General features: G+C 39.8%; 1 protein-coding gene across 9 annotated transcripts; it reads left to right on the top strand.

The window, feature by feature from the left end:
* Positions 1–32,284: 32,284 nt before the first annotated feature.
* On the top strand, positions 32,285–206,099 carry JAKMIP2 (janus kinase and microtubule interacting protein 2). Of its 9 annotated transcripts, none has more exons than XR_003909849.1 (23): positions 32,285–32,519; positions 135,247–135,522; positions 148,070–148,567; positions 152,559–152,768; positions 154,578–154,676; positions 158,639–158,785; positions 159,437–159,577; positions 161,960–162,016; positions 163,129–163,248; positions 164,509–164,637; positions 167,459–167,542; positions 168,217–168,279; positions 170,901–170,999; positions 172,439–172,537; positions 174,296–174,349; positions 175,266–175,331; positions 180,227–180,295; positions 184,242–184,319; positions 186,209–186,412; positions 192,957–193,022; positions 196,969–197,039; positions 198,212–198,313; positions 205,550–206,099. XR_003909849.1 is itself a non-coding variant. In XM_029942220.1 (22 exons), exons 2-21 carry the CDS (start codon positions 135,394–135,396, stop codon positions 197,017–197,019), a joined length of 2,427 nt encoding a protein of 808 aa, XP_029798080.1. In that variant the 5' UTR covers positions 32,285–32,519; positions 135,247–135,393; the 3' UTR covers positions 197,020–197,039; positions 205,550–206,099. The 9 variants fall into 9 exon arrangements, 7 of the variants coding, with proteins under 7 accessions (XP_029798080.1, XP_029798076.1, XP_029798078.1 ...); XR_003909850.1 differs by having other exon boundaries at positions 198,212–198,318; XM_029942220.1 differs by lacking the exon at positions 198,212–198,313 and having other exon boundaries at positions 172,475–172,537.
* The last annotated feature ends 34,098 nt before the right edge of the window (positions 206,100–240,197 follow it).

Here is a 240,197-nt window from a genome sequence, read left to right as displayed (position 1 = left end):
GTACTTGGGTTTGATTGCTCCAGCTCAAGGGACTCAGTGGGTACCTGTGTCTGGTTCCTCAAGCTCGAGGGGTTCAGCAGGTGCCTCCCTGGGTCAGGCTGCTTGTGGCTCCTGGTTCCCTTTTCTGCCTCCAGGACTGTGAAAACTTAAACTTGAGGGATATTACAATTTCAAGACTTTATTTGGACAAAAATGGATTTGAATCGAGCAACATCCAATTAAGCAGATAAAAAGGAGCTCCTAAGAGCTGTACATAATGAAAGACATTTACGGCCAGGGGGTTGGTTGTCTCAGTTGGTTGAACAGCGAACTCAAGCTCAGGTCATGAGCTTGCGGTTCATGAGTTGTAGCCCTTTTTCGGCTTCTGTGCTGAGAGCTCAGAGCCTAGAGCCTGCTTCAGATTCTGTCTGTCTGTCTATCTGTCTGTCTCTACTCCTCCTCCCCTTGTGCTCTATCTCTGTCTTTCAAAAAACAAATAAACATAAAAAAAGAAAGAAAAAGAAAAAAAAGAAAGATACCTACAGCCAGACAGGAACGGGAAGGAAGAGGTTACACTACTAGATGAAAAAGTAGGTTGGTTATTAGAAAGTTACCTTCCTTTAGAGGATGGAGGGGTCTATGGGGCAGATTACCTAATTAGTGCTGATCAGGTGATTCCTAACACTCTGGTTTAAGATTCCGTTTCTGGAAGAGTGAGAACTGTAATTAAATTACACTTTGGTTTGGTGGTGTAGATCTGTCTTCCTTTTAACAGACCCATCAGAAAGCATGTAGATTACTGTGTTCATGTCTGGTGGTTACATTTTAAAAGACCTATTTACAAATGGAAATATGTTTAGAAGAGAGAGACCACCAGGATTAAATCGAACTTGAAAATGTGTCCTATGATAAATGGTTGAATGAAGAAGGAAAATTTGGTCTGAGAGAAACCTTTAGGAATCTGATGGGTCCTTTCAAACCATTTAAGAGTGTGTTGACACCATGAAAGCAGAGACTTCCTTCATTTTTCATGGCTGTGTTATAAGCTGGAAGACAGGAACATCTAGGAGGTACTCAATAAATATTCTTTTTGTTACATAAATGAATGGGGGAAAGAGGGATGAACATGTTCTGGTTGGCCCCAAAGGGTAGGGATTAAAGGAGGCTGATTTGGGCTCAGTAGGAAAGTATACACTAGGTTGGTTAAGATCGGGGGCTCGGGTTTTGTGTGCTCGGCTGGAATCCAGGTTTCCCACCAGGTTTTCCCACCTGGGAGAAGCCAGAGAATTTCCTTATCTCTAATATAGTATGAATAATAACAGATCCCTAACAGCACCATGTCTGCCGTACAGTAAGTTCTCAAGAATGATTAGCTTTTCATTATTGTTATTATTATTATTATTATTCATCTTGTAATCCTTTAAACTCACTAAAAAGGTCTTCTGATATATTAACATTTCCCTGATAGAAGGAATTTTGTTTCTTCCAGTAACAGTTTAAGAGTCCAACAAGTTCAACAGCATTATCGAATTGTCAGAGGTTTTATGGAAGAGATTCTTCCATAAGAATTGAGTGTTCAGGAAAAGAGTGTTCAGGATTGCACTAAAATCTCTCTGCTTTTCAGTGTAAAAAAATTGGAATTATAAACCACACTCCCCAAAATAGGAAGTGGGTGACAGCAAGTTTTATGGATGGAGCAGGGTTTCATGGTCCCGACAAGGAATAGGGTAATAAACCCAGCTCCTACTTCTAGGTCTTGATCCCTGAGTAAACCTAAGAACTGTAACCCTCATTAAATGCAGGAACACAACTCCAGGTAAACTCCAAGAAGGCACGGTCACAGGTCCAATAGAGTTCTGTACAGTTTCCTTTATTGGTTTCAGAGTATTTGAAATATGAAGCTATCAGAAGGGAATACTGTATAAAATATTTTTGTCTTATTGGAGAAGTAAACTTGTTGGAAATGAAACATTTTTAAAAAACTGTGCTGAACCTTCTGAGAAATAGGGACATGACTAATATTGTAATGTTAGTTCCATTTCTCTGATCCAATTTATTCTTTGTAAACTTTAGTATAATCCAACTAAATAAAAATAACATTTATTTGCATAATACAGAAAGATCTTACCTTTCAAAGCCTCAGGGCTGCCAACAATTTCCTTTTTTTTTTTTTTTATTGTTTAAGCCATAGCTAACTTTTAGCTCAAAATATGCAATATATAAACAATAAAATGATGGTTAAGGAAAAGGAATAGCATAAATCTTTTGCCTTTCAACAAATCGGTATTCACTGAAAAGGCACAAATAACGAACAAAAAAGACTGATTGAGATCAAGGCAACCTAGCTGGCTGGCGTGCTGTTTGTGGCCTTCCCATTTTTAGGTGGCAGTCGGTAACCCATCCTCATCACAGGTGTAGTCATGAATGAGGAGTGTAAAATAAAGTTAATACTACTTTTTTAGCTTTTTATGACTCCCTGCTGAAGGAAGCAAAAGAAGTAAGAGAAAGTTGGCAATGAGGAGTCACCAGGACAAGACTCGTGTCAGATACAGAAAAGTAAACACAAAGAGAAAACAGTAGAGAAAGTAAGAAAAATGCACATGTGTGGAGGTCACAAGGGAATAAAAAGTAGAAAGAGCTGTGCAACTTAAAAAAAAATTTGAGGGGGCGCCTGGGTGGCTCAGTCGGTTAAGTGTCTGACTTCGACTCAAGTCATGATCTCGCGGTTTGTAAGTTCAAGCCCCGCATCAGGCTCTGTGCTGACAGCTCAGAGCCTGGAGCCTGCTTCAGATTCTGTGTCTCCCTCTCTCTTTGCCCCTCCCCACTCATGTTCTGTTTCTCTCTGTCTCAATAATAAATAAAAACATGAAAATTTTTTTTAAAAAATTGAGATAAGCACCTGAATATAAAAAGAATGAGAAGCAAGAAGAGAAAAATTAGTAAGTTTTATAGGGACTGTGGTTCTGAAGGGCCAGAGCCTTATTATATTTTGAACTGTTCTTGATGAATTTCAGCTTTTTAAATCTCCTTTATTTACTGAAATAAATTATATGTGTCCTTAAAACTTCTAACACTATTTTGAAATAAAACCTTTTTAGAGTTCTGGAGACCTTTACAATCTTCAAAAAAAGGCTTAATAGAAATTAACTCTCGAACCTTAAAGATGTTGTATCAGGTGAAAGTTAATGAAGAATAATAAAGATAACAGGAACTAACCTGTATTGAGTAATTCTACGTGTCAAACCTTACATCACATGATTCCCATGAGTTCATGCTCCCATTGAATCCTTCCTACAAATTCTGAGTTCCTCATTTTAGGAATGAGAAAACAGAGATTCTCACTGACTCAGGGTTAGAATTAGTCAAACTGCACATCTCCTTGGCTCCTTTGTGATGTTTAACTGTCCATGCATCCTCCTCTACTGCCACTGCCACCGCCTTCTGTAACAGTTACCACCTATGGCTTTTCCTTCTTTAAAAACGATTACTTCAGTGATGCCCGAGTGGTTCAGCTGGTTAAGTATCTAACTTTGGCTCAGGTCATGATTTCACAGTTCAGGGGTTCGAGCCCTGCATCAGGCTCTGTCCTGACACCTTAGAGCCTGGAGCCTGCTTTGGATTCTCTGTCTCCCTCTCTCTACGCCTCCCCTACTCATGCTCTGTCTCACACTCTCTCTCAAAAATAAATAAACATTAAAAAAAGAATTTTTTCAAAAATTACTACTCCAGGAGTCACCTGGGTGGCTCAGTAGTTAAGCTTCTGACTTCGGCTCAGATCATGATCTTGCACTTCACGGATTCAAGCCCTGCATTGGTCTAGGCTGAGAGCTCAGAGCCTGGAGCCTGGTTCAAATTTTGTTTCCCTTTCTCTCTGCCCCTTCCCCACTCACCTTCTGTCTGTCTGTATCTCTCTCAAAAACAAACATCTAGAAGAAAACAGTCTGGGGGCACTCAATATTTTTGAGGAGTCGAGTTTTCTTCTTTTCATATTTTGTGACAATTCCTATGTGAAAATTGTTGTGTGGGGAAGAAAGTTTTCCTCAACCAATTAGACTCAGACACTGGGAGCCTGAAAATTAAACCAACCAGTAGCCAATTACCAGGAGAAAAAACATTTATTCATGTGCATTTGGAAGTTAACAAAAGAAGTAGGTACTCTCTAAATAGAGACTTACAAGCCTAATTCAATACAGGAAAGAGAGAGCAGAAAAAGCCTTCTATGGAAAGAACAAAGAGATTTCTTTAAGAAAGACAAATGGGTTTTTTGGAGAAAAGAGATTCAAAAGTTTGCAATGTTTCTCTATGCAGGTGTGAGTGGTCTGTCCATCTTCTTCAGTGCCATATTTATATCTATAGTACTGTACCCTATTCTTCCTCTTCCTGCTAGACCTGGCCCAAAGGGGGAATTTATGCCAGCTTTATTTCCCAGAAGCTGCTGCTTTTAGTCAGATAAGAAAAGCTATGAGAAGCGTTCCTCCTGTTTTTGTTTTTAAGCTCAAATGTCTTCAGCTTAAAATATTAATCATACCAACTCTGGAATTCCTAGTGTGTCCCTAAAATCAAATCACATGTTTAAAAAATTTAATCAAATGTGTTGATTAAATGAAGTTGTGATGGAATTTTGCACATTAGAAACCTAAAAAGAAATAAGACCTTCTTATGGGAAAAATAATGCCTTCATTAATTAGGTTGTTAACTTTTTATTTTCTACTTGATTGAACATTGTGTGTTTATATGGCCTTCAAAAACTAATTTAGGTTCTGTTTTAAATTACCTATGTAATATCCAACATTGATTCTTCAGTTGCAACTGTGTTTTACTGTGCTACAATAATTAATGAACTATTTATTTTGCTTCCATTAATTTATACTCTCACTAGGTCTCAAATATCAGGGCATCAGAATCTTTCCTTGTCACGACCCAAAGGAGTCTAAGAAAAAAAACAAAACAGCATCCTTCCATACTACCATGTTCATTGCAGTTTTATTTACAACAGCCAAGTATGGAAATAACATAAGTGTCCAGTGATAGAGGAATGGATAAAGAAAATGTGGTGTACACACACACACACACACACACACACACACACACACACACACTAGAATATTATGTAGCCATAAAAAATTGAAATTTTGACATTTGTGACAACATGGATGGAACCTGAGGGCATTATGCAAAGTGAAACAAATCAGAGAAAGACAAATACTATATGTGTCACTTATAACTGGGATCTAAAAAACAAAACAACACACAAGCTTATAGATACACAGAGCAAAATGATTGTTGTCAAGGGTGGGAGGAATGAGGTGAGCTGAGTTTGCCAGGAATAATCTGTTCATGAAGCTATGTTGTAGGTATTTCCATGAGTGAAGATCTACTAGAAACTTTTTCTGAATAGTTGCATGTGGAATAAATGATATTAATCACTGTAATAGTATGATTAGGCAAAAAATGAGACTCTGGTACTGTCCTTCTTACTTCTCACTTTCATCAGCCTCCAGTAAATAATATATACACTTTAGCCTCTCCCTCCGTAGAGGAAAGACAGAAGAGGAAAAAGACAAGGGGTTGTTAGTACCCAAAGAGATTGGAGTATTTTGTACAGGACTTTCCTTAACCTCTATAACACCTGGTAGTTGTTAATTAGAAAATGGAACTTAAAATGAAGCCCATTTATTTGCCTCATATTATGACATGTGACCTATAAAACCGATAAAACTATCAATATTTTAATATATTGTTAAGATGTTCTAACTTAGCAGAGTCTTTGTTTTTGTTGTTGTTATTGTTGTTGTTGATGATAAAGTATATGATCCAGACAGTAAAGCTTGGGCACTGTATTGACATTGTCTTCCTTCATCCTTCCTCTTCTGAAACTTAGAAAATAGCACCCTCTACTCCTATCTCTGCTCTTATTATGCTCTAACTTGCTGAGTAGGTGAAGTTCATTTTTGAGATGGTCCTGAAGTAAGCGACCTACTCTTCTTGACCTCTCAGGGATTAGACCATCCCTTCCTTTCCCTCCCTTTTAGGGACTCAATCATCCCCTTACCCTCCTCTAACCTGAGATTCACACTGCCTTCTCCTGTAGCAGTATATTCCTCTTAGAAGACACTCTTTCTTCCTAATCTCTCCCTTCCCTTATATCACAAGGTCATGGACATTTACTCCTTTAAAAATCAATCAAGGTAAATCCTTTTAGTCCATTTTCCAGATGAGGGTGTTGAACTTCAAGAATTTCAATGATTGCCTGTGCCAGAAGAGCAGGATGAGAATGTCTGCTTGACTCCCATTACACCGTGCTGCTCCCTCCATGCCTGAAATATTGGCTCTTCATGTGAATTTCAGTCAAAGAGATTGGTTAATCTCTACATATACCATGCAGTTTTGATAGACAAGGAAATGGCTCCCACAAATAAGTAGCAAAATTGTTCATATATATATTTATCTGAGGTGTTGATATTTAAAAATAATTTAAAAGCACTACTTTTTAAATTTTAAAAACAAAGTTTTTGTCTCTGAGTATTTTCTCAGTTCATAGATAATAAGCATTTCAAGTTTTGACATTAAGAAGGATGTCCTCATATGCAAAGAAGGTAGGGACCAGTGGCCTTTAGGATAGAATAAGAGCTTTCACTTCCTAATGTATCTTCTGGGATTCAACCTTTTCCTATGTGTTAATCTAAATTCCAGTTATCTTACCCTTTCTCCCTCGCACGTTAGATTTACTCCTAGTTCCTTGGAAAATGCTTCTGTTCTGCTCATTCACTACACCGCTTCCCTGCCCATCACTACTTTTTTCTAGAATGGATGGAGGAGGTGGATCAGTACCCTTCTGTTGAGCTCTGAAGGCCCTGTATGCATGCCCCTTTCTACAGCATGCCTCATGCTTTCATTATCTGTATATGTGATTGGTATTTTTCATTATATTAAAATTCCTTAAGAGCAGAGGACAGGTCTTATCCATATCTTTGTCTTCAGGAGACTCGATAGATGCTTATTAACCTGAACTTCCCTAAATAACTTCTACTATTATAGAAAATCCAGAAATTAAAATGAAATCTTAATCTTTCAGACTGAAAACAAATTCCAGTTAAATACAAAGGTTAGAGAGATTCTGTTATCCCAGATATATTGTGGTGATAAAATATGTACAAAAAATAAAATTTATTATTTGAAATCATTTTTATATATTTTCTTGGCTCCTGACTAAAATGATATGAAGTTATTTTTATTTTTAAAAAAATTTTAGTGGTTATTTATTTTTGAGAGAGAGAGAGACATAGAATGTGAGTAGGGGAGGGTCAGAGAGAGAGGGAGACACAGAATCAGATGCAGGCTCCAGGCTCTGAGCTGTCAGCACAGAACCTGACACAGGACTTGAACCCATGAACCGTGAGATCATGACCTTAGCTGAAGTTGGTCGCTTAACCAATTGAGCCACCCAGGCGCCCCATGAAGTTATTTTTTTTTTTAATTTAATGTTTATTTTGAGAGAGAGACTCCCATGCAGACTCCATACTGTTGGCACAGAGCCTAACATGGGGCTCAATCTCAAAAACCTGGGCCAAAATCAGAGCCAAATGCTTAACATACTGAGCCAGCCAGGTGCTCCTGTGTTAGGTTATTTTTAGTTGACAGTTACTCAGGGTGGTCAAGTTAAAGATGCCTATGGCGGTAGGGATGAAAATTACACAATGGCTCAACATCATGGATTTCACCTGGCATCATATGGCTAACTCCACTGTTGAGAATCCACTCTAGAAGTTGATGCTGAGTTCCTGTATTAGCTTTATTCCAGAGGGGACCAGACTGTTTCTTGGTGGCAGGTTGGTTTCACTGGACCTCTTCCATAATAGAATGGGAAGTGATCTGTTCTCATTAGAAAAGATAGTCATTCTGAGACTGGATTTCTTACTCCTGCATACAGTTTTCCTCTGTAGGTACCATTGTGAATGCTTTATTTGACATCTTAATATTCCATATAACATTGCTACTGTAATTGGTTTTTTATTGTGGCTGTAACACATTACCACATACTAAAGGCTTAAAACAACACATCACTTACCATTCTGAAGGCTGTGAGAAGAGAATCTGTTACTTTGCCTTTTTCAACATCTATTGGCCTGTCTGCATTATTTGCCTTATGACTTCTTTTTCTATCTTTGAAGTGTACCACTCCAATCTCTTCCTCCATTATGTCACTTCTCCTCTCCTATACCAGTATATGTCTCTTATAAGGACACTTGGGGACCCCACTGGGACCCCTGAAAATCCAGGATAAGCACCCTATCTCAAGATCCATAATTTAATCACACAAGTAGAATTTCTTTTGCCATATAACATAGCACATTGAGAAATTCCGTGTGGGACGTACACATCTTGGAGTACCATAACAGCCTATTATAGCTACCAGGGAATTTATGCCACAGGAGATAAAGTGTATCACTGGGGCCTCATGAAATTCATTGATCTTCTGATATATTTCATTACCTAGAAACCCTCAGTCCTGTAGAACATGAGATGACCTTCTGAAGACTTGGTTATAGTACCTCCTAGCAGATACACCCTCCAAAGGTATGATGCTCTCCTAGAGGATGTGACATATACTTTGAACCATCAGTCAAAATACGTCGTTTCAGTCATAACCAGAATAGACACTTGGAAATCAAGGGACAAAAATATATCCAATGACCAGCCTAAATGATTTTGGTTTCTTTGTACTGGAAGATTAGCTAGTCCCTGGACATTTGAGGATCCTTATGTCACTGAGACAACAAGCAAAGCAGAGTCACCGATCTTGTTATTAAGGGAAAACAGGGCACTACTCCATAATGGAGACAGAGCAGGTTAGGTCTGGACTCAAGGGATTCTCCAGGGTGCTCCTCACTTCTTCTAAGCTCAGTAACACAGTTCATGGAAAACTACAGCAACCCAACAAAAAGGATGACTAAGAACTTTAAGAACTGAGGTTTGAATTCCCCCACCAGGTAATGAATCTCAACCGGATGAGGTGCTGCTGGCGGTCAAAGGGAACCTGCAATGAGGAGAAGAGTGAATTACACTTATGACCATAGACTCAAGACCTGCTAACAACCACTTGTAGAAATGATGACATGTGGCCATATATATGATTTCTTTCTTAGATGTAATGGAATATTTGTACCTATGAATCCATTCTTCATTTTTCTCTTCCTTCCCTACCCTATTTTATGTAAGAAGTGAGATGATGGCTAATATTACAAGTTAGTATTTCGATTACGGGATATCCAGGGTGAGAACATTCCTGTTTGTATGCAACGCTTATTGTGTTAGGGAAGAGCACCATATTGTTGTGGTTGTTGTTGTAGGAAGTTTAAATAAGAGTGGAAGAGAAGTGACTGAGGACTGAGTAAGCAAAAGGTGGACCATGGTGATTCTTTGTCTACTAAGTGGAAGCTTTATCCACACTCTTCAGTGCTCTCTTCTGTAAAACTGGCAAAAACGGCAGCCTCCAAACCATATTTCCCAGGTTCCCTTGACACATGAGGCTAAGATATACAAAAAGGAGGTAAGAGGAAAGCCATTTTTATTTTATTATTGATGGTACATCAAGAAATGGCAGCAGCATCAGTAAGTGTGTCATCCTCTGAGTTCCCACTCAGCTCTGCGGTGTGGATGCCACCAGAAGCAGCAGCCAGGCCTTCAGCAGCAGCTGGATTATAAGCGCCTGCATTCCTGCTCAACTGCGGGGGGGGCAGTTTCAGTACCAGTAGTAGCACCTCTTCATACCTTGGCAAGAGCCAGCTAGGCTCTTGTCCAGGTCCAGTTGCACCTTCAAGTTTGTAGGTAACACTCTTCTCTCCTTTGTTCCTTCCGCCTTTCTAAGAACATTGTAGCTAATTCCCTATCTTCAATACTTCTTTTAAATAGAGTAGTCTCTGGGCATGACATTAACTGATACAGATATGGACCTACGATTTATAAAAAAAGTTTCCAAAGTTGTCAGCTCTTTCTAGTCACTATTTCTTACCCTAAGCTGGAGTTAAGTTATTGTTTGGGAAATTAGGCCAGTTGTCTGAGACAGTAAACAGTGTGGCATGGCTGATGAGGACTGGCTAGCCAAGATACTGGTGCAGGCTAAGGGTGAAGAATCAGGATCCTATCCAGAGATGAAGCTGTTGTATTGATGGATCTAAGAACAGAACTACCTCTCACTTACCTTCTTGCCCCTGCTGAATCAGAATCTTTTTTTTTTTTTTTACGATAATTTATTTTTGAGAGAGAGAAGGAGAGAGAGTGTGTGCGCACGGGGAAGGGGCAGAGAGAGAGGGACACAGAGGATCCAAAAGAAGGAGGCTCCGTGCTGTCAGTGCAGAGCCCAGTGCAGGACTCGAACTCATAAACTGTAAGATCATGACCTGAGCCCAATTTGGATGTTTAACCAACTGAGACACCCAAGTGCCCCTGAATCAGAGTCTTTTGAAGGCAGAGGAATAAAACACCAAAGACTATGCTGACTCTGTGAGCCAGTAAAGGGAAGATGCTGGTGTGGGGAAGGAAGAAGTACAGAGGAGATTCTGCCTTCCTCTCATCCAAAGAGCCTCTACCCCTATTTTTCCCTCTGACAGCTACTGCTAATGAGTAGCCTCTTCTGAGTCCAAAGGCATAAGTGCCCAGATACAGCTCCCCTAGGCTCCATAAGACTGCTGCTGATCACAAGCATAATCAAGCAAAATGTCCTGAGCCTGGAGGATTCCTGGGTGAGCTACTTCCTCTGTTCAACAGATAAAATTCTGGACATCCTCAGACAGGAGAAAGGGCCACTGTCCATGGAACAAGAAAGGAGACAAGGTCGAGGGACAAAGGATTGATGCCAATTGGCCCCTAGCCTTCTCTGTGCACGGCAGTGAGAACAAGGCTTCTTACAGGTCAGAGGAGAGAAATGTGGAAGGCATGATGATACCTAAGGATCAGGGCAAGTTGTCTGCAAGGAAAAGATTATCACTGTTCTCGAAGATTATCCCTATGCTGGATTTCTCACTTGTTTCATGCCCTCACAACCAACATTCTCCCAAATCCTGCCGCAGCATAAATGATGCCCTTACTTCTCCCGTTTCTCTGTTCCTCTGATCTTGCCTTCACCTGTTTTTGCCATAGTTAGAGTTCTCTTGCAAGACACTGAAGCATATCATCTCCATCCATTATGTCTTTAAGAACTAAAAGGGGTATTTTGCGCACTTAACTAGGAAGGAGGCTTAGTAATTATGATTTTGGAAAGCTAGACAGTTTTGCTCTCAGACATTCATATAGTCAATGGCCAGAGGTTACTTACCTGACATAAAGTACTTTTAATCAAACATAAATAAAAGCACTTTCAATCAAACTGGTATCAGTTATGTAAGTTGTAAAAGAGAGAAGAGGTAAAATTTGTTCTATTTTAAGGAATTTGTGTGAAATACTCTGAGTGTCACTGGCAGGCAGAGACAAAGGCTGGGACAGAGAGCAAGGCTCCCTAACACACAGGCAGCACTTGATTTCTCTGACATGAGGTTTCTCTTAGAACCCAGAAAACCTGTAAGCAAAGACTTGGTGCTCTTTATGATGCCCAGCATAACCCTGATGCCAGCCAATCAGGTTATGTGTAATTTTCCATGCACCCTTTCAGGATGAAGTAGATTTCAGGGGTCACTTGTTTTTCATTCCCTGAAAAAGAAAACAAAGGGTTGAGCAACAGATACAAACATCTGCCTCTATCTTCCTGGACTTTTGATTTCTACTCTTTGACACTCACCAAATCACCACTTGTCTAATTCACTTTCAGAATGAAGGAGTAGAGAGGTGTGTATACTTCAGTTTTTCCTCCTGACCCCTCTACATTCCTGTAACCTGTTAAAATTGCTTCAAGATAATTGTTTGAAATTAGTTTCAAGTGGAGAAGGTTTGCTAGGATCAGCTGTTCTCCCTGAACTGGGAAAAAACACTTTATGTGTGAGCGAAGGAAAACCACCAAAGTAAGGGGTTTTCAGAACAAGACTAGCCAGAAAGTGTATGGGAAGGTACAAAGCAAAACCAAGTTAAACGTTAGGGTAGGATTTCCCAGGGCTCAGATCACACTCATATGATATCCGTATCAAGACCATTTTTAGTGTTTCACTCCCTGCATCCCAACTACACTCTCCAGTTTCCTTTGCTGAGTCTCAGGTTAGCTTAGGTACTCACCTGACCCAGTTTGTAAATCTTATCTTACCTACTTAATCTTCTGATTTCTCAACATTTCTGGCTCGGTATATGATTGCCCCAGGCAGGCCAGGTTTAAGACATGTCCATCTGTCTTCAGAACAGCTTAATTTAAATAGGCACATTCTCTTTGCTGCAAACAAGATGATTCTTTTAATTGATATTTCAGGAAAACCGGAATATAGTTACTTCCCCTAAGAAAGAGCACTGCATTTCTTAAAGCCACTGGGAAAGAATGGTTGATGAACCCAGATTTGCATTTTACCACACATAACCAAAGGAGCCGACATTCAGTGTGTGCTATGTCCTCCATATGTAGTCAGTGGAAAATATTGTTTCTAGCTTCTTTTGGAAAATATATTTGATTGAAATAAGACAGAGCTATTTAAGTGGTCTCCTATATTTTGAAAACATGTTTTAAAACATGACACACAAATAGGTCAATTTTTAATATAAAAACTGGTATTTGAGGAGCCCTTGGATGGCTTAGTCCATTGAATGTCTGACTCTTGATTTGGGCTTAGGTCATGATCTCGGGGTAATGGGATCATGCTGCACATCAGGTTCTGCACTGAGCATGAAACCTGCTTAAGATTTTCTTTTTCCCAGGGCACCTGGGTGGTTCAGTCAGTTAAGTGTCTGACTTCTGCTCAGGTCATGATTTTGCAGCCTTGGGTTCAAGCCCTTTGTCAGACTCTGTGCTGACAGATCAGAGCCTGGAGCTTGCTTAAGATTCTCTTTCTGCCCCTCTCCTGGTCACACACACACACACACTCTCTCTCTCTCTCTCAAAATTAATAAACATTAAACAAAATTTTTAGATTTTGTTGAGGGCACCTGGGTGGCTCAGTTGGTTGAGCATCTGGCTTCGGCTCAGGTCATGATCTTGCAGTTCATGGGTTTGAGCCCCATGTCAGGCTCTGTGCTGACAGTTAGCTCAGAGCCCGGAGCCTGTCTTCAGATTCTGTGTCTCCCTCTGTCTCTGACCCTTCTCTGCTCACGTGGTCTCTCTCTCCCAAAAATAAATAAAACATTTAAAAAAAAATTCTGTCTCCCTCTCTTTCTGCACCTCACCTGCTCATTCTCTCTCTAAAAAATAAAACAAAACAAACTAGTATTTTAAAAGGTCATTAGACAAATACAAAATTACCAACTTTCAGCACTTACACCAAGGATGATCCATATACTGAAGCATATGACAAGTTTTGAAATTAGAAATACTGATTCTCAGGCCTAAAAGACTATTGTAAAAATGGACAGGAGATTCTGACTAAAAGACTTCTTTCCACAGCTTGGTGTAGTGTGTTCTGTATGATTTTCTGGATTCTGCAGTAAACCTGCCCTCATGGTCCATTTGTATTTACCACATTTCGTTACCTTGACTATCTGATGAGTCGTGTTCTCACTGTCTGTTTCATTGAGGGGGAGGGGGCTTTCTCAAAGCCTAATTTCAGGGAACTCTCTCCCATTCCAGAAAACATACTCCTGAGGCTCTTTACTGTACCATACCTGAGATACTTCCTCTTAGCGAGGATGGGCAGAGCATCACGTCAGTACCGAAACAGTGAGATTTGTCAGAAGGGAGGATGGAAAAGGCAGAGTCAGGCTTTTAAAAAACTCTTCCAAAAGCTGGCTCTATAGGGTCTTTAAATTGTACTTCCTTGAGGAATAATTACATCATAAAATTGGTCAATAGTGAATATTGTTACCAGTCCAGGTACATGGCTAAGAAAATCCCCCAGCCATTCAGCTCAGCTGGGCCCTCCTGTCATGTGAGAGCCATGGTCGCAGGACCGCAGGAATCCCAGGGAAGATACAGAGCTTATGTTTCATTTCCTTCCTCTTGTAGCTCCTGCTTTACTCATTTGCTCTAAACTAAGTGTGCATTTTCTTTTTCCAGTCTCTAACTGGCTGGCTTTATCATTTTGTGAAAGTTGGCAAATTAGAGGAAAGAAACTCTAAAGGAAAGGGAAGGCCCTGTTCATTCCAGAGCCTTCAAAGGCAAAGAAAAGAAATCTCTCCTGATGACACCAAAACCTGGAGTGATTTTAGCAAGATAGTCACAGGTAAAGCTTTTAAGCGCCTCCATATTTAATATTAGCCCAGTGTTTGGGCAGAGGAGGGGACAGTAGATGCCTGTAGGGGCACCTACTGATTAAACATTTTGTAATTTCAGTGTAGATGGAGTATATCCCTGAGCACAACCAAGAAGTCTGATAGAAATTCTGGGGGAAATAGGAACTCCACTCAGGGCACAGAGTCAAATCTAGATAGTTTACTAGTTGATTGAGTTGGGAATAGTGTTTACATTGCGTCTCAAAACTTAAAAAGACATGAGCTAGAATAGTAGGGGCCAAAGAAAAGGAAAGAAAGGGCAAGGAATATTTTGTCGTGTCATGATAGAAATTAAGTGAGTTATAAGTTCAGATACAGAGACGTATTATGAAATGTTAGTTTTCTAAGAGAGGAAGAACAACGGGAAATGAAGCTTAAACATGTTTTCAGTGTCAGCTTCTCAGGGATTCTTCTTAATTCAGGAAGCCTATTCAGGGAACCTCTTTAGAGGGGGACATTTGATCGATCTAGAAGGACTGCTGGGAGGCAGAGGCCCTGAGGACTGTTATAAATCACCTCGGGGAGAATCCTTAAATCCAGCCTCAGGTGCAAGTGAGGTGTCAAGTGGTTTTGTTGTTAAGACTGAGAGGAAAAAAGGTAACCACTAACTGCAACTGATTCTAGGAATTCAGCTTGAGTTTCAGGTGTGTGCTGTTTGTTTTGTTTTATATTTTATGTATTTTATGTCAGTTGCCTGACACATAGTAAGGGCTTCCAGAATTAACGAAGAAATAACTAGCAGGGAGTGCCTGGCTGGCTCAGTCGGTAGGGTATGCGACTCTTGATCTAGGGATTGTGCGGTCCAGCTCTGTGGCGGGTATAGAGGCTTCGTTTAGCAAAAGAGAAAAAAGGGAAAAGAAAGAAAGAGAGAGAAAGAAAAGAAGGAAGGAAGGAAAGAAAGAGAGAGAGAGAGAAAGAATTAGAAGATTCATTCCTTGAAGGAAGACCAGAGACGTTGGCAGAGAGGGGCATAGAAATGAGTGTCCCATTGGACTCAAGTCCCTCCATCCACCCTGGTTTCTCACATTGGCTGTGGGCCCTACAGACAGCACCCAACTGGCTTTATGAGGCTTCTCCTTTCCTTGTTCTCTTAGGCCAACCTATATCACATCCCTACTGCAAACGAAGGGCAGGAATAACAGAGTGAAATGGTCTGAAATAAAACCCAGCCTTCTGTTACACTGCTCCATGACTCCGACCATGCTGAGACTAAGAACTGTGGGAGAATTGGGAGTCTGCACTGGAGGCACACAGAAAACTACCTTCATGCTGATTCTCCTTGAGTTGATTTGTTGCCCACACTAGGCTGTGACCTACAGGAACTATCCAGAAGTTGAGACCCTTAGAAAGGACAATAGAACATTGACCCTAGAGAGCTCATATATTTGCATGTGATAGAAGATAAAGTCCTCTTTCCAGAGTTTTTTTTTTAACTGGGCCTACAAAGACCCTTCTTAGACAGCTGTTGGGGAATACGAAAAAGCTGCATGAAACCATCCTTGATTGGCATCTTCTCAGGACTCTGTGTCCTCCTTTTCCATGAAGCTAATGCATAGGAAACTCTGGGACATGAAAATGATCCTTTTCTTGTCCCTCATTGTTCACTAGGGTGCCGCGCTTCAAGCCAGAGTGAAGTTCTCTGGGAGGATGCAGAATAGTTTAGTATACAGAGTAGGAATTTTCATTTCTCCTACATTCAGTTAATCCCTTCCCATCACTTTATTAAAACGTTTCCATGGTTTTCATTGGAAAAGGCTTTGCATTCATTCTAGGGACTTAAATCTAGCCCATCAGGGAGGAAAGGGTAGAATTAAATGATCTTAAGTTCCCTGTCTAACTATGGAGATTGACTTGTCATGGCTACCCACAGCACAATAAAGAAACCTGAATGACAATCTGGCAGACAAAGGCAACTACAATGATGGGGTATAAGACTCAGACTCTGAGGCGACAGAGATGACAATTGCTTTCTTTTAATTGAGCAACAGAAAACCTGCACATCTATAGCTTCTTAAACTATTCTTCACAGACTGGGTCTCTCATGCTAAGAACTGGTCATGGGGACCCTTCCTAGACAGATCTGACAGGCTTGGCAGAGGTTGCAGGAAGCAATCCCTTCCTCTGATGTCTCTTGACAGCCTTTCTCTTCCATTAAGGATGAGTGTAGAGTAGACAAGAGTCTCAAGGAATAAGGACATGACCTGAGGCACAGAATCCTGTTTGTTCTTGCCAGTCTCCTCTACATTTCAGGGCTGGAGACAATATGGGGAAAGAATCCTTGGGAAATTAAGGAGCACAACAGAAGATGCAATGTGAAGCTTTATTCCTCCCAATTCTGTATTGCTGAATATGTTCCCAAAGTTGACCGCCCCCAATAGAGCATACCACACAGTTCACTGATCTACAACTTGATGGTATTCTTCTAGAGGTATAATCTATTCAAAATTATAACAAATAAACTTCTCAGCCCTGAAGGTCAAATTTCGAGAGGTGCTGTTGTGAAGGAGAGACAATATGCAATGGAAGGATTTTATATCTAATAAAGTCTGGAGGAACAAGGTAGATGGTTTCTAAACAGTATTCCCTAGAGAAGGTGCTTCAAATTCTCACGTAAAGTCTTAACATTAGTGCTGTGAAAGACTTGCTGAGAATTTTATAGGAACTTCTCAACACAAGAGTAAAACATACAGTTCAATTACTATGGGAAGAAAGTGTCCTTTTTAGAAATGACACTAGGAATTTTAAGCACTCATGGATCAGAGTTGTATCTACTGAAGAGGCAACATGAAGCTACCCCTCCAAGGCTGTCTCTTGTACTGAAGTGTAAGTCATGAAGACCCCTCCCACAGAGCTCTGAAGGGTTAAGAGCTCTCACACTCTTCACCCTTCAGTACTTTGATTTGTGATATTAGGTTTTGGACTACATAAACCCCATTGTTTCTTGACCAGTCAGCCAACTCTCCAATTGAGGGTACTGAAGGAAAACTAGGAGACTGTAGGAGGGAAAAGGGATTTGTTCTATTTCATTTGCATCCTGTGTACTTGAGTTCCTGTGAGCATCACTCCAGCAACACTGGGAGGAAGGCAAGGGGGAGGGGAGAGGAGAAGGATAGAAGGAATCAGAGGAACAAGACGGGGAGGAAAAAGAGAAAACTTACAGAGATAAGTTCCAAACATCATGTTCTTTCCCCTAAATAGTTCTGTGCATATTTCCTAAAAATAAAAACAATTTTCTTCATAACAAGAGTTCAATTATCAGAATCAGGAAATTAACGTTAATATAATTCTCTCTAATCTATATACCTCATTCAGATATTGCCAATTATTCCATTAATGTTCTTTATGGCAAATTGCTTTATTTTGTTTTGGTTCCCCAGGATCCAGCCCAAGATTCCACAGCATTTAGTAATTATGTCTCTGGTCTCCTTTAATCTAGGTTTTCTCAGTTCTATTACTTTGTCTATTACCTTGAGATTTTTTTTAATATAACACAATTTATTTTTTTAACATATGCAATTATTTTCCATCATTTACAATACAGTAGTTACAATGACACTCCAAACAGAAAAGCAAAGTAAAAAATCAAAACCCCAACTTCTATTTCATGTAATTAGACTTATAAGAAATTAGAATGTTAAGTAACAACTAGTTAATCACCTAATTTCACAGCTATCTGAAGTGGCATTCGTTATATAGCAGCTTATCTATGATACATTCAAGATAATTTATTACTTGCCCATAATACCTTGACATTTTTTAAAGAGGGCAAGTCAGTTACTATGTAGAATGTCTCAATTTGGGTTTGTCGGCTGTTTTATCATGGGTTAGCATTGATAAATAATGTATTTGGGCAGAAATACCTTCAGAGATAATGCTGTGTACTTTTCAGTGCATCATGTTAAAGAGGCACATAATTTCTATTTGTCCTCCTCGTGGGGCTTTTAACTGTAATTACTTGATTAAGGAGATGTGAATCAGCTTAGCTTTCTTCACTGCAAAGTTACAGTTTTTCCTTCTGTGATTAATAGGGATCTTGTGGGGAGATAGTTTGAGACTCTGTAAATATGCTCTTCCTCATCAAACTTCCATTTATTAGTTTTAGGGTCCATTGATGGCTCCTGCCTAAACATACTGTTATGATGTTGGCTAAATGATGACTTGCCAAATGGTGGATTGCTCATTCCTTTTATATTTATTAGTTGACATTCTACTGTAAGAGCTTTCCCTTTTCCCCCTTTTTTCCACTTTATTTATTTGTTTGTAACAGTGTGAACTCGTGCATTGCAGTTTTATTCTATGGATATATTTTATTACTGCTGTTATTCATATTTATGCTCTAACTTTCCCATATTTTGCTAATGGCAGTCCTTTTAAATTGTCTCCTTTGACTTTTGAAGTGTCCTGTCCTTCTTTGAGAACTTCATTACTTTCTAATATAGAGAGATGTTCCAGGCTCATCTTGTACTGGACTGCTCCAGCCCCAGAATCAGCCACTTCCTCAAGGATACCTGGCTTCTTTTCTTTTAATGAAGCATGATATTTAGAAACCATGATCTGGATACCGGTGTGTCATTGCTGCTAGGCCCTCAGTGGACAGAGCTACTGTATTTCCCTCTCTTTCTCTCTCTCTCTCTCTCTCTCTCTCTCTCTTTCTCCCCTGTCCCCTGTCTTACTACCAATTTGTATTCACACAATCTATAAGAGTGTCTGTTTCACCACAGCTTCCTCATCAGAAACTGTTTTTGTAATAACTGATTTTTTTTAGGTAGTCCCCACACTATCATGGGGCTTGAACTCATGACCTGAACTGAGATCAAGAGTTGGATGCTTAACCAACTGAGCCACCCAGGCATCCCTATAATAATCTGATTTTATAAGACAGTTTCCAATGGTCTGTTCTGGTCATAAAGGCCAATCTCACACAAATATAGAAAGTGGCAGTGGTCACCATGCCACTTAAAAGTGTGTATTGTGAGGGCACCTGGCTAGGTCAGGAGCATGTGACTCTTTATCTTGAGGTTGTGAGTTTAAGCCCCATATTGGGTATAGAGATTACTTAAAAGTAAAATCTTTAAGAAAATATGTATGCGCTGTCCTAACCTTGTAAGCATAGGGGTTAGATGTCTTCAAAGGACTCCTTTCAGTGTGACCATCTATAACTCAAGTTCTGCCTACAACTTTCAGTACAAGATAGGATAGGTATTTCCCAGTAATCTCGGTCTACCTACATCTTTATATATGGGAGACAAAAGAAGGGCCAACATAAATCAGGGCACAAATTACAGGAGGTTTATGAAGCCCTATCTGAAAGGTTTTCTCAGATCTTAAAGTTGGATTATTAAGACTCTCACTAATTCTGGAGTCCACAGGAGCACCTCAGTGAAAAAAATCTCCTGTTTTGGCTTTAAAGGCTACACATAAAGACAAAGATAATTAAGAGTAAAACGGAATATTGTGGAGATGAGTAAGTGAAATAAAGCAAAGAGTTATATTACTCCTTTTTGCCTGCCCTCAATTCTAAAATTCTTGGTCATAGTACAGAGTGTCTAAAAGGAGATTGAGGGGCGCCTGGGTGGCTCAGTTGGTTGAGTGGCCAACTTCGGCTCAGGTCATGATCTCACAGTTAATGGGTTTGAGCCCCGCATCAGGCTCTGTGCTGACAGCTCAGAACCTGGAGCCTGCTTCCGATTCTGTATGTCCCTCTCTCTCTAGCTCTCCCCAACTCATGATCTGCCTCTCTCTGTCTCTCAAAAATAAATGTTAAAAATTTTTTTAAATTAAAAAAAATAAAAGGAGATTGGGGTGCCTGGGTGGCTCAGTTGGTTAAGCGTCTAACTTCAGCTTAGGTCATGCTCTCTCAGTTCAAGGGTTTGAGCCCTGTGTCGGGCTCTGCGCTGACAGCTCAGAGCCTAGAGCCTATTTCAGAGTCTGTCTGTCTCTCTCTGCCTCTCCCCTGCTCACACTCTGTCTCTCTCTCTCAAAAATAAGTAAACATTAAAAAAATTAAAAGGAGAAATAGGATAAAAGACTTAACATGAAGTTCTATTTCACTTGATTCTGCCATGGCAAATTTGCTCACCAGAGTGTATGTGTGAAAACCGATCCTAGATTGTTCAGTGGCATAGGACACAGGATAGATCCACAGCTGCCCCATAGATCATATGAGGTCTTGCCAGAAGACATGACTGAAAAGATCCTGGTCTTTCTGGTTAGCCTGAACAAGTTCTGGGGATGGTCCTGGGCAGAATGAAATTCACTGTTCCATTGATGAATTTCTAATTAAGCCAAGACTGGAGGAAGAGTTAAGCAAGATGTGTTTCACTGAAGACTGTTTTTCACTGGAACAGGAAAGGTACATTTCTGGTTTCCAACTGTAGCTTCCACGCACAACTATGAAGACTGAGGAGGGTCTTGCTGGGGTCTTGATAACAGTCTTGGAGTTACTTCTCTATTGAGAGGTGAAGGTGGAGGGGAAATGCCCTCACTAGGAGGACCCTGGGAGTGTTGGTGACTCACCACTCAAAACTGTCTTGAAAGAAAAGGAAAGAAACAGTATCAGCACTCCACTTGAATTTTGGTCTCCAAGACCAAGCTCTGGACTAAGTAATTGTCGTATCCTGTGCTTGGAATTGTCAGTCTCACCATTTTCATTTTCTCATCCTCCATTTTATACATGAATCTGTCTGACCTGAGAATAGGGTGCAGAATGGAAGAAGGAATGGAAAAGGATTGAGGACACTGAATGAAGCAAATAATTATTTGATCTATCATATCATATCATATCATATCATATATTTAATGCTTATTTATTTATTTTGAGAGAGAGTCATAGAGGAAGAGAGAGAGCCTCCCAAGCAGGCTTCACTCTCAGCTTGAGCCCGGCCTGGAGCTTAATCTCATGAATTGTGAGATCATGACCTGAGCCAAAATCAGGAGTTCAGTGCTTAAATGACTGAGCCACCTAGGCATTCCTGTTTGGTGATGTATTAAATAAAACTTAGATTAAAGAAATTTAGGGAGCCCAGGAGATATTTGTAGCCAAAGTATGAAGATATTTATTCTTGGTCTCATATCATCTGCTTCTAAAATCCTGGTTATAGAGAGTTACCCAGGTTGATCTGAGGAATCAAGGCTCAGAAACTAAGTTTAATACTGATTCCAGCGCGCCTGGGTGGCTCAGCCTCCGACTTCGGCTCAGGTCAGATCTCACGTCCGTGGGTTTGAGCCCTGCGTCAGGCTCTGTGCTGACAGCTCAGAGCCTGGAGCCTGCTTCTGGTTCTGTGTCTCCTTCTCTCTCTGCCTCTACCCCTCTCATGCTCTGTCTCTCTCTGTATCAAAAATAAATAAAACATTTTAAAAAATACTGATTCCAACCTTTGGTTCAAGAAATAGAAAATATTGTCATGATGACCTATGAATGGCCAGGGCTTTGACTTCATCTAATGTAGAATGGGCATAAAATATCCTTTTTGGTGTAATATGCCATACTGAGGTCTGGGACATGAAGACTTCTCCTTCAGGGAAGATATATGAAGCAAATCTATACTTGTTCTGTAATATATTCATACAAATCTCTGCATAAAGTCAGACCTAGGTCATTTTCCAGAAAATTTGGTAAATTAGGACATTTCAAGACATAAAACACTTTACTCTTCCTCTTGACATCCTCATCTGTTAGGTCATAGGACCCAAACAAAAATGGCAGGAAAAATGGAGAAAATATTAGAAGCCTCATCCCTTCTGATTCACAGTAGGTGTTTTAATCCCAGTAATTAGGTATTAAAAGCAAGAAGTCATTAGTCATTCCACTGTGTCAAAAGAAAGCATAAAGCTCTATTCTCAGTTATGAAGGCTACACAAATCTTAAGAGTTACAGAGGAATTTCTCTGAAGCTCAATATGCCACATCTCCTTTGGCTCTTGTATTTAAAAATTGTCCCATGTTACAAGGCAGATTATAGTTTATTGGGAATAAATAATCATGAAGCAGTGTGATCTGTTCCTCCTTTCAGAGTCTTCAGTTACTCAGTGACTATAGATAAAATAGAGAAGGCTTGGAAAATTGAGCCACTTGGAGATAAAGAAAGGACATTTTTCTCACTCACTGTTAATTTTCTCCTTATATAATGACTTTTAAAGCCTCATCCCAGACAATACAGTAGCCTAAAAGGGGATATTAAATTCACTCTTCATGGCGTTCTTACACATAAGCCCTTTCACCAGGTATGAGTATGGTCTAACAATAGTACAGTCTTGAATTCTACCACTGATACTCTGTTCTCATACTGAAAGCCAAACACCCCAAACTCAGGGAAAGGGTCTGGCCCAATTTTTCATAATATTAATGTAAAATCTAAGTCTGCCTAGAGTTGGGATGATGTAAGTGTCCCCCAAAGGGACCTCTGAGATGTAAAATCCATTGACTGTCTGCATTGCCCAGAAGTAGCTATTATTGCTCTGTAAGGAACTGTGGACACATTGTGTTAGGCTTTCTAAGAGGAGCTTCCATTTGAAGGGTCACTAGAGAAGTGGGGCCCACAGAATTCAGTTATGTTGAGCACAAGGAAAGGCACGAAGTCCTTTCTCTAGGCTTGATTTCTCATTTTGACTCTGGGCTGTGAAGGCCTCAACCAGACAACATTAGACAAATCAAGAGAAACTCACGGAGCAAAAACTCTCTTCTTCCTCCACCCTCAAGAAGTTCTTTCTAATAAAGGCAAACAGTGAAATTCATGGATGGTTTGGGCATGAGCAACTTCTGTGAGTAAGAGTGTGTATTTTTCTACCCTTGTAATGCACTCGAATGTGGAGGCAAGGACGCCTGGTGCTCCTCTGCATGTCTGTAGCCCACTCTCAGTTTACCTGACTGCAAGGAAGAGGTGACGGATTGAAGACAAAACCTAAAAATACCTACTTGTTGTACAATCAAGATATCCTGAACTCTGAGTTGCCTGGGTGAATGTTTAAACCCTGACCTACTCACCCTGAAACGTCACATTCCCACCAAATAGACGTCCTCAGCCTCCACATCTTCTGTTTCAGTGTCTTCCTGTAAGTCCCTGAGAGGATTATTATACGAGCTCACGAATCAGTGCCACAGCTGCAGTCTTGTTTCTCACGACCAGGTTTCATTGGTGTCTTGAAACATACAGGCCGTGCTGCTTCTGGATGCTTCCAACATGTGGCCATCTGTGGTTTCCGCCGCTCTCTGCACAAGTCCTCATCTCCTCCATGGTGTGTTGGTAGGCCGCTTCACCCTCCCTGCCGATGCCCTGGATCCTAGTCAGGCACATAGCCTTAGTGGTCCCTTTCAAAGAGGAGAATTCACATGCGCTTCTGCCCTATGCCCTTTTTAGAAAGAAGAAAGCGCCTTTCTCTCCATGTAAAGCTCTTTTACTGTGGATAGAACAATTCTCTCCGCCTTCTTTTTAGAAGATTTGGCAAAGCAAGACTGCTTGGGCCCCAGGGTATGGAAGTGTTGAGTAGGATGGATCTTTCAGTTTCCACGCAGAGCACAGAAGAGCTGACACCTCCCCCACTCTGTCCCCCAGTGTGACTGCCTCCAGACAGATGTAAGGCCCAGCGCCACGTTCCACCTGCAAACATTGCTTCCATCCATTCTCCTTTTATAACTTGTACTTTTAGTTATTTATCTCTCTGCCATAAATATAGTTGTAAAATGGGAGGATTTGGTGAGGGATGCAGACACTGTATGAAACAAGAACCCCCAAACTTAATTTTGCCAGGAGGAAGCCGTAAGCAGGCACAAGACATCTTGAAGATTTCCTTAAAAGGTTTTGTTGTCCTTGGCATGTTGGGACCCCATCAATAAGGTTAAAAAGTAATATGGCAAGACCAAGAAGGGTTAGGGGAAAGGGTATGAAATTCCATTTCTTTGACTTCAGTATCAGACCACTGTGCCCTTAACATCCTGTGTGAGGTCTCTCCCAGGAACAAAAGAAAAGATTAATATTCATTTCATCTGTTGATTCAGGTGGTACAAGGCCTGGCTAGTATGACCTACAAAAAAATCCCCCAGAAGCATAGTTTATTCAGGGTCATAAAGATTAATCCTGTGCATAAATTTGTATCTCCAGGCTTGAAGTTCAAATGAGACTGTATAAGTAAAACCTCTCTTGTCCTCTCCTTTGTATTTCACCTACAAGTATCTAGCTTTTCAAATGCTCTTTGGGCCAGTTTTCACATCTTACAGGCCCTCTGATTAATTAATTAAAATAAAATCATTGATGTGTACATTTTACATTTGCCTGCGGGTCTCGATTTTATCATATTGAAAGTTATACTTCAACAAGAGTTCAGCATTTTACAGATTTATTTGAGAGACGGTTTGGGGTTTTGCTAAGGACTGAGAAATTTATTGTAAGGAGAAAAGGATGCTGAGAAAAGTGAAGGGATTCAGAATTAAGATAAAAGAAAAGAGGCTTAAAAGGGTTAAAAGGAGGAAAGTAGCTTTGCTGACACTGAGCTCCCCACTTCTGGGTTTGACCTTGCCTTCCCTGCATCACCTCCATTCAGAATCAAACCCACTTGGTCCGTTGTGAGTCTCTGTCTCCTCAGCCTTCAAAGGCCCCTCAGCTTGTGCCCATGGCTGGAGCTAAGGGCACGTGAAGCAAGAGTGCCTCAGGAGGCAGTGGGCAGACACAGACGTCTCCCAGATTTCCCCTCCCAAGGTTTTGTTGTCCTTGGCGTAGGAGTTGGGGGGAAGCCACAGAGCTCACTTTCCTTCACTGTGCATTTTTCTAACGTGGAAGTGTTAGCAAGCTCCAGGCTCCCAATTTCACACTTCAGATCAACTGTAGGAAACAAATCGAATAGTAATAAAATGTAAATACAGGATGTAAATATTTAAAGAAAGTTGGCTCATAAATATGAGACAGACCATGCAGTCTGTAAGCTCCATTCGTAGCCAGCGCTTTTTTCCTTTCCAGTCCCTCTGCACCTGGCATACCTGTCAGAGGAAAATAAGCACTCAGCTGTTTGAGGTATCTCAAAGATAATTTAGGGCACTTGAGGTGAAAGGGACATTTGTTTTTTTAAATTTAGAGTCTGTAAGGAAATGTTTGGGTTTGTAAAGGCTTTCATAAGAAAGGTTCAGAGGTGGGAGTGGGCATAATAGAACAGCTAGAAGTCACAGGGACCCGTCTATAAGCCAGGAGTGTGCTAAGGTTAAACACAATTCATTTAGATGTCCATTTGGTAGGCAAAGGCAATTTCTCACCTGGCTTCATAGATAAGGACATTGAGGGCTAGAGAAGATATGGTTACAGGATCTCACAGTTAGAAGTTGGCAGACTTGGAATTGTAACCCAGGAAGAAGCCAAAGTAGTTGTGGGAGAGAATATGGTTTCAATGTTCAGGAGGCTCGGAGCAGAGGAAAGTCATTTCTTTTTTTCTTTTCTTTTCTTTTATTATTGAGAGAGAGAGAGAGAGAGAGAGAGAGAGAGAGAGAGAGAGAGAGAGAGAGAGAGGAGAGAGATTGAATATCTTAAGTGGGCTGCATGCTCAGTGAAGAGCCTGATGTGGGGCTCAAACTCACAAGACTGGGATCATGACCTAAGTGGAAATCAAGAGTCATATGCTTAACCGGCAAAGCCACCGAGGCACCCCAAGGAAGGCCATCTCTTGATGGCAGTCCATTCTCCAGACTTGGGGATTTTCTGAATCGAAGGCATGGTATTCTTCCAGGCCTCATTTATCTTTCTCAGTCAACTTGCTTCCATCACCATGAGCTCACGGGTGACTTGCCCATTGCACCTGTCAGTTGTGAATGCCTCATTCTCCAGAGCACTAGGCCTGGGGGGGGGGGGGAGTGTGGAGAGGCCCCTGAATATGGGGGCCCTTAGAACCCTTCATGTTTCCCTATGCTTTCCCAGAGTCTTAGCCCTGAGGCCTCTCCTTCCTACAGAAGGTAAAAACTAAACCTTGCCAGTGTGATCTTTGAAATGGAAGAATTGGCTGTCTACTCAGCAGTGGTCTTGGTACCCTCCTCTCCCTCAGCCCCAGGTACTATGTCGAGTACCAGCTTTAAGTCAAAAGTGAGTCTGCCAGCAAGTCCTCACAGTGTCACCTATGAAGTGTATTCTCTCAAAATAGTCCAATTTTCTCATATCCACTGCTGCCACCCTCATGTAACCAGTATCACCTGCAGCCTAGAGGTTGGTGGCATCCTAATGGCATCCACTTTTGCCCCCTACCAGGTCCTTCCCCACAATGCTTTAAACCAAATTTAAACTCTTCAATAGTTCTTCACCTCATTTATAGTAAAAAAATTTACCTGACATTGGGCTATAGGGTGCTGTGCAATTTGGTTCCTGTCCACCTTCCCGACTTCTCCTCTTGCTACTTTCTGCCATGCTCACCATTTCCAGCTCTACTGACCTGCAGCACTATTTCTTATTCCTGACTTTCTTTCTCCTCGGAGCTCATCCTTCCATGTGAACCTCTCTTTTCTCAGCTCCCACATGACTGCCATAACCCATATCTCATTTCTCAGTTTAAATGCCGCCTCCATGCTGAGTCATTCCCACTCTCCCCACCCCCATTCCTTATCTTCCTCTCAGTGGTTCATTGCTTCATAGCACTTGTGAAAATTTGCTATTATTTTCGTGGCTTGTTTTCTCGTTCTTTGGCCGCCCCACCTGCTAGACTCCAAGTTCCACCACGACAGTTCACTCTAGGATGCATGTGCTGATTGTGTTGTGTGCCTCATGTTCTTCATGCCTGGAGCTGTGTGTGTAAGAAGTTTTGAGTTACTAAGCACCGTAAGAATTACGAGAATTATGGTGCCTCCTATAGACAGCTAAAAACAAAGACTGTACCAAAATTAAAATGAAACTTGCATATATTCTGAAATCAAACCCACTTATTTGTAGATTTTTGGATTGCAAAATTCTGGAAAAGGTCACTGAAATGGAACATTTCTCATTTCTTTGTTGTCTCTGATTTGCTGATACCCTAAGCCCATGTGTTGTCGGCTATGGGGTAATATACAGCTGCCCAGGACCTGAAAGGGAGAAACTATTTCATGTTTCAATATCAGAGCAAAGGTTTGTGTTATCATATAAATCTTACTTAATAAATCTGTAATGGAGCATGGGCACTGTTAGCATGACACCTCTTTTTCTTCTGTAAGAACAGTTAACCTTTTGGCTTCTCTTCTTTTCCTTCTCATTCCATGCAGCCTGTCAGCTCCTTAGCTACTGACAGACTTTAATTCCTCAAATAATTAACAGAAAAAAAAACATGGAGGAAAGAAGTTGTGTGCTTATATGTGTGAGTGGTGATGGGGAAGGAGGCAGATGCTTTCAACAAACATGTGAGTGTGTGTCATGTGCACAAGTCCTGTGCTGGGAACCAGCATTGAGTAAAAAGTGAGAAACATGCATGTTTTGTGCATCTCAGCACCTGTGTGCATTTCCTTCCCTTTGTCTGAAACCACCTGCTCCTACCCTACCCCATCATCCTTCCAGTGATATCTTCCTTGGGCTCCTGGACTCAATTATATCCTCCCTTTATATGTTGTCAGAGCTTCATATGGTTCTCTGTTGTAGCCCTCGCCATAATTGAATTGTGTTTGATTATGTAGTCTCTCTTTCCTTTTAGACTATAAACCCCATGAAGAAAGTGCTCATGTTGCCTTATTCACAGCTATTTCCCTAGTACATTGAATAGCACACAGGAGCAGCTAGCAATAAATATTTGTTAGATTAACATTGCAATAAATTAATGAATGAACAGTATATCCCTGACTTCAGAGTGTTTACAATCAAATAAGAAAGAAAGACAAAGAAAAAACTATCTGCCATCAGCATCATGAGGGTAGCAGTAAAGCTATGACAGGTAACAACAGGAACTCCACTTCTAATGCTAATCCTGGTATCAGTGAAGACTCCCCAGAGGAGGTGATGGATAAATCATGAAGGCTGAAGAGTTAGAGGAGGGAAGGCACTGCCAAAGGAACAGGGTGAGCAAAGGCCAATGTGTCCACCTGCTATGCAGGAAGTCATTTGTAAGATGGTTGGCTATAGGAGCATGGAGTTCACAGGAGGGTTCTTCTAATATTTTTGTTTACTGGTTATATATTTTTTTAAGATTTTATTTTCTTTTAAATAATCTCTACACCCAATGTGGGGCTAGAACTTACAACCTCGAGATCAAAAGTCACATGCTCTACCGACTGAGCCAGCCAGGCATCCCATTACTGATAGTATTAATAAAGGATATGCAGTGAGGTCAGATGACATCCTTATTCTTAATGAATATGTTCTCTGTAAGCACATAGTATGTTAATAACCTCTTACAGAGTAGACAAAGAATAAACAGTCACTTCCTACTGTGACTTTTCCTCCTTTTCCCCTTTTTGGAGGAAATGAAGACATTGGCCTATGTCTCAGATAAACATCTCAGAATTCCTCATGGTCTGGTGAAAGCCAGTCTGCAGTCATAACTAGTTATTAGAATAACCCTAAGTGATCTGACTGTTTTGGAAACATCTAGAAAAATATGCTATGCATAACCATAGTTATTTAAAATGATATTTATAATGATATGAGCTAAGTATTATCTATTTTATTACATGCCAGATACTTATTAGCTTTTTGCAATGATAACTTTGATCTTCAGAACAGCACAATGAAGTAGATACTGCTCTCATGTGCTACAATGAGGAAACTGAGGCACACAGAAATGAAGCATCTTGCCCAAGGTCACTCAGAAAACAAGTGGTGAAGCATGAACTCAATCCAAAAAGTCTGTCTTCAAAGCCTACACTATGCAGCTTCCTCCCATTATGCTGTGGTTTCTCCTGAAAATTTAATGCCGCTTTTAGAGCCAAGACCCACACCCTATGCTTTTTCAGATATCTCAGAATCCAGAAGTCAAAATTGGAAAGGTCCCAGAAGAGGTAGACAGTCTGCTCCCTGTTGGTGCTACTGGAGAAGACATTCTTAGAACAAAATCAGTATTTCTCAAAGAAGGCCATGCATACCACTGGCGACATGCTGGATGACTTTGAATATGCATGAGCAGTCTGTTCCATATTCATAGCTATGCATATTTAAAATATGCAATAGAGAGACATTACCCTAGTATGCTTTATGATAATAAGATATTTTGTGTAATTATCTTCATTTTTAATTTTGAAAAATATCAAAAATCTATAACAGGACAAATAACGTTATAACACTAACTTATATATCCATGCTTTGATGCAGAAGTTTTTGATATTTTATTTATTTACTGGTTTATTCGTTCAACAAACATTCATTGAACACCAAATACAGGTCAGGGACTGTTGACAAATAAAAAAGCAAATAAAAATCCCTTTTATAGTTTCCATTCTAGTGGGGAAAAACAGACAACAAAAAATGTAGAAGGACAAATAAATAATATAGTATATTAAAAGACAACAAATAGCATGGAAAACCAGAGTATTCTAAGAAAGGAAATGGCAATGGAGAGGAGTGAAATGAAAAAAATTTTTTATGTTTTCTGTTTGAGAGAGCGGGAAGACAGCAATAGCAGGGGAGGGTCAGAGAGAGAGGGAGACACAGAATTCGAAGACAAGCTCCAGGCTCTGAGCTAGCTGTCAGCACAGAGCCTGACGCGGGGCTTGAACCCACGAACCATGAGATCATGACCTGAGCTGAAGTCAGATGTTCAACAGACTGAGCCACCCAGGCACCCCCAAAATTTAAAGTGATTACAAATAAAGTTGAAGTCTCTGTTTTAGCTTCTCAAAATACATGATTTTGATTTAGGTTCCTTTCTCTGAGGACACTCTCTTTACCATGCTTATTTTTATTTATATTCTCCTGAAGCCAGAGACAAATTTCATTTTAAAGTAAGTAACAAATAATTAAAGTAGATAAAAATAAATGGTAAACAATTAAAGCAAGTATTTTTTAAAAAGTATTATTAAATAACAATAACAGTGCTGTATGGATGTGCAGAAAAGTACGAGAGCATTTGAATGATTAAATTGTTCAAATAGGGAGCACCAAACCCTTCCTGCCCCACTCCCCCCACCCCACTGCTGTTGATTCTGTCTGCATTGATGGAAAGAGGGAGAAAATTAAAATCACTCTCCCCAACCAAGTCAGCTTTTGGCCTGAAAGATGAAATGCTTCCTCACAAGGCCAGAGGGGAGGGTTTTGTCACCCATCATGCCTGAGATTCTACAACGCTTCTTTCCTGCTTACTTACATGAGCACCTCTGCGGAGATAGCAGAAGGTGAAATACAGAGAAGAATACAAAAAGAAGCAAGACCATCACAACCCATTCCATTCTGTTACACGACTACACTTACAGGACGCTGATGTGGAAGTCTGTGCAGACTGCGTGATTGCTCAGGGTCCTTTGGGTGAGGCAGGGGCCACCAGCTACACAGAGCAGGATGCAGGCTTCTCCTTGCAGAGAACCAAGAGGTCATGGCAAGTGCTAAGGATAAGCGCAACCCTTTCCTTGACCAATGAACCATCTTCAAGTAGTTTTGCTAGGGGGTACTTGGGTGGCTCAGTGGGTTGAGCGTCCAACTTTGGCTCAGACATGATCTCACTGAGTTGGGCTCTGTGCTGACAGGTGAAGGCTGCTTGGGATTCTCTCTCTCCCTGACTCATGCTTTGTCTCTCTCAAGATAAATAAACTAAAAAAAAAAAAAAAAAGACTTACAATATCCTCAATTGTCACATTTTAGAGAACCTTTAATCTCTTCAGATCTCTCTGTCTTTGCTACCATCATCACCATCACATCTATCATGTATTGTTTTCTCTCCTTAATTTTTTGCCTTCTCTGAACTTGCCATGCTATTTCCTTGATCCCTTGGACTAAGAGGCAGCTACAGTGTACTACTGTTACTACTGCTACTACTGCTACTACTAGTAAACATTTATATGCAGGTTTACTACATGCCAAGTGCTTTTAATGTATTATTTCATTTAATCTTTACCATGACTGCATGAGATAAATATTAGCATCATGTATAATTTACAGTTAGAAACAGAACTCACAAAGAACTTAGAACACTGCTGATTTCACTTCCTATTTTCTACCTACCACCCTGACTACCAGCTGGCTTGGGAACTCCAAAAGGGCATCGGTGAAAGTGGCATCCGTGAAAATGGCATAGAATTTCCTGCAGGAAATTTAACACTCCCAGAGTTTGACATTATAAAGGTTTGGAACTCTCCACCAACTGGTTGGTGTTACTGGTGTTACGGAACAATTCCTCAAGAAATTTCTGTTCCCTCCGTTTCAACTATCTTTTCCACAGGAGAGTGCCAAATACCTCCAAATCCTATTCAGAGAACTGGTAAAACAGTGAGACCAAGTGATTCACTTGAGAAGAACAAGCAGAGAATAGTGCTAAGGAATCAAACAGACTCATATTGCAAAGTCCAGCCACTTACTTTGCTCTTTAACAACCTTGAATGACATTGGGTAAAAGATTCTATCAAGGGCAAACATATTTGGAGTAATTATAATCTCCGATTACACGATATGATTTTCTCCATTTGTTATGTTTTTCTGATGGCAAATTTCAATACATTTTTGGGGAAACCTTAGAAAGTGCAAAAAATAGCTAAGCTATTTTCTATGTTTCAACCTTGATTTCGATTACATTCCAAATTATTCTCCTCTTGTGCCCGTGCACCCTTGCCCCATTTTTAAAGACCCAGAGTCCAGGGTAGGAGAGACCTAGAGCATCCCAGAGGGCAGCAGCAGCACAAATTCACTCCCTCCAGCCCCTGCAGCTCATTTCACCCATCTCCCCTCCCCCTTAGTCTGGTGGCTCACCATTGGTCGTTGCCATGACAACCAGCAGCTGCCGGGACAGGCAGCCTCTACCGCAGCAGGGGTGGGGCCTTGGGGGAGGGGGCAGGAGAGGAGGAGCCGAGGAGGTGTCTGCTGCAAGTTCCTGGCTGCTTCTGAGCTCACCCCATCCTCCGAGAGGGAGGAGGCCAAGTGGTGATGCCGCCGCTCCCGCCGCCTCGACTGCTGATGCTCTAGTGAGGCTGGAAGGGTGGTTCCTCTTCGCCCCGTCGCCAACCAGAGAGCGAGGGAAAAAAAAAAACCCACCGCAGCTGCTGATGTTGGGTTCGGAGGCTGCATCCGACTCGGTCACAAGGAAAATGGATTCAGTTTGCATCTCTCTCTCCTTTCAACAGCTTCTCCGGGTCTCAACATGGTAAGCAGGAGATTGTGGGGCTATCTTCTTGGATTAGCTGCCTGTTAAAGGACCTGTGTGTACATTTGTGGCCAGCACTTGAACAATGACTCCCTCAGAGTAGGAGAGGAAGATGTGGAGACAGTGATGGGGATGGGGAGAGAGGAAGGTTGCCAGGAAGAGAGAAGTAAGAAAGCATCCGCTGTGTATTAAAAAAAAAAAATGGTGTTCTGATTTTATCTTGAACCGGCTCAGAATGCAGACTGAGCTACTTGGTCCCTTCCTTCCAAGCTTAGGAGCAGAATCAGGGGGTGGAAAAAGAGCTAATAAGAAATGGGTGTTATTGAAAGGACTCATTTAATTTGCAGCTCTCACATATAGGGTTGGGCCTTCCTCAAAAACCCACTTGGTGCCTGCTGAGCTTCCCGGCCTAATTATAAGGTGATTTTGCTTATTTCCTTCATCGCTAAGAAAAGGTGGCCCTAGAATTTAGCATTCCATTTCATATTCTAATGTACTCTTGTTGAGAAGCGATTTGCCGGATAGAGTTTGATTTTTAGTAGGTAGACGTGATTGTGAACATAAAATGTATATCCCATGGATATGCATATCATATATACACATGTTTCTAGTGCATTTATGAAACATATTTATATGCATACTATGCTTTGCAATCATACTTATGGGTTATAAATGTCCTTGCATGCTTGGAGGTAATTGCACATTTTTGAAACTATGCTTCTGATTTGCATTATTATTCATTGGCTTCATATGGATTAATGTGAGATTTATTCTTGTTATTGTCCCTTAGTATCATTGTGACCAATTAGGACAGATGCCTATCATTTAATTCTGTATCTTAACACTAGACGCGAATTCACAGCCTGCCTCTTTTCTTCATTTTTAATTGGGTTTGTGGGAGGTGACTTGAGAGCCCTGAATTTACAATGATGGGAAAGGGAGGTGGCTTGTGGTATTTTGTGTCCAGCATCTTTGCCAAGTGAATATGGAAACAAATCAGTTTTCTCAAAATTCCGCTCCATCCCCTTCATGGTTGTGCCTTGTGTCCCAGGAAGCACAGACAAGCTGGAAGGTGAAATGCATTCATTTTATTTGATCCTGCTGCTTGCTGTTTGGTCTTCATTCCTTCAGTATCCAGGCACCATTTTACAGTTCTCTCAAATGTTGTGTTATGGGTCTATTTATTTAGGTGGGCAAGTAGGAAAGTGGGATTGTTTTGAAAATCTATGTGATCCCAAGTACCCTAGCCATTTCCAAATTAGCCTGCTTATACAATGAAATGAAACAAGAAAGCGAGCAGAGCTTAGCTTGAGAATGTGTGGCTTGTAGCCTAAAATGGGGGGGGGGCGGCTGCTGTAGTTTACAAATGCTTATTCGCATCTGCTTGACCTTTTATTATGTCAAGGCTTTAAGGCAGCTCAGGAGACTGAAGATGCATCAAATGAGTAAGGTACAGGGCCCCATTACTACCCAGGATAATGGATCTTGTTGAATTAAAGCCAGAAAAATCCTTGCAGGTTAAAGTGTAATACATTCATCGTATGGACTAGTTTTATCCATCCATCTCTTCTCAAACAATATCATTGTCAGTGCCAACTTTTTTTTGCAGTGTAAGGTAACATTATTTTTTTGTCTTAATCTTGCATTTTATTTTACACACTGCCCCTCACTTAAAATTTTTAAATGTGTTTAATTCAAGTTTATAGTTTAGTTTCTCAGAGAATAAATGTTCTAGTTGGTTTATAGATAAGAAGATTTAATGGGAAGAATGGATTTAATATGCTCACAGCATGTCATAATTATGTATATTCACAACTCTGTAAAGTCATACCATCGGGTGCCTAATTATAACAACTAAATAAAGTAGAGCAAGGATGAGGTACTGGTCTTACATGTCATATCAAAATTTTTATAACACACTGCATACTACATTTTTTTATGATAACTTTCGACTTCCAAAAATTAAAATTTCAGATATAACGACAGTAAGCTGTAAAAAATTAAGACGTGTTATAGTTGATCCTATTTCATACAATGAAAACAGCTATCTTGGGGCTTTATTTCCTTTGTGTTGAGTTTTCTTTGGGTTATAGTTTTATAGGTGAAGTTGGTATAGTTAGGCCAGAGGCCAATCACTCACTGTAGGCCATGGGCACAGAACTCAGTAGTAGCACGTTTCAACTGTGTGATAAGATCCTGATGGGAATCATAGACCTAGTTTTTAATCCCACAGCTTGAGACAATTATATGGCCTTTGCTGAACGGCCACACAAAAGTGAAGTGTGTTTGAAGGACTACAAGTGGAATTCTCTAATGAAGAATAAGGAAGCTAGGATTATTTCATTTGGAGAAGAGAAAATTGAGAGATGACAGTCATTTGCTTCAGAAGAGCTGGGGTTTGTTTGGAACCTAAAATACAGTCAGTGGGCTTCATCTTTTTTTTTTTTTAAACAAAGATAAGTTTAAAAAAATTTTTTTTTGAAGTGTTTTATTTAGTTTTGAGAGAAGAGAGACAGTATGAGCAGGGGAGGGTCAGAGAGAGAATGAGACACAGAATCTGAAGACAGGTTTCAAATTCTGAGCTAGCTGTCAGCACAGAGCCTGACGGGGGTGGGTCTTGAACCCACAAACCTTGAGGTCATGACCTGAGCCGAAGCCAGATGCTCAACCAACTGAGCCATCCAGGTGCCCCAGGGCTTCATTTTCATCAGGAAGAATGAAGATTAGAAATATAGACTATAGAGAGACACCTGCATGGCTCAGTTGGTTAAGTGTCCAACTCTTGGTTTTAGCTCAGATCATGATCTTGAGGTTTATGAGTTTGAGCCCAACATTGGGGATCCTCTCTCTCCCTCTCTTTACCTCTCCCATGCTTGTTCTCTTTATGTCTCTCAAAATGAATCAATAAACTTAAAAAAAAAAAAGAAGTATACAATATAGAATTTCCTGATAGCAAAATTGTGCTGTCAACTGGGTAACCAGATTAGACGGGGCATTCTTTCTTTCATCAAAACCTCCAAAAGTTTAACCTAGACATGCATATATTTCAGATGGCACAGGCTAGGTTCTTTCTTAAGAACTTCTCTGTCTTTTTCTAGAGTAAATTGTCCATTTTAAAGTGTGCCTTCATTGTTTAATATCTGGTACTTTCAAATCTATAACATTAAGACTCCATTTTGCAGTGGGCTTCTAAATTACAGAATGTGCATATTTTTAAAGAAACCAATTGACCATCTGCTTGGAAAATTTTATATGTCATCTTGTTAGGATGCAGGGAGCTAAACACTGGCCTCTTCATAAGAGTCTTTCCTCAACAACTTTGTGTAGTGTGATGTCTAACAGCCATATTAAAATTATTCCCTGTTGTATAGCTGATTTTGAAAACTAAAATGCAGTTGAGTGGGGTCTAGATACAAAATAATTCAAAAGCCATCAAGTTGATGTCAGAAAGAATGAAGTATATGAAAAATACATGCAAGTTATTGTTTAAATGTGCTGTGTAACGACATACAAATTTTGTTAATTACTCTTTTCTCAAACACTGACATAAATGCCAGTCGTGTTGGAATGTTAAACATTTTGACTGGCATTTAAACTTTAGTAAAATTTGTTTTGGTTGGAGCATAGCATACAATATCTAATTCCTCGCTTTGTGATAAGATGTTCCCTATTTCTTCAAGTGACCTCAGAACATATTTCAATTTTATGTACATGCTTCTAGAGTCCAAAAGGGTGAATTAGTAAATATCTGAAAAGTCAAAACCATTTTCTACATTTCTTATGGGTTCGTAAAAAGATTAATGCTTTGTTTTCCATGATTACAACCTAAAAGAAAACCAAATTTATCATGGAAGTTTAAGCATAAATAACTCAATCTGCTTTGTCTGAAATAAATAAGCCAGATATTTACGAGAGTGTTACTGTGAAAGGTTAGTTACAAAATTCCTCCTGTTTATATATTCCAACTATTATTCTACCCAGTAAAAAGTGTTTTTTACAAAAGAGCAATTAATCATATAATCAAACTATTTGTAGAGCTTATATGACTAGACAAATTTGCATATTCTAGCAATGTAGAATATCCTACATATTCTGTAGGACATGCATATATATATGAGATATACAGATGTGAAAACAATATAGTTGTAATAAGTACCACATTACACCTTATATTAATATCATCTTTTGTAGTTCATAAAGTCATTTTACAGTCTTTATTTTTCATCTAAAATACCCCCAAATTCTATCTTGCTGATAAAACTGTGTCAACAAAACTATTTTAAATGTTTTTTTAAGTTTATTTATTTTGGGAGAGAGAGAGTGAATGTGCGCATACGAGTAGGGGAGGAGCAGAGAGCGCCCTGGAGAGAGAGAATCCCACGCAGGCTTCATACTCCACACTAAGCCCCACACTGGCCTTGATCCCACAATCTGAAGATCATGACCTGAGCTAAAACTACTGAGCCACCTAGGTGTCCCATCATTACAACTATTTTAAATAAGTGGAAATAGGCTCAGAGAAGTTAGACTTGTTCAAGTTTGGGTTTGGTAAATGGTCTAACTGGACCTGGATATCAAGTCCCATGAGCCCACATCTGCCATGTTAGAACATTTAACCTATTATCTTGGTAATTAGGATTTTAAAATATCAAATATACTAAAGCTGCATTAAATGTGGCTCACTGTATTGAATTTTTATTTGAATATGTCAGGTGCCATGATTTGCTCTTTGATCATATTGAATTGCCAGATAGACTCAGTGTATGCTTAAGATATCAGCCTCCCCACCAAAAAATGGGGCACACAAAAGTTATTTTGGAGAGAAGCTGGATTCTTGATATTTTAGAAAAGCATAGTTGCATCTGTTGGGGGAAAATCAGAACTTTGTTGGATCAATGTGCCCTTATTTTATGGCTGAGTATTGCTTTTATTTCTACTGACATCCAGGTTGGGAGGTAACATAATTTTTTTCTGTGCCTAGGACCAAATTAAGATTTCTGTAGACCTCAGACCTTGAAAACACTTAGCCATACCTCCCACCTGTATGTCCTGAGCATCTTTCCATGTACCTGTTCTTAAAATTAAAAATGATATTAAATCATAAAAAAGTACATCCTTTCAACAGCTTTCTGATATTTTCCCTGAGCAAATACTTACACACGTTTCTGAAATACCAAAAATTTAATTCCTTTCTCCAAAAATATTCTAAGTTTTTGGTGTCTCCCTTTCTTTGCCAGTGCCCTCCGTATGTACTTTGTGTCTGACTGTTTGGCACTTCAGTCCTGGCCAAAGAGCAAATTATGCCATCTGAACTATCATCCCACATTGAGGAAGTGACCTTTATAATTGATTAGCTTGCAGTACAAATGAGATCTGTCACCCCGAAGACATTTGACTTTAAATAAATATTCACCAATATAATTAAATTTTATCTTTTAAAGAGTCTTTTTCACATTAAAAAAAATATATCCTCATTGCGAGAAACCAACAAAAAGGTAATATAGAAGTGTATGAAAAGAAAATCACCCATAAGCCTATCATCAAGAAATGATTACCATTTTGAAATATTTCCTTCTGGATTTTTTAAACATGCAACTATAAACACACTCAGACATACAATTTTATTAATGGGTCATACTGTAGGCATCGTTTCATAGTTCTTATAAGGTAACCATCTTTTCACGTCAACAAAATATATCTTTACTAGATTTTTAATCTTCGTGTGCTTTTTTCCCCCGGATGGTTCAAGCTGTTTTTTCCCCACTCAAGGGTCTGTATGCTTTGTTTTAAATACTTGTCATGAAACAGGTAGATCTTGCTTGATTTACAGCAGCTGTGAGTCAAGCAGCATTATTTTTTTTTTCCAGGAAATCTGAGCTCTGTTACCCTGACGTGCCACCGCTTCTCCCAATGGGTATTAAATTAACCTCAGTTTTCTCTTGTCTGCTCATAATGAGTGAGTTTTAAGCCCAAGTCAATGAAATCTTTGAATCACTAGAAACATCATCAGGTGGATGCATAAGGAGACAAACACAAAAACAAAATAAATTTCTTTCGGATTTTTGTCATTTTTCCTCAGTATGGTAGTGGCATCTTGCACATCTTGCAGTCTTAACCTCTGTATCCAACTGAAATCCTCTATGAAAGCAGATTTAAACAACATACATTAGCTGTCACATGACTTCTCAGACCAAACTAAGACATATTTTTGGCATCTGTCTATTTCTTAAATCTGTGTATGGTGTTTATTTTCTTTTAAATTTTTTAAGTTTTATTTATTTATTTTGAGAGAGGCAGAGACAGTGTGAGCAGGGAGAGGTAGAGAGAGAGGGAGAGAGAAAGAATCCGAAGTAGCCTCCACACTGTTAGTGCAGAGCTCAATGTGGGGCTCAAACTCATGAAATTGTGAGATCATGACCTGAGCCAAAACTGAGATTTGGTTGCTTAACTAACTGAGCCACCCATGTGCCCCTGTATTATGGTTTTTAGGTGAAAACTCAGTCATCTCGCTCTTTTAAAATATGAATAGTTGGAATCTCCTTGTACTTGAAGTTTGAGCTTTAAATATAACTCATTGGAGAGATTTTCTTAAGTATCTTTCTATTCTCCTCACCCTGTGGTTTTCCTTCATAGCATTTATCAAAGTCATGATTACAGAGCTATTTACTTGCTTACTTGATTTTCGCTACCCTTCAGAAGATTGTAAGCTGTATTAGGCCAGAAAATGAAGGTCTTGGGGCATCTGGGTGGCTCAGTTGGTTAAGCGTCCAACTCAAGTCATGATCTTGCAGTTCACGGGTTCAGGCCTCACATCAGGCTCTCTGCTGTCAGCCTGGAGCCTGCTTCAAATCCTCTGTCCTCCTCACTCTCTGCCTCCCCGCCTCCCCACTTGTGCTCTCTCTGTCAAAAATGAACATTAAAAAAAAAAGACTGTGGAATAGCTTTCCACTAGTAGCTCTTTGAACTGTCATTATCATCACAGTAGATTGTATTCATGTTTGTGATATTCTCAGGATTTTAAGGGTTTGGTGAAAGAAAGTCAAATTCTTAAAGGCAATAAATCACAATGCTTTAAAAATTCGTAATTGAAAATTGTTCATGACATGCTATGATATCAAAAAGAAAAGCCGTGAAGATTTCTGTGGCTCCTTCTATTCCCTTTCAAAACTGAATTGCAAGTTAGAAATAATGACACCAGTAGGGGAATACCTTTGGATTCATTGTAATTTATTAAAATAAATGAATAATTTCATTATTATTAGCATCAAATTACCTGATCCAAACTTTGCTAATTTGCTATTTGGAAATCCACTCTACTGAATTCACGAATCATAAATAAATCATTCCTTCATATCTGTATCCAGAAATTGAGACTAAGCAGAAATGGAGATAATAGCCTTACTGAAAAGATAAATTAAGGCGACATCTTGCTTTATGGAAATTCTGAAACTTACGGGTAAGGTAGAAGTCTTTGTTCCCTTTCTTTGTTTGACATCTAAATAAAGATCATTTACTGCAGTGCTTGAAATTCCGGAGCCTAACTGCAGCAAAAATATACTTAGAAAACCAAGAGTCTGACTAAGTTTAGTTGACCTTCTCTCTCAGAAAACAAGTCACTGGTTTCATTTTCTTTCTTTTTAAAATTTTTTATATAGTTTATTTTTGAGACAGAGACAAAGCACAAGTTGGAGAGGGGCAGAGAAAGAGGGAGACACAGAATCTGAAGCGGGCTCCAGGCTCTGAGCTGTCAGCACAGAACCCGATGCGGGGCTTGAACTCATGAACCGTGAGATCATGACCTGAGCCGAAGTTGGACGCTTAACCAACTGAGCCACCCAGGTGCCCCACTTGTTTCATTTTCAAGGAGGAAATTTGTTGAGATCACTGGGACTCTAAAAAAACTTTGTGAGCATGTGCCAGAGAAAAAGGGTGTTATTTTCCTCATGACTTCTGTACCACACTGATAATATTCCCCTGGAAAATGCTACCAGTATAATAGTGCAAATGTAAACCAAGCAAGTGTTTCTTACCCACAGTCCATCTCTGGTTCATTCTTGTGCAGCATCTCATGGACAGAGGTACCTTCCAAAAAGAAACTGAGCTCATACTCTGTAATCATTACTGATCTGTATTGTCTCCCATAAACTCCTCATAGGTCAGATATACCTACTTTGAACATATTTTCCAGAACAAAAGTCATTTTTTAAAAATGTGAGGATACTGATGAAAACAGCAAGAAAAAAATACTTTAAATGAGTACCATTCTGAAGAATCCATGGTATGGTATCATTCTATCAAAATAACTCATTAGAGACAATTGACAATAATTTTTATATAACAGTTACCAACCTGGAGGTGGTACAACAATGAACACTTTGAATTCTCATGAGAATTCTCAAAATTCTGCTGATCGGCACTGACAAGACATAGAGAAGGAGTTAGGTGTCTTGAAGATACTCTAGATCCTAAGTTTGCTTTCTTATGGAATTCCCAGATAATTCAGATTATGAAGATGGGTACTCTGGACTTACTGGGGTTTCTCTATCATCTGCTCTGCTGTGGTTACCTATACCTAAAGGAAAGAATTATTCCCAGGCCACCGGTTCATTATTGTCTCTTGTATCCTTTGAGGAGGAATTTAAGTGGCACATACTTAACCATAAAATAAATTTTATATTTTAGAAAATATCTGATTTTGATTTATTAAGGAAAACATTTGAATTATAATTTATTTGTAAAATACTTCATTGAATAAAAATATCTACAAAGTTTAGAATTTACGTTTTTCTTTTAAGTTTTTTACTTTATTGTTTATTTTTGAGAAAGAGAGTGTGAGCAGGGGAAGGGCAGAGAGAGAGAGAGAATCTAAGGCAGGCTCTGCATTGTCAGCCCAGAGCCCGATGTGGGGCTTGAACTCATGCAACAGTGAGATCATGACCTGAACTGAAATCAAGAGTCAGACGCTTAACCCACTGAGTCACCACATGACTCTAGAATTTATAGTGTGTTGAGCCAGATGCCTAAAACATCAGCAATCATTAAAAATAAACCCTAGCTTTTAAAAAATGAAGGAACGAGGGGTGCCTAGGTGGCTCAGTGGGTTAAGCGTCTGACTTCAGCCAGGTCGTAACCTTGTGGTTTATGAATTCAAGCCCCACATTGGACTCTGTGCTGACAGCTCAGAACCTGGAGCCTGCTTCGGATTTTGTCTCTCTCTTTCTCTTTCAAAAAATGAATAAACATAAAAAAATTAAAAAGTGAAGTAACAAGGAACCTCTTAACCTAGTTAGTTTTACATAGAAGGAACAGTTTAGCCATCTTCCTCTCCTAGGTAGATTGTCCACATTTGGGGATCCCCAGGGTGCAGTGCTATGCTCTGAAACAAGAAAAAAGGAAAATAGCCTGCTATAAGGGAAATTGATTCTTCCACCTCTGTGTGCCTGTTAAGTTTTTATCTTCTATAGATTTAAATGAACCCAGTCTCTAAATGCATGCTCAAACATGCCTGATTTATATTAATGCTCTTGTCTGAACAGGTTTGACTACACATACTGTCCATCTCATTTAACTTTAATACATGATTTTATATATTTTTCTTTTCATTTTGTTTTTACTTTTTAAAGTCAAACCTAAATGGTTCAGCCCAGGCCTCTGGAAGGTAGTAAAGAGACTAGCTTAATTTTTCTAGTCAGTCACTGGTCATCTGCTTACTGAATTTTCATTAACATTTGTATAGTTGGAAAACATTAAGTGTCTAAATTTGTTTTATGTAATTGTCTTGCTTTGAAACTTCAATCTTTGGCTGTATAGTTAACTGTAATCTAAGCAGAATTGATCCATTCTTAGTTCATATGGTATCATCACTTACCACATTCTTGATGTCCTTAAATGCTGTTTGACTAACAAAAGGATCTTTATGACAGAGAGTAGCTGATGAAATAGTGGAAAAGCATTTTGTTTAGGAGATTGTCATTTTGCAAAGAAGCACTTTCTGAGTCAATCTGAAAAAATTTTCAGACTTGATGCCAACTTGTCTCTATTCTTTATAAGAATTAGGGACATCCATCATTTAACATTTTCTTTATAATTCAAGTAAAACAGTTTATTCCAACAATGAATGGGATAATTCTGTCCCTCTTAATAACCAGGATATCTGACATGCTTTGAGTATAACAAGTATAAAAAGAAGAAAATAGAACAACCTTCTTTCTCTAAGTCATCTACAAAAGAGGGAAACAACTATATTATTTGAGTACCTATTCTGTATCTATTAGACTGTTTTCATCCGTGTCCATTTTTGCAATCGTCACAACAGAGGCATTGTTCTTCCCACTTTGCAAGAGGAAAATGGAGCTTGGCGAGGTTAAATTTCTTAGCCAGAGGCATTCACTTAGTGAGTTTAGAGCTGAGATTGGAGCAAGATCTATCCAATTTTATAGCACAGGAGTTCAAAGCTGGAGCCTTGTGGACTAGACCCAGCTCAGGGAAGTGTTTGTAAACGTGTGTTAAGCGTTTATAAACAACCATGTATGCCTCCAGTACAGTATTTTTAAAAACACACTTTTATCTGCAAACTTTATAATTTTAACATTTTACAGAACACTGGAGTATCTGCCTCCTCTTAGCAAATGAGAAAATTTGGTTCCACTAGGCCCACAGCTCCTCATGGCAAACACATGTGAGTTTGCTAATGGGCACTCTTCTAGGTGGTACTGTGCTCCACAGTGTGTGCACTTCATTGACCACCCCTCTCCTGCCCTCCCTCAGCTCATTTGCTTTGACTCTTTTGTACTTGAAACAGTTGGGGTCTTAACTCCCATTTAGCTCATTTTCATTTCATTACTCCATGTTATTTCCCAGTCAAAAATGGGTTTTGTTCTTCAGGGAAATGTCCAGAATTCATTAATATAGAAGCTGAAATTGAAGATAAAGAATGACCCAGCAGATAAGAATTCGATAAAAATGGACTGTCTGCATGAACTTTATGCTGTTGATCTGTTTTTGGGGCAATCACAATGACATGATGATAATTTGCAACTCAAATGTTTCCTTTTATGCCCCATCAATTATTTATCTCTTTTATAATTAGTAAGCTAAGGCGTTCTTTCACAAGTGATACGTATTTAATACTTTATTTTTATAAGTTATAAAGAAATTTTGATACTTTGAAGTCTCACATATGGTATATTATATTGTTTCATTTTACATTATGTTGTATTATTTATAATCATCCTCAAAGTAGAGTTCAGAATGTCTACCTGTGTTTAGTTAGCATCACCTAACTACTAACTAAAAGGTATGGAACTTAAATCTAGATTCCTTTACCTCAGAATTGGTTTTATATAAGATACTGCCCCAACAACCAAATAATCCATCAGCGATGTGGATCAGGGCCAAAGGCTTATGACATGATCTGAACTGGCCTCTAAGCCCTAACTCAGGTGCTAAGGAAACTTAAGTGTTTTGGTTCTTCCTCCCAGGTCTTTCTTTTAATATATAATCTAGATGTGTATGTCTGCATATGGGGACAACTGTATAAACTAAGAGCTTTGGTCCCTGTCAAAAAAGGAACTTCTGTTTTCACAAGGAAAAAGGTCCAAAGTTAATGGCATATTAGCACATGTAATACAAGAATGTATAGCCAGCACCATGGTTGCCAGCACGAGTCTCTGACTTTGCGAGGTGACCACCATGGCTTCTAGCTAAGAATAGTTTTTAAGCCTAAACTATTGATGCCCATGCTGATGAAAATGGTTTTGAATCAGTATTGAATCCTGCCTTTCCCCTCCTGAGGTATATCTTTCATTTGATGAGCCAAGTAATAATGCTTACATTGATAAATGGAAATTATTGAGGTATATCAGTCTACTCTTTAGGCTAAATTTAGGTTTAAAAATGTCTAAAAACTACACTCAAAACATATTTGACATTCACGTCAGTTGTTGTTACTGTGTTGGGTTTTGTTACACAGCTTTGTCTAGATGCCACACATTGCACTAAAGTCATTGCTTCCCTTGTGCCAGTACGCTTTGAAGAAGGTAGTAGTATTCCTGTTTTATGCATGATGAAACTAGGGTTTATTGAGGTAAAGCAATGTAATACTTTCTCCAGATTATCTAACTAGTGAGTGATGGAAGCAAACTCTGAAATCACGTGTTAGGACTCCCATGTCACTCTTATCTAATATGCTAATTACTTCCCTTTTGTAATGAAAATTTGATTGTGCTCCTGAAAATTAAAGTAAATGAAGAGAAAGGCAGATACTTAAAAAAAATTTTTTTTATATGGTTTATTTATTTTTGAGACAGAGAGAGACCAAGCATGAGTGAGGGAGGGGCCGAGAAAGAGGGAGACACAGAATCTGAAACAGACTCCAGGCTCTGAGCTAGCTGTCAGCACAGAGCCTGACGCGGGGCTCGAACCCACAAACTGCGAGATCATGACCTGAGCTGAAGTTGGACGCTTAACTGACTGAGCCACCCAGGCACCCCAAGGCAGATATATTCTTAATGTTATTATTATTGTTAAATATTAATCAAGATCCAGTTCTTGCTAACCAAAGGATAGCATCACTGCGAAAATGTACACTCAAGAGCAAGGTCCATATACCAGTTTCCTCAGTGAAGAAAGAAAACATGGGAGGGCCTGAATGAGTCCTAGTTGTATTATAAACCATTTGGAGAGTCTTTGTTTATGTAACTACTTAATCATGCATGAGTTATGTGTATTTGTACAATATAGTCTGGAATTCTCTTTTTAAAGCCAAGTTTTAAATAAGCGTTAAGTATATTTTAATAACAGAAAATTACCTAGGTTTTCTTACTACTTTTTTCAAGTCCTAAAGATGCAAGAAAACATCTTGTGCTGTGTTTTCCGCAGTTCTGTAAACTATGAATGTTTTCTTTTTTTCTAAAGAGATTCAGAGAGCAGTTTTACAGGGATGTCATCTCTGGAAAAAAGTCCCCAAGCGCAAAATGGACTGAGCAACACAAATCCCAGGACTTAATGCTCTAAACAATACCGTTTCTGTGCTCTTACAGTTTCTGTGAAGCTGAATTCATGCAACTTAAGACTTTTTGTTTCAATATTTGCTTATAGTGAATAGCAGGAGTTTTGACAAGGATAGATTTGGATGAGAAAACACTGAAACCTTCATCGATCTATCTCTGTATAGATCAGATATATCTGCATGCTGGGTGAAGTAATTGTGGCCTGCCACACCTGTGGAATACAGTGAGACCCTTCATTAAAGGTTTATGTTGTAGAAAAAGGTTTAGCAACATAGGACCATATGTAAGATATGCCTTTTAAGTTCACAGCTCCAAAATCGAAAGATGGAGTTTAATCCCAACTTTATGAAAAGAGAAAAAAACTACACAAACATGTAAATGTTTTTAAAAAGGTCCAAATAGCATAACTCAAAATATTAACAAGAATTAATTCTGGGTGGTGAGTTTATGAAAAATTTCTTCATTGAGTTTTTTTATGATTTTCAAATATACTAAAATGTACTTATTTAATTAGCAAAAGGTGAATCTATTTTTAAATGACAGATTTTGTCATCACAGTCGGTAAATCATCCATAAACCCAATGTTTCAGTATCTGAAGTGACTCTGCAGGTCTTCTGGAAGACGGAGGGTTTGCTGTGGCTGGTGCGAGGTTCCACACAGGTGTCCACAGACAGCCACAGTGTTGCGGGTGAGCCGCAGAGAGAAGGGAATGGCTGAGAGGACAGCATACGGGCTCTTCACACAAAAGACTCCTTGTGTGTCCTCCTGCTAAAGTTTTGAGAAAAAGACCCTGTCACGTGATAGTTTGAAAACCCAATGATGTAATTGATAAAATTGATATTCTGTGTCAAATATCTAATTTAAAAAGCAAACCTAAAATTTTCAGTTTTCACTTGGATATCCATCATCTTATGGTCACAAACTTGAGGGGTTTTAGTTCACAGTAGTTATTACATTCGTATTAGTGGGACAGAACTCCAAGCTTAACTCCATGTGATTCAGTCATAATTCATTTTTAAAAATTTTTAAATGTTTATTCTTGAGAGAGAGAGAGAAAGAAACAGAGCATGAATGTGGGGAGGGGCAAAGAGAGAGAGAGACATAGAATCTGAAGCAGGCTCCAGGCTCCAAGCTGTCAGCACAGAGCCCAATGCAGGGCTCGAACCCACAAACCGCAAGATCATGACCTGAGCTGAAGTCGGACACTTAACCTACTGAGCCACCCAGGCGCCCCAGTCATAATTCATTCTCATTGAAAACCTTAAACAAGGATTCCTAGATGAAAGGACAAAAATCCACACAGTTTTAAAAACTGTTACCATTTTCACGTGAGGAGGCAGGCACAGTTATCCCCACCATGAAGGACCTGCTTACACTTTTGCTGCTTTTTCTCCCGTTTAAATGAAGTGAAGTCCTTCTGTTTTGGGGCCTGATGAGGATGATAATGGTTGTTCCCACTCTGAATGAGACCTGGAGTTGCACAGCTCCAGGGAGGACTGTGTGAATGACACCGCCAAAGCTGTCCAGTAGGGCAGTACTGAAATAGCACCTGGTGGTGCGGGGTGAAGGTCTGAACCAGTGTAACACCGCGAGGTAGCTACAATTGTATCTCCTTCTTGCCTTTTTAGTTGAGGAATCTAAGGCAACAAGGTCACCCTTCAGCGAACAGATGGTTTACTGCCTCGTTTCTAAGTACTTGTCTTTTTTTAAATGTTTATTTATTTACTTTGAAAAAGAGACTGTGAGCGGGGGTGGGGGGAGGAAGAGAGAGAATCCCAAGCAGGCTCCACGCACAGCATGGAGTCTGACATGGGGTTCAGTCCCACAACCATGAAATCATGACCTGAGCCCAAATCAAAAGTCGGATTCTCAACCAACCAAGCCACTCAGGCACCCCTCTATTTATATTTATATTAGATATATGGGGTAAAGATCAAGGCTTTATTCTCAAAAGGCATATAGAATAATAAGGAAGATAGCTCAAGGAGTTAATGATAAAACATGACTAGTATTGTGATGGTATGTGACGGCTGAAGTGCTGTCCAGAACATCATCCTTGCTTTTCTGGTGCTACCGGGACTGTCGGCAAGGTCATCCCTGAGCTAAATTGGAAACCCACTGGTATGGCCTGCCCTGCCCCCACACCCAATCTGCCAGTTGTGGATCTGACATGCTGCCTGCCTGGAGAAAGCTACCAAATACAATGACATCAAGAAGGTGGTGAAGCAGGCACTGGAGGGCCCCCTCCCTCAAGAGCATCCTGGGCTATACTGAAGACCAGGTTGTCTCCTGTAACGTTAACAAAGACACCCACTCTTCCACCTTCAGTGCTGGGCTGGCCTTGCCCTCCGTCACCACTTTGTCAGGCTCGTTTCCTGGTAAGAGAGCGAATTTGGCTAGAGCAACAGGGTGGCAGACCTTATGGTCCACATGGCCTTTGAGGAATGAGAGACTCCTGGACCACCTGCCCCAGCAAGAGAACACGAGAGAGAGAAAGGTCCTCAGTTGGTGAAAAGTCCTTGCTCTAACTCATCTTCCAACACACTGCGAATCTCCAAATCTCCACACGATTTCTAAAGGGGAGGGACTTAGAGAGCCCTAACTTGTCATGCACCATCAATAAAGTACGCTGTGCCCAGCCAAAAAATAAAATTATATGTTGTGATGGTACAGCTTTCCCATTCAGCTACTAAAGGAAATGGCCTGGAAAAAAAATTGAATTCTTTAACATTTGCCATCAAGATATGGAGTCTTGGGGCACCTGGGTGGCTCAGTCGTTTGGGCATCTAACTTTGACTCAGGCCAGATCTCACAGTTTGTGGGTTTGAGCCCCACGTCGGGCTCTGTGCTGACAACTAGCTCAGAGCCCGGAGCCTGCTTCAGATTCTTTGTCCCCCTCTCTCTCTGACCCTCCCCTGCTCATGCGTGCTCTCTCTCTCAAATAAATAAAAACATTTAAAAAAATGTTAAAAAAAAAAGATATGGAGTCTTATTTAAGCTTAATTGAATTTGCTTTTTACTGAAGAAATAAAAACAGAATGTGAATGATTTTGAAGTGCCTTCTTCCTGTTGTATGCTGCACATTTGCAATAATGTATCTTAGATTGTATATTTTAATATCATCTGACCAAGCCCATCTCAGTGATGAATCCTAAGATAACTCAAATATCTTGTTTCTTATGTGAATTACTAACCAAAGTGTACCTTAGTATTCTTCCTGACATCATCTATTAAACCTGTTCATTGAAAAACTAGGAGTATATTTGGACATTTTGAATTAAAACAGAACTTTAATACTCTCCTCAAGCCAAATGCAAATGAGTGTTCTTTCGATTTGTGGTCCTGATTTTAATACAAAGACAAAATTAAGTTTAAAGATAATTCTGACACCTACGATGTGTTCTCTAAGTTAGGCATATGTGTGGAGGAGTAGAGTGGGAAATCTACAAAGTTGAGTAAGACTCATTCTTAAAGGCACAGCAAAGGGTGCCTGGATGACTCAGTCAGTTAAGTGTCTAACTTTGGCTCAGGTCATGATCTCATGGTTCTGAGTTCAAGCCCTGCATGGGTCTCTGTGCTGACAACTCAGAGCCTGGAACCTGCAGATTCTGTGTCTCCCTCTCTCTCTGCCTCTCCCTTGCTCACATTGTCTCTCTCTGTCTCTCAAAAATAAACGGAAAAAAAAATTTTTTTTTAAAGGTACAGCCAAGCAGTAAGCACTTAGACACTAAAATCATGCTAAGAATTTAGTCATTTCACTATGCCTACTTTTGTTTATATTCATTATGTCTGAGGGTTTCAAGGATGTCCTAACAATGGTTTTACAAATTTAAGAAACTCAAAATCCTACGAATATATAAAAACAGGTAAAATATGATTCAATTTCCAATAAAATTGAGATACAAAAAAATGGCACAGAACCATTAGGATTTAGGACAATCATTGTTAAGGCAGGTTTAGTGGGTTGAGACCTCTAAAAGAGTTTTGATAGATGACATATATTTGAGGATCACTTGTAGATTCCAGATTTGGGGCCAGGAGCAAAAGATTAAAAAAAAAAAAAGGAAAGTAGGTAAGAAAACCAGATCACTTTTGAAACTTAGAAATCTTGCAAGCAGATCATTTTATGAAAAGAAAGAAAATCCTGTAGATCAAAGTTATTAGAGACCTGGAGGAGAATTATGACTACCAAATGCCTCTTGGATTCACCCATTCAAAGGTCATTGTTAACCTTAAAATCTCTAAACTCTGGGAAATAATTCTATGAGATTAGAGCAAAGGAAGTAAAAGATCAGTTGGTAAATATATGGAGAAAGTGGGTATTGACTACTAATTTTTAAAATAGGACATAAGAGAGAAGTAGGATAACAGTTAGAAGAAAAGGATTTGTGTAAAGATTTTGATTTTTTATTTATATTTTTATCTGTCTTCATTGTTATTTAAATCATTTGCTTTAAGGTAAATATTTGAGGACACAAACAAAAAGCCTCGTAATATAAGGTGTAATGGGGATAAATGAAAGCAGAGACAATAAGTAAACTAAGAATTAAGAGATAAATTAAACTAAAAATTAAAAGGGCAAAATACAGTAAAAACAAATAAGAGTAAAATAAAATAAAATAAAATAATATAAAATAAAATCATGCCAAGAGACACTGTGACCTTTATCAGGACATAGGAACATTTGCAAATGTTCACTTTATTAACCATGTGAACACCTATAGAGGAAAACTTGGTTAACAACATCAATCAAGGAACACTAATGAAGAAAGACAGTAAATTCATGAGGATTGAGTTTCTGTTCCTGGAAGTGGGGGAGGGGCATCATAATCTGTGTTTTCCTTAAACGTTAAAAAGAATGTTACCATGACGTGGAATCAAACTGTTACTGGTCTTCTTTTTCAGAGGAAAATGAGAATGTGGATTTTCAAAATCTAGCAAAACAAATCCACATAAACAAAGCCCTTTTGCAGCAAATTATTTATTTATTTATTTATTATTTATTTTTTGTTGGGCTCTGAATTTCAGCATACTTGAAGCTTTATCACTTGGGATTTAATAGAAAACACACTGTAAGACTTAAGTAAGGAATGACTGTTAAATCCTGAAGAGAAAATTATGAATGGCTTTCTCAAGTTTTTTTTTTCCTTTTTGAACCCTTCCTAGCATGTGAATCTAATGAGGCGATATAAACAGTAAGTATTGGAAAACATGTTAGATACATTGATTCCAGTTACAGTCAAGAGACTCTTTCATTATTTTTTTCTTCTGTATTTAATGCATAAAAGACAACCCAGAAAATGAGGAAAAATATAAATCCAGAGGGGAAAAGCCATTGAGTGTTTAATGAGGGTATTGATCCTGCTTTGCCTGCCTTCACTTTGGTGTTTTCTCTTTTTTGAACTATGATTATTACTGCTGCAACCTCTGTATTAAATAATCTGTAAATTCCCTCCCTCTGTGTGTGTAGTCAAATGCCACTGAGACAGAAATCTATAAACCCTGGCAAATCTCTTAAAGACTTGATTTCCCTTTAAGTAAAAGGAAAGTCTTGGGCTAGATTATGTACAAGAAGGACTATTCTAGCCAGAAACCTAAATGTTGTGAGTCTGTGACTGCCTATCATGTTTTCTGTCAATCATGTGTCATAATCAGTGCTTCCCAAGATAATACAGTAATACTGGCTTTTGATTATTTTCCTCTTTTGTGGCGTACAGGTGTGTGTGTGAGTGTGTGTGTGTGTGTGTGTGTGTGTGTGTGTGCATGTGACAGAAAGATGTTGACGTTCAATTTAGCAAACCACTCATTAAATCCAAACCATACAGCTAAAAAGACATATAATTTGGTAGGATGCTGGACTAAGAAGTCAGTTCAGTGCATAAAGGTACTGTATTTACTTTTTCTTGATTTCACCCAGATGCTGTATCCATTAATTGCTAACGTTCCAGCACAAGGTGAATGACTTATTGACAGATGTTATTGAGATGGTTTCTAGTTTATTTAAAGGCTTATATTAGATTATATTTAAGGTCTCTTTCAACATTATGAATGTGTGGTAAGTAGACCCCCAAGGCAGGAACATTCTCTGGCGTGTAAAATATTTGCTCTTGCACATTCAGAAAATCACTTTCTAGATCTTTCTTTTTTGGGTGGGGCCATGTTGGAAGCTCGTTTGCATTTGTGTGATATTTTAATCAAGGTATGAATATAGCTCTATTTGAAAGAAAAATCAAATGAAAGGATTATCTTTATCATTTCCTCCTATTTCTCAAGACATGTTTTGCTATTGTAAAAATAATTGGAGAATTTCTGGACATGGCAAGTGTTCTTTACTCACAGTATTGGTATGGGGGCATTTTGTAGGTAGTTTTTAGGGTGAACCATTGTGCCATTGTGAAAGCACAAACCTGGGATTCAGAAATCCTGAGTCTAATCTCTCTGTTTAGGTACCACCTAACTGCGACGCAAACAGGCATCCTGACTGTTAGTGATTTTTGTTTTCTCCAACTGAAAAGACAGAGAAAAGATGTCACCTCCTTTTTTGTTGTGGTTGTTCCCCTTGAAAGGAGAAAAAATAAGTAAAGTCCAGAAGGATTTTTCTAGTTCCTTTGCTGTCAGATGTGTGGGCATATTTGCAAGCTGGGTGAAGGAATCTTCTGAAATCGGAAGTCCTTCTCTTTGCCCTTTTATTTGCCTCTGGTAGTGATTACAATTATTTATGGACCTGACTTATTTCCCCCATTAGCCTACAGTCCCCTTGCGGGAAGCAAGGGTAGGAGGGAGAAGGAGAGAAGGGGGAAACAGAATCCTAAAGAGTAAATCAGAATGTGGGAAGGGGTGAGGGAATTGCAGGTGGCAAAGAAACACATCTTAATTTAACATTTAAGTTTGTAATATTTTGACTACAAAATGTAAAACTGCATAAAATTGCCTGGCTGGTTGGGATGTAGTGAAGATTGGTGAGAGAACATTGCAGAGGGCATGCATTTTCAATATTTTAAACAGTTACAGATTAAACAATTTTTTTATTTTTTATTTTTTTAATTTTTTTATGTCTATTTTATTTTGAGAGAGAGACAGAGAGTGAGTGGGGCAGGGCCAGAGAGAGAGGGAGACAAGAATCCGAAGCAGGCTCACAAGAGACGCAGAATCGAAGCTGTGCTGACTGACAGCTCAGAGCCCGACGGGGGTCTCGAACCCACAGACTGAGATCATGACCTGAGCCGAAGTTGGAGTGAGCCACCCAGGCGCCCCTAAACAATTTTTTAAAGATATTTAGAATATATTTAGTAAAAATGTAGACCTAACAGCACTGTGTCTCTGAAAAATATGTTCATATATGTGGAGAAAAAGGCCTGCAAGAAATATAAAAATATAAAAAATATTAAGTGGTAGAAATATAGGTGAATTTAGCTTTTAATTTCTATTTTTTGTTGATAAAGTCTTTCTAGGTATTTCCCAATGAACATATATTACTTGATTAATAAGAAAAGAAGCAAACCAAAAAGAAGTTTTTATATATTTTTAATGTTTATTTATTTATTTTGAGCACGAGAAAGAGAGTGGGCAGGGGCAGAGAGGGAGGGAGAGAATCCAAAGCCGGCTCCACATTGTCCACCCAGAGCCCGATGTGGGGCTTGAACCCACAAACTCATGAACCATGAGATTATGACCTGAGCTGACATGGAGAGTTGGACGCCCAACCATCTGAGCCACTCAGTTGCCCCAAGAGCTTTTATTTTTTAATTTTTATTTATTATTTTTTCAAAGTAGGCTCCATGCTGTGGTAGTCACATGCTCTACCAACTGAGGCAGCCAGGCATCTCCAAAAAGAGCTTTTATTTTTTTTAAATTTTTTTAATGCTTTTTATTTATTTTTGAGAGACAGAGAGAGACAGCTAGAGCAGGGGAGGGTCAGAGAGAGAGAGAGATACAGAACCGGAAGAAGGCTCCAGGCTCTGAGCTAGCTGTCAGCACAGAGCCCGACGCGGGGCTCGAACCCACGAACTGTGAGATCTGACCTGAGCCGAAGCCGGATGCTTAACCGACTGAGCCACCCAGGCGCCCCCAAAAAGAGCTTTTAAAGTTGCCTATACCTGAACAGTTTTAGAAAGTTCCTGATGGCTATTAAGTAGGTGAAAGTCAGGGCTCATATTCTTTACTATTAAGGTGAATGATTTCACTGTTTGTTTTTGAAAAATGTGAATGAAAATAATTATCAGCCAGAAGTCAATGCAGGAAATGAAAGACCTAGGAATTAGATAAGCCAAATGAAGACCAGCAGCACTGTCCTACAGGTGGTAAAGTGTAGGGATGCTGAAGGAAAAGCCCCAAGGTCATGTCAAGCAAAGTAGAGTGGTTATGTCATCACCGTCACTTAAAGAGCTTTCTTGATGTTTCATAAGCTAATAGTTGTACAGATTAATATTGGAGTCATTTCTCTTTTTTGTAAATATGACCTATTGGTTTACATTTTCACATCTTTTTCTTATAATTTACAAAATGAATTCTGATGAATCATTATTGCCATTTTTAGTATCTATTCAGTACATACTCCTACTGTAATTCTTGTCATTCTAGTTATTTTTTAAATGTGTCCATTATGAACTTGCTCTTTTCATTAATTATAGGTCAGCTGCCTAGTCTCATTTGTTTCTTTTGCTTAATTTTATTCAATTCCCTACCATTTATTTGTCTTTGCTTCGGCATCCCCCCTCCTTCCCACCCCCTTTCAGAAGTGTTCTCTTTCCTCAATTTGCTTCTCTGTGACATAACCCAGACACCCAGTATGTGAGACCCAATAATTAGGCAGATCTTCCACGGGCATTGTGTTTTGGTGCATTCACATCTCCCCTTGTCTAAATTCCTATCGTGCTTATGATCATGGCCACACTGTTGAGCACATAATTGTTCTCCTTGTCTCAAATGTTCTCATTCTGTCTCCATATCTAGATTGAAAGGCTCTTGGAGAATTTACAGTGGAGGAAATTCTCTCAGAAGTGGTGGAAAACCTCTGTTTTATGAGTGAATCCTGTATGGCATATACCCTCCTGGGTGTTTTGCACACTGTATCAATCATACCTGATACACCACTGCTCTGTTTAGTTGGTATTAATATCCACCTTTGTCATGGCACAAGGGTGAACCTGAGAGAGGTTTACTTTGCTGAGGCCACACAGCTGGTTAGAGCTGTCTGCCTTTGTGTCTCTAAACGCTTTCCATTCCACCGTATTGTCTGATAACAAGTCATTTTATGTGGTGGATTACTTACAGTTTTATTTAATTTTGTGCTTTTCCATACTCTTGCTTTGTTTGACATAAGTGAGGTAAAATGTAATGGGAGAAACATTATAAAGTCAACTTTCAGTTATTTGCTTTTATTTTTTTATTCATTTAAAAAAGTTTTTAAAACACTATTTTATTTTTAATTATTTTTATGTTTTTTTACTTATTTTTGAGAGACAGAGAGAGACAGCATGAGCAAGGGTGGGTCCAAGAGAGAGGGAGACACAGAATCTGAAGCAGGCTCCAGGCTCTGCACTAGCTGTCAGCACAGAGCCTGATGCGGGGCTCAAACCCATGAACCATGAGATCATTACCTGGACCAAAGCCGGACACTTAACGGACTAAGCCACCCAGGTGCCCCCATTTGAAAAAAATTTTGATGTCTTATTTATTCTTGAGAGAGAGAGAGAGAGAGACAGCGTGAGCAGAGGAGGGTCAGAGAGAGAGGGAAACACGGAATCCAAAGACAGGTTCCAGGCTCTGAGCTAGCTGTCAGCACTTAGCCTACCCGGGGCTCGAACTCAGAAGCTGTTAGATCATGACCTGAGCCGAAGTTGGACGCTTAACTGACTGAGCCACCCAGACACCCCTAGTTATTTGCTTTTAAATGGACTTTTCTGTTTCTGCCATGTTTTTCTTCCCCTCCCACATGATATTTTTGACACTCAACAAAACCATATTCAGCCTCAAAGTGCCCAATTCAGTAACTGCTCCTCTAGCCCAGGAACCAGTTAAAGACACGGATACATGGATGAGTCCTCTCTATTCCCTGCATACAAGAATGTACTTCTCTCCATTTCATTTTGAGATTCCTCTCTGCCTCTAAATTAAAATATTCTCCCAGTTGTGGAGACGCCAGGCTCCAGAGAAAAAAGGCAATGAAGAGGAGCCAGTGATTCCAAACTCCATTCCCTGCAGTGCCTCTAGGATATTCAGAAGCCTCTTGTAACCTGAGCCCAGCAGGAGACAGCAGAATCCAGTATTTACAGAGCAAATGCTGAGTAGGAAGAGCCTCCCCTTCAACTGTGTTAGCGTATCAGGAAGCAAGACTAAGACAGTGTCAGAGCTGCTCCGGAATTAACCAGCACTTTCCCACACCTCTTCTGCCTTACTGTGTTCCTCTTTGTCAGTGAGAACAACTAGGTTTCATCTTCCCGTTAAGGCAATATGAAGAACTAAGAGGGAACGGTTTAAAACAAACACCAGAGATACTAAAGGAAGCTGTCTGAATGCACCAACCCAGGATGTTCTGTCTCTGTCTTCATGATGTTCTCCCACACTCCCCAGATTTCAGATGGGGCTGCAGGAGCAAAGCAAAGGCTGCCAGGGGTGGTCTGGGGTCACTTGTCATAGAGAGTCAAGAGATGATAGAGCTAAGATTTAGTTCAGGGCTAGAGATTTTTACACATGTGTATTATTCTTGAAAATGATTGTGTTTTGGAGCTCCTAGGGTGGCTCAGTTGGTTAAGTGCCCGACTCTTGATGTTGACTCAGGTCATGATCTCAGTGTTGTGAGATCAAGTACGGTGTTGGACTCTCACTGGGCGTGGAGCTTGCTTAGGATTTTCTCTCTCCCCCACTGCTTCTGTCCCTCCCCTCCTACCCACCCTGCGCACATGCGCATGCTCTCATAAAATAAAATATAATATAATATAATATAATATAATATAATATAAAATGGTTGTGTTTTCATCCTGATATACTACTGGAAAGAGTTCACAGGGGAAAACATTTCCAGAAAACAACTTGGTAGTTAATATCAAAAGCCTTAAATGACATACCCTTGACCTAGCAGTTAAGCTCCTAAGATTATATCCTAGGAAAATAATTGGATAAAGATCACTTTATCATTTGTCATCTGTATGATTTATGCTACCAAAAAATTTGAAACTACCTATTACAGACTGAATTGTGCCTCATATCTATATGTTGAAGCCCTAACCCCTAATGTGATGTATTTGAAGTTAAGGCCTTTTGGGAGGTCATTAGGCATAAATGAAGTCATAAAGGTTGGACCCTAATCCAAAATGAGTGGTGTCCTGTAGGAAGAAGAAGGGACCCAGGAATTTGTACACAAAGAGGAAAGGGCATGTGAGGACACAGGTAAAAGGCATTTACCTGCAAGCCAAGAAGGAAGGTCTCACCAGAAACCAGTTTTGCTGGCACTTTGATCTTGAACTTCCAGTCTTCCAGAACTGTGAGAAAACAGATTTCTGTTATGTAAGCCACACAGTCTGTGATATTTTGTTATTATATCCCTAGCAAACTCATTCACAATCTAATTGCCCAATAGTACAAGAAAATTACATGAATTAGGGTACAATCTAACAATGGAATAGAATGCAGTCATAAATAAATAGTGATTTTTACCATATTTATTGATATAGACAATGCTCCCAATATGATTTTAGTTAGAACTGTAAGTTGCTAAAAAACACACATAGTGTGATTCCTATTTGTATAAAATGAATTTATCTATATGCATGTGCATGTGTCTATGTGTACAATGTCTAGAAATATAAAAAAATTCTCAAATTCTAAATAGCTGTCTTCCTACTTTCCTCTCAGCCTCCTTTCCTTCCTTTTTTTTTTTTTTTTTTTTGCTTGTCTGTTTTCATGATGACTGTGAATTATTTCTGGAAATATTCATATAAACATGTATATTTTTAATCCCATGTTTTAAAAGTGGCTTTTATATGGAATAAAATGTAAATTACTTGAGCTCAATAACTACTATCTTATGAACGCATGTGTATAATATCTTTGAATATTTAATTATCTTCATCATTATAAATTAATCTGTTGCCCATGAACAAAAAATCCCTTTCTACACCATTTGTCCTATTTATTCAATACTTCTGAGTGATGGAAAATGTAAATTTTTTATCTTGTTTGTTTCTTTTCATTAAAAAAATTTTTTTGAATGTTTATTTTTGAGAGAGAGAGCATGAGAGGTAGAGTGACAGAGAGAGAGGGAGACAGACACAGAATCTAAAGCAGCCTCCAGGCCTGACGCAGGGCTTGAACCCATGAACGGTGAGATCATGACCTGAGCTGAAGTCAGATGGTTAACCGACTGAGCCACCCAGGCGCCCCTACCTTGTCTGTTTCTAAAATTTAGTGTTAAGTGCCATGAATGCACAGTTGTAGAGGGAAAAATCCAGATACAATGCTGGCCCAGCCCCTTGAAAAGTACGACTTTGAGAAAGTTACCTAAACTTACAAAGTCTCACTTTTCTTAGCTGTTAAATATATAATAATAACATACTTGTCTTAAAAGTTTGATGTTCAGATGAAATGAGATAATACACCTAAGGTGCAGCAGAGAGGCCCAGGGCAAGTCTTTTGGCCTCAGAGTGCCTGGGTTTGAAACTTAGCTCCCTGGCTTAGCTGTGTGGCTCTAAATAAGTTACTTAGCCTCTCTGTGCCTCAGAGACCTCATCTGTGAAATGGGAATAATGATGGTACCTACATAAGGAATATTATTTTGGGAGTTAAATGTGGTAATATTTATAAAATTCTTAAAATAGTACTGACACATAGTAAGACAGTGTGGGCACTTATTAAGTCTCTGCAGAATTAATACAGTGTGCAGTGTTTACTCTCTAGTAGCATGGATGTTTTGCATATGTTGGGAACATCTGTATATTTGTCAGCTCTTTTCTTGCTGTATAACTGGTAAAAACACTTCGATTTATGAGCATTTTTGAGAATCTATTACTTTTGAAAATTCTTTTTATTATAAAGATAAGTACGAAGGGACACTAAAAGAAGATTACCCCCAGTGCCCTTATTTAACTCTTCAACTACCCCTCTTTCCTTCCGGCCTGCCTAATACATATACAAGGTCATTGTTCCATCAGGGGTGTGGCTCTCCTGCCTTTCTCAGTGGAAGAGTGTCCCTGTAACCTGTTGAGGCCACAGCAGAACTCCTCTCCCCTTCTCAAGGTCTTTGCTCCTTTCCAATTGTATTCTCTTTTTCCTGAATCATCCATTGCTTCCTCTCGTCTCGATTACTCACACTGATTACTCATATCGGCATGTAATACGCTCCTGCATCCCCTCTTTTGCCCTGAACTTCCCCTTTAATCACTGCCCTGATTATCTCCTGCCCTCAGCAATACCTGTTGAAAAAGCCATTTCTTTTTCTTTTCTCTTCTTCTTCTTTTTTTTTTTTTAGAGAGAGCTGCGTCTGTTTGTTTTGTTTCATTTTAGAGAGAGAGAGACTGCTAATGGGGGAGGGAGCAGAGGGAAAGAGAAAGAATCCCAAGCAGGGGCCGTACTCAGGGCAGAGCCTGACTTGGGGCTCGATCCCACTACCTGGGGATCATGATCTGAGCTGAAATCAAGAGTCCCAACGCTCAACTGACCGAGCCACCCAGGTGCACTGAGAAAGGTGTTTCTCAGTGCTGCCTACATCTTCTCACTCCACACACTCTCCTTACCTGGTGCTAGCCTGGCTTCGAATCCCATCACTCTCCTGGGGCTGCATTTGTCAAATCCCAGTGACCTCTGAGATGCCAAATTCTGGTCACTTAGTCCTTTTCTTATCTTGACCTTTTTGTGTCTTGATGTTTCAGATAAGGCTGTTGAGTTCTCAGGTAAGATTGACCAGACTCTTCTGGGCTTTCCCTTGATGGTGTTTATGACCATATGCCCCCTGATTATTTCTCCTGTTTCTCAGGCTTTCACTTCTCTACTCTTGTGGCAGGTCCATTTTCTGCTTTCTTCTTCTAGGTATTTGAGCTCAGCCTCCATCCCAGATCTCCTCAAGTTGTCTAGCTTCATTCACCCAGGTCATTTCACAGGCTCATCTGGAGAATGACAGCAGCCATTTCTAGTCCTACTACCCCGAAGTACAGATTCAGTCACCTGTTTAACTTCTTCACTAATGTGTTTATAAGTTTTTCAAACTTAATAGGGACAAAGTAGAACTCGACTTATATGCATGTCACACTGAGCACAGACTCATCCTTCCCCAGTCTCCATTGTAGTAATGGCATTAGTATCCTCTAATTTTTTTAAAAATGTTTATTTATTTTTGAGGGGCAGAGGGGCAGAGAAAGAGGGAAACAGTGGATCCAAAGCAGGCTCTATGCTGACAACAGCAAGCCCAATGCTGGGCTCAAACTCATAAACCGTGAGATCATGACCTGAGCCAAAATCAAGAGTTGGACACTTGGGACACCTGGGTGGCTCAATCAGTTAAGTATCTGACTTTGGCTCAGGTCATGATCTCTTGGTTCGTGGGTCCAAGCCCCACATCGGACTCTGTGCTGACAGCTCAGAGCCTGGAGCCTGCTTTCAATTCTGTGTCTTCCTCTCTCTGCTCCTTACCTGCTCACATTCTGTCTCTGTCTCTCTTTCTCAAAAGTAAATGAACATTAAAAAAAAAAAAGTGGGACACTTAAGCAACTGAGCCACCACCCAGGTGACCCAGTATCTTCTAAGTTTTTAAAGCCAGTTTATGGAGTTGCTTTTGATTTCTTTCACTGACGCTGCACATCTGATCTAGTAACAATTCTATTATTTCACCTTAAAACATTCGCTGAATTGGCCTACTTTTCCATCTCTATTTCTTCCTAGTTGAAGCCACCATGTTCCTGCTGGAACTATCTCAAGAACCCACTAGTGGGATAGTCTGCTTCCCTTCCCTCCTCACAGAAAACAGAGCAGTCCCCTGAAACATAAACCAGATCACAACTTTCACTTCAGAATTCTGGAAAAAGACAAATTCCTTGTGAAAGCTTACATAGTCCTACAAATTGACCTTGCACACCTTTCTAATGCCAAATTCTTCTAATCTCTTCTCATGTGCTCCCCTCTCTGTTCCTCACGTATGCACTTCTTGGAATGTTCTTTTCTCTTACTTTGAGTAGGCACACCCATCTATGCTGGGTGAATGCCTCTACACTTGGGTTTGTAGAAACCTTTCCCCAGGTAACTATGTGGTCCACAAAACTACGTTTAAAACTAATCATTAATTTCATTGATGTACCGTTTTTTTTTTTTGGACGTTCAGGTCATTTCCTTTTATTCCCTTTTTTCCTCCTCCCTTGATCTCCTCTCTCTCTAACTCCTTCTGTCTTTCCTTCCTTTATTTTCCTGTACTTCCTGTACCTTCTTTCCTTTATATTCTTTTGTTTTCATTATTAGATAACACTGATATGAACATTTAAATTTAATTTAATCTTATTTTATAGTTATTATATATTTATTTATATTAATTTAATTTAATTTTATTTTTAATTCCCGTATAGTTAACATACAGTGTTATGTTAGTTTCAGTTGTATAATATATTGATTAAACAATTCTGTGCATTACTCAGGGTTCATCGAGACAAGTGCATTCCTTTAAAAAATCGGTTTGATAGAGAGCACAAGGGGAGAAGAGGGGCAGAGAGAGAGAGAGAAAGAGAATCATAAGCAGACTCCACATTCAGTGCATATCCCAATGTGAGGCGCAGTGCCATGACCCTGGGACTATGACCTGAGCCAAAATCAAGAGTCAGATGCTCAACCAACTGAGCCATCTAGGGGCTCCAAGACAAGTGCACTCCTTAATCCCCATCTTTTGATTTCACCCATCCCTCCACTGACCTCCATTCTGGTAACCATCAGTTTATTCTCTACAGTTAAGAGTCTTTTTTGGTCTCTCTCTTTTTTCGTTCATTTGTTTTGTTTCTTACATTCCACATAAAAGTGAAATCATATGGTATTTATCTTTCTTGGACCAACTTATTTCTCTTACAGTTATGCCCTCTGGATCCACCCATATTGTTGCAAATGACAAGCCTTCATTCCTTTTTATTGCTAAATAATATTCCATTGTGTATTTACACTAGATCTTCTTTATCTATTTATCTATGGATGGACACTGGGTTGCTTTCATACCTTGGCTACTGCAAATAATGCTGCAGTAAACAGAGGGGTACATATATCTTTTTGAGTTAGTGTTTTTGTACTCTTTGGGTAAATACCCAGTAGTGGAATTACTAGATCATATGGCAATTCTATTTTTAATTTTCGAGGGATCTTCATACTGTTTTCCACAGTGGCTGCACCAGTCTGCATTCTCACCAACAGTGCACAAGAATTCCTTTTTCTCCACATCTTGGTCAACATTTGTTATTTTATGTGTTTTGAAAATAATGTGACATCAAATCTGATATGAAAATCTCTATCTCTGCCCTTTTACTCTTTCTCTTAATTATTTGCTGGGAGTAATTTACTTGGTAATGAAAATGAGACCAAAGTTGTTGCCTTTATTTTCATCGCCTGAGTTCTTTAGCACCAAAAATGAGAGAAGGCACAATGGTATGATGAGATACTGTAGGTTTCCAAGAGTAACCATGAACACTTCCCAATAAGTGACATTAGCCAGTGTGTGTGGAATATCTTCCTGATGCGCCTGGACCACATATAGCCTCACACATTACACTCTTAGGACATTTGTTTTCCTTTGTTTGTTTGTTTAGTTTTTGCAGACATATATAGTATCTGGGATTTCCATTGTATAAAACTCTAAAGCTTTTATAATAGATTCCATTGGTCCTTTTCTTTATGGACTTTTTCTGTTGGTCTTTTTCTTTGTAACTTACAGTTTATATATTTCCAAGCTTTAGAAACACCTGATAGTCCATTTTATTTAGTTTTTCTTTGATTGGAAAGTCCCAGATAGCTCATTGAACAACCTGAGGCTTATTTTGATATATAGTATGAACTATAAAATGTCTAAGTTTTTTCAAAATCATTTTCTTTGCTCCATTTCATATTGCATCTTATTTTCAAAGAAGTTGATTTTTACCTTTCCTAAAGTTAGCTTTCATGTGCATATTAACAATTACTAAGTCTTTTCATTACTGATGAAAATTATTTAAATTATTTAGTTGTTACATTGCTATGTACTTTTCTTTTTTTTCTTTTTTTAATGCTTTTTATTTATTTTTGAGAGACAGAGAGAGACAGCGCGAGCCAGGGAGGGTCAGAGAGAGAGGGAGACACAGAATCTGAAGCAGGCTCCAGGCTCTGAGCTAGCTGTCAGCACAGAGCCCAACACGGGGCTCAAACCCACAAACTGTGAGATCATGACCTGAGCTGAAGCCGGTTATTATTAACCGACTGAGCCACCCAGGCGCCCCTGCCATGTACTTTTCTATAACTGTTTCAATATGGTTGTACATTTGAGAAATAGAAGGCATTATTTTGATTACCCCAGTACTTCTGTATTCTCATGATTGGTCTAGTAGCATCTTAGTTGGAGGAATCAAAGTTTAGGGACTCATATTTTGAATTTTTACTAAACTGTGAATTACTGCATCTCTATTTCACCTAAAACAAAGTCTATAATGAATAACATTTTACTAGATAAATTTGTCCTTAAAGGCTTAGTAACACATAATATGGCTAATGCATGACTTAAAAAAATTCACGATGTGTATTTTGAAATGAAAAACAAGTTGATCAGTATTAGTATTTGAGGGGCACCTGGGTGGCTCAGTTGGTTAAGGGTCCAATTTCGGCTCAGGCCACGATCTAATGGTTCATAGGATTGAGCCCCTCATTGGGCTTTGTGCTGACAGTTCAGAGCCTGGAGCCTGCTTCAGATTCTGTGTCTTACTCTCTCTCTGCACGTCCCCCTCCTCACACTCTGTGTCTCTCTCTCAGAAATAGCTAGACATTAAAAAAATTTTTTAAAGCGGTATTAGTATTTGATGCATTCCAGAAAAGAAAAAGAAGCAGATCCTGTGGATTATGGGTTGATATAAATGTATGTGTGTGCATATGTAGTGCATATATATATAAATATATATAAACATATATATATTTATATATATATGCACAAATTATATTGATTGATATATATAAACCAAATATATGTATCAAAACCTCTCTATATTTATCAAAAATCATTGGAGTGCTTTTCAAAATGGTATAGATGGATACTAAGCCTCACAGTTAGCAAATTATCGATCCAGGATTTTTAAAATTGCTACCAGCATCAACTAATATATTTTGAATTCTTACTACTTGCCAGATACTATGCTAAATATCCACATGCCTTACCTCATTTCATTATGACAGTTGCCCTGAGAGGTAGATATTATAGATATTATTATTATTACTAATCATTTCATAAAAAATGAAACCTACGTCTAGAGAGTACTAGACTATATTCAGAGATTATGTGAATAGGTCCCAGTTAAGTGACCAGGACTGGATTCACACCCAGGCCTGTCTGTTAGCAGAGCCACTGGGAAGCTATACCTGACGTGGTTGATCTGTCTTGTGAAAGCTATAATTTTTCAAAGGACTCCTTTAGATTTTTATAAAGATCTAAGAACAAATTTAATTTTGTGCATCGTGAGCCTAAGATGTCTCCCTAGTGCCACATCACAGGCTCTGCTCTGCTATCAAGATCAGGAAGTAGGGCAATGCCTTCATTTATAAGAAGCTCTTCCTTACCCTCAATAGGCCACCCACTAAGGGAAAGATTTGTGGATCATTTGTATTCTTTGTTCCAGTGGCTACTTCTGCCCCTTGTCCCTTGGGTTCTTCATTCTTGGTAGTAATATTTTTCTGTGAATTGAATGGGTCTTACCTGGGTGTAATCACTATACGCAGTATGTAACCGCCCTTGACCCAGCACTGTGCCCCCTCTTTCCTTCATGCTTCCAAGTACTGATAAATAAATTACCTTCTTTCATGATCAGCAGCTGTAATTCACAGGGACTCTCTTCTTTTTCTCTTCGAAAACCAAGTTTCCTTAATCCGATAGAATAAACTATAGCTTTTATGTCAAATTCTGCTAGTCTCTACCTCCTGTTCATTGAACACAGCATAATTAGGGATGAAAGTAAGTATTTACCGAGCGCCTGTTATAAATGTGACAGCCTCTAGCACAGTTTCCTGAGCACAGGAAGCAGTCGGTAATTGTCCCTTTTTCTTGTCTTCCCTGTTCTGCCTCCCTACCCTCCGCCACTTCTGGTGTTCTGTTCGCTGTTGCTCACCTGTGTTAACAGATGGGAAAATCTAGCAGTAGCGGCTGTCACGTGGGAAGCGTAGAGCTCTGGTTGTTTATATCGACAAGTCCTATTGGAGGACTGATGTGTGCAGCCCTGGGCTTCTTTGGCGACTCTAGATGATAGCGGGTACATGTCCACTCTCCTTTTCTCCTCTCAGTCTGTTCTCCTTTTACCTGTCCCCAGTCTCCATTCAGTGGCAAAGAGTTCCCAGGAGCAGCTGCCTTCCAGAGATTTATTAGGTCTCATTTGTAAAGCTTTTTCAGTTCCTCAAAACAAAAAGAAATATAAATACAACATATCACGCTGGACAGGTTTTTTTGTTTAATGTTTTATAACCTTGAGAACTTTTTGTGAACAAAGCCCTTCTGAATAGCTCAGAAGGTAAAGTATGTAGTATTTCTTAAAGCTAAGTGGTTAGAATGTTCTAATCTCTGCACGTACCAGGGTCAGAGGGGAGGGCAAGAGCCTCCCTGTTGTTTTTATTGATCTTTACTGACAAATGATTTCTCCTGTAAAGACAACACAAATGCAAATTGTCTAAGATAGAATTCTTGTGTAAGGTGCTTATATGGTGCTTTAAGAAGTAACTCTTTCAAAGGATTATACTTTCATTTAATTAACTATAGATGGAACGTTAGTAATCACAGTGACTATTCCTTTTTTAAAAAATCATTTAAGAGGCCTCTGAGTGGCTCAGTCAGTTGAACATCTGACTCTTGATTTTGGCTCAGGTCATAATCCCAAGGTCGTGGGATTGAGCCCCATGTTGGGCTCTACACTGAGTGTGGAGCCTGCTTAAGATTCCCTTTCTGCCCCTCCTCTGCTCATACACTCACACTCTCTCTCTAAAATAATTTAAAAAGTTAATATTTATAATGGTCCCTTCCCTTTGCAGTGATATACTCATCTCTTTATGATACTTTCAAATGGGTGTTTGTAAGTAACCTAAGCTTTTTTTTTTAATCTTTATTTTTGAGAGAGAGATTGAGAGAGAGAGAGAGTGAGTATGAGCAGGGGAGGAACAGAGAGACAGGGAGACACAGAATCTAAAGCAGGCTCCAGGCTCTGATTTGTCAGTAGAGAGCCCGATGTGGGGCTGAAACTCACAGACTGCAAGATCGTGACCTGAGCCGAAGTCGGATGCTTAACCAAGTGAGCCACGCAGGTGAGCCCTGTTTCTGTTAAAGCAGTATAGAATATACACAGAAATGTAGATCAATTAAATAATTTCAATCCTCACTGTAGGTCCCCAGTTGGAATATATTCCATATACTGATACTTTGGTATCAGTGATGCTTAGATCTGCCAGCTTTTAATACTTATACATGGACTAGTTTAAAAAAAAAAAAGAAAGAAAGGTCCTCAGCCATGGTTAATTTCAAACAATTAGTAAAAACTGGGAAGAATTGTGTTAATTGTCGGTTTGAACCTTACCGTGAACATCCATGTAGGAGTATAACTCTGGTGTTGCTGTGTCTAGGTCCTTCTTTCCTCTCATTGCCACACTTTGCCTGGGTACACGTGGTCTCTCCTTTCTTATGGCTCCTAAAACTATGTATCTAAGAAAAGTTTTTATATTCCTGATGATTTTCTTTGACTTACTAACTTGAACGTCCATGGCCCTTCCCCTATGTCCCAAACTTCACACCAACACCCACCCAGTTATTCAAGCCAGAATCCCTAATGTCACCCATGATACCTCCCCTTCATCTCTTCCATCAGTCCATTGGAAATCACGTTGATTCTCCCTCCACAACATCTTGATGCATCCTTCTCTTCTTCTTTGTCCTCACTGCCAGCACCTGAGTTTAGACCATCATCCCAGCAGCTCCTTACCTGTACCTCCCACCCCAATACACATGAATCCAAACTGTCTTCTACTTATAATGGACTAATTGCTAATCCTCAAACACTTTTGGGGGGGGGAGGGGGTCTACATGTTGCTTATCCTACCTAGTGATTGAGTATAGCATTTAAAAGCTCAGGCTTTTGGGGCACCTGGGTGGTTCAGTCAATTGAGCGCCCAACTTCAGCTCAATGTCATGATCTCGCAGTTTGTGGGTTTGAGCCCCGTATCAGGCTCTGTGCTGACAACTCAGAGCCTGGAGCCTACTTCAGATTCTGTTCCCACCCTCCTGCCCCTTCCTTGCTCAACTCTGTTTCTCTCTCTCTCTCTCTCAAAAATAATAAACATTAAAAATAAATAAATAAAAGCCCAGGCTTTCAAGTCATATGGACATGAAATAGAGTCCAAGTTTTGTCAATAACTAGCTGTGAGGCGCTGGCTAAATTATTTTACTTTTCTGGTCCTCAGTTTCTTAACCTGAAAAATGGGAATGTAAAACGTGTAACTTTTTTGGTTGCTGTGAAGAATGAGGTGTAAATGCTCAGCACAGTACCTTACTCAAGGCAAATCTTTGATAGAGATTAGCTTGTATTACCCAGAATGCACCTTCCCAAACTGCCAGCCATCTTTAAGTTAGAGCTGAATTGTAACCTTTCCTATGTAGCTTTCCTTGACGTAGACTTCTCCCTGCTCTGCCCCCATGAAATCATTATTAATCATCCTTTTATTTAAGCTCCGAGAGCATTTGTAATCCTTCTATTATAGCATGTGTTTCAATCTATTATTATTTATAAATCTCCTTCCCCCACTGGAACATGAGTGCTCGTGGGCAGGGGCAATGGCTTGTTGATTTCGTATCCTGGGACCTAGCACAGATCCTGGCATATAATTGACATTTAGTAATTGTTCACCAAATTGAATTTGTTAGATATTTTAAACATCTCATATCCTTCCTTGTTACACTCTTTAGAGGTTGATAAAATCGAAAACATAAACCAGTGATGGCATTTTTAAATCTCCCACTTGTATGAAATTAAGGTGAAGTGATCAACATGATATCCAGTCTCCAAAAACCAGACTTAGTAACAAAAAAAGAATCTTAACCAAAAAAGAAAAGAAAAAGAAAGGAAGGAAGTATTCGATATCTTTAGTCTTAAAATTGCAGGGCTTGTTGGCAGAGTGAGGTCAGCCTAGTTGCATCATTGCATCAGGAGGACTACATGAATTCATTAGCCACTCGTGCAAGATGATTTGGGCTTTCACTCTAGTTATCAGGCAGATGTTCAAACACCAGAGAATGGCTACAGTGTTTGAGACACAAAAAGCAAGTGCCTAGTGCAACCCTTAGCTATTATAAGAAACTTCAACAAAAAATACATTTGGCTGAGCACACAGGGACAGTGTGTTACACCAGATCCACTAATAATTACTAAGGAGTAGATTAGCTTTTTCTCCCCACTGGAAAGATAGTCCATAAAGGCAAGTGTAAGAGGTGCCTGCTAGGACTAGATTTTTTAGTTCCTCTAGGACATTGTCTTTTTTTTCCTTCAACTGAGAGATCTTACACATATAAAATAAACTCAATTTCCAGATTCTCCTGGAAAATCAGAGCTGGCAATATTAGGTGGTTGTTTTTTTAAAAGCAAGGCTTGATGGAAGCTAATAAGCCATTGGATGGATTGCGTAAGGAAGAATGACATTGTACTCATTCCCATCAGTCAGTACACGGTTCCTTTCACCCATTTATATCTCCTAACTTATCTCTGTAGGACAGGCATTTGAGTTTGTGATCCCTTACTCTAAGCCTCAGTTTCCAAATTTGTAGAATTGGTAGATCAGCAACTAGCTTGTGGGATTTTCATAAAAATTAAATAATGGAGTTTTTGTGAAGTACTTCATCAAGTTCCTGAGGTTCTAGGAAGTTCTCAGTAAATGGTTGCTGGTCATTTCTTCAGTTCACTTTCAAAATCTGTATTTATTAAGCTCCTACTATGTGGCAGGTACTGGGCTAGGCATGGAGATACAGTGGTGAGCCATACAGACACAGCCCCTGCCTGCAGAGTGTTTATGGTTGCACATCCAAGGAAATGTACTTTATCATTCTCCTGGCCATGTGGCTTTTGTTTGTGTTATGGAACAAGGAAGGAGAAGTCATTAGTTATTTCATGAATCACTGCACCTGGAGTGAAAAAAAACAAAAGTAATAGGCAGGCCTTGTAAAAAGACATTTTAAAATTAACATTCTCCAATAGCTCTTTATTCTCACCTGCCCCGCGAAGCTACTCCCCTCTAGAACTCTGGAATGCAGCATCACCTTCTTATCCATTCAGTGGCTCTTGCCAAAAAGCTAGGAGTATTTTGATTCCTGTCTGTCCTCTTCTCTGTCCCCCACCATGTTTACTTCTTTAATTCTGTTAACCTTTTTTAAAAAATAAATGTTGGCTGTTATTTTCTTTTAAATTTTTAAATGTTTTATTTAATTTTGAGAGAGAGGGAGACAGAATGTGAGCAGTAGATGGGCAGACAGAAAGAGAGACACAGAATCCGAAGCTGTCAGCACAGAGGCCGTTGTGGGGCTCAAACTCATGAACTGTGAGATCATGACCTGAGCTGAAGTTGGACGCCCAACTGACTGAGCCCCCCCAGGCCCCCACAGTCAGCTCTGGTTGCAGGGCATTCCCCAGGTCTGTCTACCTCCCCACCTCTGCACTACTGCCAACCGATCTGGTCCCAGCCATCAGCACTTCTCCAGTGACTCTTGACTACTTTCTCTGCCTAAGTTTCTCTGTAAAGTGCTAGATAATAAATTTATGTTAGGCGTTGTGGGCCTTACAGTTTCCATCGCAACCACTCAGTTCTGCTCTGGTAGCACAAAAACACCCATAAACAAGACTTAAGTCTCTGGGCCTGGCTGTGCCCCAAGCAAACATTATTTATAAAACCAGGCTAGAGGCTCACATTTGGCCTATGGGCCATTGTTTGTGTTCAGACTCACTTTGCTTAGCCTGCTGCAGTTTCTCAAAGCAGTAAGAAGACATCCTCGACTCTCCTGATCCCGTTCTGCCTGGTCTTCCTGATCTAGTGCCCATTGTCTCTCCAGCCATGCCATCCTTGCTTCTGATTTTCAGACACACCAAGCGGATTCCCATCTTAGGACCCTGGTACCTATGGGCGTGGATTTTCCTCCCCCATCTCAGTGTGACCACAGTTCAGACTCACTCCAAATGACAATTTAAAGTCATTCATTACTATATTTTATGATCTTTTCAGCACTTACCATCATCAGAAAACACCTTACTTACTAATGCGGTTAATTTCATATGGTTGACTGTATTTATACACTAGTGTGTAAGCTGGTGGCAGACTAAGGCCATATGCATCCCCAGAGCCTTGTCCAGTACCAGACACAGAGGAAGCCTCAAAACATACTTTTTGGAAGAATGAATGGATGGATGGATGGATGGATGCTCCCAATCTGTATAAACCACAACACCCCCTTTGAACCTGCAAGTCAGTCCTAGAAGGGCAGGAGAGTCCCATCAAACACTGCAGGCCCTGGCTTGTTCTGCCCTCCTGGACCAAAAATTGCCAAGTGTGGCTAGCCTAAGAAGATTAAGTTGTCAAATTTCTCCTAACCAGAAACAATTTAAATTTCAGAAGGACAAAACGTAAACTCCATGTAACAAAGAGCCTGTATCCTTGCTAAGTTTATGCTGACTTCTGCTGTGTGACTGCTTTGTTTCACTGTGGCCCTTTGCCCCTGCTTAATGTCTGGAGGGAAGTACTTGGGGAAGAGATTCCTAATACAGAGATACTTTATAAAACAAGTGTTATGTGTGGGGTGTTAAAAATTTTTTCTTTTTGTTTTAAGTGTGAAAGCTAGAGCTCCCAAATGGATTCCTTGACTTGAAAAAGACACAAAGTCCTTTATCTAATAAGCCCTCCTGACTCTTCATTGGAAAATGTAACCATTATTATTATAAGAGGACAGGAAATCATATAATATAAATATTAGTGTATTAGTCTGCCTAGGCTATCATAATGGAATACTATAGAGAATTAAACAACAGAAAATACTGGAATACTGGGAGAATTAAACAACAGAAAATTCACTTGCTCACAGTTCTGGAGGTCTGAGATCAAGCTGCCTGCACAGCTGGTCCCTGGTGAGACTTTTCTTCCTGATTTATAAAAAGGCTGCCTCTCACTTTGTCCTCACGTGATCTTTCCACCGGTGCATGTGGAGGAAGACCTCTGGTGTCTTCCTCTCCGTGTAAGGATACCAGTCCTATCAGATTAAGGTCCCATCCTTATGACTTCATTTAAACTTAATTACCACTTTCTTTATTCATTTTGTTTTAAATGTTTAATTTTGAGTGTGAGGGGAGGGTCAGAGAAAGGGAAGCAGATCAGCAGAGAGCCTGATGCAGGAATCAAACTCACTAACAGTGCAGGCTTAAATTCAGGAAGAGACCATGTCTTGAGCCTAAATCGCTTCCTTAACCTACTGAGCCACCCAGCCACCCCACCTTAATTACCACTTTAAAGACCTTATCTCCAAATACTGTCACATTGGGGGCTAAGACTTCAACTTCTGAATTTTGGGGAGCCACAATTCAGTCCCTAACCATAATTCAGTCACAGATCTTTAAATGGTGCAATTTCATGTAATACAGAATTCTTTGTTGCTTAATATATATATTATATATATATATATTTATATAGAGATGTTGCTATGTATATACATATATATATGTTGCTTAACATACATATTTGTATTTGCAGGCAACATGAGTGATACCTTCCTTGGGAAATCTGTGGGTACTCTTTTTCTTATTGGCTGTAATACTTTTCACCCAATCTCAGTCTTGCGACTCTTAGTAAATTGGAGATCAGAGTTTCCAAATAAATGAGTATTACAGTGAAATTCACTCTCTCAGTGTGACCTGAGAACAAAGGGAAACCCTAGCTGTGGGGCCATCATGATACATTGTAACAACACAAAGGTACCTCTGGAGATTCTGTCCCTTGGGTTAAGAATGAAGCTGTTTACCACAAAATGGCCTGCTTTCCTGCCATTTTTCTCACATGCTTGGTTCTTTCAGGGCACCTTTTCCTGGAGATTGATTTATTTTCTCTTCTTTTCACCTTCACTGGAGTTTATTTCATAATATTTGTGATCTTCTTTCAGGAAGATTTTAGATCTGAACAAGAGAAACTGCTTGAACAATCAAGGAGCTAGTCTTTTAATTATTTGACTTTTAAAAATAGTTTTTAGGGGCTCCTGCATGGCATAGTCAGTTCAGTGTCTGACTCTTGACTTCAGTTCAGGTAATGAATCATGGGATGACTCTTGACTTCAGTTCAGGTAATGGTTCATGGGATCAAACCACGTCGGGCTCTGTGTTGACAGTGCAGAGCCTCCTGGGGATTCTCTCTCTCCCTCTCTCTGCCCCTCCCGTGCTCATATATGCTCATGTGTGCACATGTGTCCTCTCTCTCACTCTCAAAAATAAATAAAAAACTTAAAAAAATTATTTTTTATTAAGCAAACTTTGCTGAGTGCTTACCATGTTTGAGTCACCATGCTAAGTAGCTTTCATGAATATTTACATTTAGTCATATCAGAAACCCTAAGAGGGAGGTATTCTTTGTCTGTTCATAGATGAGGAAACTGAGGTTTGGAATGGATAAGGAAAACAAACAAAAATGTTGATAAGTTTGGGGCTTGATTCCAGCTCAATCCAATTTCAAGGCTGAGCCTCTTAACAAATCTGAAAGTTGTTTCTCATTCATTAGTCATTCTTAGAGGAACTGGATTCAAGCCCTTTGTTATTATAATTTAAAGCGTCAGCATATATGCAAAATATTTTCTATGCAACATTTGATTCTCTATGATCCAAGTTTCAACATGAAGTTCAGTTCATTCCAAGATTTCTTTAGGCTTCTACTCCTTGGAAGACACTGTCAGGCAGGCAATGTGAATGGGACAGGGTCCAGCTTTTCAGGTGATTGACAGGCTGGCAGCGGTGTCAGACAGAAGCGTAACAACAAAGTGCCCAGTGACAGAGAAGTAGTTTTTGCTATGAGAACTGGAAGAACAGAGGAGTAAGGGAATCATTTCAGCCAAAAGCACGATGAAGTGCCATTTCAGTAAGAGTATTAAGTTGGAGTCTGAGCTGTGTTGCTTGCTTTTAAGTATATGACTGAACAAATTTCTTGAAAGCACAGTTTCCTCCTCTAAAAAATGAAAACACAAATGGTCCTGCGGTGAAAGTTAATGAGGTAATGTGTGAAGTGTTGAGTACTGTACCCTTTACATACTCAATAGTGAGCCTTTAGTCAGGGTCAGCACACATGGTGGTTATTGGTGAACTAGCAGTCAGGAAAAGCACTAGACTGAAAACAAAGAGAGCTAGTCTGCCGCTATTGCAGAAAAGAAGATCAAGGTTTAGAGTTGACAGGTTTGTGTGTATGTTCTGGATCTGTCACCCTTTAGCTGTGTAACTTTGGACAGATTTTTCAACGTTAGTGAGCCTCAGTTTCTTCATCTCTTATATGGGAAGAATGACAACATCCACCTTGTAGCATATTCTGCGGCATAATAATGGCAGCCTCAGATATTTATATTGTAATGACAGTATGCTGGGAATTGTTCTAAGAGCTTTATGTGTATCATTTCACATAATTCCTATAAAAATTTTATTAGGTATTAATTCCATTATAACTGTCTCCATTTTACACATGACAACACTGCACACACAGAAAGTAAAGACATTCTCAAGTCCCTCAGCAAATAATCCGTAGAGCCAACATTTGAACTTTGGCATTCTGTACTCTCTAACACTATGCTATACTATTCTCATTTGTTACTTAAGCCTAGGAAACCTTTAGCAGAGTGCTTAGTGCACTGTAAACATTCAGTAAATGTTCCCATTTTTGTTATGGGTAATAATGTTTGGGGGAAATGGCTCCTCAGAGAAGGTAGCATCAGTGAGATGCTCTTTGAAAAATATATGTCAGCAAGTAAATAGTTAAGCAAACCCAGGCTTTGAGGAGATTTTTTGTGTGTAGACATTTCAGACAGAATCAACCGCTTATGCAAAAATATAAAGGCAGGAAGACACAGGACATACACGGAGAACAGAGAGAGCTCCATTTGGAAAGAACAAAGGATGAGGGAGGAGTCTGGGACAATAAGCCTGAAGAAAAGATAGTCTAGGGTTGAACTTTGGAGTGGCTTAAATAAAATGAAGAGATCTGATAAGGGGAAGTCACTTAGGATTGTGAGTACAAAGAGACACTTGTCAGGCAATAACTTCCACCACTCTTTGAAGATGGGTTGCAGGAAGCAGAGGCTGGAAAAGGGGAGACAAAGAAAATTCCACTCGGTTCACGTGACACATGATAGGGTAGACCAAGTGGCCATGAAACCACATCAGAGGAGAACATCAGCTGTTTGTTTGCATCTTTGGTAATGACTGGTTTTATTGCTAACTTCCTTGTATTTTCAGGCCAGCTGCATTCATTGTTAACAATTTTTAGTTTTCAGCTTGTTTGCTTTACCCCCAGAACAGAACCTCAGGGATGCTAGGTAGAAATGATGTTTGAAGCAATTTGTCAGACAGTCATGTTTATATACATAATGATTTTCAGCCTTTATCTCCAGCAGAGAAATGGGGAGCAGTTCTTTTTCCTGTGCTAGGTTATACAGCCTTTTCTAGTCCCACCATGGCATCACCAAAATTGATAAGGGCTTTGTTTTTTAAAAAAAACTCATAATGACTCTACTGGCAAACAAAATGCCAGCTCTATGTAATATGGGCATGTAGGGGGGCATTGGTACACACAGAGTCTTTTTCACGCCCTTAGGACCCTAATGCTGCCCCATCGTTAATGAGCATTGAACAGGTAAGACAGCTTTTCTGCATGGAGGGTTGGTCCTCGGGATGGCTACTAGGAGAAAAATTCAGTCTTCTGCCTCAAGGCACTAACTTATGGACACTGGCCCATTTGGTAACTTCATTTTTTTATTAGCAGAGTAATTGGCTTATAAATGTTTAAAGACACAGAAATCACAAAACAAGCTATGCTAAAGCAAAACAATGGAGTACTGGGTTACCCTTTATTAAGTCAAATATACAAACAGCAGTAATGCATCAAATGTATGTAAATGAGAATTTCTGAGTAATAATCATTTTTACAGAAACAAAAAGTGTATATCTTTATGCTAGTGAATGAATGAATAAAAATGCATGTATAAAAATGGAGGAAAATACAGAGTGGTATAATTGATATTTTGGCAGATAATTCTGCAATGATGAGACTAGCTAATTTTTCTTGAGTACTTTATAGTATCACGCTCCATGATAAATGCTTTGCATATACATACATATAAATATATATTTTATGTATACACATATGTATATATGTGTGTATATATGTGTATATATAAATTTATACATTATATATTTTCATTTATACATTTGTTTATGTATATTGTATTTCGTATGTTTACATATAAATAATAGTTTATAAAGCATAAGGACATCTAAAGTCTCAGATGCACAGTTGGCTTCATAAAATGATTCTTTTGTCAGATGAAAGGTCTATCTCTGTGTTTATTCTGTTCTTATTTTTAGTCCCTGGATAGAATTCAGGTCATTATGCTTTTTTCTAGGGAGAATTAGATGATAAAATACTTCTCGCAGGTACATCTGAATGAAAGACCACTAAGCAGGATGTGAAGTTTGGTGAAGCTTGCTGCATGAGGATACCTTGGATGCTCCAAGGAATCCTGAGAACATATACCTGCTTCCTCTGGCTGAGTCTGATAAATGCAGACATCCACTTCTTTCTAACCATGTGTTTATTGTGGATTTTCTCAACTTGGATTGAATACCCTCAGAATTTAAAAATCCAGTATCACCTCCCCAGAATTCAGCTGACTGGAAACCCCATCTATCGTTAATACAACAATTAATCAGAAACATTAATAACTATAAATGCCTGTCTGTATTACTATAAGGGCAGGTCATCTATTTCTATTATACGACAAGACTGTACTAATATTTACCAAAATTGTATGCACAGTTTTATGGATGATTAATCACAGGCTCAAATTGTTACTGAAGAGGCAACAGAAGAAAAATAAAATCACAAAAGTTCAGGCACAAAAGTTAATGTCCTATATTTGGAATTCATAATAACATTACTCTAAGAGTGTGTTTTTGTGTTTGTTTTTAAACACAGCCATCAAAGTTGGTTCTTTAATCATCAAGTTCTCAGGAAAACACAAAAGGACAAGTGAGAGGAGAGTCTGGGATTATTTGCAGGTTCAATAGCAGATGTCAGAAATATAACTGTAAAGGGAAGAGTATGAAAGGCAATAAAAATCAAGGCTGACAGCCGGAACCTCCATGTTGGTCTGTAGTGATGAGGGCAGGTTGGACATTCTCGTCTTCCTGGGTAGACTGAGGCCACAGCAAAGCCAATCAGTCACTAGTCATTATAGAGAGGACACAGAGACTGCTAGCCCAAACAGTTGCTCTTGGTAATTTCTGTTTAGTAAAGCAAAGCATGCTCAGTCAAGCAGAATCAAACAAATGCAAAAGTAAAAGAGGAGTTCTGAAGTGGTCCAAATCATTGTAAGACCATTTTAGTCTTCATTTTCCTGCCCTGGCAAACATGTTTGCTAGTGTGCTGCCCTCAGGTCCCTGGTGTTTTTAAGTTTCATCCCCCAAGGTTTGTCTGTCTGTTTTCCCAGCAGACCTGCTGTTTGGGGAGCACTCAATGGGCTTCTAATAGGGGCTGAGGACAGACCTCATTTCCGAAGAGAGTCTCACCTTTAAACCTTGACGCTATGTTCGTGTAAAGATCTGTGTATACTCGGATACCTTGACAGGATAGAGATACATCCATCATAAAATCTAAAAGTTTTGTCCCATTGCAAGACCTTAGGTCTTCAGTGGACTATGACTAATTTTATAAAATAAATACTGTAAATATTTTTGTAAGCAGCACAGTTATTTTGCTTTGCATCGTTTGCTTTGAAAATCGTATTGATGGGTTTAACAGGTTTAAAATATATAACAAATTTTGCACAATTGTTTTGGACTTTTATTTATTTTTTTAATACAATTGGCCTTTGAGTGTCTTTGGCAGCTTATTTATAAATATCATAGACTGTTTCTTCAATGAATGTTTAAGAATCTGAGCATGTTCTTAATAGTGTCACACAAAGGGTCAACTTGGAACCTGGTGGCTCCTTACCAGAAGCATAGTGTCACTCTATCATCACAAAATATGGCATGATAAACTGGGGAAGGCTTCTTGGTGTGCTTTGCCAAGAGTAGTCCAGGAAAAAATTTCATTAGCCAGCCTAAGTCTTCTCCTTGGTATCTCTGGCTACCCATTGGAGTCAGGCCAGTTCTCCGTGTGGGCTCATTTCTTTGTCTTTTTTATTTGAAAAACAAATGAGGCAACTTGCTAGAAGGGAAGGAAAGGGGGAGGGAGGGGAAGGAAGAGGAGGAAGGAAGGAAGGGAGGAAGGAAAGAAGGGAAGGAGAGAGACCGAGAGAGGGAAATGGCTGAGTGCTTCAGGGAAGGGATATTAAATTCAGGCTTTGATTAACCTTGGAAAAATGCCAGCCTCCTCAGAGAAGCATGAATTTCAGGTCTGTGTTTTGAAGCTGAGTGTTTTGGAGAAGAGTATTACTGCATGGTTGAGGGCTTCAAGGGCCTTCTGGTAGCTCTGGAGAGTTTACAAGGAAACCAGGGCCAATTAGAATGTAATACCTAGACCAACATCAAGAGAAGGTGGACAAATCCCCTACACAGATTCCCTGCATTGATTAGGATATTAGGTGCCACGTATAATACTCTCAAAAATTGAAGTAGCACTATACTGTCCAATCAGGTAGCTCTTTCATGAATTATTGTCTAAGATAATGGAGAGACAGTAAGAATAATCTACTAATCTGGGTTTCTGTCTTGCCCATCCTCAACTTCATCTCATCAATGAACAGAAGAGATTTTTAAACAGAGAGGGAGGGAGGCAAACCATAAGAGACTGTTAAATACAGAGAACAAACTGAGGGTGAATGGGGGTGGGGGAGAGGGAAAAGTGGGTGATGGGCATTGAGGAGGGCACTTGTTGGGATGAGCACTGGGTATTGTATGTAAGTCAATTTGATGATAAATTATATTAACATAAGTAAGTAAATAAATAAATAAAATATCAGGGCTATTAGTTTCCTTTGAGATCAAAGTCTAATGCTTGTGTTTTATTGTGAAGGTTACACAGATTCCATCTAGAAGAAAGCATTTTTCTTCCATATATACACCTGCTCAAGTACTATTATTCAAGTACCATAAGCGTTTTTTTCCCTTTAACAGGTTAAGCAGCCTTCTACTAAAAGCTATTTCAAATTAAATAAATAATATAAAATTTGTTTAGAAAGTGTATGTGAGAGCGATGAATGCAGATAGACTTGGCTCTAAGCCTTTCATACTAGCTGTGTGATGCAGAGTGGGTCATCTAACCTCTCTGAGCATGTTTCCTTTCCAAAAAGGATCAGTGAGCAATTCCCTCATAATGTTGCTGTGAGGGTTCACAAAATGATAATCTAAAGAATTAACACAACAACTCATTTATTTATCACAGTAAGAAATCAATAAGGCCATTTATGGTTACAATTATTATCTGAAAGATTTTTCACAGAGAGAAGGCTTAACACTGCGGGTTGAGATAGTATGTGGAATTCCAGAGGAAGTCAAAATTCAGTCTCATTTCCTATAGATGCTAATGAGGATGTGGAGAAATGGGCACCCTCCTACACTGTTGGGGGGAATGTAAACTGGTACAGCCGCTCTGGAAAACAGTGTGGAGGTTCCCCAAAAAACTATCCATAGAACTCCCTTATGACCCAGCAATAGCACTCCTAGGGATTTACCCAAGGGATACAGAAATGCTGATGCATAGGGGCACGTGGACCCCAATGTTCAAGCAGCACTGTCAACAATGGCCAAATCATGGAAAGAGCCTAATGTCCATCAACTGATGTATGGATAAAGAAGATGTGGTATATATACACACAATGGAATACTACAGGGCAATGAGAAAGAATGAAATATGGCCATTTGTAGCAAAGTGGACTGGACCTCGAGGGTGTCATGCTAAGTGAAAAAGGTCAGGGAGAGAAGGACAGATACCATATGTTTGCACTCATAGGTCTAACAGGAGACCGGGAGAAACCTAATGGAGGACCAGGGGGAGGGAAAGGGGGAAAGAGATTTGGGGAGAGAGAGGGACACAAAACCTGAGAGACTATTGAATACAGACAACTAACTGAAGGTTGAGGGGGAGGGGGAAGGAGGTGGTGGTAATGAAGGAGCCACTTGTGGGGAAGAGCACTGGGTGTTATATGGAAACCAATTTGACAATAAACTATTAAAAAAAATTCAGTCTCATTTCATGTTTTCACTGCTATAAGTCAACCAGCCTTTTAGTATACCTGTTATATGCCAAGCATTGTACTAGACATTTTTCTAAGCCATTGATATTTATATTTCAATAAGTAATTTGCTCCTAACACAAAAATAGTGTAGGGGTGATAAACAGTTAAAAAGTTAAGATGTAAACACCTGGGAAAAGATAACAGAGCTCAGTTCAGGACATCATTTCTTGAAGGACCAACTGAACAGATAGAAGATTGTGTATAGTTGCACTCGCTTAATCAATAGGCATTTATTGAGCACCAACAACAATTCTTTCCCATGTTGCATAAATAAACCCTCATTTCTCAATACTGTACACTGTTTCACTATTTCTACTTAGCCCTTATCACTACTGGCCATCCTGAGTGCTTATTTTTGTTTTGTTACTATGTGTCTCTCCTCACAAGACTATAAGTTCCATGGAAGCCTTACTTCATTTGTTGTTTCCCCTCCACTGAGCACATAGTAAATACCCAATACATCTTTCTTTCTTTCTTTTCTTTCTTTCTTTCTTTCTTTCTTTCTTTCTTTCTTTCTTTCTTTCTTTCTTTCTTTCTTTCTTTCTTTCTTTCTTTTTTCTGACACTCAATAGTATATTAGTTTCAGGTCTACAACATGATGATTGACCATTTATATACCCTACTAAGTGATGGCCAGCATAAGTCTAGCTGCCATCTGTCTCCATACAGTTAGAATATTTTTGAAAGCAGCATTCCCTATGGTGCACATTACATTCCCATGCTTTACTTATTTTATAACTGGAAGGTTGCACTTATTAATCCTTTTACCTATTGCACCCATCTACCTACCTTTCTCACCTCTGGCAACCACCACTTTGTTCTCTGTATCGCTGAGTCTGTTTCTGTTTTGTTTGTTAAGTTGTCTTGTTTTTCAGATTCCACATATAAGTGAAATCATGTGGTATTTCTGTTTCTCTGTCTGCCTTACTTTACTTCGCATAATGCCGTCTAGGTCCATCTATTTTGTCGCAAAGGGCAAGGTCTCATTCTTTTTTATGACTGAGTAATATTCCATTATATGTATATGCCATATCTTCTTTATCCATTCATCTGTTGATGGACATTGGGGATGTTTCCATATCTTGGTTGTTATAAATACTGCCACAGTGAACATAGGGCTACATTATATCTTTTGAACTTAGTGTTTTCATTTTCTTTGAATAAATACCTAGAAGTGGAATTGGTGGACTGTATGATTGTTTGATTTTTAATTTGGGGGGAAATTCTACAGTGTTTTCCATAGTGGTTGCACCAATTTTCATTCTCACGAACAGTACACGAGGGTTCTCATTTTTCTGCTTTCTTGGCAACACTTGTTATTTCGTATCTTTTTGATAGTACCCATTCTGACAGATATAATAGTTCATTGTAGTTTTGATTTGCATTTCATTGATGATTACTGTTGGTGAGCCTCATTTTATGTGTCTGTTGGGCCATCTGTATATCTCCTTTGGAGAAATGTCTACTCAGGTCCTCTGCCCATTTTTTAATTGAATCATTTGTGTTTTTATTTTATATTGAGTTGTGTGAGTTCTTTATGTATTTTGGATATTAACCCCTTGCCAGATATATCATTTGCAAATATCATCTCCCATTCGGTCTGTTACCATTTCACTTTTTTGATGGTTTCCTTCACTGTGCAAAACCTTTTTATAGTCCCATTTGTTTAATTTTTGCTTTTGTTGCCCTTGCCTGAGGAGGCAGATTTTTTAAAAATTTAAAATATAAATATATATTACTGAGACTGATGTCAAAGATCTTACTGTCTATGTTTTCTTCTAGGAGTTTTATGGTTTCTGTTCTTGTATTTAAACCTTTAATCCATTTTTAGTTTTTGTTTTTTTTTTTGTATGTGGTATAAGATAGTGGTCCAGTTTCTTTTTTTTTCTTTTTTCTTTTTGCTGCCATGAAGCTGTCCAGTTTTCCTGATACAATTTGTTGAAGAAATTGTCTTTTCCCCTTTGTATATCCTTTACTCCTTTGTCATAGATGGATTGACCATAAATGTGGGGGTTTATTTCTGGACTGTATTCTAATCCACTGATCTATGCTGTTTTTATGCCAGTACCATAGCTTTGTGAAATCAGAGAGTGTGACACCTCCAGCTTTGTTCTTTTTTCTCAAGATTTCTTTGGCTCTTTGGGGTCTTTTGTGATTCCATACAAATTTGGAGATTTCAAGAAATAGATGTGGAAAAAATAAGGGAGTGAATGAATGAAAATAAACTCATTCCTTGCCACACAAGAGCTCCAGAATGAGTCAACTTGGGGCGCCTGAGTGGCTCAGTCAGCTAAGCGTCTGACTTCAGCTTAGATCACAATCACACAGTTCATGAGTTCGGGCCCCATGTTGGGCTCTTTGCTGACAGCTCAGAGCCTGGAGCCTGCTTCAGATTCTGTGTCTCCCTCTCTCCCACTCCTGCTTGTGCACTCTCTCTCTCTCTCTCAAAATAAATAGACATTAAAAAATTAAAAAAAAAAAGAATGAGTTAAATTAAGAAGGGGCAAGATCTCTGAGGGTATGAACCTGGAAGGCAGGACTGAGGAAGTAGCTCTGCATCTTGATTGCATCAAATAAACAAGCATCAGGGTATAATATGCACATTTGAGCCAATAGGTCAGTATTTGCTAGCCCTGCTTTTGGGACAGCTCAGGGGGCTTTAGTTATCTTAATAAACATGCTGTCATCCCACCAAAGGTCCACAAAGAAATTACTAAAAATACCATACAGTAATGTAAATATATATGATCCACATGGCTTGTAGCAAACAAAAAGACAAGGTTACAGTTGATCCCATATCAGAGTAACAATCTGCTGTTTGGTAGTATGGTTTGATAATGGCAAAGCTGTTGTCTTTTATTTATTTATTTTTTATGTATTTATTTTATTTTGAGAAACAGAGACAGAGAGTGAGCAGGGAGGGGCTGAGAGTGGGAGACACAGAGTGAAGCAGGTTCCAGGCTCTGAGCTGTCAGTGCAGAGCCTGACATGGGGCTCGAACCCATGGACTGTGAAATGATGGCCTGAGCTGAAGTCAGATGCTTAACCGACTGAGCGATCCAGGTGCCCCAAAGCTGTTGATGAAAATCTTGTGTGCCTGTGTGTATGTGGGTGTGCACACGTGTGTTCAATTGAAATGTTGAGCTGAACCTTTTCTAATTTGGTTCATATTAATACTGTTGTCACCTTGATTGTTAAGGTGAGGTGACCTGGAACAGAAATGGAATTTGTCTTGAGTTCTGTGTCTTCTCAGCCATTTTGCTGATGGCCATGCTCACATTTCATTCAGTCTCAGATATTGATTGAACTATTAATTCTAAACTAGTAGTGTTAATTTAGTACTTATAGTTCACAAGCTTTCCCTGAAGCTAGAAAGAAAACACTTTCTTGGGTATTGTGGAAGAAAAGTTATTTCCCTTTAAGTTAAAATCTATAATGAATATTGCCCATCTCTATTAGTTTTCTTTCAAAGTATTTTCTCTCATCAAATAACAAATATATTACCAATTTTTATGGACAATTACAAAATAAAACAAAGATTTCTTAATTTGCTGGTGAATTAAGGAAGTGAGCAAAATTCCCTGCTTCTAGCAAAAGAAGTATATACTTATATTTATAACTTTTACCTTTTTATATATTCAACAAGTTATATGGGTTCATTTGAAAAGAATAGATAAATAATAAATGCTACCCACAATGCTATTCTCTAAGAGAGAACATTTTGACATTCACATTCAAAAGCTTGAAAAGCTTATTTTTTTAAAATTTTATGTCTTAAGGTTTTGCAATGTAGTTATCATCAGAATTGTTTAAAATATACTCCATGCAAATGTTTTAAATTTACATTTGGAAAAGTACTAAAATTAGTATATAGGTAAGGTAGTAAAAAATTTTTTTTATGTAGTGAAGTCCCTATAACTAATGTAGCTTAACAGGTTTACATTTTAAGGTTTTTGTTTTGTTTTGTTTTGTTTTGGGTTTTTTTTGGCAGTGGGATGTAGCTGTAATGTACTTCCAGGCCTGAATAGGTAGGGCACTCTATTGATCAACACCATCTTTAGAAGTGTGGCCCATTTCCATACCTTGACTTTTCTTACAAAACAGTTAACTTAAATTTCTCTTGTCTTCAAGGAATTGCTGCTTAAACTCATTATATTAAGATTTGGGGAGGAAAAAGCATATTTATATGTATGTGCTCAGTAAGACACTTGTATTAACTGAGACATGTAGGTCACTCACATTAATCAGTCAAGAATTCTGGGTCCCTTTAATGAGAATGTTATTTTCCAATAGAAGGAGAAACATGTTTTATGAGCAGAATCTTAAAACCAGTGAGTAGCCGTTGAAACCAATCCCTACATAATATTTTAAAGAACTGAATCTAAAAGTGTATTACAGCTTAAATGCATTCTTGGTCACAACACACACCATAAAGATTACAAAAGTAAGAGAATTGTGGGAATATCCTGCTCAGTGTAACATTTCCCACCTTTGAGGACTTCAGTTCTAAATTTATATCATTACCATCTCAGTTAAGGGAAATTAAAGTCTCAGTGCGATTTGTTAGTGAGTTCTTTCTTCTTAATTTCTCCCTGTCTCTAGAAGAAAGTACTTTAATGTGTTAGTCTAAAAGTGACGAAATGATGGAGCGGCTGGGTGGCTCAATCGGTTGGGCATCCAACTTCATCTCAGGTCATGATCTCGCGGTCTGTGAGTTCAAGCTCTGGGTCGGGCTTTTTGCTGACAGCTCGGAGCCTGGAGGCTGCTTCAGATTCCATGTCTCCCCCTCTCTCTGCCCCTCTTGCATTTACGCTCTCTCTCTTTCACACACACAAATAAATAGACATTAAAAAAATTTTAATGAATAAAAATGACAAATTAAAAACTTATATCTTTCCTTATTTATAAGCCTTATTTATAACACCAAAAGAGCAGTTACAGCAATGCTAGGACAGGGCACAGAGAAAAAAATGTAGTGATAATCGTATGATTCAATTCTAAATTAATTTTGTTAAGGAGGTGTTTTGACAGTAAAGTGGGTAGTGTCTTCATTCTGGAAGATCAGGCAGTACTTAAACATAAGAAATTAAAATTAAATACAACATGCAAAATTTCTATTACAAATATTCCTGGAAATGTTCTGGCTTTTTTCTCTAAATTTACATTCTTTAGTGGAGTTACTGGGTCTGACATCAGATAGACAGTCAGCAAATTTCTTACCTATAAGGACAAATGCCCATCCCTGTAGTAAGAGAGATATATACACACTTAGACTGTCTTACAAATCATTTATTTCATTTAATAATAGTAATTTGGGACACCACAAATCTCTCCCTATCACATGAAGTGTCTCTTCTAGTAAACTTCTCTTTTCCCGTGGAAACTCAGATGGGAAACAGTGATACTCAGTATGGAGTATTTGTGAAGTAAAAACCCTAAATTTCCTAAATTGCTACCATTTACCTGAGTATTTCCATTATCTTAACACTGAAACAATATAGGGCTCACATAAAATATATGTGAAAGATATCTATAAATACTCAACATCAGAAATCTTCAAAATACAGACATTTTGATAAAATGAACTGTAAAATACTCCTTAGTAGCTAATGTTTTATAAATGGATTAATCTTTCTCAAGTGTTCTTGGCAATGATTAAAACAAAAATTCACTTTCAATTAATCAGGAAATTAGATGAACTAGAAAACCCAACTCTTGTTTTCTCAGATTATTTTATTATTATTTATTATTATTTTTGAGTATAGTTGACACACAATGTTACATTAATTTCAGATGTACAACTTAGTGATTTGACAAATTTATACATTATGCTGTGTTCACCAAAAGTATAGATGGCTACTGTCTGTCCCATTAATCACTATTACAGTATCACTGACCCTGTTCTTTATGTTCTGCATTTTATCCTCACGACTTACTCATTCCATCACTGGAGACCTGTATCTCCTTCTGCCCTCCTCCCATTTTGCCCAAACTCCACTCCCTCCCTTCTGGCAACTATTAGTTTGTTTTCTGTATTTATGGTTCTCATTCTGCTTTTTGTTTGTTTTTTTATTTTTTTAGATCTCACGTGTGAAGGGAATCATATGATATTTGTCTTTCTTAGTATGACTTATTTCACTTAGCATAATAGCTTCTAGTCCCACTCATGTTGCCTCAAATGACACTATATGTGTGTGTGTGTGTGTGTGTGTGTGTGTGTGTGTGTGTATATGTCCCATCTTCCTTATGCATTCATCTCTTGATAGACATTTAGGTTGCTTCCATGTCTTGGCTATTGTCAATAATGCTGCAATAAATATGGGGGCACATATATTTTTATCTTTTTGAATTAATGTTTTCACTTTCCCTGGCTATATACCCAATAGTGGAATTATTGGATCATATAATATTTCTACTTTTAACTTTTTAAGGAACCTCCATACTGTTTTCCGGGGTGGTTGTAACAATTTACTTTCTTGTCAATAGTGCATGAGGGTTCCTTTTTCTCTACATCTTTACCAATATTTGTTGTTTCTTGTCTTCTTGATTTCAGCCAATCTAACAGGTATGAGGTGATAACTCATTGTGGTTTTAATTTGCATTTTCCTTATGATTAATGATGTTAAGCATCTCTTCATTTGTCTCTTGGTAATCTGTATGTCTTCTTTGGAAAAATGTTCAGGTTCTCTCCTCATTTTTTAATTGGATTGTTTGGGTTTTTTCTTGTTGAATTGTGTACGTTCTTTATATATTTTGGATGTGTCATTTGCAAACATCTTTTTCTATTCAGAAGGTTGTCTTTTGGTTTTCTTCACTGTGCAAAAGCTTTTTATTTTGGTGTTCTCCCAATAGTTTATTTTTGCTCTCTTGTTTCCCTTGCCTTTGGAGACATATCTAGAAAAATGTTCATATGGCTAATGTCAAGAGACTTTACTGCCTGTGCTAATAGGATTTTTATGGTTTCAGGTCTCACATTTAGGTCTTTTATCCATTTTGAGGGGTTTTTTTTGGCATGTGGTGTTAGAAAGTGGTCCATTTTCATTCTTTTACATGTAGCTGTCCAGTTTTCCCAGCACCATTTGTTGAAGAAATTGTCTTTTCCCCATTGCATATTCTTGCCTCTTTTGTCACAAATTAATTGATTGTATAAATGTGGGTTTATTTCTGGGGTTTATATTCTGATCCATTGATCTATGTGTCTTGAGAATTGTAGGTGAGAAATAGTTTACTATATCCCTTTCTTGAGCCAATTTATGGAATGAGTGATAAGAAAGAGCATCTATAGGAATTGCCTGACTTAATCTGCTCTAGGGCTCAGAGAGGAGAATGACTTGCCCAGAATGGTAGTAAGTTGGACTCCAAACTGAGAACATAATTATCAACTCCTGACTTCTAAATCAATGCTAATTCTAGTCCACTGTGATAGAAGGGATTTACAAATCACCAATAGCAATGTTTGCTAGAAGTACAACAGCTAAAAACATTTAGTATTGTGACTAAGAGTTTCAAGATGGCCATTTATTGACTAAGGCTAATCATGAACAAATATGAGAATTCGGTTGGTGGAAACATTTGAAAGATGATGGCTGCAATAACAGCAAGCGACATTTAAAGTGGGGTTTATCATTTGAAAAACATTTTCATATTCTGAGAGTTGTTGATTTGAGTGTTGCACCACCCACTTTTTCAGACAAGGGGACTAAGACAGATCTAAAGCAGGAGAGAAATGCATTAAAATAGGGACATCTGAATAGCAAGGAGCCTTTGGGTACCAACTCAGCATATACAGATCCACAAGAATCCATTTTCGGAGGTTTCCACTCTTACCCTCTGCCTGGGACCTTGCAAAACTCGTAGAAAATCTACCTGTCAGGAGGCAGTTAGCTCTCTTTCTTGTAGCAGAGCATTTAATTCTGATATAAGATGTCTGAAAGGGCCCTCAGGTGCCCCCCTACACCTCCTCCCTTCACACGGGCGATAGATCACACTCTGTGTTCACACTCATTATATACAGAAAGCAGTTTATTAGCAGTTTGTTATGATCTGCATGTAGTTTGTAAATCTTGCCCCCAAATCAATTTCTGTTGTTCTTTGTGGAAAGTAATCTGTTTTGTCAATAACCTTACCTACAAAGATGCTGAAACAGCAATGGCAAATGCAAGGATGGAAAGTTCTACAAGAATAAATAGGAAAACAAAGGGCATAGAGAGCAGGATGGAAAATACCAGTACAGAAGGATAATAGTTAGAAAAGGCAAAGATGAGGTAGTGCCGGATCAGCACAACTATAAAAATACTCATTCTTCTTTGTTACTTGCTCCGTTGTCTAACACAGAGCCCAGTTTGGGTGACACTGTCCATTTCCGTCCTTCTGTGTCTGAACTGCTCTCACAACTAAAGGGAATGATGTTATCATGAATAAGTCTTATTTTTCCCCCTTTTTATTCACATGTATTCAAATAAACATTGCTTCGTGACAATTACCTGTCAACTGCTATGCTCATCAATGGGGATAAAACGATGGATACTATGTCTCCCCTTAGGAACCTCAAAGTTTCATGGATTAAAAATAGACTCATGCAGACCATGATTTAATTATGAGTAACAGTTTTGCACAGGTAATCTCTATCAATTTTAAGTTCTATAAACATCATGAAGATTTTAATTTTAGATATTTCCTTAAAGGTATGCTAAGACGAAAAAAATTCTAATATAACACTGTGCTATGACGGGATGGTGTTAGGTATTCAGCACTTTGTAGTGTGAAAAAGAAATATCATAGCATGAGATTCAGAGCAAATTCAAAGGTCAGACAGATTTGGGCTTAAATTCTGATCTTATGAAAAGGTAGCAGCAGTTCTGTGACACCAGGCAAGCTGTTCAACCTCTGTGGGCCTCTTGCCAGATTCAGACAAAGAAACGACAGTACTTACTGCATCTGGTTTGTAAGAATTAATGACATGATGCAGGCAAGTTCTTCAGCGCCTGGAAAATGTTCCCTATACATTTGTTATTGTTATTATTACTGTCGTAGTAGCAGTAGTATCCATCGTTATTATTATTATCATCTGAACGATCACAGTAAGCCCTCTGTTTTTTCCACTCTGTTTTATCCACTATCAAGGCAGATGGGGAGAAATTGCCATATTTAAATTCTAGCACACTCCGCTTCTTACAAGAGATGGAGCCGTCTCTTTTTTTTCTGTTTTGATAACAGCCGCGGTGACTAGAACACTGGAGGCCCCACAAGCACACAGTGAAAGCGAACATTAAGAAATATTCCGGCAAGGTGGGGGAAGGGCCCCCAAACAGCGACAATTCCAAATGAAACTACTAATCTTTTTTACAGTTAGGTTGGGTGTTATGGGAAATACAGGGAGTCACATGACCTGCTTTCTTAGATGCCATTTAATCAAAGCTTGATATGGAGTCAATTATGGGTTGAGAATAATTCACTAAGCGTGGACTAGAAACCCAAGGTGGTAGGGATTCGGAGATGCAAATCAAGGGTCTATATTAACCATCTTCCTTAGAACTACTCAGGGACAGAGGAAGAGATCACTCGTACAGAATCTAATTTCACTTGCAAAGCTCTAAAAAGGCCACATGTTTCTGTGGTGATGCTTTGTATGCGCAACACACGGATCCTAATTAAAATGCTGAGTAGTTTGTTTCTCCAAGGTTCAAATTCTTGATACATCTTCTGAATATCAAATACCCAGAACAATGCTGCAACACTGGCAGATGTGCAAATCAATGTGTTCTGTCAGATTTCTGCCATGCTACCAAGAACAGCTAATTTCAGAACCATCCTCAGCCTCAGATGGCTTGAAACAAAATAGTTCTGAAATCTAGGTGACCTATTTTTCAGAACTATTGTTGCGATTTTCTTGGAGGAAAATAATCTAGATTAAAAAAAAAAAGAGGTGCGCATTGCTGTGTTCTCTGGGACTCTAAATCTGAGGCTTTTCTTGGGCCAACCTAGCCATGAATTTACTAGAAGGTGCCATACCTCTGAAGCATTCAGCACATTATCTGTTGCTGTGCTGTTGAGCACAGATCTGTTGCTTTCATTCCTATGAAAACCTCATTGAGAATCCTCCAAGGAGTCCCCCTTTACTGTCAGGCATCAGGAGTAGGGGATTGTGTGGGATTGCCTGGCCCTGGACACATTTGGAGCACTGTGAAGAGAGTTACCCCAGGAGAGCAGGTTTAAGCAAGTGGAGTACTGCCATTCCTTCTCTCAGAAGCCCACGTCGTCTTACATCCCCAAGAGGATTTCTTTCATCGTAAGGATTTCTTTTCCTGAAAATTCCAAGCAGTGCCTTTTATTGTCAAACTAGATCTGTGTTGCCCTCATGACCTCTCTCCCCTTGTCCATACAGAATGGAACAGAACAATTCTTGCCTCTGTGCTTCTGGCCTGGGACATTCACCCTCATTCCTCGCTCATTTACTTTGTTCCAGTCTGACAAACTTGCCATGATTGTTCTAGCCCTTCTGTCTGTTTGAATTCTTGATTCACCTAAAATGGCCTGAAATCACTCAGGTTTGGCCCACAGTTTAAAAAAAAAAAAACCAGTACGACTGTATTGGTAGGAAATCATCCAGCATATTACACTGCTGAGACCATTTATTGAGCATTTTCTATGGGCCAGTCACAGTGCCTGACACAAGACCAAGCCCTCGCATACATTATTTGTGTTTAGTTTTTGCAACCGTATTTTTGGGTAGTTGTTCTTATTCCTGTGTTATAGATAGGATAGTGAGACTTAGAGAACTTACACAACTTCTCCAGACCTGTAGATGATGAAATGGCCAAGCTCATTTCAAGCAAGGCACAGCTGATCTGGAAGTCTGCTTCCCCAACTACCACACTCCATCACTTCCTATAGTTGATCTTAGCCAAAAGTCTGAGAATTCCATCGCTTCCTCTTTAAGGACAGAATCTTGTGTTTGCTCTGCTGAAAGGTTTTTTGAGAATAAATATTTCACAGAGCAAAGCCTTTTATTTGACAGCATCTACCGCCTTGGCAATCCTTTGCCTTTGGAAATTGTAACACTTCAGAGATATCAGACTTGGCAGTTTTTCTGTTCTGCGTTTTCCCTACTCTCTCCCATTTTTATTGGGGATGCTTGACCACCTTCTTGCTATTTCCAGAGTGCTGGCTCACACAGCTTCATTTTATTCTCTTGAAAGTGAGGAGGTAAACTAGGCAAGGATGGAATTAAGACTTCCTAGATGGGAAAACATGAAGGGGTTTCATACGTTGGACACATCTCTGACTAAAACGGAAGTTGGCCAATTTTTCATTCAGGGCCAAGAGCACTATCTATCTATCATCCAATACCCATTTATCTAATCCACCTCTGCCTACTTATCTATCTATCTGTTTGTCATCCATCTATCTAGTCTACCTGGACCTATTTATCTATCATCCATCTATCTAATCTACCTCTATATATCCATCTGTCTGTCTATCTGAACAGTGATTAAAAAGGAAAGAGAACTACTGATCCAACTCTTTTAAAAATCAGTTCTGCCCCAGCTTGGGAAGACTTCATACAGAAGGTATGGATACGGGAAGACCTTTCCCTTGAATCACCATCCCATGTAACAGACCTGCGTTTGAGTTGAGCTGAGCCTCTTAATAGCCTGGTTAACCCAAGGGATTTAGTAAATCACTCTGAACCTCAATTTCTTCTCATTACATTAAAATGAAAATAGTTCTTACCTGCTAGAGTTTTTAGATAGATTTAAGGATTCAAACCCTATGAAGCACTTAGCCCAATGTCTGGCACACAATAAGTACAAAATACATTAGATGTTTTTCTTTTTCTTTCTTTCCTCTTTTTTTTTTAATTGTTGCAGAACAAGAAAGATACAAAAAGATACTGCTATAGAACACTGTTTCATTATATCAAGATGCAGGTGTGATAACACGCAAGAGGAAGATAACAAAAAATAATGGTGTTAGAAAATGTACGTTTGGCATGTTTACTTAGTCCTTCGTTTATGAACACATGCCACATTAGATGGTAAAACAAAAACTACCTTGTGCTGTAAATACTCTAGAATAAAAAAATGGAGTTGAAGTCAAGTGTCGTGTATTCTCAGGGCTTAGCTCAATGCTTGGTAATAGTAAGGTTCAAAAGAAGTGTAGAATTATGAATAAAGGAATAGTTTATTTCATTAACTTCTTATTTGTTCTTGTAACCGTATTATCTTACACTGTGCTGCCACAGAATAAGTCTTCAATTAAGTATCGGGTGAAGTGAATTGTCCTTCTTTATAACAAATAGGATTTTCTAGATGATGAATTGCAGTTGATTAAAACTTCTTTGGAGATGTAAAAATTGCCTTCCCACAGGTAGTGGGAAATTATAAGATCATTTTATCACAGTATCTCTCAGATAGGTTATATATTTTTTCTTTTGGGTTTTGGACCATTTATTGTATTTTTTAATGAGTTACAGTGTTTGGGATTATTATCCCCAGCCTACTATAAAGATACAACTATGTAGTGGTCGCCGATAGAATGAGTCCTTTTTAAGCCGTGTGCTGCTCTTCTTTCCTGGAATGTGTAATGATGGCTTCTACAGACTGCATAATGAATGAGACACAGGCAGAGCTATAATTACTAAAAATAACTGTCAAAAGGCATAAAAGAGTAAGAGAGAATCATCGTGTGAATATTAAGAAGGAATATTAACTTTTTACTATATTTGGATCAGTGGGTTCCTGTTTTTAAAAACTGTCTATGGTTGAACACCCAGCAGTGAGAAAAAGAGTTCTTTAAATAGTGGCCAAACATCATCCCATGTCGTTGCCCACAATTAATGTTAATAACCCAAATAGGGAATTGTAACAGAACATACCACCTAGAATGTACAAAGTCACCATATTAGATTCTTCCTCTACCCTGTTGGAATAATTTCTTTAATCGCACAAATGTTTCTTACTTTTTTTTTTCTACATGATCTCTATATTCTAGTTCATATATGTGGGAGGCTGTGAATTTACTCACTTTAATTAATTTTATTTTCTAAAGATGAAATCTCTCACAGTGCAGAAATGGAATCATTTTGTTTTCTAAAGATTTATGTACACCAGAAAGTGGGTATTAAAATCATAGTATTTTGGGGCACCTGGGTGGCTCAATTGGTTGGGCCTCCGACTTCGGCTCAGGTCATGATCTCACGTTCATGTGTTTGACCCCCGCATTGGGCTCTGTGCTAACAGCTCAGAGCCTGGAACCTGCTTTGGATTCTGTCTCCCTCTCTCTCTGCCCCTCCCCACTCATGCTGTTTCTCTCTGTCTCAAAATTAAATACAACATTAAAAATTTTTTTAAAAATCATAGTATTTTATGCTACTTTATAAAATGTTTAGCTAGGATACTACATGCCATGTAAATCATCATATTTGCAAAATACACATATGTCTGGCTTTGTGTGTCTGATGATGTTTGTTATCATCTTATTGATATGTGATACTGTTTTTCTCTAGATCTGATATTAAACTGAAAGTACAAGGCATAAAGGCCAAGTAGCTTAGAAAGACCAACCCTACTGAAATGTTCAAGTTATGGATTATATTCTAAAGTTCCCACTATTAAAATAAAATAAAGAAAAGAAAATTTCCACTATTTCCTTTTTATTTAATACCATACTAATAATTTGTGGTTAAATTTTTCAAAATTCCAAAAAAATTTTTGATGTTTATTTTTTTGAGAGAGAAAGAGAGACAGAGTGCTAGTGGGGGAGGGGCAGAGAGAGAGGAAACACAGAATCTGAAGCAGGCTCCAGACTCTGAGATGTCCGCCTAGAGCGCCACGTGGGGCTCAAACACATGAACTGTGAGATCATGATCTGAGCCGAAGTCGGATGCTTAGCCAACTGGCCCACCCAGGCACCCCAAAATTTTTCAAAATTCAAAGTGTAATTAATCACATACTGTTTTTCCTTTCCCAGAAAGGCTTCGCTCATGCTATGTAACTATAAGCATTGTAAAAGTAGTGTAATGTCTCCTGCAATACAACGTGAAGTGGGTTGTAGGGGAAAGGAAAAGGATGGAAATGAAAATGAACTTGAACTATTGCCTACCTTTAAGTTTTTAAAAGCAGACCTTTCTTTGAGAAAATTGGGTATTATGGTATTAAGAGAAGAGTAAATTATAGTTTTGTGTTATCAGACAGAACATCAGACTTGATGTCTTTACATCAGATGAGTTAGTTTCTTCTTTCTTTGTTGTCCAATCTGACCTCTGTGCTCTGGAGCCTAAATACGCAACCTAAAGACAAAGGTTTGGGTATAAAGAAGATCCGATAGCTTTACTGCTTTGTGGGACAAAGGAAGCTGCAGCAGACCCAGCCTTCCAAAACTGCCTGTCTCCCCTCCCCCCCCCCCCAGAAGGACCTGGGGGGCTTCTTTAGTACAGGATCTAGCCAGTTTTGACAGGAATTGTGTAGGTGCTGTCAGCCTCAGCTTGGTGCTGATTCTGCAACAAAAGGCTAATTACAAGGGAGGGAGAGGTACCCCTGGGTGTCTCAGTCAGTTAAGCGTCTGGCTTCATCTCAGTCATGAGCTCAGAGTTCCTGAGTTGCAGCCAATTCGAGCTCAGCATCCCACCAGGCTCTCTGTTGTCATCACTGCAGAGCCCCCTTTGGATCCTCCGTTCCCTTCTCTCTGCCCCTTCCCCACTTGCGCTCTCTCTCTACATCAAAAATAATAAACATTAAAAAAAAAGAAGGGAGGAGAGGAGGTTTGCAGAAGAGAGGAGGAAGGTTCCTTAGTTTAAAATCCAGCGTCACTGAAGCATGGGCAAGCCTTTGGGAGTTTTGTTCAACTTTATGATTTTAAGAAGTTTCAGGGGCACCTGGGTGGTTCCCTCAATTAAGTGTCTGACTCTTAGTTTTGGATCAGGTCATGATCTCACAGTTTGTGAGTTCCAGCCCTGCACTGGGCTCTTAGCTCACAGCCTGGAGCCTTCTTGGGATTTTCTCTCCCTCTCCCTCTCTCCCCTTTCCCTGCTGTCTCTAACTAAGTAACTAACTAACTAACTAACTAACTAAGTTAATAAAAAAAAATTCCCCATGGCACTTCTGATGTAACCCAAATATTGTCACAATCCTTCTATGGCTAACATTGCCTCATGTTATTTCTTTATTAGCTACCCTCTGCTGGGACAGGTCAAATGCCCTTCACTCTTTAAGAAAAAAGGAAATAAGAAATGTCAGTTTATGATATTCTGGAGCCTGCTGGTGCAAATCCTCAAAATTTAGAAATTTGGGGAAATCATGAAGAGAAATCTTTGGAAAATGGTGACTCCTTACACAAGGCACCTCCCATCTATAAAGTGCATAATCAAAAGCAAAGGAAAAATTAAAGGGGTGGAGGGTCGGGGGAGAGAAGTAAAAGGTTGGGTAGGACGGGAGAGGGAAAGGATGAGGGGAATAACCAAAAAGAGCAAGGAGAGAAACCTGAAATCTGTGAGAGCAAGTTATAACAGCATCCTTTAAGAAGTGCACAGGTATTTATAAAACTGCGAGGGTGAGAATTGCAACCAGAAGCAAAATACTAAGATTAGCCATTTGCAGCAAAGTTGGGTACAGAGTGCAAACAGCAATGCGTTGATTTTAGACCTTTTAGAAATCATTCAGTTCACTGGCTTTAAAATGTTGTACTTTCAAATCCTTTTGTAGTGTAAACTATTGATGAATACTCAGGACAACTGGGACTAATACCTGTTGACAGGTAGTATAGTGTTCCATAATTAATCTTAAGTACTTATCATTTCTAAGGTGAAACCTTCCTGAGAGGTCCTAGCCCTGGGAAAAACTAAGGAAGGTAACTCCCATTTCCTCTTACCCTCAAGTATGAAAGAAATCTGATTAAAAACAATAATGTCATTAGATGTCTTGAAGGGGCCATCTTTTTATTAAGACATTATTTTTTTAAGTAATCTCTATACCCAACATGGGTCTTGAATTCATGACCCCAAGATCAAGTCACATGCTCCCATTGAGCCAGCCGAACACACTTGAAAGGGCCATCTTTAATTCAGAAAGGAGTGTTTACAAAAATAACAAAAACAAACAAACAAAAACCCTCCCACTATGTTTATGGATTTTTCCACTTTTATTTTTAATTTGGCTAACTTTGCTTTATGTTCTTTGAGGCTATGTTAGCAGATACACACAAATTAAAAATTTTTATATCTTCTTGGGGAAATTGAGTTTTATCATTATGAATTTATTTGCCTCTAGTGAAATTTATTTCTTGTTATTAACGCAGTCAACACTTCTTTCAACTTTGTTTTTATGTTATATGTAGTATATAACATAAATATTCATTTATATATTTTTAACTATTTTATATCTTTGTGCTACTATAGATACGGCTCTTTAAGGAGACTGTAATTTTGGATTTTTTGCTTTTTTTCCCAAGTTTGTCAATTTTATCTTGTAACTGAAGTTTTTAATGATAAATTTGATGTAATGTAATATAATTACTGATATTTGAATTTGTGTGTACTACCTCATTATATATTTTGTTTTCCCTAAGAGTTCTGTATTAGTTTTATTTTTTCCTCTATTCCTTCTTTTGGATTCATAGGATAATTCATTTTCTTCTCTCTGATAACTTAGAAGTTACAAACTCTTTATTCTAGTCTTTTAGTACTAACCTAGTAATTATAACATAGTGTTGACTTATCAAAGTCTGACCTTAATCCATCCATCTATTTTCCTCCTAGTCCTTAAAACCATATTTGTTCCTTTAGAATTTTAGAAATATATGCTATATGATTTTTGTGAACTATAATTACATATACTATAATTACATGTATAAGTATATATCTCCCAAGAAATATTCAAATTTTAAAATAGTCTGTGTTCATTTAGATTTGCCCTGATTTTTATCACTTTGCTGTTCCTTATTTCTCCCTGTATCATTTTCTTTCTGCTTAAAGAATACTCTCCACATTTTTCTTTCTTTCTTTTTTTAATGTTTATTTTTTTGAAAGAGAGAGAGAGGGAGCATGAGTGGGGAGGGGCACAAAGAGAGGGAGACACAGAATCTGAAGCAGGTTCCAGGCTCTGTCAGCACAGAGCCCAATGCGGGCCTCAAACTCACAGACTGAGATCATGACGTGAGCCAAAGTCAGATGCTTAATCTACTGAGCCACCCAGTCGCCCCTCCACAATTTTCTTTAGTATGCAACTAAAATGTCTTTAAAGGATATCTTCAGTGAATATAGGATTTTCATCCGACAATGAATTTCTTTTAAGTTATTGAAAATACCATTCCACTATCTTCTGCTTCCCATGTTGCTGTTGAGAGTCGGCTCTTAGTATAACTGCTGTTCTTATGTAGGTCGGCCATCTATTCTGCTCTGACAGATTTTAAGATTTTCTCTTTATCTTTGATTCTTGCTGGACTTATTGGACTTCTTGAATTTATGGATTGGTAGGCTTCATCACTTCCGGAGAAAATTAACCATGCTCCCTTCAGATACTGCCTCTGCCCCCTTCTGTCTCCTGGATCCTTCTGCGGCTCCACTGAACATATGCCACACTTTGATGCAGAATCCCCTCTGTCTTCTCCTGCATCTTGCATCGTTTTCAACCTCTTGATCTCTCCGTGGCTTCGACCTATTTTATCTTTCATGGATTTTTTCTTCTGTTGCACCTAGACTGCCTGTGAGCACATCTATTGATTTCTTAATTTTGGTTGCTATTCCTTCTCAGTTCTATAATTTTATTTGAGAAATTATACTTATATTTAATTTATGTATTTAATTATATAATATATCATACTTTCTATTTATGCCATAATTTAGAAATTATATTACATTAAATTTAATGTATAAATTATGTTATATTTCTACTTTATTTCCCAAATCTCCTATGTCACTTTTTATATTTTAAGGTTGCCTTTCAAAATTTTCAAGCTCTCAATTGTGGGGATGAGCACTGGGTGTTTTATGGAAATCAACTTGACAATCAACTATAAAAAAATTTTTTTCAAGCTCAATTTTTATTTCCTTGAATTAGGTAACCGTAGTTGTTTTATAGGGCCTTTCTGATAATAGCAATACTTGAAGATTTTATGATTCTGTTGTCTCTTGGCTCTGCTGGTTTATCACAAATGCTGTCATGCCTCCTCATATATTTGGTCACCTTTGATTGTATGCTGAGTGTGGTATTTCAGTAACTGTTACTAGAAATTGTTTGAGCATACCATGTCAATTTTCTTTTGCTTTTCCCAGTCTCCTGTGAGTAATATCAATCTGAGATTACCTTAATCTAAATTTGGAGTTTGAGATTTTCTGGGTCATCTTGATGACTCACAGCCAAGCTGGAGTCTTTATGCATATTTATGTACTTTTACTTCATCTTTTCTTTACGTATGCAGCACTGAGAGGTCCCAGCCCAAAGCTCCTCTAGCCTCATTAGTCTATCAAAAACTCCGTTCTGCCTCTTGGCCATCTCTCCTGGATTAGATAATATCATCAGACCAAAAGTCCCTGTCTGCTTTGTGTTCTTTGCTCTGGGTTCTTATTTCTCGCCAAATCTCAGGCTAGGAATTCTTTATCAATCTTGTTTGCTCTTTAAAGTGTTTTAAAATTTGGGATTTCCCCCCAGACATTTATATTGTCTTTATTGCTTGAGGGTTGGTCAGAATTATCTGGGCTTCCATTAATTAACTAGAATCCCCAATGTACTTTAATATTTACTATTTTTACTACTATTAATTTCTTTATAAGTAAAAAAGGGATTACTTGCCTCTTTAGACTGTTACAACTGAATTGATGCATGCAAACCCCCAAGGATAGTATCTGGTACTTAGTGAATGTTCAATAAAGTGTACTTTACATTGTTTTTCCTGACATTATTGCTGTTTGTTAAAAATATCTCAAAAAAATGGAACCTTGATGTTAACGAAGTCTCACACTTGCAAAAAGGCTTAGTTTGTGAACTGTCAAAAAAGCTAAACAAATGTTAAGCAGTTTTGTAATACTATAGTAAAGATATGCTAATTATACGGTCTTTAAAGTGAAAAAAAAATCTGAACAAGCTGTATTATATCATTCCTGGCTAGAAATATTTCAAATACAAAGTGTCACAAATGTATACAATGTGCTATCAATATTCAAGATGACGTGGTTCAGTTTTGGAGATGGCCAGTTTTGATACTTCCCTATATTCTCACTTTCCTCCCCACCTTGTCACATTTCTGAATTGTTAGCCATATTACCTAAAGAGCCCTGCCTAACTAGAATTACTTAGGTTTATGATCTCAGCATAATGAAGAGTATTTATTTCAACATTTAGCATCCTCAAAAGAGTTACTGCTTAAGCGTTTACTTGAGAAAAAAAATACTAAGTGTCTGTGTTTGAAGCTGAAATGTGTGCCCTTCCAGTTTTGCTTTTAAACATTCATGGACGTGGCCGTTATTTCCATCAGAGCGGGAGGGGTGGGTGTTAGGTGCAGTGTGGTTATGGTGTCTAAACTAAGATGGATGAGGGAGCAACCGAGTGAAACATCCAATTCCCAGTTTTGAAATGTCTCCTCCCCTCTCCACTAAATGATATTGGCAAAGCAATTTTATGATGTGAGAAAGCCCCACAAAGAGATGTGAGCACAGCCCTGTGTAAGTATTATTAGTGGAAGGACTTTATAAAACGTGTTTCCTATCCTACCCTGCGTGTCCCTACTGTTTCAAAAGATTTAAATGATTTTACAGGGACTATATGCAAAATATGATCTTATTCATACCACAATTGAAAAGAAAGAGATGGGACTTTATAAAAATGATGGCTAAAAAGGCACTATCTAATCAAATCTTGTCATTTAACAGATCCAGAAACTAAGACCTAGGGAACATAAATAGCTTTATTACAAATAAAAAGGACTAAATCTTTTCCCTGTGCTGGGACTTACCCAGTGGGAACCTTGATCTTGTGGGTCCTCCAGTTATTTCATAGCTGGAAATCATGACTTCTGCAGATGGGGGCAGAGGGGAGCCAAGAAGGGCAGCCCAGAACACGAGGAAGGTGTGAGACACAGGGCTGAAAGTAGGCATGCAGGTGAAGACCTAAGACAAAGCCAAAGGTCGGAACCAAGAGGGTTTGCATCAGAAAACAAAGTTCAAAGTGAAACATGGCATCCATTTTTGAAATCTAGATTACAGATAAAGCAAAGTTCCCTGTAGAATGTTCTACATTACTAGTTTAATGTATAGTGGGTAAAGACCTCTTGACCAACACCTTAAAGTCTACCATTTTGTAGGAATTTACTCTCTGTTACTCACTATAATTTACACCCATTGTTTCATTTACTTTTCTAACCTACTCATGGGGTCAGTGACAGTACTATTCCACTTTTATCCACGAGGAAACGGAGATTTAATAAGATTAGGTTGCCCCCAATTCCCACAAGCATCAGTCTCTAAGCTGTCTGCATTGTCACCAATATGCCAACTGAACATTTGTTTCCCCTGCCTGACTGAAAAGTCTGAGAAGGAAAGAAGCCCATCTCTCTTATTCACTATTGAGTCTCCACTTCCAAGCATAGTATCCAGTGCAAAATAAATATTTGTTGAATAAACTAATAAATGAGTAAACAAATAGAATATACTATTTTGTTCTCACTCCTGTGGGCCACAAACCACCTAATTATGACTCCAGAAAACTACATGTTGCCCCTACTATTAGGCACAGGCATCTCTTTCTTAGCAGTCATGGTCCTATTGTCTTTTTCATCAAGCTCCTCTTTTCAAAGTCACTATGAAAATAAAAATAAGGACATTTTTTAAGGTGGATCCATTCATGTCTCTGTTATGGTAAAATAGTGTATTTTAACATGTTATCTTTTTAACAAAGTGAATAATTTTCAGAAAGATGTAAGAGCCTAAAACGTTGGCTTAAATAAGAAATAGTGTAAATATTTTTATTCCTCTCTGTTCAGAAACAGGCATTTGTTCCCTAGACATTTTACTCCTTGGAATGTGTCCCTATAACTGATTCAGAAATCTGCATCAAGATGTAAAATAATAGTAGTACCTTACATTTGCATAATGTAATTAAGTTTTCAGAGCTGTTTCCCATCACATCTATCATTTTATTTTATGTTTCTTTTTAGCAGAGCCATGGTGCATTTTGAATTCATTGTGTAGTAATATTATATAGTTGAAAGCATTAAAACGTTGGGTTTGGAGCTAGAACTACAGCCTTCCTTTGTACAGCACTATATAAACTGCTTTCACATATATTATTTTAATAGACCTCACAACAACTCTGAGGAGGAGATAAAGCCGGTATTATAATCTTTATTTTATAGACCCAGAAATGGAGCCTCTAAAGGTAATTGACTTGTTTCTGAAGGTCACCAAGCTAGTAGGTGGCGAAGGTCAGACTAGATTCTAGGATTTCTGACTTTTAAGTGAAATACGCCTATTGCAAAAGATCATGTGTTGTGTTTCCTACTTCTCTTTGACACTTTGCTGTACATACAATGCATACCTGTTGATTTAAGGTATTCTGTTTGACTTTTTAAAGAATGTTTATATGTTTATTTTGAGAAAGACATGTTATGTTATATTTGTTTTACATGTACAACATGATTTGAGATATATAGATATATAGGTAAGATAGGTAAGGTATAGATATATATATAATTTGCAAAATGATCATCATAATAAGTTTAGTTAACATCTATCACTTCACATAGTTAAAAATTTTTTTCTTGTGATGAAAACTTTTAATATTTGCTCTCTTAGAAACGATCAAATATGAGATATAGTATTATTAACTGTAGTCATCATTACAACCCTAGAACTTCATTATCTAATATCTGGAAATTTGTGCCTTTTGACCTCCTTCAGCCATTTCTGTCATCCTCCAATCCCTACCTCTGCCAACCACAAATCTGACCTCTGTTTCCATGAGGTTTGTTTTTTTTAAGATTCCACATGTAAGTGAGATCATACAATATTTGTCTTTCTCTGACTTACTTTTCTTGTGTTTATACCTTCAGATGCAAATGCATGCATGTATATAATAGTTTCATAATATAGACCCTTAACATTCTCAGCAGATACCTGAGACCTCAATTACCCTAGTAATGAAGTTATCATAATATAGTTATAAAATCATTTAAACAGGGCATCTCCATAAATCTTAACTGTTTATTTGATTCGTCTAATAGATCTTATTTGCTGCCACAACTCAGCTTCTTGATTTTATTTAAAAGACCTCTTTTTAGATAAGAAGATCCCTCTTAGGTCTTTCCACACCCGTACCAGAGCCAACTGTTGGCTATATTTGGGGGATGATTTTTACCAGGAAACAAAATGTGCTGTTGTTGAGGTGGTGATAGTTGCTATACTACTTTAGGAAAGTCACTGTATTTCTAAAGACTAAGGCTGCTTTTGGATGTTGGGTGGTTGTCCAGGCTCGCTCCCCAGCAGTGACCTCAGCTCCAGACTGGTTTCACAGTGCCCCCAGTTCAAACCTAGGAGTCTATGATACTAGAAAATGTCCTCCTGCCATGCACATTTGATGTCACTCACAAATGTTACATTTCTTTGATTAAGACACACTCCATTGTATTTCATAACATGGTAAGCAGTATCTCAGTTTCAGGAATATTGAGGTGTATGGCAGTCATATTAGGATGGAAAGAACCAAAGTTAAAATTGTAGATGAAAAATAACTAAGTTTAAAGAGCTGTTTACTCTGTAGATTGATTGTTAAACTAATCATAATTAAAGTATAAGTGTTGATAATCGTAATTCCACATTGTTCCTCTTCCCACCTGTCTAGCTGTCAGTTCAGTCTTGAAGTGTGTTATGTGTCAGAATCACCTGGAAGATTCAGAATGCGTACAGGTAGAGCCTAACTTTGATTTTTTTTAATTTTATTTTAGAGAGAGAGAGCAGGGAAGGAGGAGGAGGAGGAGAGAGAGAGAGAGAGAGAGAGAGAGAGAGAGAGAGAGAGAATCTTAAGCAGATTCCATGATCAGTGAAGAGCCTAATGAAGAGCCCAATGCAGGGCTCGATCTCATGAACCTAGGATCATGACCTGAACTGAAATCAAGAGTTGGAAGCTCAACTGACTGAGCTACCCAGGTGCCCCAAATTTGACATTTTAGAATAGCTTTTCAAAGTGACACTAAATCTTTTCAGAGTTTGAGAATCAATGTCTGAAACCCAGTGCTGAAGAAACGTGGTTCTTTCCTTGATCTTTTTCCTTTTTTAAAATTTTATTTTGATTTTGTGAGATCTTTTTATTGAAGTTGATATTAACCTTCCATTGTCACTTGAACACTAGTTTGCTGGAATTTCATCAGATATATCTAAATGTGTAAAATATTTTCATGCTCAATAATTTAACCTTTCCAAGAATTTCTCCTAAGAAAATCTTTCAGAAAGTAACTAAATATTTGTTGATAGTGTATTATAATATAAATTTAAGTCTCCCTTCTCTCTGACTTGTACTCTTAGGAGAAATTGCTCAGAAATCAGCCCCGACTTAAGCTTTTTTGTAACTGTCTTTACTCAGATTGCTCAATGTTTAGCCTATACAAAACAGCCCAGGTTCTGTCCTATGGAAATATCAGTTCAGATCACAGTTTCTTTCCAATCTTTTAATTCCTTTTTGCTAGGAAGACTCTTATTTACTATTTTGGGCCTGATTTATGTATCAAACATTGACTCACCAAATTCAGTGTCACAAATTCATTCTTATATATCACATCAACAGTCTTGGTCAAACATTGGGAAGGAGAATGCATGATGAAAAATGTGTGCTTGTCAAATTTGGAATGGGATATGTCACCAGGAAGGATGTACCAATGCTAGCAAAAACTGGTGGTTACACATCGCATTTCTGTGAACAATAGCATCATAAAAGTTGAATGAGAGAATCTCATAGGTCATCGGAGGGGATGGTATCACTGTGCGACAATTTGGCAGTAATCCAATATTTCCCAAAGTGTGCTGTTAAATGGGACATGGATGGATTTCCCCCCATAATTATATTTTTATTGTGACATATACCAGAAAAATATTAATAACACACTGGAATTTTGGTTTTATAAATATGTCTGCTTAGATCAAGGCTAAAAAAATAGGTAGACTTTAAGGAGAAAATTAGTTAATTTTGATTTAAAGGAATTAAATAATATTTTAGCTAGTGTGTAACTATAGTGAAAATCGTGAGAGTAGTATGGAAATGTCTGAAGTTTGGGAAGCAATGTCTTTTTCCATATTGGCTGCACAGCCATCATGAGAGCTCACGTTCATTTCTGTCCTTTCTGGGACTCTACAGCTCGGCTGCACTTGCCAAGGACTCAGCACAATGCCTGGCATGTAGCGTTAACTACTACGTATTAAATCACAATGACTGTTTAAACGTTCAACTTCCTTTATTAAAAAAAAAAATTCATGGGGTGCCTGGATGGCTTTGTTGGTTAAGCTTCTGACTTCAGTTCAGGTCATGATCTCGTGGTTCGTGAGTATGAGCCCTGCCTTGGGCTCTGTGCTGAAAGCTCAGAGCCTGGAGCCTGCTTCTGATTCTGGGTCTCCCTCTCTCTCTGCCTCTCCCCTGCTCATTCTCTGTCTCTCTCTATCTCAAAGATAAAATAAACATTAAAAACAAAACATTCACATGTCCTCTAAGAAAGCTTTGATAGCAGAAAGAACCCTTTAGTGACTGTCACTCTCTGAATAGATTATTAAACATCACAAGAGTTTGTGTTTCCCCATCTGACTGATGGAGGTAATATTTAGGCAAGTTATAGTTTTTAAGATAAATGGCAGAATCTACATAAATTTCTAGTCATGCTGCATGGTGCATTGTACTCAATATGATATTTATTATTTTTTAAGAAATGTCCATCATATCAGGTAACCATTCAAAGTGTTTAAAAAAATGTGAGTATTTATCACACAAGGTGTTAACACACAAGCATTATTCGGAAGGGGGAATTGTAGCAAGAGGGACAAGGCAGAGGAAGAGGTTGTGAAGAGAATACCTTAGCCAGAGTCCCTATGCCCATCCTTGCCAGTGCTGACTGGAAAGAGTTTCTGGTCAATTCTTTGTTAGAATGTAGGTACTGGCCTTGCACTCCTTCCTGATACTTAAGATTGGGGAACATGGAAAGAGCCAGCATGCCTTTTAAGCCTTTTTAAAATCAGGTACCTAAGGCAATTTCATTTCTACAAGACTCTTTCCATATTAACTCCTTATTTTATATGTTATTCTTATATATAACTTATTATATATTATATAACTCTTGTTAACTCTTTCCTTATTAGTTTTAAGACTTCTCTATCAGTTCTCCTCTTTGTCCTCTTTGTCACAGCAGTATGATATTCCTCTGTAGAACTATTCCATTATAGATACTGGTATTTAAATAGTTACCAGTGTCTTGCTACTACAAACAATGCTATAGTGATTAGCCTTACACAAAACTAATTTCACCCATGTACAACTATACCTATAGCATAAATTCGTAGAAGGGCATATATACTTTCAGGTTTTAAATATGTTGCCGCATTGCTTTGCAGGAACGTTGTACTAGTCTGTTCTTCCACTCCAGTGCAGCGTGTTTCCCCATATCCATGCCAAAATAGCACATTAAAAAATTTTTTTCTGATATATAAAGAACAGAATTACAGCTTTAAATTACAAGTCCTTAGTTATGTGTCAGATTGAACTGCTGTCTTTCAGGGCTTTGTTTAAACTGAATGACCAACCTTCCAGCCACATGCTTTATCCTGAGCATGGATGATGATCAGAGCATTTCTGCCATGGAACTGATCTCACATATCCCATAGCCCAACTCTCTCACTTTACAGGTCTAGAAGTTGAAGCCTAAAGTGGAGAGAGTTTTGCTAAGAGTCACAGAGCACCTCAAACATATTCTTTATTTAACAAGTGACCGTTCACTATTTCTCACTTAAGTACTTTCGGGATCCCTTCTGGCTCCAATAACTGTACTTAAGGTACAGAAAAGATAAATGACTGTATTAGAACTCTGGGGTTCAAACCCAACTTGAGCAAGACAGGTTTTTCCACATTCACATTGGGCTTATCTGATTCAAAAGGCATTCTAAGGAATCAAGTAATCAGAGGATAATTATCCTTAAGAGCAAGGAATATTCTCTCTTGCAGCACCAATGAGCAGATTCTAAAGAGATTTTGCTCATGCATGCTGGCTGTAGCAGATGATGAGATAAAATTATCCCTGCTGATTTGCGTGCAGATGTTTGCCTGTACCTTGTTATTCACACTCTGCTATTTTGTGAGGGCTATTTTCTCTCTCTGGGCTCATCCAATGCATGCGGCATCCATCAGAAAAGTGAACAGACACAGCTCCATGGGCCTCTGACTACCTTTACCCACAGCCACACTCCAGTGCTGCTGCTTCTGAGATGCTTCCTAACTCCACCTCAGAGCCTTTTTTCAAAGTCAGAATGATCAGCCTTATCAACTACAAAAAATTACTGACAACCAAAGGTCTGTAGAAGTTAAGGAAGCAAAACCTCTGTCAGACATCACTGGTGTGTAGTGATTGTGCTGACTGATTATCAAAGAGGATCCATTTGATTTTCTATGGAGAAGCTGATTGATTATTATGGATAATTTAGTCCTCCAGGAGATTGCGTCCCTTCGTGGTTGTCTTTCTTCTTACCTAGCTCCACCTCAGATGTTGAAGACCTCTCCTTTGGTCCTCTTTAGCACCAAAGGCACCACTAATGGGAGGCAAGGAGAAAAAGGGAGAGCACAACACTATCTCTTCTTGAAATAAAAAAATATGAGAAATCTGGATTTTTTAAAAAAGACTTTAAGTAATCTCTATCTCCCACATTGGGCTCACACTCACAATGCACAGATCAAGTGTCATGGTCTTCCAACTGAACCAGACAGGTGCCCCAAGAGATCTGGATTTTATCACTAAATCTACCATTAACACGCTGTGATACTTGAAACAAGTCAAAACATACTCTATCTCTGAGGTTTCTTACTGTTTTGAAATTTTAAGATTGGCTTTTTTATACCTTGTGAAACCCTCCCATTATATTGCAAACAAATAATATCCATTTCAAATTTTTTTAAGTGTATTCATCAGGAGTTGTTTTGCAAGTGGCATCAATGGATGTAAGCAAGAAAGGTGACTTATTATGCCACATAAATGGAAAGTCCAGAGATAGAACTGGACTCTCTATTTGTACTTCAGCATGTTTGGATCATCAGTGTTCTGTCTTGCTGACTCTCAATCTTTCTTTTGGGTTCTACTGTCCTCTATATTAGCTCTTCTCTAATGTTGGCAAAGTAGTCCCTACCAGATGTAGACCAACATTCCATCAACTGGAGCAAAATAGTTCTGTGAAGTCTTGGAATTGAGTTTCACTAGACAATATTGTGCACATCCTAGAACCAGTTGTAGGGCCAGTTCTGGATCATACCAACCTTTTGCCAGCAAGTACGAGAGATGTAGAGGGGGGAGCACACAGCTCTCCAGAAATTACATGGAGTGAGAATGGAGGAGGGATGATTCCCTGAAGGAAGTTCTATTATCAGAAGAATGTAGAAATGTTGGAAATGTAAAATGAGTGGGCAATAGTTTCCAGTATTATTGAAGCCTAACTTTTGCCAACAAGATTCCCTACTTTTCTGTCTGGTTTTCATCTTACTTGTACTATCTGTGAGGGTGAGAAGGAAACCACATTCTCTCCATCTTTAAAATATCCTGCCTCTACCATTCCGCTACAAACCAGTATCTGCCAGCATCATGACTCACTTAGTCTACTGTATTTGGAGCCAGGCCTCCTTCTTCCATAATACCCACTTCCCTCTACTCAGTATCATGCTAGTTTATTTTGTGTCTCTCCTCAAGACTTTTTCATTCATGGCCTTGGTTCTTACCATATTTTGATGTTACAATTCTGGGAAAACGAAACCCTTACTATTGCTATTCTACATATATTCACTCCTAGCTATCACTTTTTCCCTCAGTCACATTCCTGCCTTTATAAATGCTCCAATCAGTTGAATATGCTCAGATATCAAAGAAGCATCCCTAAATTTCTTCCTGCTAGAATGAAGTAGTTCATGACAGGTCCATGTTTCCACTGCAAATAACCAGAAAAGCTATAATGTGTTACACAAGTTATATTTTGAAGGCATTTTGAGAGCCGCTGAAGCAAAGAACACCAGAGGACTAAAATTTCAGAAAGGAGAGAAACTTTGGGAGGTGATCTGAAGATCTGCAGTTGCTTTTTTTCCTTGGAAATTTGCTAATTATTGGCTCTGGCTGCAGGCTGAGAATCTGGGCTTTGTTATAAATCAGAATATTTAGTAATGACACAGTGAAGGCAATTCAAACACACAACTGAATTTCCTTCATAAGACACTTGCTAAATTTTAAAACTGTCGTTATCTATTTGAATATTGCTTTTCCCCAGGTTTGCCTATTTTCTCCTCCTGAAAATACATGAGATACATATTAGACTTTCTTACTCTGATTTACATTTTTCTTAACTTCTTAGACATTTTTTTCAATCTCTTTGTTCATACTATTGAAACCAGCTCTGTCTTCCAGTTCATTAAATGTTTCGTCATCTGTATCTAACTTAATATTCACCATATATTTAGTTTTTGATTATAATGATTTTTTCCTTCCAAAATGTTCAGTCATTTTTATGTTTATGAGAGTTCAATTTTGGTTATTTTATGAATTCTATTTGTGTGATTACTTCCATCATTTTGATAAAAATTTATATTTTAAATTAGTGCTTATATTTAAAATCTCATATATTCTTTGCCTCATAATTTCAGTATTTGAATCTTTGTAAGTCAGATTTTATTGTCTGATCCTCTCCCAGTAAAATTTCTACTTTGGAACTTTATCTGGGAGAAGTTTTTAAAGTCCCTTTTAAAGGTAGGTTTCTCCTTTCCGTTCACTTAGATCACTGGGTTTTCATCCAACATGTGGATACAACATAGGTAGAATCCTTGCAGATCCCATGCCACCATAAAAGATGGATTACTTCTGGCAGTCTGCCTTGTATTCTTCTGGTAGAGTAGGTCGATATTTAGTTCTCTTTGGGAACCCAGTTGTATGCAGGCTCATTAATAAAATGTATGAGCATATTCTTGGTAGACACTAAGGTTTATTTCCCGTCCACAGTGTCCAAGAATCATCACATTCTGGCTGATGCCTCTAGGACTGAAACATCTGTGTTGTTTGTTTACATTTCTGGAGTCCTATTTTTGATCCATTATTGGTTATTGCTATTGTTGTTAAGTGGGCAAATGTTCAAGAAAACTAGATCATTGTATGACTGGAAAAGTAATTCTTTCTTTCTTTCTTTCTTTCTTTCTTTCTTTCTTTCTTTCTCTTTTAAATGTTTATTCATTTTTTGAGAGAGAGAGCGCATGCACACACGCGAGCACGCAGGGGTGAGGCAGAGAGAGAGGGAGACAGAAGATATGAAGAGGGCTCTGTGCTGACAGCAGAGGGCCCAATGAGGGGCTGGAACTTAAGAACCATGAGATCATGACCTGAGCAAATGTCTGATGCTTAACCAACAGAGCCACCCAGGCGCCCCCGAAAAGAAATTCTTTTTAATTCATCACAATTTTCTAAGCCACTCAGCCCTATTTCCCCGTCACTTGGGTATCTTCTTCAGCCTGTTATTCATGCTCTTACTCTTATAAAAGACTCCTCTAATTATTTCCTTACCAATGTAGATGCTTTTCAGGATCTGTTTGTCAATTACCTTCTCTTACCCTAGAAATCTTTCTACATCTGTCTTCTCTATATCCACCCAAGTTAAAGCCTAATTCTATCTTGTTTAACAATTGCAGTAATTTTCCTACTGTAACTCATTTTGACCTACTAATGCACAGCTTTGTTCATGTCACACACCCATTCAAACCATCAGCAATCCATTTGGCCTACTGGCTTTGAGCTGGCCTAAATCACCTTTCCAGCTCTATTTTCTCTCCATTTACTTTACCTACAGCATACAGTTGGTGTGCTTTAGTGTTTTCCTACCATATATTATATGCTATATATGTGTGTGTATATGTATCCTATCGGCTTTATTAGATTGAGGCCACAGCAAGAACAAAGGCAGGAAGGAGTGGAAGTATATAGGCCAATTACAGGAAAAGGCGGGTAGCAAAGAGACTCCTTATAGATAACCTTAGACTACATAGACTGTAATAAATGAGTCTAGGGCAGAGTGTAAAAAGCTCTCAATGCCAGACAGGTTGTCGTCCTTCTGTGGCCCAGAGGGCACGAATGAAAGACCGTATTGCATTTATTTTTGCAGCACCACTTTGCACAATTCTAGGGAGCATACATGAATGACATCTCCCAGAATTGTGCAGTGGGTTAGCCTCGGTAAACCTCATACCATGTAAAACAAAATCTTAAGCATGGCCGGCGTTTGTTATCTGCTTACTAAATTTTGTCCAGTCTACACTGGAATATGTCTTAACATTACTTTTGTAGTTACCTGACCTTGTTGGATTGAGGAAAGTTAAGACGGGTAGCAATCTGTAATATTGGGAAGATCTCCATCAATTTTTATTTTGTTTTTGTCTCTCTTTTAAAATGGAAGCAATATTATGATATTATATTGAAATTTTATTTTTTTAACATTAAAATTTTTTAAATTTATTTTTGAGAGACAGAGAGAGACAGCACGAGCAGGGGAAGGTCAGAGAGAGAGAGAGAGAGAGAGAGAGACAGAATTGGAAGCAGCCTCCAGGCTCTGAGCTGTTAGCACAGAGCCCGACGCGAGGTTTGAACCCACGAACCGTGAGATCATGACCTGAACCAAAGCTGGAAGCTGGACGCTTAACCAACTGAGCCACCCAGGCGCCCCTATTGAGATTTTAGATACTGGATGTGCTGTGGCTTTAAAATGTATAAAAGAAATATGTATTATTCAGCATAACCTTACCAGAAAAAAAATTTTGATTTATTTAACTATGTCTAAGTCAAGCAGGTATGCCAAACTTAGATCTCAACTCCTATAAATCATTGTATAACAAATGAGTATAAATGAGGGGGAAAATCCCTGAGCTACCTAGTTCTCTTATATTTCTCTCTCTCTCTGTCACACACACACACACCCGTATACCTTCACTTCCATAACAATAGGGGAAGAAAAGAGAAAAGCAAGCCTTTCTTTGCTGGTCAGAAGCCAGGGAAGAACAGAAATATCTAGGCTGAGGGCATAGGCTAGGCCTGCTTCAGCTGGAGCACTGCTATTCTTATTAGATAATGCAGCACGAAGGAGTCCTATTCATCTGGCTCTCCCTGGAGAGGAAACCTGAGACTTGGGGTAGCAAGCTGTAGACTAAGAGAAGCCATCGTATATTTTACTTCTGTTGAGTCTTAAGGAATGAAAGCCTGGATCCTTGAGTTCTACCTTATAAACTGGGTGTGGAAGGAAACCTGACAATTGGTGCCATTTTGCTTCTTTTTTTTTTTAACGTTTATTTATTTTTGGGTTTTTTTATGTCTTTTTTTATTTATTTTTGAGAGACAGACAGAGACAGCGCGAGCAGGGGAGGGTCAGAGAGAGAGGGAGACACAGAATCCGAAGCAAGTTCCAGGCTCTGAGCCAGCTGCCAGCACAGAGCCCGACGCAGGGCTTGAACCCGCAAACCGTGAGATCATGACCTGAGCTGAAGCCGGAAGTCGGACACTTAACAAACTGAGCCACCCAGGCGCCCCTATTTATTTTTGAGAGACAGAGCATGAGCAGGAGAGGGGCAGAGAGAGAGGGAGACACAGAATCTGGAGCAGGCTCCAGGCCCTGAGTTGTCAGCACAGAGCCCGATGCGGGGCTCGGAATCTTGAACTGTGAGATCATGACCTGAGCCGAAGTCAGACACTTAACCAACTGAGCCACCCAGGTGCCACTGCTTTTCCTTTTTATTTGGTCAACTAATAAATAGGTTTTTCTTTATTTAAGCTTGTGTTAAAGAGCACTTAATTTGGCTGACTGGTACTATCTATAAACTGCCACATTTAGTGCAAAAATCACTTCATGAAAGTGCTGAGTGTTAATACTTATCATGTCTTTAACTTGGTTTGATTTTTAACTTGGTAATGAATACTCACGTAGAGTATGAATATGAGAATGAGGGGAGAAAATCCTTCTGGTCCTATATCCAAAAATGGTCACAATACAAAACAAATTGTCTTGCTTGCATGTGCTTCTATTATTTTGGGCCTTCTGGTTACTCAGCCTCCAATTTAGAACCTTAAACACAAAATTTGTCACAATTTTATAAGCTTTGAGCCACATGTACTCATTCCTTTGGTCAGAAGTACAAGAGACATGAAATCTGATTTCTACAGCTTTAAAAACAACTTAGTTTTCTGTGTTTTGTTTTCTTTATTTGACAGTTGTTTCCGTCTTTACTCAATTTTTTGCAAACATGAACTGAGACTCTTCAGCAAAGAATGACTCTGAACAATACTAAGAGATAAGAAAAGTTTGAGAAATATGCAGTCTCGAAAAGAGAAGTAACATGGAGGCAAAATCCAAGGAGGCACGAGAAGCCAAATTACACATCAGGCTGTAAAAGCTACAGATGGAAATTGCCAGCCACAAGGAGGGAGGGAGTTGAGGGGAATGACAAGGAGCAGCTTAGACAAGCATAGCCTATCAAGTTCACCGGGCAGTTAAAGGACCTGTAGGAATCTTATTGGGGTGGCTCATTTTGCTGCCTGGCCTCTCCATCTATCAGGAAGTTCTGGACTGGGGTAATGACTGCTTGGGGTGTAATATCCCACTGAGGAGTCCTGTGTCTATTTTCACTGCCTGTGATATGGTCAGGCTCCCCAAATTAGCCAAAAAGACCATCTAGGAAATACCCAAAAAGATAATGAGCTGCTGGCATGCCCTCTGGAAGATGAATTTTATCTTCTCCAGCCAAAAATAGAACCTTAAAGGAATTTTTAAACCTGAGTAGTTTTCCAGGGTAGGTAGTAGCACCTGCCAGCTGATGGGTTGATATTGAATCTGAGACTGGCTGAAAGTGATCCTATTTGATACCAAGAAAAGAGCTGAGTTTAAATACATTAAATAATTGTGTGTAAAATTCTTTTACAAACATGTTATTGAAAATATCATTAGAAGAAAATATTTCTTGGGGCGCCTGGGTGGCTTAGTTGGTAAAGTGTCCAACTTCAGCTCAGGTCTTATTTTCATGGATCGTGAGTTCGAGCCCCACGTCAGGCTCTGTGCTGACAGCTCAGAGCCTGGATCCCACTTCAGATTCTGTGTCTCCCTCTTTCTGACCCTCCCCTGCTTGTACTTTGCCTCTCTATCTCAAAAATAAATAAATAAAATAAATAAATAAATAAATAAATAAACATTTTTTTAAAAAGAAGAAAATATTTCTTTGAAAAGGAGTAAACACCACAGATGTGCTTAATAGATTTGATTTTATTCTGAAATCTGACATGTCTGATCATTGACGTGTCAGACATGCCTATAATCAGATATGTCTAATTGTAATTCTGAATCTTTAAACCATTTAAGCTATTAAACCCAAGTTTTAAACAATCCTTTGAAATTTTGACTTGGCAAGACTGAGACTGAAGGGCAAATACTTGAACTTTAAAAGTTACTATAAAAATAAGTTAATGCCTCTAATAGAATGGAAATAAGGTATTATAATTCCATATTTGGGGGACTTTTTATTTTATCCCCCCTGCCCCCCTCCCTCCCCCCAAAAAAGATTAATTAAGCCTTTAGTATTTAATACAAAGCTCTTTGCAAAATCTCTTTGCCATTTCTAACCCTACACATCACTCGCCAGTCTATTTTGTCCATGACTTTTTAATTTTGAAAGCTGAAAAAAGAAAATGATTTGCAATTTATAGTTATGACATGAATAGATGAGATTATCTCGGGGACTACTTACCACAGTCTCATCAAACGTCAGATGTCTAATAGCAATAATAATAATGCTAAATGTGTTGAGTTTTACTGTGTGCCAGTTACTTCCTATGTATTTGCATGAATTAGCTTATTCCACCCAAATTACAGTCCTCTGAGACAGAAATTAGAAGCTGGGCCGAGAGAGGTTATGTGTCCAAGGTCCAGTGTAACCATGGTACGTGGTGAAACCTGGTCTTTAAGCCTGGGGTCTAACTCCAGAGCTATTGACCTCAACCCTCATACAACATCATTTTTCTGTAATTTTTAAGATATAGGGGAATGCAGTTATTTTTATAAATAGCTAATGCTAAAGATAGAAAAATATGTATGATTTTTAATTTCTTCATCAAATAAAAATTGTCTGCCATTCAAGATTGAATACAAAATTAATGGTACAAATAATTACTATTGTGTTGTTTGATGAAGAGTATCCACTTTCTGTAACTTAAAGAAAGGAATCCTTTGTTCTCCTTTTTCACAGTTTTACAGTGTATCATTAGTGGTGGTGTTAACAGTTTTCCCTCATGTTATAAACTGTCTTATCAATCCTATCACTCCCCACAAATTTTTTAAAAGATACATGTTCTGAATCTAACTTGGCAAGAGCGCGCACGGGCGCGTGAGAGAGAGAGAGATGGAGATAGAGAGAGAGAGGAGAAGCAGTTTTGAGATACAGAGAGAGACAGAGCGATCTTTGTTTTGCTTTCTGGAGGACACTTTTCCCACACCCTTGGGCCAAAATTTCAAGTGCTCTACTGTCCTCTTGCCAGTCATCAGTTATTTCATTCATTCACTCTTTCTTTAACTTAAGAAATACTTACTGCAAACTGTACTGTTTTTATGCTAGTCGGTCTAGTGAGCAAAACCCAACATCATCTGTTTTCACAGGGCTTCCATGTTAGTGGGGGGATGAATATTGATAAAAAAACAATCAAATACATAATAACCACATGCTGTGATGCAATGCTATTTACAAAAAAAATTTGCTGCTGCTGTGAAAGCATATAGTAGAAGAAGCTGGCCAGATCTGGAAAAATTGGAAGACTTCCATATTAGCTTCCCGGCGCAGCCTTTACAAATTACCACAAAGTGGGTGGCAAAAACAACGGAGATGTATTCTCTGACAGTTCTGGGGGCCAGGAGTCTGAAACTCAAGTGTCTGCAGACATGGTTCTTCCTGGAGACTGTGAGATCTCTTCCGTGCCTTTCTCCAGGCTTCTGGTTGTTGCCAGTCTCTGGGGTTCCATGGCTTGTTGACGTGTGACTCCAATCTCTGTCTCCTTCATCCATGCATTCTTCCCTGTGAGTGTCTGAATGCAAATTTTCCTTTTTTTAGAAGCACACTATTCACTGGATTAAGTCTCACCCTAATCCAGTAAGACCTCCTCTTAATTGATTACAACTGCAAAAGACCCTATTTTCAAATAAGGTCTTATTCAAAGGTACCAGAACTTTGGACTTGACCATAATTTTTTAGTGAACAGAACTCAACCTACAACAGTTTCCTTGAGTCAATTACATTTGAATTGACATCTTTAGGATCTAAGGAAGAGAGGACAGTGCGAAGGTAAAAGGATGTGAGAAGGTGCTGAGGCAAGAAGGAGCATTCTATCTGATGACTTGAAAGAAGATCCAGAAACAGAAACCTCCACAGGTAACACAGGAAGCAAGTGACCCAGGCGTGTGCACCCACAGATGCGGCCCACGGGCTCCCACACAGACTTCCTCACACCAGGCATGGACAGTCACAAACCACGTAGGCTTCCCTCAGGGTCTGGACTCCTTTTGCATCCCCCTGATCAGCCAGCAGCCTCGCATGTTCTTGAGTAGAAAGAGGGAAGACACTCCCATATTCTGGGCAAGGCTATACAAGGGAAAGTCTATGTGGTAAAATGCCCTTCAGGGCCAGAGTTTGGGTTGTGGTACATGCCCATGGCATTTGGAAGAAGAGGACTTAGCTTAACCCCCAGCCTTGTAACAATGCACACTCTGAGCCTCAGCTTTCTCATCTATAACATGGGGGCAATAGAATCCGCCTCAGTCTCATTGTGAATATCAATGAGATAAAGCATGTTTGAACACCTTGTAAACTTAAATAAGGAGAAAGGTACTAAGCAGCACTAGGAAGAGGGAAGACTAGAATCCTTGGCCTTTCAGCTTCCTGCAGTTTCTGTGAATGCCTTCCCAACAACAGAAGGAGCAGGGCTGGGGGAGGGAGTTCAGTTATAGCATTTCCTAATGTGTAATCCATGGAGGAGGTGAGAAGGTTAATAATAATCATAACATTTAATCTGTGTACAGTGGAGAAGATGGGAGGGTTAATAATCATTTTAATAACTGAATTTACGTACAGTGGTTTATGGGTAATAGCTTGTTTCCTCATACACAATCTCATGCAATGCCAGTTTCCTAAATCCTCTTTTTTTAGGTTTATTTATTGGAGGGGGGGTGGGGGAGGGGCAGAAAGAGGAAGAGAGAGAGAATCCCAGCAGGCTCTGCACTAACAGTGCAGGGCTCAAACTCACGAATGGCGAGATCATGACCTGAGCCCAAACCAAGAGTCAGGTGCTTCACCCAATGAGCTACCTAGGTGCCCCTCCTAAATCCCATTTTAAAATAAAATTCACATATTGGGGGAGATGGGAGTGTTTGTGAACACAAACCTTATCTGCTTGGCCATAGGCAGAAGTGGTTTATCACGGTTACGGATTGTGGGGAGACTGAATGGAGCAAGACATGGCTTGTGAAGACGGTGGTAGAGGAGGAGAAAGGAAGCCAGAAGGGACTCTAGTCACCCCTAAACGCCCAAGAAGGCCTTGAAAGACCTGGGGCCAACCCTGTCATTTTAAGGGTCTCAGCTTTTCCAGAGGGGATCAGTCTGTAATTGTCAGAGCTGTCGTCAAAGTGGGGCAGAGGACCACACAGTGTGTTGTGCAGTGACCACAGAGGCATGCCACTGTGGAGGGCTGCTTGGAGACTGACCCATGGTTGGAACTACATTCCTCACAGGGTTTGAAGCAAGTGAGGTGAACCACTTAGGAAGCCTTTTTGCTTCCTAAATCTGCCCTATCATATGCCAGTCCAGAAAATATTGTGGCATTACAGATGAATATGTGTACATTGAAGTGTGTGTGTGTGTGTGTGTGTGTGTATAACATTGGGCTTTTTCCCTTCACTCATTATCTTGTTCTTTATTATATGTCTTGAAGTAAAATTAGTCTCATTGATTCATTAGATCTACTCATGTATTTTAAAACTATTGCACACTAATTTGTAGGCTGGACATACCACTTTATTAAGCCAGTTACTTTTATGTGAACATTATGTGGTTCCCAATTTTTCACTGTCCACATATGTTGTACAGCATGGGCTTGATCCTTGTGAAGTCCCTCATTATTACCTTTTATTTATTTAAAAAAATTTTTTAACATTTATTTATCTTTGAGAGACAGATCATGAGCAGGGGAGGGGCAGAGAGCGAGGGACACACAGAATCAGAAGCAGGCTCCAGGCTCTGAGCTGTCAGCACAGAGCCTGACGTGGGGCTCGAACCCACGAACTGTGAGATCATAACCTGAGCCAAAGCCAATGCTCAACCAACTGAGCCACCCAGGTGCCCCATTATTACCTTTTAATGTGCTACATAATTTATGTATACTTCTTAATAATTTTTTTCATACTCTATTAGACTATAAACTCCATGAGAGCAGGGATTTTTGTCTATCCTGTCCATCTGTTTCCAGTGCTTTAAATGGCACCCACTATATTTATTGGAGGAACGCATATGGCCACATTATACCTCCACATACAGTTAAGGTGTGTTGTCCTCTTAATAGAATTAAGCTTTTAAAGGGCCAGGGATAGTCACCATCATCTCTTTCATCTGCAGTGCCTGGTATAATGCCTTTCTTAAACTGGGAGCTTAATACATTTCCGAAGCAAAGAGTATAGAACACTGTTTAAAACTTCAATCAGGCCTATGTGGTTTTGCATCTCAGCTCCACAATTAAGTGGTCCTAATTTTTGGCCAGACATCAATTTAAGAAGGATTAACAGCAGCTTATAACTGATTCCCCTTACTGCCTCCACAGCTCCCACCCCTGCCTAAGCTACCACCATCTGTAAGCTGGAGTTTTGCAAGGGCCTCCAAACCTGTCTTGGTACTGCCAGTCATGCAAATTCTTCCACTCTCACTGTTGGCAGTCAGTAAAATGCTAAAACCTGAGTCAGATCGGGGCACCCTTCCATCAAACCCTCCAGCGGGGCCCTCACTCCCAGGAAAAGCCCAAGCCGATGTGAAATAGCCTAAAAAGCACAGCATGGTCTGCACACGCTGCCCTCCCATTAATGTCTGCCCTCAACTTGGCTGCTGTCCTAGCTTACTCATTCCTTCCAGCCTCGCTGGCTGCCTGCAGTTCCTGGAACTTGGATGTCTGTGCCCACTGTGGAGCTCTTGTAATTGCCCCACACTCGCCTGGAATGCTCCCCCTCCCCCAGCCCACCCAGGCATCTGTGTGGATCTCTCCCTTCCAGACAGCACGCACCTGTTTGGTTAGATTTTCCTTATCAAATAAAACCGTCTGCCCCTTTCTCTTCTTCTTCTTCTGGAACTCCTATGATATTGATATTGTTTCATTTCATGGAATCACTTAACTCTCTAATTCTCCCCTCATGATCTAGTAATTTCCTTTCTCTCTTTTTTTCAGCTTCATCATTTCCATACTTTATCTTCTATTTCTCCTATTCTCTCCTCTGCTTCTTCTATTCTCGCTGTCACTACATCTAGTTTATTTTGCATCTCATTTATAGCATTTCTTAATTCATCGTAACTAGTTCTGAGGTCTTTGATCTCTGCAACAAGAGAGTCTCTTCTGTCTTCTATTCTTTTTTTCAAGCCCAACTATTAGTCTTATGCCTGTTATTCTAAATTCTTTTTAGATATATTGTTTATATCTGTTTCAAGCAATTCTCTGGCTGTAACTTCTTCCTGAATTTTCTTTTAAGGAGAATTCTTCTGTTATGTCATTTTGGCTACGTTTCTGTCTTTTGCATGTTTTCATAGCTACTTATGTGTCCTTTACCTGCAAGCGCTACTATATTAAAAGGGAGTCACACACTGTCTGGGCCTGGCACTCCCAGAAGTGTTTCTGTGTGTGTTGCATGCACAGTCGTTGTGTATTTGGCTGCTCTGTCCCACTGGTCAGTCCTCTGGAGAGCTCCTTCTGGCTTGCAGCAGAGGAGTGTTTGAATATTCAAGCAGGTGTGCTTTGATTTGTCGTTGTGACCCTCGATCCCGCCAAGCTGTCTCCCTCCACCTGTGGAGATCCTTCTGCCATTCCGCAGATCAATTTCCTGGGTGTTCCAACTGATCTGACCTCAATTCAGCTGTGTTTGAGGGACGAGGAAAATCCCAGTCCCCCTACCTGTCCTCCATCCTAGCTCCTCCTAGACTCTTCCGTATTGAAAACTACAATCCCACCTAGACACTTCCTAGTGCTTCTGTACTTATTTTTTTCTCATAGCACTTTGTCACAATTGAGCATAGTACTTATTTTGTAGTTTTTATGCTTACTGTGCGTCTCTCCCAACTAACACATTAGCTCCAGGAGCCAGACATATATGTCATATGTTTTATTTTAGTGCCAAGAACCGTGCTTAGCAAAAATTAAGTATCCATACATATTTGTCGAATTGATTTTAAAGAGGGTGCTTATTTGACACATACTCTGCTAAACCCTTTACCTGCATTATTCCATGTAATTTTCACCACCTCCCTCTGAGGGAGGTGCTATTGTAAAAGCACAAACAGTCAAACAGCTTGGATTGAAGCCGCACTCCATAACTTACCAGCTCTGGGCGGAGAGCCAATCATGTGTCTTCTCTTAGTCTCCGTTACCCCATTTGAATGAATACAAAGGAAATAGTAATAATTACTATTTTCCGCTATTGATTGTATTTTGTCAGTCTCTGTATGAACCAACCAGGTGAACACTAAGAAGTTTGTCCACCACAGCCCTAGATTTCGGCTTCAAATCCCATTTTATTTAGTTATCTCTCTCGTGTGATAGCTTAAGATTTAATAGCTGTTTTGTGCGTACTGTTTTGCCAGAGTAAAGTACTCCCTTGTCTTACCCTATTTCACGCGGGAAAAATGTTAACTACTAGTTTATAAGTGCCCTGAAAAATGGGATTTATCAGTGAAATGCCCTAAGCGCTTAACTCAGTTGGCTCTCTGAGCAATGATACACAGCTTTGTGGTAAATCTCTTTAATGCTCTGGGCCAGAAATGTGTTTAGTAGCCTCACACTTTGATTTCTATAGAATAGGACTTGTCTTTGAGTCATCTGAGAGTTTTAAACATAACAATAGACATGAAAAAGAAAAAATATAGATTCCATCTCTGGTACTAAATAATTGTGTAGTGGCTAAAACAAATGTTTTTGAATGAGGCCGACATGATTTTAAATTTTGACAGACACACCACAGCCTCTCAAGGAAAAATGGAATGAATGAGTGGCTCATAGACATACAAGCTGTATAATGTTGGGCAAACTTAAAATTTTAGTTTCTTGTATAAAGAGAAAATGATATCTATTTCGTGAATTTGTTGTAGTGAAGTAATATATGTGCAATGGCAAGTACTGTGCTTGACAGAAAGATTTTAATACCGTTCTTATTAAACAACTTTTCCACTGTACAGATCAAAATATGGCACCTTCACCACAAATTGAAAGTTTTACCTGAAGAGTAAAAATTCAGATGAGCTTAGTATCAGATACCAAAATGAGCCCTTCCCAAATTCCTCTTCCTCCTTCTCCTCTCCGGTTCATCAGTAGTCTTCGTACATCTGTGATTCTTACCAAATCTTATATTTATTCCATTCTTTCCTATCCTTTCAACCATATGACAAGTACACTGTCATCCTTCAAAACTGAGCTCAGCTGTGCCTTCTGTTAGAAGCAGCCTGAGTCCTCCCCGGGGAGTTGGATCTCCTCTGTGCTCCAGCAGCGTCTGCTTTGCTCCTCTGTTGCAACCCTCATCACATCTTCAGGCCTGCAGTTCATTATTTGGATGTTGGTGGCCCCCACTGGGGAGCTGTCGAGAGGATTCATAAATCATACATTCGGGACTGGACTAGATGACTTTTAACACCCACCTCAGAGCACTGAAAAGATAACGCTTGTAGATAACTTAGCACAGTGGCCAGCAGGAGTAAATGGCCAATAACAGTGATGATGATGATGATGATGATGATGATGATGATGATGATGATTAACAATAGAAGTAGCATTCATCTGTCACAGTATGAGGTGAGTAAGTAGACGAAGTTTAATAATTATCTATAAAAATGCTATTGTGTTGGAGAATGTTATTGGCCAGGGCCCCAGGGCTCTGGAAATATCAAAGATTGCTTACAATCCAAAGAGGAAATTTGGCTCAGAATCTTCCTATAGTGTCTATGTGGAGAAAAAATGTTGAGCTTTGAGACTCCTTTTCCTAGTAAGACTGTCTACAGGAATAGTTTGAAACTATTGAGTTTCAAGTGAGAAACTGTAATTCCTACTTTATGTCAGGAAGTAATAAGTCAAGGAAAGTACTGGGGGGAAATGTGTCTCTTAGATGTAAATTGCTTATATTTGAAAGTATATTGCTTAAATTTCTGAGTCTTATTAATATACTCCAGAGTTTAACATGGGGTAAGATAGCGTTATGATTAAGTCAATGTTGAATTACGCCTCCTTATGTAATAGTCCTTATATGGGAGAACAACATTAATTTTTTGTGACTTTAAGGAGTTCTTTGCTCTTCTCATTGAAAATTCCATTTTGGGGGCATCTGGGTGGCTCAGTTGGTTAAGCATCTAACTTCAGCTCAGGTCACCACCTCATGGTTTGTGAGTTTGAGCCCTGAAACAAGTGAGCTCGAGCCCCACATGGGGCTCCACTCCGACTCTCTCCCTCTCCCTCTCTCTCTCTGCCCTCACTCACTTGCATCCTCTCTCTAAAAAAGAAGGAAGGAAGGAAGGAAGGAAGGAAGGAAGGAAGGAAGGAAGGAAGGATGGGAGGAAGGGAGGGAGGGAGGGAGGGAGGGAGGAAGGAAGGAAGAGAAAGAAAAAGAAAGAAAGAAGGAAAGAAAGAAAGAAAGAAAGAAAGAGAAAGAAAGAAAGAAAGAAAGAAAGAAAGAAAGAAAGAAAGAAAGAAAGAAAGAAAGAAAGAAAGGAAGAAAGGAAGGAATGAAGAAAGGAAAATTATATTTTGGCTCCATTCCTTTACCTCAACAAACATTTTTGTACCTTGAGTTCCTACTGTCAGGCTCTATGCTAAGCATTGTGTATATAGTGATGAACAGACTCAGATAAATTTCTGCCTCTCTGAAGCAAAACGGGGTAGAGATACTGAAGGAAGGAAAGTTAATTTCATAGGTAATGCAATTAATTTCCCTGAGTGATGTATACTCTCGAGTCTGTAAGATATATATGAAAGACACAAGAGAGGCTAGCAGGCAGTACAAAAAGAGAAATGTTTGATAAAAAACAGTGTTCCCAGTGATTTCCAAAAAATGATTTATTCAAGGTCCAATCTAACTGACTGCATAGTCCCTTCCTGAGAAGGGGCCTGGCATCCTTTCAGGTGCTGGTTCTGATCTTGTGGATTTCAGCTGTCTGGTTTTACTGAGTGAACAATTGTGCTGTGACTTGCTGCGCCTCATGGCTGGTTCTCTCTTCAGTGGGAAGAAGGGGCATTTTAGAGTCCAAAGCATTTCAGATTTAGGGACAAAATGTCTATGCTCACATTAGTTCCAGCTTTTCATAATGTGATGTTGAAAGCATGCCGTGTATTCCAGCCTCACTCCCAGCTCCAGTTTTCTACCTTACTTTCTTTCTGTTTGCTTCATCACCCCCCCTAGAAACATTATTTCATTCAGATTATAAGCTATATAACAATTATTATAGAAATCTTGGGGAGGGGGAAGAGAAGCCTTAAGGAGTTTAAGATCTTTCATCCTCAACCACTCATAGAAAATGATTGCCATTCAAACCCCTATCTTTATATATCTATACACATGTATGTCTACTTCCTGCTACATGTCTTAAATCTTATAATGTTGAAGTGTGTTTATTTGATTAAGAGTTTGGACGTTGTTTTTGAGTAAGTTGTGGAGAAAAAAATTTTAAGTAGATATATAAATCGATAAATAATTGCAGGCGCCTGCCTGGCTTAGTTAATAGAGCATGGAACTCTTAATCTCAGGGTCATGAATTCGAACTCCATATTGGGTGCAGGGATTACTTAAAGATAAATAAAGTCTTTAAAAATTATAAATTAAAAAAGATAATGCTACTGCATGCCCTCAAACATGATTTCTCTACAAACTAGAGTATTCCTGGTCCCACAGAGCTGTTGGGTAAACAGACTCTGGGGTGAGACTGTTCATGTTATGTCCTGACTTTGCTATTTATCACCAACATAATTTCACACAGTCCATTTTTTTGGAGGAGTTTTCCCCCTTATCTGTAATTTTTATAGTGTTGCGGATTAAATGAAAAATGAATATATGTTATTTAGTATAGCACCTGCCTTATATTAAACACCCTGAAAATATTAGGTCTTGCTTTTTCTTTTTTAAAAATTATTTTAATGTATTTTTTTGAGAGAGAAAGACAGAGACAGAGCATGAGAGCAGGGGAGGGGTGGAGAGAGAAGGGGACGCGGAATCTGGAGCAGGCTCCAGGCTCTGAGCTGTCAGCATAGAGCCCTACTTGGGGCTCAGACTAACAAACTGTGAGATCATGACCTGAGCTGAAGTCATATGCTTAACTGAGTGAGCCACCCAGGCGCCCCAGATCTTATTATTTCTAAGCACACTTTGACTCATCTTGCAAGTTTGTGGACAGTATCCACATTCTTCTACTGTCCCATGTACAAGGGTTGGTTGTCATCTTTGACCTTCCCATCTCTCTGTCATTACTTCCCTAAATCAGCACATTATGTGGACTCTTCAAACACCACACACCAGATGGAGAGAAGTGTAGTGACTCAAGTCGGTTAGAAGTTTCAGACTCACACACACCTTGACCATGCCCTTTCCCTAGTTCTGTCTCTGATTAACAGAATGGGTCTCCTATCAACTCAGTTCTCTCATCAGTCAGTGGAGAACAGTAACTGCACGTGTCCCATCGCCTGGTTCTAAGTCTGAAATGGGAGAATGTGCACAAGCCCCATGCTGTGCAATGCTCAGCACATATGACATACTCGACAGAAAAAAGTGCTGAGTGATGATGAAGAGAATGGTGGTGGTGAGATGAATACAAGTTCTTTTAGCTTAGGGAAGAAAACGCCCTTCTTCCCTCCATCCTAATAAGACGTCTCTCTGGACCTCTAACCTCCAAACCTTTCTGTCCCACTCTGCCCTGTACACAACTTCAAGATTCATCTTCCTTACAAAAATTGTATCATACATCTCCTCTTCAAAATGTTTATCAGAATCTCAGTAATTATTAAATAAGATGTAAATTCAGTATCTATGCAGTCAACACATGCATAATTTACTCATTTTATTTCTCTACTTGTCCTTCCAGTGGCTCCCCACAGTGAACTTTTCACACCAGACATTGTGATCTATAATGTATTCCTCACACTTACCTTTCCCTTGTCCTACCTTCCCGTCTTTCCTGGATTCCTCCTATTCATGGTTCATGTCCCAGCCTTAACCATAAGGACTTCTCTTTTGGTGAAATCATTCCATTATTCACAAATTTTTATTCAGAAACTACTTCATGCCTGGCACTGTGCTGGGCCATGAGACTCACAAGGAGCCAAGGACGGATAGTCCTTGCCTTCTTGCTGCTCTTCCTCTTGTTCGTGTGTGTGTGCACGCACATGTGTGCCTTTCCCCACTCCTTTGGCACATGGTATATGCAGCTTTGTTTGGTACATACATGGTGCATCAACTACAACTGTAACATGAGTCTTCCATCTCACAGTCTTGCTTCTGAGACCTCATCAACTGAAAAAATGTAGTTAAACATTGGCCTCTGGGACGAAACTCAAAATGCTAAATGTTAAAATGGGAATAATCTATAATCCTCTATAATACTAATAATCTATAATGCTTTATTATACTACATTATACCATTTTATATCATAGGGAAAATGGTGATTGCCAGTTTCACTTCAGTAGAATGTGGAAAATTAAATCCAATTCTAATAGAACCATATAGTATATCCAGTAGTTATTCTGTTCCAACATTAGGTGCTTTTACTTAAGTGGGATTAATCAGTGTAAATCTTAATACAGATATTGTTCTGCCATTTTGTTTAGATAGCAGGTACACGTTATTCATCTCCTATATAGAAATTTCTGCTCATGTTTGACACTTTGCAAAGATGCTTTTATTTTTTTTTAATTGAAGGTCTTTGAAAGCAAGGAAACAGCAGAAGAGGTTATACATGTTTTACTTATACCTAAAACAGGAAACCTTGCTGTCACTTATAAATATACTTATCTGAAGACCACTTCCTTCAATGATTTGGGTATTTTTCTTTAACTTAATGTGCCACGTTGTTTTTAATAAGAGCGTCCAGACAGAGCGAACATCTGCCTGAGAAAGGGGCTCTGAGACATGTTTCTTGCTGTCTGACCTTGAATACATAATTGTTTCCTGCTGTGTTTGGGATTTCTCCTTTATGTCCAATGACGTTGGTACTTCTCATTCTATAACAGCTGCAAAATACTTTGAATCTAGAAAGAAAGGACAATGCAAATAAGCTGATAAAGCCCTGAGGGAGCTCTTTTGCCAAGCCAGTCTTTCTGAAAGGCTTCTGAATCCAGACAAAAGAGCGCAATGCCAAGGAGTGAAATTAAGCTTGGGACTATGATGGATAGCAGCAAGGATTATGAAATTTCATCACATGGCTTAAATAAAAAGTCATGAAGTTTTATTGTTTATTTAATTGCTACACCAAGCTTTACCTTTTGCCTGAAATCAAAACAGTCATTCAAGGGCTCCTGCAAAGTAAAAGGAATTTCCCATTACAAACTTTATTATAAATGATCTTTGTAAAAATTGTGAAATATATCCCTCAATCTTAGTATTTTCCCTGGATTCGGATCAGTATTAATTCAGTTGAACTTCATGGTGGTCACAGTGACAGGCACTATGAGTACAAAGATGAATAAAACACCGTTTTACCCTTAAGTGGGACTCAGTCACCTAAAAAATAACTACAGTGTAGATGAATTATGGTCACAGCCTCCTAATTTTTCTTTCTTCATCTCTGTTTACCTCTTTAGTCCATTCTGTCCTCTGTTGCCAGAGGCTTATTACTCAAACCAAAATGTGATTAAGTCCCTCTCCCATGTGATCCCTTTGGTGACTCCACATTGCTGTGAGCATGGAGTCCCTGTCCTCTGATGTCCCTGAGACTCTTCTCTACCAGCCCCTCTCAGCCTGCCTCCGTAAACTCCTCTCTTACCTAGCCTTCTCTGAGCTCCTGCCTGTATTTTTTCTTCCACAGCATCATTTATATTCCCTTTTACCTGTAGGCCTTCATGCTCTGTGCTTTGTCCACCTGGAACATTCTTTTTCCCCCTCCAACCCTTTGCTGGCCAATTCCTTCTCATCTTACACATCTTTGTTATGTATCACTTTTCTGAAGCAGTCCTTCCTGACCCATCAAGGCTCCTGTGATTCTCATCCCCAGTCATATATGCAACCGCCACACTGTACAAAATTGCTGACTCCTCCTCCGGGAAGGACAAGGACCCTGTCTCTCATGTCTAGCATAGGCGTCTGCCTCCTCAAGATGCTTCATCAGTACATGTGAATTGATGAATCAATAGATTAAGGAATGAGTGATGAATACTGTAAGAAGTGTCTTCAAGATAAAAATGGAAATCCAGATGAGGGAATAACTTATTCTGTCAGGGTGTGGTGAAGACCCTGTGGTGAAGGCAAAGGAAAGTAATACGTGATGATGTCAGACCATGGCTCTAAAAGATGCATGGGAGGGAGATCAGCAGGACGTTGAGAAAGGGAAAGGCACGCATGTGCAAAGCCAAGGGTTTGCAGAGCAGAGCATTTCTGGATGAATCCTACCTGCTGTGGATCCCAAATTTGACATCACTTCTACTAAGCCTCTCTGACAAGCCCCCTTAAAGAGATTAGATACCTCTTGTATGTGTGCTGAGAGCATTCTATTACTTTACACTTTATGAACTATGTTTCTGATGCGAAGTTTTAAACCTGAGATTTAAGAAACACATCCTTCAGGAGTAATAAGTTTTGGGTTTTATTTAGCATTTATTCATAGGAAACACCTAAGCTTTTCATTAATATGAAAAACTTAACACATTAACTTTAAATAATTTATAATAATAATGATTGCTAAGCTTATTAGATGATAAATAGGGCATTTCAGTGGAAGACTAGGAGAGGGAGAAAAAAACAAATATAAAAAGACATACTCACCCAGTACCCCTAAAATCCTGAAGATGCATAATCGCTACTATGCTGAATGTCAGCCTTTCAGATTCATTTCCTTCTAACAGATGTATTATGGGTAAAAAGTCTTTTGATGCCATGGCCACACCACCACATCCCCTTTACATAGGGAAACTAGGACTCCAGGCTTGAACTGACTAAAACAGCAGCCCCTTGTTCTTTATATTAAATCGCTGTGTCAAGTTCATGAATGGACAGTGAGATGTGTTTCCTACAAAGAGAAACATTTAAGAAGTGCTAATATGTCTAATATGCAGATCACCAGGCATCAAGTAAGCAGTTTAATTCATTCATTTTAAGCACTAACAGCATTTGACTCAAAGCATTGTCTTTAGAAAAGAAGTAGGAATGGCTGAAACAAACCACCATGGATTTGTAGAGTGGACATACCCAAATATTAATCCCAGAGAAGTGTTGGAGCATTTAGCTTCACGCATATGAACTTCGGCCCTTTTGTATTACAGTTGCTTTGCAAATCACAACTCAGAGGCAACAGCCTTGTTGGAATCTCCAAGACTAATAATGACTTTATTCAGCCTATCGCTTAGGGCGAAACCAACTACAAAGCCAAGACTCCTGGGAATACTGATCCTTTCCATGCAGGTCCCATTTCCCCAAAATCATAAATATGAATTCCACTAGTCTTCCCAGGGATCTTTTTTCCTGCTTTTCCTAGCCTATCTGTTTAACATGAAGAGGTGATAAATGTGTTTCTTTCTTCTCTTAAAATCTAACCTGGCTTTTAGTGAATAGTTAGCTCCTAGAAAAAGAATAATCATGGTAATCATGATAATAATAATTTATCAATTATTTGACATGCTTTAGCTAATTTATTCCTTGAAAGAGCTTAGTGAAGTAAATGCATACCTTTCCCCATTTTACAATAAAGAAACAGAAACTTAGAGAGTTTAAATAATTTCTCAAGAAGATGCGGCTAAGAAGGTCGGTGCAAAACCAGTTTTTCTGATATCAGATTCCAGTCTCTGAAACACTACATTCTCCCATTCTTTTTTGTAGGCCCCTAGCTGACCTGGGCAGGCTTTTGCCACCTCTTAAGCCTACTCAACATTCAGAGCTGAATCCTGCCTGTCTTTCAGGAAAGTGTTAATGTAAGTGCTAAGAAGCTTTGGAGACTGATAGATGCTTTATTTGAGTTGCAGCTCTGCCATTTCTTAGCTGTGTAATTTTTTCAAGTTAATTAACCTCTCTGATCCTTAGTCCCCTACCTAAGAAATACTAAGAGTAAATATCTGAAATGGTGAACGGGAACAGTTCACTGGGTTAATATACCTAATGTTAGTGAGCCTTAGCACAGTGCCCGGCACAGAGTAAGAACCCAGTGAGCTACAGATCATCATTTAGGCTCAGCTTACATGACACCTTTTCTATCAAGTCTTCATCTTTCTCAGTCCAAACTAAGCCACTCCCACAGCATTTACCAACTACAGCATTCACAGCTTTCTAGAATTTGCTTTCTCTTTACAGATGTTTGTCTCCTTTTGTGGGTTGGAAGCCATTGGAGGGGAAGACTGATGCTTAGATTTTTTAACATCTATGAAAAAACAAAATCAGTGCTCAATAAATAGTGGCCACATTTTCTTGACCAAATATATGGTCATACTCCTGACAAATAATTGCATGGTATCCTAGGATGTGAGAGCTAAGAGACAGTGTAGTTGGACATCAAAATATTAGAATATCTAGGATACTTTTACTTTCTTGGACAGACTATGCAACTAGAATTCTATGATCAATGGCATAGGTTCATTATACTTAAATATTTATAAACTAATTTAATTAACATTTTTATCTTCTTGATTAAAAAAAAAATTCCAGTATAGGTAACATATAGTGTTATATTAGTTTTAGGTGTTCAGTGTAGTGATTCAACCATTCTGTTTATTACTCAGAGGTCATCATGATAAGTATATTCTTTTTTTAAGCTTCTTTTAATGTTTACTTTTGAGAGAGAGAAAGAGAGAGAACATAAGTGGGGGAGGGGCAGAGAAAGAGGGAGACACAGAATCTAAAGCAGGCTCCAGACTCTGAGCTATCAGCACATGGCCTGACCCAAAGCTTGAACTCACAGACCAGGAGATCATGACCTGAGCCAAAACTGGACTTTTAACTGACTGAGCCACCCAGGCACCCCTTTTATTGGTTATTTTTTTGATAAATGTATTCTTTTTTTCTAATTAAAATTTTTTAATGTTTATTCATTTTTTGAGAGAGAAAGAGAGAGAGAGAATGCTAGCAGGGAAGGGGCAGAGAGAGACAGAGGGAGACACAGAATCCAGCTGGAGGCCCTGAGCTGTCAGCACAGAGCCCAGTGCAGGGCTTGAACTCACAAACAGCCAGCATCGTGGATGCCCAACCGACTAAGCCGCCCAGTTGCTCCTTGATAAGTGTATTCTTACTCTCCATCACTTATTTCACCCATTCCCTCACCCGTCTCCCCTCTGGTAACCATTAGTTTGTTCTCTATTGTTAAGAATTGTTTTTTGGTTTGTCTCTTTTTCTGTTTGTTTTGTTTCTTAAATTTCAGATATGAGTGAAATAATAGGATATTTGTCTTTCACTGACTGACTTACTTCACTTAACCATCATACTCTAGATTATTCTTTTGCTCATTGGATAAATATCCAAGGGCTATTTTATTCCAATACCCTTTTATTCCACATCCTCTTTGTCCATTCATCCATCGATTGACACTTGGGTTGCTTCCATAATTTTTCTATTCTAAATAATTTTTCAATGAACATTAGGATGCCTATATCTTTTCAAATTAGTGTTTTTATATTCTTCAGGTAAATACCCAGTGGAATTACTGGATCATATGGTAATTCTATTTTTAACATTTTAAGGAACCTCCATACTGTTTTCTGCAGTGGCTGCACCAGTTTGCATTCCTACCAATAGTGCATGGGTTCCTTTTTTAATTTCTTGATTTTTTAAAATTTTGAAGTGTGTATGTCTTTAAAAGAGAATAATGCTAAATAGAAATTTTTAAACCTGGACATCTTCTTATAAAAATTAACTGCCTGATGTTCCCTAAACACTAAAAGACATAAAAGGGCTACACCTGAAAGTAGACAATCTCAAGATTATTCCAAAAGTAACATCCTACTCACAGTCTCCAGAATGGTATGCAAGGAGACATCAGGGGGAGGAAGCAAAGAGGCCTCATCTGCTCATGTTAATGTCACTCCCCTCTGTCCTTGGTGTCTCTCTCTTGAGTTTTGTGCCAATGCCTCAATGAGTTTATAGAGAACCAAGAATAAGAATAGCTTTTTTCATATTAGAAGCTTTCTATAAGGGTGACATTTGAATTGCTATTTTTTGCACATCTTCCATCCTTCTTACTCAATTTAAGTATCTTAAGGACAATGCTTAACAAACTATTTTGTTTATATCACATTAGCCAATAGTAGAAATAGAAAGCACTCAATCAGTAGCAACTCTCATGGGTCATGAACTATGTGAGACTGTCACATTTTTCCACATAATTGTCAAATACTCCAATGCCATAGCACTTTATATTCCCTCCCCCCCACCCCATTTCAGAGATGAGGAATATTGAGTCCTTGAGAACTAAGGAATTTATCCATGATCCACATCTGCTAAACACAGAGGTGGGACTTACACTTAGGTCTGCCTTATCCATAGCCCACACTTCTAACCAGGAATTCTCGAAAATGATCATACATCACCTGGCAGTTACATCAAAATCTCAAGAGTTGGAGCTTCAGTATCACTAAAACTTTCCAATAGATTTTAGCACAACCAGACCAAAGATTTGGGAAGCACTATTCTCAAATACCACATTGTATTTCCTCTTCAATAAATGTCTGTTTGAATGAATGAGTGAGTGAATGAATAGATGAATGATGAGTGAAATTCTTCCATTGATAATCCATTTCTGCATTAAGATTTACTCTTAAACAACGATCCTTGTTTTAAAATACAAGGATTTCTAAGAGGCTATCTCTTAATTATCTGATATCTTTAAGAGGATTGGGGCTTAGGTGAACAAGGCTTCCATTCCCCCTCCAGATCATCTGCTGTGTTGGACATTGTCATTGACAAAGGCGCCTAGGTTGGTCCAGAAGCATTCCATCTGCATGCATTGACACCTTCAACTCAAGTACTCCTTTATGCTCTCTGGACACTCCTTCCAGGGATGGCGTCCTTTTACAAGTCTGACAGCTTCTCTGGAGGGCTGGCCTCAGGCCACGTAAGCAAAGACAGCACAAGTATCCATCAGCCGATGACTAGATAAATGAAATGCCAGTTTAGCCATATGATGGAATATTATTCAGCAATGAAAAGAAATGAAATATATGCACACACTACAATATGAAGGAACCTTGAAAATATTATGCTATAGTGAAAGAAGCTAGTCACATATTGTGTGATTCTATTTAACACAAAATGTTCAGAACAAAGGCGTCTGGGTGGCTCAGTCAGTTAAGCATCCAATTCTTGATCTCAGCTCAAATCTTGATCTCAGGGTTTGTGAATTTAAGTCTCACATTGGGCTCCATACTGTGCGTTAAGCCTGCTTAAAAAACATAAAAGAAAGAGCTTCCAAAATGTTCAGAATAGGCAAATCCCTAAAGAGGAAAAAAAATAGATTAGTGATTGCCTAGGGCTGGGAGAGTTTGGTGAGGAATAAGCAATGACTGCTAACAGGAATAGGATTTCTTTTTGGGGTGATAAAAAATTCTGAAATTCATTACGGTGATGATTACACAATAGTGGAAATATGCTAAAACCACTGAATTAATAATGTGAATTATATGTGAATTTATATGTGAATTACATCTCAGAAAAGCTGCCCAAAAGGGGGGAAAGGCAGCACAAGGTGGCAGAAGCATTGTAGTAAATTATATACATGAGAATCATGAGATTGCCAGTCACTCGTCACAGCTGGAAAAGACTCCAGAAAGTTCTCCTTCACTACGTCAATGTACAGGGCCATCCTTAGGAGTGAGTGCTCACCTTATGGTGTCCATTGGGTGATTCTGTCACTAACTTTCTAGGATGCTTTTTTCTCTCCTGAACATGTTTCTAATTTTTTAGCCCTTTTCTTTTCGCTAGCCCTAATGGGACTAAGCTCAAAATAATTCTCAGAGAAAAAAAATCATGAAGTCAAGCACATAGTATTATATTTGGAGGGGAAACGACTATAAATTAAAATGTAAAATATGACGATGGCATTGCACGTTACTGCTGCAGGCGATACCAGAAAGCTGGTACTCGTTATTTGCAATGGCAGAGAAGAATGTTCAAACCACTAATAATGTTTAAAAGCAAGACATGATTCCATCAGAGTTTCCATGTGTCAGAGTTGCCACATCATTTTTCATCCCGTGGCCATGGGTAGGTTCAGGGCTGTATTACATGTCACACGACCAGTGGAGCAGTGAAGCAGCCTGATTTCCTGCCTCTAGTCAGTCTTTCTCTTCCTAGGAACTCACTTTCCGTCACACTGCCCAAGCTACCTCTCTAAAATGCAGATGTGAGGCAGTGAAGCCCAGGACGTCACAGCCCGGGTCCCAGTCTTGCATGAAGGCCCCATCGGCTATGAACTCAGTCATTTTAGGCAAGTTACTTACTCTTTCTGTGGATCGTTTCCCCCTGTGTTTAGTGAGGATGAAATGAGAGCAGTATGTTAAGTGCTTCGTCCAATGTCGAGCTCCTAGCAGTCAGTCACTATAAGCTTTTATTATTATGCTTCTATTCAAATGCTTCATTTCTACATAATTAAATCTAATCATTATCAATGAAATCGAACCACTGATCATGCAGGAACCTGTGTGCTCTAACCCCTGTTTGTCTTCTCCCAGTTCACAACCTTCCCTAGGTGCATCTGGCAAATTTGTGACTCCAAGTACTTCTCAAGCTCTTTCTCTGCTATTCCTGTATCTCCGATGTCAGTTAAGCATCTGACTTCAGCTCAGGTCATGATCTTGTAGTTTGTGAGTTTGAGTGCAGTTTGTGAGTTCAGAGCCAGCTTCAGATCCTCTGTCCCCCGCCTTCCCTAGCTCATATACATGTGTGCTCTCCCCAAAATAAGTAAACATTAAAAAGAAAAAAAGGAAAGCCTTATTTCATCTGGGAAGACCATGAGGCTATGAAGTGACTGTGAAGCTTTTCTCAAACTCCTCCTTTCTCCGTGTTCTGGCAGCACCATAGGGTGCTGAGAGCAGTTGACCCAAGGGAGTCACATTCTTTAGGAGACACAAACAGGACCCTCGGGGGGCTACAGAAGAGAAATGATGGCAACAAGAAGAAAGGATGGCTTCTAAGCTTAGATCTGGAGCAACTGGGCCTGTGGTAGTGCATTTATTGACTTGGGAACCCTGGGGAGAATAAGGCTATGAGGGATTAGTAATAAAGACATCCATGCTTTAGGTTAGGTTTGATATGCCAGTCACATATCCTGGTAGAATTACTAAGTAAGATGTTGAATATGTGAATCAGGATTTGGGGAATGGTCAGGGCTATGGTTATAAAATAGGGGGTCATAACCCTATAGGTGAGGCCAGAGGAGATAACTTCTGGGAACCCCGGGGGCCAGGAATATTTAGAGATTGGCTACAGGAAGAGAAATGTGTTAAACATACACATGCGAATTTACTCGCCTAGCACCTACTTAAAGTTAAATACTGACTCATTTAGCTTTGTGCCTAGCAGTGTTTCTCATAAAAATCCAATAAAAGCTTGTCAAAATCATTTCAGTTCTAAAAGCAAAGAATGGTGGCCTCCTAGACAGCTATACACTTCAGTGCTTTGGCAACATTCACAAAAATAAGCATAAAGAATGACTTCAGCATCCAGCTTAGGGGGGGATATGGTGGACAGTTCCATGACTTCTGGGAGACAAACTGGACCTTCCTACCTCCTAACCCCTTCCTAGCCCTTTCCCTCAGGTCATACTCCAAAGGGCATGGCCCCAATGCTCATATGGCAATGGCAGAAAGCCCAGGACGCAGCATGGCCCTCCAGGCTGAATACCACAGGCCTTGAGAGAGCAGCAGCTGCTGGAACATATGGGGGACCAGTAGGAATTCCCCTTAGTCGTGGACTGAAGCACATCCATATACACAATACCTAGTTTTCAGAAAGATTTTGTGACCAACTTTTTCTAGTATGTTGCCATGCTTTTACCATTGACTTTAACAATTTAATACCCATATTTTTCTGGTCTCATTCCTGTGAGGCATTTAAGAATTTGTAAATCAAGACACATTCCTCTTTTTTACTCTCTTCTTGCTACTATTCTGTTTAGGACTTCATCATCCTTCACCTTGGCAAGTTTAGTAGCCTCCTATTTAGTCTCCCTTTCCCTTTTTTCTCCCCAGTTTGCCACCAGAGTAACTACACCAAAGCATTTCCCTGTTAGGGTATCCACCTGCCAAGAATTTCAACAGCTTAACCACTGGTTACTAAAAACATGAGATTCCAAAATTTTAAGGTTGATGTTCCAGGTCTCCCGCAATCTATCATTTCCAGGCACCCTTTCCAGCATTAATGCCCACCAACCATACTCTGGCTTAACTGATCAGGCCCCCATTTACTCCACAAAGTAGTTACTTGGCTGTTTGTTTTTGTTGTATATCAGAACCTGCCATTTCTTCCACCCAGGATGCTTCACCTGTTTCTAAATCCATGAACATCCTACCCCTCAAATTCCAGGCCGGTGCCCTTATTCAGGGAAACTCCTTCCTCTCTCCATTGGAGGGAGAAGTCCTTGTCAATACTTCTGAAAGAACTAGTGTTTATTTAATTTTTTAAATTTTTAAAAAATTTTGAGAGAGTGTGTGTGTGGCATGAGCCAGTGCAAGAGGAATAGGGACAGAGAGAGAGAGAGGGAGAGAGAAAATCCCAAGCAGGCTCTATGCTGTCAGTGCAGAGCCTGATGCGGAGCTTGATCCCATGACCCCAGGATCATGACCTGAGCTGAAATCAAGAGTCAGATGCTCAACCGACTGGTGCCCCAATGTTTATTTTTTTAAAGGCAGTTTTCAGATAGATGATGGTGATGGTGATGATAATGATGAAGATAGATGATAGATAGATAGATAGATAGATAGATAGATAGATAGATAGATAGATGATAGATAGATAGAGAAAGGACTTGTGACTTGTGAGGAGGCTGAGCAGAGGTTGGAGAAAAATGAACAGGGTAGGGAAAGTCTATAGGAAGAGGGCAAGAAAATGAAAGGGCATTTCTTAGGGCTGGAGAGTGAGTGAATTGGAAGAGCTAAGCCTAGGAGAATGGGCAGGTTTGGACAGGAAGAGCACTCCAAGATGTGAAAGATATACTCAAACACTCATAGGTCTTCGGAGGATTTTGAGCAGGGCGTTGACATGACCAGACCAGCTCTTTGGAAAGATTGCTCTAAATTTATGTGAAAGTGGATGGGGGGATCTGGGGTCAGGATCCTCCAGGGGGAGGCCCCTACATGTTGCTCAGGCTGAGAGACACCAGCTGGCACCTTGTCCAGTCTCTACCACGGTAGTAACCGCCATCTCTGCTTCTCCTCAGGGCTTCCAGGGCAGTGGCTGAGGAGACCTTACCAAGGAGCACCACGCAGTAGATGCTGAAACATCGCCCCTAGGAGAAGAAGCAGTAACATGGCAGCCCCTGTTTGAAAGGAATTAAAAAACAGCAGACTCCCTTTAGAAAGGAACAATGTCCAAGAAAGGGCGAAATAAGGGCGAGAAGCCCGAAGCGCTCATCGTCGCCCTTCAAGCTGCCAATGAAGACCTCAGAACCAAGCTCACAGACATCCAGATAGAGCTGCATCAGGAGAAGTCCAAGGTGAGTGAGGCCCCTTAGGGCCACAGCCTGGGAAGCGGCTCTGGCCCAGCTCTGCCTGCTGGCCCATCCCAGTGGCTCCTCTCTGCCAGTGTCTGGGGAGATGGACGACCCCTGTATTTATGGAGAGTCTCTTGTCTGTGTTCTCACGGAAGGTGAGAACAACATGCTCATGAGACTGATCTCTACCTCCTCAGAAGCCTGGTTCAGGAAACCAGCCATAAACATTGAGACAACCTCCACCCCCACTGCCTCCCACCACATCACCGTGTATGGCCCTGGGCGAGTTCCACCCTGCCCTCAGTGGCTTCTCGCTAAGACACAGAGCAGTCCTTCTAAACTATATCACATCAGGCCACTCCTCTCCTCAAACCCCTCGGTGGCTTCCTACCTTCTCAAAGTCAAAGGGTTTTCCCTACCACTACAGGATATTTCTTCTCCCTCTCTAGGGCTCAGCTCCCACTCTTGCCCCCGGATAACAGTTCCATCTTCTGTGCTGGACCAAAATATATACACTGATCACATTTAGGGTCTTTGCCCCTTTCCCCCCCAGGCAGCTGTATACCGCTTTCAGATGTCAGCTCTGATACCCTCCATCTGTCATAGTCTCTAAAACACTGAATGTGTTTCTCCATATCTGTGTCTCTCAAGCATCACTGAATTCTCATGCCCAGTTACTCCCTTAACCCATTTTGATTCATTTCATAGTGATTTCTGTATTTATCTGCTTACTTGTTTAGTGCTTATTTCTGCCATCCAGTATAATCTCCATGAAAGCAGAGTCCTGCCTGACCTCTAATCCTTGAGCCTAAGTAAATGTCTAGAACAGAAAAGCTTAGCATGGGTTTGTCAACTGGGCAGAGGAACGAATGAAAGGTGATTCATTTCTTTATACCTTAGCTTCTTTGTCAGTGACATCCTACTATCTCAAGAGCTCTGATGAGGTTCCAATTAGACAAGTGTATAAAGCAATTATGATAATTGGATGAGAAAATTCATATCACATGCTCAGAGAGATGCCAGACACATGGTGCACTCCTAAAAGATTATTCATAGTAATATTCTTTCTAATAGCTCTGCACTTGAGTCTGTTGATATCTCAACTTAGGAAAGTCTCTTAACTCCTCTGAATCTCATCTCTTAGCTGGATATGCTAACACTTACCTCTCCAGAGTGGTGCAGATATCAAATAGGGTCACAGACAGGAAAGTATTTTCAAATATCCAACGTACATGAGACATTTTTTCTCACTACAAACCAGAGACAACTGTGTCTGCATGAAGTTGCCCGGTGTAGATCACTCTTTGTATAGTAACACAAATAGATGTTCCTGATCGAGCTATAGATCAAAAACCAATATCCTTATTCTTTTTTATCTATTTCTTCTTCCTTGACATTACTATTAAGTTTTGATTATTGGGGCACCGGGGTGGCTCCATCAGTTAGGCATCCACCTCTTGACTTCCATCAGGTCATGGGTTCAGGCCTCATGTCAGGGCTCTGTATTGTCAGTGCGGAGCCTGCTTGGGATTCTCTCTCACTCCTTCTGTCTCTGCCCCTCTTGTGCTCTTGCTCTTTCTCTCTCTCAAAACAAATAAACTTTTTTTAATTATTTATTTTCCCAAATATCTATTTCTCCTGTTTCAGCAATAATAAAACTTGAATCTGCCAAAGCCCCTTGCTCCTATCTCTGCGGAGCCTTAACCTTAGATGACCAGACCCCAGTATAAAATTTGTGAAGCAAGTTTTTTTCCATGAAGCTAGAAGGGATATGATATCATAACAACAAAGAGGACAAGACAAAACAGAAACATTCGTTTGAGAGTCAGTAGACCAGAGGCTTGTGTTTATCTCTCCTCAGGGACAAATTTAAGTGTCTCAATATCTTGACCCATAATTCAGATGACTGAATGTGTTTCTCCATATCTGTGTCTCTCAAGCATCACTGTGCATTAGAATGACCTGGGGGAACTTATTAAAAATTGAGAACCTTGGGCCCACAGCGCACAGATTCTGAGAAAGCAGGTGTGGTCAGGGCCAGGACTTGCACTTCTAACAGACCATCCAGCAATCACCACGGAGGAGGCTCTCTGCCTCTTTGTTGGCAACCATACCACTGGAAGTTTCCTTCCAGGTCTCACAGTCTGTGAACATTTCACCGGTTTTAACTTTCCCTGGGGCAACATAACATTCCAACTCCTTTGATTGTAGTAAGGACAGGATGACAAGCTCCATTCATGGGAGAAGCCTCGGTCACAGTGAACTGACGCTGATTTACAGAGAGCAGACTCCTGAGGTTTCAAAGGGCAGAGATCCCACAGACCCCACCACTGCCAATTTTGGACACATTCAAGCCTTTTAAAAGGGATAAGTAAGTCTTGAGTGTGGACAGGGCCGCCTCTTTATCCAGGGCCTGGCACTGGTATCTAAGCTGGCAGGTCAAATATAACCTCCCCTTCCTCTGACAAGAGCCAGAAAGGCAGCCTTGTGCAGAAAAGCATGGCCTTATCCTTCTCTCTGCTGGCTACCCCGTGACTTCCTCTCTGTGGCAGTTAATTACAGTCCCAGCACAGGGACTAAAACAAAGCCCCACCGCCTGTCAACAGCCTTCCCCAAAGAGCAAAGGGAATTTAGAGGGCAAGCAAGTCATAAAGCAGTTTTATTAAAATAAATATGATTGTGTTTCCAAAGGCCCAGGCTTTAAGAGAGAGAATATAAGCAATGCCAATATGGGAACTCATACCCTCAGTTTGGCTCCTCGGCTATCATGATAAAATGACAATGCGGCTACTGGGAAACGGGCAAGTTAAAGAGGGGGAACCTTTGGAGCGATGGCACATTACTCATTTTTCCAGAGAGACACATCTTCCCATCGACATTTGTGAAACACGCTGCAGACAGCCATGAATGCTTTAAACTAATTATATAAATGGCTACACGTTATTGAATGCTCACTATCTGTCACACACTGTAATAGGCACATTTCATCTTGTCATAATTGCACCTCTTTCACTTAGCACCTGGGTGACCCTGAGCAGGTTTTAGAATCCCTCTGTGCTCCCCTTTCCTCCTCTGGCAAATGGGAGAATAGCAGTGTCTACTTCAGACAGATGTGTGTGATATGTTGGGCTCGAGCAGTTAGTGTCAAACATGTTCAGTATTAGGATTTAAGTATAGGTGGGCATTGCTGTGTTCCCTATATTACAGATGAGGAAACTGAGGCTCAGTGAAGAAACATCTTTCACCCAGAGTCACGTAGTAGTAGGTGGCAAAACTGGCTCTTCAGCTCCCTTGCCTCTCCTCCAAAGCTTATGCTCTTTTCTTTTCTGATATATTTGCCCCAGCTTTGTTGAGCGATACTTATAATATCACATTGTATTCATTTTAGGTGTGCAACATAATGATTTGACATATGTATAGATTATAAAATGGTTACAAGAAGTTTGCCAACATCCATCACCCCGCATAGTTACAAAATACTTTTTTTGTGATACAAATTTTTAAGATCTCCTCTCTTCCCATCTTTCTTGTTTTTAGATGTTCTATATCTTTTTTAAAAAGTTTATTTACTTATTTTGAGAGAGAGAGAAAGAGAGCATGCAGGCACAGAAGGGGAACGGGCAGAAAGAGAATCCCAAGCAGGCTCCACACTGTCAGCTAAGATCCTGAAGTAGGGCTCCATCCCACGAACCACGAGATCATGGCCTGAACTGAAATTAGGAGTTGGACATTTAACCAACTGATCCACCCAGGTGCCCCTCTCTCTTCACAAGTTTCAAATATGCAATACAGTCTTGTTAACTATAGCCACCATGATGTGTGTTACAGCCCCAGATCTTATTCATCTTATAATTAGGAGTTTTTCCCTTTTAACCCCTTCATCCATTTCCCCCACCTGTAACCCCCTGCTCAGACAACCATCAATCTGTTCTCTGTAGATTCCACAAATAAGTGAGACCACACAGTATTTGTTTTTCTGTCTCTGACTTATTTCACTTAGCATAATACTCTCAAGGTCCATCTCTGTTGTTGCTAATAGGAAGACTGCCTTCCTTTTAGTGGCATAATATTTTATTGTGTATCTGTATATTATATAATATGTATACGTATACACATACTTTCTTTATTCATTTATCCATGGATGGACTTAGGTTATTTTCATGTCTTAGAGAACCTATGTTCTTAAAAACTGGGTGGCTCAGTTGGTTAAGCATCTAATTCTTGGTTTTTGCTCAAGTCACGATCTCACGGTTCTTGCGGTTCGTGATTTCAAGCAAGCTGACAGTGCAGAGCCTCCTTGGGATTCCCTCTCCCTCTCTCTCCAAATAAATAAATAAGCTTAAAAGAATCGAAGTTCTGGAAAAAAGGGAAACCTTCAGCAAAGGAAGTGTTTATTCTACACTATTATGCAAATTATAAATGAGGAAACAAAGTGTTGGGGGGGTAGTAGCATACCTGAATCCTTCCCCCATAGATGGCTGCATTTCCACTGCAGGGAAATGAAACAAAAGTACTGGACACAGTCAACATCTGATAGTAGAAATTTGTCTACAAGATTTGCCAAGCACTGATAGGAATAAACATTCAGATAAATTGGTCATTCTGACTGAAGTCCAAGCATAATGACTGAAAAGTCCCCATCATGACTGAGGAGCCTCCTGGGGTAGATAAGAGGGAACAGAAAGTAGGGTCTCTGTGCTTCATGTCCTTGTCATTTCTGAGCCTGCCCATTCATGTCTATAAAATGAGCAGATTGTGGACAGCATAGAGTCGCCACGGTCCTTCCAGAACGGTAGGGATGCATCAGGAAGGCAACTGTGTGCTCCAGCTCTTCCTACGCAGAGATAGCGCTCAGGATCCTCAGGAGTCAGACCTCCCCTGGCTCCCTGGTCTAGGTGACGTGTCCTCCCCTACATCCATTTACTCTGTCACATCACCCTGCTACACCTTTGTCACAGAACTCTGTACTGTCTGAAGGTATCATGCTCCTCTGCTGATGTATCACCTGCTGCCTCCCTCACTCACAGTATGACGTGAGCTTCTGATGGGGAAGAGACCATGTCTGCTTAAGATATCTCCTAAGTAAGGTGCCCTCAGTGATTGGGATGCTGCGTGGCAGGAGAGTGGGTGTTGAATACTACTTGTTGAGTACATTCTCATGTTGCCTTTTAGAAACTTTCCCATCAACCCCACAGCATGAATTTACTTATTTAGGTAGAAAACCCAAGGCTTGGGCCGAGAAAGGATTTCCATCCGGGTCTGTCTGTTTTTTGGACCAGACCTCTGAGCCATTAGGCTTTGGTGTTTTTCTCTGTTTTTGTCTCTCCTGTGGACAGCATGAGGCCATGATCCGCTACCCAGGGGTGTGAGCTCCCTGGGGATTGCTGTGAAATGTGAAATTCACCCACCAGTTCCCTAGGGCCTCCTACTTTCCCTCGGAGGCAGCCTACAGCTTTGGTGAACCCCGAGGGCATGGTGACAGTGGGCCTGGAGGCCCAGGAACAGAGAACAGGGCTCCATGATGGAGGCAACAACGCAGCAGACCTGGGTTGCAGCATCTGGGGGAGTCAGCTCCAGACAGGAGATTGCACCCCTGGAACATCCCTCAGACCACAGAGCACTTTCAGACCTCCCAGGGAGCCTGGGAGGAGGGCAAGGTGTGGTTACTATTCCAATTTCACTGAAAAAGAAAATGAGTTCTTTATTTTTTTTATTTTTTAAACAATTTTGTAATGTTTATTTTTGAGAGAGAGAGAGAGAGAGAGAGAGAGAGAGAGAGAGAGATGGGGGAGGGGCAGAGAGACAGGGAGACACAGAATCTGAAGCAGGCTCCAGGCTCTGAGCTGTCAGCAGGGCTTGAACCCACAGACCACAAGATCATGACCTGAGCCAAAGTTGGATATTTAACCAACTGATCCACTAAGTCACCCCAGAAAATGAGTTCTCAACTCATTTAACTGATGTGCTCCCAATGAAGCAGTGAGTGGAGGAGCCAAAATGGGAATTCCTGGCTGACCTGGGTAATACTGAGTATCTTGTTGCCTTCAGGACTCCCAGAAAACCAGCCAACCCTTGTCCTCAAGTGACCATGTGAGAGCCTCCACATTAGGGGCCCCAATTTGGGATGCAGTGTTTCTTGCCTTATGCACGTTTAGTTTTGTTTTCAGGAAGTGTTAAATGTCCAAAAGTAAGAAATGCAAATATAGAAGCCTTTGTACCTTCCCAGGTTTATAAAACTGCCCTTATAAGCAACTTTCCCATAGTGGGAGCTTTTCCCTCCTTTACAACTCCTGATGAGTGGTGCTTAGTGCTCTGGCACCCCGCCCCCACCCCCACCCTCCACCCCCCGCCTGCCTACTGTGAGTTTCGATCTCCAGGAACACCCAGGGTGGATAATCCACACCAAAGTTTACGTTAGCTTGTCTTGCCTTGATAACCTCTCAACTTCCTTATCTTGGACAAGGCCATCCCGTTTCTAATCCTAGATTTCTAAGGTCACATCAAAGCTCAAACATCACCCTCTTGATTTTGACAGAGTTTACACTGGCAGTTTTCAAAGGCCAGACTAGAAAGTTAGATACGAGGTGAGGCCGGCGTGGGATAGTCATGAATGTTCTTCTTTCTGACACAGTGTCAGCTCTCCTCCGTAGGATTACATTTTCCTAGTGATTTGTTTTCTTCCCTAAAACCTCCAGGGGAGAAAGGATTTGGGATCCGTATCTTTCAAAGCCCTGCTCACTGTTCACCCCCTTGCCCTGTCTCCCCCCATACCCGACTCCTGTGCATACATAATGAGTTTCTTCCAAGTTACGATTAGATGCCACTAATACTAGGGAACTCAGGACATCCCTAGGAGACCCGGTTTTACCTTTGTATCTGTTAGGGAAATAGTTATTATGGTCTTAATAATATAATAATAATGTTAGTCTTACCCTGATGATAATGGGTTCTTATATTTATGTTGTTGGTATTAATATAACATTGCATGATTTTATAGTACTGATGTGTACAATGTGTCAAAATTAGTACTGTGCTATTTAACCATGTATTCATAATTATCAATCTCCCAGGTGATCCAGCCGTTCCAAAGGACTTTTGATACATTATCTAGGTCAGCCCTCATAACCATAGGAGAATGAGGCCCCTACTCCCAATTTACACATGAGAAAACTGAGGCTGGTGTTGGTAAAGAGCTTGCTGGAGGTTTCAGAGTGAACAGCCAGGTCCGGGACCTGACCCAGACCCGACTCCTGGCCCACACCAGGCTCTCCGCAGCCTTCTTCATGCTATATGTCATCTGACGTTTAGATGACAGATGCTGCCTATATCACAGAGCGGCTGAGGGTAAATGTGGTGGTGTGTGTAAACCCTTTAGAAAGGTGACCAACTCACAGTAAGCCCTCAAGAAGTGCAATTATGTGATCCAGAAGGAATTTTTTTCTAAAACATTTCCACTTATCAAAATTGATTCTTTCTTCTACTGAGTGTTTTTTTTCTTACCCCTACTTCACCTATTATCTTTATATTTTTCATTGTTACTCGGGAGTAGTCTTTTCTCTTTTTGTGTATATTTTACATTAAGATAGTAAAGTCCATTTTCTTACCAGCACAACCTAAGCTACAAGTAATTTTCAGAAAATTATTTTACTACAAAAATTTTAATTGGCTTTTTTCCCTCCCAAATGTCATTCACATCCTTTGTGTCTCCTTCACAGTCAAACACTTCTCCCGAGCTTAGAAAAACAAGTCATACCTAGAAATTCTGCAGAAATGCCAGTTTCTATGGCAACCACAATAAGCAGACCTGAAAAATGTCAAATGTAATCAATCAGTGCCTTTGAATTTTCTTTGACTTCTATGGATTCCTTTAAGTGATGGACAAGAAGGCCAGTGTTTATTCGTATTTGTTTTTATCTTCCAGTTGGAATATATTTACCATATACCTATTTTTTCATTTTTTTCTTTTTTATTCATCTCCAATCTACACACAAAGGATCAGTGTTTATAATTTTTTAATTTTTTAAATTTTTTTTTTGAGAGACAGAGAAGAGATAGTGTGAGCGGGGGAGGGTCAGAGAGAGAGACACAGAATCTGAAGCAGGCTCCAGGCTCTGAGCTAGCTGTCAGCACAGAGCCTGATGCGGGGCTTGAACCCACAAACTGTGAGATCATGACCTGAGCCAAAGCCAGACGCTTAACCGACTGAGCCACCCAGGTGCCCCAGTGTTTATAATTTGAGACAAATGACAGAATCACAACATGAAATAATCTAATGCACCTGCAGAAAATTTGACATAAATAATTTTAGGTCACGGATATCTCCTCTGATAGCCAGTAATAATATTACCTTCCTTTTCTTAGTACTTTGCAGGTCAAGGTACTTCCCATGCATTATCTAATTTAACCCCCAAATAATCCTGTTATGGGTAATTTTTAAGTATAACCAAAGATCCTCAGAAGGATAAAGCAACTTCCTTAGACAGAGCAGATGGAAATCAAAATGCAAACCCAGAATTCCTTATCCTTTGTCCATTTTTACTAGTTATTTATTGTTCTCAAAAGAACTGCTAAATTTTTCTTTAAGTAAGTTGCTACCTGCCAGCTCTTATAGTCATGATGTTGTTCCCAATGCCTAACATAAGTACAACCTGCTAAAACTGAAGGTAACTAATTTCCTATCTCTGAAGTAAAGTTACTTTGCCTAAGACCCTAGATGTAAGGTAAATGATCAGAGTTTCTAAATCAGTGAAAAATAAGCCCTGTTTTTTCACAAACACTGCATTATTAGAAATCAGGAAGCTTTTTCTGAAGAAGGCACAATAGTACGTAATTTTGGCTTTGCAGGCCAGTCTCTCTGAGACTGCTCAACTCAATTGTTGCTAGAGCACGGCTCTGTTCCAGTAAAGCTTAGTTCACAAAAATAGAGGCAAGGAATTATTTGTCACATGGGCTGTGGTTTACCTACCCATAGTCTAGTTACTTGAGTTTATTCTAGAAAAATGGGGAGTAAGATTTAGGTTATCCTTACTGAAGCCCTGAGAGAATTATCAGAGGACAGGCATTCTTGTATGTGATGCTTTTTTGTTTGTTTTATTATCACTTTATACAGGAAAGGGATGGATGAGCGTTGCTCCAAGAAATCGTACAAGTTGTGCTCTCTAAACTATATGACAGGATGTATTATTCCTGCGTCTTGTTAAAGGGCTAGCCAGGGAAACATACTGGCATACATTCTTTAATCGCGCACACACACTGATAGGCTCTTTATTATGTGTTGTGCTGGCAACCACTGGGTAGACAAAGATGAACAAGGCTCATTGGCAGCTTTCTAGCAGTTTGCAGTCTGGAGTAGGAGCAGGAGAAGAGGTGGTGAAGACAGATAAGCACGCAAAAAACCATAGTCATAGCATAAAGAAAAATGGGGAAAGGAGCATTAAAGAGGTATTAGCCACGTGCATTGAAAAGACATGAGCAAGAGAAATGAGGTTTGTCCTGGGCAGTCAGGGGTGGTATGACTGGAGATGATAACATCTCGTTGGCCATGAGGGATGAGACAACCCCCAAGGGAGCTGAGGGAAGGGCAGGTCAGGAAGAGGAAACCATAGGCACATGGGTACAGAGATTCAGAGTGTGTGCAGGAGAGAGCATAATCCCCCATGCCTGCAGTATGGGTCAGGTGAGGAGAGGTACAGCAAGAAACAGGAATGGGAGCTGGAAGTCCAGCCAAATCTTTCTATTTTACTTTTTTTAATGTTTATTCATTTTTTGAGAGAGAGACAGAGCACAAGTGGGGGAGAGGCAGAGTGAGGGAGACACAGATTCCAAAGCAGGCTCCAGGCTCTGAGCTGTCAGCACAGAGCCCTCTGGGGGGGCTGGAACTCATGAACAATGACATCATCACCTGAGCAGAAGTCAGACGCTCAACCGATTGAGCTACCCAGGCACCCCAGCCAAATCTTCTGAGAGCCTGAAAGGCGAAGCTGAGGTGTAGGGGTTCTATTCTACAACATAAAGGAGCCATGGATGGTTTTTGAGCAGGTACATAGATAGGATCAGAACTGAGCTTTACCAAGAGAAGTATCACCAGCAGTGCAGGGAAAGCCAGCTTCATTGAACACATCAAGAACCCTAGACCTGTTTGGGAGAAATAGAAATGCACGATCCACAAATGCAAGCCATGTTATGTGATTTTTAAATTTCTTGTAACCACAATTATAAAACACAAATGAAATCATTGGGTTTTTTTTAATGTTTATTTATTTTGAGAGAAAGACACAGAGCTCGAATGCACACATGGAAGGGGCAGAGAGAGAGGGAGGAGAATCCCAAGCAGGCTTTGTGGTGTCCGTGCAGAGCCAGACACCAGGCTCGGTCTCACGAACCTCGAGATCATGACCTGAGCCGAAATCAAGAGTTGGACACTTAACCCACTGAGCCACTCAGGTCCCCCTATTTTTAATAAGATATGTTTTATGTAATCTGATTTATCCAAAATATTGTTATTTCAACATGTAATCAATATAAAAATGATTCCTGAGATTCTTCATTCTTTGTCTTACACTAAGATTTCAAAATCCCATGTGTATTTTCACTTAGAGCAAGTTTCAATTCCGACCTGGGGCATTCCAAGCGCTCAGTGTGGCTAGTAGTCCCCAGACTGGGTACCACAGCTCTAAAGCATATATAATAAAAAAAAGCATCTGGGAAGGGACCTTGGCCTGAGTTGGAAGCAAGATCAAAAGACAGTTATTTGGGGAGAGAGAGGGATGCAGAACTTGAGAGACTATTGAATGCTGAGAATGAACTGAGGGTTGGGGGGGAAGGGGGAGGGGGGAAGAGAGGTGGTGGTGATGGTGGAGGGCACTTGAGGGGAAGAGCACTGGGTGTTGTATGGAAAACAATTTGACAATAAAATATTAAAAAAAAAAAGACAGTTATTTAAGGATGACTGGCTGTTTATTTTGCCAAGTCTCCTTGTGCCCTGAGTTCTTCCAGAATAACCAACGTGGAAATAACTGCTGTACCTTTAAAATAAAACATTCATCTAAGTCAGTGTGGACTTAGAGAATCCTGCTGCAGCCACAGGTAGGTGAACTATTCAGGTAAGTAAACTCTCACACGCTTTGTATTATAATTACAATAGTCTCAATGAGGAGTTTGAATCTTAACATTTTTCAGCTGGAGAGGCTCGTCACAATTATTTCACAAGACTTCCAATTTTACAAACGGCAGAGACCCAGTTTCACTCAACCAGATATTAGTCCCAGGGTTGCCTAATTCTTCCCTTTTTCTGGGTTACTGTATGTGTGTGTTTGTGTGTGTGTGTGTGTGTGTGTGTGTGTGTGAGAGAGAGAGAGAGAGAGAGAGAAAGAGAGAGGAGAGAGATTCTACGGTACACGACAGAGACACAGAGACAATGACAGGCAACAGAGATGGGGTTCAGGGGGAGGACAAGAGTGAAGAGCATTTACTAAGAGGCTTTTTCAAGCTGCAAATGCTAGGCCCCCACCCTGATCTACTGAATCAGAGTCAGACTCGCACCAGTTTAAGGTAGTGTCATGGCTAATCCACAAGGAGACCTATATTATCATCAGAAATTAACAAAACACTGAAGATTTTGTTTAACCCAAATACCTGAAATGTCTCAAGGCTGGAAGGAATACTTTATTAAACTGCTTGGCAGGTTGGTTGTTGAGGGGAGGAGAGGGAGAAGAGTAGGGGTAGAGAAGGACACAAAGGGACATCTGTGGACCATGCAGAAAGTTCTGGACACCAGACCCCTTTAACAGAGAGATGGCCCAGTGAACTGCACTGTTTTTGGCTGGTGTGTGTGTGTGTGTGTGTGTGTGTGTGTGTGTGTGTGTAATGTTTGGAGGTAGAACTAAGTTGGCACAGAAACAAAAGTGATGTTAGGATATATCAACTGTCTTCACTTTTTACCTCCTCCATGACAGCAGCCAAAAAAGAAGAGGGAAAAAAGGGAAATGTTTTATAATGTCACCTTGGGCAACATTTTACTAATCTAATCATAATATGAGCAGTCCTAACACGCCCACATTTATCAGCTTGCACCTAGCCAGGAATGTGTATGTAGCTGGAAAAGGCCTGCAGGTGATCCGTTTTGAACCCCTCCCCACCAAGGTGAAAACCATTATAGCTCTGTGTCCTAATTTTAATGTGCATACTGTCACCTGGGGACTTGTTAAAATGCACGGCCTGATTAGAGGTCTGGGAAGGAGGGGCCCTGGGCGGTGCATTTCTGACAAGCGTCTGGGCGATGCCTATGCTGGCTGTCCGCAGACCACACATGGAACAGTGAGGCCCAGGAGCATCAGACCGTGTCTGCACAAAGTAATACAAGCATCCACGGGTACTTCCTCCTCTCCCACGCCGTACTCCCTGCCTGGGGCCTGCGGCTCCCTTCCCTCAGAGGACACACAGTGACTGAGTGGGAAGCGATGAGGTGTTCGGAGCCCATAGGGCTCTGAGCTATACAGATCCTTTCCTTGAAGGCTTCTCCCGTTTCATCCTTTGACCTCTCTGCCTTCAGGTGTCTAAGCTTGAGAGAGAGAAGACTCAAGAAGCAAAGAGGATCCGTGAGCTGGAGCAGCGCAAGCACACGGTCCTGGTGACGGAGCTCAAAGCCAAGCTCCATGAGGAGAAGATGAAGGAGCTGCAGGCCGTGCGGGAGAATCTCATCAAGCAGCACGAGCAAGAAATGTCCAGGACAGTGAAGCTGCGGGATGGGGAGATCCAGAGGCTCAAGTCGGCCCTGTGCGCCCTGCGGGACGGCAGCAGTGACAAAGTACGGACAGCGCTCACCATCGAGGCCCGGGAGGAGGCCCGGAAACTGTTTGACGCGGAGCGCCTTAAGCTCCTACAGGAAATCACGGACCTGAAAACGGCCAAGAAGCAGGTGGACGAGGCTCTCAGCAATATGATCCAAGCGGATAAAATAAAGGCGGGGGACCTTCGGAGCGAGCATCAGTCCCACCAGGAAGCCATCTCGAAGATCAAGTGGGAGTCAGAGCGGGATATTCGGAGGCTGGTTAGTAACCCGGTGCAGTGCGCAGGGGGCACATTGTCTTGGCAGGCGTCAGAGCGCCGCGGCTGTGCTTTCCCGGTGTCTCCCAGGAGTGCCCACCCCTTGTCTAGCTCTACCCGCAATACAGGATAGGTCCACAGGTAGGCAGGCAGGTAGGTAGATAAACAGATACGCCCAGACCAAAATTGGAATCGTAAAGTGTAAAAGGTATGAGAATCACCTTCCTCCTAAAAACTGGATTCTTCCAGCCGCACATGTATGAAGAGTATCTGTTCAATGATTCCTTTTTTCTCGAATGTCTATAAAAATATCCTAACTTATGAACTCTTCTAAAATCAACATGTTTTGTGAGCATCCTATTTGTAAAATGTTACTGGGTTTTTAAAGGGGTAGGGAAAGTCTGAAAATGGCAGCTGATGAGAGCTTCCTGAATGATTCACCTGTCTTCTTTCCAGGTGAGGAAAGACTGTGTCTGAAAGCAAGAAATAGAGCTCTAAGATCCCTAACCATTTTTAAAATAGATCTTCTTTCCCAAAATAAATAAGAGCCATTCAAAAACGGAGCCATTACAATTTTTAAACTGAATGTCATTCCTAAGTAGCTTATTTGCTATTGGCAATTTCTAAGACTTATTTCAGAGCCTACAGAGTTGGAACTTTCTCTCTCTCTCTTTTTTTTAATGTTTATTTACTTTTGGGACAGAGTGAGCAGGGGAGAGGCAAAGAGAGTGAGGGTGACAGAGGACCTGAAGCAGGCTCTGTGCTGACAGCCAAGAGCCTGAAATGGGGCTCAAACTCATGAACCATGAGATCAAGACCTGAGCTAAAGTTGGACACTTAACCAACTGAGCCACTCAGGTGCCCCAGATCTTTCTTTTTAATACGTATGACCAAAAGCACATTGGTCTCTCACTATACCTAAAACAAAAATTAAAATTAAAAAAACAAATTATTGTGTGAAAGCGTAGGTTGACCACATCCAATTATTTTAGAAGACACATTTACATACATCTATACTCAGAATGTTTAGCATTTGTTATATCTTATTAAATTAACCCTCACCTGTTAGAATTTACTTTATGCTTCTCTAAAAGTAATATTTTCTGGACGCCTGGCAGGCTCAGTCAGTGGAGCACGTGACTCTTGAACTCAGTGTTTTGAGTTATGCCCCTTGTTGGGGGTAGAGATTACTTAAAAATAAAATCTTTAAAAATAATAATAATATTTTCTTAGGAAAACTACACTTTCCTTCTCTGCTGGTTTTAAGCAAATATTTTTTAAGAACTCCAATTATGTTTCTTGGATGATATCTCTAGGATTTCAATTTTAAGTAAAAGTGGTTACCGTAGAACATTTTAAAAAGATAACTGTAATTTTCTTTGTACTGCAATACAGTGTGACTGTAAATTGTTGCCTTTGCCACACTTTCCAAATTCTTTATCTGCAATTCATTCTATTGCCCTGGTTGACCATAAAGACCAAACACAGTGCAGAAATATTGGTCTCTGCCCTGCCTTTGGTCTTTGAAATGACAACAGCTGATGAAGAAAGAACCAGCACTGTGAACTCTGGAGTCAGCAGGTGGGTAGATGAAAAGAGTATTGTACATCAAATATCTGTGTTTGTTGATGGGTTTGGATATAAATTCTATGAGTATATCCACCTGGAGATCTGTAGTTTCTTTTTGTGACTTCCTTTTACCAGCATACTGCTAAAGTAGACAAGCAGTCTTCCTCAGAAACAATGTAAAATCGAAGCTACCTGAGGAGTGGTTAAAAAAAACTGGGTGCAAACAGAGAAACGTGGGAAACTTTTTCAGTAATACAGATGCACTTGTCTTCAGTTTTTTTCTTCTTCTTGTCCTGTCACTATCCCTACTACCAGCTCCATTTTTGGAACTGGAAAGTAGGGTAAGGGGAGCCATTCTGTTTTGAAAATTTCCACCCAGAGAAGTATGGTATTCACCCCTCCCCATCTAAGAACTAGAACTGTGGAAGATTTTCAGTGTTCTGAAACCAAAGCCCATGCTTACAACCACTATGTTGCAGAGACTCATCAGCACTGCTGGAAGTCTAATGTTGTGGTCAGGATTGCACAGTGCCTATTCGAATGGGCTCTAGAACCAGAAGACTGAATTTAAAATCGGATTTCACCACTTAGGAGCTGTAGGATTATGACAAAGTTTTTAACCCTTTGCGTCTTCAGTTGTCATCTGTAAAGTGGTGATAACAGAACTTATGTAATAGGATTGTCATTAAAGGAGATAAGTATATAAAGCTCTCACGATGGTGCCTTGCATGTAGAAAAAGTTAATAAATTTTAGTTATGATGATGGTGATGATGAAAGTGATTATATTGGCTGTAATGGAATAATTTCCAGTATGTTCATTTAGGTAGGGTACATCAGAACCAGCTAGGAGCATGCAGGTGTGGAACTATAGTAAATTGTAAATGACATCATCACTGGCAGGTCTAACGAATGATTGCACTGTTCAGTTAAGAATAACACTGGATTCAAATTTCTACAAGGAGATAGAAAACTAAAGACAGTGCTTTCATTCCCAAATTAGCAGGACCATGTTTGAATACTCACCAAGTTATCAAACGATATCATAGGGCCATGCAGGGTTTAGCCCGGTGTCCTTCCAAAAGTGATCTAACATGTAATCGTGTGACTGGGAGGCAGTAGGTCACAGACACTTATATGTGATAAAAATGGGACTATGTAACGGGTTCTCACAGTACACAAAGATTTGTACAAAGTGATTTGTTACAAATAAGGAAGCAGTACAATATAATGTTATTAAATGTCGCTCTCCTATCCCCATTTTGAGTAATCTCATGAAACATAATGAAGTGAGAAGAAAGGTTTTTGCCCGATGGCTGTGTTCCTGTCGAAAATTGTTTAGACATTAATGTCACTAGTCCTCACCAGGGGTGACAATTTTTTTAGCCCATTGAAACTCTGATCAATTGATATCAAATGTTTATGGCCTTTAGTTGGCAAATATTTCTGAGATCATGCCCAGGCTTAAAGGAGGTGAGTGTTGGAATCAATGATTGTATCCCACAGATATAGGAGGGGTAACACTGGCTTGTATGACCAGGTGTTTTCCATTCTCGCTGTCCCAACCATTTTTTTTAATGTTTTTAATTTATTTTTGAGAGACAGAGACAGCAGGAGCAGGGGAGGGTCAGAGAGAGAGGGAGACACAGAATCTGAAGCAGGCTCCAGGCTCTGAGCTGTCAGCACAGAACCCAATGCGGGGCTCGAACCCAGGAACTGTGAGATCATGGCCTGAGCCGAAGCCAGACACTCAACCGAGTAAGCCACCCAGGCGCCCCCCAACCATGGTTTTGACAGTAATGGTAAAATGTTTGCTAAGAGCTGCTTGCTCTGACATGTGGAAAAGAATGGAAAAAGTCACATAACATGAACCATGTGCCAAATCCTCTCCTTAATTCATCCCAAATTCACCACTTGAATGCAAACCTACTGACCTTAGGAAATGACTAGGTTCCTGGAAAGGCTGCTGCTTCTTCAGTAAAAAATGATTAATAGTGGCTGCTGCTATTTAAGGTGAACTCAAAGGCTATTTCTCCAAACAGGAGGGGTATCAACGATTGTCCTGCGAAATGCGGTAGGGGAGTATTGAGTGTATTTAGAAAAACAAATGACCCATTTTAAGGTTAACCTTTCCTTTCTAAATCCAACCAACCTAGACCATTTCAAACAATATATTGAATGAAAACATCTACACAGGATATACTAGAGAGAAGAAAGTTGTTCTCCTTGGCACCTAATTAGCCTAGCTTACCCTTTCATGGCACAGTATTGGCTTGTCTTATTCATAAATTCAGTCAGTATACCTGTCATCATTGTGATTTTTTTTCCATATCAATCAGCAGAAAGAAGTTAAATCCATACCATTGTAAAAGTGCAATTTTTTTTACAGCATTGTTAAATAAAATGTCCTGGGTGTCATTTAATTCAGATGGATGAGATTAAAGCCAAGGACAGGATCATCTTTTCCCTGGAAAAGGAACTGGAAACCCAAACTGGCTATGTACAGAAACTCCAGCTGCAGAAGGAGGCTTTGGATGAACAGCTCTTTCTGGTCAAGGAGGCCGAGTGCAACATGAGCAGTCCGAAACGGGAAATTCCGGGAAGAGCAGGAGACGGCTCTGAGCACTGCGGCAGTCCTGTAAGTCTGTCCGAGCTGAAGTGAAGAACTCGGGAGTCATCTTTTATTTAGCTCTCAAGTTTTACTTTCCACTTAAGCTCTCTTCCTGTTGACTACAAAGAAATCAATTCTCTCTCCTACTATAAAACCAGCTAGTATCTTGGGAACAGGGTTTTCTAAACTCGTAAACAACAAAGTGGTCCGCACTGCATTAGCAGATCATGAGAGAATTACCAGTATTTTAAATCTTTCATAGAATTTTTCTAGCCACAGGATACCTATCGAAACCTCGGCCCTTGTAAGTGCCATAAATTACACGAAACTATTTTGCCTCTTGCCAAGACTGGTAATTTTCCCTTGTGTGAACCATTGGATTGGAAATTGGCAAAGACGGTTGTCATCTGCAGGGGTCAAAATGTGTAACTGTATAAAAAACTAAACCACTTACATCATCATCTGAAAGCTTCTAGTCTGATTGAACTTGCCACTTATTATCCTGGATTTTCATCATTTTATGTGAGAAATTATTTTCAGAACTGCAGCCATAGAAATCAGCTTGTATGTAGTTGACTTTCATAAGTTATACCTTTCAAATTATTTAGCTGCTAAAAAGATGAAAATGTATTATTTAGGAACAGAGAGAGGTTCCAAAGTAGTACTTAGAACCAAGTAATGAATAATTTATGAATTGGTATTCAGAATATATATATCCCAGTAGGTGGCGGAACCAGGATTTAGCAGATGTAAGTTTTAGTTCTATCACTGACATTTACCTGCAGTGCAGCAAAATTGTCAAGAGAATGGGCTCTAGATTCAGACTCTTCAGTTCAAGTTCTGGATCTGCCACATATTGGATGACCCTGGGAAAATTATTTTACTGCTCAGAATTTCCTCATCTGTGAGAGAGAGGCCTTAGTGCTATTCCATAAAGCTGGTGAGAGGTCTAGAAGAAATGGTATGTAAAATGTTGAGCATAGTGTCTGGCTCATAGTGAGCATTTAATGCATATTAATTATGGATCAATTGATAGTAGCCACAAGACCTTGAATGAGCATGACCTCTACGAATCTTCTCTGTTCTCCTGAATCCTCTAGGATTCTATGAATCTGGAGATATAATGTGTGGGAAATACCTTTGCCAACAGTACAGTACTCTCAAAATGTAAGATGATTATGGAATTGCAAGTCTCTAATGGTCCTGTGGACTCTGGAGCATAGACTTAATCCATGATACCATGTGTAAAGTGATCCGTGTCATTGATGCCAGTGGGGAAACCAGGTGTTCTGGAAAAAATGTACTAGCAAAGGCTGTCTTATAATCTGCTGCCTTTTGTACATGAAAGCAAAGTACCAGCCTTCTCACACTGACCTTTTTCATCAGGAATATGTAGGAATTTTTAAAGCCCAGCCCTACCTTCTGCTTTTGGGCTAAGTGTAATAGGACACCTATGTTAGTTGTGGGAAGCAGTGTGCAGCCATGACATAAGAGATGCTTCTTGAACCTCATGGAATTATGACATGACCCTGGCCTCATAGCTCACAGACCTGGTAAGTTCATCCAACCATCTACGACTCCCCCTGCCAGAAGTCAGGACTCCAGAGAGTATCTGCCACATGGAATTCACTTGCAGTTTCAACTGGTCTTGGTCTTCAACCCAAACAGTTAGAAGAGGGTAAATAAATTTTTACTCTTCTCTGAATAGAGAACGTTTTAGTCTCACCTCATAAGCCAGATGAAAGGTACCAAGCCTCTCACTTATTTATGAGTGGAATTCCAAAACTTTGTGAAAAGTGCTATTGAAGAATTACCCATTTCGATTTTCCTGTATAGGATTTGAGAAGAAACCAGAAGAGAATAGCTGAATTGAATGCTACTATAAGAAAATTAGAAGACAGGAATACTTTGCTTGGAGATGAACGAAATGAACTGGTGAGTTCTGATCAGAATTAGTTAGTTAGCTAGTTCGTTAGTTAGTTAGTTGGTTGTGAAGCATTTTGTTTTAAAAAGTATATATGATGTAGATGTATAACATTATAAAAAAAAACACAGAAAAAATAAAGTACAACTTAATAAATACACCCAAAGTGATACACCCATAGAACTACCCCCCAGATGAGGGTGTGGATTACCAGCAGCTCAGAACCTCCCTTTCTTGTGACCTCTCCCAGTCACCATCCTTCTAGAGTTAATCGCTCTAGTGAATTCTATCACTATCGTGCTCCATTACTATTTCTAAAATGTTTTGTAAATGGCCTCATACAATAATTACTCTTGTGTGTCTGGCTTTTCTACCCAGCATTACATTTGTGAAAGTCATTCATTGCATGTATAATTCATTCATGTTCCTACTCTGTTGTATCCAATAATACACCACTGTGTGTTTACTCTTCTATTGTTAATGGGCATTTGTATTGTTTCTTGACAGTTTTAATGTTAATGGTGCATGTCTTTGGTGAGAAGACATGTTCATTTCTGGTGAGAATATACAAAGAGCAGAATTACTGGATTATAGAGTATGCATGTGGTCAGCTTCACTAGGTATTGCCAGTTTTTCACACGTTTTATACCAATTACATTTCCACCAACAATGTATGAGAGTTACAGCTTCTCCACATCTCTGCCAACATGCACAGATAATTGATCATATTAGTCACTTTGGTGGGTGTGAGCAATAATTCTTACTGTAGGATTTTGATTTGTACTTTGCTTAATCCTGAGGTTGACTGATTTTTCACGTATCTTTTGGCCTTCTGGGTATCCCTGTGTGAGTTGCCCTTTGTCTTTTGTAAAATTTTCTTTTGTACTGCCTTTATTTTCTTATAAAGAATAGGAATTCTTTACATAATTTTTGGATACTTGTATTTAAAATATCTTGCTCCACGCCTTACATTTTACATACTTAATAGTGGCTCTTGGTACAAAGAAGTTATTTCCAGCCTTTCCTTTTTTTCAAATATATGCATCTTAGGTTATAAATGTCTCTAAGCATGACTAGCTTCATCTCATATGTTTTTTTTTTTAATGTCGTAGTGTATTGCTATTTAGTTCAAAATCTTTTCTAACATAGGATTTCTCCTTTGACTTGTGGGATACTTAGCACTCAAGGCTTGACGTCAAGATTTTTGAGTTACCTTTCTGTTATTGATTTCTCCCTTAAGTCCACTAGTCAGAGAACATACTTTGTATTATTTCTTTTTTTTTAAGTTGAAATGTAGTTGACACATAATGTTATTTTAGGTATACTTTGTATCATTTCATTCTTTAAAATTTGTTGAGATTTGCTTTATGATGCTAGCCTATTGTCAATTTTAGAAACATTCCATATTCCCAGGAAAAGAACATATACTCTGCAATCATTGCATGCATTTTGAATCAAGTTCATTAATCTCCTATATCTTTATCATGGTTTTGTGTGCTTCTTCTCCCAACAGATTTGTCCATTTCTATTCTTAGTTCTGTTGATTCTGCTTTATATGTATTTGAAGTCATGGTACTAGGTACATATAAATTAAGATTTGTTAAGTGCTTCCATCATGAATTTTTATCTTCCATAATAAAGTCTTGTTCTGATGTTATTAGAGCTTATCACAATTTTTTCTTTTAGTGGTTTCATGAATATCTATATTGACTTTGAAACTTTATAGTATTAGGCTATATGTCTCTTTTTTAACATTTATTTATTTTTGAAAGGGTAGGAAGGGTGCAGAGAGAGAGGAGGACAGAGGATATGAAGTTGGCTTTGTGGTGGTAGCAGTGAGCCTGATGCAGGGCTCAGACTCACAAGCTGTGAGATGATGACCCGAGCTGAAGTCAGATGCAAAAGCAACTGAGCCACCCAGACATCCCTAAGCTATACCTTTTAAAAGGAACAGTTTTGGGGGGTACTTTGGATCTATGGTTACTGATGTATTGGTATAGTAGAATTACTGATATCTCCTTTTATTTGTGTTTATCTACATCTTCCATAAATAGCATCTACTAAACCCAGGGCACCTTGGTGGCTCACTTGGTTAAGCATCCAACTCTTGATCTCAGCTCAGGTCTTGACCTCATGGTCCTGAGTTAAAGCCCAGCGTTGTGCTCTTCACTGGGTGTGGAATCAACTTAAAAATAACTATTTAAAATCCTTGTCCTTGACCTTCAGAGAAGAGACAATGTTTAAAATAGCGAACCTAGTGGAATAATTTGTTTGCCCTTGTATGTGCTCAATATTTAATATGTTTGCTTTAGATACTGAAGCTCAAAATTTAGGATTAAATGAGGTTATGAAAAATTTTGGCCTTGGATATAAAATGAGTTTTCAAATGACAGGATATAGTTGGGGAATACTGTTTTAGAATCACACGAGCAGCTTTTTCAAATATTTATAGGTAGCTAAGTCTCCTATCCCAGCACTTCCAAAAACGTTAGATTCTCAGAAATAGGAGCAAGTGCTTTAAACAATCTAGTCAGATGGTTCTGACATACCCCACCACTTTTCTTGCTTCACTACCCCTCCCCCAATACGTATCATTCAGAATCATTAGTATAAAGTGAATGAACTGCCATAGGGACTTTAACATGGAAATCCATTAGGTATAGAATGACCATAAAATATGCCATCCAAGTGGGAGAGTTTGGAGAGTAAAAGGGATGGGGACTATTAACGATTACCCCAAGACAGCCTTCCTAAAGTTAGACCAGTGGTTCTCAGCTCTAGGCAATTTTGGCAGTATCTGGAGACACTTGATTGTCACAACTGGGAGGATTTACTAGAATCTAGTGGGCAGAAGCCAAGGATGCTGCTAAACATGGTACCATGTACAGGACATCTCCTCCTGGCAAAACCTATCTAGCCCTAAGTGTCTAGAGTGAAGAGGTTGAGAAACCTGCCTTAGACTAACATGTGAACCGAAGTATGGTCACTCTTAATTATGGGTGGGTAAGAATACAATACAAGAATACAATCATACTTTGCCTAGGCTTGGTGAGAATTAAATGTTCATAAACACAAATATCAATCGAACTTTGAGAGTAAGTTGTTGTTTTACTTCAGTAACAGTTTCTTAGACATCTTTGGGGCACCTGGATCTTGGGGTCATGAGTTCAAGCCCCAAGTTGGGTGTCGAGATTACAAAAAATAAACTTTAAATAAATATATAAATAAAAATAAAGGGCTTCATTGTGGTTCAGGTGTCTTAGCAAGATCTCTTATGCAAGAACAGACTTTGGCAATAACCAGGTTTGGGTTTGGGTCCTGGTTGCACTACATCGTGATGTGTGATTCGTATGCACTGCTTTATCTCTCTGAGCTAGTGAGGGGTCATTACAGGCCCAGGGAGAGGTGTGAGCAGTGTGAGATTGGGGCTGAGCACATAACTCCTGGGCTACAGGAAACAATGGCGAGCAAGGTATGTAATTGCTCTTCCTGAGCAGTTCCAAAAGCAGAACCTTGGTAGCCTCTCCTTTAGTAATACATCAAGCGTTGGTATGTCTGTGATGAAAAACCATTAGGGGTGTCTGAGTGGCTCAGTCAGTTAAGTGTCAGACTTTAGCTCAGGTAATGATCTCACGGTCCGTGAGTTCAGGCCTTGCATCAGGCTCTGTGCCGACAGCTCAGAGCCTGGCGCCTGCTTCGGATTCTGTCTCCTTCTCTCTCTGCCCCTCCCCAGCTCACACTCTGTCTGTTTCTCTCTCTCTCTCAAAAATAAGTAATATTAAAAAAAAAAGAAAGAAAAGCTATTAGAGGAAACTGAAAACAAAGCAGTCAGGCTGTTAAATGAAGGATGGGAATGGTCAGTCCCAAGATTCATGGTGAAGCAGAGAAAAGGGGGCCCCAGATGGGCTTTCACTCCTTCCATCCCCCACATCCACTCCAGCACAAGACACACATTGTAATTATGTCTTCCCAGTTAAAACGTGTGCGGGAAACCGAAAAACAATGTAAACCTCTTCTGGAAAGGAACAAGTGCCTCGCCAAGAGAAACGATGAACTGATGGTGTCTTTGCAGCGCATGGAAGAGAAGCTAAAAGCTGTAACGAAGGAAAATTCAGAAATGGTGTGTATCAGAGAGTCTGAAAAGCTGCAGCTTCTGTACTTATATTACTCTAGTCACCAGTCTTATTGTTCTTTGTAGGTTTGTTTTTAAAATACAATGCTGATCATGAATGTTTGGGTTTTCCCTCTGTAAGCAAGGAACCTTAAAGGAAGAAAGCAAGAGAAGGTTGCTGGCTCTGAATTTCAAGGGGCTCCTAAATTTACAGAATGGTTGGAGTGCTTCCAGGAATCTATACACTTTCCAAAATCTCCCATATACAGAAGCAAACTTCCAACATAGCCCTCAGCCACAGAAACTTCCAAGAATTTTACTAATGTGCTCTTTATAGAACTGTTCAACGGGTACCTCTCGTCTTCTAAGACCTTGCATAAGAGTTGAGAAATAGTTGCCATCATTTGTATTCTGTATGGAGAAGTGATGAGCTCATCCACTCCTTAACAGACTTACAACACAGCTATAGAGATCTTCATACTTCAGAGGTTTTGACTTGTAGCAAATAAAATGTACTGCAGGGTTTTGGTTGGTATGTAGATGAACCTGAAAATTTTTCACATTTAGCTGGAACCTCATAAAGTTTCTACAGATATTTTATGTTAACTACTAAAGTTTGGGGTTAAGGCTTTACCTATACTTTCTTCTTTTCCAATCCAGAGAGAAAAAATAACATCCCATCCACCCTTGAAGAAATTAAAATCACTGAATGACCTCGATCAAGCCAATGAAGAACAAGAGACAGAGTTTTTAAAACTTCAAGTCATTGAGCAGCAGAACATCATCGATGAGCTCACAAGGGTAGGTCTTGATCAATCTATAAACTAAGCTATTCTCAAGGACAAGTGGCCAAGAAACCAACATACACTGGAAGCGCTTGATAATTTCTTCAGATTAGCCCCAAAGGCCCAAGTTTATATATTCAAAATATAAATAGGTTGAAAAGACTCTATTCCAAAATTACTTTACATTACTAAGCTGTTTTATACATTTTCAGTTGTAGTCCTTTTCTAACTCATTTGGTAACACAAATAGTAGCTTCAAGGTACCTTAAAAGAACTTTCAAATGCATCCTTATGTGAGTAGAGAGATAGTGTGGGTATGCCTTATAATTGCCTTCCCGTATCAAGAGTCTGAAGGTAAGAGATTAAATATTTTGCTAACAATAACAGGACCACATGCCCCTTACTTCCCAACATTCAATTCAGTGTCTAGTACTTACATGCAGTTTAATAAATATTTGTTGAGAGGCGCCCAGGTGGCTCAGTCACTTAAGCATCCGACTTTGGCTCAGGTCATGATCTCATAGTTTGTGAGTTCAAGCCCCTCACAGTGCAGAGCCTGCTTGGGATTCTCTCTGTCTCCCCTGCTCACATGCACACTTTTTTTCTCTCACAAAATGAATAAACTTTAAATAAATAAATAAATATTTGTTGAATGAACAGTGACATCATAATTACATGACACAGTGGAAGTTTCAGTCCCAGTATTCTGACCTTGACTTTAGTATCTGCTGAAGGAGGTAGAACGGTTACTATTCCCATTTGCATCTGGCTAAGCACTCTTTGACCAACAGCAGTGGACTAAGCCCTTTAGATGCCTTTGGGTTTCCTCTTTGCCCCTCTGTCTTTATTCTGTGATTGACATCTCTGGTTGCTCTCACTTCAGGACCCAGCCAAGAGCTGGAGAGTTGAGGCCCTAGCAATGGGGTGGGGGTGGGTAGGCAGGTGTCTTCCAGAGAAGGGTGAGCAAGATGATTTCCTGCCATTGAGGGAAGAGAAGATTATAACTTCTGTTTGTATTTATTTGTGGTTGACCCTTTTTAAATGGTCTAAGTTCAATCTATGTTTTAATGCATATAGTGTATTAGAAGGATAATCTAAATATAAAATTTCAGATATGTTGAGGTTGTATGATCAAAATATTTTTAGAAGTTGGGAAATCCAAAAAGTTAACATCACTGACTTTAACCAGACTGTTTATAAAACAGGTGAAGCACTGTGCCTCTTACTCACACCCATATCCTTCATAACTCTTAAATCGCAGATTAACTCAGCCAAGAATTTGCTCAGCTTTGAGTCTCGAAGCTTGAAGCTGAAAGTTTCTAACAGGATTTTGACATGTTGAGGCATGTCATCCAGCCTTTCGGGGAAACTGTCACTTACTTAATCAACCTTTGAGTTTTTACAGTAAACACACAGAGTACTTATTGGATGAATACCCAATTCCCAGGAGATCTCCATCCACAACAAGAATGAATCAGGAAATCAATCATTACTTCTAGATATTCTTTGAGTTTCCCAGAACATTCCAACAGGAACCACTGCCCTTTCCCCTCCCCCCCCCCAAAAACAGCCTCCAGATGATTCCAATTCAGTAGGCACTCCTCTTTCCATCTTCAGAGGCTGCCAGCGAGAGCAAGGGTCTAAGAATAGTCAAAAGACAGTTTTCTGTGCCTTCAAGTGATTAAAGGCAAAGAATAAAGTTTTTGTGAAGTAGTATTTGTTAATACCTAAAAATAAAGTAATTTGAAAAATTACTGGAAAAAAACTGAAAAATTGTGCTTTGGAAAAATAGGAGTGACTCTTTTCAGATCTACCTGATCTTCAAGTATAACACAGAATTCTGATGAAGAAAACTGTGCCCTTCTTGACTGGGAGGCTCTCAGATCCACACAGATTACCAGGAAAAGCTATAGAGTATTTTTACTATAAAAACATGTAAGTATATATGGCTCAGTCAGGGGAGCTCATGACTCTTAAGTTCAAGGTTTTGGGTCCAAGCCCCATATTGAGTGTAGAGATTACTTAAATAAATAAAAACTTTAAAAATATGTAAGTATTAGCCCTAAAAGTTGCCAAATTTACAAAACATAATCTTACTTTAAGTGAAAATATGTAATGACTCAGGCAAAAATCAACTCTGTCATTACAAAAAGATCCTAGGGGTGCCTTGGTGGCTCATTCAGTGAAGCGTCCAACTTCAGCTCAGGTCATGATCTCACAGTCTGTGAGTTTGAGCGCTGCATCGGGCTCTGTTCTGACAGCTCAAAGCCTGGAGCCTGCTTCAGATTCTGTGTCTCCCTCTCTCTCAAAAAAATAAACATTAAAAACATTTTTTTAAGAAAACCTACAGGAAAATATGTACCAACTCAACACCTGAAAAGCTTCATCTGTTTTCCAGGACCGAGAAAAGCTCATCCGTAGGAGAAAACATAGAAGAAGTTCCAAGCCAATTAAGGTAATGGGAAAACTAGGTTATCAGGTTTTTGCCACAAAGACTGCCAGAGAAATGAGGCTTGCCAAGGAATCTTCCTGCAAAGATGCAATAAATCAGATGTTCCTAAACTGCAGCAAACCATGGGCTTTTATTTGCTAGAAGGAAATCTCTTCTCCTGACAGTTCTTAGAGGTCCCCACATGATTATGTTATGGATTTTAACCTTTAAGGTTTGCTTTAATATGAGACTGAGTGGGGGAAAAAGCACTAGGTTTGATATAGAAAGCATTATTCAACAAGCTGGAGAGTCAAACTCCAAGAACATGAGAGAGATACATATGATTTAATGCCTCCCAGTGAACAATATTAGTGTCTCACACCCACCCTACAATTGATTAATATATTTTTATTATTCACTTGGACAGTATTGCTGATAATGGTTTGATTTTATTTCATTATCCACTGGGATGATATTATTGATAATGATTATTAATAATGGTACTCTCAGGGGTGCCTGGGTGGCTCAGTTGGTTAAGTGTCCAACTCTTGATTTTGGCTCAGGTCATGATCTTGTGGTCATGAGATTGAGCCTCATCTTGGGCTCTGTGCTGAATGTGGTGCCTGCTTGAGATTCTCTCTTTCTCTCTCTCAAATAAATAAACTTAAAAAATTATTATTTAAAAAATGGTACTCTCAGTCCACCAGTATTTATATAGCTTCTTACAATCCACGAAGTTTTGTTATTTAGTTTGTCTACTTGATTTTGTTTTTATCAAGTATATCATTTGATTTAGATATGGGATTGGATGACAAGACTTAAGATTTGACCATCTCACATAGATGCCTGGACTTTAGGTTTCTTGATTATATTTTAAATACTGAAAAGAGTGTTCTATGAAGAGAGCCAAATGTTGATGAATATTCCCCCCAAACTTCAGCAGTGTGAAATAATGTGGGACCAACTTTTATTAGAATTACTGTGTTCATGCCCAAAGTTTATTTCATTCAAGAAGCACTGAAGGACCCCTGTCTTCTGTGTCCATTTGCACATATGGCATTTAATGATGCCTTTATAATATGTTGACTTTCTCCGCTTCTAGTCATGTCAGTAAATATGTACTTTCCCTCCCCTAGAGGCCTGTTTTGGACCCATTTATTGGCTATGATGAGGACTCCATGGATTCAGAGACATCATCTATGGCCTCGTTTAGAACAGATCGAACACCAGCTACTCCTGATGATGACTTGGATGAAGTAAGCTTTTCCACTTTTTTAGTCTTGTGATATTGCCACCAAATCTTTTCTTTACGGTGGAGAAAAAGTCTTGCACTTCTAATATCCTGTATGAACTGCACAAAATGTTCACATAATAGTGAACCCTTCTGACTTTTTTACCTCTTGGAAAATAGCTTCCCCTGTGTCATGAAGCCCTTTTAACAACCTGTTCAAAGTTCTGTTCTGTAACTTGAAGGCTTTTTTCAAAATAAAATCCCTTTTCTGGACTGCCTGGTTGGCTTAATCAGTAGAGCATGCAACTCTTGATCTCAGAGTCATGAGTTCAAGCCCCCTGCTTAAAAAAGAAAGTCACTCTCCCAAATTCTTCATCTAGGGAAGGTGTGAACAAAGAAACAAGCTTAGAAGAACAAGCTTCTTGATATAGTTGAAGACAGGGTTTAGCAAAATGTGCTCTGTAGATTACCTTTATCAAAATCATTTAGGGGGATTTGATCACAGTGAACATTTCTGGGCCCTACCTCACAGCTCCTGACTTAGGAGCTTGTGGGGGTAGAACCCTCAACTCTGCATTTGTCACAAAACTCCCCGGTGATTGTATTATGTTCTGAAGTTTGAGACCTAAAGCTGTAAAACTGTGTTTTTATAATTTGTCTCTGAAAAAAATTGTTGGATTTGCATGTATTGAAAAGAATTGAGACTAAAACTCTAAGTATTATTGACTGACATTTGTATCCAGACTGAGTATAAGTTGTTCTCATTTGAGTCCAAAATGGACTATTATCCAAACCCAAATGAGCAATCACCAGAAATGTATAAATGAGCAAGTGCCTCTTATTAACAAATATTAAGAATTTCTGCAATGTCCATCTTGAAAGTATACACCCCATATCTACTAAAATTAAGAATAAAATCACACTGGGGTACCTGGGTGGCTCAGTCGGTTAAGCGTCCGACTTTGGGTCAGGTCATGATCTCATGGTTTTTGAGTTCGAGCCCCGCGTCGGGCTCTGTGCTGACAGCTAGCTCAGAGCCTGGAGCCTGTCTTTGGATTCTGTGTCTCCCTCTCTCTCTGACCCTCCCCTGCTCGTGCTGTCTCTCTCTGTCTCTCAGAAATAAATAAAAGAAACATTTAAAAAAAGGTATAAAATCACACCAAATCCAGTATCGGACATTTATTTCTCCTTATAAAGTGGGAAAATGTTAATATTTCACATTGAACACAGGACCAGAACGTAACATAATTATTTTTTGGCTTTTTGTTTTTTGTGTCACCCTAAGAGTTTAGCAGCTGAAGAATCAGAGCTACGGTTTCGACAATTAACAAAAGAATACCAGGCCCTCCAGAGAGCATATGCCCTCCTGCAGGAGCAGACCGGAGGCATCATCGATGCTGAAAGAGAAGCCAAGGTCAGTATCCATCCATGGAGCATGCTCTGAATTGGCTTGCAGCAGTCACCACATAAAAGTGCCATGGACAGAAAAATATCAATAGGCTAGCTTTCCCTCGATCTTTCTCTCCACTGTGGCTTTTGAACTGTTTCATCTTTTATGTCAACAAACCTTGGATCTAGAGACATTAGAACCAACTTAAATTGATGCTTTTGTTCTTGTAAAGACAGTAGTTCTTATGCTTGCTCTTTGAAAACTTCTATTTTCAAAGCTAGACAATATTGAACTTTGATAATCCACTTTATTTAGCTTCTTGCTTGGAAAAAAATACTTATGTGGTTAGCCAGTTTCTTTTCTTAGTTAATTAGTGCACAGCATTACATCGACAGCTCACAAAGAATTTTCACTGACAACGTCTCATTTGATTTGTGTGACCGCGCCCTAAGGCAGGTATTTTATAAAAGAGGAGTTTAAGGCTCTGAGAAGTTAACTGACTTGCCCAAGATCACACAGCTAATAAATGGAAGACTTGGATTCCAGCTAAAATCTTACTGGGTCAAATGTTCTTTTCATTATGTTACAACTGCCTCACAGTTTTTTAAAAAATGGTTATTTTCAAACACACATACACACATCCACTACTAATACTTAAAATTTATTGAGTGCTTTCTGTGTTCCAGGCATTGTTCTAAAAGCATACATTATCTCATGTAATCCTAAAGCAACCCTATGAGTTATAGGCTATTAATAGCTATGTCCTTTTTATAGGAGAGGACATAATAGCTTAGTAGGAGTTAAATGTAGATTAGCTACGTTGAAACCAAGGATATGTAGCTTAGTTAGATGAAAGCTAGGATATGAACCTAGTGCTTCTGAGTTCACAGTCATACCCACCATGCCATAACTGCCTCCTGGACTAATTTACATGGGGCAAGAAGGAATATGACCACCAGTGATTTTATCTCACTTTCAATTAAGAGGGTCTGTAGTGTGCTGAGGAATGTTGTAAGAACTACTGTTCGTTGTTTAGTGGGACAGGATAGATATTATAGTTCTGTATTTTAAATGGGAACTTACATACATGCACATATTTATACATAACTGAATAAATGTAAAAAAAAACCCACTGTGATTTGGAATGCAGCCATAGAAAGGGATGTATGTGTGTTCCTTCGTGTTTATGTTCTAATACCTATTAGTTGTGGTTTTCATTATCATTGTGTACTAAGCATTCTCACCAACATAGAATTAGTCAATTAAAATAAGAGCATACATCTTGTTTTTGAAGAAGTGATGATGTAGAAATTTCTCTCACCTCACCCTCTCCTCTAAATAAAGGTTTAGCATTATCTCTGGCCAAAAAAGAAAAAAACTTAATCATTTTCAGCAAAATAATCTAAAACAAATCAATTTGTTAGAAAAAGAACAATAGAATAAATTCAAAGAAAGTAGTGGTGCATAAATAGATAATATAGATGAAAGAACATCATTGAAAACACAAGATGTAGTCATTTTGATATAAGAAAGAAAATTGTACTCAATGCTCATTTGAAGTTAAAATGATCCTTAGCAAAATTAAGCTTAGAATTTTTTTTAACCTGATAAAGGTAAATATAATCTTCAATTGTCTGAAGATCCATTCTCCTCACCATGAAGGATAAGAAAAGGAAGGGTTCCTGGCTGGCTCATTTGATAGGGCACGCAGCTCTTCATCTTAAGGTTGTGAGTTCAAGCCTCATGTTGGTCATAAAGATTACTTTTAAGGAAGGAAGAAGGAAGAGAGAAAAAAGAAAAGGATACCTTCCATTTCTGATTTTATTCTACATTGTAATAAAGAACCCAAATAGATCATAAGAAAAGAAAAAATATGTGTATGGGCAAAAACCAAACAAAAACTCTATTTATTTTTCACAGTGAATAAGGGCCTGTGTAGGGAGAATACAAGAGAATATGAAAACAAATGAAGTCAGATTGCTCCATAGAATGTCAGTATCCAGGGGCGCCTGGGTGGCTCAGTTGGTTAAGTGTTCCACTACCGCTCAGGTCATGATCTCACAGTTTGTGGGTTCGAGCCCCACATTGGGCTTTGTGCTGATCAGTATCCAAAACTTCTGACACACACACACACACACACACACACACACACACACACAGAAGCACAATACATACATGGCATACATACATGCATCTGGATTTAGATTTAAAGCACAAAGTTGATTCTAAAAGAATGGCAAGTTTTGGGAGGGGCAAAATGAGAGAAGACTTTCCAGAAGGGGAATTTATTCAAATAAACAGGGAAGTGGAGGGTTACAAGGCATATTTAGGAAGTAAGGAGATAAGTGGTGAACTTTGTTGATGAGTAGTGGGGAAAGACTGCAAATATAATGGGCGTTCTCAAGTCGCAGCTAACAAGTTTGAATTTTGACCTGATAATAAAGGGAACGTTGAAAGTTTTAAGCAAAAATTTAGACCATAAAATTAGGGTATTTTTCAAGTTTATTTATTTATTTTGAGAGAGAGGGAGAGAAAATGCGTGAGGGAGTGGCAGAGGGAGATGGAAAGAGAGAGAATCCCAAGCAGGCTCCGTGCTTTCAGCACAGAGCCCCACACAGGGCTCCAGCTCCTGAACTGTGAGATCATGACCTGAGCCAAAATCAAGGGAGATGCTCAACCAACTGAGCCACCCGGGCGCCCCAACCATCAAAATAGTTTTTAAAGGATCTTTGATCATAGAAAATAAATCATTTTTCTTGCTTGTTGAGTGCTAATTAAGGAACATGAGGGGAGGAAGAATACCAAATTGCCATTTTACTTAGTTCTGGAATTTTGATTTCACTAGGCGCAAGAACAGCTCCAAGCAGAGGTGCTAAGGTATAAAGCCAAAATTGAAGATCTGGAAGCGACTCTGGCTCAGAAAGGGCAGGTAGGCATTTGGTGGCTAGCACTCCTGCAGAAGCAGACAATTCAATCCGACCTTCCTCTAGACCACCTTGTGCATGGGCCGCACCCAGGACACGGCTTGGCTCTCCACGGTGACCTTTCTCACACTGTGTCAGAATGTTCAGCTCTGTGTTTCTGTCCCTGGTGTTTTTTCTGGCCAAAGTGTGAACCTGCCTATAACACCGAATGAGGCTCGGTGAGAGAGGGAATGCAGCGGAGCGCTGCACAAATAGCCTAGAGTGGTCATAAGCTGCTAAGACAAAGACCTGCCCCTCAAGCTGCATTCTTTGCCTCTCTGCTACATTTATGGTTCTGCATTTTAATGTTTTCCATCCATATGTATACAGCCTGTGTGCATTCTGACCCTTTTCACTTTTTGCCTGTGTGGTCACTTCTGAGTCCCCAGAAGGCTGGTCCTGGATTATTCAGACTGAAAAAGTTAGAGATAGTGAGTGACAATGAAGAGGGTATTCAATTTTCCTGGCAACTTTGGCCCCAATGTCCTTGAATGCGGAGCTGACGGGGGTGGGTGTCATTTACCAGCCCCCGGCAGGCCACCAGACTGGGAGAGAGAAGACAGCTCTGGCAAAGTGGTTTGACACAGGCTCTTTGGTGCCACTCTGAAATGCTGACTGCACGGTATTCTTTGTCAAACAGGATTCACACTGGGTAGAAGATAAACAACTTTTCATTAAGAGAAACCAGGAGCTTTTAGAAAAGGTATGTTGGGCGCAACACCCTAGTGGGGCAGAGGAGAAAATGATGAGAGATCCAGGAGCAGCAGGGGGTCCTCTCAGGAGTGGCACAGGGGCTTGGGGGAGGGGAGGCTTTTCCGGCGCTGTGCTCTCCTCCTCTGCGTGCTCAACTGCATCCCTGTCACCGCCATCACCATCACTTAGTGACACGTGTGCATGGCTCTGCGCTGGCATTGTGCCGACTTGAGAGGATGTGATCCCTGAAGCCTACTGATTTGTTAGCCATATATATATATATGTATATACTGTATAGGTATTGTACATATGTATGTATATATATACACACACACCCACACATGCACACATCCTGTGTGGTTGTCCATCTACAAAAAACACTGTGACTAGGACTTGTTATTTTGTGCAAGACAGTGACAGAATATAACTCCAAGAACATGGTGCACCCTAGCATAGACTCTGTTCTCACTTCTAATCATCTTGCTAATTTTGGCTATTTATATACATATATATTTTTTTTAAAAAAGAACTTAAAAAATGAATCCAAGGCACAAAACAGTATGTCCAGGAGGTTGTTCAACAAATCAAGATGCAAAAGCATAGTTTAGGCCCAATACATATAATTAATTCAATTATTTGAATACAGACTTTTGATTGGGGCAGTGAAATACAACAGAGACCATTTTAAGTTCAAAGGCAGTTTTTTGCATTAGTATTTACCCTCCATAAATCTAATGAAAAGATTACAAAGTAACTTTAAATTATTGAAAAAAAACCCCAGATTTGAAAGCCCATTTGAATAAGGGAAATAATTCTGTTCGTTCATCGTTATGTAGAAATTAGTTTGGCATTATTTCTGCCAATATTCGCTAGCTGGGCAAGTAGAAAATTAACCCCCACACTCTTATAAGCATGAGAAAAGAAAGAAGATGCTTGTCCTCCCTCCCCTCTGGTCTAGCAAAGTCCTCATCCTACCTCACTTTCTGAATGATGAAAGACAGAACAGATGGAAGGAAGGAGGGTGCGTATTCCAGGACTGAGAACTGGTACTCTCAGCAAGATGTGGGATCCCCATAAAGAGACCTCATCACACATTGGCCCTGGTTTCTGAATTGCAACCCATGAGCCACTGACCTAATTGCTAGTGCTGACCACCAGAACCAGACATCTCCCCAGATATCCCATCTCTGATGCAAATTCGAGATCCCAGGGAATAGCAACTCTTTTGGTGATCTAAGTCAACTTCTAAAAACATTTGGAAGTTCGCTCGACCACAAAAATCTGAGTGCGAATCTCAATCTAAGTGTAAAAATAGCTTGACTACATTAATTAATATTGCTAATACCTCACTGGTTCCCCATTTTTATTTTCCTTTAATTTTTCTATGTCATCAGCTATGAGAAAAAGAGGTTGTCAGTAGACTCAGAGATGCCCAGTAATAAGTGTGATTACATTTCTTTGTCACCTAAAAAATAATTCTCATCATGTCTTCTGTCTGATTTCATTCGGTCTTGATTTCTTTGGGCTACAAGGAGAATTTGAGGGGCTCAAGCTTTTAAGAATAAAAGAAAACCAAAATGATAATAAAGCTAAACATCCTATTTCAAGTGTGTATCCTTGGGGAAGCAAGAGTCATCCTATGATAAAAAGCCCCTGGGTTTTTACTTCTTAGTTCACGATTTTAAATAGTTACTGTGCCTAAGGGCCCACTCACATAGCGTTTTTCAAAGGCAGCCCCGAACCTATTACAGATCATGAAAATTTTCTGATCCCTTGTAGACATGGGCCTGTCTTATAGGGTGAGGCATATTTTACACAACTAACTTAATTCCAAGCTTCATCAGGTTACAGAAGAAGTCAAATAGGAAAGCAGAGGGAAAAGGTGTCACTTCTAAACGGGTAAACAAAAGAAGCTTCTTTTGGTAGGCAATATTAGAGTTCCGTGTTTAAGAAAGAGTAGGATTTCTTCATATAGAAAAGGAAATGAGGGAACCCCTTTTAGACAGAGAGATGAGTAAAGCTTTATCCTGTATAATCCTGGCATAATCAGTCCATAGGGTAGATACAGGTTTCTAGATTCTTATGTGTGTGATCACATGTGAGTGTGTGTCTGTGTCTAGAGATGACAGGGAGAATATTTAAGCCTGAAAAGCTAGGTGTCTGAATTCCATATTGGTAAGTTTGGCTTTATTTTACGGGTAACTGGAACTCCACAAAGTTTTGAATATGATCAGAGCTATTTAGGTAAAATGTCTCCAACCATTTGTAACTCCAGAAACAAGAGATGTCAGTGTCCATTCCTACACCATTAAATGTAGTCCCAGGACACTGTCCCTGACCCCCAGCAAGGGCTAATGAGTACTCTCAGATTCACTACTCCTAGGGTCCCCAGATGTTATGTCAATGAATGGGGGTCATCTTGTCTCATTTTCCTCTAGGACACAAAAAGTTCAACTAGAGGATAACTAGAAGGAAAGCCTAAGATTTCTTTTGCTCACATCTCCCTGGGATTTTTTTTTTCATGGTCTAGATGATGTATTCACCAAGTAAATGAGTGCTCTCCATGCTTGCTTTGCTAAGTTGTAGACGGTGTTTGCAATGTTCACCTAACTTGAGGATTTACTTTATTAGATAGAGAAACAGGAGGCAGAAAATCACCGGTTACAGCAAGAACTACAGGATGCCCGAGACCAGAATGAGCTGCTGGAGTTTCGAAACCTAGAGCTAGAAGTAAGACAATGATGATAATAATAATAATACAAATAATCATAACAATTAGCATGCACTGAACACATACTATGTGTGAGGTGCTGAATTAAGCATTTCCGATGTGTACTCTCCTTGGACCTCAATGACCATAATCAGAATTTTATAGATGAGGCAACTGACATTAAACAACTTGCCCAAGAACTGTGACTGTAAGTGGTGAAGCACTGACGCAAGTCTGAATTGTCTGCTCAGAGACTGTACTTTTCAACACTATTGCCTTTAAGAGCAAGACTAATGAATGATTTTTCAATAATTTAAATAATGATTTCAAACTTCATCAATATTTCATTGCTTTTCAATAATCATTTCCATCCTTCATTGAATTATGACTCATAAAAATGTTCCCTCAAGAATTATATTTCAGATTGTGCCATATACAAAAATATTTTGTTTTAGGCACTTGAATTAGTCAACTTTTAAATCTCTAATGCACTTATGAAAAAGGCTAAGAAGCAAGGTGACTTGTTTAAGGAAATACCTTGGTTAACCTGACCAAATTTCAGTCTTTTAAACAAATTTTTTAAGTTAAACATTCCATCAAATCAGATTTTGATTGTATCACACAGAATGTGCCCTAGTGAGAATGCTGGCTGCTTCAGTCAGTGGAGCATGGGACTCTTGATCCCAGGGCATGAGGTCAAGCCTCACGCTGGATGTAGATTTTACTTAAAAAATAATCGAAAAACAACAAACATACCTGACTTCTTTTGGGTGCCTCACTGGCTCCATCAGAAGAACATGTGACTCTTGATCTTGAGGTCATGAGTTCTAGCCCCACACTGGGGGGTAAAGATTACTTAAATATATAAATTTTCTTTTTAAAAAAGAATCTGGCATAGGGCCTGGTTGAATTTATTTGATATATAAAAGGTAATAAAATCTCCCATTTGATAGCTCTGGTTTTTTGCCAGCAGTTTCTTTTTGAGTTTTTTTTTCAAATTAGATTTGGATAGAGGTGACAGTTGTTCCTCTGTGAAGAAGCGCTAAGGCATCTTTGGGAGCCCACATATCTGTATCATAAAGCTTGAGTAGATTGAATATGCAAAAGGCTGTTAGCTGCCATAAGACTTCATGGTCAAAAGACCATTCTCTGTGAGACCTGGAAGCTCTAAATATTCATGTCGTTTAAACTGGAACTTCACTCCCTACATGTCTCTGATCAAAAATTTTGCAAGACTGAATGACATCATCTATAAATTCTTCTACTGTACCTCTTAGTTGATTTATCTATTCTTTTCCATTAAATTTAAACATGAACATCTTGAGATCAATTTTTTTTTCCACAATGACATTGATAAACTCCTGAAACAGTATAAAGAGAAAACACAGCAACTGGTTTAGCATTTGATCAGTTGTTGCTTTTTTTTTTAATTCCCATATATTCTTCACTGTATTTCAAGGAAAGAGAGAGACGATCCCCTCCATTTAATCTACAGATTCACCCATTCTCAGATGGTGTGAGTGCTCTACAAATCTACTGTATGAAAGAAGGTGTCAAGGTAGGCAGATACCCAATTTTTTGTGTTTGTAGAAAATGGAAAAACTGGGAACTGGAAAAGGGGAGTTGTTGTTTTTCAGTCACTGGGTGTCATTTTGATAAAAACTATGTAGAAATTGAAAATAGTTGGATCTAGGGGTGCCCGACTGGCTCAGTCAGTAGAGCATGCTACTCTTGATCTTTGGGGTTGTGAGTTTGACCTCCACAATGAGTGTGGAGCTTACTTAAAATAATTTTTTTAATTTATTAAAAATGTGTGACAGATGTGTGAATGGTTGATAGAGAACACAAGAAATCATGATTATGTAGAACACAATAGCATAAGGAATTATGCAAATTCAAATATTAAGATAATTACCCTTCATTATCTAGGGGAGATACTAAATAAATTCCATACTTTGAGAAACACATTTCAAGGATACCAGATAAACAAGTATTTGTGAGTCCCTTTGTTGTGCTGTTCTAAGTGCCATGGGATTCATAATCTTGGAATTTGGTGTTAGAAGGGACCTTGAAATCATCTGCTCCACCCTCTCTTTTGATATGTTTAATTTAGGGAAGATTTGTCTTTCGGAAGGATTTATGATTTATAACATGTTGTTCATTTAGGTAAGATGTAATTCTATCTGTAGGGATATTGGAATACATTTTAAACATTAAGGTTGAATGGAGGTGGCTTCATCTCCGGGAAAAATATATTGTCCTTCAATGTAATGAAATCACATGGTGAATACCTATCCCAAGGGGAAAGCTGGGAAGCCTCCTGCTATTCCTGGTCTCTCCTTGACCTTGTGCATGGCCCTTACTGCTCCCACTCTGAGCTGCCAGATAACACCTGCTTTCATTGCCTTCTCTCTACCTATTGAAGTGAGCTAGACTTCCCCCTTCCCAGTGGAAAGGAAAGGATATACTGCTCCCTGAATGTGAGTAAGAGAAGGTGGTACTAACAGAGTAAAAAGTGGGAGGGAAATTAGGCAGTAAAATTGTGCTTCCTTGTTTTCCATCCTGAACCTCTTTCACCATTGTTTACATTTCTGGCCTTCCTGGGCTGCACAAAAATTTATAAACCAGAGCATTTCTTTTTTATTCAGCTCTAATTAAACAAAAAGCACTTTACTTTGTCTTTTCCTTAGATACTTTTTCTTAGATAAATCACAAACAAGCTAATCCAGTGGATGTAATTTTATTCAGGGGAATTTTTTCAAATGGAGTTCAGCTACTTCAAACTGACTCAAGAAATATAGTTAAAATTGGCTTTTTTCCATAGCATGAAATTAATGCTAAACGATGGAATGTGCTATGTTTTTTCTATGTGGCAGTCAAAATCTCAACCAGATCAGGATTCCATTAATTAAAATGAAATTGGTTGATTATATTCATTACCTGTTACTTTTCTTTATGCCTAAAATTTATCACAATTGAAAAAAATGGCAATTATGAGGGGCAAAAATTAATGAAAGAATTCCAAGTCCTTATAATAACCTAAACTCTTTCATATCGAATCTCGTATCCTCAAAGTCGGCCTATGAAGGAGATATTTTGCAAGCGGTGAGTTTGAGAATGAATTGTTAAGTAGTTTTCCCAGGCTCACACAACTTACAAGAAGCAGAGTGGAAACATAAGGCACATGGACCTGGTTGAAAAGAACCCAAGGAAGTACAGGTCTTAACATGTCTTCTCAAACTTAAGGGTCAGTCACTGGTAGAATGGTAAGTCGAATTTGTGTCTTTAACTTGAATGTATCTCCTTGATATTGCAGGATGTGAACATCCCTGATCTCATAAAGCAGCTTGATATCTTGGGTGACAATGGGGTAAGTAATGAATAAAGGGCAGTAAAGATACGAATTTGTCCAAAGAGAAGCAAGAAATGCTTGCCATGCATCATGTGTAAAACAATAGCAGGTGAGATGCCGTGTTCTCTTACGGATGTGACTCGTGGAAGAGAATCAGGCATCATTTATCATCAAACAAGTTAGTTGAGGGGTTCTAAGGATCTCAGGAAGGTAGTGGCAGAAATGGGAAGTGGCAAAGTGCTCTTTGCAGACTGGTTTCAGGTTTGAATGCCGACCACATCTGCAGTGATTAAAGCTAATTACCTTCTCACTGTTGCTTGGAGCCATCCAGCGTGAAATTAATCAGTCATGCAGTTGCAAATGCTGCTAAATAGTAGGGTTGGTGGCAGCCCCATAAAAATGGACCAGGAAACTATAATCTCTTTTCTTTCTACAAACACCTTCCAGGCAGGGTCAAGGCATATCAGTTCAGTGGGAGGACCATTCATTGAGATACTAGATGAATGATGCATGTGGGCTGAAAGAGTCACACCATTTTTTGCCTTGAAACATTATCAAAGGAGAGAATAGAACCAATTAAATCATATCAAAACCACTATGAAAAGATGACTCGTTACCTCATTTTGGTTTCTGCTTTTCTCATAACTATTAACTAAGTATGCTTACAGTGAAACAAAATCAAGTCCATTATAGAGATATAAAAAAAAATCACATTTAATGTACTTTTTACACATTTTAAATGAACATTTTGTTAAGAATTGTTACTCAGTGAAACAGAACAGTTTTTAACCTTCATGGGCTCACAGGCCGTAGTACCTACAGCAGGCAGTTAGGCAGTATTTTCTGATAGTGTAAATATTGTGTCTTCAGCTTATTTTCTTTCTTTTCTTGTCTTTCTCTCTCTCTTTTTGCTCTTTTTTTTTTTTTTTGGCAGAACTTAAGAAATGAAGAACAAGTGGCCATAATTCAGGCAAGCACGGTGCTGTCCCTGGCAGAAAAGGTAATAAATACATTGTACTAACTTTCAAATCATCTCATTGTCTGGCTTAACCCCTAAAGAGTAGGGTAGGGTTGAAGGACATTCTCTTTGCACGTGACTTTGTGTTATTGAATACCTAATAAATGTCTTTTTTTTCAGGGTGATACAACCCCACTAGAATGAAAACACACAAAAGAAAAGCCCACACACTGACTTGGGGTGGGTGGATAATTCTTGCTTTGTAGTCTCTTTAAAAAATGTAATTATTAAAAAATGGAAAACTTTCTGGATTTCATTATCTCCACAATCCATCCTAAGCTGGGAAGCCAATAAAGAAGGTTTTTACTGAGAGATGGTAAAGTAGGGAGCCTGGAATTTTTTTTTTTTTTTTTTTTTGTGGGCTTCTTCCTGAGTGTGTGCACAGCAGTTATTTTGAGCTGATTCTGTAACCTGGCAGTGGCTCACTGCTGTAGGATTCAGAAAGTCCAACCTGGGGACTGTCAGCAGAGCCACCCTGAGTGTGCTCTGCCCCCTTGTGTCTAAACCTGGTAAATGGCAGGAAGAGAGATCGGAGGAAAGCGCCAAGTGGAGAAGCCTGAGACATGACTGTGCCTGAGAGTCAGCACAAACTTGAGGGTCTTGTGTACATAGTTGGATAAAATGACAGCTGTGTAAATTCCTTGAGATGTTTTCTTAATCTCTAAATGCATAAAGAGTTTCTCATACATGAAAGGAAGTGATCCACTTTCTCCAGTCTGAAAGGAGGGAATCCTACAGGTCAGATGGCCTAGTTGAGTTATTCAGACAATAGTGACATAAAGGAAAAATGTAGAAAGAGGGAAGGGCTGCTATAAAATAAAAGGTTACTTAAAAATTATTAAAATGATCCCCTTCTTGGATCCTGATTCAAGGAAAACAAGCGTGGAAGAAAAGACATTTTGCTGACAGCTGGGGAGATTTTAGTATGGACAAGGTATCAGATAACAAAAGGAATTAATGTTAACTTCACTATATGTAAAAATGGCCTTTTGGTGATGGATCTTTTTTGACAAGCCCTTATCTGTTAGGGATACATATTGAGATAGGCACATGTGAAACGACATCTGGGATTTGCTTTTATAAAAAAACTTACTTTTCTTACAATTTCATTCTAGATTGATTGCTGTCGCTCTCCACAACACATTAATCCCCACATGGTCCCTAATATAAGGTCCGGAATCCAGAACTTGCCAAGAGAGCCCCTAGGTCTGGCCCTTGCCTGCCTCTCCAGGATCTCTCTCGTTTCTTTGGTCCCTAGCTGAGGGCCAGCATGTACAAATCCTTTAGGTGTCCCAGTCTTCTCTGACTCTGTTTCTCTCTCTCTCCATCTCTATCACTGTTTCTATATCTTGGTCCTTTACGCTGTTCTCTTTGCCTAAACGTTATTTCCTTCTTCCTTTTCTGCCCCAGTCTGGCTCAGTCTTAACTATTAGACATCCCCATACATGGGGAAACCTACTTATTGACCCAAGCCCCGTTAGATATTTTTTCCATTTGCACAGTGACCTGTGCCTCTGTTACTATGGCTTTTAGGAACTGTAGTGTGGCTGTTTGGTTTTTGTTGTTGTTGTATGCCCCACAACCACCTGCCACTAGACTTCAAGCTCCCTGAGGGCCACTGTGGTATCTGTTTATTCCACTCTGTTTCCCTAGCTCTTCAAAACAGTCTAGCGCATCTAACAGGTCTTCAGCAAGTATTTAATGAAGGAGTGAATAGGTGACTTTGTGAATGTCCACAGCACAGTGCTCCCATGCCACGCTGATGAAGAAAACACAGTTTGTACTTCCATATCTGCTACATTTATTTGTTGGTGATGGCCACAGTGTCTCATTCTGTTGGACTCATAAAGGGTTACAATTCTTTTTTGAAAGAAAAGTCATCTTAGTTTAGGGACATCAGGAAAACTTGGGCCAATTTCTGTAAAAGGGAAGGACTGGTGATGTGAAGGAAAGATTAGGGAAGTGAAAAAGAAAATAGGAATAGACTGGGGCTCCTGGATGGCTTAGTTGATTAAGCGTCCAACTTTGGCTCAGGTCAGGATCTTGAGGTCCATGAGTTCGAGCCCCACATCAGGCTCTGTGCTGACAACTCAGAGCCTGAAGCCTGCTTTGATTCTGTGTTTCTCTCTCTCTTTCTTTCAAAAATAAATAAACATTAAAAAGAAAGGAAATAGGAATAAGAAAAATAAGGGAAATAAGGAAAAATGGGTCTGTGTGCCTCACATTTACTTGATTTGTAGAAGATAATCTTCCATTCCCTATCCTGCATGCGATGCAACTTGAACTTAACCATAATTAACACTTGCATAGTGTTTCATTTGTACTTGACACTCGTCTTGATATTACTGTTATAGATGAGGAACCTGAAGCACAGAGAAGGCAGGTAACTGCCAAGTCACACAGCTCGAAAATCATGGGGTCAGGATTCACTTTCTAGCATTCTGTTCCCATAGTCCATGATCTTCTTAACCACTGCACCCGAATTCCCCTTGAGCATTCTGTTGAAAGCGGGAAGTGCCCTATACAGAGCCTGTAGCAGCTGATCTATTAGCACTTTGGTAAATTAGTTCATGCCTCGACTTACCTCCTTTGCAAGACCGCTAGGAAGGGGTCAGTTGACATTTGCAGAGTGATGACCGTGTACTTCGCACTGAAGGGATGAGTGAAGAACCAGATGCACCCGGCACAAGCCTGCCCTTAGAATGCTCACTGTCTGTGCAGTTCCTTTTTGTGCAGATCTTTACAATTCACAAGTTTCAGTCACCTCCTACCTTTGGGATTTACAGATGAACATTTCCATCTCCAAGTAATTCTAAATGTCCGTCTTGAGTTTTTGGATACCACAGCCTTGGATAGCATTCTGCTTTCGATAACCAGAGATTGAACGTAGATACAGTTCCAACAAGGAAATCCTATTTTAACTTTGTATCAGTAAGAGTAAGAAGAGCAACCATAAGTGAGAATGTGTTATGGACTGGGTACTGCACAAATGCCATTGTCCTCCTAACCATTCTACATTTATCCACTGTTTTCATTCTACACATGAGGAAACTGAGGTGTGGGCTATTTAGTAACTTGTCCTGTGTCAAGTTACTCAAGTAAGAAGGGCTACAAGTCAACACACATATCTGTATCTGAAGCTATGACTGAACTGCTTTAATTTGCTATACTCTTAGAAGTACGGTTTTCTCAATGATAAATGGGCAGCAGTAAAAGGAAGCATTTTAATAAAGCTTGATGGTCTGCAATTGCATTGAGACTATTTACTCATGATTTTTTATTGAAATTTGCTTCAAGGGGAAGCCATGCATATGTACAAGAAATGAGAGAGTAGGTCTTCCAGTCTCTCTGTGCATTTCTTCTTTCCCCCACATTTCTTATTGCTAAGAGGTTATTGGACATGGCATCACCTTCTGAATTTCAAGGCTTTAGTATTTTAGAAAAAATGCTCAGAGCACCTGGGTGGCTCAGTCAGCTAAGCATTCAACTTTGGCTCAGGTCATGATCTTGTGGTTTGTGAGTTCGAGCCCTGAGTCAGTCCTGTAGCCTCTTTGGATTCTTTGTCTCCCTCTGTCACTGTGCACCACAGATGCTCAGTGCACCACAAGTTCATCACAGATAAACTGAAATGAAATCACTAGTAGTGATGCACATTTCTAATAGTGTAGATGTACAAAAATAAATGTTGGGGCACCTGGGCGGCTCAGTCTGTTGAGCATATGACTTGATTTCAGCTCAGGTCATGATCCCAGAGTCATGAGATCAAGCCATGAATTGGGCTCTGAACTGAGGATAGAATCTGCTTAAGATTCTCTCCTTCTGCCCCTCTCCCCTGTTCACATGCACTCATTCTCTCTAAAATGAATGAATGAATGTTAACCAAAAACTAGAATTATTATGTACCCAGTACATGTAATACCCTGTGCATAGTGCCTTGCATTAATTACATCTTGTAATCTTCAAATTATTAACCCTATTTCACAGAAAACAAAGTTAAAGCTTAGATAAATCAGATAACGTTTCAAGGCCACACAGCCATGAAAAGCTAGGATTGGGATTAGATCCGGGGTAGTCTGCCTCTAGAACCCCCACAATTATTATGCCCAGTTGCCTCCCTACAGGATAAGCTGATGTTTAACTTAGGGGAGACCTATTATAATAATCTGTTCTATTAAACCATATATGTGGTAAGCTTATTACTCAAAATCTTATTATCCAAATCTTATTATTCAATCTTATTATTCAAAATCTTACTCAAAATCTAATTTTACTCAGGGTGTTGATCAGTGTTAACATCAGTGCCATGTAACAGGATGATATATTCTAAGTGTTAGGAAATGTAAGTTTTTAATGTGATTTAAAATACCTCCACTCAACAAAAATGCTTTTTCAACACTTAGCTGTCGTCAGTTTCATACACTGAAAAACGGCCATTTCTCCAGTCTCACCTGGCCTTCTTTTCATTATGTGTTCCCCAACCATGAAGACTTGGGTATCTCTTCTTGGAACTTTCCTGTCATTTTTGACTAATCATCTCTGACTCAAATTCATCAGACTCCAATGCAAATGTCTCTCCCAAGAATGCCTCCTATGATGTTCTCTGATGAGGGCAAAAAACATGTTGATCTTATTCACCGTCGAAGCCCTGGTACTGAGTGCAATGCCTGACACGTGGTAGACATCAATGAATGCATTTGTGGAGTGAATTAATGAATGAATAACTCTATTTCCTGAATGAAGAAATAAAATGCACCAAGTTTTCACTTCAGTTCTCTGTCTGCTTCCTGAGATAGGAAGACAAAGCAACTTAGTAGACTGCGCCACATACACCATGTCAAGCAATCATGTCAGATGTTTTTGTCTTGTTTACTCCTTAGTGGATCCAGCAAATCGAAGGAGCAGAGGCTGCCCTCCACCAGAAGATGATGGAGTTGGAAAGCGACATGGTGAGTACAAAGATGAGGCATCATAAAAATGAAGAAATGTAGGGCACCTGAGTGGCCCGATGCTTAAGCATCTGAGTTGAGCTCGGTCATGATCTCACAGTTTGTGAGTTGGAGCCCCAAATCAGCTGAGCACAAGCCCCACTTAAGGTAAGCCCCGCTTGTTTCTCTCTCTGCCCCTTGTGGGATTCTCTTTCTCTCTCTGCCCCTCACTCACTTGCACCCTTTCTCTAAAAACAAAAAGCATATTTCTTTTTTTAACGAAGAAAAGGACAGGGCAAGTGGAAAACAACTATTTTCCGTCAGTTTCATTGGCACCAATGAAAGTTTGCAGCTTCTCGTTGTTTGGTGTAAAGACTGGGGAACAAGCTTCCTGAAATTATCCCACCGTTTTAAGTCCTATTCTTCAAACCCATGTTGCATTTTTATAAAATTTCCAAAAGGAATGCTGAAGAAAATTCAGTTAGGTGTTTTCTTTCTTAGGCTGAATAACTTTTCCACCATACATTGCCATAATAAAAATTACAGAAATGATGAGTATAACTCTGATTTAAAAAATCTCCAATACATAGTAGCAGAATATTTACTATTGACACTTGAAAAGGTGTGAGTTCTTTGTGTGCAGTCTTTCATTTATGCATGTGAGAGGGTTGTCTTTTTTTTTTAATATTTTTACATTGTAGTACTTGTTTTGCTTGTTGGTGGTGTTTGCTTATTTAATACATTCCATCAAGGACAGAAATTACATGATGGGTTTTTTTTTTTGTTTTTTTGTTGTTGTTTTTTTTTCCCCCCTAGGAAGTGTGTGTTGGGTTTTTCCCTTATTATTTTCATTACTTTTTTTTTCCCTCTTCTTTTTTTGGTGGTGGGGGTGGTTATGTTTAAATGAAGTTGCTTTTTCAACACCAAAGACTTAATCATCCATTTCATATATAAAAGGTAACTACTTTTTTGCATGGACCTCAAGTATATTGTAGTATAGAGGTGGAATTTAAGGAAAGGTATTAAGCAGGCTGTATTTTAGCTTATGGGCAAGTAATAAATTGTATCATGTATCTTGAATGTATCATAGATAAGCTGCTATATAATGATTGCCACTTCAGATAGCTGTGAAATTAGGTGATTAACTAGTTGTTACTTAACCTTCTAATTTCTGTATAAGTCTAATTACATGAAATAGAAGTTGGGGTTCTGATTTTTTACTTTACTTATCCATTTGGAGTGTCATTGTAACTACTGTATTGTAAATGATGGAAAATAATTGCATATGTTAAAAAAATAGTGTTATATTCTAAAAAATAAAATAAAATAAATAGTTACCAAAAAAATTCTTTGAGTCACCAAGGGAAAAAAATAAAAAATAATAAAAAATAAAATAAAATAAAAAAATAAAAATAAATAAAAATCTCCAAGCCACCTCAGGCCCATTAGGATGGCCACTGTCAACCAAAACAAAACAAAAAATGACAAGTGTTGGTGGGAATGTGGAGAAATTGGAATCTGTGCATTGTTGGTAGGAACATAAAATGATGTATAGCTGCTAATGATGATAGAATGGTGTTTGCTCAAAAAATTCAAAATAGAATTACCACTTAATCCAGCAATACCACTTTGGGGTATATGCCCAAAATAATTGAAGGTAGGTTTTCAAAGAAATGTTTGTACATCCAGGTTCCCAGCAGCATTATTCACAATAGCCTAACGTGAAAACAAACCAAGAAGGTATCACTGGATGAGTGGATAGCAAAATGTGGCCTATATATATGAATATGAATAAAGCTATAAAAAGAAAGGAACTTCTAATACATGATATAACATGGATGCCCCTTGAGGATATTATGCTAAGTGAAATGAGCCAATCGCAAAAAGACAAATAATGTATGATTTCACTTACATAAGTATGTAGAATAGTCAGACCAATAGAAAATAGGAATGATGGCTGTCAGGAGCGAAGAGGAAGAGAAAATGAGTTGTTGTCATTTAATGGATATGGTTTCAGTTTTGCAAAATGAAAAGCATTCTGGAGACTGGCTGCTTAACTGTGTAAATATACTTAGCACTACTGAACTGTACACTTAAAATGGCTAAGGGTAATGTTGTGTATTTTATCATAATTCAATATTTTTTAAAATCCCTAAGCACAGGAATTGTTCATTATAACTTACAGGAATACATAGAATTTTATAACTGAACTGTCATTAGTGTTATGACTACTAAAAAACAGGTAGTGCTTCCTATCAGGTTAGGGAATCCTATAACAGGAATAACTTGCAGGGGCACCTGGGTGGCTCAGGTGGTTAAGCATCTGACTGTTCATTTCAGCTCAAGTCATGATCTCACGGTTTATGAGATCGAACCCTGCATTGGGCTGTGCTCTGACAGTATGGAGGCTGCTTGGGACTCTCTCTCTCTCTCTCTCTCTCTCTCTCTCTCCCTCCCTCTCTCTCCCTCTCTCCCCATCTCTCTCTGCCCCTCCCCCCTGCTCATGCTCTCTCAAAATAAATAAATAAGCCTAAAAAAAAGAAAAACTTGTATTTATATAGTATGTGACAGCATACACATTATTTTGCTTATATTTTACACAGAGTTTATATTTTACCAAAACATTAGACCCTAAAGTCAAAGCATGCAACAGGCACTGTTTATCTTTTTTAAAAAACCCTTGAAAATTTACTCAACTGTACAAATATTAATTACACAATCAGCCTGTATGAGAAACTGTTCTGGGCACTGAGCACAGACATGATCCAGACAGACACAGTGCAATGACTGCATGCAGACAGTCTCTCAAAAGTAGATGCAGTCAAGTTTTCCTCCAGCGTTGGAAGAGGCCCTTGTCCCTTTAGTAAGGAAGACAAAGAAATAGTTGAGTGTACTTGGGGCTGTGTTGCACAGAAAGATAGATATATACTTTTTTAACACTTTATTTATTTATTTATTTATTTATTTATTTATTTATTTATGAGAGAGAGCGTAAGTGGTAGAGGAGTAGAGAAAGAGAGAGGCAGAGAATCTGAAATGGGCTCTACGCTGACAGGCTGATGGCCCGACAGCCCTGAGCCTGACGTGGGGGGTCAAACTCTCCAACAGCGAGATCTTGATCTGAGCTGAAGTCAGACGCTCAACCAGCTGAGCCACCCAGATACCCTGTGAGATATACATATTTTTTAATGTTTATTTTTGAGAGAGATAGTGAGAGCACAGTTGGGGGAGGGGCAGAGAGAGAACGGGAGACACAGAATCCTAAGCAGGCTCCAGGCTGCCTGACACAGGGCTGGAATTCATGAACCTTGATCCAAAGTCGGACACTTATCTGACTGAGCCACCCAGGTGCCCCACAAAGGTATATTTCTAAATGCTCACGGAAGGATGCTTGCAATGTGAGTGCAGGCATGCAGACACTGAGGACAAGCAAGGGAACTTCCCGTATCAGTCCCAGCTCCTGCGGGTTTTGTGGCAGGAGCAGAAACCCATTCCTGAAGTGACATTGTGGGTAGAATAGCCCCCATTCAATCCTACATCGTTATGTATCTTTGTGTTTGCTAATTGTACACAGATAATTTTGAATATTTTATTATACAATGGTGCATATTACATTTCAAAACAACCTTACAAAAATAGACTCTCACAATATATTTGCACAGATACACTTATTAGTAACTCTCTACCTAACCATGTGCTTTTAGACTGGCATAAAAATCCTTGAAAGCATTCCATGTGGTGGATCGCTCATTACATCGTTTATACTTCTTTCCATTGATTTTCACATTCTCTGTGTGAGACAATGAAAGTTGAACTATTTCCCAAACAGAACAAAATCTATGACCCTATAAATGCTAGTGACTGGTCTTGTGGGGAAATTAGAGGAAACATTCAATACCATTTATATATTGCTTTCTAGTAAACTAAGCTGACTCTCTTCTCTTTATTGCTGTTGCCCCTTTTATAGGAACAATTCTGCAAAATAAAAGGCTATTTGGAAGAAGAACTAGACTACAGAAAACAAGCTCTCGACCAAGCGTATATGGTAGGTACAGTAAATACTCCAGATACCCAGAGCTCACAGTCCTGTGCTGTGGAGGGAAGCACCCTGGTCACTTGTCACGCCGAGTACGTGAATGGACTATGGCATGCAAGCTCATTTTTCCAGTGGTTTCCAGTTCCGGTGTTAGAACAAATACATCCCTACCTCCTTCCTATTATATTACTCATAATATTTAATGCGTACTTAATTATGTTTCATATAAAAAATTAAGTGTGTTATAAAATACTTTAATGAGAGACAGGTTTGATGGTACCATAGATGAAAGGGAAATTTTGTTAAATCAAATCTCATTGTTTGGGAGCCTTAGGTAGTGAGTGAATAGTAGAACATTTAATGCCTGTTGTGCATATTTTTCCTTTACATAGTTTGCACACCAACCCTATGGGGTATGGGTAATATGATTATTCCTGTGTTATATATGAGGAAATGAAGGCTTGCCCGAGAGCAAGCAGGTAGTGCTCGGCTCTGACTCCAGACCCTGTGCCTTCACCACCATAACCCGGCCGCAGTAAGTGAGGCTGTTCGGGAAATGGGTTGTGCCTTTTTCTTTCCCACAGAAGGCTGTGCAGACTGAGGGTCACATTTGATTCATCCTACGTGCCAAATTCATAACATATAATCCCTAATACGGGACAACAGCTTGCATTTCTTTTCTCTATATACTGCCCCCCACCGCCACCCTTAATTCACAGTAATGACTCAAGAGAAAAAGACCAAACTTAAAAGGTGGACATTTCAAGGAGTTGCTGGTAGAGGTTTTTATAATGCTTTCCTGGAAGCAGCCTGAGTCACTTTGGGGATAAGAGTGAAGCACTTAGCCCGTGCTTGTAACAGAGATGAATTAGTATTCTCCTTCAAAATGAATAAGACATTCTGAGCACCGCTTGATGGGGAAAGGAGAAAAATGAGAGTTGGTCACCAGAGAATAAAGAAGGAAGCACTTTCTCCCCTCCCTACCCTTTTATCCTTGCCGCCTGCACCTGCACATGGTCAGGTTCAGGTGTTTATGTGCCTCATGACCACATTTCATGTAAACTGATGAGATCTGTTCAGTCCAGTGCAAGAGCTAGGAGAACACTCTGTACCAAGGCATGACCATTCACCTCTGTCAAAATCACAGGAGGTAAGATTGTAGATTTCGGTGACTATATCTAAAGCATGTGTAAAAAAAACAAGGTGGGATATAAGGAGTAGTAGACTCTTCATCCAAAACAGCAAAGACTCAAGGAGACATTTTATAGCTAAAGCAGCGATAAATCTCAGAGCATTAAAAAAAATTCAAAAAATTCCATTTTTAGATCATGTCTCCCAATTTGCATTTTAAGATGGGGAGACTGTAAAGCCATCTTCAAGTTCGTATGTGTGATATGTGGAAGAGAGGTGGTATTTTGTGCATAAAATAGATCTCCAATTTCAAGTATTCCAACTTGGACCACTTTTCAATGCTTATTTCTAAAAGTACAGCCACCGTGATAGATGTCTACATATCTGAAGGGCTGTCAGGTGGAGGAGAGAACAAATCTATTCTCAGCTACATTTGAGAATAGAAGAATATACAATTTTCATAAGTAAGGACTTCCTAAAAATGAAAGGTGTGTGAAATGGACAGGTTCCCAAGTAAAGGAACAAATTCCTCCTCATCAGAGAAGTTCACGTATTGTTAGCTGGATGACTCTTAGGGAGTCTCACAAAGGGGATTGTCAAAATGGTAGTTTGGCTGGATAAGCTTTGAAATTGACTTTAGTGCTACGATCTTGTACGACTACAGTAATACGTAATTCCCCTCTCCCTCCACACGCAAGTGTCTCCATTTACGTACCACACAGAAATGCTAAGTTCCAAAGTTAGACTTTTCTAATTCTGTTTGCCAGAGAATCCAGGAACTAGAAGCTACTTTGTACAATGCTCTGCAGCAAGAAACCGTTATCAAGTTTGGTGAATTATTAAGTGAAAAACAGCAAGAAGAGCTGAGGACAGCGGTAGAAAAGTTGCGGCGGCAGATGCTGAGGAAGAGCAGAGAGTATGACTGCCAGATTCTTCAGGAGCGAATGGAGCTCTTACAGCAAGCCCATCAGGTGAGGGCGGGGCCGCTGCCTCTGTGCAGGGTTGGTACTGAGCACATGGGACTTAGGACGAAGTCTGTGGTATTGAGTACGGGTGAGGAGAAGCCCAGGAGCTATAAGCCATCTTCAGAGAGTAGAACTCTTGTGTTCCACCTAGACTCAGAGACAGGCTGACAGTTTTGTAATGTTTCAGCCCTGAGAAAATTGGCATTCCAGAAGCATCGCATAGTGCTACCCTTCAGGGAACTGCTTTGTCATGAAATACCCTTTGGGTCTCCGGGAGCCTGATTAGCTCCCTCATGCAGGGAAGCAGGACTCTTCCCAGGACAGAAATACTGCTTCCTCCTGTTCCTCAACCCGGTCCATAATCTAGCCTGATCAGATCATGTGAATAGGGTAAAAGAGAACAAGGGCCTTTTTCTTTATTCCCAGAACAAACAGCAACAACAGCAAAGCCTGGAAGCTGCCGCTTACTTACTGGCATTTGCTGTCAGGAACTAAACTAAGGGCTCTACTTACATCATTGCATTTAATCTTCACAGTAGCCCACTAAGGTGAGTATTCTTATTATCCTATTGAGGAGATAATGATACTGAAGATACAAGTGCTTAAGTGATTTGCCCAAGATGACTCAGATAGCGAGCACCAGGCCCAGTATCAACCCAGGTGGGTATGACTCAGAGCCAGTGCGTGTAACCACTTTGCTACACTCCCCTGTGCAGCTTGAGCCCTCTCTGATTGATATGACCCAGCTAGACCAGCAAGGCTCCAGAGACAGTATTAATTTGTCGCCAAAATTCTTAATTCATCCATCTCTTAGTTCATGTCTTAGCTTGACAGATGAGGACTAAGGCCCTGGTCAAAAAGCAGATTCCAAAAGAATTCCAAAATTGATAGTGCCAGTAGGATTTGGTACTCAGAAGCCCAGATAAGCAATTGATGCAAAATCCAGGTGGACCATATAAGAAGTACGAATCCTGTGGTCTTTAGAGATCAAGGTGAGTGGGAATGGTTATTTTATGACACCCATAACAACAGTTTATGGGGAACATGACACTTGGCACACTTCCTGCATAGCCAGGAGTTGTGTGGACCTTTATAGTCGAACAGATTATCTGAGTTAACAGGGAACTGTTAAGGCGTTTGTCCCAGAGATGGTGAACACATGCATGTTTATTTCAGTGCCCCTTCAGATTCCATCCTAAAGTGTGGGTTTTGATCCTGGAGAGTTTTTCAATCCTTTAATAATTGACTCCATGGCATCATTAGTTGGGGGAATGAAAGTGTCATAAACTTTTTATATGGAAAGAGCATGTAATTAATTTCAACAAATCAAGAGCTGTGCCATGGAACCACAGAAATGTTTAATTTTTTTTTTTTACTTTTTTAAATGTTTATTTATTTTTGAGAGAGAGACAGAGACAGAGAGAGACAGATCATGAACTGGGGAGGAGCAGAAAGAGAGGGAGACACAGAATCTGAAGCAGGCTCCAGGCTCTGAGCTGTCAGCACAGAGCCTGACGTGGGGCTCAAACTCATGAACTGCAAGAACATGACCTGAGCCAAAGTCAGACACTTAACTGACTGAGCCACCAAGGTGCCCCAGAAGTGTTTATTTTTAAGATGGGCAAAGAGTTATCTAAATTCATTTATGGTTAAAACCTTCTCATTTTTCTAAGTCTCTAACCAAGCCAAACCTGAAAGACATGGATTTGTTTGCTTTGTCTTAAGCAAATCCAGTGAGACGTACATTACATGTCTAAGCCTCAGATTTCCATTGAAATTTTCTATCTCCCAAACAATGTTCATTAGAAAATGCCTTTTCTAATTATTTCTTACTCTTTGTCACCCCTTGTAAGCAGTAGATTTGACTTAAGAGAATTATTCCAGAAGGTATTGGCCAAGACTTGTCATGTATAAGTATGTGATCCGGTTAAATTCTAGCATATCATTATTTATTGGACATTTCGGCTTGAATGTTTCACAGTGAACTCATGAAATGTATCTAAGTGTGTCTTCTTATTCCTTCCCCTTCTCTCCCCATCGGCCTGCCTTGGTCAGTAGAATTGACATATCCCAACGCACTCAGGCTAGAAACTCGGGAGTCTTCTTTGTTCTTTATCTCCAATCGTTAATATAGTGCTACATTTAATTAGTATTTCTTCTGAAATGTTTTTGAAGCTGGTCCATTTTGTCCACACTTGTAACCTGAGGCATAGGGCAGGATCTTTCAATCCTGCAGCAGCTCCCAGACACTGCCAGATGTCCTCTGATGTAACCGGACCCCATCGTCTATGCATTTATTCAGTTAGATGTTTAAGTGCACTTCCTAGGCTTTGGATACCATGCCAGACATAGAGAATTCACATGGACTCTGCTTTTGCAAAGCTTAGGACTTTTTGAAGGAGACAAAGGAGGTTAACACACACAAAAATAATTACAATTGATATCTCTTTACAAGTGGCATAAAAAAGTCATAAGCAGTATGCCATGGGGATCCAGTGGTGGAGAGGACTTCCTGCCCTTCTCTCTTTAGTTCATCATGCATATCACTACACGTTCTTTCGCCTTTCCTCATGGTTCATTCTTCCTCAAACCCTCCATTATCTCAATTTCCAGTCAGGTCTAGGCCTATGCAGGTCTCTCCCTCATTAGTCTTCATTAGCTGGCTACCCCTTCCCTGCAAACCTGATCTGAGATGATCTCCAGAGCATACAGTCCTCTCCACTCATGTAAAACTCTTCCTGGTACCACTTGGGACATGAGTCCCACCTCCAAGCCTTTGTTAGCATGGTCATTCACCCTAAAATGCCCTTCCGTGTCTGCTGCATTTATCCAAATGTTCTCATTTTTCCAGTTTCAGTTTAAGATCCACCTCCTTGGGGCACCTGGGTGGCTCAGTTGGCTAAGTATCCGCCTTTGGCTCAGGTCATGATCTCATGGTCCATGGATTCGAACCCCGCCACCGAGTTCTGTGCTGGCAGCTCAGAGCCCAGAGCCTGTTTCAGATTCTGTGTCTCCCTTTCTCTCTCTCTCTGCCCCTTCCCTGCTTGTGCTCCGTCTCTCTCTAAAAAGAAAAAAAATTCACTTCCTTTAGGATGTTCCCCTGATAATAATGGATGTCATACTACTGCCAAAAATCTATACTCCATACTGTTACACTTTCATTCAAAACCATATATTGACAGCCTGCTTGTGCCGGGTCCTAGGAATATGATGGTAGACAAAGACATAACAGTCACTGCTCTCATCTGTCCTAGAAGTGAAAAGGGCCAAAGCAACCCCTCAAATGAATAATGACGAAGGCAATTTCAGAGAGTGTCAGTAAATGCTATGGAGAAAAGTATACAATGTGTGTGTGCATTTGGGATTAGGATTCACCCTGTAGACTGGCTAGGCAGAGCAGGGGTCTCTGAAGATGTCCAAAACCCAAGAGACCAGCCACACAAAGATCTTGACAAAGCATCCCAGAAGATAGGCTCAACAGAGTGTAAGTCTCTATTATGGGAACATTTGGAATAGTCAAAGAACAGAGAGAAGGCCATAAAAATGGAGCGCATATAGCCAAGGTAAAACAGATGTGAGGTGAAGTTGGAGCAGCAAGATAAGGCTAAATCACACTGGGCTCTGAAGGAGATTGGGTTATATTCTGAGCATAGCTTGGCTCCCTCTCCCTTATTGTCACTCCTCTTCCTCTCCATTAAACTCAGACCCTGCCCTGATTATTCCACATGTCAGGAGTGCACAAGCTGCTGTAGATGGATGTACTAAATTATAAACAGGAAGAGCTAGCAGTAGGCTGTCACCCCAGTCCTGGTGCAGACAACAGTGACTTGGTGTACTTACTAGCAGGACAGGTAAGATAGATAGAATAGGGGTCTATTTTGGACCTGAGGAGGGTCCCCCTTGGATGGGGAGACAAGTGAATGGGAAAGGAAAGAAGTAGAGCATGCAGCACGCAACTGTAGCATAAATAACGCATGTAGTCAACACACATTAGGCAGCTTCTTTGTGCTGAATGCTGTTCTACTTACTAGAGATTGGTGATGATGTTACGATGGCTTTGCCCTTGTTTACCTCTTCTTCATTTTTTTTTTATGTTTTCAACTTTGTCTTACCATCTGATTCTGATGGTTCTTTGAGACCAAAAATTGACTGGTGTCTGTATTCTCCATTATATCCAGCATAGTCCTGACCTTTGTAAGGAGTGGCCCAACAAGCACACGCTTGGTGGCTGAATAGACACAGTCATAATCTCACATGTCCATGATTTTGTTGAGATCATACTTGCCTCCACATTCAGTAGACATAACAAGGAATTACACGTACACTCAAGGTAGAAATGTCTAGCAAATTTATTCTTTTATTATATAGCTTTGGCTCCTGAGCAGCACTGTGGAAATATACATAAGCACACACATCACTCCCATGTACAGGCACCGTTAGATTCCAGGCCCGTTCTCTTACCCCGCACTGATTGTCTTATAATTTCAAGGTCAGCCTTGAGAGCCTCTCTGACCCAAACACCTCATCCTCTCCTGCACAAACCTCAGCCCTTTCCCTTTAAAGCAGACTCCGCAGTCTCCTCACTCTCTACATGTGGTCAGATGATTCTTTTTTTTTAATGTTTATTTATATATTTTTAGAGAGGGGGGAGAGAGACAGCACACGTATGTATGTGTGAATGGGAGAGGGGAAGAGAGAGAATCCCAAGCAGGCTCCACATTGTCAGCACAGAGCCTGACATGGGGCTCAAACTCACAAACCAGGAGATCATGGCCTAAGCTGAAATCAAGATGGGACGCTCAACCAACTGAGCCACAGAGATGCCTCTGGTCAGAGGATTCTTTTTTTTTTTTTATAGTTTATTACCAAGTTGGTTTCCATATAACACCCAGGCTCTTCCCCACAAGTGCCCCTCTCCATGACCATTACCCCCTTACGCCTACCCGCTCCCTCTTCAGCCCTCAGTTTGTGCTCAGCATTCAAAAGTCTCTCATGGTTTGCCTCACTCACTCTCCCTAACTCTTTCCCCACTCCCCCTTTCCCCTTCCCATGGTTTCCTATTAGGTTTCTCCTGTTAGACCTATGAGTGCAAACATATGGTATCTGTCCTTCTCTGCCTGACTTATTTCCCCTAGCATGACTCCCTCTAGGTCCATCCATTTTGCTACAAATGGCCAGATTTTATTTTTTCTCATTGCCATGTATATATATACACATCTTCTTGATCCATACATCAGTTGATAGACATTTAGGCTCTTTCCATGTGGTCAGAGGATTCTTTATGGTAGGAGGCTATCCTGTTATCTTCCTGGGCTGTGCCCATTAGTTGCTATTTACAACCCCCACTCCAGGTGTGATTAGTGACCACATGTGATTCAAAAATGTCCAGACACTCAGTTAGTGATGATGGTTGCACAACTTTGTGAATATTCTAAAACCACTGGATTGTAAACTTCAGATTAAATTAACTAACTTTAAAAGATATCCAGACATTGCCAAATGTCCCCTGGGAGGCAGAGTCATCTCTGGGAGATACGATTTCCAGGTTCAAGTATTTGTTCTAGCTTCCCCTTCTTCTCCCCAAACTGCATTATAAAAACCTCTCTTTCTCTATTATTACCCCACTTAGCTTCTACTATTTTCTTCCATTTTTTGATTATTCCCATGAGAGCTATTAAATAACAAACTTACACTGCATAACCATGTGCCAGGAACATAAAAGGCCTTTACTTGCCTCAAAATTTGAAGACTATTTTTCACTTGCAAATAAATATGTAATGTTGATTTCAAATCTGTGCTTTTTAAATAACTGGAATTTTGTTACACAGTTGACAAATAAGTTCAAAGAGTTCTGAACTATTTTGTCTTTAGGATTACTTACGCTTTTTGCTCTGTTTAGCCTTCCCCTAATTTAATCAGTCCCCTCCTTGGAATTTTTGTCTAAGTCTATCTCTACTTTGTTTTATGAAAATTGGCAAATCCGGTTTTATAAGGAAATTCTACCCTGAAGCAGAAATGAAATTCGGTTGGAAAGAAGGGGTAGCAAAAAACAATGGGACTGTTTGCATTTGTGAACATCACCTCTAGCCATTTTTTACAGTGGTAATCATCAACTAAGAATCTCACTCCGAATGGCTACAACCCAGTTAGTTTCTTACTCACTAGGTCTGGGATATACTGCAGTGTGTCTGAGGAAGTGGTACTCCCACTTCTACTCACATTCCACTGGCTAAACAGGTCTCATGGCCAAGCCCAAGGACCAGTGGGGGGGGAGGTGAGAATGTTATGTCCCTCGCAAGGATAGGGTCTGTAGGAGTAGGTGCCCAGACAGAGGTAGCAAACTAAAAAATACGTATGTAATCAATGCTGTGCTTTTCCATCACAAGTGTGGGTAATCCAACCATCTTCTGGGTATGGAAAAATGTATATGTGATGCTTCTAGCTTTGAGTACTAATGTTAATGTTTTTGTAACAAGTTTTGTGTTTTAGGTTGGCGAATAATCGTCTTGTTAAACACCCACTAAGTCTTTCTCTTTTTTCCTTTCTTCAGAGAATTCGTGACTTAGAAGATAAAACAGACATCCAGAAAAGACAGATAAAGGACTTAGAAGAAAAGGTACGTGTTAAATTCAGTGCGAATTTCAGTCTTTAACTTTCAGACCAGAAAATAATTGGAGTTTCACTCACCGTGTCGTGTCTCTTCTCTGTTACCGTGTATCTTGCTGAGGCAGGTGTTGCTACGGTCAATATAAACTTCACTGTCAGTCACTAGCATCCCAGAAGAGGTTCTGTCTTCAGCAACCTAGCCTGGACATGTTTGCCTTTTGTGTTGATTCCTATTTTTTGCTATAGGTACTTTCTTTCCTCACTTCCCCTTTCTTATCTTCATTTCCTTTCCAAAAGTTTCTTTTGAGTTTTGTGACTCTGGTTTGCACTTTTTAAAAAAATCTTTTTGGTCCCTTTTTGAAAAAAAAATACAACAATCATCCCTGTTATTGTTGATAGAAAGCCCTTTCTTCCTTGTGCTTCAGTGTCCCTTTCATGGTAAGTCCGGAAACTTAGGTTGACACATCATGATGAGGCCCTTATGTCACTTTCCCCAGTGGCCTGAAAGACTCCTCGAGTCAGCCAACACTTTGGGGGAGAGCATAGTAGTTCTGAAAGGTGGCATTTGGGAATGTGCACAGCGGAGGAAGGGAGAGGGCTCACCAGGGGTGCTAGACAAGCTGCAGTGAGTCAAACAAAACAGTCTTACCCCAACAACAGTGACTCTGCCCCTGATGCCCAGAGCACCGTGCTGAAGAACACAGCAAGGATGGTAAGAGGCCTTCCCTAGAGTTCCAGTCTGAATTCCTGTGTGGCAAAGTAATATGGCTATTTTGCAGCATCTTCCGTGGGCACCTAAGAAGGAAATAGCAAACCCATCTGCTGCTTCTGTGACAACAATCAGGATTTTCTTCATCCCAAATTGCTTCTGTAGTTACCCATACATGTGAGATCAGAGGGAGCTGGTCGGGGCCAAAAGCCAGGCCATCAGCAGCCTGGATTCTTATGTAGGATGGGTCTTCACATACTTACTTGTCCTTGGTTATGTGACCTAGACTTGTGTCTAAGCCTTACCTATAAAATGCAGATGATAAAGCTTGCCCTCACCTCCTCTTGTGGGCTCCATGAGGAACAAACGAGGTCACTTGTGTGAAAATTACAAAACACTGAGGGTGTTTGATTAAAAAGTATAATTTTTTAAATTTCCAGATGTAATTTTTAGTTGTCCAGGACTGAATGAGGCAAAGGTGAAGTGTACAAGGACTGAGTCCGACTTCCCAGTATTTGGCAGGGGGACCCACAGAAGGTGGGGATTGTTTCCAGCTTCTCCGGATGTCAATGCATATGCCTGATGCCTTCCATTTTCCACAGCTACAAATGGCTAGCTCTTGGTTCTAGTAATTTTCTGTGCGAAGTCTTAACCTGCCCTGTGACTGGCCAAGACGAAGTCGAAGTTAAAACCAGAAACTTCAGTTTGGTTCAGGCCTCATTCATGTAAGGAAAACCAAACTGAAAAGTGGAAGGAGGATTTTTTAAAATATCTATTAATGTCACTACCCTAGACATTTCCTTTCTCTTTAAAAAAATTTTTTTTAATGTTTATTTATTTTTGAGAGAGACAGAGTGTGAGTGGGGGAGGGCAGAGAGAGGGAGACACAGAACTGGAAGCAGGCTCCACGCTCTAAGCTGTCAGCACAGAAGCACAGAGCCCAATGCGGTGCTTGAATTCATGGATTGTGAGATCATGACCTGAGCTGAAGTCAGACCCTTAACCTACTGAGCCACCCAGGCACCCCAATCCTAGGCATTTTCTTAATAAACCTCATGGAAATTTTAGAGGAAGGAGAAAGAGTATGTTCACTGAACTTTTTCATTTCATGAATCTGAACTTCTTAAACATTCATGATAATGGGGTAACATCCATAATGGTGAACAAGGATTCTTTAGCATTCAGAGGAGCATATTCCACATACAGTAATAAATTAAGCCACTTCAAAACAATCCATTTGGTTTCTGACTGAAGATTTGAATGAGGGACGAGGTTTGTGACACACCCTTGACCTTGTTAACGCACACAAGCCCAGAAGAAATGCTAAAGCTCAGCTCTGTGAGAGCTACTCCTCTTTCTTTTCCTTGGGGTACTTGAACACCTCCTGAGGGTCCATGAAATATTCTTTGTTCCTAATTTCTGTGCACATGGTTAGTATACATCACGTGATGATCACGCACAACAGAATTGCCTCAGGCATGCGGTTTTACCTCAGCCCAAGCACTTCCATGTTCATCGGCTTCATCGACTCTCCTGAGAGTTACTCAGTGAGACAGACACAGCAGATATCAAGATCCCCTTTTTTGCAGATAATAACACAACAGGTCAGAGAGATTAAACACCGTTCCCAGGACCATATAAGCAGTCCATATCAAGCCCTGAGGCCCAGGTGTCTGACTCCATGTGCTACGTTCGCCCCCCTCACACACACACACACATATGCCTGGACAAAGAATCTCATTACCAGTGAGGTGATGGGCATCTCCTCACACCCAGAGAGGTGGTGCTGATAGCTAACCTCCTCAGAGCAGTAGTGAAAGCCTACGGTTCCTCTCCATCTTCTGCTACGAGCATCACTGTTTACCACTTTCCATCTTAGAGGAGTGGAAAAGAAAAAAAAAGGACAGAGTTTCTGCTTTCCAGACTCCTAGAAAGTCACCAATACTTGGCTCTTAGCATCATGTTTATAACTTGTCCCTGCAGTTTTGCTCCAGTGAAACCAGAGCCCTGTAAGCCTTGGCAGTAAAGGACACATGCCGATACCATGCCCAACATTAGAACGCCGTACACTACAGTTACTCAAGGAAGTCATGTCCAACAAAATGCTACTGAAGTGTGATGGCCAGGTCAAAGTCTGACTCTGTAGGAGCACCTCACCAAGGAAATTGGTATTTGAAAAACACTGATCTGACCTATGACCTTCTACAATTAGTATGCAGTTGGTCATCCACCCAAGTATCTGCTTTTCTGGCGAAGGTTCTCAGTGAAGAGAGACAAATCAGACTCCATTTAACTTTGATGAGTCAAAGAAGGAGAGACTATCTGTGAAGCATAGAGGTTCGAACAGCAGCACGCATGCATTGTCCGAGGCGTCCCCTGGTGTACAAGCACACTTCATACCTACGTCCTCTCTCGCCCAGGGTAGACCCAGGCTGTACCTGCTGTCCTGATGTAATTACTGACAGTGTCTGCATTTCCACCTCAGAAGTAGCCCACTGTGGATAACTCATCATATGCTTATCTTCCACATTAATATTCTCTCTGCTATGCCTTACTCACATTAACCAAACAAGGGTAGCATTAAGTGATGAAGTGGATACTCTGATCATATTTTTGTATTTTTGATTTACCCTGCCACACATTACAAAGCAGACAATAATATAGAATAAAGTAAGATTCAGGAAGCCCAAATTCAAGTTTTTACTATGATATGAAGTGACATGCAGTTAGACTATTGATGAACTGTTCAGTGCTTACTTTTCTCACTTAAAGAATTAGGAGCTTAGGTCCAATATCTGTTAGACCCCCCCCTCAGAATTCTAAAATGTGTGAGTCCATGTTAGTTGACACCAGTTGTTCCTCCCATTATTTTGCCAATAGATAAGTAAAACATGTCTTTTTAATGTTTATTTATTATTGAGACAGAAAAGCAGAGCATGAGTGGGGGAGGGGCAAAGAGAGAGGGAGACACAGAATCCGAAGCAGGCTCCAGGCTCTGAGCTGTCAGCACAGAGCCTGATAGGGACTCAAACCCTCAAACCATGAGATCATGACCTGAGCCAAAGTCAGACACTTAACTGACTGAGCCACCCAGGCGCCCCAGTGTTTTTTTTTTTAAACAAAAGGTACTTGGTATGTATGTGACAAGTGGTCAGATGAGCAAAATGGAAGAGTTTGAGGTTTTGTACTACATGAATGACACTACAGAAATTCAGATTTACATAATCTTCTTCTTTTTCTTCTGCAGTTTCTGTTTCTATTCTTGTTCTTCTCTCTTGCCTTTATTCTATGGCCTTGATGTCAAGGTGCCTCTTAAAGGTAAGATTTCGTTTAATTCTCAAAATGTGGTTCTAAGAGGTATTTGATTGGAAGGATGCGGTATATAGTTACTAGTAGTGCCCGTGTTCGTTTGGTTTAAAATCAAATACATTTGGTTTGGTTACCTTAAATGCCATAAAATGAGAAACAGAGCAACTGAAACGAACAACATGGTGTATCAACTGTGTTTCAGTTGAAAAAAAATACATTAAAGTAAAAAAAAGAAGCAGGTCCAGTCCATTTGGGTGCTTATTAAAAAAAACAAAGCAACCATCAAATATGGAAATCAAGAATATTGTTCTAGTTAACCGTATTGCTTTGGGAAGTCCTGGTGTCTCTGGAGCTCAGTATTCTCATCTTTCATTATATGGAAAGAGCTGCTTCCCTCTTTGCGAAATGAAGAAATGCCAAGTATATTTTTAGTCTCTCTTCCAGCTTGAAAATTCTGACTCTGTAAGCTTAACAAGCTAAAAATGGCTGATTATTTTTAACCCTTTCTCCCAGTCTGATTTCATCAGAACTCAGGAAAACAGGCTATTAAGTGAAATTGGATTTTTTTTTCAAGTAAGATAACTTTCAATGCCAATGTAGAACAATGAGAGTTTTATTACTACTAATTGAACAAGTCTTTGTCTCATGAATACATGTATAAATAATCTTAGACACTGATTCCCAAAGGTATGAAAAATACAGATTCCAAGCCCTTACCTCCGACTCAGTGGATCAGGTTACTGGAGGCAGAGGTGAGACAGAGGGTTGGACGGGTGGAGAGCAAGGACCGATCTGTGTTTTTAGCAAGCATACCAGATTCTGATGTCCACCTGGGTACACACACTGCACCTCATAATAGCATTATTTAAAAATGAGGAAGGGCCAGGTGCTCTTCTATATCCATATGTCATGGTCTGTGTCCACTTTGGTTTTCCTATTAAGTTCTATTACACAGGGACCTTTCCTGGACCTCACGTTATTCAACATTTTCTATAGCAAGTTGAAAAATAGAGAAGAGACACTTGCTGTCTCCATGGGCAACAACCCTGTTACCTAGGTGTGGAACCGGCAAGCAAAAGTGCTTTAGCATGGCCCGATACAAGGAAGGAGTTAAGCATATATGCCCAGAAAGTTTATGTCCTCACATAACCAACCTCTGGCTTTGTCCTTTCTTCCAAAAGGGTTTCTTTTCAGACTGCCACCTGTCCTTTGTCTGGCAAGAGGGATGGTAACCTTGCAGAACATAGGAAGAGGATTGAGCCTCTCAAACTGAGTGAAAATATGTAAGGTGAAATGGGTGAGATTTTCTAGGAGGAGGTAGGAGTGGCCAGAGCATTAGAAAACAAATAGCTCTCCCCCACCGAGAATAAGAAAGAAAGAAACAGGACCCAAGTACTATGTGGTAGTTGAGGGAAGAAAAAAATCAAGGCTCATAAATACTAGTCAGAAAATGGGTAGGTTCAAATAGTCACCTCATTAATGGCTAACACACGCGAGGCTATTTTCAGCAGTAGATGCAGTAAACCTCACAACGCCCCCTGTAAAGTGGGTGCTGCTTTTATTCCTTTCTTTACAGCTGGAGAAACAGTAGCACGGGACTTCCAAGGCCATAGAGCTACAATTGGCAGGATTAGTATTTGTACCAAGATCCTCACTCTAGAGGTTTTTAGCCACTTTGCACCACCATGCTGCCTCCCAAAGGAGAGGGCACGGCTGCCACACTGTGAGCACCATTTCTGTTCATATATATCACAGTCAGAGGTGTCTTCTGCAACGTGGGCAGTACTGCTGGGCTAATGGGTTTTGAAATTACATTGTGCTCATCTCTACCTTTTCCCATTTTGTGTGACTCTTTGAGGGTTGTACAAGATTTAATTTGCTTTTCCTCCAGAGTAGCACATAACTGACACTTATGGTCTGTCGAATGAAAGATCATGATTATAACTAATAAGAGTACAGCAAATCAATGTGACAGTGAATCTGGGGAGTCTAAAATATGAATAGGAAAATGGCTGAGTAGTTTAGAGTTACAGCTTTGAAATTAGATATACTGTTAAATTTGGATCCTGCCATTTACAGGCTATGTCATGGTAGCTTTGATCCACCTGAGATTAAGTTTCCTATTCTGTAAAGTGGTTGTATTACCTATAGAATGGGGTTATATTGAGAGAACTAAATGAGATTGTGCATATGAAGGATTAATTGCATCTCTTGGAACATAGTTCAATCATCAGCAACTCTTAGCTGTTACTATTTTTAAAAGTTGGTTATCCTGTTTACTGAATTTGTCAATATATAAGTTTGAAATTATAACCTCTAGCATTATCCCGTAGTTTACCACCTAAACCAAAACAAGTAGTTGCCTTTTCATCTCCTCTTTTCAGGGAGTAATCTAGATTTAAATAAGACATGACTGGAAATTGATTAATGCCACTTTTATCTCCATTGCAGATGAGCTAGAGGTAGGGAAAAAAAAAGCAGGGAAAATGCTTGACTTGTCTGTAGAGAGGAAAGGCATAGTGCACATAACCATAAAAATATTTTTCTACTAAATTAAAGGTTTATATTCTGCTCTTAAACCCAAGACTAACTTAAAGTATATGTAAAGATATCTTCCTTAAAGTGAAGCAACTCATGCTTCTTTTTTCTTTTGGCAATTACAGTTACCTAAGTCATTTTTGTCCGTCGTGATCTAGAAGCTGCTGAAGGCTCCCAAGAAGGCACCCTTATTGCTCTCAGTGGCTAAGTAATGCAGGTCCATAGATTATATTGGGACTTTTATCTTTTTTTTTTTATGTTTTGTATTTAGTTTTGAGAGACAGAGACAGCACAAGCAGGGGAGGGTCAGAGAGAGAGGTACAGAATCTGAAGCAGACTCCAGGCTCTGAGCTGTCAGCACAGAGCCTGATGCGGGGCTCGAACCCACAAACTGTGAGATCATGACCTGAGCCGAAGTCAGACACCCAAACAACTGAGCTACCCAGGCGCCCCTATTGGGACTTTTATCTTAAGGAGGGGAACCCCAGGTAGCTTTAAGAGAGATCATCCTCCCATGCATTCTGTTTATTTATTCTAAAGAAGTAGTATACCACAAATTCTTCCATGTTAGTTACAGTGGAAGACAAAGGAAAGAAGAAAACAAGAGGAGTACAGAAATAGCTATCACCAGGTTGTTATATCTAGCCTGTAATAACACACTGAAAACCCTGTTCTTCTGAAGAGAGATGGATTAATAAAGAATATAATGGAACCAGCTCTGTTCATTATGAAGTTGGAAAACCAGACAGAGAACAAGTTATCATGATCCTTTGTCTACATGCCCTGTTCCTTTTTTTTTTTAATTTTTTAATGTTTATTTATATTTGAGAGAGAAAGAGAGAGAGAGAAAGCATAAGCAGGAGAGGGGTGGCAGAGAGAGAGGGAGACACAGAATCCAAAGCAAGCTCTGGGATCTGAGCTGTCAGCATAGAGCCCACCACAGGGCTCAAAGTGACAGATGATGAGATCATGACCTGAGTCCTAGTTGGAAACATAACCGACTGAGCCCCCCAGGCATTTCTACACTGGTCCCTTCCTAATGATTCTTGTGTCAACCATGACTCTTGAACTTGATAGCTCTATATCTTCACTTCCTGTCTAGTAACATAAAACATATTAAAAGGCACATAATACTGTGTTCTTGTTCTGATCCAGAAAAATTTTTTAAATATATACTGAAGTATAAGAACAGCCACAATTGATTAATTACAAATTCTCCATTAAAATGTGCAAATATTCATTTCTTATTACAGTTATAATTTTCAGTCCCTCCTCCCACCAAGGCCTTCAGGTGGCCTATGGAAAACAAATGGCAATATTAAACAATTTATTGTTTAAAATGAAGAATTTCACTCCTTTTATATTGATAGGAAAAGTCTGTAAGATGAATCATTGTATGCCAGTTAATCAGTCTTTCTTTATGTAGATATATCTATTAGCCTTCATGTCGTCATATTAAGATTGTTTCCCTATCTGTCATACAGTGTAGACTATTAAGAAAGTGTAGGGTATGCTTTATCTTTGTATCTTCAATGTCTACAACAGTTCTTAAAGACTAGCTGCTGAATACATTTTAAATTAACTGATGCACAAAAGGGTAGACAGATGAATGGATCAATAGTTGAGTAAATGAATTTGAAAGCAGATTTATGACATGTTAGATTGTAGCCCTGGATAGCATAGTAGTATAATACCAAGATAACTATCTGATTTGTTCTTTATATGTCATTGGATAATAACCTAAAAAATAAGTGAACAAAGGAAAGGATACAAGAACAAATATGTTTTCCCCCAACTCCCTGGGGGATACTTTACTAACTCAGTTCATTGCTTCTCCGGACACTCTTATAACTCCCTGTCCACACAGCCGCTGAGTGAGTGTTAGGAAACACAAATCTAATCATGCCCCCTTCCTGGGTAAGTATCGTTATTAGGGTGAAATCCCAGTTCCTTCATGTGGCCAGCCGAGCCCTGTGTGATCTCACTGCAGACAGTCTTGAGTCTTACTCCCTTCTGCCTCCCACAGGGGTTTGCCCACACAGTCTTTGTGTGCACAGTACTTTCAGCCCTGCTTTATCTACTCACTCATCCTTCAGATCTCTCACTTGTTATTCCTGCAGGGAAATCTTCCTTGATTTCACTCGGGGCAATATTTCACATGCATTTGACTTGTTTTGCTTGTTGTTGTTTTTAATTAACAATGCCTCTCTCCTTCATTTATATAGGTTCATGAGGGTAGGGGCCATACATGTTTCCTTTGTCCTTGTAACCCCAATATCCAGATAGTGCCTAGCTTATAGTTGAAAATCCATAAATACTTCTTCTTTCTTATTTTTATTTTTAGGTATTTTTTATTTAAGTTTATGTATTTATTTTGAGAGAGACAAAGAGGGCATGCACAAGCAGGAGAGGGGCAGAGAGAGAAAGAGGGAGATAGAATCCCGAGCAGGGTCTGTACCATCAGCACAGAGCCCGATGCAGGACTTGAACTCACGAACCATGAGATCATGACCTGAGCCAAGGTCAAGAGTTGGATGCTTAACCAACTGTGCTACCCAGGCACCCCAATCAATAAATACTCCTTAATGATAGTGATGACATTATGGTAAGGAAGAGAAAGAGGATATTTCTGTCATGATTGAAAGAGTGTATTTCATATCTATTTTATTTAATAGAGTGTTCCTACAAAATAAAAACAATTATACTTCTCTAAACACTAATTTCTTAATGTAAAGTATTAGCAGGTATTATCATCTACTATTTTTCTAAGGATTAGGTGATGTTATATAAGTAAAGCAACCAATATAGTACCTGGTACATAGAAAGACACACTAAAAGCCGAGTGCCTAGGACATACCAAGCATTCTAGCTTGGATCATGCATTGTGAGACATGCTTCGGTCTACTTGGGCTATATATTTCCCACACCACGATCAACTATTTAATATCCATTTGTCCTGCCCATCTCGTTGTAAAATCAGGGACTCAAGGAAGCCTCCCCTGATCCTCTGAGTTCAGTTACATTTCATTCAATATTACTTCCCTTTCTGCGTAGCATTCTCATAGACCAACACGTACTAACAGGGTCTATTTCCTCATCTGTAAAATGGAGGCAGTAATAAGAGCCACCCTTAATTGAATATTTTACCATATGATGACTATATATGAGGGTGGATGGATTGCAAGGTGTCTGGAAGACCCTCAGGGGTCTGGATAGTACAGTTGGTTGGGCGGTGGTGCCCTTTATAGAGACACAGGAAGCAGGAAGAGCGCATGACTGCTGTCCCGGATTTGCAGTTATTTGTGGTAACTAGAGATCAGGAGGTGACTACAGTTTGTTAATCAATATGCCTCTAAGTGTGTGGCCGTAAATTAGATCTAAACTACCTTCTAGCAGTTAGAGAACCCTTAAGAATAGTGAACATAAGTAGCCTGCCAATTGAACCCGACTAATATTCGCCAAGTGTCATCCATGAAGCAGCTGGCCTGGTGCGTACTTGGATACGAGAGTCTCAGGTCAGAAGTGACATCGCTGTGCTCATTCACTTAGAGCCTGATGGCAGGCAGTAAATTCTCAGGAATGATGGCTGCAATCGCTGTTTTACAGAGGAGGAAAAAGGAGGAAACTAAAGCTCATCGACATTAAGCAACCCATTGAAGAGTCCCTGAGGCTCTGTAATATCCAGTCAGCCTTCTGAACCAAAGATGAATTTATACTCTATGCAGTTTGAGTTACAGCGTACTGACCTTTCCTTCACTGAAAATTGGTCATTGATGGAGGACCGTTGGATAGCGCTTCACGTATTCGGAATGCCTGTTTGAATACATGTGGCTTCACTCCACGTTCCTTTACAGATTCTCGCTGTACAGAAAGTTAGTATTCTGGGAGACTACAAGCCCATTTGTTTTTTTAAGCCAACATGGTTTTACTCAAATGATGGGCTTTACTTCATTTGTGACAGGCAGAAATGATGCCTATGTGTTTTGAAACAGAATTTAGGATTTATCTCTGAGAATATGTAAAATGAAAGTTTGCAAGTAAAAGACTTTCTGTATTTCCATATTTTATGTACAGATATATATATGCATACGTATTATATACACACATACACCTTAAAGTGTCTTTTATATAGATTAAGATCCATTCTTTTCTCTACCAAGGGAATATGGGAATTACACTTGTCAGTAGGTTTTAGGGCTCTCCTCTCAGTGGGATGTAAATATGAACACAATCTATTTTTCTCAAAACATGGCTTTCACTCAGGTTCTAAATTTCATCTCTCATTCTTTAAAAATATCCTAGGCCAGTTCCCCCCATTTTTTAGCCACTTTCAGTTCTTGAAAGTCTAACTCAATTTAAAATTCAACCTCAGGCTCTGTTTAGTCGCATTTCTTCCCTATCCCAGGTATAGCAGAAGGTTCGTGGTCTTGGCTCTGAGAGAGCGCTCCCTCTTCCCTCTTCAAGTCTTGGTTCTCCTGGAGGGCAGGGCAGAGGCAGAGGGAAAAGGCTACATGCCTGTCAACTCCATTGACCACGGTTGTAACCCTCCCCCGGTGGTTGATGGTATTTCTCTGGCTGCTACTGAGCAGTTCCTGATGTGCTTTCTGGTGAGGGGTGGTGAAGGCCTAGCCGTTTGGGGGAACGTGCGTGTGCCTTCTTCAGAGGCTGTGCAGGCCATGCCCACAGCAGTATTCCCTGACCAGCTGAGACCCAAGCTCTTGCACTGCCACGCCGTCTTGCTGGGAAGGAAGCTGCCGCCCTTCTCTTGGCCCTGCCATCCCTCTCCAGTTCTCTGCCCAGAGAGACAAAGGAAGGTGTGCGGTAGGCAAGCATTGCTCTGTGTTTGAGCAGTGGAATGTGAGTGTCATTTGTGCAAATACCCCCAATGTCTATTTATGCCACTTGGCGTCCCTCCTCCTCCATCTCAACTGCTGCCCTTCCCTCCTACTGGTTCTCCTCTGTGACTCTATCACTCTTTCATTCCTGTCCAGTCTAGTCTTTAGGAGCAGAATGGCCCTGCAGATAGGAATTCCAAATAGTTCTGACTTGCGCTGAGGGCAGGAATTCTTTTGAATCTCTAATTTGTGTCTGGTTGGTGGCCTGGCAACTTTCCTGGGGTACCAAGTGTCTCCCACCTTGGATCGAGGATCCCACTTTGGATCTTGGTCTTGATCACCCTATCTAGAGTACCAATATAATTCCGCTACAGAAGTAGTATTTTTATTTTACCTATGAAGCAGTTAAGGCTTAGAGAACTTAAATAACTTGTCCTTGGACACACAGTGAGAAAATGGAAATCCCATTTTTCTTTATCCATACTATTCAGACTCTAAGGGCCCTGCTCTTGAGTAGTACATGACAGCATGTCCTCTGTGCCATCTTTGGCTGTTTACCAACTGAAAACCCAGACATAGAGACTTATAGCAGAATAGGGCTAGGATTCCTAACTGGCATAGCCCAGGGACATACCTTTTCAGGAAGATCACTGGAGCTAATGAAGAAAGCTGCATGGCATAGTTCCCAGGTCGCGACCTCAGGGTGGAGGCCACCTGGCACTGGATACAATTGTTGAGGAGGAAGTGTGACGTAAAAGTAAGTCATTGAAGGGCATAGACAGATCTGCTTCTCAAATAATCTTACATTTATATTTGGGGGTATGATAATTCGTTAGAGCTTCTTAAGGTATTGTCTTAGAAGGACACAGAATAAAAGGCAACAATGATAATTGCTAATATGTCAGGCCACTCATTATGAAACAAGAACTGTTCATTGCTTTATATGCATTATGTTGCAATAACCCTTAAAATAGACCTTCTATTTTCTTATTTAAAACTAAAGTAATTAAGCTTAGAAACTTCATTGATGTAACTTGCATAAGATCACAGACCTGAAAGAGCTCTATTTTTTTTTTTTAAGAACTTTTTTCCTGTTTCAGCCATGGACAGAAGTGATGATTAAAGAATTTTCCCTCTGTTTTACAGAGTAACCGAAAACACGGATAAGACCCCAGAAAGACAAATGCTTCTAAACCTTCAAAGATGGCAGAAATGTTTACAACAGTGAGAGGGAGATCAAAAGCTAAGAACTACCTTGTAGCCAGGACTACAACTGTGTATTTTAAAGCCATTATTCAAGGTTTCTTACTTGACAGTTCCTACATGACCCTGTTGAAAATCTACAATATATGCTGCATTTAATGAAACATGTATATGTCAAACCAGAAGAGAAGAACTATAAACATATATTGTGTAAAGAAAAGAAAATCAGCAATGGAAGCAGTTTCAACAGATCAAGCAAAGATGTGTCTTGGGCATGGAACCAAAGTTACAAAGAAACATTCTACCCCTGCTGTGCAGGGGGGTCATTTTAATGTAACACCACACCCCATGGAAACACTAGTCCCAAAATAAACATTTTAAAAAATCAAAGCAAACAAACAAAAAAACAAAACAAAAAACAAGGGAGGGTGGGGAATGAAGCACGAGGAATACCTATGAGGAGCTATTTACAATAAAATGTTTCATTTGAAAAGTCTGGTTTCTTACTACAGGGATTTGCTTTTTGTCTTTATTGTTGTTTAAAACTCAGGAACAGAGACATCTGCAGCGTGAATGGGAAGAAACAAGGTCTCCCGTTTGTCTTTCTGCAAAAGGCGAAGCTTGTGGAATGCATTCCACAGATGACAGAGGATCACAGTGAGCCCCAACTAAACTGGCCACCAGGCAAGGCTAGGCAAAGGACCTCGGCGGATATAACATAAGAAATAAAAGCAGATGTGATGCTTCCCTGGCCTTCTGTCACATCTGTGTTCCTTCATGAACAGACTGATCTTATTCCTATTGAAAATTAAGAAGACGATGCTCTAAATCACAAGCTCCCTGGCATAGTTCTGTTTTGAACACCAACATCTATAGGGAACACAGGCCAGAGAGCATCTCTGAATCCATTTCTAAAACACTGGTTTTCAAATGGCTGCTTAAAATTGCCTGCAAATAAATATGTTATACGATTTGAGTAACAACACACAATAGAGGCGATAAGTAAACTTCTACCAACAGTTGAGTTTGCCACAGAGATGTGAATATTAACTAAAATGATGATTATTTCTTAAAGTATCTTGATATGCCTAGAGCATTCTGACCTCTTGTCATTTAGACTGATAACATTTTTCCCCCCAGAGAGCTGACCCGCAACAAGACAGCTCTACTTTTTTTATACAGAAACAACTTACGTTAACTGATAGGGTCGTTTTCTACCAGAGGCAATTAGAAGACTGGTACTTTTCCTAAGTTATGTAATACTGAGTCTTGGATTCAGCTCTGAGAGCCAATAAGTGTTCCTGAAATCTAATTTTACACCTCACTGACTGTAGATAACAAAACAGCCTCAATTTTTCAAATTGTCAAGGTTTTATTTACAGGGCTAGATTTCCCACGCATAAAGAATGTGTGTAGAAACTCTTTCTATGAAATGCTACATGAATCCCTCCAGACCTGAGTTCAGTATCTTATTCTTTGGTTTTAGCACTGGCATTGTCGAAACCAGAACAATAACCGAAGAATAGGCAAGAAAGGCTAGAATGCTGGGGTCCTACTTTTTGTCCTTATATTTATTGCTGACCCAAGTATCTTTGGCCCAGTCACTTAACCTCTCTGTGCCTCAGTTTCCTCATCTGCAAAATGAGGTTAAATGCTTTTTCATAAAGTTGGGGTTTTTTGGGTTTTTCTTTTTCGCAATTCTCGAACAAGAGGTGCTTAAAGTAGCACAAAGTGCTTTGTAAAATTATGACTGCTGTATTATTTGACTTCTTTGTATTGTTGAGAAAGAGTCCCTGTGTAATAAAATAGTGCTTCTGTCTGGTTAAATCTAAGCACTGAAGCTTTCCCATCAAACTACCTGGGAAATTGCTAGCAATAAAGGTTGGGAGATCCAGAGCCGGATCTCTGATAACCTATAGTAAATAGATCATCTCATACTTTTGAATGAGATAGAATATCATTTCACTGATAAGCATCTCCTAGCTCTCTTTATTGCATATGCATGCCATGAAACAAAACTCCACTTTTATTCTAGGAGAGTCAACTATGAAATTAAAGCTTGGAGTAAACCAATAGTATCACATAATTAGTCGATGATCTCTTTCATTTTGGAGAGATGTACTACTGAGTAATATGTCCTACTGGGAATATACAAAATATTCTTCTGCTGGATTCTTTATTCAACTAGGAAGTTTGTACACTAAATATGAACAGCACATTCATTGTGCAGGCGATGTAAAAGAAGGTGCCACTATAGTCTATGACCCAGCCCTTTCAAATCTCAGAATATATGCAAGAGGAGGAATTATTCTTCCCTATATTTGACTTCTCTTTTCTGTTGCTCTTTATTGGTCATTCCAGGGTCCATCTGAGCAAATTCACACTCCATCTGCTATATCAAACCTACTTTCCTTCTCTTCATCTTGCTTTTTCCACCAAGAAACTTGTATATTAAATTTTATATCTAAACACTAATTTAAGTGATTAGAACATTTGTGAAAATAGTGTGACTTAATCATATACCTTACCTGCTATAAACCTGGTGGTATCACACACACACAAAATCATACAAGAGCAATACAGGTAGGATGACTATCAAAGCAGCTTTTGATGTTTTTAGGGTGAATGCAAAAGGAAAGATTCTTTGTTTAACATTCAGGAGATGAGCAAAGTTCTCTAGATTTTAGGCTAAATGGTGATGTTTTTACCAAGTCTTACTTCTGATCCTCACAACATACTGGATGAGGTTGAGTACTTTGATAGGTACGTCTCTCTTTTATTCATTTCAACAATTATAAAAACATTAACAAAACTGTAAATGTATGTTTTACTCACCGATCCACAGAAATGAATTATATTTAAGCAAATGCTTCCCTTGCATAGGATGTTTAGCAACAGTAAAGAGTATCTCATTAGTCATGAAAGGGCTTATTGGGGCTCAACTTCTTACAGAGAGTATGAAATCCCCGCTTTGATCTTTTATTTCTTCATCTTGACTCTTCTGACACATTTGGCCAATGAGTTAGTAACAGAAGAGCATTCTTCAGGGCTCATTTACCTGATCTTTCTTAACAAAGTATTCATCTCTTGGAAAATAAACATCACTTATAATATTAAAAAATAGTTTGCCATAAAATGAAAGCCCCACTTTGGCACATTAATGGCAGGAAAATTTTCATGAGGAAAGAAAAACAAGATCAAAAACTATTTGTCTATAATACTAGAAAGCATCTATTAACTAAATGGACTGTGGAACCTTTTTTTTTAAGTTTTTGCCACCCAAATTTTATTTTAGGAAACACTAGAATGTGCTGAAAATAAGTGTCAGACCCCTTTTAACCTGTCATATAAATGAAATAATTGCCAATAGTGAGGTTTTAGAGGTGGAAGAATAAAGTTTGCTTTGATGTTTCTGCCTTTCACAAACAAGTGTGGACATAGGTGGCCTGCTTCCTCAGCAGGAGAGAGATGATGCAGAGGGCTCATCAGTCATCGCTAGAGTAGAAAAGGGGCATTTATTCTCCGCTAGTATAGAAGACTTACAGTTTTGCCAAATGATTTTTGCTACAGTATTTTTTTCAACTAAATTTTTGTTTAAAATAAATCTTTGATAAACTTGTTCCTTTTTGCCTATTTATTGTCAACTTTTTCTGTAAACCCACTGTGTGATTCACATGTTCAATGTCTTCAATGTAATTCGTAAGTTCATTGTTTCAAAATGAAATGTTTTTGAAAAACTGCCTAGATTTTCATGGGAACTGTAAAAATAATATTTATAATTTGTGTTGATGTTTCAATAATTGGATCATGTGTGTTATGTTACATCAAAATAGATGCATAGCTTATACACTTTATTTTCTAAATAATTGCATTTTTGATCTGTCAGAGCGCCACTATGTATGTACATATATACACATATATAAACTATATGTATGGTGTATATATACATACACACATTTATCTACTATATTGAAAAAGCTCAATATAACATCCGAGATCAGTAATCAAAGCAAATCCTAGATGACTGTTTATGTCATGAGTTAATGCTTTCAGGATGGGCCCCAGCCTTTCCTTAAATGGACTTCTCCTTTCTAAAGGGAAAAAACAATGTAGGTTACAATGTCTTACAGGACAAAAGCTTCCATTCTGTTCAACTGCCTTGTCACTTCTATATAGTATATTACTTTGAGACGGAGTTTCAGGTGTATTGGCAAGAGGATTCAGACATAAGAGAAGGTTGGAGCTAACCCTCTAGTTTCATTTCATTTTCTTTTTTTTTTTCTCAATATTTTATTGTCAAGTTGTTTTCCATACAACACTCAGTGCTCTTCCCCATAAGTGCCCTCCACCATCACCACCACCTCTTTCCCCCCTCCCTCTCCCCTTCAACTCTCAGTTCATTTTCAGCATTCAGTAGTCTCTCTCAAGTTTTGCGTCCCTCTCTCTCCCCAACTCTCTCTCCCTCCTCCGCTCCCCCTGGTTCTCCATTAGGTCTCTCTTGTTTTCCTGTTAGAGCTATGAGTGCAAACATATGGTTTTAGTTTCATTTCAGTACTGGGCAGGGCAGATTCACATTCCTCCGTTGCGCTTAATTTGTTAGTTCAGTTCTTCCTAAATAAACTTCTTGTTGAAAGTCCAAGTCAAATGTTTAATCAAGTTCCTAAAGATCTGCTTCTATGAGCAATGTGACAAAAATAGAAGGATTATAATTTGCTATATTCAACTTAATGTATCGTACTCAGAAGTGCAGGTGACTGATTGGGTGAAGTTTCCTAATTATGTATTTCTGTTTTTTGTATTGAGATCTTGGCATCCATGTTTATATTTCCATCCTTGTTATATAAAAGTTTTGTAGGATGGAAAAGGTATGTAGATAAACAACTTTGAGTTCAACTTTGTCTACAATCAAGACTCTACAAACTTGCTAAAGTATGGGTGATGCAATTTTCCCAAAGCAATCCTCAGCATTCAGTAATAACAGAAATCACTTACCTTTGATTGACATCTCACAAAATGTGCCTATTTTCCCCCATTAACTATAGTAACTTCTTACAATGAAACAGATCAAAATCCAAACACTCTTATAAATATGTACATATATGCACATATGTATTCTGTACATACTACGATGGTGTGAGCACTTGCTAAATGTGTACTTCTGTCCTAGGACTGAAGACTGAAGGAAGGGGTTTTTCTGATGCTGCTAGATAACTCATATTTGGGGTTAGCATCTGGTGTCTGTGCTCTCCTCCTTCCTTGCCTCTTCTTCCCCACTTTCTGTTCACTCCCAGGATTCTCTGTTGTTGACTAAGGCAAGAACTACTGATTGGTTTTCCAATTACTCAGACCTGTACATCAGCCTTGTAGTGATGCCAGTGGTTTTCTAGGAAGAGCAACAGAAGGTCCAGTACAATCTACAGTATTAATATTACCCCAAAGTCCCATCATTTTATCAGCTAAAAATCTCATTCCAACAAGGCTTGATGCGTGTTTTAACTTTCAAGATCCAATTCTATGGGGACTCAAGTAGAGAGCCAGTGTGTTTGAATACATTATTCCCCAGATGCCTACTGTACTAATGTAGCCAGGCAACCAATTTCTCAGAGCTTTCATCCAATCAGCTGCCTCATTTGGGGTTCTTTATCTCCATCTCATTAGCATGACTCCATCTATTGGTTCAGTGCTTGTTTATTACTGGGAGAGAAATATACATTGACTCAGTTTCACCAGGATGGTCCCTCTGAAGTACCCTGAACATGTACATGTACTGTATGTATTACCGTAGAGATGGGAATCAATTTATTGTATGTAAAGTTTTATGAATGGTTATTTTATAATTTATGTATTTAATATAGGAATCAATGAGCTCTGGTGTTTTAGTTTATATAAAAATAAAACAAGCTGCATTTTTTAAAACTTTATCTCTCATTGTTCATAGGTTTTTGTTTCTGTTTTGTTTTGCTTAATTGTACTCTTAACCTACTTTTGAAAAACAGGCTCAAGCAAATCAGAGCTATCAGTATAATGACAGTGTGATCAAATGACAGTGACAGTTTTCTTCTCATCTACTCACTCTGAATTTTTTTATTGCACCTGTCAGGGGCACAGTGGTGAAGAATCCAAGACAGAATTTATACTTCTGAAGAGAGAACAATGATCATTCAGCAGGCCTGCTCTGAGTATAATTTGGGAGAGATCTTACTGGGTATTTGCCATCCTTATTCCAGATATTTCTTTTCCTTTACCCACCCACCGTTGTTCCCTATTGTACAGAGTCACTAGATGTAGCTAGGTAACAAGTACATATAATGTGAGCATCCCTTATGCACCCATCCTCATGGCCCGGTGTTTATGGGTCTACCCTCAGAGAGCTTAGTGTTTAATGTGGGAAACAAGCCAAAGAACCAAGATGGCACAATAGGAGGTACAATTTTGTAGGCCATTGTTAAGAACCACCAAAACTAATAGTGGTATTTGGGGCTGGGCTTCAAAAGCCCACGGCAAGACAGTTTCTTTTTTCAGGTGTACCCAATTTATCTTTAACTTCAACAAACTTCAGTCGACTTAAGTGCTTCAGCAAAAAGCATTGCTTATCAGTTCATTACAACCTTCTGTGACTCTTTTATAGGAACCATGTGTGCCGTGTCAGACCCTTAAAGCAGAGAAGACGAAAACACAGCCCCAGGCCTCAAGACACCACAATCTACGTGATCTGACGAAGTCTGATGAAGAATCAAAACTGACTGAACTTCTTTGAGAAAGGTACCAAGCATATCACTATTGTATGAAATAGGCAGTTACTGTTATGGATTCTATCTCATTTTATAAATGAAAAGCTCTGTTTTGGTCAATTTTCATTCTGATACATAACTCAAATATGCCATCATGTCAGCAACTAGCGGACTTCTCCTAGCTCACGAAGAGGGTGCCCCACTGTCTCCTGGAGATGGTGCAGGGGATCAGAGACACTGCCTACCACGATGTCCGAGAGATGAGTGAGCACCTACCAGACAGACGCACACGGAGGGACTCCCGGTCCCCTCTCAGGATACGACGCTGCCTCTTACCTCCAGGTGAGCAAGTACAGTCACACAAGGGCAGGCATGTAGACAAATCTTACCTACCTCATGGCTAACCATCTGTGACACATGGCTGATGAAGCATGCTTATTTTATTTAAGCAACTTTGTAGTGACATATGGAATGTCAGGTTGAATTATGACAGGTTTTTTACTCACTGAAAATGTTCCAAATAAAACTCTGCTTTTGACGAATCCATTCTTTTGCATGTAGACGTACTTATAAATAGGAAGTCGCTGGTTTTGATCAAAAGGTTCTGTCTCAAACAGTCACTGGTAATCTGTGCCTGTCATTACTATAAAATTTTGAGCACAACGGCCACTACATGCATGTCATCCATCTGAATCTCCATATGACACTTTTTTTTTTTAGAATTGAGGGGAAGGAGGAAAAACAAAACCAATTAAGAACCACCTCAGAAACAGAATGTTTACTCCTTTGCAGTGAGAGATAATTTACTGTGCAAATTATTTTGCCCGGACTACCTAGAAATGCACGAACAAATCTAAAATGTAATTACGGCATCATATCAACTCTTTCTTTTTTTTTTTTTTTTACCGTATTGATTTTATTGTTTTGCCTTTAATTTACTTTAATTTAGCCTTTAATTTATACTGCCCCAAGTCTGTTTTTATACAGCACAGGGTATAAATTGAAAACTTTTAAAAATGCACATTAAATGTTCTTAGAGCTACTATAGGAAAGTATGTAGAAAAATATCTTAAATAAGAATAAGACAAAATGATGAGTGTGTATCTTTATCATTTCACCTTAGGGGGGTTTCTGATATGCTAGCTAGAAAGTTATTTGGGGCACCTGAGTGGCTAGGTGAGTTGTGTGTCCGACTTCAGCTCAAGTTATGATCTCATAGTGAGTTCGAGCCCTCCACTGGGCTTGTTGCTGTCAGCACGGAGGCTGGATCCTCTGTCCCCCTTGCTCTCTGGCCTCCCTTCCTCACACTCTCTCTCTCCAAGATAAGTAAACTAAAAAAAGAGTTATTTGACCCCGAGGGAAATGCAACAATGGATGAGAGTGCACACATACGCTTACAGACTAACTTAGGTCACACCTTATCAACTTTCTCTATCTTTTTTATTTCTGCTTCATAGAAAAAAACCCACAAAGATTAGGTTTTTGTCCTGTATACAAATTAATCTGTCTGGTTTCCAATCTACTGCCTTCAATTCAGCCTATCTTTTCCCATTTGTCAAACTTTTCGTGAACCAGCTGAGTTGTTCTGCTGGTTTCTCTCTCTGTCTCCCTTTCTTCCTTTTCTTTTTCTTCCTTTCTTTTTCTTGTTTTTAAATTTACATCCAAGTTAGTTAGCATATAGTACAATGATGATTTCGGGAGTAGAACCCAGTGATTCATCCCCTGCGTATAACACCCAGTGCTCATCCCAGTGTCCTCCTTTATGCCCCTTCGCATTTAGCCCTTCCCCCGACCCACAACCCCTCTAGCAACTCTGTTTGTTGTCTGTATTTAAGAGTCTCTTATGTTTTGTCCCCCTCCATGTTTTTCTATTATTTTTGCTTCCCTTCTCTTATGTTCATCTGCTTTGTACCTTAAAATCTTCATATGAGTGAAGTTATATGCTATTTGTCTTTCTCTGACTTATTTTGCATAGCGTAAAATAAGTCCAGACCTGCTCTTTCTCCTGTTCCCCCAGTTCTATCCACATTGTTGCAGATGGCAAGATTTCATTCTTTTTGATCACTGAGTAATAATCCATTGTATCTGTGTATATATATATATATATATATATATATATATACACGTATATATATGTATACATATACATATATGTGTGTGTGTGTGTATATATATATATATATATGTATCTACCACATCTTCTTTATCCATTCATCCATTGATGGACATCTAGGCTCTTTCCACACTTTGGCTCTTGTTGGTAGTGCTGCTATAAACATTGGGGTGCATGTGCCTCTTCGAATCACTCCTGTATCCTTTGGTAAATACCTACTAGTGCAATTGCTGGGTCATAGGGTAGTTCTATTTGTAATTTTTTGAGGAACCTCCATACTGTTTTCCAGAGTGGTTGCACCAGTCTGCATTCCCACCAGCAGTGCAAGAGAGTTCCTCGTCTTCCACATCTTCACCAACATCTGTTGTTTCCTGAGCTGTTAATTTTAGCCATTCTGACAGGTGTGAGGTGGTATCTCATTGTGGTTTTAATTTATATTTCCCTGATGATGAGTGATGCTGAGTGGTTTCTTTAATTAATGAAGTACGTAACACTTAGACATATGTTCATTTATTTTTATGGCAATGACTTTTTTTTAAGTTCTTTTTGAGAGAGAAAGAGCATGCATGTGTGGGACAGAAAGACAGGGAGAGAGAGAATCCCAAACAGGCTCCACACTGTTAGCTCAAAGCCTGATGCAGAGCATGAACTCACGAACCATCGAGATCATGACCTGTGCCAAAATTAGGAGTTGGACACTTAACCAATTGAGCAACACAGTTGCCCGGAAAAGGACATTAAAAAATTTTTTTTAATATTTATCTTTTAGAGAGAGCCAGACAGACAAAGACAGAGCACGAGCAGGAGAGGGGCAGAGAGAGGAAGATGAAGAATCCGAAGCAGGCTCCAGGCTCTGAGGTGTCAAAACAGAGCCTGACGAGGGGCTTTAACTCATAAACTGTGAGATCATGACCTGAGCTGTAGTCGGACGCTAAACCGACCTAGCCACCCAGGCACCCCGAGAGTGACATTTTTAACAATTTGGTAAGAGTGCTCTTCAAAAGGCATTTTAAGGGGTATTGAGACAAGATATGGTCCTTGCTCTCAATGAACTTCTAGGAAAATAAGATAGATCAGGCCCAGAAACAATGAAACAGAAATCAGTCCAGGATGACTAAGAGCCCTGAGGATACCACAGACCACTAAGTGTCCTGAGCTAATTTTCCATTCCAGACCTGCTCTTTCTCCTGTTCCCCCAACTCAGTGGGCGATGCTGGAGGAAAGCATGGGTCCCGCCCTTCCTTCTCGCCTGGTGTTCCCTCCCCCACGGCATCCAGTCCTCCCGGAGTCCCGGTGCATTCAGCTCTCCGCCTGTCTGTCTGCTGCGCTCCATCACTTCTGGTAAGAGCCCTCCCCTGAACTTCTGCAGCAGCTCCCTGGTTCAATAAACTCTTCCACTTAGGCCCTCTTTGAATCTGCCCTACTGGGGCACCTGGTTGGCTCAGTCAGTGCAGCACAAGACTCTAGTTCCTGGGGTGGGAAGTTCAAGCCCCATGTTGGGCATAGAGCTAAAACTATCTAATAAAAACACAATGAATATAGCTCCTGGCTGTTTCCAGTTTGATTTAATATGCAGATCACACCAGGTTGTTCTCATCTTTAAAATTCCATCTTGGGCAGTGCCTAGGTGGCTCGATTGGTCAATATCTGACTCTTAATTTCTACTCAGGTCATGATTAGGTCATGAGATCAGGCCCCGAATCAGGCTGTGCACTGAGAGCGAGGAGCCTTCTTGGGATTCTGTCTCTCCCTCCCTTTCTGGCCCTCCCCTGTTCGCACGTGCTCTCTCTATACACAAACTTTGAAAAATAAGATCCCTTCTTGGTTTCCCATGCCTACCTTGGGTTAACTCTCGAATGCTTATTGAACTAAACAGATAACATAAACCTGGGAGTGGTGGGACCTGGGGTGAGACTGCGTACGGACACAAGGCTGCGGATTTATCTAGCCAAACTCCAGAAAATAAGGTTCACATTCTCTCCTTAGCATGGCCGTGTGTGTCCTGGATAAATCCTATCCCTAAAGACTCAGCTCAGCCGTCATCTTCTTCAAGAGATGAACACAATAGCCTCAGTTCTCCCGAAGCATTTGTGTGAACCTAGCTTGTCATTAACCGTGTACGTTACTTGCTCTGTTTGGCCCCACCATACCCCCAATTTAATCTGAGTTATTTGAGGGCATATTTATGCCTTTTTCAGTCTTCAGTCCTGAGCATATGACAGAGTTCCTACTACAGAGCCAAGTCTCACTAAATTATTCTGTTGTTTATGTGGAGGGAGGAATCGTTTCTTGTTTGGATGATAAAAGACTCCATGGCCTTTTTTTGTCAAGTTATTTTGTTGTTGTTTCTGGGTTTTTATTTTTCTTCTTTCCTTCCTTTTTGCCATTTTTTTTCTTTTTCCCTCTTTTCCATTTGGAAGGAGAGGTTTATTCCATAAAACAAAAGCTCTTCAGGGGGGCCTGGGAGGCTCAATCGGTTAATCCTCTGACTCCTGGTTTCAGTTCAGGTCATGATCTCACAATTCGTGAGTTGATGCCCCATGTCAGGTTGCGTGCTGATAGTGCAGATCCTCTCTCTCTCTCAAAATAAATAAGTAAACATTAAAAAAAATAATAACTCTTCAGAAAACCTACACAGAAAACCACATTCCCTGCTCGCTTCACCTTAACTCCCCCTGTATTTTACTATCTGACCACAGGAGGGAGCATTTGTCCAGAATCCCAGCAAACAGTGTTGGGGCAGGAAAATCTGCAGCAGACTCTGCCGCGTATTTTGCGTCCTGGGTTTTGTGTTGCTCTCGCTCGCACCCACGGGAAAGCAGTCATCTAACAGAAGCGCTGCCCGTCCACTCTCCTGATAGGGTTTTCACCGCCCTGGTGTTGGCAGCCCGTCCTTCATTTCAGGGAGCTGAGCTGTCTTCACCCAGGCAGCAAATTCATGTGCAAACACAAAGGCTCAGAGAAGCTTGACGACCAATTACACAGCCTCCAAATATTCCAGACTCGCTCAGACGCCAGAAAAAGGGGTCAATGCAGCTCATCAGATTCACTCCCTGATTCTCCACCTCTGAAGCAAGCCCTCCCCGGGGAGCAGGCAGGGAAAGGTATGTCATTGTGTCTAGAGTTTCTCTATCTGAATCCACTTGAATTTTTTTTTTAAATAGCAGAATTATCTTTTAAATATCTTTGCCAAAACATATTGTTTGTTAAAGGAACTTTTGGAGAAAAAAATTAGGGATTTGTCCTTAAAAAAAAATTTACCTCCCAAGAAGCATGAAAACAGCAATAGTTTCTTGTTGTTTGCACAAAACATTGGCTAAGTAAGTTTTTATTCCACTAGTCTGCCCCTCTTAACCATAAACAGCATTTTATAAGTGGCTGTGAAATTGCTTCTTAGTACGGGTGTCTCCCCACATAAATAGGGGCTGCTATGGGACACACAGTTCAAAATGAGCCAGGAGCTTCAATTTTCTTTTCTTTATTTATTACTTATTTTTACGAGAGAGAGAGAGAAAGAGAGAGAGAGACAAAGGATCCAGAGTGTAATGCACACTGACAGCACAGAATCCGACTCAGAGCTCCAACTTACCAACCGTGAGATCATGACCTGAGCCGAAGCCGGAGGGTCAACTGACTGAGCCACCCAGGTGCCCCCAATTGTCTTGTATTTACTGATGAAATTAGGGGCACCTGGGTGGCTCAGGCAGTTGAGCCTCTGACTTCGGCTCAGGTCATGATCTCACGGTTGGTAAGTTGGAGCCCCACTTTGGGCTCTCTGCTGTCAGTGCAGGGCCCACTTTGGATATTCTGTCCCCCTCTGTCTGCCTTTCCCCTCCTCATTCTCTCTCTCTCTCTTTCTCAAAACTAAACATAAGAAAAAAAATTTTTTTTAAAGAAAGTAAAGCAGAGACCCAATCATGTTGGTCTTTTCTCTTTCTGACCTATTTCTCTCTTCTTTCCTGCAATGAGAGGCTTTATACAGATAGAAGATGGACAGACTAGGCCTCGGTCCCATCTCTACCACTAGGTATGTGTTATTCAGTGAGTAACAGAATCATTCCAAGCCTTCCTTTCCTTTTTTTTATTAATTGGGATAATGAAATCATTTCCCTTATTGAGTTCTTGTCAGAATTAAAATTCTTTTTACTGTTTTTATTTATTTTAGAGAGAGAGAGAGAGAGACAGCATGTACAGGGGAGGGTCAGAGAGAGAGGGAGACACAGAATCCGAAGCAGGCTCCAGGCTCTGAGCTAGCCGTCAGCACAGAGCCCGACGTGGGGCTCGAACCCATAAACCATGAGATCATGACCTGAGCCGAAGTGGGACGGGACACTTAACCGACTGAGCCACCCAGGCGCCCCTCTTGTCAGAATTAAATGAGACATGTAGCAAGATTAGGACAGAATATCGATGTACTAATGACTGGTATTTGAGGGCTCAGTCACTGGCAGTCTCCATAAATCAGATTTTTATTATTTGTCGTTTGAAGTTCATTTGTTAGCATAAAAGGAAAAAGCACACAGGCTGATACAAGAGCACAGAGTAGGAAAGAACAGTGGTAAGACATCCCTGCCTTCACAATCCTTCCCTGGCTCCTGCCACTCAAGAAAAACATGCAGCCAGAGTATTGCAATATTAAGTGAATAAACAGTGATTTATGTAGAGGAGCAAGCAGAAGTTTTCCTGCGTAGGCAAGGGTTAATAGGCTGTATAAGGGGAGCACACAAGCAGCTGGGCAAATCTCTGGCAACATGTGAAGAAGGATCAGACACTGCTGGGAAGCCTGTGCAATGACCTTGCAGTACCCCTTTGTCACCACAGGGAGGCACTATTAGGACCTTCTGTGGTCTGGTGCATCTGGAGCTCCCGTATCCTATCGCTGACCATTTTTCTTTGTGTACATAAGGACAGTTGCATTCTTCTTTTTTGTTTGTTTGTTTATTTTGAGAGAGAGCGCGTGCAGGGGGAGCAGAGAGAGATAGAGAGAGAATCCCAGGCAGCCTCTGCATTACCAGCACAAAGCCTGAGCAGGCTCACACCGTGAGATCATGACCTGGGCGGAAACCAAGATTCGGATGTTTGACTGAGCCACCCAGGTGCCACAAGACCAGTTGCTTTTTCAGATCTAGAAGAGATCTTAAACATTTATTTATTTGTTTATTCATTCTATTTTTAATTCCTTCATTTTTCAACATTTTTTGAACAGTCCCCATGTGGCAGGCATGCCCGTGTATGACTCAGCTGTCGGCAGAACGAATAAATAACAGAGCCTAGACATGGCTCAGATAATCTGATTCCAAATGTGGTGAACTTTCCCCTAAATATATATATATATAATTAATTCATGTAATTAAGGCACTGTATAATACCTTATATACATCTACATAAGTATATTGATATAATCATCAATATAACTAACATGTAATTAATTATATATTAAACGAATAACAAGATACAATGACTGAGCCCCGACTATGTCAGGAATTTTTCTGCATTTTTTCATATGCTATATGGCTTCTAGAGTGGTCTTGTGACTCCCAACTCTTTTCCCCATTAGCTTTATGATCTTAAGTTAATGAATGCTTCGGAGGCTCAATTTTCTCATTCTTAAAATGGAAATAATACAACTTAGCTGGCAGGGTCATAATAAGGGTGAAATTAAAATGAAGTAACCTAAAACATTAGTAAGCTACGTAAAATGTCCCATGCATGGGGCACCTGGCTGGCTCAGTTGGCAGAGCTTGCAACCCTTGATCTCGAGGTTGTCAGCTCAAGTCTCATGCTGGATATAGAAATTACCTAAAACAAAATCATTACTTAAAAAATGCTCCCCATAAAGTAGGCTCTCACTTATTCACATACATGCTCTTAACTTTGCATTTACTAATGAAGAAACTGACACCTAATTGTTAGTGTCAGCTAGTAACTGGCTGAGGCAGAATTTGAACTCAGACCTACCTCTGAAGTTTGTGCTCATGGCACTAAACTGTGCTGCCGGTGTGCATTGTGTCTCCAAACAGTGATTAGATCTTTGAAGTGAGAGAATATTTAGAGCTCCCGCACAATGCCTGGCTTCAGCAATCCAGAAAACATGTTGGAGAGAAAAACCGGTCCTCTGCGCTCCAACACTCTTTTGGCTGGTCTACGAGTTAAGTTGAAATGAGACAGATTAACTGAAGGAAAGCAAATTTAATTACTCAGAGGAGCATCCCAAGAATATGAGGCCCACACTGGAGGCTTACGTGCCATCCAGAGCTAAGGAAAAGAGGGTGGAGATCTGGGATTTCATTGGGAAGGAAGACAGTTCACAGAAAGATGAAAAAGCATAAAGGTTCAGTAAAATATTTTCGGGACCATATAGAAACAGTTGAACGTAGACAGAAATTTTAACATACTTTGCCAAGTTCCTCCCTGTCTACCACACCTAGTTCATCCTGTACTGGACTTATAGATCCCTTTGAAGTAGGAACTCTACATAAACTCTCTTAGGTAGTTAGGGGGAAAGTCAAAGTTTCTTCCTAAATCTTCTGTTTCTTTAAAATAATCAGCCCTGGGACGCCTGGGTGGCTCAGTCGGTTAAGCCTCCGACTTCAGCTCCGGTCAGATCTCACGTTTGTGGGTTCGAGCCCCGCGTCAGGTTCTGTGCTGACAGTTAGCTCAGAGCCTGGAGCCTGCTTCCGGTTCTGTGTCTCCTTCTCTCTCTGCGCCTCCCCCTCTCATGCTCTGTCTCTCTCTGTATCAAAAATAAATAAAACATTTAAAAAAATAATAATAATAAAATAAAATAATCAGCCCAAAATAATGCACATGTCAAAGAGACACATTTGAGATGGCAAATTTTGCTCCCCTCTACTGGCCTGTCTACACATGTCTGTTACATGAGCAGCACATGTAGACCAGGGGAGAATACAAAATAGAAAAGTTATATTTTGTTTTTACTCGTGTGTGTGTGTGTGTGTGTGTGTGTGGTGTGGTGTGTGTGCATGTATAATTAATGTACTGCTAAAAAGGAAACCACAGACCCAACATAGAGTCACTTACGCTAGGCCATGTCACCAACCTGAAGCTTAATACCTAACCTAACAACAGTTTCAACCGCCCGGAGAGGTGTAGTCTTACCTCATCAGTCATGAGTTTTCTGGTCAGCGCCAGCATCTTCAAAGGAAGGTGAAGTCATCTGCGTGATAAGACCCTTTGCTGTCCCCCGCAGGGAAAGTGACTTTGCCGGCCACAGTCCTCCTTTCCGGTTGCTAGTAACTTCCTTGACCCATCCTTTCTTTTCATACAACTTTTCATTCCTTCCTTCCATCTCGTATAACTTTTCAAAACTCTCTTCTACTTGGGAGGTGGGATGGTGCCTGATTCATGAATCGCTTTATAAAACCAATTAGATCTTCAAATTTGCTCAGTTGAATTCTTCTTTAACAGCCCTGAGAGTTCAGAGGAAACATAGCTAGCCTGTTAACTAAAGATGAAAGGATATTGGCTCTTCACGGTAGAAAAGCTTGTGTATTCACACTGCTATCTGCAAAGAATCTCTTTGGCTTTTGACTTCTTTTGAAGTAGAAAACCAGGTTCTCCCCTCCATTCCCATCCTCTCCCTTAACTACGAGGGCCCAGTGACGCCTGCTGCTGCAGGGAGGAAAGGGTGGGACTGGGGGGGTGAAGTCGGGGCTGACCCTGAGTGGGGGTGAACCTCGGCTGCCCGCCCATTTCTCCTTCTACCCTCAACACCTTGTCTGCTGTCTGTCTCTCACATGCCCTCAAACCTTCTCCCGGAGTTAAAAACAAGTACAGGGGCGCCTGGGTGGCTCAGTCAGTTAAGCGTCCAGCTTCAGCTCAGGTCATCATCTCACAGTTCGTGGGTTTGAGCCCCACGTCAGGCTCTGTGCTGATGGCTAACTCAGAGCCTGGAGCCTGCTTTGTGTTCTGTATCTCCCTCTCTCTCTGACCCTCCCCCACTTGTCCTGTCTCTCAAAAATAAATTTAAAAAAACATTAAAACAAAAACAAAAACAAAAAAACAAATATATATTCAAGAAAGTCTCTGGGTATAATGGAAGTGAGTTCCCCGGAAAGGCCAGATGTTAGTAAAACAGAGAACGTTTTTACTGGATTATCTATTTAGCTGCCCTGTTTTACAACCCTGAGGGGTGAAGAAACCATCAGGCAATGTCCTATGAGGAAATAAGGTTTTACAGGGAGACCCAGATGAGAGGAGGTATATGGGGATTTAGGATTAGCCAAGACAAACAGTAAATGCCTTGCAATCAATGGTGTGCTGGCAAGCAGGCTCTAGGGAGAGGGGAAGCCTTGATTTATCCTCTTTGCAGATTTCTCTAAGATAAACATTTCTAACCATGGCTGATTTCAAGCCACCAGTGATAAATTCCAGAATATTTAACAATCGGCCTTCAGGGCTGATACGAGCCAACTCAAGCACATCATTACCAGTAATTTAAGATAACTTCCTGCCATATGAGTGATAAGTGATGTGATTTTTCAAAGTAGGTATGTGTTTATCCCTATGAAGGGCAGTGTGCTCTGGATCCCACCCCACCCATAATGGCAGTGCTGGGGGGGGGGGGGGAAGAAACAGAGTCACCACAAATCACTACATGTAAAAACTGTTGACATCTGAGTCAAGCCTGTAGTTTGTATGATCCCAGTGGTAATTTCCTGGTTTTGCCATCATCATACTATGGTTATGTAAGTTGTTACCATAGGGAGAGGTTAGATGGGACTCTGTACCAATTTTCCAACTTTGAGTTTATAATTTATTTTTTAGTTGAGGGGAAAACCCTCAAGCAATATAGGAAAATAGAGGACAGTGAAATTTACCTGCGAATAGTATCACGTAGAAATAATCATCATCATCAATTCAGGGACATCTTCCAAGACATCTTTTTCTGTGTAAATATACAGGTGGATGGGGAAAAATTGAGGCTACTTTTAGGGAAATGGAGTTCTGTAGATCCTATTTTTAAATATCTCTAATTATACTTGAATTTAACAAAAGAACCTGATGTTAATAAGAATCAATGAACTTGACTTATCACGAGGAGCACTGAGTAGTGTATGGAATTATGTTTTGTACAACGGAAACTAATAAAACACTGAACACTAATTACACTGAAATTTAAAAAACAAATTTAAAAAATTAGTGAATTTGAAATAAATTTACTATGAAGACACACACACACACACACACACACACACACACACACACACAAACGGAATATCAGATTCCTTAAATGACCAGAGGCTGTGAGACCATTTCTTTGGCCTTAAAATTAAGGCCCCTAAAATTATAACTTGAGTTCTTTTTCCTTTTTCAAAGATAATACCACTAAAAAAGGAAGTTTTAAGAGAGCCAGCCCACTAAGGTTTCAGAAAAGAATTCAGAAAACCCTGAGCATTAACTCTTCAAAACATCTTAGAATGTTTTTTCTTTCATCTTAGAATTTTGACTGATAGAACCAGTTTTTCTATATTTGACTCCCCCTAAAACTTTTAATTGTACTGTCCATTTTGTATCTTTTTTAATTTTTTTATCGTTTTCTTTTTGAGACAGAGACAGAGCACAAGTGAGGGATGGGCAGAGAGAGAGGGAGACACAGAATCTGAAACAGGCTCCAGGCTCTGAGTTGTCAGCACAGAACCTGATGCGGGGCTCAAACCCACAAACCACGAGATCATGACCTGAGCCGAAGTCAGACGCTTAACTGACTGAGCCACTCAGGTGCCCCATTTTATATCTCTTAAGGCTACCAGCACTGTAGTACAATATTAATGAAGAATAACAAAAACATTTAATATTGGTGTTTTATCACAGAATTCACTTTGTTCCATATTTCAAGGAAATAATAAAATCATGTAAGAGATGGAGCAAAATTCATTTTAAAAGCTCTGTACATTTGTTATCTCCTTTGAATGTCACAGCAGCTCCATACAATACTCCAGGCTGGTATTTTACCCCCATTTTACAAGTAGTAACAGTGAGCCTTTTTTTTTTTTTTAAGTTTGTTTATTTATTTTGAGAGAGACAGAGAGTATGAGTCAGGGGAAGGACAGAGAAAGAGGTGCCCCAACAAGGTAAATAAGTTGCCTATGATCGTAGGAGTAAGTGGACCGACCATAGAGTTTTACAGATTTCTGGACTTTTACCCTTTCTATCGCATGTTAATAGAGGCTTAGTATGACTTAAGGACCTTAAAACTCCCAAATTGCAAATGTAATTTAATATAGCTTGTAATATATAAAGAAATTAAAGCATGAGGTAAATTGAAATCTTGTCATTACCCCCAAAAGAAAAATATTTCAAATTTACTAAGAGGTCAGTCAGTAGAATTTTTTAAAAAATCATATTAGTAGGTTATCCTATCTTATGGGGCAGGATCCAAGGAAATGCAACAGGGGACAAATAAATTTTATTTTGGATAGTGAAAATAATAATAATAATAGATAATATTTTAAAGATGTCATGGCACTGTGCTATGTATTTATTTGTATTCTCTAATGCTCACTGATCTTTTGAGATAAATGTGATTATTCTCCCAGTTTTCTTTCTTTTTTAATGTTTATTTATTTTTGAGAGTGAGAGACAGAGCCTGAGTGGAGGAGGGCCAGAGAGAGAGGGCGAGACACAGATTTCCAAACAGGCTCCAGGCTCTGAGCTGTCAGCACAGAGCCCGATGCAGGGCTTGAACTAAGGAATGGCGGATCATGACCTGAGGTGAAGTCGGACGCTTAGCCAACTGAGCCACCCAGGCACCCCTATTTTCCCAACTTTCTAATGAAGAAACTGAAGTCAAAGAGATTAAACAGATAAGAAGTAACAAAGGAAATAGCAAAATAACAAAGGATCGGATATTTGAGCCCACATTTGTCTGACGCAAAACCCTGCATTTTAAACCAGAGTGAGGCTATATTACACTCAGTGGAGAACAGAGGGAGACCAAACAAACAATCAAAACCCAAGACTAATTAAAATCCAACTGAAAAGAAGGAAGTTGACCTTTGGGATTGTTTTGTGTTGCCTCTTGGTCGTCTTCCCCTTTTCCCCTCCAGTGACCCAAAGCCACTGGACTCTGTTTTCTCTCATCAGTATCTGAAGCTGCTCTCTAAAAAGTGTCAGGATCTCATTTAAAATAAAGGCTGAGTGACTCTTGACAGCTTGGAAAGTTGTTGCTCCTGGAGCTTTAGACAAGCATTAGTTCATCCTTTGGAAGCTTAAATCACTTAGACCTCAGGAACTGGAGGCTTGGGACAGAAAAAAGCATCTCTAAAAACTATAGCATCCCATCAATTCACTTTTGATAAGAGTGCCAGAACCATTCAATAGAGGGGAAATAGTCTTTCTAACAGACAGTCCTAAAAGAACTGGATATCGGTATATAAAAGAATGAATTTGGACTCCTACCTCATACCGTAAACAAAAATTAATTCAAAATGTATCGTAGACCTAAATGTAAGAGCTAAAACTGTGAAACTCTTAGAAGGAAGGTGTATATCTTCAAACGCTTGGATTAGGCACCAAAATATGGCACTGATAGGGATTTTGCACTGAAAGCATAAGCAAGAGCAAAAAAATAGTTAAACTGAAGATGATCGAAATTCAAAACTTTTTTGCCTCAAAAGACACTCCCAAGAAAGTGAAGCAGAGACAACCATAGAATGAATGAAAATTTGGAAAATCATATATTGGATAAGGGAGATATATCTGACACATATAAAGGAAACTTTCAACTCAGTAATAAAAAATAACTCTTTTAGAAAGTGAGTGAAAGATTTAAATAGTTTATTAAAGAAGATTCATAAATGGCCAGTAAAACACAAAAAGATGCTCACCATCATTAGACATCAGGGGAATGTAAATCACAACGGGTTACCACTTTACACCTGGTTGGATGACTCTAATCAAAAAAAAAACCCAAAAAACTGTTTGCACAACGTGAAGAAACTGGAGAGGTTTTTTTTATGTTTATTTATTTCTGAGAGACAGAGAGTGAGCAGGGGAGGGGCAGAGAGAGGGAAACATAGAATCCAAAGCAGGCTCCAGGCTCTGAGCTGTCAGCGCAGAGCCCAAGGTGGGGCTCGAACTCACAAGCGGTGACATCATGACCTAAGCTGAAGTCAAATGCTTAACCAACTGAGCCACCCAGGCACCTGAAACTGGAGCTTTTATACAATACTGGTGGGAGTATAAATTGGTACAGCCATTTTGGAAAAGTCTGCAATTCCTCAAATGGTTAAATATATAGTTATCATGTCACCTGATGATTGTACCCCTTGGTGTATACCCAAGAGAATCGGTAACATTTATGTGAATTGGTTCACATAAAAATGTTCATATGAATATTCATAGCAGCATTATAAATAATAGCCAAAAAAGTGGATCCACCCAAATATCTATCAACTGATGAATGGATAAATAAAAGTGGTATAACCACATATCAGAATACCATTTGGCAATAATGAAGTACTAACACGTGCTACAACATGGATGGACCTTAAACAGTAAGCTAAATGAAAGAAGCCCATCACAAAGGACCAAAAATTGTATGACTCTGTTTAAATAAGAAGTCCAGAATATGCAAATCTTTAGAGATGATACATCAATGAGTGGTTACCTAGGGCTGAGGGTGAAATGCAAGTTTGGAGGGTGAATGGTTGAGAAGCAAAGAGTTTCTTTGGAATAATAAAAATACTCTAAAATTGTTACAGTGCAGGATACAGTACTCTGTGAATAAACTAGGAGCCATTGACTTGTACATTTTAACAGTGTGAATCATATGGTATGTGAATTATATCTCAATAAGGCTATGTAAATGTTGCAGTATAGCTGCTGGGAATACAAATTAAGACTATGATGTCACTCCATACCTATTAGAGCAGTTAAAATGAAAAATAGTGACAAAATCAAATGCTGTAAGGATATGGAGACATGGGCTCTTTCATCTAATGCTAGTAGGAATGTCAAGTGGTGGAGCCATTCTGGAAAAGAGTTTGGTGCTTTCTTAAAAGAAAGCTATCCATGCCCTTGCCATGCAACCCAACAACCACCCTCCTTGGGCATTAATCCCAGAGAAATAAAAACTTATATCCAAATCAATCCTGTACATTATTGTTCATAGAAGCTTTATTTGTAATTTTCGTAAATTGAAAATCCTTTCCAAAGGACAATTTGCCTAAGCAAACTGTAGTACAACCATATTACTCAGCCATAAACACTAGTGGGTTACTGATATGGGTAGATAGATATCAAGCGCATTATGCTGAGTGAAAAATGCCAATCTCAAAAGGTCACCTACTATATGAGTCTATTTATATAACATTCTCAGAATGTCAAAACTGTGGAGATGGGGAACGGAGTTAGTGGTCACAGGGATTAGCGATGATGAGTGGATAGGGATGAATATAAGCATGAAGTCATAGCATAAGGAAGATGTGTGGTGATGAGACAATTCTGTATCTTGAGCAATGACTCCTTACACCAACCTACACATACAACATGTTACATGGAACCGTACCTTGTACCAAGGCCGTTTCTGTGATTTTGATATTATGCTACCGTTATACAAGGTGTAATCATTGGAAAGAACTAGATGAAATGTACTCAGGAACCTCTCTCTACTATCTCTGTAACTTTCTGTGGATCTATAATTATTCTAAAGTAAGAGGTTAAATATATGAATGCATGCATGTATGTATGCATTTATATGCATATATATGGCAATATACATAAATACATTGCCATAAATACATATATTTATCCATGAGAATGCAGCCGGTGGATACTCAATAACTTAAAATTAACATTTTATTTGGGATATAAATATAAATGTACATGAAATACAAGAAAATTCATTAAAAGTAAGGACATTTCTCCTCACTCCTCTCAGATAACACCCCAGATAAGAGTCAAGAGAAATGAGTCATCCTCTGAAGAAGTTATAGGAGCTTAGATGCCTTGTCTACATTGAAAATATGTGCAAGGGCACCTGGGTGGCTCAGTCCGTTAAGCTCCTGACTCATGGTTTTCAGCTCAAGTAATGATCTCACAGTTTGTGGGATCGAGCCCCACATCAGGTTCCATGCTGCCAGAATGGAGCCTCCTTGGGATTCTGTCTTTCTGCCCCTCCCTCTCTCTCTCTCTCTCAAAATAAAGTTAAAAAAAAATGTGTCCAAATATATGACAGGCATGACATGCTTCTTAAATTTTGCCAGCCTCTAAATACTCATCATAATAGTGGATTTTAGTTTCCAAAGATACCTAAGTCGTGGCTCCAGTCCCCTAGTCTGGAGGAAGCACCGGGCGCAGGACCCGTGATCTCATTTCCTTCCACAGCAATTTCCTCCTTTCAAGATTCTTGCCATGTGAAATCCCCTCCTCGTACACTCCTTTGGGAAGTTGATTCCCAGTCTTGGAGTCAATTCAAAACTTGTGGTTCAGAACATGCCAGCAGCGGCCAGAAAAGTCCTCATCTTTTGGTCCCTGGACCATTGTGAGAAAGGGTCTGTAGCCCAGGTAATCAGAGACTGACTGCACTTCTCAACACAAACCAGATAGCCAGGGTGGAGGGTTCCCCCTCTGGCCTGGCTCAGCTTTTCATCCACACAGACCACTTTCACAGGGTCTCAGCTACGAGAACCTTATCTCTCATTGGTCGATTCCCTCCCCTGCAGGGGCGGGGCAGAGCTCCGCAAACATGGCTGCCAGACACAACTAGTACTCTATCGCTAAGGCCCGAGGGCCCACCCGGCCAAGACTGACTCAATGAAGAAGCCCTCACTCACCATATTGGAACCCGCTTAACATCATCTTTTCACCTCTAATTATAATCCTTCAAGCCTTCTACACAACTTTGAACCCACCACCCAAACTTTCCGCTTTACTTCACATTGTCTATGTATTTTCTCATTTCCCAGAAAGACTCCTACAACACACGGCAGAGTCCGATTACTAATGGTAACATGATTAGTGTAGGTTTTCACAAAACCTTACTATGCTCCAGGAATTTATATACAATAGCTAATTTAATCATGACAATGGCCATTAAAGTTAGGCCTAATTACTGTCCCAACTTTTCAAACACACTAAAAGCAATGTCAGGTCTCTATATTTCCAAAATCCTTGGAGAAGCTGGACTAACGTTGCCACCCCACCGTATGGTCTCCATGCTGTCCTGAAGAGCTCGGACTTCCACTTCCGTGGTCCAAGTTGTGACCATGAGATGCCTGGGCTGGAACCCAGCTAAGTGACTCTCTTGCTAAATGGAGTTTGCATGGCACATAGCCATCTGATTTTCATTTCCTGATTTGTGAATATTGAGGATGAAGATAATGCCTGTTTCACTAAAGTGGTGTGAGAGTTAAATGAGATAATGAAGCATTTAAAATATGCAGCATGATACCTGATTAACAAAGGACCCCAGTGAATGTCTGTTAAATGAATTAAGGAATAAGCCTGTAGAAATTAACATGAATAGGGGACAGAAGAGACACAGAAAATGCCAAACAGTGACTAACAGGAGATCAGTAGTATTCGGCTGTGTGATGCAGCCGGAGACATTTGGAAAAGAAAAAACCCAATGGCTCGCTTCCAGTTCTGCTGGCTGTTCTGTCTGTAGTTCGGTGCTAATGAGGCCACACCTCATGCGCAGTCCACTTTATTTGCTTCCATAGGCACCAATAACTCGTTAAGGCAGCCGCTCAAAACACTGTTTTTGAGAGGGACTAATCCAAAAATACTTCTATCTGAAGAGCCTCTCTGTCTGTCTGTCTGTCTGTCTCTCTCTCTCTCCCTCCTGCTAGACAGAGGGATAACTTCCCACAGAAAGCAAAAGTCGTAGGAGCACCGACTCCTATCTGTGCTGGGCCCAGTGTTGCTACGTCATCCCTGTACCAGCTCTGGGACTTCGGGATTTTACCTCCTAATAAAAGAGAGGAGAAAATAGGGAGAAACCTCCAAAAAGCAATTGTAAAGTCAAAAGATTTTAAGCCAAAGAGTAAAAAGAATCTATCTCAATTTAAAACTTAAAATTGTGCAGAAGTTGATGATTCTGGTCTTATTTTTCGTATTTTTGCTACATACTCATGAAACCTTTGTTAACCCCAGGGTACAGACAGGTTATTTGGGAATGACTGCAATATATTATTTTGTTTCACAAAAACCCAGAAACAGTTATTTTTCATTTACAGATGAAGAAACTAAGAAATCTATCGAGAGATTTCCCGAGGCCCAGTACATTAGACTGACTGGGTGGGCTCAGACCCAAAAGATTCATATTTAGGAAGTTCCCATGATATAGTGCCAGGACCCTACAAGATGCTAAATAATTCATGAAAGCTTTTCAGAGCAAATTTTAATCCACAGTTATATAACTATAAATATGTTTTAAAAATTGAAATTTCATCAGCTCTCTTTAGAGTTTTGCCACTCCCCCAAAACCCAAATTACATGTTTAGATAAATCTCAAAGTATGGCTACTGCTTTGTTATAAGGATGATATATTTTTTAAATGTTTGTTTGAGAGAGAGAGAGAACGTGTGCGCACGTGGGAGCAGGGGAGGGGCAAAGAGAAAGGGAGAGAGAGGATCCAAAGCAGGTTCTGTGCTGACGGCAAAGGGCCTGATTTGGGGCTCGAACTCACCAACTATGAGATCATGACCTTACCTGAGGCCAGACGCTTAACCAACTTAGCCACCTAGATGTCCTGTAAAGATAATATTTTAATCTATATATATTGTGCATGTGTGTATATGTGTATATACATGTATATATTCTCATATATATTCATAAATATATATTCTCTCAGATATATATATATATATATATATTTGAAATGTATAAATGTATGCTGGAGAGACCATAGCTTCATCATTTTCCCTTTCTGGCTTCCTTCCTTGCCCCTCCTTCTTTCCCCCTAAGGCATACTCCATGACATTCTTAGTTCTACGCAATGCCCCGAACTTTCGTACACTCCACTCTGTATACCGCAGTCGGAAAGAGTTAAAGTGAGTAAAGATTTAATATGTTTTTAGAAACAAGTTGAGAATGAAAATATCCTGGAAATACCACTAATTAAAAGCCATACTTTACTGCAACATCCCGATATCATGATAAAGTATTTATCCCCTGCTGGTTTTACCTGTTAAGACTTAGCTCCTAAGTGTTCAGAATTACTGCCTTAATAGCCTCCACTTTAAAGCAATGCCTGGTGTCATCATACTGGTTGCAAAGAACATTTTTTGATGGACCAGATGCCCTGCATGTAAACACTTGCTCTCACGGCACAAATGTGGGTGAATCACTTTCCAGCCAACTCCATTCTTGGGAATAACCCGGGAGCAGAGCTCGCAAATGCACATCCCACACACCTCCGTTCTTCAGGGTTTTAGTATGTGCACCCTTCTGCTTCCTGACTCCAAACAACAACAAACATTTCATATTCAAATTTATTTGGTTAATGCTGGATTATGTTATTTTTATATATGCCTGCTCAGAGCCTCTATCTTACTGTTCATTAGGAATTGCCAAATATGATCAGTTTTTCAAATATGTTCAATGAAAAGCCCCCCCCCCCTTTTTTTTTAACAGGATTCAAAGAGATCATTTTTAAAAATCCTAGGGGCACCTGGGTGGCTCAGTCGGTTGAGCCTCCGACTTCGGCCCAGGTCAGATCTCACGTTCGTGGCTGACAGCTCAGAGCCTGGAGCCTGCTTCCAGTTCTGTCTCCTTCTCTCTCTGCCCCTCCCCCTCTCATGCTCTGTCTCTCTCTGTATCAAAAATAAATAAAACATCTAAAAAGTTTTTAAAAATCCTATACTATTATTTTGTGGGTATGTAGCTTGGGAATTTATGCTCAAGCATCAGTGTGTAAACCAGTGTAGTTTTCCTGAAACCTTTCAGATTAGTAAAATTCTTACTAACTTTGCACCTAGAGTTAAAAGATAAATTGCAGGTGTCTTTATTCTCCAAAACCAAGTCCAATTCCCTGGACTTGGAACTGCAATATTCTATAATTTTTCCCTTTCTGAGACCCAGGCCCACCCCCCTCCATCTCTCTATCTTCAGCTGTAATTATAAAAGTGAGAATTTAATAAAAGCTCAAAATATGCCAATAAACAAGCTACATACAGTATTTCATTTAATCCTCTAGTCAATGCAATGAAATTACTATAATTATTGTCCCCATTTATGGACAAAGGATCTAAGTCTTGCTACGTTAAGGCATTTTTCAAGATCGCTTGGATAATTATTGCAACCAAGGCACACCGTCAACATAGCCAGCATTTTCAACACCTATTTCTTCTCTGCTGTGTAAGTCTGAGCACCTACACGGACGTACCTCCTTGAACTTTATCAAACTTGAGCTTGTAAAAAACCGTCATATGACTCTTATTTCTTTGGTCTCGAGTATAAGAAAAGCATGTTGGAGGTTTCAACCCCACTTTTTTTATTTGAATAGAGGCAGAAAATCATCACCAGGATCAAGACATCTGCAAAAGGGCAAAGGGGACTGATTGGATATCCCACCCCAGACAAAAGCTGTGTCCATATCGTTCCTTTGTGGACTGCTCCACACTTGAAGGATCCTCAGAGAACACAAAAGACTCATGAAAAGAGAAGAGCAGTCCAGCTGACTGATAAAAAGCCTTCTCTGTGTTCCGTCCCTTGGACTTGGACCCTAGTGAATACCATTTGTTTGAATAATGATCACAACATAATAGATATGATGAGGTTGCCAAGAGTCCGTCCATTCAACTCTGCTTGGCTAAGGGAAAAAAAGAAAGAAAACGAAAGAATGAAAAAACCCACCCTGACATGGCCATGACATGCTTCACTGGGCTCACGTTTCTCCAAACTGAAGTTTAAACTGGAATCCCAAGATCTATCAGCTCTAAGGAATAAAGAAGTTGGCAGACAGACAGGACCTCCTCCCCCTCTCCAAACAAAACAAAACAACCCAAGTGGGGTGGAGAGGACTGGTAACTACTTAGGAGCAATTATCAGGGCAGGAGACCTTGTGACACTCCCTTCCCGTTTGTGAGTCGCTGCAGCTGGGAGTGGGGTGCTAATGGCTGATGTATTCTACACTGGCAGAAGTATGCGAGGGTAAGGAAAGGACCTTTGGTGTCTTTGGACTGAGGTTTAAAGCCTAGCTCTTCTTTGCTCAAATTATGTGCTCTTGGTCAAGTTAATATTGTTTTTCTGAGACTTGGTTTCCATAGTTGAAAAAGTGGAGAACTAGAGCTGCCGAGTTCTATAAAAATTAAATGACTTACTGTATACTATATACTGTGGAATGGAAACATTTTGCTTGTCATAGGAAGCAGAATCGCTACCATCAAAACCATGAAGGATGCATGATTTTCTTCCTTTTTCCGCTCTAACCCAAGAGCCCTGAATTCTCCTTGTTTTAGCCATAGACCACAGGCCATTTTTAAAAAGGAGCAGATAGGGGCGCCTGGGTGGCTCAGTCAGTTAAGCTGCCAACTTCGGCTCAGGTCAGATCTCGCGTTCGTGGGTTCGAGCCCCTCGTCGGGCTCTGTACTGACAGCTCAGAGCCTGGAGCCTGCTTCTGGTTCTGTGTCTCCTTCTCTCTCTGACCCTCTCCCTCTCATGCTCTGTCTCTCTCTGTATCAAAAATAAATTAAATATTTAAATAAATAAATAAATAAAAAGGAGCAGATAGTGCTGAAAATCCAGTCTAATAGATAATAAATAGAGATGCTGGTGGAGGCATTATGTTTTGAGCTATTGGTGAGAATTACAATCATCTCCAGAGAAGAGAAGGGGGTGATTGTTGCAACTCTTTATATACCAAAATTCACAATTATCCTCTGTGCCCTCTGAAAGCTGACTTAACTTACAGAAGTATAAACATACTTCCTGGCCTCCAGGAGAGGGAACTCAGAGCTGCACATTAAAGAATAAACACTATTGTTTCTGCAGGTGGAAAATGTTGAAGTCCAGACTCCTCTGGGCAAGAATGCTGTAGTCAAAGTCGGAAAACCTGTGTCTCACAGTGTTTGCCAATTGCACCTCCCTTCATCCAATTCTTGGAAACCAAGGGGAGCTACCAGATGGGGACAATGAACTTGCCCTGCACACCTATGAAACATTACTTTCTGCTTAACAAGTACTTGATAAATGGAAACCACTTTATAAATGTAAGATGTTACCAGGGGAGTGAGATGCTTCTTTTCCAAGATGGGAAAAACTTAGAACCCTGTATGGATTATCATCAAGGTGCTCAAGGCTTTAACCCTCACATCCCCAAAATATCATCCAACCTCCATCAGTTTAGCTCAGGCTTCCATTTTCTTTAAGTTCAACCTTTTAAATCTAGTTCCTAATCAACTTGTTATTTTCCAAAATATATAAAAATATCTTCATGGTCTTCTCCCTTCCATTGCTCCTGCTATAAGGGAGGGGAAATTTTTCCCATCTAACATTCTAGGTTCGTGGCTAAGACCCCACCCTTACCCCTGCCCTCCCCTCCATATTAAAAAAATTGACAGGAGAAAAGCAAGCAATTTGGTTACATGTGTACCTTCTGTTTACATGGTACCCAGTAAAACTGAGTAACTCTCCATAATTAAATGCCTCCAGCTAAAGACAAAAGAAAGATGGGGAGGCCAGTTACGGGAAGTTTTCAAGTAAAGCACAGCGAACAAAGGTATGGCTACTGTGCAGAGTTAAGTCATTGCCTGATTCCACTGATTAGAGGTCCTAGAGATTTGGTCATCCTCCCCCGTCTCTGCACAGAGAGGGAGACACCCCTACAAATAGAGATGTGTCAGTGTCTGTGTGTTTCCTGTGTCTGCAGCCTCTCAGAAACAGTCAGCTCAATACAAGCAATATGCCAAAGAGGCATGTTTTGAAGTGGTGTATTTTGTTCCCCTTAATTCTCTTTTCATTTTTATATTGCCTCCCTTCTATAAAAGTAAACTCTACACCAGAAATATATCCCAGGTGCCTGGATGGCTCAGTCAGTTGAGTGTCTGACTTCAGCTCAGGTCATGATCTCACGGTTCATGAGTTCAAGCCCCCTCACTGCTGTCAGCCCAGAGCCTGCTCCAGATCGTCTGTTCCCCTCTCTTTCTGCCCCTCCCACACCCATGTTCTCTCAAAAATGAAAGAAATGTTAAAATATATGTATATATTTACATATCCAATATTGTAAAAAGGATTTGAGCAATCTCATATGTATTTAAATTAACCCTATTTCCGCTTCATTCCCCCCTCCCACCCTGCTTTCCTCCACTGCTCAGATTCTCAGGAATCTGAGAAAAAAATGACCAGGTCACAGCAAAGAAGCCCTCCCTCCTCTGCCCCTTCCCCACTGCTATGGATTTGAAGGGAAAGGTTTGCAATGCTCATGCTAGGAAGCCCAAGAGTATGTTAGGCTCCATGGGAATAAGGAGGAAATTACAACAGAGCAAATCAGATACAGCTACCTAAATTCAACCAAAAGACAGCATTTGTTTATTAAGACCTGAATATGTAAGGCTCAGAAATTTTATATTGGCCTGATTTGGTCAGTTAATAAAACTCTTTTAGTTTGCTCTTTTTCTTCATCTAGCTACAACTATCCACAAACTGAGCCCACCCAGGGTCGTATTTCAAGAGAACCTAATCCCCCCATTTTAATCTCAGTAGGAGGCCTTGAGAATTTAATCACAGGAGTCCAGAGTCAAACAGCACCTAGGAATTAGCTCTTTCAGTTTTCATAAAAAGAAATTCCTGGAACACAGGCAGAAACCAGACTTACTGAGCCTGTCCTCTACTCCTCCTCGCAAAGCGAGATGACCCACCGATAACCCTTCTAGTGGCTCCCTGCACGGACGGAACAAGTCCTTTTTCCCAGGACAGACCTGGCTCCTTCTGCTTCTACCTTTATAAGGCAGGCCAGAGTCTGTCCTTGTGTTTTGAAAAGAAATTATCAGGAATTATAAAATGGTACAGCTGGAAAATTCCGTAGATGAAAAGACAAACACAAAGTTTAATTGTATATTCTTCTGCTTTTGAAGATTTAAAAAAATCACACATAATGATTATGGCAAGAAAAACGCAAGGTCCCAGTGGACTGCTGGAGAGGTGCCATTTATTGAGCAGAGAAATGCATATGTAGATAAAAAACAGGAGAAGCCAAGAACCTCATAAGGAAAGGGTCCAGAGGGGATGATCTTGGAATGAAGGCAAGTTGAAGTCATCAGGATGGGGAGGCCATGGAAGAGGAGATTTGGGGAAGAGGAAGAACATGCCTGGCACCTAGACAGAAAACACAGAAAAAGGAATAAATAGGAAAAGTGGATTTTATGCAGTTTTGTATATCTATTTGTGATGTTCGTATATTTGTCAGAGAAATGAATGAACCGGCAAGCTGCTGATGGCTGAATAGAGGCTTTGCTGGGGCATCTGGTCACATTGGGTTATAGATCCCTTTTTTAGTGAATGCTGTAAAAATGGGGGGCACCTGGGAGGCTCGGTTGAGTGTCGGTCTCTTGATTTCAGCTCAGGTCATGGTCTTGTGGTTTGTGAGTTCGAGCCACACGTCTGGCTCTGTGGCTGGCAGTATGGAACCTGCTTGGGATTCTCTCTCTTTTTCTCCCTCTCTGCCCGTCCCTGCTCTTGTGCACATGTGCTCTCTCTCAAAATAAATAAATAAAACTTTTTTTAAAAGGTAAAAATCGATCCGTTTTTTTCTCAAAATTTAGTGTCTTGGATTTATATGAACACAAGAAGCCATTTAATGAACCTCCTTTTCTACTGTGATGGCAGATTTTGTTCTTTTGGTGCAGCAGGAGGTGAGGAATAGGGGATATGAGAAAAGAACATTGTGTTTCTCCTTCAGCTAGCTCTCTATGATGATCTGAGTCTCATTCAACTAGACTTTGTTTTTTTAATTTTTTAATGTTTATTTATTTGAGAGAGAGAGAGAGATTGAGAGAGAGAGGAGGGGGGCGAGGGAGGGAGAGGCAGAGAGAAAGGGAGACACAGAATCCCAAGCAGGCTCCAGGCTCTGAGCTGTCAGCACAGAGCCCGAGTCAGGGCGTGAACCTATGAACCATGAGATCATGACCTGAGCTGAAGTCAGACGCTTAACTGGCTGAACCAGCCAAGGGCCCCTATTGAATTTTGAAAGAGAGAGACAGAGAGACAGAAAGAGAGAGACAGACTATGAGTGGGGGAAGGGTAGAGAGAAAAAGAGACAATCTGAAGCAGGCTCCAGGCCCCACGCAAGGCTCAAACTCATGAACCCACAAACCGCAAGATCATTACCTGATCAGAAACAAGAGTCAGACACTTAATTGACTGAGGCACTCAGGCGTCCCTACTTTCATATAACTATGCACACATATAATTAATCTGTACAATTAAATCTATATTTTGTGCTAAGCATTTTCAGGTTGTTATGAAATGAGACCTTTATAAGAACTACTGGGTGCCTGGGTGGTTGAGTTAGTTAAGCATTCAACAATTGATTTTGTCTTAGGTCCTGATCTGAAGTAGTGAGTTCACGCCCTGCATTGGGCTCCATGCTGGGTGTGGAGCCTACTTAAAAAAAGAGAGGAGAGACAACTAAAGTTAAGACATTTAGAAACTTACCCAAAATTCATGACCAAAATTTGGAGACCTGTTTTTGACTCCTAGATTGGACTTTTTTTCCACCACACCTGTGTGTTTCTCAAATAGCAGACCATAGGCAGCTATGCCAGTACCCCAGACCTCCTGATTTTAACAAGATCCCCACGTGAGTCATATGCCCACTTCACTGTGGCGAGCTGGCATTTCCCTGCATCACTTACTCTAACTTGGGGGCATTCATTTCTAGCTATAGTATTCTCTGGATGTAAAATAGCTGAGAAAAGTTCTGTATGAAAGTTGAAAAATTTATGTCGTTAAGACACCATATGGGATTAAAAAGTAAGCTACAAAGCAGTGTGTATGGAATAATTCCACTTTAAAATAAATTTTATATAAATAGGCATGTATATCCACACAGAAAATAAAGACTAGAAGAATGTAGATGAAAATGTTCTCTCTCGTGATGAGATTATGGACCATTATGTCTTTCATTTTTTTGAATTTTCTTAAAGAAACCCCTATTAATTTTTAGAAATTAGGTTTTCTTGGTGATCTTCACTGAACCTGGCCAGAAAAGTAATGTACAGGAAACCATGAATTTGCATAAAGGAGAATGGAAGGTCACTGCTGAAGTGTTCTGGGGTTCCCACCAAGCACACAGGACTCACGTAATCGTTCTAGTACATCAGACGCCCCACTCCCTGCCAAGGAGGGGCTCCTTCTTCCAGCCCCCAGGGGGCAGCCCTGTGTGGGTTTACAAGCACCAGCTCTTCTCCCCAACAGCGTGAACAATCAGCGTCTCGTTAGCCACAACTCATCTACACAGAGGGTCTGAAACACTCTGGGCACTTTAACAACAACAACAAATATTATAGACAGAAAGAGGTAATATTTTATAAATAGAGGCAAAATTCCCCAATACACAGAAAAGAAACAGAGCACAAACCACCCACATTGTTCAGCCATAGCACCAAGGACTTTCTAGATTGACTGATATCTTGTGTTTGGGGAAAGTGGGGAAAGTGGAAAGCAAAAACAACAAAGACACCAGACAAAGTTCAGACCCTTAAGCAGAGATCTAGTTCTGCTTCTTACTAGCTGTTCAAGTTTGGGCGAGTCGCTCAACTGCTCTGTTCGTCTGTTCATCCCATTGTCAGTTTCCCAGTTCTTGGCTTTGTGGATTGCAGGAGTGTTTTGAATGCGCTGGTTTTTCGGTTGGGCTAGTGGAAAGAAAAACACTTCTGTGTGTCCTGTCTACGCTCAACTCTCTACTGAAACACTATCCCTTGTGACACCAGATGTGTGAATTTTTCACACATCAAGCAATTCTGCAACACTAGCTTGGTGTCCCACAATTAGAAATAGTGTCAGATCCCACAGGTTAAGGGCCCAATCCAACAAGAAAGTCCTCTGCACTATCAGATGCCATTTGCAAGTACTAGTTTGTCACTTCTACTCATTTAATTTATTTATTTGGGGGGGTGGGGGAGGATGGAGGGAAGGAGACTCTGAAGCAGGCTCCTGGCTCACAATGGAGCCCCTCTCCAGGCTCAATCCCATAACACTGGGATCATGACTGGAGCCGAAATCAAGAACTTAACCAACCGAGCCACCCAGGAACCCCTGTCATTTCTATTTCTGATTGACCTGCTATAAATTGATGGTTCCTACTACTTTCTCCTCAGGTTCCACTAATTTACTAGAGAGGCTCACAGAACTCAGGAAAACATTCTTACTAGATTATTAGTTTAGTATAAAAGGATCTAACTCAGGAATTATTATATAAGTTTAATAGAGAGTAGTTCTCTTAGCCAGAGGGAAGAGCTCTGTAGGGCCATGTCTGTGGAAGAGGGTCAGGGCTTCACACCCTCTCTGGGCAACCCACACTTCAGCACCAGCATGTGCTCCTCTACTTGAAAGTACATCAAATCGGGGTACCTGGGTGGCTCAGTCAGTTAAGCCTCCAACTTCGGCTCAGGTCAGATCTCACGTTCGTGGGTTCGAGCCCTGCGTCAGGCTCTGTGCTGACAGCTAGCTCAGAGCCTGGAGCCTGCTTTCGGTTCTGTGTCTCCTTCTCTCTCTGCCCCTCCCCCCTCTCATGCTCTGTCTCTCTCTGTATCAAAAATAAATAAAACATTAAAAAAAAAAA

Source organism: Suricata suricatta, chromosome 6 (genome assembly GCF_006229205.1).
Source record: "Suricata suricatta isolate VVHF042 chromosome 6, meerkat_22Aug2017_6uvM2_HiC, whole genome shotgun sequence".
Classification (NCBI taxonomy): Eukaryota; Metazoa; Chordata; class Mammalia; order Carnivora; family Herpestidae; genus Suricata; species Suricata suricatta.
Note: the sequence above shows the minus strand (reverse complement) of the source record. Positions and strands in the feature narration are given on the sequence as shown.

What these genes read in the sequence shown, in the direction of transcription:
- JAKMIP2 (XM_029942216.1), top strand. Translation starts at nt 135,394, where the DNA reads ATGTCCAAGAAAGGGCGAAATAAGGGCGAGAAGCCCGAAGCGCTCATC. An exon ending in CTGATGATGACTTGGATGAA is followed by an intron (nt 163,249 to 164,508) that starts GTAAGCTTTTCC and finishes TGTCACCCTAAG; the next exon opens with AGTTTAGCAGCTGAAGAATC. An exon ending in ATGCTGAAAGAGAAGCCAAG is followed by an intron (nt 164,638 to 167,458) that starts GTCAGTATCCAT and finishes TGATTTCACTAG; the next exon opens with GCGCAAGAACAGCTCCAAGC.